The sequence below is a fragment of the Lepidothrix coronata genome, unplaced genomic scaffold (genome assembly GCF_001604755.1).
Source record: "Lepidothrix coronata isolate B3197 unplaced genomic scaffold, Lepidothrix_coronata-1.0 Scaffold17, whole genome shotgun sequence".
Classification (NCBI taxonomy): Eukaryota; Metazoa; Chordata; class Aves; order Passeriformes; family Pipridae; genus Lepidothrix; species Lepidothrix coronata.
The window spans coordinates 1,073,098-1,361,455 of record NW_016690197.1 but is presented as its reverse complement, the minus strand read 5'-3'; the positions used below and the strand labels follow the sequence as shown (position 1 = coordinate 1,361,455).

The 288,358-nt window shown below is 39.4% G+C and overlaps 6 protein-coding genes and 1 long non-coding RNA gene across 13 annotated transcripts in view; 3 read left to right on the top strand and 4 right to left on the bottom strand.

Annotated features, from left to right (window-relative positions):
• The window catches only part of MMRN2 (multimerin 2), a 24,469-nt gene extending 24,070 nt beyond the window's left edge, over positions 1 to 399 (top strand). For both annotated transcript variants that reach the window (XM_017806995.1, XM_017806993.1), the window contains one exon: positions 1 to 399. This exon is cut by the window's left edge and continues 4,398 nt beyond it. The gene's annotated coding sequence lies outside the window, so the exon portion shown is untranslated.
• Positions 400 to 698: 299 nt separating this feature from the next.
• BMPR1A (bone morphogenetic protein receptor type 1A) lies at positions 699 to 80,662 on the bottom strand. 2 transcript variants are annotated; one of them, XM_017806996.1, is made up of 13 exons: positions 80,555 to 80,662; positions 42,820 to 42,941; positions 24,841 to 25,048; positions 15,031 to 15,190; positions 13,100 to 13,202; positions 11,749 to 11,848; positions 10,871 to 10,970; positions 9,968 to 10,112; positions 9,035 to 9,227; positions 8,366 to 8,663; positions 7,445 to 7,620; positions 6,484 to 6,614; positions 699 to 5,447 (listed from the first exon to the last, which is right to left on the bottom strand). In XM_017806996.1, exons 3-13 carry the CDS (start codon positions 24,905 to 24,907, stop codon positions 5,322 to 5,324), a joined length of 1,599 nt encoding a protein of 532 aa, XP_017662485.1. In that variant the 5' UTR covers positions 24,908 to 25,048; positions 42,820 to 42,941; positions 80,555 to 80,662; the 3' UTR covers positions 699 to 5,321. The 2 variants fall into 2 exon arrangements, with proteins under 2 accessions (XP_017662485.1, XP_017662486.1); XM_017806997.1 differs by lacking the exon at positions 80,555 to 80,662 and adding an exon at positions 46,068 to 46,326.
• Positions 80,663 to 90,029: 9,367 nt separating this feature from the next.
• On the bottom strand, positions 90,030 to 123,169 carry LOC108493508 (LIM domain-binding protein 3-like). Its single transcript, XM_017807001.1, has 9 exons — positions 123,138 to 123,169; positions 117,197 to 117,367; positions 110,902 to 110,949; positions 108,127 to 108,254; positions 101,763 to 102,066; positions 100,369 to 100,549; positions 98,042 to 98,162; positions 96,564 to 96,679; positions 90,030 to 94,616 (listed from the first exon to the last, which is right to left on the bottom strand). Exons 2-9 carry the CDS (start codon positions 117,253 to 117,255, stop codon positions 94,527 to 94,529), a joined length of 1,047 nt encoding a protein of 348 aa, XP_017662490.1. The 5' UTR covers positions 117,256 to 117,367; positions 123,138 to 123,169; the 3' UTR covers positions 90,030 to 94,526.
• Positions 123,170 to 132,944: 9,775 nt separating this feature from the next.
• Positions 132,945 to 212,703, bottom strand: LOC108493507 (LIM domain-binding protein 3-like). 3 transcript variants are annotated; one of them, XM_017807000.1, is made up of 9 exons: positions 212,686 to 212,703; positions 206,637 to 206,762; positions 175,013 to 175,164; positions 160,869 to 160,944; positions 148,732 to 148,754; positions 145,327 to 145,530; positions 138,650 to 138,819; positions 137,649 to 137,685; positions 132,945 to 133,843 (listed from the first exon to the last, which is right to left on the bottom strand). In XM_017807000.1, exons 2-9 carry the CDS (start codon positions 206,727 to 206,729, stop codon positions 133,747 to 133,749), a joined length of 852 nt encoding a protein of 283 aa, XP_017662489.1. In that variant the 5' UTR covers positions 206,730 to 206,762; positions 212,686 to 212,703; the 3' UTR covers positions 132,945 to 133,746. The 3 variants fall into 3 exon arrangements, with proteins under 3 accessions (XP_017662489.1, XP_017662488.1, XP_017662487.1); XM_017806999.1 differs by lacking the exon at positions 212,686 to 212,703 and adding an exon at positions 206,866 to 206,908; XM_017806998.1 differs by lacking the exon at positions 212,686 to 212,703 and having other exon boundaries at positions 206,637 to 206,858.
• A 334-nt stretch (positions 212,704 to 213,037) lies between these two features.
• LOC108493539 lies at positions 213,038 to 236,586 on the top strand. 2 transcript variants are annotated; one of them, XR_001873510.1, is made up of 3 exons: positions 213,038 to 213,163; positions 221,551 to 221,681; positions 234,441 to 236,586. It is a non-coding gene; the product is annotated as an uncharacterized LOC108493539 (long non-coding RNA). The 2 variants fall into 2 exon arrangements; XR_001873511.1 differs by lacking the exon at positions 234,441 to 236,586 and adding an exon at positions 231,935 to 231,992.
• Positions 227,080 to 249,223, bottom strand: OPN4 (opsin 4). Its single transcript, XM_017807085.1, has 12 exons — positions 249,086 to 249,223; positions 242,182 to 242,324; positions 240,134 to 240,267; positions 238,722 to 238,925; positions 236,713 to 236,884; positions 235,680 to 235,844; positions 233,073 to 233,180; positions 232,053 to 232,233; positions 229,097 to 229,246; positions 228,503 to 228,565; positions 228,029 to 228,068; positions 227,080 to 227,377 (listed from the first exon to the last, which is right to left on the bottom strand). The coding sequence occupies exons 1-12, from the start codon at positions 249,110 to 249,112 to the stop codon at positions 227,190 to 227,192; spliced, it is 1,575 nt and encodes a 524-aa protein (XP_017662574.1). The 5' UTR covers positions 249,113 to 249,223; the 3' UTR covers positions 227,080 to 227,189.
• Positions 249,224 to 287,454: 38,231 nt separating this feature from the next.
• The window catches only part of WAPL (WAPL cohesin release factor), a 65,588-nt gene continuing 64,684 nt past the window's right edge, over positions 287,455 to 288,358 (top strand). Inside the window, exon 1 of one of the 2 annotated variants that reach the window (XM_017807083.1) lies at positions 287,455 to 287,474. The gene's annotated coding sequence lies outside the window, so the exon portion shown is untranslated. Of the gene's footprint in view, positions 287,475 to 288,225; positions 288,266 to 288,358 lie in introns of those variants that run through there. The other variant, XM_017807082.1, reaches the window with a different exon arrangement.

Here is a 288,358-nt window from a genome sequence, read left to right as displayed (position 1 = left end):
AAAATTGAACTCTACAGAGAGTAGAAGCCGATACGTTTCTGCAACGAGAAAACAAATTCTGACACTTTATATAAGTGTGTACTCACAGGTGAGATATCCCCTTGAATGGTCTTCATTTGCCTGAATCATATAAACCAGACTAAATTTAGCAGGCTATACAGAAGCACCTGCATAATTTTGCAACCAACAGTACGTAAGTGTATTAGGCTCAAATCTCTCAATCTGTGTATTACTACACAAAAAGAATGTTGTACGCAGAGGGAACAAAAAGCCATCACAAAATCCCCCTCCCTTTGTTTTTTTCTCTTTTTACTTGATGAGCTTGAGGAAAATTTATATGGATAAAACCAACATGTAGTGAACTTGCATATGTTCAAATAAAAGTATTATTTGACTTGCTTCTGGCTTTGCTGTAAGACAGGGATAAAAATCAGGAGAAGGAAACACTGGTTTTACTGTTGCGCCCAAATTTAGTGCAAGGAATAAAGAGCCTGAACTTATAAAGCACCAAATAATTCTGAACATCACTGAACAATGAAAGTGATCATTAACAACTTATTCAAAGACTGTGGGGGAAAAAAACAAACCATAAACGAGGTGTTAAAAAGTAGGGAATTATTTAGTTACAGTATTATGATTTCCAAGTCATTACATTTTTAAGGCAAAATCTTATAGTAACAAAACACATTACTAATGTGTACTAAAATAAGGTTATTTACTTAAAAATGATACATTGGACATAATCTGTGTACAGAACAAGCAATTCATGGTAAACTCAATAAGGCACCTTCTAAAGCAGATGCTGTACAAAATACATTAGTGTGTTACATTTTTATAGTATTCTACACTTCTGGCATATAACACACACAAGAGTGTGACCATTTGTCTCGTTCCACTCTTCTTTCATAGTTTATTTACATCTTCTCTAGGTTAACTACAATGTTATTTTTTCTTCTTTGTATACAATATAGTACATTTCATTTTGGGCATGTCATGTCAGAGCACAAACGTCACTACGTGATGTGGGTGGGCTTCTATAATTGCATTCAACGGCAGAACATTACAAAGCAACAATTACATTAGATTTGTCAAAAAATCAGAAGTTGTGTGCACTCCACTTCTGCTGTACAACCAAGGCTAGTACACCACGGCTCCATAAAGCACCATATCGTGCAACACTGCCAGCTGCTTTTCCACATCACCCCTCCTTGGAATAAAGATGGTGGGCACAGGATAAAGACTTTTGACTCAGAGGCACTGTCAGGAGAATGAGGAAGGGCTAAATCATTCTAATATTTCACAGAAAATGAGCACGTAACTTCCCTTTAAAAATATCTGCAATAGCAAAAGAATGTTTTTTAACTTTATATCTCCGCTTTTCAAACATTTTAGACCACTAAAATACAGTCTGTGAAGATAAAGTAGACAAAATGTATCCAAATGATTTGTTTTATAAACACATTCAAATGGTCATTCAGATCAAGATCTAAAATTTTATTCTAGACTACTATGGAGGTAACTTAAAATATTGATTTTACATTTTATTCAAGACCTCAAAAAAGACTGACTAAGAAAATAATTGGGGAAAAGCCATGGATATTGGGAAAGCTGTATGTTTCTTGAGGAAAATTTACATTAAGTGAAACTCAGAATAAACTGAAAATGTAAGCCCACATTTTTCTGTAGGAATATCATGTTTCTTGTGGAATTTAGAAGTTAACCAGGGACACCAAAAAATTTCCTTTCAGTTGCTGTAACAATAAGAATTATATAAGTGACTCAAAATATTTTCCATCTAACTGAAATCACATGGAGCAAGTTAAATAAACACAAAAAATCCCTCCATATGAGTGTTTAAGAACTTCCAAGGCACAGTCTTGATAGTCCCCAAGATATTTTCCACCCACTTGATATTTGCATTAAGAAAAAGAAAGAAGTCACCTTTGCCTGTTCTGGAGGACATTTCTTTGGATGACAAATGCTTACAATATTGACCAAGAAAATGAGATTAATCACAGTCCAACAGATGAATCCTATTACCCTCCCTGACCTTAAAGGCTTCTGAACTCCACAGCATTGCACGAAGGAACAATTTACCTTTAGAGTCTGCACTAATTGTGCTTAATTACGTAAAAATTAATGGGCTAGCTTTGAGCATATTTTTTTTTCCCCAAATGATTGTTAAAATATCCATACAGACACACTTAGGCTCCAAACAGTGAATGACTTTGCACAGAACACAGGTATGTGCTCACGTGCTTTATGCAACCACATACTTTAGTGTTAACATTTTGTTGGGTATCAGGGAATCAAGGAAGCTCCTGTTCAGGATCATAAACATGACATATGCGTGACACTTTTGAGTATGAACCTCGTAACTGAAGTGCTGAAAAATTATGTTTAAGGCAAAAAGATTTTTTTCTCTCAAAAAACCCATCTTTGCAGCAGTTGGCTAACTTGACATCAATGTGTAAATCAATTTAGGTCCTAAGATGTCTAACCAAAGATCACCATCCTATTGCCTTGCAAATACCTAAACAATGGCAAAGAAAACAAGGGTAAAATTACAAACTGTTGAAATTCATGCTTCCAGCAGGGGCTTCCTGAAGACTTGGGAAAAATGAACTAAAAGAATACACAAAACAAGTTTACAGCTAATAACAACGTGGCAACTCCTAAAAGAAGTAACAATATTTTAAATAGGAACGGGTTATTTTAAACAGACCTCCATGCTTTGAAAGTTTCAGCTAGCAGGGTACCTACATAATCATTTTTTCCTTCTTATTGATAAAAATCCTAGGGAAGGGAAAAAAAAAAAAAGCCTATCCCTTACTTTATTTGGCTTATACCAAACATTTTCCATCTACCTGTGCAAAAATTATGTGCGAAGACATGATTCACAATTTCAAAATCATCATCTATTTCTTGGCAATGGACGGAGAAACTTTTTTTTTTAAAAGCCCTTTATCATGAGGATTGTGGCACATTATCATATATCTCTTGCTGTTTTCAAATAAGTTAAAACCATAGTTGACACACCTATGAACTTCTCAGCCAGAATACATATTAATACTTAAAGGCATTACTAAACAAAAGTAATGACTTTATTAAAAAAAAAAAAAAAGAAATGTCCCTCGAAATAGCTAGTTTTCTATAAAATATGTAGAACTGTTAAATAAAGTCTGTACATCACAATAGAAAATAAAAATACTGCAATCTTTTGCCTGACCATTTACATTATGGGAACTACAGGATTAAAACAAAAAAAAGTAACATGCTAGAAGGCTGTAATTGTTCACAAATCACATTAGTTCTGCATTACATTGTTTTCTATCAGTTGTATTTTCAAGGGAAATTTAAACACATATCAAAACAATCTCCATGTACATATTTTAAGACAACAAATAATCTGGCATAAATCAATCTGAAGTTTTAACATTTTTTCATCAATTTTAGTATTATTCTCAACTTTTTTCTTCAAATCTCGACTATGGCATGTGTGTGTGTGTGTGTGTGCATGTATCTAATTGTACACATGTACCTAGAACTAGGTTTTTGTTGGCTTTTTTTTTTTTTACTAAAGCACAAAACACACTGTATAAATAACTTCCCTTTTTAAAGTTACCAAGAACAAGACTTACAGTACAAAGTTATAGGCACTTGAATTATCAAATAGATTCAATGGTTCCAATACTGTGTGTTCATTCTTCAGATGATTCATGCATTTGAAGCTTCAGCTTGGGTTATGGTACTACTTTCTAACTTCAAAGTAGAAGTGCCAAAGGAGTTATAAATCCATAATTCTGCCTTACAGTAACCTCATGGAGGGTTCTGGCTTTTAATCAACTTGTGTGGGTCAGTGACAAAAAGGAGGGAACTACAGTTTCCTGTGCAGGCCAAATAGTTGGCACAATAAGACCAAATTTTGCAGTTATGCAACTTACTGTATCTTCATGAATTAATTTCAAAGCCATTTCTCCCAAATGTCCTTAACTAGAACTTAAAACATCAATTGATTTACCTTGTTTCAAATCTTGACTTTTGTAACTGTGCACTAAGTGGCCCACAGATGTGGCCTCCTGTGTTTAACCTCAGGGCAAGCAGCTCAAAATCTTCTGCACCTTGTGGATCTTCAAGAGTTCATGTATTCAGTTCTCTTGGTTCTGACCTTTACTGTATTCTCTAGTCTTCTGAGCACTCAGTGCTTCCTGCCTTCCCTCTTTTGTGCCTGTAAAACAAACTTGTTCACAAGCTTTCCAAAACTTATCTCCTGCCTACTTTTGCCAAATGATGAAAAAGCATGCTCCTACAGCTGACAAATCCCCTCCTTTGTGGAAAAGAGTTCAGAGCGTGGCAGGCACCTGTCAGTGAGTCCCAATAAAGTAGAAAGGCAAAGCACATCATCAATGGTCTTTTTGCTAAGATGTAAAGTATTCTGTGGCAAAAATGCTGGTTGCGTGTGGCATTTTGGAAAAAAATGCCAAATTTCATAGTCATCAAATTAAGGAGCTCACTAGACCATGAGTGAGATGACTGAGGCAGCCTACACCTCAAGAGAGATTGTTTCAAGCTCTTTATAGACTTAGGTAGGCATTCCTGAACTGATTAATGGTTCACATTTTTGCAGTTCTCGTTGTGACTAAAACAAAAACAGAAATACAATTAAAACTGAGATTTCAGAAGATAACTTAATGGCAAAGATTCTGCAGCAAATCTCTGATTGTAGAGCCACAAAATGCATGGAACCCTGACCGTAAAAACTTTGTTCATTTAAATGGTTTCTTATATATTCCAAATGACAGCAAAATAATCCTGGCACACACATAAAGGTATAAGGAACTGTTAAACCGAGTAGTATCACAAACAGATTCATAACCTACAGGCTCTTTCACAAAAACTTGGTATGGATTGACTAGGTTTTATTAGGTAGAAGGCAAAAAAAAGCTTATATTCTCCATCTCTGTTGAATCCATATAGCTTGTTAGGCTTTCACAGAAAGCACTGTAATCTGAACATTCAATTCAGTACCCAGAGTTTTCCTGGAGACTCATTAAGTATGATTGAAGTCTCAATGCAGCTCAAACCAAAACAAAACGTGTATTTCATCAAGGCTGTCCATATCCGTAGCATGTAGTGTAGAGAGGCTCTCAGTATCACGGTCTATGAAGTACTGAAAGATTTGATTAGCAGCCTGTAGAAGTGTGCTGAGAAAATACACTGAATCTCAGTTATTTCCTCTTTCCTATTTCTATCTTCCTCACCCACGTCTGAGTGAGCAGATCTAGGAGTCCAGCTTTGCTCTCCAAAGTCATTTTCCTATGTCAAATCTTTACGTCTTGGGATTCCACCATCTTGGCAAGTGTCTTCTTGATCCTCAAGGCAGTGAGCCTTGAGGCAGGATTGTGAGCCCAGCATTCAGACATCAACTTCAATATTGCTCTTAAACACTGTAAAATGAAAAACAAAAGAACAGTACTGTAACAACTGCCTGATCTGAGATGTATAATTTTAGTTCACTATCAAGGCCAAATTATACAACTCTTAAGTCCAAACGTGCAACTTCTACATTTTCTGCACAACTGTTGGTAGGAAACTATTATGAACAGGTTTACTGAAAAAAACCCAAACCCAAACATCCACATCCCAATCCTTCTTTTCCCTCCCCCTCACAGCCTAGCATTTACAGTAGCTGGAACTAAATGAAGTGTTGATTTAGTTTCCCAAAGATGCATTACCAGAACTTCTCATTAGAACTCAAGAACAGTGATACAAAAATGGCAGTAATAAGCAGAAAAATCTCCACTTTTATGTCAGGAAAACTGTGGAGAATTTTTTCATTGAAAATGAAGATGTGCCAACAGTTCTTTCAGCAGTCCAAAACAAAATCAAAAAAAAAAAAAAGGAGAAAACTGGGAATTCCTAGAAGAAATCAGAGACTTTAAGGAAGAATGGATATGGCATATTGAACTTGCTCTGTGAAATAGTTATGTGTTGTTTACTGGGTTCAAGCTGTGGCCCTTTAAAAACACATCTAAAATGAAAATATTTTAGTTACGTCACAGCCTGTCCTGGAATGTAACAGTAAAAAAGAAAAAAAAAAATAGGAAGTCCACAAAGGAATTGCTTCATATTCCATGAAATACCTTCTGCTACAAACCAATGCTATATACATTAAGATTAATAAATTAAAACTTCATTTAAGTTTTATCTCCAATCAAAACTCTGAACATATTCCACCACAGAAGACCTCAAGTAGAGCAGTATTCATACACTTCCCCTCAGATACTGAAAAGATAAATAAAAAATTGAGTCTTTGGAACTGATTTCGAGCGTATCTTTCTGCCGCTGGTGCTGTGAGCTTTTCAAAGTATCAGAATGTTTGAATGTAGTCCCTATTTCACAATGTTTTAATATTCATTACACTAAAAATACCCTTCCAATTAAGGAACAAACTGCACCAGCTCTCCCTTCCCGCGTACTCACTTCATCACTGTTCCATCTGTTTGACACGACCGGGCGCAGGCGTTTGACACACACCACTTCTCTCATGTCCTCATAGGATGGGTCATTTGGCACCATGTCATAATATGGCAACTGATACTCTTCAACAATACCTGGAGATAATTGTGAAAGATCAAGAACCATTAAGATAAATAAATCTACATATCTACTCTCAGATGTCCTTAGCCAGGAGCAAAAATTAACTCAACTTTGTGCCAAGTCAAACCAACCACACTGTTTTACTGGGATAAAAATCTGAAATTTTCACTGTAACAGTCAGACATTCCCCATAAAAGCTCCAATATTATGTTTATTAACTCCAATATTATGTTTATTAATTTTAATAGGTACAACAATTCCTTGCAGTGCCTTTAATTTTGATACCCAGTGTAGAATTTGGCTTATTCTAAATCACTACATGCTACAGAGAAGCACAGAGAAAGTGCAAGGTGGAAGAATACAGATCAAGATCTATAAGGACAGAAAAGAAGAGTGAAAGAAAAGCCAGGATGAGTCACCAAAATACGTGTCAGGAGAAAACTGAATGACATCAGAAATGCAAGAAAGAATAATATCTTATCAACTACAGAAAGAATAATATATTATCCATTTCACAGGGGTGAAACATCTGCATCCCACTATTTCTCCCAAATCAGGCACTCTGCTGAGTGCCTGAGGGTATAAGCATGGGAAAAAAAGCCCAAGATGTTTAACTGTAACAATCAAAAAGGTTGAGCTGTAACAATCAAAAAGGTTGAGCTGTAACAATCAAAAAGGTTGAGCTCAGTGATTTTCAAGCTGTTCTCTGGACAGACTATTACTACTGCTTTTACAGAACACAAGCCTCACGATGAAACAAGCTTGTTATATCATTTCCTGTCGAAGCATTGTTAGGGTAAGGCAAAGGCCTGGTAGATTCTATGCCGAATATTTCAAAGTTTACCTCCTGTGACACAGCGCCGAGCCATTTCCCAAATGATCAGCCCAAAACTGTAGATGTCAGCCATGATGTACGGCTGGAAATGGTTCTTATTCAGGCTTTCATCCAGGACTTCTGGAGCCATGTAACGTTTTGTTCCCACTCTCGTATTCAAGGGAACATCAACTTCATTTGTGTCACTGTAGGAAAATATTAGGAAGTCAGTGAACTGTGGACTATTACAAGACAAGGTATGAAATCTTGTATGATGCAATCACTACACTGCCAAGCTCCCATTTACAAATTAAATTCTTTCTTATATTTCCCTCTCAGTACTCTCAATACATTGTACTTTCCTGAAAAAGATTATCCAGTAAAATCGTAGTGACTATGGTAGTTGACAGTTTACTGTTTCTTTTGCCCAACAAAACATAGAAAAAATTCATTAAAAAACAGTATAAAGATGAATATATTTGGTGACAACTCAGAAAATTATTTGTAAAGGCTTATGCTTTCTTTTAGGCTCTACTGGAATAAGACTTAAAAATATAAAGTATTTAATAACACTATTATAGTATCACTTCTTCAATTAAATTTCAACTTCTTTTACACTGTTCAAATTTCCTATGAAAGAATTTATAATGAAACTACATGACAGCAATTACTATAAATGATCATTTGTGAATAACAAATTAGGTGGTCTCCTCTTCCTTTCCTCTAAAAAACTTTTATTTTCCATAAGAAGAGCATTTTAATTGTGCTCTTAACGATCTACTTTCATCATGATGCCTAACAGGATTCAAGAACATTTTACTCTCAAAACTGAAAAAAAATATGAAAGCATGCAACCAAATAATTCCATCTTCCTTTTAAACTGAGTATCTGGTGCACTAAATAAAAAAAATACGTTAATGTTTGCCCATTACAGAGGATTTGTTCATCTACCTGTTAAACTTGACCGCAAGACCCAAGTCGGCAATGCAGCAGGTTCCATTTTTCTTTATCAAGATGTTTTTACTCTTCAGGTCCCTGTGTGCAATAGCAGGCTTGCCTTGTGTCCCATAAATTTCTGTGTGTAGATGGCACAGACCACATGCAGCAGAATAAGCCAGTTTGAGGAGAGCCCTGTTGTCCAGCGTTGTGCATTTCAGAAAATCATACAATGATCCGTTTTCATGATAATCTGTAATCAAGTAAAGCTGTGTCCAGGAGCCAGTGCCTTTAATATCTGCAGCTATGAAACCTGTGGAACACAGAAACAAAATTACTGTTGATTTGTACATAAATTTTTTATGCAGCAGATTCAGTAATAATTCCTAAAGCTATATTGTCTTGCACTGTATCAGGGGATATGCATCCCCCTTATGAAAACTAATAATGCAGAAGATCTGATTCTAACTGTACATGAGATTACCACTCCGGTCTTCCAGCAAAGACACGGCAGACACGTTTTCAACCAAGAGCAGCAAGATTCTGCCCTTTCAATTACATTTTATTAGCACATATTATTCCACAGAAACTGCCACAGACCCCTCAAGCCACTCCCTAAGAACTGCTCCTCCTCCTCCCTCACACAAGCCCTCCAGCAGGCAAACGGTGCACTGTTTTCCTTACCGAGGATGTTTTCGTGACGCATTAAAACAGTTTGGTAAATCTCTGTTTCTCGGAACCAACTGGCTTCTTCTGTGGTGAAAAACACTTTGACTGCCACTTTTTCACCCCTCCATTTGCCCATCCACACTTCACCATACCGTCCTTTTCCAACTTGCCTTACCATCTGAATTTGTTTGGCAATAGTGCGCTGAACCTAAAGAGGATTAAAAAAAAAATTAAAAAAAAAAAAAAAAGAAGAGGGTATAAGGCAGAGGAAGGAAAGCCAGCAGTTTACCAAAAATACCTGGCCAGGTATATCTTAAGCTTGGATTGCTTTGAACTTTGTTCCTATTGTAAGATTTGTTCTATAAAATTTTTCACTATTCCAGTGCCTCACCACCCTCATAGTGAAGAACTTCTTCCTAATATCCAAACTAAACCTACTCCCTTTGAGTTAAAAGCCATTTCCTGTTGTCCTATCACAACATGCCCTTGTGAAAAAGTCCCTCTCTGGCTTTCTTGTAGGTCTCTTTAGGTACTGAAAGGCTGCTATAAGGTCTCTCTGAAGACTTCTATCAGTCAATAAAAAGCAAATCTATTTTATTGGTCAGTGGACACTAAGAAAATAAAATCTTTGAGTTCACTCAATTTGGTACTTGTACTAGCCATTTATTGCATTTTTATCTTAGTGTCTGTAGGCTCTAAGTTTTCTTTAAATTTTGCTGACACCAACAGATTTCATAACACTATCTAATTCTGCACTTCATTTTAGTTAATTATATGAAGACACGCTTTAAACATGTTCAATTTGTACTTCATTTTCATAATAACTGCATATAAAACATTAACATTCTGTATGGATAAACTGCTGTGTTCTAGGCATTGGGTACAAACCAAACTTTGTATGTGATGGAGAGAAATTCAGGGAAGAAAAAATCTTAGTTTATGATTTACCAACAACGGTAATCCTGATCCACTCCCAGAACTCTGTGACTGGTCAATAAGGTCTTTTAATGACTCCCCAGCTGGAATAAATGCTTCATCTTGTTCCAGGTCACGATTATAACAGTGCCTCTTTGCCATGGACTTACAGTAATGCCTGCAAAAGTAACAGGAGTTAAGCTGAACTCCAAAACACTCCTCAAAATATGTAACAAACTGATCTAGGAAAGAAGCTATTTAAATGTAGAAGTTTTCTAAAAGAAAGAAAAGAGAAGCAGATTTTGCTGTATCTTTTTTTTCCCTGAAATGTACTTACATAGCTTTTTCCTATTAAGAAGCTGTAAAGCATGTACAGGCATGTCAGTTGATTATGAGTCAGGTGGAAAACCAGCATTTTAATAGTCAGCTCACAGCCAGTGTTCCTAGTAAAACACCCCTTGATTTTGGTTTAAACTTACAGACTGGACCTTGAACTGCGGCAGATGAGGCTGAAATCAACCTTTCCTCTGAAATTTCTAGACCAATGGCCACCTCCAGCACAGGGCTGGAGCTGACAGAGGCACCTGAATGAATTGCCATAGCTCAGCTGGTCAATTATTTAGCTTTGGAACACAGCAGAAAAATCTCAGAAGCGGATGGAATTTAATTATCAAAAGTGACTGAAGTTATGTGTAGCTTAGAAAACTGCACATACGTGGTAGCCAGAGGAAAGGATCAAATTCACTTAAAATTCTCTGCCGTGAACATTTTGTTTTACCTAGCAATGCAAACTGCTACCCACAGAAATCTGACATTAAATTACAATGGTTTCCGAGTTACATATGAGGAACTGAGTACATTTACAAAATAACTGTTCTGTTTACACTCGATTTGCAAAATTAAAAATTTTGTCAACAAAGAGAGTCCTTTCCTTACTTGTAACAAAAGCAGCTAAATAAGATGACCATGACAATTATGCAGACTGCCATAGAAATCAACACTGCCATCCAACGGATGCTGCCATCAAAAAGTCCATCTATTTGACAAAAAAGAGAAAAAAGGTAAAGTTTCTAAAGTCTATAAATTAAATACATATTGTAAACAGTTTATTTAGGTATATTTTCATATACTGTGTATCGAAATAAGTATTGACACCAGAAAAGCAGAGAATATCATTTGGATGAAAACAAACAAACAAACAACAGGATTTAACTTGAGATTTTGAAGTTGTAGACTCCTGTTAGTTTAGAAATAGAAAGATTTAGAGCAGTAAGATTCTGAGAAGGTATAAAGCAACAGTTAAACCAGTACGACTTGCCTAGCAATGAATGAGTAAGCACATGAAAACAAACTATTTTCACTGGGAACAACAGAAAGAAGAGAATAAATTTACAGCAGAGAACAGTAAACAATGCCAGAATACCTTTTTATGACACATTCATAATGGCAAAAGCACATCAGAAATTAGAAAAAACATTTTAAAAAAAAAGAACAGATTCTGGAACCAAAATAAAACCAGATCAAGAGATCACATGCAGATCAAGGTATGAGCACACTGAGAAAGAGACTAAAAATACCAAGAGTGATGGTATTGATGAAGAAAAAGATGAACTCAAAAGTGGAAAAAAAGGAAAAGTGAAAATAGAGGATGAAGTGTAATAGAAAGCTTCACAGAAAAACTACTGAATCCAGAAAAAGCAGATCTGTGAAATACTATAATTACATTTTCACATGTTTAGCTGTTGATTAGGAAGAACAGAATCTACACAGAGAGCATTTATTAGCAGCAGTGTTAACACACAGGAGTTGCTTACCTGTGCTATCAAGAGGTGGTAAGGTTGGTTGTAAATCCTGATTGCAGAAATCAGTACGGCAGCACTCGATCGTCCGACGCAGCTGTGCTTTGGGTGAGTCCTGTTCAAGGAGAATTGAATAAATGTTCACATTTTGAAGACAAAACGTGGACAGGTGGTGCTATGGCTACAACACAGCACGGACAAAAGCTGAAGCTATTTTATTTAACAAGCACTTCAACCACACTGTTTAATATATGAGGATCACTTCGCAGCAGCAGACAGACATCATATAATCTCTTGGAGTGCATACACTAGATGTTACTTTTTTTTGTTTTTGACTTTTTCTACTTGGTGAACAGAAATACATGGCTTCTACTTAAGTTGCTATTTCATAAATTGTAAATTTTTTAAGATTAGTCAAAACCAGTTAATAATATGTTAAATAAATACTGCTCTAAAGACAAACTCCAATCGCTTTAGAAGCTTTTCTCTTGTACCCATCATAGCAGCACTGTTTGCTTTAAAAACATCTTCAGAACACCATCTAAAAGATGGAGGGGCATGAAAATTAAACTGAAACTAAGTCACTAATATATAAACAAGAACAGTTTCAGGAGGTCATCATGACACCTCAGGTCTGATTTGCAGTAACCCTAAATACTCACAGCAATAACTGAAGTCAACAGTGCTTCTAAAAAGCAGTGCTACTGACAGCTGTGTTATATGGAAACTCAAGCCCTAGGGATCTAAAAACTTTAAATTATCCAAAACAGTGATAGCGCTGAGGTGGGCAGGGAGAGTGGCTTGATGAGCTCTGCTTCCAGCTCAGTACTCTCGGATGAATCCCACCTGGCCCCACTGACAGCAGGTCACTACTTCCTCCAGGACTGCAGGGGCTCTATTCTGCTCCCCATCCCTGCCTACCAGCTCAAGGGGCTGGCTGCTCTGAAGATAACCAGTCTTACTGTTGATGGCTGAGGCAAAGAAGGCATTAAATACCTCAGCCTTTTCCTCATCCTTGGTTACACTTTTCCCTTCTGCATCCAACAAAGGATGGAGATTTTCCTTGGCCCCATTTTTGTTGTTGATGTATTTATAAAAACACTTTCTACTATCTTTCAAAGACTTTCTCCTGCAGAGAACTCCAACAAGCTAAGATTCTATTCCAATCTTTGCTCCAGCACCATCAAGTGTCCTTCCTGCCACTACTCACTCATGACTGTTTGGTCCTATTCTTCTCAGTGGTAAATGGCAACATGGAAAATTCTACAACTGCAGTTGTAAACTACAGAAATTTAAACGGCTTATGCAGTTTCCCTACATAAGCTCCAGGGAGATCTTAAATTATAATGATATTTCATTTTTTTACCTTGCACTGGAAGTCTGAACCTTCATACTTCATGCAGCCAGAAGCAAGCGTGGGTTCTCCATGTTCATCTTCCTCAATGATAGCAAAGCAATGCCCGTTAGTTCTGGAATAAACATATCACTTGTGCTTTACCAGCATGTTTGTCATTTAATATGCAGCATTAGTTGATCATGAACCCATTAAGAATATTAGAAAGAAAATATCTAGAAAAATTCTTCTTTAACACAGTGGCTACCATCCAGTTTGAGAACAAAAGACCCCCACAGGATTCTCAAACAGAACATACAGGGATGCCTTCTCACCAATACTCTGTTTTCTGCTTCCTCACCCCTCTTCAAGACTGCTCATATCCAACCACAGACACCCAGTTCAGGAACAACTGAGGGGATGGAAAAGCAGACTAAAAAAAGCTTACTAACACAATTTTATAGGTTAAAAAAAAATTCACTCATGTCTTGTTTGAAACTGCAATGATAAACTCTAAGAGAGAAGTCCCAGTATGTGTGTGGTGGCTGTTTCAAGATCTACAGCTTAGCCAGTCTTTTCCCACATAAGCTCTCTCAAATATTCAGCCTTTAGGGCAAAACAAACAAACAAACCACGGAATCCACTTTCTAAAACTGACAGCAACAAATTAATTACATTCTTTAAAAAAGAAAAAAAAAGACCCTTAATTTCCTCACTATCTCATTATACAATTGCTTTGACTTCTATACTGCCTGAAAATGTCAACAATATTTGTAAGGGATCCCAAACCAAATTGCAATGCTAGGTCTGTGATTTCAATGCCTGTAAAAGTAAGATTTGAGTAAATCAAACTTTATTCATTCCCTTACTAAGGAAAACAAATCTAGAAATAATTTTGTCTTTACTACAATCTATTTAAATGAATGTAAAGAGATGTAAATTTGGGAAGCAAAATGCCATAAAATACCCTGCATATGGACACTGCATTTAAATGTCATTAACTAAAAGCTTTATTATCAGCATAATGACCTATACAATCACCAGTTCAGACAAAAATTAGCAAGGCCTATGCTGACTGCACACACTAGAGGGCAATAAAAACCAATAAATAAATATCAAAGGATTTGAAAACAAAATACTACAACATTTTCTTGGTGCAAAACTATGTCTGTAAGATATTACCTGTGTTTACATTTAAAAAGACAGTAGTGTTTATTCTACCTCCTTGGGTTCCATAAAAACTGCCTTATCTGCCAAGTGACAGCTGTAGAGAGGCTGAATACTATGAGTTAAAGTGAAGACTCCAATTACTGCAGCAAGTAACATGTTTTCTACTATGTATATTAATTCTTAAGGCAGAAAACAGAAGGGCCTTAAGCATGAGCTGCAAATGAAGAGAAACCAAAGGCATTTTATGATACGAAAAACACCTTAAGCAAGCATATAATCAGTGCATGAGTCTTGTTAGGATCCTCATGCCTGTCAAAGATAACACTTCCCTCCTGTCCCTACACGTTCACAGGCTTTTCTTTTTTTCCCCCCTGCTTTTCCTTCACAGGTGATAACCAATGAACACATAACAAGAATTCTCAGTACATGGCTATGTTGTCTAGGTGAAAAAATAAGCAAACAAGTGGTGGTATCAGAAGGCTTAGGTTTGGGTCACTTAATACTCACCCAATTATAAAATACTACAGGTTACTTACTCAGCCCTTGAAAGCAGTTGCTGGGGGTGAAGTCGCTGGTTGCAAATGGTTCTAAGTTATGGTGAAAACTGTATTGTTTACATACAGATGGCCATGGGCTTTAACACCTGGCTCTTCACAGAACCAGTGAGTGTCAAATCAGTTATGGGCAAATCACCTGAGAGAACCTTGGTCAGCTCTCCAGAGGAAAGCTTGCTCTCTCCAAAGCCAAAATGAGCCTCTTCAAAGAGCCTTTCTAAGCCACAATGCAATACTCACATGCATGTGTTATTAATAGCATCATCTGGACAATGTCCCGAGCAGTAGCACTTCAGGAAAGGTAAGGTGTCCTCTGGAGCAAGTGTGACTCCATTTGCTTGTTTCTTTTGGTCAGAATTTGTCTTCACTCCTGTGCCATGAAGCATGTCTAGATTTTGACCTGCACATTAAAAAAAATAAAGTACTTTTGCATCTCTCTGGCTCAAGTCTTTTACAGGCAAAACATGACAACAGAATAATTAATAAATAATTGAACTATGCAAGACACAAGAACTTCCTCTCCCAAGATTATGGCACAAATTTGAGTTAATAATTTTATTCTAGAAATACCTAGCTCAAATATTTTTTTACCTTAACAGCAGATTTTCCAACTCTAATAAATCTGAACAGAAAGATACTTTCCCTTTTTAAGGTGGGGCAGAAAAGTAGTGATGTAACTGGTTAGAATTTTCTGAAGAAAGCCTTTCTCATTCATGTATTTAGAAAACCAAAATGCTGACTGCTTGATAACCACAACAAGAATAATTTTATGCATGACTGAATGTACTTAATATGCAATTTTCTAATTTTCTGAACTGAAGTAATTTTTTATGGATTCAGAGTCTCATAGAAGAGCAGTAATAACTCCAAAATCTCTTGGGTTTTTTTGATCTCTGTAGGCATTAGTACTTCAAAACACAGCTAAAGTAAATCTTGTTTGCAAACTAAATTTTGGTAAATGACAGGAACATCCATATAGACGAGCTTTCACAGAATAGAAATAGGGCTACAGTATGTTCCAAGCAGCCCTCAGTTTCTCAACAGTAGGAAAGTTAAGCATCATTTGTCCTTGTTCATATTATTAATATGCTTTTGTGAATGTAGGCATTCAGAAGAAAACATCCACCTATTTTCTTCTTAGTGAAGAACATCCAGAAAAAAAAAATTTAGGAACATAATCTGCCCCCTTCGGAATATGCTTTGTGATCACTATACGAGATGAGAACATCTTCACCCATCTCCTCCAGCTTTATCATACCTAATTTCACCAACAGAAAACTGCTTTCTGTCCACCACCTGACAGGATTGTTGGCTCCAAGTCCTCGAAGTATGAACCAAATACAGACAGAAGAGCTGTGAACAAACTATCACCTGCTCAGATACAGTTTACAGCAAGTCTCTGGGCAAGGCTCAGTGTGCAAAGTAAGAAAACACCAGTTAGGACCAACAGAAGCTTTTACAAATTCAGTTATTACCCTTAATACTTCTCAAAAATAATTTAGTCACAATAAAAATCTCAATTTATCTAAGGAAAAAAAAACCCAAACAAAAACTGACCAGAAAACACGGTCTCTTGGAACAGATTCTTGTGGCTTCCTGTCAAACCTACCAAACCCTGGCTATAGAGTGATGAGAACATCAGTCTCCTGTTGTACCTTGCTTGAAAGATGCGCAGAAAAACTTGATTAAAATCCCGTGCAGTGTCATTCAGACAAATGTGAGATTAAATATTCGTGAAATTTGATCTTATTGTTCTGAAAATAGCAGATTTGCAGATTCCCTTATTTGATTAATGCAGCTCATCTAGTGCACAGTCCTGGTTCAGCCAGGTAATGAAACAGTGCTTTTTTTGGATACAACTAAGAGAATATCCTAAGAAAGTACAACACCATCTACCTAAACTCTCAAATCATTTAGCCATGTGTTATTTGAAATGTGGTTTTCAAACAGTACCTCAGTAACGCCGCAGCTCAACAGTCCTGATATGCACAGAACTGTTAACAAGAAACGAGGTCCGGTGCTATAATAACTGAGTTTACCTGTGCAGTAGGTATTTCTGATTTAACCACAGAAATCCTGCACAACTGAAATAGCTCCTCCACCCGTCCCCTCTCTCTTTCTACACATTTCTTCCCAGCATAATCTGAAAGCTCGTTTTAATACCATGCTACAGATGTTACACAACATTTCATATTCACATTTAAGAGATCCTTACCTGCTCAGAGAACAGGTAATTCTGCTTAATATTCAAAGGAAAAGCCACTGAATATGTGCAAATATTGTCTTTTTTCTTCCTCATTTTCTTGAATGACTAAGGTATCTTTCCCAATTAATGTTATAAAACCCCCCTTACCTTCAGGGACATTCCACATGTTAGAAGTCTGAATGCTTTATGATCTATGTCTCATCAGTCACTCATCCACCTTCCTACCCTGATCACTGACTGCAATTTTTTTAAATTTGCTAGAAAAGAAATCAAGGAACCCTTAAAGCATGGTTTCTTCTGGCTCAGAGCAAACAGAACAACATTTTTATGCAGGTCTAGCATCTTTTAAAGCAGTATTACTCTCTGTAAACTAACACTGAAGCACGACTACAGGTATATCAACCTTTTATACTAAAGCTGAGATGAACTACATTTTCCCTCTTCATTTATTAGGATGAACTGCATTACAAGATCTATGAACAGCACATACCAAATAAAATCCAGAATAGATAACTGTATTTTCAAAGAACCAGCATCTTTTGCAGAGTTTCTGTAGGCAAAGATTTTTATTCAAAGCAAGAATAGACTATAATTTCATTGTTTATGTAGTGTGAAAAAATACTCCATAGTAGCCTGCTTTCATCTTACAGGTAATACCTGAACTGCACAAGGGATGGAGGGGGGGGAGATCACTTGACTCATGCATCCTTACTTTCCAAGACTGTAAAGAAAACTCTTATTAGACAGGAGTTTGAGCACCCAGAGAAAGAAGCAAAAAGGAAAACACTGAGGATGCTTGGGATCACTTCAGAAAGCAGTTTTTAACCACCTACACCTATATATTATCCCTTACTGTACCCTTTACTGCAGTACTAAAATTCATCCTCAGCACTTCCAGACAGATTAGTGTCCATCCTAAAGTTGCTAGGCATGGGGAAGGGAGTCAAATGTGGGAAGACTTGGCTTCCATGCACTTGAGGTATTAAGAGGGCAGTCGAAGGTCCTGGAGTCACAGGATGCTTCATTGCTGTTTTCCTGGTTAATAGATACTGGGTAAATGAACAAGAGTGAACTAAGCATAAGCCTAAGTAACATTTTGCTTCAAGAACCATCCAACCCTCTTGCACCTTCCTGCTCTCATCATCTCCCCACCCTCAGAGCTCCTCCAACTCTCAAACATTCACACTGCTTTATCTTCCTCCTGGGAGCAGGACAGTGGAAGGGAGGATCACACTTTAAGGATCTTGTGAGACTACACTAGTTGATGATATAATTAATGTCTTCTTTTCAATGACACATGCAGCTGTCACTGTGCAGTACAGCTAAGAAATACACATACACGAATTTCAAAAGTGTAAGAGCTGTGCATTAATAGCTTCAAGAGAAAAAAAGTTTGCCTTGAAACACAGTACTTAGAGACCTCAGACCCAGCAAAGCTTCTTTCTCCACTATCTCCTACCCTTTTCTTGTAAACTGCACAGGGCTGGCGGGGTAAAATAATATACATTAGCAACACATGAACTAGCACACACTGGAGGACTTGTTCAAGATCCTGGACCACTTGCAGCCTGTTTGTCCAGCCTTGTGAGAATGATACACTTCAGTGTATCATATAATTCTAACCATACAAACTGCTCTGTAATGTGTATTTTATTACATTTCAAAAACTTAGAACATTCAACAAAATATCAGGGTGACAGTGAGCTGGAACATTCTCCTCACATAAATACAGTGTAAGACAATGATAAGGAAAAAGCTGATGGGGCTCCAAGTTCCCATTTCATCATTTGCTCTGCCCCACCATACATACTGCATTCATTGTAGATTTCTAGAAGTGTGAACAACTGCTAAAGACAGGATGACATTTAAATGGCTTTCTGTTAAACTTTATTTTAATAATATAAATACAATTTTTAAAAGAGTTAATAGTAAGTTGTTAAAATAGGACAATGCCTGCCAATGTATCACATCCAGCCCTTGATCAAAAATATAAATTATTCAAAGCACTACCTCTTCCAATCACAGAAAATAAGTTAGACTATAAAATGTATTTCAAAGAAGCACAGGATATTAAAAATTCCACTAGGTCAGAAATCTAAGTCTACTTGAAAGCATGGCTTCAAACACAAATATTAACGTGGATAAGTCTCTAAAACATACTGTGCGTGACGCTGAGGTGTTACTAACCACTAAAAGCTGAGCTAACCTGGTTGCAAGTCAATGCCAAGATACATGTATAATTTCATTAAGTCTTCTGATCTAAGAAAAGATTTGTGTAACCCAAAAAAACCCCCCAGCTCTATTAATAAATTTGGAGACAGCAGTAAACGAAGACAAATACAAAAGCTAAATTATGCCTACAGTTTGTTATTAACTGTATCCCCTCTTCCTCCACACATACAGCTGCAACGTGGCCAACAGCAGTCAAGTTGTTCAATAGCTTTCTGAATTTGTAATAGAGATGTTGCCCATAAAAACATTTCTATTCCAGAGTACACGACCCTTAAAAGGGATTTCTCCCAGCGGAACTACAGGACGAGTGGCATTTCTTTGTAGCTATTCCGATCTATGCTTGCAAACTCCAAGAAATCCAACATTTAAATAAGAATGCCAGAAGACCACTTTCACCTGACCTCCTGCTGGTGCTATTGCTGCTCGCTGGGGCCAGCTCAGGGCTCACCCACACTGGGCTCTTCTCAAAGATGGAGGCTGTACCAACACTCTTTATGTCAGATACGCCTTCCTTATGAAAAAAGGACATATCTTGAAAATTTTATGTGGTAGTTTTAAGTTACACTGCAAAATTATCCACTCCATATTTACCTATCACAAACTTCCATAATGATTTAACTTGTTCTGCTGTGTGAGTTAAACCTTGGTACAACTGACATGGATTAAGTACAATACTAGCACATGCCCTTAAAAGACAAAATAATATTAAAAAAAAAAAATCAGAAAAACTGTAACAAGTGCAAAGAAAGTATCTTAAATGCTTCTATGAGCTCTGTGTCTTGCATTTTAACCATAATTCTCCCTATAGTACTTTTTTATATATCAAGGCTGTGATTTCCAAAGACCAGGCGTGTTAGAGGTAGCTCCTCCAGCAGAACTGGTTCCTAAAAATCACAGCACGTTCCCAGACTACTTGTGTAAAACCTCTCTCCTTCCCTCCAGCTCTCCCAGCAGCTACACCAGTGCTCAACACAGACAGGTAGCCCCTGCCCCCTTACCTTCCCAACCAGCAATCCCCAGGCTCTGTTCCCACTTCTCCTCCCCAAAAAAGTCACTTCTGAAGACAACTACTCTGTTCTTATGCATTCCGTATAAAAGCCAGAGACATGAAAATGTTGTGTATTTTACTTAAAAAAAGTACACTGCATTCTAATTTAAATTAAATGGACTTTTAAAGAATAAAGTTACTTAAACGTGAAATTATAATAAAACAATAGATCGACTTTTAATAATCCCTTAGAAGGACTTTAATTAGACAAATATTGAAGAATACATGTTCACTACCCATATTTTAAAGACAGATGCAGTCATTAATTGGGGAAATCACCAGTAAACAGAACTATACTGTCTTCAAGTAATGAATCAGCTACTGACAACTCTAACTTCCATTCTACAGATTTTAGAGTATTTTATTTCAGATTAGTTTATATATATGAATTCAGTAACTACTTCACCTGAAATTAAGAAAATGCATAAAGGTTTTAAAATGTATTAATTTTATCTATATCAAATATCTGAATAAAAGTAACTAGAGCAGTGAAATCAAACCTCCACAGATTTTTTTTCCACTTCCCTAATGAACAGTGGCAACTTCGAGGCCATTTTAATATTTAATATTGACACTAATTATTTTTAAATTTAACTTTTAATAAACCTTCATACATATTGAACACTATTAACACCTTTTTAGTCAACTAATTTACCAGGATTATAATACTTGTCTTCTGCAGTGTCTCTGAAGAATACATGAAGGTATGATGAACCACAAATAAAGTAAACTGCCAGCAACACAGCACCAAATCTACGAGAACAAGTTTGAGTATACGTTAAGCACTTTACTGCTCTGTTACAAATATTGATCGGGTATGCTCATCAGTGCACTGTAACAACGAAGAAAGAACTTTACTCAGAAGTAAAACTGGTCCTCTGAATGAAAAACTTGCACTAGGGAGAGGACAAAAGCCTGTTTGCTGCAGTCCTCAACTGCAACTCAAGTCGTAACCTCTTGCCTTAGATCAGCAAAAGTAGGTGGGTGAAGATGCAGAGCAAGTCACAGATTTAAAGATATTGCAAAGGCCCTCCACAGCAAGAAAGGAAACACAAAAATGTTTTAATTGAAAAGGTTGTTATTAAATATACCCATCTGCAACCCAGGCTTATTTTTGACCATTTCTCAACCTAAGTGAAGAAGTCCCGTAAGCTACAAAGAAGATAAAATCCAAAAATAAAACCCCCTGCCCTGTAGTAACGACCTGAGAAATTGCAGCTGTTCACCAGTAATGACATGGAATTGCCTCTGTTTTCTGCTGTTATTGTAAGAATATTTTGACATTAATTAACACATGCAGCCACTTGCTTTTTCAAGTTACCTGCTAAGGAATCTGGTATGTATATATACATGCACGTTTACAGACACACTTGCTATTATCATTCTCTCAGGTCTTGGTAAGCCCTGAAATTCCTACCATTCTGAAGAAGCTTCCAAAAAAAGCAAGGGAGCAAAGCATTAAGCTGTGTGCCAGATACTCAAAGCACAGACACTGGGTGTTTCTGCTTTCTCTGCTTTTCCTTCCTCTTCCTGTAAATCACGCAAATTCTCTTCAATTCCTCAAAATGAATCTTCTCCACCTCTGCCGGTTACTTTATGATGCATTTTTGCAACATCCCACATACATTTTCCTTGTTGAAACTATTTTTCCACTTCTTAGAGACTTTTCACTTTAGATTGTCTCTTTCCTAAAAAAAATTTCAAATACTTCATGACTATCAACTTAATTCTTTCCTCCATGAATCGAGGGACAAGTAGAGAGACCTGACTGTTTTTTACTCACCATCCTTGGAAACCAAACATATTTCATGTTTGAAGAAAAGCCCTTAGGCAACTTGCAAAGAAACAACGTTTCAAGTAAGCTCAACTTTTCCATGGCTTTCAGAATTCCCTCAGTATTGATCTGAAAGTCAGGAATATTTCTGAGATAAGGCAATTTCTTCTTCAGAAGTTGAAAAAAAAAATTTTCAGTCTTTAAGCTTAATTTAGCTATAATACTTATTAGAAGTTATTTACTGAACCATTATTAATCAATATGGTCATGGAAGGAGTTAACGGAATTTAATTTTAAGTAACTAGAAGACCTGTATATTTGTAATATTATTTCTATTTGTATCTAAAGAGGAAAATAGTTGCTAAGGCCTATGAGTAAAATGCTAAAAATTGATTAATGCAAAGGGGTAACCATGACTTCAGCAAAAAGAACAAAGCATATCTTTCCCAGTCTCTTCAAAGGAACAAGGCAAGAAGCTGCTATCTGCTGCAAGAAGCAGCAAAACTGCTTGAATACAAGTAGAACAAGCTCCACTGCAAAACACTGTCTGAGACTATTTCAGGGTGGAAGAGACATCTAGAAGTCACCTGGTACCACCACCTGGTCAAAGCAGGACCAACTTCTACATCAGACCAGGCATTCCAGTAAAATTCTGACTATCTAAGGATGAATGTTGCACAACCTCCCCAGGCAGCCTGTTCTAATACTTAACCACACTCACAGTAAAAATTTCTTTCCTAATTTCTCACCAAAATTTCCTTTAGAGTGTGCCCATAACCAACCTAAGCACCTTAGAGCTATCTGCAAATATTTGCAAATTGGTACTACAAACTTCAACTACACCCACACCCCGGCTACTTCTTGAAAATTAAAAACTGCATGTCCACAACAGGATGAGGGACCAGTCTGGAGAATTTTCCTCTTTCAACTTAAGTAATGTGACGAAGATAGAAGAATCCTGGATTTATGTTTGTTTTGTTGCTTTCAACCTTGAAATCTTCGCTGCAACAGCAAAGTATCAAACTAAGGCTGACATTCTGTCCCACTCCTGGAACACAGGTGTGCATGTGTACACACACAGACTGAATCAAGGCAAACACCAGTGCTTAGAGCACGTCTAGAAGTTTGGTGACACTATTCTTGGCCTCTGCAGGTTAAAGAGATGAAAACGCACAAGGAACTTGGCAATTATGCAAAAACACCTGTCCGGTTTTGGAAGAAAAGTGTTTACAAGTCCGCAGGCTGTACCAAACAATACAGAACCCTCAGTGTGCTCAGGGCTGCCTCCTGGAGCGAACCCCACAGGAAACTCAAAAGGAAGAACAGCAGTTTCAAATACCTTTAGCTAAAGTGTAATACTGCACAGGTCCAGAGAGGACTTTTGCTCCATAAAAGCTTAGCTGTGAATGTGTGCAGGGGGTAGGACTTGAAAAAGCTTAGATATGTGCTCTGAGACACTATTCATTTAAATACCAGCACATGGGAAGAGGTTGATGCAAGTCTGCTCTTCAAATCAGTTGTCAAGCTATGGATCAAGCATAGTCTTGAAAGAGACAGCTCTGCTACATCCTTTAATCTAATATTGCAGATACACACCAGAAACAGAACAGAAAGATTGTCATTTGGGTACTTACCAGGCTTCCTCCTCTCCCCATTTTAATGGGTTCATTTAATTGTGATTCTTGAAAGTAAATAGCTCATATAATATCTCAAAATAAAATCAAGCCCTAAGCAGTAATTGATCTAAGTATGGAAAGAGAATATGAAACCTTTCATAATCAAGTATTTAAATGGCAGTACCAAATTAGTCTTCTCTGTCTCTCTGAAAACATGTGGAAAGCTCTGTGCACAAACACATGAAAGGTGCACAGCTGAGAGAACAAGTCATCTTACACAGAGACCAGTGAGGGATGTACGTGCCTGCTGGACAGGTAGAGCACTACTGCTCAAGTGCCAGCCACAGCAATGCAGTACCACCAACAGCTCAGATACCGTTCTGCCTTTCTGCCACTTCTCTAAGCTACAAGCAACTACAGAATCAGATCTGCCAGACAGAGCTGCTAATAAGGAGTAAGGAAATAATCATAAAATGGAGTTTCCCATGAACTAGTTATAATCTTCATACTTAAACTTCAATTCCTGATAGGGCATGAGATAGTAACATTAGTCTGTTCCCAATATTATTTTTTAATTCAATGCAATTTGACAAAGGAGTTAAGGTTCTAATAACTGGATTTTCGAAGTTTTTAATAACTGGCTGGAAAGACAACAGATGTACAAATGAGTGTCTTCACTAACTGAAAAGCAGGCTATTTGTGAATATCTCACAGGCTCGGTTTGGCCCATCAAGTAGGCACAACAAGCTAATTTAGATTGGTTACACTATCTCTTGGCTGCTAGGAGCACCAGAAGGCACGGGGAACTGCATACTGCAATCTCTTCAGTGAGTCAAGTTCAAAGGGATCGAGTATGTACACGTATAGGGAACTGAAATTCAGGAAGTCAAACCTTCACCTCTGCTGGTCATATAACTTGCTCCACACTGTACTATGTATTTTTGGTATTGTCTCTATTTAAGCATTTGCTAAAATAGACCTAATCTGTACTACAACACCTGACCACTAGAACGTCCTTCTTTTCAGGGAAGTGTCCATACAGTATGTCAGGCAGACCAGTCACCTGCCTGCAAAAGAAACTCCAAACGACAAAAATCCCACTTCAAGCACCGGGAAACGCACAACTCTGTTACGAATCAAAAATATGAACTTATTTCACCTGGTACATATTTACCTTGAACATGGAGAATGATTAGCAGATAGGCTCCAAGCAATTGCTCATGAACTCTCAATCGAGTCATTGTTCACTTTTAATCCTTCCTGTGCAAGGCGACTGCCCCTTCTGCTTGACAAATGTTAAGCTTAGTCTGTTCGGTGAAGCCTAATACAAGATTTGGTGCTTGACTGCAAAGATGCTTTCCTAACTTTTCCACCTTCGTTTCCTGAAAGATACAATAAAACAAAGTGTTAAGAAACTCTCTGTGTTTCGGAAGAAAGAAAAAATACTCAAGATTTTACATCACATTGATTGTAACCGTGTGTCTGGAAAAAAAAAAAAGCATGTGTTTATTAAGATTTATTAAGAAAACATTAGCCATGTTTACTATCCAACGGAATAGCAGGGTCCTTCTGAAATATGCACTTCTGGTAAAAACCCACAGGGATGTTTTTACATTCCTATAGAAAAAATATTAGATATGTTAATGCAGTAGTCACAGTTGTATAATTTTAGACTTGCATACAGCTTTTATAGGTAGTATTCAACAGATTAACACAGATTGAATAGAAAACTATTTTCTTTACAGACATGAAAACTAATTTTCATTATTTTTCTTAGAACTGAAACTCAATGGTGACTATCCACAATACTACAAGGGAAAAGAGTACTACCATGTTAGGCCACTAGTTAAAAAATGCTTGTAGAGAAACTTTACTGCAAAAACACCCAGCCTCTCTGATGGAAGAAAACTAAATTTGTATTAAATTTAACAATTAGTTTAGTTACCTAATGTACTTACGTTACCTTTGTCTCCTAGAACAGCACCACATCTTTAACAACAACAACAAAAAGACAATATTAACTCCAATTTAGAATCACGACATCCTTCTGGATATCCCCAAGTTGTGGGCAAATTAATCCCTCCTGAAAAATTACGCTACTACAGGCACACGCCATTTGCTCCACAAATAAAATATAACTCTCCTCATGCAGTGGGTGAACACACAGCTAAGACAGCCAAGCTGAGTAAGAAGTTACTTTTTCAGACTGCAAGAGTTGTGGTCACATTCTGCTTAAAGAACTTTTCAGTGGCGACTCACAAGGGAAGTGTAATTGGGCCTCAAAGGACTAAAAAGCAGCTCGAACACCTAAACAGTTAATGGCAACAAAAGCAATGCTGCACAGCGATGAACAGAGGGCTGATTTTGCCTTTCCTCGGCCTCTTGTTTCGGCAGGGCTGACCCCCCTGACCCCTGTCAGCCTGGCGCTGCTCATGAATGCCAAAACTGGCGTTCGCCCGGGGATGGGTCGCAATTACTGTTGGTGGCCGCTTCCAGCATCAATAACTCAATCTGTCTGTCGGCGAGACCCAAGAACTTTTCATTTTAATTAGTCTTCGGAGGCATTTAACATGGAGGCAAATTAGCGGCCGAGCCGGGAGGTGTCCGTCACTTCCAATTTCGGCGGGCGCGGCGGCCGCCCCGACCCCTGGCCTACTTTTCACACATCTCTGACTTCTCCCCAGCGCAGTGACAAAGCGCCTCCGCGCCAGAGGCAGCCAGGGACGAGCTCCCAGCCGGGGCTGTGCTCCCCGAGCTCCATGGCAGCCCTGGCCTTTGCCAGGATTGCTGCCAGGTTATGGTGAGACAGGCTCAGAAACGCGCTTTGCAGGCATCTGGAGCACCGGTGACTTCAAAGTGACCTTCCTGGCGTGGCAGAGGTAAAGCAATGTGACAGCAGAAATATTCACTCCTTAGTCCTCCCTATACACAAGAAACGGGACCAATTCTGACAGCTGACAAGGAATATCCTTCTAGCTATAAAACATCAGACCAGCAACGTAAGCCTGTAAGTAATACTGCTTTATTGTGTTTCAATGGCAATGAACTTCCAATCCTCGATAAAACATGTGGAAGATGAAAACTGCCAACAGTTTGTATGTAGTAATACAATGAAGACTTTATTTACAGTATTCCATCAAGCCAAAACCACCCCCCCCCAGTAATAGCCTGTTTAAAGTATATTTAAAAATTAATTTCTTGTCCATGCAAGTTTCAGGAAGGAACACACAGTCACACTCTTGTACATTTCAAGAATAGGGGTGTTTTAAACTTTCAGAAAATTGGGGATCTCGCTCCCCAGTTCAATAAGGTCAGAGGGCACACTGGCACAGGAACATCTATTTGCCATTGTACCACAAAGCAAGTTACCAAAAAGTCAAGAAAAAATGGGAAACCACAATATTTTAATGCAACTCACTCCAATTTCATGATGATTTTTGTTCAGTGAGACAAGCTAAGGTAGTTTCCAAAAGTGCTGTCCAAGCCTATGCAAGAAATAATGCTCTCCACTTGAACCAGTATTTTGTACCTGAGTCTTCCTTCCGTCAATATTTCACTTTTCACAGGTATATATGTATTAAAATGTATACATGTGTAGGGAATTGGCTATAGAACACGGTTTGCCTAGGCCGTGAGAAGATCTGAGATAGCAAGGCCACAGTGTCTTTGTAAGTGCTAGTTGGTTGGTAAACAGGACGTTGTGATTAGCAAAACAAAAGGCATCTAAGAGCCACCTGTGTCAACATAAGGAGGGAGTAAGAGGTGAGATCAACATTTAAGCAGAACCAATAATGAGCTTAGCTTTTGCAATATGTATGAGCTAATTATAAAGCATATATTAAGCTGTTAGCAATGATCAATAAAGGAAACTTGTTGATTCTCATATTGAGGGTCTCTTTCTTCCCTCGTCCGACATACATGTATAAAAATGTATATAAAATTATATAATAAAACAAAACAGAGAACAAATTCTGTCATAATTCCCCATTTTAAACCCACTCTAATTTGAGAATGCCTATCAGCATTTAAAAGAATACCTCAAAGATGTAAAGAAAAATTCCTATGCACATATGGCACCACCACTTGGCGGATCTTTCTGTTGGTGCTACAGTCAATGCCAAGTTCCCCCTTAGCCAGGAAGGCCCCATGGCTGGTTCAAGGTTTGGGCAGACAAGCACTGCTGAGCCCTGCTGCACTGATGGCAACACTTCACTGTAGGGCAGGTGAGCTTAAGCCACCAATTCACAGTAGCATGTCCCAGAACTATGTGAACTGCAGTGTGGACACATATCCTGTTCTACTGCCCATCCCCTGAACCCTTCGTTTTCTTCCTGTAAGTCTCTGAGCTAAACAAGCTAAGACTATTCGTTCTCTAATAGTCTATTTTGGTCTTGTGCAGAAACAAAACTGAAAAATTTCATTCTAAAGATCACCTGGCACTCCAATGAAGCTACGTAGTTTAACAGGTTAAAAACCTTTCAAAAAAATCAGACTAGTGTTTTAGTGCTTCTAACAAATGCCACACCCCAAAAGGACATAGTTATGACCTTCGTATGAGAAAATCTTTCACTAAAACCAAAACAAATCACACAATCTTTAATGAATTCCCATTAAAGAGGAAGACTAGCAGTCCTGCTAAGGCACACTACTGAAAGTGAGCAACAGCTGGAATTTCTCCAAAACCTACTTGATATAACAGTGTAAAATGACACAACTAAATAACCACTTCAAATGTGTTAAAGCCCCAATTAACACCTGGAATGCTACTCTGCCAACAGAATCATGCTGAAGAAATTCAAACTCATAAGCCAATCAGTTGACTTTGAAGTTTCCAATCTCTCTTTTTTCTACTGTAGCCAAGAAGAAGCTTTCAGCTATGACCCATTAAAAAGTAACTTATTCATCAACTGTAACACCCAATTTGTCTGCAGTGTATTTTATTATCCTTCCTAATAAGAGTTTATTGAAGAAAATGCTTTTGTTATTAAAACTGTGTGTGTTTCTTTCTGAAGTGGAACTTGGCAGTGAATTCACGGCACTATCACGACAGTCTAGTCCTATGCTCTGTATGATTCCAAATATATGAAGTTGGAAGTGTGCAAGATCTGTCATATGGTCCAAAATGACTCCAAGTTCAGTGGTAACTGTTCTTTAGATGTGGCTATGTAATATTTTTAACAGCATGATCCCCAAACCAAATGAGCTGTGCTGTTCCAAATTTCAATAAAGAATGATATTGCTGAATGCAACAACAAAGACAGTATTGTAAAAGGGGAGTACATGAAAAAATGTCAATCTTGGATTTCACAGTAATTAGAACATATAATCCACTTCAACAGACAAGATATTTCAAAATATTTGCAGCAGTACCTATAATACCAAGTTAATGTATTTGCCAAAACAAAACTAAAACATATTAAATGTTTCTCCGATGTGTAATTGGGGCAAGAAGTGACTCAGGTAGCTGTAAGCATATTACCTCAATCACAAGTACAGTTTCAAACAGACCTTTGAGCTGGAACAGAATGCCAGAGATAAACTGGACTGTCAGTCTAAGCCAGTGCATGACAACTTTCCTGTTAGATTACAAAAAACCTGATACGGTGCCACAGAGAAAATTACTGCTTTGGACGAAGGAAAGAGGGATTGTAAGAACAGCAGAGAATTCACTACGGGGCAGACAAGTATTTTCAAGAACAGAGATTAGCAGTCTAGTTCAAATGACATTCAAGGACCTTGATTCTTGATTCAGCTTGATTGAAGAACAGTCACCATTTTCATTAATGAACTAGGCACAAAAAGCAAAATTTCAATAAACTTTGCTGACAAACATGAATTGTCAGTTCAGCTGAGTGTTGCTTTTATGCAAGAAGATTTGGGATCACATGAAGAACCAAAGTAACAGAAGTGGAATGAAGTCCAACTGCATGAAATTGGGAAAGTCATGTGTATTGATAACTCTGAAGAATTTCTGCTTCGCATAGACCAAAAGCTTATGCATAGGAGCCAGCTGTGTCCAAGGACTCAAGGACACCAACTGATTACAGAACATCAGACACATCCATGTGATGTTGCTGGGAGAAAGACACAAACACTACTCTAGTATTTCCTAGGGAAATTTCCCAGGGGAAACAGTAAGGCATGAATAGCACAGAGACAATACGACTGATAAATTCAACATATGCCCAGAAAGACTGATCCTCACTATCTCAAGAAGAGGAAAGACATTTGGAGATGTGCTGGGTTTGCATGGCCAGGTTTTGGTAGTGACAGGGCTACAGGGGTGGCCTCTGTGAGAAGCTGCTGGAAGCTTCCTTCCCCCATGTCCAGCAGAGCCAGTGCCAGACAGGTCCAGGATAGACTTGCCACTGGCCCAGGCTGAGTCCATCAGGAATGACAGTAATGCCTCTGGGATAACATGCTTAGGAAAGAGAAAAAAGTTGTTGACCAGATGAAAATTGAAGCCAGAGAAGAGAGGAGTGAACACATGAACAACTCTGCAGACACCAAGGTCAGTGCAGAAGGAGGGGTAGGAGGTGCTCCACGTGCTGGAGCAGAGATTCCCCACAGGAGCAGGGGAAGGACTCCTCTCCCTGAGCAGCAGCAGAAACAACCTGTGATGGACTGACTGTAATCCCCATTCCTGTCTCCCTGCACTGTTGGGGGGTGGGAGGAGGTAGAACTTGGGAAGAAAGGAGGGGTGGGGGGAAAGTGTTTTTAAGATTTATTTTACTTCTCATTCCCCTGCTCTGATTCTGCTAGTAATAAATTTAATTAAGATCCCCACTTTGAGTCTGTTTTGCCTGTGACAGTAATCAGTGACTGATCTCTCCTGATCCTTATCTCAACTCATGAACCCTTTGCTATATTTTCTCTTCTCTGTCCAGCTGCAGAGGAGAGTGAAAGAGTGGCTTTAGTGGGTACCTGACATTCAGGGTCAACCCACTACAGGAAACAAAAAGAAAAGAAAATAATATGGTTAAGATAGTTAAAGTTGTTGGAGAAATGATTACACTTTGAAAATATAGCAGGAATTATCACAAGGAAAGACAAGACAGCTATTTAACCTGAAGAAAATTACTCGTTCAACAATAAGTAGGTATGGATTAGCCATTAAAATTTATTTAGGTCAGAAATTAGAAGACCATTTCTAACCAATGGTTAGAAGGTTCTAGGGCAGATTTTCAAACTAAATAGAGTCCAAAAAATTAATTAGTCTTTAGTTTTACAAAGCATGTAACTCATGTAGCTGCAGGTGACAGGCTGGGAGCAGACTCTTACAACTTCATTTTGTTACTCATAATACAAAAAGAACTATAGTTAGCTTTAGTTTATCCAAAGTCACATAGTAAAATTTAACCAAGTCCATAGCAAGAAAGTGTCAGATTCTGCACTGTGTCATTCTGTCAAATACTTGCACAAGGCCTACTTTTTAAATGTGTTTCTATTATTATATTGCAGGGCATGCCTACACAAATTGTAGAAAAGTGTCATATTGAAACACTCAAACTACCTACACTTAAATGCTGTCAAATACGTTAAATTACAAGCAACAAGGTAAATCCACCACCAAAATCTGTCAAGAAATCCTACAGTTGATGGAGAAGTCTGCTGGCTATTGCAAGTTAGTTGGGTACATGGCCATCAAAAAAGCCAATTTCAAATAAGGTCCTGTTTGTTTAGGCACTAATCTGTTCAAGCTCACAGAAATAATTCCATTAAACTATGGATTGTATTGGAATTACTTAAAACTATTCCCAATTGCATAAATTTAAAAGCCAAGAGATTGTGTAAATTATATCAACATTTTTCCTCCCTCTACAAACTGCAATGAAGTCTGAAATGTTAAATGAAGTGTGTTATATCCTTCTCAAAAGTCTGAAATGAAAAATTGTATCTTAGTTCCCTTTGCAGGACAGTTATAACCATGGGTTTAGAATACATGTATTGCAACATGTCTGATCATTAAAAAAAAAAACACAAGTCCCCAACAGCTGTTTTCTGCAGCAAGACAGTTCACAGTGTTACAAAAGGACTTCTTTCTGGCCAGTGGGAAAAGTCACCAAAATCCACCTTGGATAGTCACACAGAAGTCTTCTGAAAGTAAGATTTCACATTGCTTGCAAATATCAAATGTGTGTAATATTACAGCAGAATTCAGAACCCAAAGTACTAAATTATGATATATCTGACTGTTTCATAAACAAAGTTGTTAACCATGAAGAAATTAAAGCTGAGCTGCTTTTTACCATGCCCAGCACAATTAGGTAATTGGGGACGCCACTCATTGGACTCCTGAATGCCCATCTTACTGTTATTCTGGAATTCCAATTAACTAACTGCTACAAAGTTTCTACCATTAAATTAACTGTAATGAAATGCAGCAAAATTGTTTTCCCAGTGCCATGCCATCAGGAATTCAGACATATCCTAGTCTGTTACAAACATGACACATCCACTTATTTGAGCATATTTAAATGAGATTTTGCTACACAATTTTTATGCATCTTGAGCCATTTCCCCTTTTTCATCACTTTGGTGATTAGCTGTCTGAGAGCTTCTGCCCTTTAGACAATTGGCAAATGGACACCCCTGCTATTTCTATCATAAATGACATCAAATCCTGGTATTCTACTCAGAAGCTATCACGCTTACATGTTTTTATTATCTATTTATAATTTTTGTTATTTCCTTACTGTCATACCAGTGAATGTGAACAAGGAGAAAAGTCTCCACATGTAATGCATTCCATCTCTAAATTTAACAAATACAAACAGGGAATCGTAACCTAAACCTGTTAAATTTCCTTTGCAAAAACAAACTTACAGAATGCCTTTTACTCCCCAAACATAAGCGACAGGAGGAAAACTCATCAAAACTTCCAGAAATTTTTCATGTTACTACTAAAAATATCATGGTCATACTACAGCGCCTACAAAACTTATCACACATTTTGGCTCTGAGTTACAATAATTTTATACGAACAGTATACATAGGCTGAGGAAGGGAAAAAGCTGGGCCTCAATCCTGAGTATACATTTGCTCACTTCTTTAGATGTGAACAATGGACCCTAAAATCAATGCCAGTGCCTTCAAAAGTATAAGTGCTTTAACAGAAAGGGTTTCTAAAGTGCAACATCCCTTTCAGCACTATAAAGACGATTAATGAATGTTTTCACAACCTTACAGTAATTTTTTCATAATTTAAGGACAGTTTTTCATTAATCTATGTCAAAAAAATCCCCAGAACAAAAAATTGACAGGGTGTTTATTATACTTAGATCCCATGATCATGGCTTATTTCTGTTACACTTACAACCTCTGCCCAATTCAGAAGAAACAATTCACAATTACTTTTTGTCTCCAAAGCAAAGGTGATTATGCAAATTCTGGAACTCACAAAGAGTTCTCCAGAAACTGGGTTTTTGTTTGGTGGTTAAAGAGCATATTTTTCATTTCATGATGCCTAAGGAAAACAGCCTTTTTTTTGTGTGTGTCACTGGCTTTAATCAGTAACGAAGCAGGGTAGACAAACCCATGTTTTTCCGCTATGTCCCTGACATCGGTTTCTCCTACAAGAGGAGGAGGGAGGAACAGAAACCCATCCTTAGGCCAGTCTGCAGCTCCGGCTCCCACACGCTTCCCAATCCCAGTACTTTGCCCACAGGAGGGTAGTGTAGGCTAATCTCCGAGCAGGGGCACGTTGCTAAAATCTGCATCTCTCACGCAGGACACTCAGAAAAAGCGGCTGCTATTTAAAAGACACATCACTTGAATTTCAATTTCGGTACAAAGAAGAAAACGGCAGCGACGAGGCCGAGACAAATTCAATGCGGGGCTTGGGGTTTGCTTTTTTTTAACATGGGAAAAAAAAAAGAAGAAAAAGAAAAAAAAAGACTGCAAACTACTTCTCTCCCTCTTCCCCTCACTCCCACCCTTAATTCTTGTTTTCTAGGTAGTGAGATTTTTCCAAGCCTCCTGGCCGGCCGCCAGCCCCACGAAGGGAGCGGGCGGCGCTCCCCCCGCGGCCCCTCCCGGCAGCCCAAGGCGCCCGGCCTGACATGCTTTTCAAGGCGTGCTAGACTGCAGCGCAGACTTTCTGGCTCCACTTCCATTGTTTGCACGGCTGCTTTGCTCCTTATCCAGAGCGCGGATTAGCATAAGAATACTGTCTTCCCCCTCTGCAAGCCAGCTCCCCTCCAGAAGACCTCCACCCCTTTAAGAATAAACATGCGGTTGGGTTTCTTTTCTTTTTTTTTTTTTTTTATTTTTCTCTTTAAATCCTCTTTTCCTATTCAAGGCTTGTAGAAACCAATAAAATAAATAGAACGCTAAACAAGCAAGGCTGACAAGGCTCAGAAATACCCGATTGCATAGATTAGTAATTACCAAGGTCAAAAGAGTCAACCTGATAATGCTATTCACGGAGCCCTCACTCCTCACACTCACGTTGTGGGCATGAAAGTTACTAAAGGAAATACTTTCCAAACAGAGCTGATAATAAATAAGTTTAGGAAGGAGTTTTAAGGAGACCTTAATTCCCTTCGTTTGTTTTTTTTTCTTATTTACACATGGAAGATGGAGTTTCAATTTATTAAGAACTGACAGGAAACATTACTTACGAAGACAATCCTCAGCCAAAAATACAAATCAACCCTTCCAAACAGAGTAGCGATGCCTTACACAGAGGAATCACTGCTGCCTTCTTACAAATCTGCAAACCCTTTCCCTCTGGTATCTGACAAAGGGACTATGGTGTCCCTTTTAGAGCAAGTGACATGTGATCTGGTATTAAAAAAGGCCAACAGAAGAGCATTTCACAAGAAGCAAACTGTTTGCCCTCACAACGCTTAAAACTGTCAACACGGACATATTTTTTCGTTCTGTTACCCAGAAGATAACTGCTGTCCAAATTAATTCATACATCACTTCATGAGAAAGATAAAAACACACTTGCAAATACTTCTTCATAAGCAAGCCACATAATTTTTAAATCATCAAATTCAGCACTCCCCATTGCAACGGGCAAGAGACAAGCTTTCTCTTAACAGTATCTGCTCGATACAAACAGCAGAGACAAGACTGGCAAGTTCAACATTATGATGATCTGCTAACACAAAATGCTGCTTGGCAAGGTGAGCCTTAATCCTCATTTTCCTCACCTGCTTGCCATGCCCACAGAAGCACTGTACTGTGCTGAGAGGAGAAACTCCCTGTCTAGCTGTTCCCATAAACCACTGCAAATAAAACACAGATATTCTCAAAAGAGTGGTCTCCATCAGTCTTCCAAAGAGGCATTTTAATAGCTGGATAGGATAAATAAATGAAATAGTAGATGCTCCTCCTTTACCCTCCCCTAAAACATTGATGTGGCAGGAGAAAATGATTTTTTAAGTGTTCATACTACAGAAACAAAATTTTAGATCAATGTGATTTGCAAATTACATTTAACTGTTAAGTTTGTTCTTCGTGTTTGTTATATTGCCCTTATAACTTAAAATTTCAACCTCTCTTATTCTTTCAAATTTTAATGAATAGTTGGTGGCTCTTCTGTCATCTGTGAGCCTTGACACTCACCCTAGAAACTCATGTTGGGATGTTTTTATGAGATTACAAGCTTCAGGCACAAAACACAAGGAGGTTATCACCATCACAGCAAGAGCAAAGGAAGTGAGCAAGTACTGTCAGTGGCAAGTCCAGAAGAGCCTAAACTAGAATCAATGGCAGTTTAAATTAATATGCTGGGCTCTGAACAGCTGTGGCTGATGAGCTGCCACTTGCTGATACTGCCACAGAGGCACGGACCTCCAGGAAAAGAGCAAGGTGGACAGCTGGGGGTATTAACCTCACAAGCTGTCTCACTAGGAACTCCCAGAGCTTACAAGGAGAAGCCTGACACATACAAGTAAGTTAGCAAAGTTTTCAAGGCCCAATAAAATAAGAAAATAAAAGAAGGGGGGGGGAAAAGGAAAAAAATAATAAACGCCAAAATCCATTTGAGAGCAAATACCTTGTAATTACAAGATTAATTATCTTACTTAGAACCTGCAAAGTATTCAGATATTTTCAGTATCTGAGTGACAAATGCTAATGTGTAAAGCATGACATGCTCACATACAGAGTTATCTTACAGATACTGCAGATATTAAATTAGATTGCTATATTAAGAAAGTGCTTCCGCAGTACAAATACAAAATTAATTCTATGCTGCGTTCAGTCTCTGTTTGTATCTGCAATATTTAATTTTCAATATGAAATATATAATAAAGTATTATTGCTCTGAGAAATATTTTCAGGACTCGAGATGTATGTGTCTGAGCTTTATCTTACCCTGCTACTATTCTGCAAGTTTTGCCGAGATGAGAACCAATTTTAATGCAAATCGAAGTTAAACTCTCGGTGCACTGTAGATCTGCTGGGTTAAATAACTACAGAAACAACATGGTATGCACATGCACACAAACTACACCTCAAGTTTAAACAATGTACTTTCATCAAATAAAGCTTCAAAGACATTTCTAAATCCAAACACAGTCATCTTTCAATAAGTAGACAAGAGTTCAAAGGTAATGTTTACCTCAACAGTTATAGTCCCCTATTTCCCTGCACCCAAGTGCTAAAGGAATACTATTAATTTCTTTTCACACACAGTTTAAAAGCAAACATGAGCTTTCTGCTCAATGAGATTAAAATATTTAGATTTCAATAGTTTTATTAGGTGGTTATTTGTATTCAAGCAATTATACCACTTCTCTCAGTGCAAAAAGGTTATTTTAAACACACTAAAATGTTTTTCAACACCTGTTGCACAGCAGAGCAAAGGATAGCAGGACATCAACATCTAGCATAGCAGCTTGGTTTTGTTTGGTTGGTTTGCAGATTATATGAACTTCACATTTAGCTAAAAAAATCCTCATTTTTTTTCCATTCAAATCTTTGCTTTTCTCTCCATATTGTAAGAACTAAAGAAACTAAGAAAGTACAGAGATTATATGATATATCTCTTCTCATATGAATTTCACTTGGTTTCCTAATTTTCTATTTGATCCTTATGGCATATGTCTTAAACTGCCCAGACTCACTACTATAGGAATGACCTGAACACTATTTTTATGGTAAATATTTCTCCCATTCCCCATCATCCTCAAACTTGAAGGTATCTCCTCTGATGTTTTAACAGTTCCTTGAGCTAAAAATCTTAAAAGTAAATCCAACTGTTTCCTAAGTCACCTCTTTGTTAACTTTGACAATTCAATTATTCCTCAGTCATTCAAGATCACATTCTTACAACTGTCTCACTTTGCCTTTTCTTATGTTACTTCTGTCAAGCCTGTTATTCCATCTAAGAGTAATTTATTCCTTCCACAACTCCACTATCCAAACATTCTTTTTTTCAGGATTCTTTAGCTTACATTAATCGCCTCCGATAGGACGCAATTAAGGCTGATCCAAATTAAATCTGTGAAGGAAAAACTGAGGTTGCAGGAAAACCACAGGTTCCATAATGGGAAGGAATTTTTTTGCTAGTTGAGGAGAATACAGAATGATTTTGGGCAGAGAGAAAGGGGACAAAAAAAGGCATCATTATTGAACCTTCTCTACCAAAGGGTGATTAGTATCTTGTAATACCAATCCTTTATCACATCCTGAGTATTGTCCATTCCTCTTCTTTCTTTGAGATTTTTTACACATTTGACTTAAGAACTGTACTGAAACAAAACCAGCAGACAAAATACTGCAGTAATATATTGGGTTTGTGAGGCCAGGTTTTGGTAGCAGGGGGGCTACAGGGGTGGGTTCTGTGAGAAGCTGCCAGAAGCTCCCCCCATGTCCTGTAGAGCCAGTGCCAGCTGGTTCCAAGATGGACCTACCTCTGGCCAAGGCTGGGCCAAATCAGGAACGACAGTAACACCTCCGTGACAACATATTTAAGAAAGAAAAAAAAGCTATTGTGCAGCTGTAATTGCAGCCAGGGAAGAGAGAAGTGAGCATATGTGGGAAGAACAACTATAGAGACACCAAGGTCGGTGCAGAAGGAGGGGCAGGAGGTGCTCCAGGCACCAGAGCTGAGGTTCCCCTGCAGCCTGTGTGCAGCCTGTGGTGAGGCAGCTGTGCCTCTGCAGCCCATGGAGGTCCACAGGGATGCAGAGATCCACCTGCAGCCCATGGAGGAGCCCACATCAGAGCAGGTGAAAGCCTTTTCAAACTGGATTCTGAATCCACTCAACTGACAAACAACAGCAAGAGTAGCCATTCTTGCTGGTTCAAGACTTCCAAAAGATCTTTTCTTCCCAGTCAGAGGACTGGTGACAGTGTGCTTTCTTCTTTCCATCAAACTGTATGCCCACATAAGGATTCAGCTATTTCTCAGGCTGTGGCTGAGTAACAGGCAGGGAAGGGGGAAAAACACCCAGAACCGTCAATGCTATTTTTCAAGACCAATAAAACAAACTTTTTCACCCTCTCCATTAAAAAAGTCTTATTAATTCACAAATGGGCAATATCACCAAACAACAAATTTACTGAGGGGAGGGGAGACTGAGTAGATTGCAAGTGTAGATTTTTCAAATTCTGTAACAATTCAAAGTGCACAGAATTCCAAGACACCTGTATAAATATCCCTCTTCTCATACACTGCCATCTCAAAGATCTCCTCTGCACAGGCAGACCCCTTGATCATTTTACTTTCATTCCACTGAAAGCCTACGACTGGACTGTTTCTGTGAACTATTTCATATGCTTTACCTGACAACTGAAACAAATAATTCCTTTTCAAACACCAGCAGCTTGAAGAAACATGTTTGAATGAGAACAGGAATTTCAGATCTCAGAACAACAAAGTGTTTGAAGCATGGTCAGGTGTAGCCATTTGAGAACCCTTCCGCAGATCTTCACTGTGGAAATTCTCCTAGCAATGGGACTATTGACCCCTCTAGCATCACTAACAGATTCAAATTTTCTGTAGCTAACTGCAAACATTTAAAATCTGTGCACAAGATGCCGTGTCTATACCAAAACCCTGGCAGAAAAACCTCCTCACTACCGTAAGCAAGCCACAGCTTCTAGGAAATTCATATTAAAAATCATGACTATGAGACTTCTGTTTTCTTCAAAAGTTATGTATATATACCACACACAAATGCAGGAATATGCATAATTTTTTTTCCCATGTAATTTGTGTATTTGATCATCCACATCCAGATTATTCTTTTTTTAATACATGTTTAATACATGCTAAACAACACCTTTTATTAGTAAATACAACTCAAGTGTTACTACTTTTTGGCATATAGCTGCCTCACCTGTCTTTTTTGTTTCTTTTTCAAGCCATTCCACTGTGAAATCAGCATATTCTTACTCCGCTTACTAAGTTTCTAAGCAACTTCTGCTTAGTTCTAACTATAACTAGCAAACTTACTAACAGCCTAAGACATGGTGCACACACCTAAGCTTTGTGCACTTGCATACAGTAGTTGAACCAGCGGTTTACATCTGTTCTTCCCCATACATATAAAGCACACCATTTCAATATTTGGATTATGTTATAGAAATAGCTACTGCTATTATCACATCAAGTCAGTTAGTGACAAAGCAGATGGAAGAAAAAAAAACCCCTTTTTTATATTAACCTGTGCTGTTAAGAAGTTATCTTTAATTCTGAGTATTAACAGTATTAACTTTTTTTCCAAAAGTGGTAAAATATTTAAATTAACTGTCATATGACTAACCAGTTAATTAAAATTTACTTCCCAATTACTTTTCATCATAGGTACTTGAGCAAAGTAACAGAACTTAATACTTTAGTTTTAACAGATTCAAATTATTACTCAAGATCCTGCAATTCCTGTAACTGTGCTGTAAACCCAAAACATACATATTTTAAGGACATGATAAAAGTATTCCTTCTTTACCTAGACTTGGCTATGGTACACAGGTAATTCTTTTCAAGGACAGTACATATCTGGTTTAGAAATAAGAAAATTAGCAAGTTTCTATTACTTCTAATGCTTTTATAAACATTAAAGATATTATAAAAAGACCCTTTATCTAAACCAATCTTAGATTTTTGGCAAGTTCACAAGTAGCTGTTTATTATTTTAAAATACACTGATTTTAATGAAATTCTGTATTAACTACAACACTTTACAAACAGTTCACCTAACATTTCATGAAACTTCTTGTAACATCATAACCTTGGAACCTCTGGAGAAGGACATTCTTGACTTTTAAATCTAGCTCAGAGGAACCTACTCCATAAACCGACTACTTAAAACTGCTTCAAAACAGCACCATTTAAAAAGGAACCTTTACCTGTTTGGTTTTACCTCAAGGAAAAAAAAAAAAGGGAATGAAAAAAGGAAAGAAAACAATAATAATCTATGTATTAATGTGTAGTAGAAAACCACATTTTACCATTCTTAATCTAAACAATAAATTAAAAAAAAAGAAGTAAAAAAGGAAATCTTGTATGTTTCTAATTACACATTCATATTACAAAAATCTGGTTGCAAAACACATTCCTATCAATAGAAACATCTTCAGACTGTACTGTGAATGCACTCCCTGTACACTTTTCTCACCATAAGATCTTAAATTAGTTCTCTATCCTACCCCATAAAATTCCCATCCTCAGATACGGAAATAAGATACAAAATTTAGCCTCCTCTTACTACACAGGAACTTTTCTAGATTTCTTTGAAATTTGTTGCCCGTTACACTTTCAGTGGGAGCTCCTGAGCCAAATGGAGCCAACACAAAAATGAAGGGATTCTCAGACAGCTTAATCTGACCTTCCTGAGCCTGACAGTTTTGGCCTAGCAATAGGGAAGGTTCTTGGTTTATGCAGTCTGAGAGCAGGATGGTCACACTATTGGAACAATCTAGGGTAAGTCAGGGTAAATGGAAGGAAGGAAAGCCTGTTAGGAGGACACCAAAGTGCCAGCAAAATGTGTGACAGCACACTGCAGAACAGAGCAGCTCCAGAGTGGAACCACTGGCACTTCCTGTTTTGATCAAATGATTCACAACATGGACTTCTGGTTACTCCACTCCTGGAAAATGCTTTGAGCCCACTGACCTGCATTTCCCATTTGTGGTTTGAGCCTGAAGTGGCTCAGCCTGTTTGTTATGGAATTAACTCCTAGCAAATAGTTTGCCACCAAGGAAATTCAATAGCAGCTAACTCAACCTTACCCAATAATTGTTTCCTAACTGAACAGAGATCTTAGGCAGTCTTGATGATTAATAAGAAAATCATTGCAGGAACACCTTCCTGTCACTGGCACTCTTCACTCTGAAACACCTGGCACATGTTCCTGGCTAATGAACAAGCTCCATCACATGAGAAAAGATGGTTCTACCACCACTGGTTGGGGAGGAGACAAAGATGACAACTCTATGGACACTAGAAGTTGAAAAGTAGGAAGTTATTCCTAAATCGTCAACTAATGTTATTGGTTCAGCAGTTGTACATTAGAGGTCTTTAATCTCTTCTAATTCACGCCTTGCTGGAGGCAAGTCAAACTAAGGGAGTATTTTACATTTTAATGGGTGGTGGTGGGAAGTCATCCAAGTCCAGTTTTCAACATCCCAAAGAAAACAAAGTAATCATATGACCAAAGCGACAACACTACACAGGACACCAGTTCCAGAAGGGAATTAAGCATACACAGCCCTCCTGATCAAGTATAATATACTAGTCTGAATTTCTCCAGTTGCACTGCACTAGAATTGCTTGCACAAACTCAGAGGTGCACCTGAAAGACAGACCTATTTACACTACTATGTAAGATGTAAGAACATTTTACACTGTCTCAAAAAAAATAGAGTAGAATTAGCAAAAGAACAATAAAGGGCTGTATTCCAGAGATTCCCTATTAAAGAAAGATAAAATAAACCATCTTGAGAACTATCAGAGAAACAGATGATACCCTTCATCAAACCTTTACATGGATGAGACAACCAAAGAGATTTATGAGACAACCAAAGAGATTTAATCTCGATTTGTCTCTGTAAACCAACTAGGAAGTAACAAATAAATTATCAAGCAGCAGTTTTAGATGCAAACAGGACACCTTTTGTATATAACAAATATTTAAAACTAAAACACTCACTTTCACTGGTTTTTGTGGGTGTCCAAAGTCATAAATGGGCTTAAAGATATACCTAAAGCAGGTCAGGCTATGGAATACAATACTGCTGATCTCTCACTCAGGAAGCACATAAAGTGTCTGATCAACACCTGGGATGATGTACTCTGTTCACATCTGGTGTTTACAGCATTTTCCTCTTTTGGCCTTGATGATGTTATTTTTCGTCTTTTGTCTTTGCCCCCTTGCTACTGAAATTCAAGTATAAAAGGTATGAAAACAAGAGGCAGTGCACGGGAGCAGAAATGATTAGCAGGAGGACTTGCTTTAATTTGGTTCTGATAAGCTCCTTCTTCTTGCCATTTGCGTGTTTGTGGACTTACAAGCCCATAATCCCTAGTAAAAAGACAACCAACTATGTCAAGATAGGGAAATTCCATGGTGGGAGTGGTGTTGCCACTCTATTTTTTTGCCAGATCAGCCATTTACATACAGAGAAAGCATAAAACAACCTCCCTCCCTTCCCTCATCTGTTGCTAATACTACTACTCTTTAAAAGGACAACGGACCAGAAGGCAAAAAAAGTAACTTGTGAGGTGGTTGGGTGGGTGTGTTTTGTGTTTCCCTTTTTAAAATACCAATGCATCCAGAGTTTCCAACCCAACTGCATATACTCATGCCCTGCCCCTTGACACTGTAAAGCCTCTGTCCAGTCATATCAGGAAAATAATAAAGTAAAATAAACTAATAATCAATTAAAGTTTTAGTAACATTGATCACCAGACAGATTGTACCAAATAAAGTTTGTCTGATACTGTAACTTTTTTTCCATGTGTCTTTGTACAACAGATGTCTCCACAGTTGATGCTGATTAGTCTTTATTCATAACTGAAAGGTGGACAGAGATTAGATCAAACAGCTGTTTCAATACGGTATTAAAGACCACCACTAGCATACAAAAACGTGGCTCAGAATTTTTTTATAAGAAAGATATGGTGGCTGCTTATCATGTGCTTTTTATCCCTGAAATTCTCGAAATAAAATTTTGCATGTGTTAACCTTACCTCAGAATTAGCAAACTGAATGAAACTGTATTGTACTTCGAGCTTCCTCCAGACTGTTTTCATCTGTACTTCCACTTCATTAGTTCAAAGGTGATATTATGGAAATGCATATTTCTATTGATCTGCAAAACACAAAGAGAATTTGATGAGAGAGATATCTGAAGAAATTGTGTTGACAGTTTATGGTGTATGTGAGCTGCACATTGCAGATACTCTCATATCTGGAATTACAGACACCTCCTGCTATTATGAGCTGCTCCCAGTTAGACAAAAACTTCTTAAGACTCATGCATTTCCAAAAGCTGCACAGTTGCAGTATATTTGTAAAATACTGACAAGAAAAACAATTTAAAAATAATTTTATTTATACTATATCATTAATCACTCATCTACTTAAAAGATTCTAACAAAAACATTTCTAGCCTTTAGATTAGATACACATTTGTCTTGGATGCATGGTGAAGTCAGGGAGGAAGGGTGCTAAAAATCTCTGTAGAGAGTTTTCCTATGAAAATAAGCCTTTCTAGTCTCCCCTAATAATTCTTGGGTTCATGTTGTCTATACCAGCCAGATTTGCAAAATATCAGGTTTCCAGTTTTTATTTTTTCTTTTAAAAAGTCAGTGACTAGAGAAAGGACATATTGTCGGTGACACCAACAGAAAAAACAAACAATGCACAAGTCAACCTTTATCAAACACCGGAGAGTCTGTAGGACTGCAGCTTCACACCACAAATCCACTGGTGTCACCCCCTTAGTTCCAGTACACAAGAAACTGCAATATACTGAGAAGCAATCAATAGGTTTACTGCAGTTGCACAGAGGCACAATTACTCCTGGGAAGAAAAAAAGCAAAGATCTGGACAAAACTGGCAATAAGGTGGGTTTGATTTTTCATCTGTGTTTTTGAACGGGTGTACATCCAAGCATCAGAGGAAAGCACGACACAGGCTCTTACCCAGCACTCTCAACAACTGTGAGCCTTGCCTGCCTTGTGTCCAGTCCCAAGGCTTTCAGATGGACTGGGGAGAGCTAAGAGGGGCTTATCAGCTCTGTCAGTTTGATTCCACGATGAGCAGATGCCACCTATTGCCAACCATTCCCATTTTATCACCGTCACAATTTTTAAATGTTTCCATCATCCGAAGCTTTCAAGAAGATCCTACAAGAAGTTTATCATTTAGAAGTCCCAGTCTTATGACTGTGATCTTAACCCTGAAAATAACACAAAGGCTTAAACACCACTAATCTGGCTATACTGTTAAAAACCACACAATCAGTCTTACAGTGTAGAGATGTAATGACTTAGTTTTGAATACCAAGGCCAACAGTATGGGTACAGATGGACAAACCACGCGCCTGCATGATTTCCAGCAGAGGGAGAGTTTCAGCATCCACTCTCCTCCTCTCTTCCTTAAGCATAAAGACCTTTACCATTACAAGAAGGTCAGAATACTTCTGTCTCCATGTCCATTTATAAGCACAGTTCCTCACACGCTGAGGTTTAATAGTCTTGGTAATAAATAATAAATTTGTGCTCAATGGTAATCTGAAACCACCCTGAATATCAGATAGCACCAATTCTTAAACACAACTGTCTCCTCTGAGCAGACAGGCTGACACTTGACTTATTTCTTCCACGGTAAAACTGAAAAAACATTCTGGCCATGAAATACTGTTTGCGGAAATTGTCTTCCCTTTTTTAAAGTAAGTAAAGAATGTGTAAAATATATCCATCTCTTCTCCTCTCTCCAACCTAGAAATCTGTTGGACTCCAAAAGAACGACAGAAAAAACATTGGTGTGCTTTCTCTTTTTACACCTCCAATCTCCCTGTATCCAGTATCTGATTTATACAAAGTCCACTTTGTATTATTTAAAAAGGCCGCTTTACAAAGTAAAGACATTGCTGAACACTGCTGCTCAGGTTTGTTTTGTTTTTAAAACTATGTCCTCCTAATAGTTTTCCAAACTCTCAAACTGATGAAGTAACTGTTCTCAACTCTGTAAGCGTTCCCTGCCTCTCCTGACCCCAATCCCATGTATCAGATATCCAAGCTCTCTTACCAAACAAAACTATTTTGGTGAACTTCCTCATCTGCACGACTCTAGGTATGTCTACATTAGCATTTAATTCAAATCAGGACTGCACTTTTGAAGTCCACCTCCCAAACAGCCCTACTTTCCTTGCTTTGCTTTACATTGCAAAGCAGCCATGAAGTAAATGAACCAGATTTCTGTTGAATAAAATCAGATCACAGAACGAGCTTCAGGTGTACATTGTACACGCTCCAACCACCAACAGGAATTCAGCCACAGAATCGGACCAGGACCAGCCTGAAATAAAACTCTCACCACCTGTAGAGTGTGGGTGCCAGGTTCTCAGCACCTGACAGATCTGATCCTATTACACCTCACTGCTTGGTAATGTGGACACAGACTCTTTTATGACTTACAGAATTTGTGTGTCAGTTCCAAACTCACCTCTCCCTTTTTTAAAAGGGAAGCTACAAAACCTCTGTCAGAAACAGGACAAGAGTTAATGATACTTATCAAATTACGTGAGAGACTTCACTGTGTTACTATTTCTTCCACTTCTTCATCAGCATGAAATGCTATTTGAGAACATACTTAATTTTATAAAAATCAATTTACTTAAATAATTATTTTTATACGGTTATCCAAACTGCTTAATTATTAATGTATAATTTTCAAAATGTTTAATGCCATTCTCGATGGCATTTTCCAGACAAGTGCTATCAAGAACAAAATAAAACAAGTGAATTAATTATTTGCACAACTCTAACTTTACCAGAACTTCATATAGTACAACAACTGTAAGTGGCACAAACTCAAAAGTAAAGCCTCACAGTGCTTGTCACTAATAACATATTAAATCCACAAATTTATCCACAATTTTTTTTCAGTGCTAAGATTAAATCTGAGATCCTCATATACTATTAACTGAAAAATATCAGCACTCAATCTAGGAAAAAAATTATGTGAATTATATGAATACAGTAGCTACCTAGCTAACTCAGAAAAATGTAGATTTCATGCCACTGGCAGGCCCAGGGAACTGCCAGAATATCTAAATCGGGTTCATTTAAACCTCATTCAAGAGGGAGGGGGTTGGAGGGGTACAGATGGTCACCCTGCTAGCACAGTGCAGGAACCAACAGCTCTAAGTAGGACAGACAGACAGACAGCAGGGACTTGCAATGGCAAAGCTCCAGTCAGACTGACTCACTTTGAAGAGAAAACTCTACTCAGGCTGTGGGTTCCTTTCTTCTTGTCTTGCCACTTATCTCTAGTTCCTACTTCCCTTCTCAGTAGTTCCAGTTTCTTCAGTTCCAGGGCCACATTCAACTCATTCCTTCACCTGTCTCTTCTTTTGATGCCAGAAACTTTCCAGGCACTTGACTTGCTGTTCCTCTGATTCATTCCCACTTTGTCCCAACTGCCTCACCAGTTTTCAGTTGAATGACTTTATTCATCTTAAATTATCTCTTTCTCACAAAGGACCATGCTACCTGTCAAATACAGCATGTATTGAAGGAACATAAGTTTGGAAAGTAACTTAATCAAAGTAACACAACAGTTAAAGTGATTCAACAGCAATTAAGTATCTGATCATACAAGGACTCATCTGCACAGATCACGGATTAAATACTTGACCATTCACTCCAGCTTCCAGTTACTTCTTTCCTGCTCTTTCACTTCCTCCAGCCATCAGCATGTCACTTCTGCAGGGTAGCTCTTCAGCTAATGCATACCTTTACTTCAATTTATGAAACAGAACTTGTTTTAAAGGTTCTGTAAGTTCAGATCATGGCACAGACATGGCCTAGGGTGATATGAGACAAACAGTTAAATCAAAAAAAAACAAAAACCCAGGGGCAATAACCTTCAGCATCTGAGACTTGGGGTGGGAGCAAAGGGGAAAAGGAGAAAAAGCATGTGGTGCTCTCAACATGTCTCTGTGTGCAGTGTCAGAGTTCGAGGCAGCTGAGGGCTCTGTTAACCAGAGATGGGAGAGGTTTCAGAAGCAAAGTTAATCCTTTTCAGGTAAACTATAGTCCTAAACAATAGGCTTTTTGTTAGAAATCTATGCACAATGAAAATACACTGCAGACCCATATGGCAGGCTGGAAGATGCTTCAGTTAACAGTTAACAGCCTCATGAATGCTACTGGAGAACACAGCCAGAGCTGCTGTAACCCAGAGAGAGTTTGAAAAACTGTGAGTATATTGCTTTTACAGGACTATTACAGCTGTGAAATGTGAATTTTGTAAAGGGAAAGCAGCCATAATCAAATTTCCAAATCCTACTTCAAAGATCATATCCAAAGATAGGAATTCATTAAGGAAACCCTCTTCAACAAATTTGCATGTGAGAAAACCCCCCCCCAGCACACAGGGAAAAGCAAATGTCACATCACCCAAGCAAATTTGGGGCTGGGCGGGTTTGTCTGCGGAACAGAAGGTATGAGCAAGAACATCTCATTGAACAGAGACCCCTTCTAAACCCAGTGAAATAAAATGAACTGGCTGAAGAAGCACATCACTTTCCAGTCTCTGGACACCACGTTTTCCAGGTAGCAAGAGGGGAAATAAGAGCATGAGATATGGTTAAGGAACATTTAGCCAATCTTTGAAGCAACAAAATTGTTCAAAATCACTTAAGTAAAAACACACCTACGTGAAAGCTAACTTTTAAAATTAATTTTATGCCTGCATTCCCTTGAGTTTTAATAAACAATCATTAAGTTATTCTTGCAAGGTATTAAAAATGCAAAGAATTATATAACATTCAAGTACTGCATGCCATATAATTCTTCACATCAATATTAGAGTGGTTTGGCCTTTCTATATATCTAGTCAAAACCCTAAGATTAGTTCAGCATACTACTGATCTTTCCAGCACTTCCAGGTTGTTCTTGGATCCTTGATGGCAAAAAGAATTTTTACTAATTCGTGAGGAAGTTTACAGAACTTCAGAAATACTATCTTGGAATAGTTTGAAGGAAACAAGACATCACATAGAAATAGTACAGACTTAAACATCATTTCAGTAGTGATCTAACCTGGCTGGTTGGTTGTGTAGGCAGGTAGAATAATGAATGAGTGCTGCTGCCACTAATGGCAAAAACTCTTGATTAACCTTTCATTTCCAGTCTGACAGAAAATATACGATGAATCTATATAATTTAAAACCCCCCCAAAAAACTAAAAATCTACAACTGCTTTTCTTTAAGTCAGGTCACCCTCTTTTTTGAGAAAAAAATTCTTCTCTATCAGAGCCATACAACTTTCCACTTACTGACACCAGATTTCTATTTCATGAACATTACTAGCTAGAAGTTAAATAAAAGGACTAGGCCTCACATAGTGACATAATTTTTTGGCAGAACAGAGACAGCTGCTTTTCCAGGTTCTTAAACAATTTGTCTACTCAAGAGGTATCAGAGGACTCTTCACATCATTTGGCCCCTTTACACAGGAGGGGACAATCTGCACTCTAGAACAACCAGAGCTTTCCCTTCTGAGCACACACCCTGAACAGGTGGTATCTGAAGGACCTGTTTCACTGTTTCACAACTAAGCACTCTCCCTGCCTTTGTTGCACATTTTTGCTTTCATCATCTTCAGCTTCCTGCTGCCATATAAGACAAAATGTTCTACACAATCAAGCTCCTGAAAAATCATTGCCCCAAGGCATATCTAGACGTATTAGAGCACAAATGAATTCCTGAGTAAGGTGGGACTGTGCAGTACCAGACAAACAGAATGCATTTTCCAGAATGACACAAGTCTGCATAACTCACAGTGTCCCATACTCTCCACAGCATCTAGTGACACAAGGAATTCATTATTAGGGTCATGAGAATCCAGGCATAAGCCTCGGCAGCAGGGCCAGAAAATTCTACCAGGCTTTTACTTTGCCCTGGCAGATGTAATTTCCTATAGTAGAAAGAGTGTAAGCCTCCTGATTTCTTAGAGGGTATCTTGAGTATTTTATTTTGCCATGTGTAATTGCATCATATGGAGTCACCCTCAGGACTCCCCAGCCTGCTGTGCTGCGAGAGCAGACTCTGCGCTCCCACTGAAGCCACAGGATTCCTCCCAGTCATCTTAAATGTTTCTCATCCAGTGAGACAGTAGAAGCTGAAAAATCAGCTCAATCTCCAAACTTTGGAGCAAAAAGGAATCTGACAACAGCTTGCTGTTATAAGAAAAGCAGTTACACAGCAGGTCACCCTCAGAAAGAAAAGCCATCGGCCTGCAGATGGTGACGAATCAAAGCCACCAGTTCATTCAGTGCAGAGAGGTGGAGTCAGAATCTGACTTGTCAAGGTTTGTCAAATAACAACTGGGCTAAAGCCTTCACTGTGCAACTCCTTTCATCATATCCCACAGCTCTCAAAGTATCCCAAACCATTTATCTAAAAAATACCTTTGCATTTCAAGACAGATGTAAAATTCAACTGTTTACCTCAGCTTTGGAGGTACCCATTCCAAAGCTCCTCCAACCACAATCTCAGCTTCCTCCTGGGATACAATTAACAGTCTCCTGATGCACTTGACATCCCTGGAAGCATAAGGCTACTTGGGATACGACTGACTTCATAAGCCTTCCCAAGTCACAAAAATTTATCAAAACCCCCAAAACTCGGCTCTGTGCTGTTCAGCCATCAGGCAAATTCCACAGTCACCTTTCCCAGCGTGCTCCAGACCCTCGCTGGGCCGTACTTGCCACCTGGCTAATAGGTTGCCTCGCGCGGATGGAAGCACCAATAAAATTTGATCGCTTGGCACACAGACTCCGAGGCGCGCAGTCTTATCATCAGACTGATCCTGGGAATGCTGCCCAGACTGCAATTTCTCTGTGACAAACGAGCCAATGAAATTTAGCTTCTGCCTGTCCCGTGGGACATATTAGACCACATTCTGATAGGTGATCCTCTTCTCCCTCCCCCTATGATTCCTGCAAAAGGTCAAGTATTTCTCCAATTTGTCTTTTTTACAGAGTAATTCAAATAGCGAGAAACACTTTCAGGAACTCTTTGAGTTAAAAAGAAAAAACATTTCTGCTACAACTTTAAAATCTCATGGTCTTGTGCGCTATCAAAATACTACAGGGCAAACAATTTCAAAACTACACTAATGTTCTATCACATTGCCTCTTTGTGTGTAGAATTAATATTTATTTTCTTTCCTTTCTAAACTTAAATGTTAAATTAAAAATTTGAAAATTTTTTAATAGTGTGGTGGGTTGACCCAGGCTGGATGCCAGGTGCCCACCAAATCTGCTCTGTCACTGCCCTCCTCAGCTAAACAGGGAGAAGAAATACAACAAAAGGCTCATGGGTTGAGATAAGGACAGGGAGAGATCACTCACTGATTAATGTCACAGGCAAAATAGACTCAATTTGGGAAAATTAGTTTAATATATTACCAATGAAATTGGAGTAGGATAATGAGAAATAAAACTAAATCTTGAAAACAGCTTCACTTCACTTCATTCCCCCGTCCCTTTTTGGGCTCAACTTTACTCCCAACCTCTTTTACCTCCTCTTCTCCCTGCGAGTGGCACAGGGGAACAGCGAATGGGGACCGCAGTCAGTTCACACACCTTGTCTCTGCCAGTCCTTTCTCCTCAGGGGGAAGACTCCTCACTCTTCCCCTGTTCCAGCATGGGATTCCTCCCCCACGAAAGAGTTCCCCCATGTAGCTCCCCCTTCTCCCCCTGCTACCAAAACCTTGCTGTGCAAACCAAACACACCCAGCCGGGCAGAATCTCAAACACAGGTTGCAGGGTTGGTAACTTCTGACAGGGAACACAGGTCACAGGAATGAGAAAACTTTCCAAGAAGATCACTGCCTTCAGCAAACCACTAAGTTAGAGCCATCATCTCAACAGCTCTGAACACATGGAGGCATGACAGATTCTTTAAGGAAATCAGGAGACACCTCAGACCCCCCCCCATAACCAAATGGTTAAAGGCCTTCACCATAAGCAGACCTATCAAGTACAGAAGTTTTCCTACAGAAAAGTACATGGACTACACTCTAACATTCAAGAGAGTAAAATAACACTCCTGGGGGAACCAACACAACATGTGCTGGAGCTAAAAAACTTTTTCTTTCAGATATGAGAATACAAACTTATCTAGGCATTTTGGCAGTTCCAACAGACTTTAAGCACTACAAGTCCTTATAATTAATGTTCTTCTAAAAAATGATAAACCCACTTTATTAGCTCAAAAGTGTTTCTCACTACAAGCAAAACAAACACCTATGGCTCTGTCATATTTTGGTCTTTCACAACAGAACAGTGAAAGTGTGAATGCCTTCCCCTGTTGAGTTTGACAGACAGAACACAGATGAAGGCCAGCCATCAAGCATTTTAGTTGTCAGCAATGAGAACTATTCAAAAAGAGTGTGGAAACCTTTAGGTCTAGAACTTAGCAGCTGGCACAGATGTGAAGTTGAACTTTTTTCCCTCCTGGAGTCATAAAAACGTACATATTCTATTAAATGGCCTATACTGAAACCAAAATCCTGTTGGCATAGAAGTACAAAAGCACAGAATACTTGCCTCACCCAATAAAATCTGTTGAAGTTCTGTTGAAACATATAAACCTTAAAATTTGCATTTGTTTCCACCATTGTAAAGTAAAATGAAAGAATCAGTCAACTATCATCAAATTTTAAAATCGGCGGTGACTACAAAAGCAAGGGAATTACATTGAGATGAAATCTGTGCAATGTGTATGAAGAATACAGAGAAGAGCATTTGTACTTACACACTAAACCCTAAATTTAGGCTCCTATTGTTGTAGTCCTTAGTGATAAAAAGGATAATGCATGCTTTATTTTCTCTGATTAGTCATTCTTTAATCAACACTAGAATTTTATTAATATGTACTGCAAAGTGTTTTCCTTCAGACAAGTTGTGACTTATACTGCTTTGGGAAAAACTGACTATGAGGATGCTCAAATAGGAAGCAGATGGGGAGGTTTAGAATGCTGCAAAATACCTGTGCATCCTTTGGAGATCCACATAACATCCAGTCTCCTCCTGCTTTTTTTTAGAAGTCACTGACTATATAATACCACGCAGCAAACCAGAAAGAAAGGCATATAAAAATATTTCAAAGTATTCTAGACAACTTCGGAATTCATCTACTCCAAGTATACTATCTAAGATTTAGGTATTTTCATAGATCCTTTGGGATAAAACTTCAGACAGTCAATGTTCTGCATGGTTATTTACGGGGATGTTCTGGTCTTCCCCAATTAACTGAAGTTACAGAGACAACTGTAAGTCTTGGGCAGAGAAGACACAGAACTAAATGTTTTACCATTTTTTGTAATCAATTGTACGAACCCCCCTACCTTTCTACATATAAAGAGTACTTTATAATCCATAAAACCATACGAAATTACCTTGGCAGCACTTGACTGTATCTCATCTCAAGCAGAGTGAACTTTCCTTCATCTGTTTCCAGGGTAGTACTTTTCCTGATACAGTAAGACCAACTTGATATTCAGACAACTAAATACTATCCCCAGAAAACACAAGTCATCTTTTTTTTTTTTTGCAAAAGTGGTTACACATCCGAAAGCTATAATTATGGAATCAGAACTCTTTTATTGAGATGTTTGTGCTAGGGACTTATTCCTGCAGACTTGGTCCCTGAAATTTCTTCAAACATTGTTATTTCAGTGGAAAAAACCAAATTAATTAGGGAATTTAGAATCATGGAATATCCTGAGATGGACGGGACCCATAAGGATCACTGAAGTCCAACTCCTGGCCCTGCACAGGACCATCTCCAAGAGTCACATCATGTGCCTGAGAGAATTGTCCAAATGCTCCTTGAACTCTGTCAGGTTCGGTGCTGTGACCACTGCCCTGGGGAGCCTGTTCAGTGCCCAACCACCCTCTGGGTGAAGAACCTTTTCCCAACATTCAACCTAAACCTCCCCTTCCACAGCTTCAGGCCGTTCCCTCCGTTTCTGTCACCGGTCACCACAGAGGGAAGAGCCGTGCCTGCCCCTTCTCTTCCCCTCACAAGTTGTGCCTCCAATGAGGTCTCCCCTCAGGCTCCTCTTCTCCAGCTGAACAGACCAAGTGCCCTCAGCTATTCCTCATATGGCTTCCCCTCAAGGCTCTTCACCTTCCTTGTCCTCCTTTGGATGCTCTCTAATGGCTTTATATCCTTCTTGTATTGAGGTGCCCAAAACTCTGCACGTGATATTCAAGGTGATGCCATGGCAGCACAGAACAGAGAGGGACAATCACCTCCCTTGACCAGCCAGCAATGCTGTGCCTGATGCACAGTTAGAAGAAAAGTCTCAAGTAATAAAACACAGTGCATATTACTAAAGTATCCTTTACTCATCAGATTTTAGAAGACATGACCATAAAAAGAATTTACACCCTTACACTTGCATGATGATACAGAACTTGCTTTGCCAGCCTAAACTCAGGCCACCATGTCCTCAAAATCTGCCTCAGTCAAGGTGAACAGGTTGCAGTAAGGCAATGCTGCATCACGTGGCAAGCAATACACATGGGTAATTCAGTGTAGAGACCTGGGTGCTCAAAAATCCTCAGCCATTTCAGCTACTAAGTCTAACAATTATTCATTTAGAACGCTAGAATGTGATACTGTCACCAAATCACGGACCCTTTCAACTTGACCTAAGATTTCTAATGACAGATTTCTGCAATGCTACATCCAGAATAGACCTGAAGGGCACAGGAGAACACAGGGCAGAAAAACTCAACACCAAGTTCCTGAACATGCTGTACACTTATCTAATGTGCCCTCTTGCATTTCCTACCAATTTATATATTCAGAAGTAATGGTAAAGAATTCCAGTTCAGATCATCTTAAATTCCCTTTTCCAAATGGACAGGAGTACTGGAGCCCTTACCAAGGATTTGAAACAAAACTGTCTTTTTTTTTTCTCCCTAGCAAAGGCATAATAAAAAAACATTGTGGTAAAAAGTGGTGACAGGCCACTTGCAGAGAACAATGCAGATCTCTTCTGGGTAACTGCCTGGGAACAGGTTCATTTCATATACCAACACCACCTTCTGGGAACAAATACTGAAAAACATGGGCTGTATCCTGAACACAAAAGGACTTTAAAAAGAATGGCTAAATAAAATCCATGGCTTCTTCAGCCAGGGAGAGGTTTTTGTCAACAAAACTCTCCAGGCACCAAAGGTGTGCTCCCACCCATCTGCTTAAGCTGAGAACTCCGACATACCTGGTATTCTGCACACACCTGACATATGCTAAGAAACCTAACTGACAGCTGCTTTCCTTCAGACACATTTTAATACATTAACCTAGAAGTTATCATCCTACAAGTTGTGGATGAACATGGTGTTCCCAAGATGGACCTGATGAGTACAAGCGATCATTCTCTGCTGCACTTGCTAAAGATGTGTCACTTCGCAGAGGTGAGCACAAAGCTCACAAGAAGAAAGGGCAAAAGAGAGAAAAGAGGCAAAATTTGGTTTTTAGCCAATCAAGTCCACCTGGGGTTGGGTTAAGACTCCTGAAATATGACCACAGTTTTAATATCTGCTTTATAGCAAAATACACTCCAAATGAGAAATTATCTTGGGAGTTAGGGAAAGTAAGTTAGATTTCACTGTCTGTGTTCCAGAGTGGCATGAAAAATAAAATAAAAGCTTTTCCATCAACACTGAGAGACACCATCAGAGAAATATGAGTGAGCATTTGTGATACTTATTGTTCAATAATGTTTTTCTTATTGTTCAATAATGTTTTTGAAAAATTCATGTTTATTTTAGTTCTGGAAAGCTTGCACTGCTGCAAGAAACCTAAGATACTTGACATTGTTGCTTTAATGTGACTTCTAACAAAAAAAAGAACAAAAACAGACCCACAAAACCCAAAACCCTCTGACTCTAGCAGCTTTTTCTACTTACTGAAGGCACAAGAGCCAGCAGCTGACATTTGAATCTCATCTAAATTCAAACAGGAAATACACTTGAAAGAGTTATCAATTATAGGCTGATTCAGCCACGATGCAGTGGATTCTCCATCCTGAGAAGATTTCTAAAGGCACAGTTAAGTGTATTTATAGCACACTGGGCTAGGAATTTATGTTGGTTTCCTTTTGCCCTGAAGTCCATGAACAGAGAACACTCACAAGTAGAGTTCCTCAAACCTGAAAACAGCATACACACTGCTCAGCCCAACCAAGCAGAGCTTCCCATACACAGAACCACTGTGAAATTTGTGGAGACAAAGTTCCATTGCACAGAGCATGGACCATCACATGAAGACCTTTTATCTTTCAATAACTCTCCCATTTATGGCTCATTAATAATAATTAAACTTTTAAAAAAAGACCTTTGAAACAAGATGAAAGTAGAGCTATTTCAGATGTATAAATTATTACACCATGTAACGTATATCTTTCAACAAAAAGCTAAAACAAGTTTTACAGATACTCTTTAAATTATTAATTACTCTAAGTAATTGCTGCTCCATTTTTTTTTCTGGTAGAAAGGAAAACAGAGCATTTTTATATGTTCCCTTATCTATTCCATTTCCTACTCAAATAAGTGAATATAATTCTTATTTTAGCCAAGGAAAAATGAAAAAAAAGAAGTTTGAATATAGAGGTAACCTCTGTTCTTCTCTACACTGAGAATCAACTGGATTCTATTAAACCATCCAGAAACTACCAGGGTCAAGAGATAAATAAAAGAACCAGCAAAATGTTTAACACTGGTAGCTTCTTTATTGGCTATGCTAAAGCTCCATGTAAACCTCAGATGATGTAACACTTCAGGTATCTCACATCCATCCATCTCTTCCTCAAATGGATTTCAGACACATCGAGGTACGAGCTCAAGTGAAACTTGTATATGACTTATAAACTTCACTACCAGGAGCAGTCCCTGGAATATTTTCATACTTTAAATAGACAACAACAATGCAAATGAAGTGTCAGTCTTCAGATGGGCCTTTTCAACGTAACAATTTCCACTGAACCAGAAAGCCATTGTATTTCCTTACTCCTTGAAGAAACAAATTTCAGCCCACTAATGACTTACTGGAACTCCAGCGTTCCCTGTCTGAGAAGAATACAAGATACTTGCAAGTGCTGATGGATTTCAACACTGGATAGTTTCCAAGATTATTCACTGAAAAGAGAAAAGAATCCCAGTTCAGGACAGCAGCTTCCTTATTCAGGTAAAGAAAGCTGAAAGGTTGCCCAAGAGCAAATTGAAAGTAAACAACAGAAAAAAAGTCAGATTTTCCTGAAGGGTTTTATAAAGGATGGATTGGTTATTGCATTTTGCCTGTTTTCTTTTTACAGCAAGGTACACAAATTAAAACTCCCATATGTGTACTATATAATGAAACAAGACTGTAAAAAGAAGAGATACATACACACTATCATGGCAATTTGTGCTTCTTCAAATCTAAAATGCAATTGTTGAAACAAACAATTGCAGGAAAAAGGTACAGGCTGTGGATCTAAAATTTATAAGATTACATGTCTTACAAAGTCAAGGAGGAACAGGTTCAATATTCCTAATTTTTTCAAATGTAAAAGAACATCCCTTCCTTATAAACCACAGAATGTTTGGAAGGATGAAACGACCTTCCACCTCTTTATAAGCAGCTTTGAAAATGACTTAAATTGGCACAGAATTCCATAGCCATGCAGCAGCAAGCCCTGTTAACAGGAGTATCTCTCACATTGCCCCACTGAAGTACACAGCTTTCCTAACCATCAGCCCCACTAACTCAGCCCAGGGTCAAAAATGGGTTACTTTCTGGAGACTGCATTAACAGTGGAAGATTCTGCAAAAGAAAATATATACCCCAGGTATGCCCTTGCATTTACTGCAAGTGATTTATGCAAGTATACGTGACAGCAAGTCAGGAAACAGCTTTCAAGCACACAAGGAAGTCTGGAAAGTCTGACTTGGTTCTGCTGTCTTCTAGAAGAGTCAAAAGATAAAACAATAAGAGTTACTAAAGTGAGCAGAAATAAACGAGTATGTTTAAAGAGAAGTTCTGCTGAATAAAAGCAGTACGCTTGCACATTCCTTCTAACATTAGCATATTCTCAAAACTAAAATAGAACAAATATTTGAGTACATTTAAACAGAACCACACAACAACTCAATATCAAGCTTACAGCTCTTTATATTTAAAAAGAAAACAGAACTTGAAAGATCTAAGCCATGCAACTAAATCTTGATCAAAGCAGCAAGCAATCATATTCTGGCAGTCACTAGAGCAGATGCCTGCCATTAGTGTAATACAAGCATCTCCATAACCTAACTCATCCTTATTTAGAAAGAATATCTGGGGTAAGAACAACAACAAAAAAAAAAGTTTGGAGTTACAGGAAACACAGGAAAGGGCAAGCTCAAGATGCTGTAATATATTTTGCTGGTGCATATATATCTGGAAATAAGGTGAGACACAGAAATTCTGAAGTTCTTTTAAAATACAGGATGTCTGTCTCTAATAAACCTGAATGTTATATGATAAATCAGTGACTTGATCAAGTGAGTTTTAGATTGTCAAACTGCCAAAACCCCACTAGTAGATCAGACTGGATGGGCCTTGGTCTTTCCTAAAACCAGAGAAGGGAGTGTGGAACATAGGGAGGAAACAACGATGACAGGGCACACAGATATGTATGACCCCAAACAAAAACTCCTACAGTGTCCTTGGACAGGACTGCTCACTCTTGCCGAGGCTTGCAAAATGGCCTTGGGCTATTTTGTGTTTCCTGAGCTCACTTGGGAGGGAGAGGGGGCAACCCTCCAATACATACTCTTCAAAATACAGCTCAGAAAGCTTTAAAATTCAAGCATTCAAGAATTTTCCTGATGAATGAAGAGCTTCTGGGCTTTTCTTGTATAGAGACTCAGAGTAAGGCTTATCTCTTTGTCAACAACCTCTGATGTTTTGCAATTTGTACAGTGACAGCATCAGTTCTATGCAGAGAGTCCAGCACACTGGTTTGGCAGAGGTGGCTGTAGGGGGGTGGGTGTTTTCTTCTGTTCAATAAGCTGAGAGCTGTTCATAGTTTCTCTTTGTTAAAAGTTGCAAAATATTTTAAGCTATCTCAAGAGCAACATTCTCAGATACTGAAAAACAGCAGCAGTTTGGATATGGAATTCTTATCACACTACTTGCAACTTGATCCCAGAATTGACAAATTCAAAAGCAGCTTCAGAACTCTGTATCTGCCGCCAGGAGGGGGAGGACATAAAAAAAAAAACAAAACAAAACAAAACAAAAAAAAAACAAACAACAACACACAAAACCAGCATTTGATAATTTGAAAACTGCATGATCAAGATGTTCTTAAAGATGCAGACTATGTTACACCAAATACAGTGAGAACAGCAGCAGGATGAAGCAATACCCTTCTGCTCGAGCTGATAGATCGGACTTTCAAAGGTGTATCAAGAAGAGCAGGAAAAACAAGAACTTACCCTCCATCAGCTTCAAAGGTCATTATAGAGCAAAGTTTATCAGTAATGTATATAGGAAGATGTCTTGCAAAAATTAAATAAGAATATTTATACTTTGAACGGGATGAAGAGGACAGAGATTGTTTAGGATAATGAAAAGACGTGGAGAGAGACCAGCTTTTTTTTTTAGCTACTGCTCCTCTCCAGATAGAAGCTCTCCAGAATTCAGCCTACCCTCACAGCAAGGAAAGTACTCATCCCTAAGCTCCTCAGCCTCATCATGCTGCTTCAGGCACACTGACTCCACAGAGCAGCACTCAAAAAAGCAAATCGTCTACTGCACATGAAGTAATGACAATCAACTTTTCCACTATTGCACAGGATCAGTACATTACTTTTTTTACTGTTTTTTTCAGCATCTGGATTATTTTTAAAAATATTTTTTACATTAAAAAATATAATAACTTTAGAGTTTTACAATGTTTAAACTCTTTGGTCAACTGCAAAAGTTTTCAGAGCTTGAGCTCTAACTTTGGATCTCAAGTTCAATGTATTCTGATGAGCTATAAGAGCTTATTTTTTCTTAAAACTATGACAGGATATGACCCCGAACAAACAGAAAAACCCGTTTAATAATTCAGACTGTTCTCATGTTATGTTTTTAGGACAAATAATTGTGTGAAGAACCAATTATACAGCACCACTGAAAAGCAGATAAAGAGCTTTCCAAGCCACTGTCAGCAAGTAAAACTAAGTTTATGGAGAATCTAGGAACTGCTAAATTTCAGCTACTGCAGTACTAAGAAACACCACACTACAATTATAATGGGAAGTTGCCTATAATCTACTCTTATCTTTATTACATTTATCTGACTATCTTTATTTCATCCTCCTTAAAAAGGAGGTTTTGGATGCTACCAAAAACATAAAAAAGCCACTTTTTATATGAGAAAATTTTCCAACACAGCTGTTACAAAGAATGTATCAGTGGAGGAACAATTTTCACTCTTTCTTTAGCTAATTCTCTGGGAGATCACTGCTATTTTCTGACAGTAATGATATTCAAGTTGATCCAACTTAAATGACACACAAAAACAAAGCCAAAAGACATGGAAGAAAGATCAAAATTCCAAGGAAACGGACTGGGTTTTTAAAGCCCAAATTAATGCAAGAGAAAACACAACAACAACAACAACAAAAAAACACTAAATAAAAAACCACATTGTATTTCCCTGATATTTTCTTAAATCTGCTAAACTACAGCCATATTTGAGAAAGCTTTCCAGTTCACAGATACGTCCTGCTCCTCGTTGGTGTTGCAATAAATCCTAATTAAAAACAGTAACCAAAAAGAAGACGTGAAATGTGCAGTTTAAAGTAAAAGCCAAGAAACACACTAAATGCTTAGATTTCCGCCTTCTAGTGACCTTTGGGGGGAAAAAGCCAGGACTCAGAAAAGAAGTAACAGCTGCAGAACTGCTATGAATGCACGAGGTGGGCAAATGTTTCTGCAGGGCCTTTGCGACAGGGAAGGGGGAATGGCTTTAAACTAATAAAGGGGGTAGATTTGGACTAAACACAAGAACAGTTTTTTACAGAGGTGGTGGATGCTCCACTCCTGGAAACATTCCAAGGACAGGCTGGACAGGGCTCTGAGCAGCCTGATCCAGTTGATGTCCCTGCTCATGGCAGCGGGTTGGACTAGACGAGCTTTGGAGGTCCCTTCCAACACAAACTGTTCTACAATTCTGTTGATGTTCTGTTTTGGGGCTTAACTTCATAGTCACCTTCTTACAAGTAAACATGACTTGCAAGCTAGCACCAGTCCTTTGAAGTTATCTTCATCCATTTATATGCAGTATAGAAATTGTCATTTTCAGACAGCCAGCACTGAAAGAAGCAGCAAAAAAGTGGACAGGCTACGAGATCTTACTTAATGCCAGCACACAGTTGACACCTGAGAAAATACAAAGAACGGGGGGAAAAGATTCTTTAGTATTTGGGGAATTTTCCCTAGTTTAGTAATCTGCCTTAAGGCTTCTCCTCCTCTACCAAGTTCCAACATGGCTTATTTAACACTCTGATTGAAAAAATTTAACACAAAAAGGATTCTGTGGAGTTGAGTGATAACATTCACATTTGATAACACAGCCAAGAAAAATCCATTAGGAAAAATAACAATTATTTACTTGTACAAGACTTGCAGATAGCCAGAACACCAATACAAAACCTGTCAGAGATTATTACATATTACTACACAAATGATACCATTGTCTTTTCTTGAGTGTGAAAAGCTGATAGGCATAACTTATGCTGAAAAAAATTACTGTTGGTTTACAATTGTATCTATATGAAAATAACTGCTTACAGGCCAACAGTTCTACCTGTAGCCATTTCATATCCTTTCTTGCAGAAGGAAGGAAGAAAACTACTTACAGTTCACTTTGAAATAATCTCCCCCCTTCTAGGTCCTACAGTAGGATTTTAACATTTGCAGAAAAATCAGGGGAACTCATGAGGAGTACATTAAGAGTTACTCCTTTGCTGGCAAACTGTGTGTCATGTTTGCAAAGCACTGCCAAATCTAACACTGACAGAAGAAACACTTCAGAACTTCAACATTTTTTAAAGTCTTTCCATTGTTTCAAATATGCTCTTTGAAACAAACAACATTTAACATCCATCGCATTATGTCATCTTTCCCAGGTCACAAACACCCTTAAATTTGTTGTACCACAAGACTATGTACAATTACTTTTGCTAATACAAATGCTAAGAATTTAAAATAAAATAGGAGCCCAAATCTATTTAGACAACCAAGTGGTCAGACTGCAATAAAAAATAAAAAAATAAAATGCCAGGCATCCACTCAATAGCTCCCACTGACAAAATATTCAGATTGAGATTTTCAGATAGCCTGTGGCACTAAACCATTTGGCAGCTCTCCTGGCTCAGTTCTCTGTATAAAGACAGACTTACATCAGGGAATAGGAGACTTCCACAAATGAGGGATAAACAGAAAAAACAGTCTACAGAGTTTTTCATCCTCCAACCTAGACCTTTAGAAAACCAGAATGCAGGCTGTCTTAGTAACCTTAGTTACAAGTAACTAATTGTAGAAGTGAATTAAAAAATTGTTAAGTCTCCTTTTAAAGAAAGACCTACCAGACAAGTTCACCAATCTGACCCTAGAAAAAGGGCCAGCACTCAGTCCCACATCCATCAGCTGAGTCCTGCCAGCTCTACACTGAAGTTCCAGTTTTCATTTACAGCCCCTGATACACACTACAAATCAAAATTTAACCACTGTAGCCAGATAAACTAACATGGCTGGTATTAAACAAGGTCAGGCAATTTTTGCTCCAGTCCCTCATTCACCAGCTTTAACCCTATTAACCTGGGTTAGGAATCAGGTGCCAATACAACCTGTAAGAGCTCCACAGAAAAACAAAGTGACGACTTCACAAGAATTGTCAGCCCCACAGACTCACATGGCTGTCAGATAGAACCATCAACTCTCACAGGTTGGAAGAGACCTCTAGAAATCTCTTAGTCCAACCTCCTGCCCAACACAAAGCCAAATTCAATGTTAAGTTGCTCAGGACTTTGACAAGTAATATCTTGAACGTGTCCAAGAGAGGCAGTTCTGCAGCCTCTCACAGCAACGTGTCCCAGTACCTCACCATTCTAATTATTTTTTTTTTTAATCCGGTAAGAAATTACCTTGCTGTAACTTGCAACCACTAATTTACCATCCTTCCAACATGCACTCCTGGGAAGACTGTAGCTCCACCTTCTCTAGAACACCCATCGGGGAGCTGAAGACAACAAACATCATTCCTCAGGCTTCTGCAGGCTGAGCAAACACACCTGGTGCTTGGCAGCCCCTCTGCTGCAGGCCAGCATTGCATCAGTCTCCCTCTTGTCCTGGGGGACCCAGACCTGGAAGACTGAGCCTGCAGCCTGCTGGCTGTGATTTCTGTTCCAGTGCAGCAGAACAGTGAGCCAAAACCAAAAGGTCTGGTCTTGATCCCACTATTGTCCCCCCAGCTGGAGACCAGAGCTAGTACCCCATGTAGCCAAAGGATGAGGTTCCTCAAATAACCAATGTGATGGGTTTCATGCTGGGGTTTTTTGTTTCATTTTTTTAACAGGCTGGATTTCTGAGATCACGACAATGAAATGACTTAACCCGGTCACAACTGCCACATGGAATATAAGAGAAGTAAAAGGCACAGACCCACCCATTATGTCACTGCTCTATCAGACAGGTCAACAAATAACAGCTTCACAGCAAGAGCAACACAACATACACCATATCCTCCATCTGCCAGGCTGTTAGCTCAAATACCATGTTATTTCAGTGCCAAAATAATTTTGTTGCTTGCCACGGCAGATTAAGGGAAGTTTTTTTATGAAGATATATGCAAACATTTTGCAAGGTAAGCATGCGTGGGCAGGAGCAGCAGCATTCAGATATGTGCCTTGCTCACTTACAGTGCAACTCCAGCAGCTGTGCTCTGCCTCAGCTAGGGCAGAAATCGGGGCTTGGTGATAAACTTTTACCCAGAGCTGTGCATCTGTTAACTTGCACTGGATCTCAGCACAGTGGCTTCACTCACCCTCACAGACTGCTTGAAGTTTCCAAACCGGCAGGAGGATCTAAGTAAAAAACATCGGTGCATTTATAGTTCTTTTCTCATTTCTAGGTATTATACACATTGAGATCTCAGTATAAAAATGATGAAACAATCAGAACTGCACTGAAGACAATCACTGATGTACACACTGGAACAGAAATAAAAAGGTGTGGGGTTTTGTATATCTATTACCTTTATATATTTAAAACAGCAGTTGCATCCACTGCATACTGCTTTTTGTTAATCAACCTTTTCTTTTAACCAGTAACACACACATTTTAAATTGCATCACAAGGAGCAGTAAGCTGAGAAAACACTGAGGAGAATTTGGCTGAAGAGTACCTGAGGTGATCAAGTAATTTATTTTTACTGTATATAGTCTTAATAAGAAAATGAGATTCAACGTCCATTTTCATTTTTGCTATAATGGCCAAATTTTATTGATCTTAGGGTAAACTCAATCTTACCAATAAGTTTACGTTCAGATTTTAAACTCATGGTGCAGACAGCAACCAGTCAAGACTAGATCTGTCATGTTCAGGCTGAGGAGAAGAAAAACTCTCCAACCTGTACCAGAGACACTTCTACTGGTTGGAGAGACACAAAAGACTCCCTGCAGTGAAACAGAAAGAATCAGTTTGATCCCTTCAGTTTTGGGGAGCTCAGAGACGAAGCAGCAGCAACTCTCAGAAGGAATTTTCAGCAGAACAAGATACTCCTGAATCTTCAAGTGTTTCATTCTAACTAAAACAACTGCAGAGGACTCCTCATTTCAGCGGGTGATTGCTTTTATTTGTGGGAGGAGGGAGGGGAATAAAAGGAATTCCTTTGACAAGAGAGCTGCATTGCTAACCACAACCAGGATCATTTTACCTCTTTTGCTACAGAGAGGTTACATGCCATGAAGAAAAATCCCATGATCTAACAGCTTTAAGTTATTTTACAAATAATATGACTCCAACCAGTTGCCAGAGACGATATTTTTGCAGCTGATTTGCTTTTTACATTTCACAGCATTCAATATACAGTATTCATCATTTAAGATCTGATGAATGTGGTATCCCATACCCTTGCAGAGCCTTTCCATGAACTAAATCTAGAGTCATTATTTACCTCATGTTTCTGATAACATACAGGAGGCAGAGGAAAAAAAAGGCAACAGTTATGGACACCTGACTGGTAAAATGATTTACAACTCGAATTAAAAGCAGGGGGAAGGACACAACACACCAAACCCCACAACACAACATGGTCAGAGTTTCAAAATGAGATTTCTTCCTTAGTTTCTTTCACCTGAAAACATTTATGCAGCCCAAAAAGAAGCACACAAGACGGGCTAATGACCCTGCAGGAACAGTAGGTATAAGCTGATGTTGCTGTATCTTTGCCCTGTAACAACTACGATAAATATTCCACAAAACATTCTGTTCCAAAGTCAACTTTAAACACAAACACAGTTCTATTACAAAAGGCCTTAATTATATTCTCCTGCAGTTTTTTTTTTTTAATGGTGAAAGCTTTAAGAAGTGTGCACTAAGTACACAACCATTGTTCTGTTAAGGAACAACTGAGAGCTTCTGCAGTGCAAACATGAAATGGAAATTACACGATCCTTAAATTCATTACTTCAAATCGGTATTTTGTATCCATGGAAAGAGAAGGGAAAACACTCAAAATACTTAAACCTACATCTCCACGAAAAAAGTAAATATTTACCTATAATTTACATAGTACTGTAAATACAGGTAAGGGCTTGAAAAATGAGAAGGCAGTAAATGCATCAGACAACTAACTTTCTAGCTCTTAAGGAAATATTTGACGCACAACAGTCTGTTTCCAGAAAGTCCTTATAACCACTGCTACAGCACAGCAAAATTAAACAGAGCCACAAGGATTTCTGATCTCTAAAAATAGTTCAAAACCAAGTTCTTTCCTAATAAGTTCTTATGCTTACTCGGAGCCAACCCAAACCCCCGAAAGCCTCCAGAAATGAAAGGCACCGGGCGAGGCGGTTCGGGTCCCGCATCTGGAGCGGCCGCTCCGTGCCGGGCCCCTTCCCGAGCCCCTCCCGGCGCGGGGACGGCGGCGGCGCTGGAATGCGGAGCCGTAACCCGATCCCTCTGCCCCTCCTCCCGCTCCGCAGCGCTTGGAAAGACATTTCACCTCAAAATGGCATCCCCGGGAACCGAGCCGGTCGTGCCCCTCCCAGAACAGGGAAGCGAAGCATGGAGCCGGTGCGCGGCGTTCCCCGGGACAGCGGGAGCCCGGCCGTGTCCCCGCGGCCACCGGGAACCCGCTCCCGGGATCCACCGCTGCCCGGACAACCCCCAGGGCTCCCTCCTCCTTCCATCCCTGCCCTGACTCAAAACTCACCCGGGCTGCACCTTCCTTGGAAACGAACCCATCCTACTCACAAGCAAGGAATTAGCAAGAATAGCTCTTTTCCATCTTGCATCTCAGAACCGAAGCATCACTTCATAAATACAAATGAAAGGGACAATTTTGTTATGAATTCACTTAGTTTTTCAAACTATAGGCACATAGTTTATTTAGGAAACAACAACGCTACAATGTATTAAGTTTTCAGGTCAGTTACACACACACAGAAATAACAATCAAGTTACCCCTCAACAGAACGTGATGAGATGATCTTACAGATAAACTGTCTCCATCTATTTTCTCTGAAGGCAAGGAGTTCTGTACCACGAAAAAAGGCTGTTGCAATTTGGAATAACTAAGTATTTTGCTGTAAACAACACAGACAAGATTTTTACCATTCTGGACATACTGAAATTACTAAGATGCCATTATGCTACCAGATAAGAGGCAGAGACTCGAAAAAAAAATAATCAATCATTCCAGTGACAGCACAGTGCAAGAAGAGAGAAGGAACGACCTGAAAAACATTTTTTCAGCAGTAGCAATTTTGCTCATTAAACACACAACCAAATGTTATTCTATCAGAACAGAAAAGAAAGCTCTCAGGGTATCTCAGGAGGGTGCAAGTCTTTAGGCCATCACTGTGGAAGAGGAGCTCACAGGTTCTCTTTTGTATGACTTCCATAGGAGTGGATTGTACTTTTGTTGGCTTAATGACACCTGAGACTAAAAAAAACCGGTAAGGGTGGCAATTATTCTGCAACTCTACCATGAAGAGACCTTTGGCCACTGTACACTGTATAGGTAGAATCACTCTGTTATGTAAAAAATATACCTCACCAGCAACAAAGGCTGCCAGAAACTCTTCACTGTCGTCAAGTTTTGGGCCTGGATCTTTAAATATACTTAAGAAGTCAAAAACAGAAATTCAGAGCTAAGGGACCTGTATCTACAGTTTCCTTCCACTCACACATTTTCCCCTGTATTGGTTCAGAACTACAAAATAGGAACAAATTCTAAATGCTAAGAGATGTTGAACTGAAGCACTGCCTTCATGCTAAACCTCTAGAATCTAGTGAGCAATATCAAATACTAGTGAGCAATATCAAATACCACTACAATGGGAGTGTCCAGAAGACTTTAAATCTGAGAAAAAAATAGCTAGAGTAGGCAGGATGATGAAAATAATCACTCTTAGAGACACATTAATACACTTAAAAAACCTCCCCACTACGAACATTTCTTAACCTCAGTTATTGACAACTGGCTACTTTACCTCTAGAATTCCAGGTAAAGTAAGCACAGGATTGATTTTTTTGGTGTTGTTATGTATCAGAACAAAAACCCTACTCAGATGCCTTTTTTACCTACAGAATATGAGCACTTCAAATGTAACTTTTTGTTTACTGCAAATAGACATATTTGCAAGACCTCAATTTGCAGAAGGCAAAATACAGTTATTTGGCTTCTATGCATCATATATAATAACATTTTGTCTTTCAGATTATACAGAACTCAGACTTTTAAATTTTTCCACAAAGGAACTCTCTTACCTTAGTAATCAACAGAATTTATTTCCAATTTGTAATTTGTATCAGATAATCAAACTTTAAAGTATTTTCTGTTTTACTCAGCCTTTCTCAATTAACCTTAAGGTAACAGAAAATGTCACACATATTCCAACAAAACAACAGCTATTTTTCTTTTAGAATATATTTAATAATGCTTAGTCATTGAAATAAAATCTATTCAAATTGTTGGTTAAAAGTGGAAGAGCAAGTATGTTTACACATTAGAACTGAAGCTCAAAACACCATAACATGATTACCTGACAGCTATTAAATGGCCTGCAAGAAGTTATTAGTGTTGGTTCTCTTTCAGAAGGCCAATATAACAGTTCCACCCTTAGCGTCCTCCCTATAGTTTTACTTTGTTGTGTCTTTTTTTAACATAAACATCCCCTGTTACTCCCTCAGGTCGTGGTTTGGTCTCGAGACCTATTATTGGGATATTTCACACAACAACTACATATAAAGAAAATTAAGACAGTCCTAAAACTACAAAGTAATCCCGAAGGCTTTAACAGGAGTCAAACCCACTGTGCTAAAAATAACAAGATGTATACATATTTTACCGAGGATTCTGTTTTCCAAAAGAGCAGACAGAAAACACCACTGTGATGTTTTATGAGGACATTCACAAATACCTTTAGTACTTCTGTTCAGCACAAGTTTCATGCCAGCACAGATTATGACCAGTGGGGCGGAGGGAGGGCCAACAAAAAAAACCCCAAACCAAAACAAACCAAAAAGTCCAACAACCCCAAACTAACATTGTCATTGCAAACTAATTTTAAGGAATGAAAAGCAGTGCCAGGAAATACATCTGTGCTTACAAAAATTTTGATGTTTTCACAATCACAAACTAATTTGAAAACTACATATCACAGAAACACACATACATGGTGAAACAATGATATAGAACAGACACAAAACAATTACATGAAGCACTGTTAAAAAGTATTGAAAAGGAAAATGTCTTCTAACTTCTTTATGTACTTCTCTTGGGTACATGAGCAACAGGGAACCGGACAGGTGTCATTCTAAACGAACTGTCCTTTTGAACACACTTAATTTCCTATGAGAAATGTGACTGTGAACTTACACTAATTGTTTTATCAAGTGCCAATTTAAACACTGATCTCTAACATATCCCTGGACAAGCAGTCCCACTGAGCCAAAGGAAGCTATGCTTGTGTTATTGCTTCCAGGAGAAGAGAATCTTCTGAAAGATATATCAAAATTACTGGTCTAAGTAAAGTTATTTTTTAAGTATATTTTTAGAAACCTGAATTCTAAATTAAAAACTCAACAGTATTGGTGAATTTCTTTGCACAACAATAAAGTATTTCCTAATACACCTTCCACAAGCACAGATTCTGGGTGATAATGCTTCCTGTTGAACAGAAATCCAGTGCATAAGAGTAGCATTCAGCAAATCCAGCATTTTCAAAAACAACTGAATTTGCAACAAGCAGTTTATAAAGAATGTGTTTTCTATTACAGTGTAATGGGTTCAGTAGGTGGAAGAGTGTGGACTGCAGACACACTAATATATAAACATGAGGCTGCATTGTGTACTCCTATGAGCTGGTCACACATTTCAACACTACATTTTTAGATTATTCTCTCATATCAACTGCACTGTTACGATGGCATTTAATTCCATTATGTCCATTGTCAAAAAGGTAACTTCCTGCTTCAACTGCAGCCAGTCTTTGAAAAAAATACATTTTTAAAAACTGTATTTAATTCTCAAATATACTTCCCCCTTCATAGCCACAAGCCAGCTTAGTGTAGTGCAGAGAAAGGAGCACCCACATTTCACTTGTTAGATGCTTTGTCACTTCGTGCTCCTTTTGACCAACTCTAAAAATCCTTGGATTTGGGAATAGCACACCTGTTGTTATATCTGTCCCTCCTGTATAAAGATTCCATTGTGCTTGCTCTGTGTTCTACTAAAGCCAAGGTTACATGAGGAAAACAGAAGAAAAAACTTGGCTGAATTGATCCCTTCTGCCCTGGCAGTGATGCCAAACACACACCTGTGGTATTTCTGGTTCTTAAAACTCAAGTGATTGTTTCATCTCAAAATTTCCTCTTCATTCAGGGAAAAAAAGGAAAGTCAATCACACATCAAACAAATTGCACTACGAGCAACAGACGTAGGAAGGCCTGGTTTCCTACAGATTCATGTTCTATTTTGGTCTACATCTCTTCTCAGTGTAATTGTCCCAGCTCACTCTATATATCCTGTATGATTTCACCCTCCCTGTCCTTAGCAATATATCCATTTCCCCACTCACACACATATTCCTCTGACCACAGTTCTCTCTGCCTTTCCCTCCCACGTCCTGTGGTGCCAAACATCATGTCTCCCTGGCCGGACAGCACGTGCATACTGACTTCCCCCTTATCAGGCATAACAAGTTTACTGAACACTTCTGATCCTAACATTGAAGGATGTTACCATCTGGGGACATGAACACAGCTCAAGACCTTGGAAACGCAAACAGTGTGACATCCACTCCATAATCTTAGTAGACATCTCACCTTCAAGACTGCTGACACACGAAGCTTGTCTTTGAAGTTTTAGGGATCAGGAATTTGCCAAAATCCAAAACTTTACATACTACATTAGAGACAGAAACACTTAATGAAACTATAAAACAGAGGACTCAACTGCAAAAGAAGAGGAAGGAGGAATGCGAGGATGGGAAAGACTGACCAACTTATTTTTCCTTTGTGGACAGGGGATACACTCGATATACACTAAGAAGTTAGGTGGGATCACTAACATTCAAGTTAATTAAAAAAAAAAAAAAGTTTCAAAACAGGTAACATTCTCAAACAGCAGCCTTATCCACAACCACATTACACCACAACTAAGCTTAGCCTGGAAGGGACACTCTTGTTCTGGATGCCAAAACTGACACTTGGGTCTGCCCCCGCAACTGCAGCTACTCTGGCAAGAAGTGAAGCATAATGGGGGGAAAAAAAAGCCAAAAAAGGTAATTATCTCTCAGCCAGTTTCAATTCCTACAGCATCAGAGGAGTGCCAGTCAGTGCTGCTGCAGAGGAAAAGGCAAGGACGCACAAGGGTGGCGTGAACAAGGAGCAGAACTGGCCCTTCGAGTGTACCCGGCTGCTTGGCGGCTTATCTGCAGCACAGAAATGCCCTCTTCATCTGGCACTTCATTATTCATCCAGCAGACATCAATGCAAGTCTACCTGGCTGCACTGCTCCAGTCCTTAGGAAATAATATTATCAATCTTTCCACACCAAGCAAAATAAAGTACCTGAACAGAAAATGTTCAAGATAAGGCAGATACAAAAAAACATGTTACTTCACGTTTGACGGCAGCATCATTAAAGCAAACCCAACGAATGTGTCAACCAAGGCAGCTGGGTGCCAGTGCAATATAAAAGAAAAGCTGTAGGCGTTACAGACACTACTAAATGCAAGAGCAGAGGAGCTGACGTGCCTGGGTGCGTGTGGGTGTGATAAAAGGCCTAGGAATTAGCCTCCTGCACCGTGGCAGATGTCTAGCCAAGCACTCTGCCTGTGACACCGCCTGCTATCCGACCAGTCGGGGAAGAAGGAAGAAGAGAGTCCTCCCTTGCCCCATCCAGAAACCTGTGTAGTTCCTGACCTACAACTAGACACAAGTGCCTGGGCTATTGCCATCAGTGCACATATCCCCCAACAAATCTGTGTGATCACAAATCCACACAGTCCTTCCATCCACAGCCACCTGTTCTGGCAGTGACTCCTTGACTGAAGTATTTGCTGTGAGGAAGGAAAGAAACATCCCACTTTACTGTCCTTGTAAACCTGCCATTCCCTTGCCTTACGGAGAAAAAAAAAAACAGTGGTGAAATACTATTCATAGTTTCTTCATTTCATTTAAGATTTGATAGATTACCACCACCATTTCCCTCTCTACTGTTTCTCTTTCCCTAGCTGAAGAAGCCCAAGTCTGTTTAGTACTGCATCCTATTTGTACTGCTGTAGGAAGGAAAAACCAAACCAGAACAAAAAAAATTACCTTCTAGTCTTAATAGGACTGTTAAAATTGTGTTACCAGAAAGATATAACATATATAATGAATGTGTACAGTTGCATAATCACATTTTTAAAAAACCTGAAATTACTCCATAGAATACTGCATCAAAATTGGCTTAAGTTCATTTAAGCCTGTGCTGATTGGAAGAAGGGAAGTGCTGGCTCTCCTCTCCCCTTACTCCCTACATGGTACCACAGTGAGCTGGAACTACTGAAAATCCAGGGGATTTTTTTTTTAGGGTTAGTTTACAGCTAAATTAGCAAACAAATCCAACCTTCTACCTGGCCACAATTACAAAAGTGACAGTGGAAACACAACCAAAGAGATGAAAGAGAGGAAAAAAAAAATTTCAACACTGTAAGCAGATAGGTTCAATCTGAAGTTGGAGCTTCAAAGCAAAGAGCTGTTGGGAAAATTATTCAGGATCTCTCCAAGTGTTAATACCTAATTTAGAGCCTATTACTGTTTTTCCCCTGTTTGAATTAAATTACGCTGCACTTACTGTACCTCATCCGGTATTTTATCTTCTGGGCATTCAATACTGCTACAGCCAGTTTGCAATACCTGTATCAGCTACAAGTTTCACCACCTCACAAGCTGCTCCCCCTTCCACACTCTTTCCAAACACAGAGAATAGAACCTGCCTCGTTCACTTGCTTCCAGCACCTCTGTGCCACAGGGGCACCTGCCAAGCTCTTCCTGGGAGCCCAGAACTGGCCAGAGCCTTCTGGATGTGTGTCACCAGTGCTGAGCTGAAGGGCATCATCACCTCCCTCAACCTGCCCACAACAACCACCCCAACACAGCCCAGAAGGCACCTCCCCAGGTACGGGGCTTTGCATTTGCCTCATTGTGCTTCATGAGGTTCCTCTCTGCTCACTTTTCCAGTCCATGCAGGTCCCTGAGAGGGGCTGCACAACCACCTGGCTGACCAAACACTCCTCCCAGTTCTATATTGCCTACAAAGTTCTGAGCCTGTGCCCTGTCCCATCATCCAGGTCATTTATGAAGATGTTCCACTTTACTGGAAACCCAGCCGTGACCCCTGGGGCACATGTTGGTGGCTGGTCTCCAGCTGGACTTCATGCTTTTGTTCAACCAGTAGCTCAACCAGTTTTCAGTTTATCCCACTGTCCATTTGTCTGTATTTCCATCAGTTGGTTGATGAGGATGTTACAAGTGGCACTGCTGCTACCCCAAGGAAGTCAATAGAAACCAACAGCTGCTGCTCTCCACTCCTTCACCAAGACAGTCATTTCACCACAGAAGGCAATCAGACACCCACCACCATCACCTGTGCCAACCTGCTGCTAACCCTGACCCACAGCTCTCCACTGACTCCTCATTCACCCAAATGGAAGAGCTTCAAGGATTCTCACAGTGCTCTCACAACAAAAAACCCCACAACACCTTGCACCCTACCCTTCACCACCCCATCCTGTCCTTCCTGGGGGGCCCATAACCAGCCCCTGCAGCACTCCAGCCATGCCAGCTGTCCCACCCCATCTCTGATCCCAACAAGACTGCAGCCACGGGACTGCACACAGACCTCCAATTTCTCCTGTTTGTGCCCAGTCTTCTCCACAACATATGGAAAACAGAGTGAAATCCAAATAAAGTATTCGACCTAGTCTGTGCAGATACAAACTTCATACTGGCTATACTTTAATAGCCTGAAACCTCATTTCACACCATGACAAAGTTACAGATGCTGGAGGGAAAAACCAATAGTGACAATGGAGTAATAACTTGTGGATGGATAGATATGGAAAGAGGTGCTATGCAGTTATATAGGGAAAGGAGATTAACAGCTCTGTTGCTCCTATCTCAGGTAAGAAAACCTGTTAGAAGAGAGCTCTGGGCTCCTCTCCAGGGCTCAAACCCAGCAAGCCTTTCTCACCATGACACTGCTCCTCTGCCCACACTGCCTGATACCCGAGCCCCAAGCCCCACTCCTGCTCTTTCAAATCCTCAGCAGACCCTACGATTGCTATTTACAGCACACACAGCTTCTCTTTTCCATGAAGGAGATTTATTTTATCTTTGGTTGTTCAAAGATACACAGTTTACACATAGTAAAAAATATCTTCCTATAAACAATTACTTCTTCCAAAAGCAGAAACAGTTTGAAAACAGTATTCAGAATTTCTGAAAACCCTGACATTTATCTTACACAACCTCAAACTTTTAAATTTTGTCTAAAATTCTTCAAAGCAAGAGTGTCCTTGGTTGTTATCTTTGTACAAAGCAAGAAAACATTTTAGCCTCTTACATTAAATAAATCACCCTTTACATCAGCATCAGAACAACCAAGAAAGAAAATCACCGAATTTCACTGTAGCAAACAACCATACACACTACAAATGCTTAAGCACAAAGAAAGAAATTCTTATATCAGCTCTTCCCTCCACCTCTATTCTCCCCCCCTCCACCCCAGGCTCCTAAGACCATTACTGACAGAATTAGAGATGTAAATATTATACAACAGCATTTGAAACTTTGAGAAAAACTTGAGTAATGCCATTTCTGCAGCGGAACCTCTGGCTAAGGAATGCACAGCTGCCGAGCAGATGTATAATTTCAGCATTTAGATTCCATTATTTCAAGGGGGATTTTTTTTCTTACTAGATGTTTTCAGATTTTCTATTTCCATCTGGTTTTTGACCTCCCTCAGTTTAGTCCCCTCTTCTCTGTTTTAGTTCATTACACCAAAATAATTTTCTAAATTAGAAACATCTCGAGATTTAAAAACTTGTGAATTTGGAGAGAGGTGGGGGAGCAAAACAGGGCCAGGGGCGGAACAAAAACAGACAGTTCAACAGAGGTTTGGGTTTGAATAAAAACTGTCCTGTCTGGGTCGGGTTTTATTTTGCAGTTCCTGGTTTAACCCAAATTAGCGAGTCCCTAACTGCATTCCTTCCCTGAAATTTTAAGAGCAGAAAACTGAAGAATATCAGCTATATGAGGATGTTTCTACACTTCATCACAGCCCTCTACCATAAACTTCTGAGTAAAATAACATTCCAGGTTTTGATTCTTTTTAGAGTTATAATAAATTAATGGTAGTTTTAAGCTCCAAAAAACCCCAAATGTCACCATGTACTAAGAGAGCTTCACAAAACATACAAAGATTAGTGTAAACCAGTATCAGTAAAGAATTTATTAATGTAAAAGTAATAAAATATTTTAAAATATATACATGGAATTAGCATTGTTTAAAAAAATTTCCATTCATCTAAGCAAAGTAGAAAGCTAGGGCATACAATATTATCTGTCTTAAACTTCAGTCCACACTATGAGATTTAAAGAAGAATTATCCCTAGAAGGACCACTGGTTCAGCTCAGCAAATGTGACAGACTGGACACTAAACCTACACAATTTTTAATTTAATTTTAGGCTCACAATAATAATTTGCCTGGGTGGGAAAGGGCATAATCTTCAATCATAATGAATGGCACATGCTTCAGAATACTCCTGCAGAAAATTTTCCATAGGATATTTTCACAAAAAGAAAAAAAAAAGATTGTGAACTAGTAAATGTGGAAGATAAAATTAGAAAAATACATCTATACATTAAAACAAAAAAAGCGTTTTTTTCCCTGTGAGTTTTATTGTTTGCTTTGTCTCCAAGAAAGGAGACATTCAAAATAAGTTTTAAAAAATACTTTAAAGTAAAACTTTCCCTATCTTCTAACAGCAGGGACGTTTCTGCCCAACACTCAGTACCACTACTGCATTTTTCATCACTGCTAAAATCCCTTCAGCAATCTGGACAGAAGAAGTTTGGGGCACTGAGTCTAAGAAGGGCTGCACCTCATTAGCTGGCAGTGCCTTCCTGTGCCCTGCCCCAATCCCCTCTTGTAATTAACTCTCACTTGTCCAAAGCAGTATCTGACAACTGCAAGGCCTGTTCCTTGCAGGAGGGACAGGAGGGTTTCTGAAACCTTCTCCAAGGCACTCTGTTACAGACTAATTTCTCTTCCACAAAGAAGGATATGCAGCCAGCAGGAGCACATTTTACACAGCTTTCTGGTTTTCCCACTCACATTTCCTGTCACTGAGGTTCGCTCTGCCTTCTTCCAAAAAATCACTCTTGTTCTCATACTACTCTCCAAGTTCTTTCATTCCCACCATAGGGGACAAGGGGATGATACAGTTCTTCATATTTCCAATATCCATTTTTCCTGCTGAACGATTCCTCACAACTTTTCTGTTCATGTTTTCTTTTTAAACCCTCTGTAGCCCTGCACAAAAACATGGGACACTGCCTGTGCCTCTGCCTGACCACTGCACTGCGAATTTCCAACTGAACGCAGAACAGGAAAAAGAATGATTAATTTAGAAAAAGATATCTGAGCTTATTCACCGCTCCCATATCCCTGAAATTCTGACTCTGAGCACATAATGTACTAATTTGCACAAAAAATCTCATTAGCAGGGTATTGATTCTTTGTGTAAGTGAAATCCCTGATGACTTCAGTCCTCCAAAGTCATTTGAGCTCTGTCCACTGGTTTCCAGGCAAGTTTGGGACCAGGCTCTCACAGAGGAAGTATAAAGGCCTGCAAATGGTTTTAGGTGGTGTTTTCACAAATCAAGAAAAAGTTCTTAGTAATTAACACTACGAAGACAAGAGAAAAGCAAATGGCTTCCATGTTTATATCCTGGTGCATATCTTCTGAGGTTTTGATATTTCTTTAACTTATCTCTGCTACATCTGCTTGCAATTTTATCAACAAAAACATAGCAAGACTGACAGTTTTCTCTCTAAGATGGTGAACTGAGGGAATATAGACACAAAGAATTGCTAGTTCCTTCCACATTTTATGCTAATAAAGTTGAAGCCATCATGTAATATAATTATCTGAGGAGGCACTGTGAAAACTTAAGTGATCTTCAATTTTTGTAAAAAGCATTGCTGCTGTTTTGATGCGAATTACGCTACAATACTGCAGAGCTGAATGCACAGACAACTCATCACATACTATAATTGCATTTAAACCTACTTTATTTTCCTCTGTATCTGGGGGGAGAAGCGAGCATCAGAGCAATCAGCCACATGCTGCAGGTATGCACCCTGTGAACTATTACTACACAGGTTTTTGTCTTATCAAAGCATTTCAAGTTCACACCCTTCATGCTACTCAGAGCACTTTCCCCCCTCCCCAGTGAAGAGTCACCTGTGAATTCGGTACAGAACTCAGGTTCCAGACTCAGCTGGTGACTCACAGGAGAGCTCCATCAAGGCAATCACTTTCACTGAAACAACAGGTGTCACTGCAGAAATTCTGAGGCAGTAACACACCCCACCTTCAGTAAGGATTTGTTGTGGCTCCTCCTTTCACTGTGCCTATACGATCTGTGAATATTATCACAACCATGGAGTTTATTTTCCTACTCTAATACTTGTTTTGAATCTTGCTAACCCGACCATCACAAAACAGTAGCAATCCTGACTGAAATGCACAGAACTCAAATGAAATGGGGTAGCAACTACAAGGCACCTGTCAGAAAAATGGCAAGAAATCAAACTATCTGGATTATAAACCCGAAACAGAATGGCCATATTTCTCAAACCATTTGTGCACAGCTGAAACAACTGAGTCATAACCAGAAACCCGTAAATCTTATCACTACCACAACATGAAGTTCTTCTCAACAGATCAAATACACAACAACCTGAAGTGCTTCACTGTCGTGAACCTACAACAATGAAATTCAAAGTATATAGTGAAGACTAGTAGAATAATTGCTTTGTTTTGCTTTGGGGAGGGATGGGAAATGGACATCAAATACACCTAATATGCTTTGTAAACATACCCAGTGAGGTGCTGGGAAGCCAACTCACAATGAAGACTATCCTGGTAACTTGGCAGCTTGTCCCCTAGTTGATTGCCTGGTCAGTGGTGGGCCAGCTACTTGCTTTATCAAACTAAACCTCTTGGGATTTACACACTCTGAGTACCACGCACTGCACAGATGTTGCTGGGCTGAATCCCTCACAAAATAGCTATTCCACAGATCTTCTCAATAAGAGCATTCCGAAAGCTAAAATCATGTTTTCTGTAAAATGAAGAAAAATTAGGTGACTATTTCAACTTTTTACCCAATTCCAAGGATCACCCAGTGTAGTCTCTGTACTGTTGTTAAAGGACATCATACAGCCAGTTAAGTTTTATATTCATTGTCAGTTTTAAACGTTTTTAAGTACAAGTCAAACTACTTTCTGCCTGAGAATAGCAAGCCCTCAACAGACTAGACAGCAGCTTTTAAGGGACTGCAATAAAACCAGGCAGAAAGCAATCCCATTTTCCCTTTAAAGCAACAACCATCGTGGAAGGCACAGAAGACATCATGGCAACTGGGAACCATCAGCACAAGTGTGGTGGGGCAACTGCAGAGGGTTCTGCAGATCTTGCCCAAGAAAAAAGTGGAACCCCTGAGACAGCAGCAGTGAAAGGAAAAAACCTGTTGTGAGGCACAGTCTGTGCCCACCCCCAAGTCCTGCATTGGGGGAACATGAAACAAAGGAAGCAAATGAAACAAGGCTCCAAGTATTCCATCTGTACCCACGCAGGACTCTGATGTCACATACTTTTAAATTACTGAGTTCCTTCTATCATTTATTTACAGATGACAGTAAGATAAGAGAAGATATCTCACAGTAAGATAAGAAACAGAAGATAAGTGAAGAAATCCCAGGAACTGAAAATATGCCCTCTTTTTACTGAGGAACCAAGAAATACCTGATGCTTTCCCAGATATCCCGAGAGAAAGGACAGATCTTCAACTGATGCTTGACATAAGCAGGGAGAAACAAACACCTGTAAAACTTTCCCTGGTCTCACTCATCCATCTACTTTTCAGCAATTTACCAAAGAAGTTACTGTGTTAGACCTTCACCTGCCCTTGGAAAGAGGTACTGTTCTCATCATAAAAGTTACCAGCCACAATGGTCAACAAGAAAGAAAAGGAGGGAATCTTTTCCTTTGGTTTGCTTGCTTTTAAGGGCTTTGAGGGAGGTGGGTGTGTTTCTCTTGGAAAACCTGGCTATGGCAAAATCAGTGCAAGCACTGATATCTGTTCTTTGGTCCCTTCTGTGAAGGGGATGTGCTCAGATCCTCCTATCTACATGTTTGTGCCACACCACACCTTGGAAATTCTCTTTAAGAGAGATTCCATTAATTTAGACATATTAAGGATCACTGTTTTCACAACCATTTTTTTGTTTTTAAATACTTAGAGACATGGTTTAGTGATGGACTTGGCAGTGATGGGTTAATGGCTGGACTCAATAATCTTAGAGGTCTTTTCCAACCCAAATGATTTTGTGATTCTATGAAGATACCCTGCACTGACTTTTTGTTGTAAAAATTTAAGTTAATAAATATGTAACAAGTAGTTTCCTACTTTTTTCATATTCCATAACCACAGAATATGTATATTGCTTCTTGAACAAATCCAGTATTAGCAATTCCCAATTCTAAACCCAAGGAAAATAAATAATTTTTTTTTTAAAATCATCTATTATCTGCCTGCCTTTCAGGACTCTGGGAAGCAGACAAAGCTATTCATTGCTTCTTCGAAATCTTTTCCCCTTTGCAGTGCAATACTCCATGGCATTTCACACCAGAGTAATGCTTATCCATTGCAAACATATGTCCATTTTGGAAGAAGTTAGCAGGCATTGTTTACTGCACATCTGAACAAGCACCATATTTGATCCCAAACCAAAAATCTGTTAGCCCTGACTTGGAGTAGCTCGATAAATACAACTACTATAAAAACAAAGTTATTACTTTGGTTATATCACTTACAGTTTAAATCCTTAATTCCTAAATGCTGGTATCCAAATAAAGCCCAGGTACCATTCACACACTCTGCCATAGTCAGTATTTTTGATTCTCGTAACAAAGCACACAATTTTCACTGTGAGGATCTTGCACAGCAGTGTCCAAAACACTAGGATCTGGGACCCATGCAATGACTTTAAGAAATTCCGTGCTCTAGCTCTATAGTGTTTCACCAAACACATATTTGCTCAATGAATTCCCAGTAACGTGCTATTTCAGGATTGCAATCTACCAACAGCTTTCTGCTCTACCTTGAACAGGGGCTCAAACAGGTAACATGCAGAGCTCCCTTTCAAACCTAAATTACTTCACAATTGAGGGAACAAAAATAATTCAGCCACACATCCAGCCACACACATTCATTGTCCCTGGAACAGAGCAGCCAGCAGGGCATTCTGAGGACTGAGTTGAATCATTTCCAACCAGAACTCAAAGCCTACCAGGTTGTATGTCTCTATGTAAATAAATATAAAATACACATACATACACGCTCTCTCCCCAAAACGTGGTGCATAACCTAAGAAAAAGTTACAAAAGGAACTAAAGTACAAGAACAAAAGACCAATACGTTTCCAGCAAGAGTCCAGAGTGCTACAAATGCCACAACATGGGGTATTTCTGGCTATGCGCTGGACAAAGTCTCTGAATGTACATCGTCTCATGTTAACCTTTTATTCCGGGACTAGGTTCTACTACAAACCAGGCAAGCCTTGCAATTCAGGCAAGTCTTCCTTGCCTACAAAAGCAGCTTCTCTATCCCTGCAGGTAACAGGCCTGAACAATCCCTAGCGCACTAACTTGATAAAAGAACGCAAGGATAATTACCTGTAAGCAGAGAACAAAATATGTAAATTCGGAGGGAATCAATTTACACTGGGAAGAATCATCACACTACTTCTGACACAAAGTAACAGGCGACTGCTGAAAGGAAATACCACAACTTACTGCCATTCCCTGCTGCTGAATTCACTCTTAATTTTACCAAAACAACATCAGAGGGTGGTTGATTGAAAGGTGGTAAAAAGCCATTCATGCTTTTGAACCCCGTTCAATAGATTTTGTAATCAGTTATGAAAACAGCGTTGTTAGCCGGTCCTCAACAGCACCATCTTTCACTACCAAGGTACGGGCGAGAATTAGGGGTTATTACTTCTTCAGACGGCTTTTTGCTGCACGCCGGTAAAACCCGACTGGGAAAGCAGGCGCCCGGCTCTGCTCAAGGCTCGCACAAAAGGCAGGCGAAGCACCTCGTTGCTCGTACCCTTCCCACGACGCCCGGTCCGGCCGGGGCCGCTCGGCAGCGGGCCCGGGATTACAACACCGGGAAGGGAGGGAGGGAAGCGGGGAAGGAGCGCAGGGCCGGGGAGCGCCGCGCCGGCCCTGCCCACGCAGGACCCGCCGGGCCCCGCGGCGCCCCCGGCCCGGCCCGGCCCGACCCCCGCCCGCGGCCCCGCGGCGCGGCCGCAGCGCCCCCAGCGCCGCGGCGGGGCCGGGAAGGGCCGGGGGCGCCCCCCGGGCCCGGGGGGGCCAGGCCGGGGCGGCGGCACCGCCGCGGGGACCCGCGTTCGACGGCGCAGCCCCCGCCGGGCACCGCCCGGGCAGGGCCGGGGCAGCGCCGCGCAGGGAGCGCCCCGCGCCCCCCGGCCGGCACACGGAGCGGGCGCGGCGCTGCCCGGGGCGCCCCGGCGCTCTCCGCTCGGGCGAGGCCTCCGCGGCCCGGCCCGCACTCACCGGCCGTGGGGGCTCCTCATCCTCGGCGCGGGCAGGGAAGAAGAACGGGGAGGGGGGGCCGCGCCCCGCCGCGCTCCGCGGGCCGTTCCCGGGGCCCCGACGGCTGCGCTCGGACGGGGGCGAAGGCGGGTGCGTGTCGGGCGGGGGAGGGAGGGCGGGCCGGGCCGGCGGCGCGGGCTCGGCGCAGGCTCCGTGTCCCGGCGGGCGCTCCCGGCGCGTCCCCGCGGGGCGGGGCGGGAACGAGCCGGATTCCAATCACTGCGGGCCGGGCGCGCGCGCGGCGGGGGCGCGCGGGGAGGCGGGAGCGCGCCCGTCCGTCAGCACGTGCCGGGGGCGGGAGCGCTGGAGCGGCTCCGCGGCGAGGAAAAGTTGGCCGGGAGGAACCGGCCGGGCTCGCTCTGCCTCCCCCGCGGCCCCTCCGCGGCCCCGCCGCCTGAGCGGGCTTGTCTCCGAGCGCCCGGGCGTTATCCCGCCCCGCCGCCCAGCAGGGCTCTCCCGGGGAAGCAGCTCCTCTAGGGAGGGGCAGGAAGGTGTGAGAGCAGGACGCGGCCAGGTCGCTGTCACGGAAGCGCTGCTGGCCGAGAAGGGGCATCGAGGCACGAGAAGCAGCCGCGGCTGGATTTGGCTGCAGGGCCGGGGAGCTCCATCCAGATGCTGGTGGAGTTGGCGCCATGGAAAACGGGGGAGCTGCCAGGATTCACGGAGTAGGTGGTGGTGGGGATTACCGGAGCAGCTTTGATGTGGATTCAAGGGGGCCTGTGTGTGAGCTGCGGTGGGCGAGGAGCAGGACGTGGTGGCAGCAGCGTAGGGAAGAATGAGGGACTCCAATGGGCCTTTTGGCTTCGCGGAAAAACAGTTCTGAGAAGGTTGACGTGTCGGTGCTGCACGAGGGATAGAGTTCCATGGCAGAGGACAGGATTGTTTGTTTGCTTTTTCCATTTCCTGTGTCTCTGAATAAATAAGCCCAGTTAGATTGGAATACATTATAACTTCTGCAATGAGCTGCTCTGCTCGCTGATAAGGATGCTGAAGGCCATGATTTGCATTGCAGTTCCCAGCTCCTTATCGTTAGGACAAATGGGAAAAGTAATAATTTGTCTGTCTGTCTTCAGGTGAGATCTCCCAGCAGCAGCAGTGCAGAAGGAGCTTCAGTGACAGCAGTGTTGTCAACATGAGACCCCACAGCTCCCACCTGGGCTGCTGGTTTCAGTCCTTCACTCAACAGAGTGACAGCAGTTGTGCTGCTGACATTGTCTGGCCTTTCCCTTGTCCTGTCACCTGGTTATTCTGCTTCAAGAACTTTGCACGTGTAGGGTTAAATGAAGATCATATGGATCATACAGACCGACTCGGTTTCCCTTTGCTGCAGACCAAAACACCCTTTAGGCCTCCAGGACCCACCAGCAATTGCTCATGTTGAGATGCCTGCCCAGATAAACTGTTTCCATAGAATAACCAGTTGGGAGGCAATCTGGTTTATCGGTGCCAAATAGCCACATGTGCATTATATTGTGGGAAACATGGGCTTGCTTATTTTGTTGACCTCTCCACAGTCTAGCTCCATTTTTGCATGCTAATATCAGATAGGACTTGTAAATGTTGTGCACTCCACTCCTGAATGTCAGATGAGAATGCTGGCTCTGCAGTCTGGTTCACATGTGTTGTACCCACACATGGTTTGGTGAGTGCTTAGCTTGTGTGCTACCCTATACAGCAAAACAAAAGAGGAAGTATAATTTCAAACCTATCAACTTCACAGACTCCTTTAAAATGTAGGCAGGCCTTTAAAAAACAAAGGCACACCTAGTAATTGTATGTGGCCAGATACTATGGTGATAGGCATGTAAAAATGCAGCTCCTGTCTTACCAGACTTATAGAAAATTTTTTCCGATCACCATCATCCAGAAAAATCTGTCAGTGTCCAAAACAAAGCCAGCCAGCAAGAAAGACAAAATCACGGCTTCCATGCCAAGCAATACAGAACTCCTATGCTTATGTTTATAATTTCAAAGGAAAATATGAGTCTGCTGTTCTTCCACTCTGTCTACTATCAGATTATAGCAGCAGAATAGACACTCAATATGGAAGAAGAATGCAACATGCGTGTGTGTGCTCCCAACCAGAACCAGAGCTGTTAATGCCAGCATCTCTTCAGTAATACTATGTGCTAATACAGCCCTGTGCTTTTCAGATGTTAGATATTGAGTTCAATCCAGTATGCATGAATTTAGCAAAGGCCACTAGCCTTGAAATGCATTTAATCTGTTTTGTGAAATGGATCGACTCTTTTCATCCAGTTCCTGGTGTGGAGATTTGCACATTGCAGAAATTGCCATCCCAGCTGATACTTTTCAAGGCACTTGGGTGCTCAAGATACCCACAAGTGATAGTCCCTGTCAGGTCAGAAACTGTTGCTGAGAATGAAGTTTATATTGCTATGGCAAGTAATGCCCATTAAGGAGCACCATGTAACTCCTTGTCTTAATCACAAAATAAAGTCTGCAAAAGTAAACTACATTAGGATAATATTAAGGCTGCAGGAGAATGAACTGAATCTAAAATACTGAGTCACAGCCATGTTAAAAAGTATTTAGATTGTGATGGATGTCTGATGAAACATTACATAGAAGGTATTGGTGTCCTTCAAAACAGTGCAGTACTTAAAATATGTTTCCAATATCTCTACCAGGACAGGAAATATGACTATTAAACCAGCAAACAAACACTTTAGTTGATAGACTCTCAGAAAGGCACAGGGTTCCACTCAGCTAGTTATCAGTAACAGAATCTTACCTGGTGAAGATTTTAGGAATCTGCAAAAAGTCAGACACACCAGGTTTTGGTAACATCAAGTATTTATTTTATGAATTGAGCAGCACTCAAAAGACACTGAAGTCTGAAAATCTGAAAATAAACATATGTTCATTTGGCAAGGATGGGATGTGGAAATCTAACATGAGATATAAAAAAAGCAGTTCAAGACTGACTGTCATGAGGAAGAGAGTTGTATTTAAAAAAAATAAATCAAGAATTGGATAATCTTCCAGCTGCTTTCATTGTTATGTCCTCTCCAGGAATTTCTCATTAGTTCTTGGAATCACTTGGGAACTACAGACTTGAATATCAAAAGAACAAAGAGGTATATATATGTAGGGAGAAGGTCAGCCATGTGATAGGACTTTATCTGTGTAGATCCTTCTTCTCTTCAGTCTCTGGAATTCATATGTCTTAAATCTGTGTCCAAATATATTTTTGAAAACTGTTAGCAATTAGATGAGTATTTCTCTGTTACTGTTACCAAAATAAATATTCCATGTTACATATTAAAAGAATATTGCCCTTCAGCCAGGGACACAATTATTTCACTTAAAATGACATGAATTTGGCTTTGTCTCTTTTTCAGATTTATTTTATTTGAAAGCATATTCTTTTCATTCTAAATTTATTCAGCTGTTTGTTACTTAGAAATGTCATGGATTTTATTAAGTGTTTTAAATTTAAGCACAATTAATTCAATAAGGCAGAATCAAATCTGTGAAGAAAGGTGTTTTTTTAAAAAATTCTGCTGGTGAAGCACTGGTAGTAAAAAGTCAAGCCCCGGCCAACCTTCGGTCCCCCCAGTGTGATGTGGAACTGGGCACAGTGCAGCACTGGAGAGCCCCGGGGCAAGAATCCAAAGAATAACAGCTCAACGTGCAGAGCATGGGCACAAGGAAACAGGGAACTCTTGGTGTATTTTGGGGTTGCTTGGGCTCCTGCCTTGTGCAGGTGGCTGGGGAGGAAGGAGGACAAATGGCTGTACCTGTCCCTGCCTCAGGCAGCTGCTGCAGGGGGGGAAAGGATTCCTTAGGAGCTGTGTGGTGGGGAACTCCACTGCACCTTGCAAAGGGCTGCAGGAATGGGAGCACTTTGCTCCAGGAGACATTTTGCCAGTCAAGAACCAAAGTTCCTGTTGCTTCTTCTGTTTCTTCTTCCTGTGCCTAGTGAAGCTGGTTTATTTTGGTTTTATGGATTCCCAGGTACAAAAGCCATATTGTAGTCTTTTCACCAGACCATAATAAACCCTGAGATAACTTATAAATACAAAGAAACACCTCAAATTATTTTGTTTTTTCTTAAAGCCAGTGTTGGGTAGTAAGAACATTAAAAGTTCAATCACAGAAAAAGAAAATATTTGTAGGCTCAGCAGAGGCTTCACCAGGGTGCCAAACTCACATCAGTTTGTTTGGAGAATTAGTAATATGTTTCCCCCTAGATGCATGCACATAAAATCCCAAAAGTGTTCATTTTCTCAGAGAAGATTAAGTATTTAGAGTTAGATTGTAGAGCTGATTTTAAAATTTATATTCTGAATTATCAGTCAGCAGTGCCAAATGGTTTAAGTACACTCAGAGAGCAGCTAATAACTAAGCTATGTTTGTGTTCCTCCACCTTTTATTTTAAGAGGTATTTGTTAGTTTCTTTTAAGAATTTGAATAATCCTTAGCTTCAAGTCCACACTGTGTTAACAGTTCCTCTGCTGATGCTCAGGCTTTGTCCTGAAACTGAACCAGTGCTGAAAGCAGAAATATTGTTTAAACTGCTGTTAGACAAGGGGAATTCTTTTCAATACAGAAAATTTCTGTCTTGTTGTTTATAACAACTTTGTCCTCAGGAGGCATGGATTCGAGTGGATGTGTTTCTGGCACCTGTAGTGGTGGATACTGTAGAGATTTATGAAGATGGACATTTATAAGGCTGGAAATGCTATGTTCTTCCAAGCTTGTTAGAATGAAACAGATCTGAATTCTTTACAAAACAAATGAACTAAATAATTTCATCAAATCCTTTTTTTTTTCTCAGTCTGATCCTATCTTTAAACATGAATGCATTGCTGTGAAGTAAGAACAAATGCAGCAAAATACTCTCCTGTTTTTTTTTCATATTCTAGCAAAACTAAGATAACATAGATCTACTAAATAATAAAAGGATATACTTGTATTTCAGTCACAGCAGTCAGCTAAAATGCCTGAAAATATATAATGAAGTTAAAGGCATAGACATGAAGGTTTTCTCTTTTAGTCTGTAAGATGCTTGAATGTGTACTGAAACTGCAACTTGAACAAGTTAAAGATACAAATAAAAGCAAATCCTCAGAAACAGTCCATAATTCCCTTTGCTTCCAGTGAGAAATTTGCCTGTGTCTGCAAATCTCTGCATTTGGCAGCTGTACCTAATACAGTTTAAACTCTCACTGGCATCAGCAAAAAATTACCTGATTAGGGATGCAGGATTGGATCTAAGATAATAGCATATTAATAATCCACTATGCATTCAAAAGCTACTAATGGAAATTAAATCCCCCCCAAAAAGCAGTTGAGCAGCTTTCACTGTAGGTACTCAAAATGCTAAACAATAGTAGCTCTTGCTTGTGTGACCATCAGGAAACACAGCCGGGCTTCTTTGTGTTACAATTAATGACTTCCGTTGTATATAAAATTGAAAGTATTGGTACTCCGGGGCGGAAAAAGGATATCCTGATACACTGCTCCTATTTCCTTACCAAGGCCTATTACTGAATGTTTCACCACTAATTCAGTTACAATGAATTATCCTGCAGTGAATAAAGGCAGGGTAGATTGGGTGGTTAATTGTTACACTGAAAGCCGCTTTTCTCCTTGCCTTTTCACTCTCCTACATTTTTATCTCATTTTACTACTTTCACGTGTGCCCACTTTGATAGCAATTATTCACTTTTAAGTAGCTGCACTTAATAATGTAAGTCTAAAATAAACATTTACTTAACTATCCCTTGACTTAAAGATTGTTCTATCAATATTTTTTATGTTACAAGATCAGAGAAAGCAAAACCTTCGTCACTCTCCTTTAAAGGAATGAATAAAATAGTCTCAGCTGAAGTATTTGTGGCCAGGTTCTCTGCAGCTGGCACACAGAGATGTAATTTATACCTTTCTGTGCCAGTGAATTTCCCTAAGCTGGAGGGGAGTGAGGATTCTTACCCAGAGTTAGGGAGGAGTAGTAACAGCCCTCTGTTATGCATTCTTTAATTTTTTTTTTTGTGAGAATTGCATAGGAGCGAAAACTGTTTGAGGTTGTACTAAATAGGCAAATATGGACCCTAAGGATATATACTACCCCCAGACTTTAATATCTACTTTTTAATAACACTGACTCTTTCTTTTTAGAGAACTTCTGAACAGAGAGCAGCTTCTGGGACTGCTTAGGAGATCAATGAAGGCTCCAACAACCACTAGCCATACAAGTCTATAAAAGGTGCAAAATGTGGTATGTATTGAGAATTTAATCTCTCAGCATGTGCCTCCTAACCTGTGGTTATGTGCATAGGTGTAATTACCACCAGCAGCCTGTTTCCAGTCCATTCTAGGTTGTGTAACACAAAGCTGAATAAGTGACATGAGGAAAACGTGAGAATAAGTAAATTCTGCCAAATGAACTGAAATCTTGCAAGTTTGAATTCAGACTGGTGTCACAATGCAGAAGAATGTCAGCTCAGAAGAGCTCACATTCCAGAAACTGGTTTACATAATAACAGAGGGCAGAAAATCACTATCCACAAAACATTACAGCCCTGTTCTTTTGCTGCAGCAGCTGGCAGTGGGAATACAATCCAAAAGGAAAACTCTGCTCTGTCATTATTTTATATCAACATAGCTTAGATTTAGGTATGCTCTATTTGATGCCATAGCTAGAACCTGAAGCTCTGGCTTGCACTATCACATTTCTTGCAAGGATTTTCTGGCCAGAAGTAGATGCTGTGTAGTGTACATGCAACAAAGCAGAAACTTTCAATTAGTGTCATATATATGGTGTACCCACAATGAATCTCAGTAAGTCTCAGTAAGGGATTTGCAGGAGGCAGTAGCTGAGTACACTCACACTGCCACCTCAGCCCATTCTATTACTTTTTACCCCCCAGTTTCCAGGCCTGTGTCAGTCACAGGAACTGGTCAGGCTTCTGCCTGTGCATTAATCACAGGGGAATCTGAGATGTCCTCAGAATCAGTACAGGGAAAAAATTGCAGGAAGAAAGTGTGTCAAGGAATGTGATGGGTGCAGCAGAAAAACATTTGTTTGTGAAAGAATGTATCTGGTCTTTGTTTATAATGCACAAATAAAAGTTTTATTCCTTAATCCTTTTTTTTTTTAAATATATATATGAAGCCAGATTTTGAAGAGTGTGCCCTTTTTTTCTTTTCCCACATCATCTATGCTGTCAGAAGTCTAGAGATGTTACCTCATAAAGCACAAATACCTAACAGATAACAAAATCTAGGTCTCTAAGTGCACTCAGTTCCATGCAATATTCTTAAACTATATCTAATAAATGGACTATAGGACAACAGTTTAGGCTGAAATACCTCAGGTATGAAACACATCCACTTAAAGGAAATCAGAGGCTCAGTTCTGAGTGTTTCAATCCATATACATGTTCCATACATGCATATAGGAATGCTTGCATTAATCAACATTAAGATTTCTTTAAATGAAACTAAACCTCAATCCTAATATTATTTTCCAGTCTACATCTTAAAATAATTTAAACCCTGTAAATCATTCTTTTGTTCTGAAATGAGATATTTAATTATAGCTATAGATATTTATTAAACTTCCCCAAACAATGTAAAAGAACAGTAAGTTTCCTGGCTTTAGTGTAGCAAGCACTATTCATTCCACAAGCACTGGAAGAACCATCACCTTTATTCAATTCAAAGTTGTATTTTTATCTGTATCTTCTAATTAAAGGAAAATGAATAATTAATTCTGTTTTAGAAAGACCTCCTCTCTTTTTCAGTAACACTACACATAGTAAAACTAAGTGGAAGCAGAAGAATTTCCATAATGCCTTTGTCATTAATGAAAATAACCTGATTTTTAAAGCAGTAAGATTAGAAAATACTTTTGTAGTAGAGGCAGATTTATTAATGATACCTTATGCATACTAATTTATTATTCCCTAACAGTTAAAATCTGGAAACTTTTAAAAGAAAAATGTTTTGTTCAAAAGTTAAGCTTCATTAAAAAAAAAAAAAATCATTCTGCTTGTCCTTACTGCATAGAAAAGTCTTGTGACTCAGCCTGACAGTCCTTATTAGTACAACACACGTTTGTTACTGTTTTCTTTTGATGTAATCTTCCTAAGAGGAGGAGGAACTGCATTTTAACAGCTATCCAAGGGCATGTTTTATAGGCACACAGCACAGAATTTATGCCTGAATATGATCTGAATCTCATCCATAACTCTGATTTGGCTGGGAGAACAAAGCATTTCATTGTGTTTCAATAATGGTTTCAGCAATCTTATTCACACATTCCTTCCTTCCTTAATCAACAGAAACTGGCTGAATTCAAGAGGCATGATTGGGGCTGGGGGGGGGAATAATGCCAAGGCCTATAGTTTTGAAATCACCATTTTCTTCAGAGCAAGTAATAATGTCTCTCCTATTAAGAATCTCTTAATGCAAGACTTGTCAAGCTATTTTGCACCATGTCCTTTCCTACTGAACTTTGCCCTGTTCCCTCTTAGCTGGCACAGGGCTATGCCTGTGCCTCTGCTGCTTCCACTTCCGACAACTGAGCTTTCCAGGGATCACAGGGCACAGTTTAGGAACCACTGTCTTGTGCAAAGGTTAAAGGTCTGAACAGACAATCTGAAAAACAGTGATTTTGAACTGGCAGAATATTGCAATGTGATCTGGTCATTCTTTTGAATTGTTTTTCCTTACGCACATTATGAACGGAAATCATGGCTTTAAAATAAAATCAAAGTGCACACAGCTGTGATTCCTGATGCTGTACTTTGTAATGCCATCTGAAGCCAAGTCTGTCTCTTTATCATCTAACTTCTTAATTAGGTTTAATGTACTTATCTCTAAAAAGCCTGCCTTCCTAAGAAGTGTGAATCAGGAATGCACAAAATGGCTGTTTTTAAAAAACACCCTGCTATATGAAGATATCCTTTCATTTGGAAGTATTCCTTGGTACTAGAGCTCACTGAGGATGCTTAAAACATTTTGTGCATTATTTAAAATAACTTTTGCTAAGGAATGGAAGAACACCTACCTGAACTTATGCAGTTAAACTTTGTTTGCAGATTCATCGATGTAACTTAAGACAGAATTTGCCCATTCCTTACAAAGTTACCATAAACAGTGTTTGTTGACACAATAAGGTCTGTGACTGTAAAGGTCTTGCTAAGTTATAACATGTACTGTTAGAACACTACATTTTTTAAGCATACTGATATTTGTTTGTTTAAAACAACATTATTTGGTTAATAAAATATTCAAGACTGATAAACAATAATGCTGAAACCAATGCTTTTACTTTTTATTTTCAGGTCTGAAGTAGAGAGTACAAGCTTGTGTGTGTTTTCTTATCAGTGTTACATGGCTGAAAGCTGTCAGCTGTTCACATGCCATATTAATAAATATGCCCAAATCATAAAGCTTTAACTGTATTTGCACATTGCTTTTATTACTAGACTGTTTTATTCATCTTGGCACAGATAATCCATGCAAGGTAGTTACTCACATCTCATAAACCACACTACATTCTGTTCTGAAATAACTAGAAACTTAGGAAAAAATATATATCTAAAAGCAGGGGCACTTGTGGCATCAAGTCAATATATTATAAAACCTAGACTTCTAATATATGATCACTGCAGGCAATAAATCACTCAGTTTCAAATTCTGATGTTTATAAATACTAAACAAATTAATATCCGCTACCAGGAGACGAGTCCGGCAAACAAACATTAGCGTGCCCAGCATTAGACACTAATAAGTGTGTTCAGTGCTGTGGAAATTCACATTATTAAACATAAATACAAATAATCTTTAATAAAACATTTCACCCAAAATACTGACCACTGAAGGACCAAAGAAAAAAATATTTTTCTTCGTTTTGAATTGATTTTAGAACTGTGTAATGTGTGGATCCAATATAGTAAAAATTAAATTCTAAAAAAAACAAGTCCTAAGACTGTTTTTTTTTGCCTAGATAATAAAAGCAGTCATCCTTGGAAACATTTAATTTACCTTGTTCTGCAGAAAGAACACAAAAAGAGAGAAAAGCATTAAGATAGTTTTTGAAGCCTTAGACTGAAAAGTTATTGAACACTTTTTGTTAGATGAAAGACTGGTCTTTTTAATTGATCATTCAGAGGTACAGTATCTTTGCTTTATTAGGTAAAACCCCACATTAATTAGAATGAAAAGAAATATTCAGAGGAACTTAGGACTCATCCCAGGTATCTATTACAAGACATAAAACATAAACAAGTACACATTATTAACCTTGCATATTTTTGTACAACATTATGTTCAGTGATAATTGAAAGGCCATGTTTTGAATTTTAGATATATATATTATATATATGCATTTTACACTCTCCATATCACAAAGGTGACATGTGGCAGAAGAGTATCAGCAGTTATGTGGTATCCTACCCCTGTGAAAGTTAAAATGCTACATTATTCAAAAATTTCTGATTCAGATATGTGCAAAAATTATATCTTAATATAGATATCAAGGGCGGGTACGTGGATTCCCTATTTTTGGACCACATTATGAAGCAGCACAAGTCATAACAGGAAATTTTTATTACATGATAATCCTCAGGGTATCTCTGTTCTTCATTCAGAGATACCACTGCACCTCATATAGTGATATGTAAACTAGCTTTAATCTCACTTGCTCAGACACCAGCTGGAGTCAGGGCATGTGCTACAGTGCAGGTTATCTGCCCAAGGAAATTTTCAAGACTCTCTCAAGTTTGTACGGCTCCCATTGAGAAGGAAATTTTCAGGATTCTCTCAAGCCAGTACAGCTCCCACTGAAGTCTGTGCTGCTGCATTTTCGCTGTTGCCACCCCACGGGTTCAGCTCAGCTCTGCTTGTGGACGTTGTGTTCACTTTTCTGCAGCGCTGACTTCAGGTTTAATACGTTGGGATTGGATCCTCGCTCACCTCTTCTGTACATACTCACAGCACCTCTCTGGGCTATTGTGAGCTACTTGTACCCTAATTTCTTAATTCAAGCCCTTTCCCTGACTGTAGTGAGTCATCCTGGCTATGCCCCCACCTCTGTTCCCGCTCTGCCCCACCCCAACTACCTAACATGTCAGCCTGGTGAAACCGGCCTTACCTGGCTATTCCCCCCACTCCAACCCCAGCCTCAGGAAGGGCTTCCCTTACCTTTTTACACTAAACCAGGGGTCCCCAGAGCCCCTACATTCTGGCTGCTGCAGGAACTCTGCCTTCTCTGACCCAAGCCCCCCTTCCCCTGCCCACATGGAAATCCCCATCTCCCACAGCCCTGTCCAAACCAGCAACTCCAGCTGCCAGCCTGGGCTCCTCAGTGGACTTCAAGAAGGGACAGACTCAGCCATGCTGTGTCTGTCAACAACATCTCCCAGTCTGTAGCCCTGCCCAAGCTGCAGCCCTCCACCTCTGGCCATATCCTAGAATGCTTCATCCTTCACGCTGCCAGGGAAGCTTTTAGGGACATCGAGGGGGAAGGTGGAGGGAGGATGAGACACACACACACACACATACATGCACATCAGAGGTGAAAGACCTTCTGAAATTCTCCTGAGGCTTCCACCACAAGCCCTACCATTTTGTGTCTTCCCATGGAGCCTGACTCCCTGTTTTGATGTTGCAGTCAGAGACTAGTCCCAGTCAGTGGGTAACACAGAAATCTGTCTAAAGAATATCTTCAATGCACTCTTAGTATATAGTATGCTGATATGAATTCTCTCAAATAACAGATAATGACATCATTTTGTAGAATGACATTGAAAAAAGGAAATCTAGAATTTTCTCACTGTTGTGAAAATGTATTTAATGAAGTCAAATTAGGGGTGGAAAAAATATTTATCTTCCATAATTACTATTTATTAATCTGGAGAATATTGTGAGCCAGATCTTTGGATTTTGTAATCTATGGAACCATATTCATACCAGCCCAGCACCGACTGAAAACAGAAAATTTACTTGCTTATAGAAAAAAAAAAGGCTTTGCATATAATGTACTAGTGTTTTAGACTAATTCATGCATACAAAAATCTGAGCCTGTAGCACTCAGGTCAGATCACTGCTAAGATCAGTGAAAACTAAGATACCTACTGAATAAATACCGGTCATACATGTCAAAACTGCCACAGGCAGTTCAGGTTGTTATTTTTGTCCAAGATGCAAACTGCCTGCAGCTAACTTAACTCTCATATTAGAACTCCAAATTTCTTTTATTGCTCTCCCAAACTCTGGACAGTTTTTCATTCCTCGAGAGACACATAAATATCTTAAAATGGGCATTACCCATTATGCCCCCATAGGAGGGGCAAGGCAGACAATGTTATGTAATTTTTTGTTGCTCAAAGCACAAGGTAAAATAGGTGCAGATGGCACCAGCATGTGGCCCACAGAATGCATCCTCAGCCTCAGAAATACTAATTCCAAACTGTCAGTACTGCAAGCTGTCAACACACACATCATAATTCTCACTTAAACGAGTTAATAAAACTTGAATAGTGATCAGACTTTCCATCTTAACTCCATCAGACAGAACTGCTGTCTCCAGTATAAAAGTCATTGCTATTTAAAAATTCAGAAGTGTTATCAGTACTACAAGTTTTGCTCATTTGAAAAAAATCCAAAAAAATGTTCTATAAATAACTGTTTGAGCAACTTGAAAGTCGTTCTTAAAATATTAGAAGAAAGATGACTGTATGGTTCTTAGAAAAGGTGACTGTATGGTTATCCTAATTGTCAGAACTTAGCTACTGTTTTACAATGGCAAATACTGCTACAATTAATGATGTGTTGCATTTAAACTAAGGAAAGTAATACAGAGTGTGTGCCTGCTGCCTTATGAATTTTTAATCAATGTTAATTTACTATAGGAAAAAAAAATGCCTTTTTCGTAATTATGTGAGATAGAAAAGGGAATCTTCCACTTCCTGGCTGTGCTAGATGGATGTGTTTCTTCTGTATTCATCAGTGTGAAGGTCCAGATGTAGATTTCTACCTCCCTCTGGTATCAATGGGAATTAGAATCCAAAGAGACTTTAAATTTATTTTTTTTTTCCTCAAGAGGAAAGGAAAACTTATTTCAAATTAAAACTTATTTCCAGATAGCTCTATTCCATTCAATGTCAGAGCAATTTGGAGAAAGCCAGTTGTCCCTTTTCCATTATGATTTGAAAGTGGACTGATCTACTGTACACATATAAGCCAAGTGCCCTGGCAAGGCTGACCCAGCATGCTTTTCTCAATCCTACTGGGTTATGGGAGGCATTATTCCATTTCCACTTCATTTTCAAACTGTTATGGATTGTCACCTAGGCTTCCCAGCTACACATGGATTCAAGGCAGACTTCTTATTTGGAAAGAATCTAAAATATCTGATGCTATGAGGTAGCACCACAACATAATGGAATAGCACTCACTTTCATAGAGGAAGCCCTAATCTATTTATTTCCCTTTGAAAGCTATGGCCTTTGGTTCTACAGATGACTGTACATATGGCACTTACTCATTCTTGCTGTGAAAGAAAATGACTTGCTACAAAAGGATTTTTCCAGTTGTTTTTAAACACCAGTGTGTGGTCTAAGCAGTAAAACTGCTGTGGGTAGTTCAACTGAAACTGTATTTGCACATTACTTTTTATATTAAGGTTTTCAATTAATTTCAAGATTTTCCCCAGCTGTTGCTCTAATAACGGACTAGTTCATTAGTTCAGTTGGTTTTGACTGTTCATTCAGGTTTTCATGTGAACCTTGCAAAAAAAGCACGTTCTGCATTTATGAAAGAGGATAAAGTTAAACTTCTGAAGTACCAACTGCCTAGCTTTTACCAAGGGAAATGCTAGCCATGGTTATCAACTTTATGATTGCCCAGTTAGTCATCTGTTTTACCCCAGCATTACTGACTACCAACTCTTCTTTTAAACATTGATGGCATGGGCATGCTTCTTGCACAGTGGCTTATCCTTCTTGGAGTAGAATGGCTGACCTTCCAAATTCACATGGCATACCTAGAATTAATAACAAATACAATCAGGAATAATTAAGGGGGAAAAAAAGAGCGAGATAGATGTGACTATCAATTTCAACTGTACTTCTCTTCTGCCCATGCATTTCATTGCTAGAAGTGCATCTGATTTCCTGGTTCAAAGTGCATGCCTTGGTAGTTTTCCTACTCCACACTGAGGTTAGGCTCTGGTCTGCATCAGCTCTCCTATCTGTACTTTCCTGACACCCCTGCCCGCTAAGTTTACTGGTACACGATCCCCTGGGCAGCTTTGGCACATCCAAGCAGTGTTTGTGTGGACTGCCAAAGGATGTTGGCACACTGGAGCACATGCTCCGACTTTCAGATCCCGATTCTGATCCTTTAACACGCACAGGACTTCCCAAAGGCTCTGGTGAGGTGCCATGCTCCCAGGGGCACCAGCCTTTCATGAGACCATTAGACACCCATTTCTATGGGTACTGTTTCTTGGTATGGGCACTTATGTGATCAAGGAGTGAGTCATTTAGACAGCCATCACTGAATACTAATCACTTATTCTTACCAGGTTACTCTGCAACCCCAGAGTTCTCTGCCTGGCTGCCTTAGGTGTCAGTGTTGACATAACAAAGCAGGTGAGAATGCACGGCTGGGGCGAGGCAGCCCGGGTTTAGGTCAGCTCAGACTGCCCTGGAATTGCTCAGGTGTCTACACAGGGTAGTGCAACGCCACTTGCAAGGTCAGAGTTGACTAGAACCACTTAAGGCAGGCAACACATCACAATCTAGAAGTAAGAGTAAACATTGTCCCTAATGCTTATGGCGGGGTTAGGTGGCAACATCAGATGTGCTACTGCACGTTGCAGGATATGAGGATAGCATCTCAGAAATCAGGAGTCATGTATTGATTTGCATTTGACTTAACCCATTGAAAGAAATAAAGTTAGGTCCTAAAAAAGAACCCCACTGTGAGGCATAATAAAACTATCACCTCCACAGAAAACTGGGTAGCTGAGGTAAACGAGCAGAAAAAGAACATGAAATATTCAGAGGAAGTGTCTTTTATAAGTGATCAATATTTATAAGTGATTAATAGCTCTCAGTTTGTGAAGGAAACTCTATTCCTACGTTAGAATTTCCAAAAGACTTCAGTTTTCACAAGACACTTTTGTGTCACTCACTTCCATGTACCCCTGAGAGACCAGCAGCTAGTTTAGCTTTAGATATTTATAAACATTTCTATACTTTCAACTCTTCAACCTAAATTTTAGAGTTAAACAAACATTAGAAATTGTCACTGTCAGTTTGGCGTGGCCAACATACTATTTTTAGCTAATTAGAGGTTCTAGATATTATCACTTTAGGAATACTATCTTGTGGAGCTGCACAGCAGTATTAGAACCAGATGAAAGTACTTTTATCATATGGATTTTCCTGCTTTGTGTGCAGAGTGTGGGAATATGGCCACCCTCTATAGCTGTGTGCACACCACAGATTGATGAGTTTGCCCAACTTCTATGTTAACTACTATTCATTCTCTCTAAACAGACTCCTTTTTGCAAGTTTCAACAAGCATTCTGCTTGGAAATACAAACTTTGCTGCTTTTTAAGTAAGATTATGGTTATGCTGTTCAGTATGGTGTTAAATTATTTTCAGTCTTGCTCTATCTTTATTTGGTAAACACTGGAAAGAGTAACAGCAATAGTGGTATGTATTGCTGTATGTACTCTCTAAAACTGGATGTTTTATCAGAAAACACTCACTTGTGACGGTCAAATTTCATAATTCTAGTAAAAGTTTATGCAGGAGAAGAGAAATGACTCCCATCCTTCTCCATCTGCAAGTGAAAAATGAAATTCCATCCCTCCACATCCTTAGGCATATGTTAGTCATTCCTGTTTTCAGGTTTTCTGATGTTACTACAAAATTTAGGAGTATAAAGGAATGAGATAGTATTTGGTGTGGAACCTACAGCACAAATGAAGCAGGTATCATGCCAAGTGTGTCCAAGAGCTTCAATGAATTTGTCTCCAGCTTCAACAGGATAATCACAGCCATGGCATTTTGTGCTGAACAAAGCAATATAATCTAAAATAAAACAGAAAGCAAACTTAGAACAAACTCTTAATGTCATTGTATTAAATCCAAGAGAAATAGAAAGTTTCCAGACAATGAATCTTTTGATTGTTTTTGCTCAGTTTCCAACTACATTCACTGAAACACTCATACTGAAATTTGGTTATTTTCTTTCGTTATTTCAATACAAACTCAGTTCAAAACCCCACGTCAGTATGACATTTGTCATCACAAATCTAAAAGACAAACAAAAAAATTAATGGAATTTGAACTTATGTTTCTCACATTACTTTTAAATTAGCTTTAATGTATGTGGAATCTATTAATAAGGACAAATATGGTCATACAAAGGAGTCTAATGGCCAGGGAATGTTAACAAGTTTTCATCACTGGATTTATGTTCTTCCTGCATTGAAAGAATATTATGATAACCCCATACTGGCTGATTAGTACATCTTTACTTTGATTATCAAGTGCACTCAAAAAAGGCTTGACATTGAAAAGATTAGTGGAAATTCTAAAGGTAGATGGAATTCATGAGAGTTATTAGATGTTATGACAAAACCTCCAGTTTTAGAAGGAAGGTGCCCAGTCAGTTCAGCTGTGTGGTTTTTACTCTTCAATAAGAGTTACTCTGATTTGTAAAATTTGAATTGCATAAACCATAAGGAAGGAATCTCCAGAGAGAAGTAGGCTGGAGGCTCTTTGAATGGACAAGGGGATACAGAGGGAATATCACTTAAACCTTAACCTCCCTCCCTCCCATGTCAGGCAGCTCATTTGCATGGCAAGTACCATTTATTAAACCGTATTACCCTTTCCATAGTTTGGGAAAACTTGGCCTTTTCCTTTGTTAGTTGGCAAGAAGCAGTTCATTTGTTGCAGCAGGCAGAAAACAAAATCTGCACTACCATGTGTTGCACATCTGTGCAGAGCTATCTTTTCATATATGGTGGTTGAACAATTTTAGGGCGAGGCAGCAGCATCAGAGGCCATAACTGAAGCGATTCAATATAGAGATTGTGGGCAGTCCTAAATGAATAATTTTTCATTTCTAGTGAGCAGAATCTGCCAAGGAAGGGAGTGGGACAGGGGAAAAGGTGTAAGAAGAGAAATGCAAAGTAAATATCATAATACATCAGGGAGAGAAGTGAGGTGAGGCATTCTGGGACACTGAGGCAAAGAACAGCTATTCTATCACATAAACTGGAGAAAAATACAGAGACAGAAACACTTGTATGTGTGGAGAGTGGAAACAAAATCCATGCTGGATGGGTAACTGATTTTATTTTGTTCATCAGCTGCTTTATTCTTATGTTTCTTCCATGAACATGAAGCACATGATTATGAGCAGAACTTTCCAGTTTGCCATACCTTTCTCACAGTAAGGTTCCCCATCCTCCATGTGAAACAGGCTATTTCCAAATGGCATCTTACAAGCAGCACAGACAAAGCAACTTGTGTGCCAAGTCTGTCTTAGGGCATGCATCACTTCCTGTAAAACAAACAAACAACCAAAAATCTCCAGCAGAAGAGCAAGCCCTGCAACAACCTACTGGAGAACTAACACAAAGCAGAGATGCTCTACATTCTTCCCTTCTTTATCAGCCAATTCCCTTCCTCAAAAGAAATAATTATGACAGAAATTGGACTCCTTCTGGAAAGAAAGAGGAAATAGGACTGCAAACTTTCTAGAACAATGTGTTTGCCAAAATGAAACAATATGGTTCAGCCAGCTGTTTGTATCAACATGCCCAGTTGCTGTTGCAGGAGAGATTCTGCACAAAGATTCTGATTATTTTCTCCTTTGTTTTGTCACGACTAGTATGAACTCTTCAGTGCAAGAGTATGATTTGTTAAATAAATTTTAAAGAGTGATTTTCTCTCTAAGACCAAGAATAAGTGATTTAAGGCTGTTGTTTCAAAACAGTTTAGATAATGTAGCAATTTCTTTATGCTTCTTACAAGAACGATTTACAAACTAATGTGAAAATTTAAAAAAAAAAAGTTCTTAGATTTTAACTTATGTAAACTTAGTAAAAATAAGCCTGTGTGTCTGTTCCTAGACCATGTGTTTAGCACAAAAAACTCTAATTCTGCGCAACTGATGTTCTCTTAAACTGAGCGCCTTGATTTTATCAGCTTCTGACTTCTGTATGGAGCAATCTCTATCACTGCTTCATTCTTTTGTCATACAGAAGCCTTCCAAGCCCCAAAGCTGCTGTACTGAGCTCTAATGCACAGTTACCTGCTGATTTGTTCCATCTCACATATGCCCAGGATGATGTTTGACAGTGTATCTCTGTCAAACAGTCCAGATTTCAAAAGACCAGCTGTGTAACTGGTGGAAATTAACTTTGTTAACTTCAGTGAAAGAGCTCTGATTTATACCAGCTGAGAATCTCCATCCTATTTTTTGCTGCTTCCAGTTATATACATAGAGTCTGATTCTCTTCTAAAGATTACTTTTAATGTCCATTGATTATGACAAAATGGATCGAAGTCCTCTTCCATGCTTTTAATCCAGTGAATAGGCAAAATACTCTAATTTAGGTTTGCCATATATCTTATTAGAGAATCACCATTTGAGATTCATTAACTTCTGTTACCGTTTGCAAAGCAACTATCACTGATAAATAGGTTTGGATTCATTTATGAACGTCAGTGAAGTAAGAAGCAAAAAATAGCTTGAGAAATCTTAATAATATAAATAGAGGCAGCTGGCATCTTTGCTGCTTTCCTGATGAAAATCCATAATGGGAAACTGCTTTGTGCCAGCATTCATTAGGTAACTTAAGTCAGTACTCTGCTGTAAAATTACTCCTACTGCTGCAGTAGCAAATGAGACTTGGTTTGGTTGGAGCCAGAGACTTCACCATCAATGTCTGATGCTGCCATCCCTAATTGGCAGTTGCAGAGAAGAGCATCTAGTCTGTCAATGCAAACATTTAGACAGATGTCAAAGGTGACAGCTAAGCGGTGAAAAACCAATGTGGTGCTCCTGGCTTCCTCATTTAAGAGGATCATGTCATATATTCACTGCAAGTGCATGTCCAAATACACTGCTAAAATTAACTCATGGTATTCCAACCTCATCACCATCTAAGCTACATGGAGAGCAAATTTAGTTGTACATTTACTTGTACACGAGTACTTTAGCACAAAAGTGGCATGTATTTTTGGTTTTCTGGAATTCGGACTTTGTATTTGTTCTGTATTTTCTTAACTATAAGAAGCCAGCTGTGTTGGTAACTACCAGTGAGGTGCAGCAAGAGCAATGGGCCTCCTCCCAACATCACTGACTTCTCCACTGAAATTTTGACTAAGCCCTAAGTAAGAAATAAAAACCCAGTTCAAGTCTCTTACTATAAATATAAGGAACAGAGGGGTAAAAGTAACACAGTGTGTACTGGATAGCAAAAAACCACCTAGAAAGTGTTATTTACTTTACACACAGTGAGATAGTAACTGGATTACATATTATATGAGTTGAATAAACTACAGAAATATCCAAGAGTTCAGACAGATAAAAATTATTATAAAATAATATGTTTCTCATTCTGAAATAATCAACAAGCTGGGAAATAATTCTTAAACAGGAGGAAATAATAAAGTATCTACATTCATTGCTTACAGTCTAAACTATTTCACTACTTCAGTGATCCACACAGTTGCAGAAAGGGTTAATGTTGCTTTCTTACCCCCATGATCTTAGTGTGGCACCGGGAACAGGTTGGTGCAAAGAACTGTTCATAGCAGCGCTCACAGTACACACTATTCTGCTCCTCCACAAAGCACATATCAGCCAAGGATGTCTTGCAGTAGGCACAGTTGAATTCTTCTGGGTGCCAAGAGCGACCCATGGCTACCAGGAAAGGACCTCTGCAAACAATCATGGTTATCTTATTTGTATTGCAAAAAGACTGAAAGACCCTGATTGCAAACACCACGTACATGTGTAAGAAGCATTCTACTTGAACCATGAGGTGCACATTAAAAACATCCAGAAGCCTGAACAGAAATGGTCTTTTTCAAGATCATTACTCAAATACACTGCTAATTGGTTAAAACATTTCATTATTGCTTGGTCACATACACTGGATTTATAGAGAACTGTTGGAAAAATCATCAATTGTTTTCATATCTGCACAGCTATAACAGGCCTTTGTAAGCAGCCGCAAAGACAACAGGAAAAGGCCAAGGGTTGCAACATAGAAGATAATGCTACTATTTGAAAGCATCAAATAAAAAGCAACTTTCTAGACCTACACATCCACACCTCACAATAGCTCCTAAAGTCTCCTGCCTTCTTTTCATCTGAGAGCATGGCATATAGCATGTTCTGGAAATGTCAGACTATCAGATGACAACTTGCTCTTTCATTATGTGGAAGACACATTAAATTTGTTTTGGTGATTGACTCTTGACTGTAGTTAGATATAGAGATTATTACTGGACTATTTCCATTTCAGAATACATAAAGAGCAATAATCAGCATTTCCACATCACCAAACTAGCTCCTTTTAGTGGAGAAGACTGTCATTAAACATGGATTACTGAAAGTTGGATAGCAGTCCACAGGCTAACAGTAGGCACTGGTCCAGCACAATGAACTGGGAGAGGAGAAGGGAGAGGCATGCTATGAATCACTGGTAATAGAGTGTAGGCATTATCTTTCTCCAGACACAAAAGCAACAATTACATTTGGCTGCTGTTCCAAAATGATGCCTCGTTCCTTTTCTGTCCATAATCCCCTCTCTCTGCCCCCAGCCCCCCAACTCTCCTAATTAAGTTGTACAAACCTCCTTCAAAGGGTTACCTTAGGACCAGAAACCTGTTTAAAAAACAAGCAGTGATTTGCCACAGCATCCAGGAGACCAACAATTAACATGTATAACTTTGCAGTGATAAAAAGAGAACCGCACAATAACAAAATGAGCTCTGGAAATGTTAAATTAATGAGGCAGACAACAGACATCCCTGCTGGGTAATTTAACAGAGTCTTAGGCTCTGGTACTGTATATTAATGTACAATAACCAGTCTCTCTGATATTTTTTTTCTGCTTCATCCCCCTTGAAGACCTCATGCCCTTACCGAATGATGCTGTTGCAGTGCCCACAGAGAGGAGTTCGGCTGCTGGCTGGGAAACGCTCAGCCCTCTGAACTGTTCCCCGGGCTATTGGAGGCTGGGAAGAAGTTGGAACTGGAGATGGGTAAGCAGAGGTTGAGGCAGGAGATGGCACTGGAGCACCCCTTGGTAGGATGTGCTTTGTGACAGTGGTGGTGGATTTTCCAGGTGCAAATTTCTGGGAAAAGGAGTCATCTGTTACCCAGGGAGGGCGACTTGCAGGCTCCGTGTTGGCTGGGGTGTAGGAATGAACTGGTGCTGGTGCTGGTGCTGTTTTAAGTATCCCAAAAGAAACCAAGAAGTATTTTAAAGTCTTTTTCTTCTGATGGCAATACAGCAATACTTACCAAAGGGTACTCCATGACATACAAAAAGTAAAAGCTTCAGATGATACTTAATTATTGTCTGTTCCATTATTGCTCATTTATTCTGGAGTGAAGCCCAGGATATCAGCACAATTACTGACTTTTAATCCACATGCATCACAGAAGTCATTGCCTACTGGCTTTTACAGATTTTATGGAGACCATTTTCAAGGTCATCTCTTCATTTTCTAGTGGAATGGATATGACAATTCTGTGTTAATTTTGAAGATTGCCATATAATCTGTTTAAGGCAGGTTAAAAACAGAAAGGCCCGATCATATAATAAAGTTTTAGATGGAATTCCTCGGCATTTCCATAAGTTATGCTTAATTTTTGGTCTCTATATTCATTCAAATGCAACGTTTTCTACAGATGTCACTGTTATCTATCATTTGTGGGTTTATTCCTCGGTTTCTGAAGAAAAACAGGCTTGCACAGGGAACACAGAGATAGAGAGCACTGGAAGCAATACTGAGGGAGCCAATTCAGCTCACATGACCAGCAAGACAAAGCCAACAGCACTTAGAGAAAGGCCAGACTTCTGGTTATGACTGATCTCAGTTCAGTTCTTGGCTCTGCCACAGACTTCCTGTATAACTTTGAGCAAAGTGTAGTATCTCTCTGTCTCAGTTCCTGTGTATAAAATAGAATATTACACTTTCTTTTTTCTACCCTTTGACTATCAGATAAAATCTCCAGTGCAGACTGCCTCTTGTGTTTGTGTGCACCAGGCTCTAATCTTGGGTGGAGCTTTATCATGTAAAAATAAGCAGGAGCTACAGCCTGCACATACCAACAAGTTTTCCCATTGCCCTGCTCTGTTTGAAACATCAGATCTTGCATTATGTAGGACTGAAGTTACTGCCAAGTACAGGAGCACTAAAAGCAGTTTTCCTTTGCAAGGAAAACAAAGTGAATGACTGAAAAGAAGCTTGGACAGTTGAAGTGTTTTGCCCAAATGAGAGAGCACAGATTCAGGAACAGAAGCCAGTTCTGCAGCAATTTAGGCAGACATTCTGTGTAAGAGATCCCAGCGCCAATAAAATGATGACCAAATACAACATGGACAGTTTTAAGGGGCTTGCAGTTAAAAAGATATTTCAACCAAGAGAGTTCTGAGTGTAACACGGATCTTTCTGAATAATTAAGTGAGAAATTAAGTGGTGAGATTATGTTCTACTTAACACTCCTCCCTTAGCCCACATCCTGCTACATGGAATAACTTGCACTTGTTATTGGCAATTTGCAGGTGCTTAAATTGCATTTATATCAATGCACTACAATCACCCTCATGATCTTCTTTTTATCGAGGTCAGAGTTGAATCTAATGCATTTTCTTGATAAAACTTTCTTATTCTACAGTCTCAACAAGTTTCTGCCTCAAAAACTGTATCCCACCTTAGCTTGAGGCTTCCTTTTTTTTTTTCACTTGGAAAGGGTAAACAGTGTTTAAAGATTTCAGAACAGAGTTTATATGCAATCTCTTTAGATCCTGAGGCTGTTGCTATTTATGTATTACAGTATTAAGATAGGCAAAATTAGAAGGTAATATTTCATCTCTAATTGGTGAGTTCAAAAGGCTCCTACCTATGAGCCTCTCTAATTAAATAAGGTGACTTCTAGCTCACTTCATTTTGTGAAAGGATTCTCCCTCCCCCAAAAGTGAGCTGTGGTTCATGCAGAGGATGGCCATGTATCCCACAGAGGGCCTAACAAAATGGGCAGATATTCAAACCAAGAGTTCCAGAAAGGAAGAACAAATGCAGTCCAGGTACCATTTTTAGGATGTCTTTTTCTATTATTGTCTTTACTAAATTCAGCTTACAGGCTCTTTGTTTGTCCTTTTTTTTTCTTCCTTAATGTCACAGTGTTGGTGTTCTATTTTTCCAGTTTGTTTATTCCAACCAATACAGACTGAATATGATTTATCTGGGTTCAGATTAATCTAGACCCCTTTGAAGGATACCCACTGGGGAAAAGTCTTTGTCTTTCATTCTCTCTACCTTCTCTTTATTTTTACTCTGTCTTTTCTACTTGCTGCAGTAAAATAAAGCAACTAAATAGGATTTTTTTTTCCAGTTACTGAAAGAAAGTACCAGAGGAATTATTGCAAAATGACAAATATTGGGTGTTTGCAACTGGTCTGAGTTCTCTTTTCAGCTGTTGTAATTTAATTTTACAGGCTTGTTTTCTTACAATACATTTTCCCCCTGTGAACAAGCTGCAACTAGTATTGATTTAAAATAGTGTCATTGCAATGTATTGGAAAGATTTCACTTACTTTGAGATTTTGGCAGTTGTTATTAAGAAGGCATTATTATCTTATTATCTTAGAACTATATCCCTAAGCTTATTTGAACAACTTTTTTGTCTTAGTAGCTACTGCCATACACATTCACCTTGCTTGTTTATATATTTCCAAGTCTTTCAGCATATATGCAGCAGAAAAAACGGGCTGTTTGCTGCTGAAAAAGTACTAAGATTCAGTATATCAGAGAATATATTCTTAAAATATCAGTATTGTATGAGCTGACCACTACCTGTTAAAAAATTAATACTTTAAATAATTCAGTGAACTAACCTCTATCACCCTGTTTCTCTCACCCCTCAGATTCTCTTAGAGAAGGAAAGAATGAATGGGATTATTTTTATCCTGAGAGAATGGCAGGAGAAAAGGTCTCTTAGCAGCAGCAGGAACAAGCCAATTCTTTGCTTCCAGGGAATTTGGAATTCTCCCCATCAATGTAGTATCAATGGCTATTTTCCCTCCAGACAAAAAGATATGTTACCAAAGACTCATTTAGTAAAGATTTATGTAGTCTCAAATGCTTTAGTCATAGACCAGCTCACATTGTGAGAACAATTTTCCTTTTTTTTTTTTCTTTGTTAGTAGATGACATAAGTTATTCTTTATTATTTTCAGTAACAAATTAAATTCATAACCACAACTGATTTGGCTTGTTCCAGACTTAGTGGCCACATCCTTGAAGCTCAAAGTCTTCCTGTACACTGTTACAGAATACAGTAGATGACAGACAGAGCAGATGATGCTTTATAAGGAGACACTATTCTTATTCAGAAGAATTAAAAATGAAATTATATGTAGGCTGCTGTTTTAGTAATGAAAGTTCATTAAGGTCTGTGGGAATCTGTCTACCAATTTCTAAAGGAGCAGATCAGGCCTTTATGCTTGACCACTTTGCATCCACGAGTAGTCCTATTTGGACGTGGGGATTCAAAAGGAAAGATCTGCTTTCTTACACTTAGGTATCATGTTACTTTGTGACACAAAACTGGCGTTTGAGTTCCTTGGAATATGAGAAAGAGCTATCCCAGTCTGGGAAAGTCAAGGGGAAAGGAATACACAGGGATACCCTGCCATCTAGTGGACCTTGTTCAGAAGAGACGTCTATACGCCTTTTAAAAATGAAATTTTAAAGGGTCATGAAATTTAGGGAAAAGATTTTAGCGTTCACAGCTTTTCCTATAGGAAGAAAACAAAGATTTTTGGCAGCAGAAAATTCCCACGTGAGTCAAAGTTTAGACCTCCTGATTACTCCCATCTGAGCCAGATACTTAATGCAGTTTCATTTTGAGGTTTCTTTCAGTGTAAACAAGATTTAGCCCTTTTCTGTTTTGGTTTTTTTTTTGTTTGTTTGTTTGTTTGTTTTTTCCCCCAATCTGAGACAGATTAAAAGAGTCTTGTAAATCCTTCTAGTGACTAAATCAGGTTTCTTCCTATTGCATACATGGGCCTGTTGGTGGGTGTTGTAATCTGGAAGCTGGTGCCCCACATTTTAAGGGAAGCCGGTCATGTCACTCCCATGGACACTGATGGCTGCATAAAGACATTCCACTTCTAATTTCTACACTGCAAATTCTCCCAGCAACCTCCACTATTTCAGCCTTTTCACAAAAGGATTCACAAAAATAGATCATTTGTTAAAGTGAGAGTGCAGTTATTGCAAAAGCCTGAGTTTGCACTTAGGAAGAAAAAGGTGTATTTTCTGACGTATGTCATAAATTGAGAACAGCCAATCCTCTCAGATTGAGGTTGCATTTTACACTGCAGAACAGAATTTATATGTGTTGACAAAGCTGGGTGAGGAAGTATTTTAACTGTCTGGATGGTTTGTTTCTAAGTACTATTCATCTTTCAGGTCTGTGGCAGAAAATGCCATTTCCTCCATTTCTTCCCAAGTGGCAATTTCCCATTTGCTCAGGACTGCCACTGTCTCCAGGGCCAAGTCATGTTCCAAAAACAGTGTGAAGTGCTACTACATCAAATACAAAAAACTTAAAAAAGGTGTCAAAACAAAACCCAAATATCTTCAATAAAATATCCATCTGGAATCCCTTTTGCACCCGAGTCACAGAATCACAGAATATCCAAAGTTGGAAGGGACCCACAGTGACCTTGGTGTTCACTTATGAAAGTATTTCAGAATCCTTCACTGGATATTTCAAACTCCTGAACAATACAGGCAGACTTACCCTTTCTTTATCTGCCACCTACTAAAGCTTTTATTAGGAGGGAATAGGGCTCAAAATCAGCAATATAAGGAACTTCAAAATAAAACCAGCAATGTAAGGAAGTGCAAAGAAGGTGCCCGACCCAGGGGAAAACAAAAGGATTGCCTCTTATTTCAAGTTGAGTTCAACAGCCAGCTTTTTCTTTAACAGATACAGCTAATAATTGCAAATAGCTGCAGATTTATTTCTGTGGCAGGTCTGTTTTTGAGAACTGGAGTTCACACTTCCCCCAGATGAGCATGGGGTTTAGTATCAATCAGTGTATTTAGGAGATTTTTTGACTTGCCATAGTTTTGGCATTATTGAAATAAATCCTGTGTCTTCACCTTTCCTTTTACAAGTCAAAAATAGTAACATTTGCCTTCAGTGAGAACATGGTATATGCTGACACACTTAACCAAAAGCAAATGAGAAAAAACTGAAGGTTTATTTACTTGGAGATCCTTAAAAACCTTATGATAGCTCTTTTCTAACTTGGCTTTTTCCACCTTTATGTCTCAAATATAAAGATCAATCAATTGATTTGTCTAGCTGCTTTATGTCTAAGTAAAATTTCTACATTTGTTTAATTTCAGTAGATCCAGAGATAGACCATTACAGAATATAGAGTTTAGGACTCTTAGAATTCTTGGCCTTTTCATATTTACTTGACTGTCAAGATATAAATCAACTTTTTAGTTCTCTTGCTAAGATCAGAAAAACCTTAAATTTGAAACAGAACTGTATTTAGACTTATATCACTGCCTCATTTAATTTGTTCATTTTGAAGGTTCACATTTTGGTCATCAATGGCTTTAGAAGTTCACTCCATTTGTAACACATTAATACAAAGGCAATTAAAATAATATCAAGGAGCATATTTTTCACATGAATGACTAACCAAATATATTCCTTCAGTTACCAGACCTCTGGAAAATGGAAGCAAAATATTATGAAGTACATGAATACGTTATTCTTTATTTCAAATGTAAGCCTGAGTTTGAGAAGTTCAATATATGGCCTTATCTATTTTGCAAATACATTCTACTCAAGATAACTCCACTTATTTTATCTTATTCCTGAATTGTGCATTCTTCAGCTAGCTTATCAATTCTGTAGTGTCACTGGGCTCCTAACTGTGTTATTTTCCAGTTGTATTTCTTCTGCAAAATCAGGCTACACATATTTTATTACAGACTTTCCCCTTGCTTTCATTCTTTCTCCTCTATTTGTTCCACATTTTACCTCTGAAGCAGAATACAACAAAATCCTTGACCTTCAGATAATTTGAACCAAAACTAGCAGCTAGCAGCATTTAGTCCCATGTTTATAAATATTTTCTGATACATCTGTGTCCTATTGCAAAATGTGCATTCTTTGCATTTTCTTTCTCTGAAAGAAATGTGTGTGCATTTTTTTTCTGGATCCTTTCAGTACTTTGAAGGCACCTTACCTGGCTGGTAGACAGAGGGCTTTATGCTGGCAGTAGTAACAACTCTTGGTTTTGAAGTACCAGAAGCAGCAGGACTTTCACCGTAGCTTCCAGAAACTGGTATTGGTGTATATGACTGGCTTGTGTTTCTAAAAGCAAAATGTAGGTGTGAACAACTTTATAAACAGCAAAAGTTACTGCTAAAGAAGTAACAGATCTGGCAGCAGTCCAAAGCACTCCAAGAGGAACAGTCCGTGAGAGCTACAGAGAGAATACTGTGAGATTCATCAGTCTCTATCACTGCTAAGAAAGGCTGGGACAATTGTATTAGCTGAATAAGGATTTTAAATAATGCCAATTTGCTCTTGCTGTCACAGAAAATAGCTTACTGAGGGAATATGACAAATTTGGAACTCTCAGTTTAACAAGGGATCAGACTTCAGGAACCTGCCTACAAAATGTCTGTTTTCTGTTCCTCTACAAACAAAAAGGCCCGGTCTTGTATAAGATAAATCAGTGAGAGATATCTTGACTTAAGAATACACTGGCTCAGCACAATTACTACTACTACAAATGCTAACTATATGTGTTGTACTCCTTTCAAAAATATCGTAGTGACCTTTAAAAAAAATTTCTAAAAGTAATTCTTTTCCCCATTTAGACTGAAACCACAATTTATGTTAATTTTCCCAATGTTCAGGTTCAGCCTACCCAAAAAACACACGATAGGCAATATTATGATGCAATTTCTGCATTCCTAGATTAAAAACATTTGCTCAGAATTCCAAACATCCATAAGAAACAGTTCTTCTCTATTTCATGGCTTGGACAGTGATTCTCAGTTTGAATACAATAACACATTGAAATATATCCCTCTTCTATTTGCCTTGGGATGATTCTGTTTGTACTGTCTGTGCTTCATAGACCACTAAAAGAGCATCATAATCAAAGCAAGCAAGAGAGAAGAAAGAAGTACAAGGAGGGGAAGCAACAGAGACCCAGATGTGTGCAGTAAAAAGAACCATTCACTACAGAACATTGCTTTTACTCACCCCAAAAACACAGTTTTACTTTCTTTTTCCTTTCAGTTTCTCGTGTGAACCACATCCCTATCCATCTGTGCTGACAGTTTAGGAGTTATTTACACAGTGGCTTTTTCTATAGGAAAACATTTGTCAACACATGAAAACAAGTGTCCAGCTCTGCCAAACTCTTGGTCCATCTTGACTTTTACTTTCTTTAACAGTGGAAACAGATGCCGTCTGGAGAAAACACGTTCTAATTTTATGTGGCAAACCCAGCAAATTTCCTCCAGTACAGGTAAAAACCAAACATTCTGACAAACGGAAACTTCTGATTTTTAATTTTGAACAAAATAAACCTATGCTCACAATAGCTTTTTGCTGCTCTGACAGTACTGCTACTATAGATCTAGTTTGCATAGCATTGCTGCCTCAGGCTAATTTATTTTGTCTATTTAGCAAGACCTAGAAACTTAGCTATTGCTACAATGGCAATAGTTAATTATTTCTGTACCTACTCTAGGGCTTAGGGCTGGATTTGGGTCCACTATACCATGAGTGAACAGGAATCTCCAAGATAAACTGTTTTAGGGGGTTTGTATTCACTGTAAGTTCTGTTGTGAATTGTGCTGTGATTTTGTAACAGCCAAAGCTGTCGTAAGCACAGTAATACTTTTTATTTTCCCTTCTTACCATCTATTTCCTGTTGCTACCTCCCCATCTGTGGTGCCTAAGAACACACTGTACTTGGGGTCAGTGGACAGAGGGTCATTGCTGCTACCATAGCACAGACAGGGAGATGTACACTGCAGGCACACTGGATCCACACACAGCTTTCAACATGCCATTACCTTCACACATGATCTAAAGAATTTTCCTTGGTTTAAAATCTACTATTCAAGGTAAACCAGACAGATCAGTATTTACAATGTGGATTAAAAGATGTTAAATCACGTGTCATACAGCCTTAATCTGAAGATGTCATACAGTCAGGAAAGTCTACTCCCAAATGCACAGATCCATTGGTTGGAAAGACTCATTTGAATCTCCCTCAGTGCACAAAATACATAAAGAAGTTCCGAGCCAGATCAGTGATACTTAGACTGTCATGAAGAAAAAGGGTTATTCAAAATTCAAGTGTTTCCCAAATGTAATAGCAGAGTGAAACCATGCCACTGGATTTCCTTCTATGGTCAAGAGAAATGAAGCTGAAAAACAAAACCACACACAAACACCCACGCGTTCATAGTACCAAAATCATAGCAAAATTAAAAGAAGTATTAAACTCTTTTAGATGTTTATGATGCATATTAAATACGGTAAGAAAGATAAAAAGGCTTGTCAAAGAGAAATAAAGTGTTACACTACATCATTAAGGGTTTTAGTGAAGTTAAAAGATTTATCAGAATTTCTGCTGAAGAGAAGGAAACGGCGTGTGATTAAAAGAAAGAAAAAAAAGTAAAAAGAAAGAAGGAAATTAAGAAAAAATAAAAAGATGTCCTAAGGACCAAAGATGCTTTAATGGATCAGGAAGCACTGGCATCTCGAAAAGCAGTGAAAGCAACCTTACTGAATTTATCTGTAGCAGTCAATGGCAGGTGACAGGCAGCGAATTAAATACCGGCTCTGAAAACTATTAGTTGTCAGAAAAAAAAGAGTAAATTTCTACACAGATCATTTTTATGTTAACGCTTTACTAGATGCTTACTAGCAGCAATAAACTGGTTTGTTAAGTGCATTTAAGGTAGAGTAGCTGCACAAAATATTTTTATACCTCTTCTGTGACTGGTAGCTGATGGAGGTGGAAGAATGCCGGTTGAAACTAAAATGAGACAAAAGTTGTATTTGAAAAAATATACAAAAAAATTTGGGATATCTTCTCCTACCATAAATTTCCTATGAATAAGAGGTGCTCTTAAGTGCTAAAGTAAACAACATGTACATATTTATATGAATAAGAGGTGCTCTTAAGTGCTAAAGAAACCAACATGTACATATTTATAATCATATAAGATTGGCATTACATTACATTTTCTTTTCTCATTTAAAGCTAGGAATCACAGTGAAACCTGAATAATGGTAACATAAGTAAAGGAGGTTAGTATATTGCTCCCTAAGCCACTCTCATCAGGTCTACTTGTTATTTGGTTGTGGAATTTCAGTTCAACCACTGGACTGTTGGATTTGACATTCACCATTTATTTGTATTAGCAAGAAAAATAAGTATGAGGGATTTTTTTTGTCATCGTCATAAGCTTAAATTGCAGCAAATCTTAGAAGCAAACCCTGAATGAACTAAAGGCCAAAGATAGGTACGTTTCCAGCTTAGGAGGCACCTGGGAGAACCCCATGGAAAGGACAGGCTGGAGTAGCTGAAGCAAAAACCCATCACGTTCAACTTTGCCCTTGCAGAACCATTCTACTGTTACAGAGTTGTAGATAAACAGGTAGATTTTTTTTTTTCTTGGGGAAACAGCATCATTTCAGAACATAAATGAGTCATTTACGCAAATACAGGAAGTACTTAAAAGCCTGCACAATGTTTGGTGTGAGAAACAAGAGGATTCAGAACGAACACAGCTCCTGTCTAAGTGCAGAGCAGTGCAGGACTACATGGCATCAACCCCATCCTGTGGGAGCACAGCCCACATTTGCCAGAATTACCAGAAGCCTATCACATGTCAGATATTTTCCTAACTTCTGGAGAAGTTTTTCTTCCCTTTACCACAGACACAGTGCTTGGATTAGAATCCCAGGATCAGAAGCGATACCTTCCTTAAAACCATAATCGTAACTCTTTCTACTGTTCCTCCTGGTTTTGTATTCCCAGAGTTCTGCCTCATGAGGTGCCCTGCTTCAACCCTCCAGATGGAATAACAGATGCATAAAGAGCTTCAGGTTTATTTAAAACCCTCCTGCTATGCTTTGTTCTTCGTAAGCAAGATCATAAGTGAAAGTCAGATAACATTTCAGATGTAAAAGTAAGAGTAACACAGTCGATTAAGGATTAATGACTTCAAACATTCCTCTTTAAGAGCATTAGAAAGATTTTACTCAGGTTAGGGGTTATGCATATGGCTTTGCTCACAGAAGCAAAATTACTATAGAACTGGATCTACCAAAGTTTGAAATCATATTCAAATAGTTAAGGATATTAAGATATCAAGAAATCCTTCTGCATTTTCTTGGTGGACCTTTTTCAGCCATCTAGAAGGAACAAAAACCAACCCAAACACTGGAACAATGGTGGTAAAATCTTAGCCTCATCTTCCTGAGAATGTTTTACAGGATAGGGACAGTATTGTAACTAAGGTCATCCATATTTTATTCTGGAATAAAATTATATGAAATGCTCAGTGCTTCTCTGGTGTACGTGAAGTCGAAACTGGATTTTTAAGTCCATATTTTGGTATGCTAAAGCATTGTTTAATTTCTAAATGAACACTATCAGATGCTCAAAAATTTGACTTATACATTTATTTAGAAGACAGTTTTGGTCCCTTGTGTTTGAATACAGTAGCTATAACATACAACCATTTTAAAAACAAACATGGAAGTAGTGCACAAAGATAAAGAACCTAATTCAGCTGCAACACAGCCCTCCAAAACCAACCAACCAAACTGAGTTTGCTCCTTGTACCTGATAATCAGGGAACCAAATTTTTACAAGCCCTACAAGTTTCTGATTTGCCTTTATGTCCCAAGGCTTGCTGAAGCTCAGACAGTGACATCTGCCTGTTGCTAACAGCTTGAAGTGTATGTCAGCATCAAACCTCGTGTCATCCATTGGCAGTAAGATTTCAGGGCAGCAGCATATGAAGTTGATGTGCTGCAGATCTGAAGTCTTTGACTTAAATCATTGCCAGGCACAAACAAGAGGTTTTAGTGGTCCGATTAAAGCACTGCTGTTTCAAAAGGACAGCGATTTTTCATAGATTCACAGAATCTTTCAGGTTGGAAGAGAGCTCAGGAAGAGTCTTATCTAACCTCCTGCTGGAAAGCAAGGCCAGCTCTGAGGTCAGATGAGGTTGCTCCATGTTTTATCCAGTGATGTCTTGAAAATCTTCAAGAATGGAGAAACAGCCTCCCCAGACAACCCATTTCCTTTCAAAGGGGCAGGAAAGGGGAAAATGGTCCATGTCAATCTAATGCAGGAAATTTACTTCTAATTCAAATGTCTTAATATCTCAAGGTGATCTTTTTATCCTCATGACTCATGAAAATTGTGTTTCACACCAATTAGTCCATATCGATACATAAACACAAATGAATTTACAGTTTTAAGGCCTCACACTGCTTCCCTTCTCCCCATTAAGTGGATATGAAATTAAAGGGAAATTAAAAATGCTCAATCAAGAAATACACTAGCTCTAAGACAGTCATGCCAGGAGTGACAGCAAATACTGGTTATCTTTATATTAATTTATTAGCTGTTTATATGTAAAGTATACATAGTTGTTGCTTAATTTGTCCCTGCCTATTGCAGGGGTATTGAAACTAGATGATTATAAGGTCCCTCCCAGCCCAAACCTTTCTATGATTCTATGATTTCCAAGACAGCAATGAAAACATAGCTCTTATGGAAGATTTATAGGAGTCCTAAGATGTAGAGTGGTGAAATGTGAATAGGTGTGCTCTGTCTGGCCAGAGCAGTCACCAAAGCCTCAATTTAATTTACCTGAGTATAAGAGGCTTTTAACTGCCTCCTACAAAAACTATGTAGAACACTTTTTTCACAGAGATATGTGATCATTCCAACTGACTAAAAGAGACTTGTTAGTAAAGCAAACAGTGGATTAAATACTTCTGGTGACATTTAAGAGTCTAATTGTACCAGAAGATTGAATGAAAAAGTGTTAGGTATTACTTCTGCAAAGCACAGTACTCTCCTTGGTGACAAGCAATATGGCAAGAGCAAACAGCCTCAAGTTGGCCAGGAGAAGTTCAGGTTGGGTATTAGGAAAAAAATTTCTTCACTAAAACGTCTATCAAGCATTGGAACAGGCTGCCTGGAAAAGTGGTGGAGTCATCAGTCCTGAAGGTATTTAAAAGATGTGTAGATGTGGAACTTAGGGATGTGGTTAATGGTGGACTTGGCAGTGCTGGGTTAACAGTTGATCTTAGAGGTTCTTAAACAATTCTATGATTCTCATGATGTAAAAATTAGGTCCTTGTAATGGATACCTCTAAATAGCTCATCACTTTGGAATTTTGAAAATTCATACATAAAACTAGAAGTCAATGGCAGTAAACACCCCTGCATCTGTTTTACCTTCTATTCCCAGTAACATTCTGGTGACATTCACCAGCTCCTTGAAACTAGTTATGATTAGTGTACTTCCACTCAAATAAATGGAATTACATCAGCAGTTAATTTTATTTCTTATGTTTTATCAGCTCCATACGGGAATTATCTTCCCCTATGTAATTCCCACGGCTGTAAACAGACACGTTTACATTCTAAAACTGAAAACTCTCCTGTTGTGTTCTGTAGCTGTTTCATTTTTGCATTGGTTTCAGTGATGTGAAGCCAATCAAAAGGCTTTCAAGTACTACCTATGCACAGCACTGAACTGCCATTTTCTATGATTTTCTGAGAAAGATCATTATACTTGATGTGAAGCCATCAAACTTGCACACTTTGTTCATTCCAAACACCCCCTTTGGGTGATTCCTAACTATCTTCTTATGTAAAGATAAGAGGGACATGGATAATTACAATCTCAAAAGCCTTGCTAGTTTTTTGTTATTTCTGAAGACTGTTCAAATGAATCTTAAAATCTGCTGTTTTCTCCTCTGTTAGTTTTGTCAAAGTGTTAATGAAAGCAGTGAAAAGGCTTAGAAGTGAGGCAGTACAGCAGCATCCTCTTTTTCTAGTGAGAGAAGCTACCTTTCCCTGTCACTGGTCTTTCACTAGTCATGATTAAGAGCATAATAAAAGGTTTGTGATCCCTGTGATCCTATGTTTTCACCAAGAAAAAAAAAAAGGTCCATCATTCCCACCCAGTGTAACTAGACAAATACTTTGATTTTAGGATGGCAAAAGCAGCACAAAGCAACCAACTGAAATACCTTTGTTCCAAAAGGACCTTTTGGCCACATATCCTATATCTAAAACTTAGTTGTTTCCCCGCTCGGTTTTCATGTGAAAGATAAGGAAGGAGGCTACTGCTTCAAACACATCGTGCTTTCAACAGTCTCTGCCAAGTCAATCTCTTAAGAAACTGAAAACCTTAAATCAGAGAGCATAACACAAATCAAACCAAATAAAGTTAAGAGAGCTTTACAGATATACCTAGACTGAGATGAGATAGCAGATGAAATAGTGGAAGCTGCTAATGACATGTTCTTGGACCCATGGAAAGGCTTAGGCTGTGAAAGAGAGCTGGGGGCTGCAAATACTCTGCAGAAGACACAGTAAAAGCATGAAAGCATGAACAAAATGATTGAACAGGGACAAAAATCGTGACATCACAACCAAGCTCTGTCGGAGTTCAGATACAGGAGGACTGCTGCATAGTTACCAGGAACAGGTTTTCTGTAGCATACATCTGCAGAGTTACAGAATAGCACAACCAAGCACATTCCTACAGAACACAAGACAAAATGCACACATTATGTAAAAATCTTAAATCCAGACTCTACTGATAACTAAGAAAGACAGTATTACAGGACAGGACTTTGTCAATGATACATGCTTTTATCTGCAAGATCTGAAGATGTTTGAGTCCGAATATAAGATAAAAATTTTAATATGCAAACAGTACCAGACAGAAGATTCTGATATTTAAAACAGAAGTAATTGGAATGATTAGTTTTGTAGAGGCATTTTTTTGTTTGAAGCATATACTAGTTAATCCATTTTCTTCATCCTACAATTTCAACTGAGGAATAAAAGTTACTTAAACTTTATCATTATTTCACGTGAAAGTGCCTTACAGCCCAGTTCTGAATCTTAAAATCTGCATAATACCTTACTCAAACTTCCTCTACTGGCTGATTGATTTTCTTGCACTGGAATAAAAACACTGGATCCTGGTAGGTCACAATTAGGTAAAAACTGACCAAAGTGAGAAACTAAGTTCTTTCCCAAATCTTCCTTTGCGAAGACTGGCCATGAACTTATATAATGCAAGTCAACTTGCAAAACGTAATCAAGAAGTAGAGTCAAGAGAACATCTCCAATTCCATTTATACACATTTGAGACAACTGGCTACAACTGAGGTCTTAGTTAAAGTAGTTTACATTACTGGAAGTGTGCTTTTCCTTGGCTTTGTAAAGCATGCTAAAACATACATCTTTTCAGAATATTCATGTAGCAAACCCCAAAGATAAAAGAATAATATGCACCAAAGGAATTCACTCTTACTATCTCTAAAATTACTGTAACATGAGTGACAGTTGTATAAATCCCACAGGTTTCCTCACATGATGTCTGACAGCTTTTAATATACAACTGTAACTCCCACTGTACTACAAGTGTTACAAGTGCTCACCTCCTTGAAACTCACTTGAGCTCTAAGGCTAATTCTCATTAGAGAAAAAATATTAGATAAATCTAATAGAAATTACTTGATTTAACTTACAGAGCAAGTCAATCATCAAATGTCCACCATGTTTTACTGATATCTGCTACGATAGGCTGAGCTCAACCACGTGAGTAAATGACTTCTTTTAATTTTCCTTTTCATGTCCTACTGCAGAAAGACTATTAAAAGAACCTTCATTCACATTATTAAAAGAATCTCCACTCACTGTAACTACTATGAGGAGTTGTTTTGGCTTTATTACAAGTGATGAAAAAACACCTCTAGTTTTAACCCTTGACTTGCTTTCTGAAAACAAAGTTATATTTTTGGAGCAGTTTTATTTTGCAAATGCTTTGCAAACATGAACAACATACCTCAAAAAAAAACAACAAAAAACCAAACAAATAACCAAAACAAAACACCAAAATATATAAAAGCATATAGAACAGGTTACAGCTTTTCATACCACATTCTGAAGTGAAGAATGTGTATGCAGCATTTCCAGAGCCATATGGGGGGATAAAGCAATGAAGCATTACCTTTGGAAGGAGGAGGAGAACGACTCCTGCACGACTGAGGTGGTTGCTGGTGGTGTCATCAGGCTGGCTGGATTTTGAGCAGCAGTAGCAGGCTGAGGTGCTGAAGCGTGCGGTGCAGGAGCAGCAGAAGTGGTAGACACCGGAGCATGCTCGACAGGGGTACTAATTAGACTTAAATTAAATAAAACAAGAAGCATCTTAAGAAGGCACACATTTAAATGTAGAGCACAAACTCTACTATGTTTGAACCTGCAAACATAGTAGCAGGCTGGGTTACTGAGGGAAAAGCACAATTATGCAAAGAAAAAAAAGGCATTTATTCAGCCTTTTCCGCTGTGCAGTTAAGACTGGAATGCAGTTTTGGTCCTGCTTGACTGAAATTTATCCCAGGTGTTACACAGCACTTTAGTCCTGCTCCCACTGAAGCCTGTGGTAGGAAATGTGGCATGGAGGACTTAAATGGCTGCAAAGAGCCTGTCACAAATTCTTTGAGCTTGGATAATTTTCATCCAATATTTACTCCTGGAACTGAAGTTTATATTAGCGTAAATTTTTTAATTAGATGAAGAAAAGCAATTTAAAGGGTATTATCACAGTCCTGTGCCAGCAGGTTTCCTGGAAATTCTGATAGTCTAGAAATCCAGTCAGCACAATTTTCTGTTGAGTTCCATCTGTTCTGTTGTTGTGCAACCTGGGTAGTGGAAAGATGTTTAAAAGGAGTCCCTTCATCTCTGACCTGAATTCACCTTACATTACACCGCCCAACCCAAATAACAATGAGATGCCCCTTCAAACACAGAATAATATATAAAATACAAGGGGATGATTTTAAAATCACTTGGGTGATGAGCATGAGTTCTTATCCTTGTGGCCCTCTTGAACTATTGCGGCACAGATTACTTGGAGCAAAGGAATATTAATTTTCTTCATTTTTTCTTTATTTGATTGCAAATAAAAATGAGTTGAAATTAATAATAATAATCTAGTCTGGCATCCTGTGGCCATTTTAGTAACCTACTGAACTACCAGTGTCTTTCATCACCCAGTCCTTATGAACATACTTCAGCCTGAATTACTCATTTCTTACAGAAAGACAAATAGAGCCAAGTTATCAGACAGCTTTGCAACATAGTTTAGTTAAAGTCATCCACTAAGAAAAGAACCAATCTTTTGGAAGGTTCAGTTTATTGTCTTCCCTTAGCTCTTACATGAAATGGAAAAAAAAAAAAACCAAAATAAAATCACTGAAAACATTCAAGTTATTTGATGACTGTTTCACTGAACTTAATATCAACAGAATAATAATATTAATAATATGTCCATTCATAATTTTCTTGTCAATAAACCTAATAAAAATAATTTAAAGCAATTCAAAATTTAAAAAGGAGAAAGAAGAAAAGAGAAAAACTTCATTATTTTGTGTTTAGGCAGATTTTAGTGTGGATCTTATTATTATCCACAGAACAAATAAGCCACTGAAAAATAACAAATTGCAACACTATTGTGGGGCAGAAACTTTGATGACAATATAAGCATATGTCCCCTAGGCATAAGGGATGTTTTTCTTGATGCTGTAGATTCATTTTCTTTAGTAGTTATCCAAATACATACTTTTTTTTTTTTTTTAATCAGAGCATTACTGTACATAGTTGTCTTGTCCATGAGCAGCGGCCTAAGAAAATTACGGATATATTTATACATCTTTAGACCCAACTCAGAAGCATATTGCCACATCTCTGTGTTCTTACAAATCACTCCTATCAGGGTGATGGAATTCTGTGCTTCTCTTGCACAAGGTACAAAATGCCCCAAATACTTGTTCCCAAGCACAGTAAGTATCAAATAACAAAAGAAAGCTTACAGTTCCACTACTGTTTCTCAGCCAACCTTAGCCCTCAAGCATTCTCTCAGCACTTTTTCCTTAGCAGATTTACCATCCATTGTGCAAATTTTCTTTGTTTCAGCCATTCTACCTCATATTTTCTTTTTGCTTCTCTCAAAAGCGCTGACTTGGCAAGTTACACTCCTGAGGACCTAGAGTGAGTGCTTGGTACTTCAGAATTTGTGATACCCCTTGTTGTTAAAGGGACTGTCCCATTTCCCCTGTTCTTGTCCTCTTCTTGTACAGCTCAGTAGCCTAATGATGGTGTCTTAATTATTTTCTGTTTGATTAGCTGCCACAGAAGCGTGGTTGTTACACCCATAAATTTCAAAGTAGAATGTAACCCACAACAAAAAATCAGTATTTTCTCCCTTATGAATTTCATCTGCAATTATGTACCTAAGAAATGAGATCCCAAAAATACCCAGTTTGCAATTCTGGGTTTCAAATCATGACACCAAGTTTTGCAACTGTTTTGCAAAAGTTTGCCCATCGTAACATGCAGTTGAAATTCAGGTCAGTTTTTCCACCTTGATGCATTTTATGATGCAAATTCTTCCAATTAACAAATAGACTATCAATTACAAAGCCTGTGCAGCAGAGTAGCTGAATATGATCCATCACAGCTATGGGTCACAGGAGAGTCTGTTACTGAGTTTCAATACCTACAGGATTTTTTTTTCCCCCTGTGCCACAGTGGGTACTGGGATTATCACATTAAAAGGTGTGGAGTCACAATTTAGTACTTACATGTCTTTGATCTGGCAAACAGGAAAGGAGTGAAACTATGCTGCACATAAAAATGGAACTTCATATATGTCTTAAAAACAAACACAAACTAGGATTCCACCTATTTTGTCTATTTGCACTGATGTCAAAGGGAATTTGCTACAGATTTCAAAAGATTCATGACTTCCTACTTTGAAGAGAAGAAAACAGTGAACTTACTTAATTGTAACACTCTCCAAAACGTTAATCAAAATACATATTCAGTGATATATATTGAAAAGAAAGTAAAAAATCCCAAAAACCTGTATGTGAGGACAAGGACCTGTGTGGAGACAGATTTGAATGGAACAACCCATGTAAACAAAATAAATGCAAATATACTGAAGTACCTTTTATAGTTTAAAGAAAATACGAACAGATTTTATCTTGCATGGTGTTTGCAATATTTCTTTTTATATGGTTAAAGTGTTAGGGGCTTGATTGCCTTCCTTCATGGTAGAATATATTAATTAACACACCAAGGAATTGGAATAAATATAAATGAAGTAGATATAACCTTAAAAATCAGGGTGATTTTGTTCCATAAATGATATGCAGTTGGTAACACTCTCAACTCAGCTTTTAGAAAGATCTGAAGACTAAATTGACTGGTTTTAATTTAACAACTATAAATTTTAAATAAATATTTAGATAGTCAAATAAAACAACCTTTTTTTTCCTCAAGATTGCCTACTTTCTAGATTTTCAGTCTGATCTTTTTAGTTCTTCAAGTGCAGCAGAATTTTAAGAACTGATAAATGTGAGTGCTGCTTTATAAAATAGATAATATATTGCAACAGCTTCACTATTACATGTTACAGATGAGCTTTCGGTTGGTTGGTTGGTTTTTAAATGCAGTCATTCTGTAGATTTTAGATCTTTACAGTACTTTGTATTTTAAGGAAAATCAAAGAAAATCGAAAAAAATCAAACATCTTCATATTTGTGGTAACAAACATAAAAGTAAGTTAGGTGGATGAAAACAAACACACATCTCTTCTCAGCTGATTTTCACTCATGAAAAGGAACACAGATCAGTAGAGGTTAAGAGGATAATAATGGTTAACAACCATAATGAGAAAACACAGCAACAAATGCACTTTAAGATTTAGAAAAAATAAGTGCAGATTATACTTCTTTCTCTCAGTAAAGTCCTAAGTTCTGAGACTTTCTGTCCAAATAACAATCAAGTGGATTATTAAAGCAGTACTTAGTCTCCTTTATGTAATGCATGAAGGTTTCTTTGGTTTCTAATCCTCCAACATATCACATGTAAAAAATTGAATATACAGGAAATAAAAATTAAAATGGATAGGGAAAAAAAAATCTCTTATTGTAGCATTTGTAGAAAAAAGTGCCTGAGAATATGGTTAGAGAAAGCCATAACATGGAAGAGTCTTACATTTGAATATGGGAATGGTTGTAGAAATACAGTCAAAATAGAGAAATATCAGCTGCTGTTTCTCTGCTGAAGGTGCTTTATGGCTGTTGTCTCTGTATTTTATGCGTGATCCTTAAGAGAGCCACTGAAAACGTAACACCCACATGAACTGGAAGTTTCTGGAATTTGTAGAACTTGAACACCTTCCTTTTAGGCAATGGGCATTTCCAGCTGAACTCCAGGAGTTAGAGGTTGTTATTACCAAACCACTCCAAAGCTCCAAACCAGGTCAGTTATGCAGTTACACATCACAGTGTACCTTTGGTTACTGGATGAAGCAAGAGGGACTTTCTGGCCAGCAGTGGCCTCCCTCTGACTTGTACCCGCTCCAAGCCTCACAGAGCCCTTGGAGGCCACTGGCTTGGCATTGTCAGTGTTGGCATCCCTGGTGGAGGGTTTAGGAGGATGCCAAATACTGGAGGTCACATACTGTGGCGCATGCGCAGTGTCTGCAGGCCTGGGTGACAAAGATTACAAGGGGGTTTGAAAATGAGGCATTTCCTAGGGAATAGCAGGTATTTGAGGAAGAGACAGAATTCCAGCCACAGAAGAAGCTGGAGATCATCATGGTATCGCAGATGAAGTAATGACAAATCTTGACAGTTCATTAGTTTATTACTGCTTAAGACCAGGAAAGGCTTGAAGAATTAAAAAGGTACCTTGTGTTAAATCTGGAAACCATATTGCTATGAATATCAAAATAAGACACAAAGCAAGGCTGTGATGATAATGGAGGTGGAGAAAAGCTATGGTATGACAAGTCACACAAGATTAAAGCAATGTAGTATGACACTAACACCAGTCATATATCAGAAATTGTTCCTGGTTAAATAAAATCATAATTAAAAGAAAAGGAGATTTCAGTGGAGCAGCTGCACAGTCCTGTAGGTGGTTTTAAACAAATGAAACTGTTGGCAAAATGCTAACGTATTCCTTGTTTTATACACTTTAATTTATATACAGGAATCAAGGCGTTTATTTTCTTCTATTTTCATAATTAATTTAAAAATAAAAATCAAATTTCCCTACTGTTTCAAGGCCAGTTGCCATTGCTTGTGTCACTAGTAACAAATAACACTCGCACTCAGATTTTAACTCCATGCAACCTTTGTTAAAACGTGAGCAGTCTTATAAAGGAAAAAAAAAATACAAAGTGGTTGCACATCTGAGGCAGGAATCAACAAGATAGAGGAAAGCAGCGAGGTAGAATTCATTTCATGACAAACTAATAAGAGGCATTTCTTTGCTCTGTGAAACTATTGGTCAGATTCACTCAAGAAATACTTGTATCAGTACTTGTGTGGTTTAGCACATGAACTAATAGAAAACAGCACATTTTTATCTGTAACTGCAAAATGTGCTGAAATCCTTTGGGAGAAAATTTGACATGAAAAACTTACTTACAGAGAAATTGTTTTGAACCTCATAACCCACTGAGGACAATCAATATATGCAAGAATCCGACATGTAAGAGTTCTTAAAATACCAAAAAGATAATCTTACTTAGATTTAAAAAATATCTTGAATGATCTAGGCAAAGTTTAAAATGGAAATTGTTCTTAAAACTCCACCACAAATTGATAATACTCCATTTCAAGAATATTTGCTAAAAACTTGTTATTTTTCAGGTTTGTAATTTCTGAGAAAGATGATCCCCACCTGTCCCATGTCACAGTGCTTCTTGAAGTCTGCATTAGAAAGAAATGTCTAATAAACCCACTTAGTTGAAGCCTCCACAGTCATCACCTGCTCAAACAGCGTACAAATTTCATGTTTTTGAGGTAAGAACAATATGGGGAAAGTGGAGATAAACTCTTAACAGGAAGTAAGTCAAACACAGCAAACATTACCTGTTTTCTGATGCTGCTGCAACATTTTCCTTGTCTCTGTGAAAGGAGGGATACAGTGTGAATGAAGAAAATGCAATTGCCAGTGGTGGCAAGAAAACCCACCCAAAACCAACCAAGGAGAAAGAAAATGGGTTGAGCAGAAATGTTTGGTTGCAAAAAGCATCCTAGAGTGGTTGCTCATGAATATAGTTGCGAGAAATCTCTTCAGCTTTCCAGGTGAAACCCACCAAATATACAAGTCTACTGCATATTGCTTCTTATAATTATATGCTTCTTATCAGTTGCAAACAACTTTGTTTCAATAATAAAGTAAAAGGAAAATTAACAGTTACAAATTAGATGTTGTATGCCTGCTTTTAATTTCAGGAATAGTCTTGATTTTAATAAGTTCTCCTTAAAAAAAAAATCAATAGTGTTCCAGCAGAACATATTTTGATGCCAAATCCAAGCAGTGAAACTAATCAGACTTGGGCAATCCTCAAGGATCTGGTATTTTGAAGCGATAAAAATGGGTAACAAAGATTCTTACAAGAAGGATTTCTTGTGCCTGGTATCACTTAAAAATTCTCTGTCCTATCCAAGTACTAGTTTTCTCAATGTAAATCAGATTAGAAACAATTCCTTCACTGAATTCCCTCAATTAGAAATCATTCCTTCCTGAGGTGAGGAGTAAATCAGCCTTGATTTCTCTGATAGAGGACTGGGCTATTATTCTGAAAACACACACACATGCTTACAAAAAAACCTGATAAGTTTAAGTGCAAGCAACTGTGTATCTGTAAGAAGTTAAGACAAAAGTATTTTCATAAAGAATAGAATCCATTAGCTTTAAACTCCTAAGTTTGAAATCCAGTTAGTTAAGTAATTGAGATAGTCTCAATATTTAGCAATTTAGTGGGTGGTTGTGTCCCTTCTTATTTAAGGAGCTGTGCTGAAATTGATGGGTTTAAAGCTAAAATATGCCAAATGAGAACACTTTTCTTAACTGGGATCTGAAATTACAAAACACAAAGCAAATGTCCTCATTTATCCAACTGCACCTTCTTTCTGCATTGTCCTTTGGAAAAAAAAAAAAGGAATACATGTATTTATGTGGATTTGTTGGGCACCAATCATTAACTTACATTACATTTGGAAGGCTATTCTTAACGTTTTCCCCATTATTAGCAGTATTTTATGTGTCTCTGTGTTTATGTACTTACAGATACATATGTATGTATAGTCATATATGAAATGGCTTCTCCTTAGTTCAGTTTTAACAAAGTTATAAAAACCAATCCAGTTTAGATCAGCAAAGGTTTGGGCATAGGTGTCCTCTACAAATTTTTAAAACCTCTAACTAACATGTAACTCCTAAAATATATGAAGTCAGATTTTCAAACCTAGAAGTGGATCTGAAACGCCCCTCAGACACTGCCACCTGACTACCAGTGTTCCTGGGGTTGGTCTGGAAGAGCCTGTCTTAAAAACAAATGCCCTGATGAGATCAACCAGCTCACCACTCCGAAGCAATGAGAAACCAAACACTGCCTTTATGGGAACCAAGTTGTGAGTTCATTGCAATGTCAGGTAGAGCAAAGCCAGGATGAAACAAGGTAGAGGAGGATGGATTAGAGATTGTGTGTGTGTGTGGTGGGGGGAAGTGTTAGTACACCAAGAGCCACAGTCATGCGAGGACGTTAAAAAACACAGTCACAGCCTGAAAGGAATAAAACATTGCTTGTTCCCAAGTATTCTGAGAGGGATCACAGCCAAGACCAAAAGGTAGGCAGCTGGGGTCAGGCTGAAGCAGTGTTAAGCCTCTATGGTTATTATTAATCCGATCCAAACTTTTCTGCCCCATTAGTTGTGGCTACACCAAAGAAGAGCAAAAAAAGTCACTTGATTTTGAGGTCAGCATTTCATAAAAGCTTTTTCCCCGAGTGTACAAAATAGGATGACGTTGAGTGACAATGGCAGGGGAGTTGGGAAGGTGAAAAAGAGAGAGAAGTATAGTAAAATTACTTCCACAGAATAAAGCAAAGGAAAAAGCAGAGAGCAGAGGGAAAGATGAGTTCAAAGGCACACAATACTTCTTCATGGTGTGGCTTCCAGGAACTATTTCTCTTCCCAGTCAACAGGAGTAATGCCCATTTGGTTAACAATAAGAAAGGCTCAAGATCCATTGTGCCTCTTATTTGCAATACTTGCATTTTGAGGAACAGGCTATTGGATTTACGGCCTTTACAATCAAACATTTTCTCTAACTAAATGCAGAAATAATTTTACTTTTGAGTCCAATACATCCCTGAGGCAGGATCAGTAAAGTCAATACCTTCACCACATGAAAAAATCTGGCTCAGAATATTATGAGCAGTTTATATCTCTGTGGCTACACAGGCTGCTCCAGTAGTTTTTTGACAGTAGTTTTGAGCTATCTGGAAGAGATTTAAAATGAATTTTTTTTTGTTGGTTTTTTTTTTTTTTGTGGGGGGGTTGTTTGTTTGTTTTTTTGTCTGCAGCTTTTTTATTCCCCACTGAAATGGCTTTTGACAGAAGGGCCATTCTGAGAGAACAGTGCAACTCCCACAGACTTCATTAAATGTTGGACATATATCTAAACAAGATTTACACAATACACTGCCTTCCCAGTTACACGGTATATTATACAGTGGAAATCTTGAAATGCTTCCTTCTCATAAAGGTATGCTACAGGATATGGTCACGTAGACAGAATGACTGAAATTAGAAATAGAGTCTTTCCCCCACACACCAACAAGAACTGGTGTAACTGAACGCAAAATTCCTTTGCAGGCCAAGCCTGTGCGTGCTATTGGATCCTAAAAAGAGCCTGCAGACACTTCAGAGAGTTTCCAATGAGTATGTTAAATCTGAACTCTATGAACTGGACATGGGAATACTTTCCCATTCTACTTTATTTTTGGAAACCAAATGTAAAAGATTGCCAAACACCTACATATAACAGGTAAGCTGAAATGTGGAGGTTGTGTACCTTCCATCTGCCTTCTCTTTAGATGGCAACAGATGTTTAATGAAGACCTAATGACATAAGAAACATGAGGCATCCTGAGAGACCACATGGTCCTTCAGCTTTGTCTTTCAGGCTGAAGCAGTAAGTGAATACTGTAATTTAGTTTTTTCTCTATACTCTTATGGAGCAAGACTGTTTTTCTAATTTTACAAATGAGAAACTAAAACTTAATAGAGTTGCTCATGGTCACAAAGAAGGTCCACAGCGGGGCAAGGAACTGAAATAAGCTCTCCTGAATCTCAGTTGAGTATTTAAAATATCAGCTCACCCTCTTTAATGAGAGATTATAGATTTTTTAATAAATATATCTATTCAGTTTACTGGTATTTTCCTGTATTAGTCATCCAGTAGTCTACTACAGAGCCTGACAGATATATACTGGCCTTTTATGAAAGGGGAAGTGGATTTACAGATTATTAAGGTCCATATCTATTGAATTTAAAAATTCTGGTTTTCTAGTAGTATGGTGCAGATTTGTTGGAGTTAGACTTACAATAGCTTTCATCCTAACATACTTATATTTACATAAGCATATTTGCCTACAAATACGATTTCCTTTTAAGAAGTAGAAGTTACAAAATAACTTCAAAAGAAATTTTTACAGGGTGTCTGGGAGTAAAGTTGTGTTAAAGTTATTTTGTAATTGCCTTTCAAACATTTTTTTGTCTCAAAGGCATGAGACACTGACACTGTTGAAAACTGGACAATGAGCTACATTAACTGCTGTTCTGATCCAGTGGGGCTATTTCTACCTTTCTGTGTTTGCAGCTCAGAACTTTTCCATTGTCAGATGACTATAAAACTATTGAGGATGTTTGTCTTTTCTTCCCCCATGCTATATTTTTGTTATTCCAACACAGACATCCTAAGACACACAAAGAATCATAGGCAGTTAACGGAGAGGACAGAAGACAACTATCATGCTGGTTTAGTTAAAACTTTAGCTTGGAATCAGAAAAAAAGGGGTAGAAGAGCTAGTCTCTCTTTTTCAGCCACTGTAGTTAAGAATGTGAGCAGCCCACGCCAAAACGTGGCAATATTGTAATATATCCTCCTAGTGTGTCTGCTTTCCAAAACAGGGAAATACATTTCTCTCCGAAGGTATCCTGGTTTGTGCAGACAGTGGCACAGAACAGGAAAAGCATTATCATAGATTCAGTGGAAAAACCCCAGCAACTCATTCTCAACAAGCAGTATGGAACTCAGTCAAAGCAACTCGCTAAAATCAAAGCCAACACCTCCCATGAATGCATTTTAGTGGCACCTGCAGGTTTGCTGTTAAATGTAACAGTCACACAATAAATGCAGCTGGGCACACAGCAGCATTGGTGTTGGGGACAGGGAAGGTCACTCTTTTCCAAGATTTGCAGAGTGATATTTGCCATGCAAGTATAGGTACTCCCATTTTCAGTTTTATCACCAAAGACTGCAAAACTCTGAGCAATTTGAGCTGGGACTTAATTTGCATAATTATTCCCTGTCTTGGCCTTAAGTGTGCAACTGGATTGAACAGAATGATTTGGCCCAGCTTTTTACAGCCTCACTGGTAAAGTGCAGGTATCTGCCACCAGGCACCTGAGCACAGGATCTGGACTTTCAGGCTGTGTTTGTGACCATTACAGACAAGACCGGTGCACAATAAGTTTAGATTTTGTATGCCAGGAAACAATTCCCCTTTCACTGAAGTGTTCTTTCTCTTCATGACTTCACTTTTCTCCAGGGAAGCTGAGAGAACAAGAACCCAGAGATCTCAATTTCAGCTGGTAGTTCTTTTAGACCTACTTTTTAGTTTGTGCACATTGATGACAAGAAAATTCATACTTCTATGTGGCATTATGCTAAGTTTGCAGCTGCCTCTGAAATACAGCAATGTGTCTGTGCTGTTCAGTTCCTGAGTCAAGTAACTAAGTGGTATGAATTAGAACACTTGTCACTCTTTCAGAATGTGGATTGCATTTTATTTCATAAACTCTCTTAAGGATTTTCTTACCTTCCCTCTCTCTCATTTGTAATCATATAACATTCTGGGTCAGCTACAACAAATGCTCACATGGAAATGAACTATTAGGAAGTTATTAGTATTTAGGGTAATTTTGCTGACACTAATGCAATCTAGAAGCAGAATAAAAGGAAGCAGTGCCAGTGCTATGCTCCAGCTCACCCTAAGCAGGGCTCTGTGAACCAGGCTGATGATCCACAGACCACAGCTGAGTGGTCTGAGTTACAATGCCTGTTGGAAAGCCTGCTGCATGTTAGAACTGCTTTACCCTTGTTGGACTGAAGGCAATGCAAGGGACTAGTCAGAGGGAGAGGCAGCATTGTGCACTGGTGTCTTGGTTAAATGCCTGCAGCAGCTGCAGAAGGCAGAGGAGAATTCTAAAGGTTCCACAGTAGGAATGAAAGTTAACGTTAATTCCTGCTCATGCAAACGTTATGTGGTGGACAGGAACATGCAGGAGACTGAGGTGGTAAAGACAAGATGTTACATACAGGTCAGTACATCCACTCCCCAAACTGAATTTCAAGCTTTAACAAGCTCTGTTAGCTCATGCATTACTTTCTCTATGAACTACTTTGAGAAAAGCTTCATGGTATTTCTTAATTGCATTTGGAGCCCTCGCTCCTTCAATTTTAAGTGGGTACATTCAAGTGGATACACTGTACCCCAGAGTCACTCACTATCTCTGATGAATTAGTTCTACAGGGAACTGGCTTGAAAACAAGGGATTTATGATCTCTAAATAGCTCTTTTCCCCATAGAACCTCCAGAAGTATATTGAGGAAGAAAGACCTTATATTTGATCAATTTTCTCTTCTGGTTTCACTCAGAATTCCACTGAGTTATTTCACTATTCCTATGCTTTTGTCACTCTTGAGGTGCTAAAAGGTAAGCAGAGAACTGAATATATTAAATTGATGTGCTTATTATCCTTTATTACAGTTATGTTCCTTAAGTGAGAAATCTACCTAGAGAAGTCTGCTTTATTTCATTGGCTGTTGTGGAAAGATAGAGTCTTTCAAAAGGATTTTGCTAATCTGAGCAGCATATAAACAGGAGGTTTTTGGCAATTGGGAAGGTCAGCAATGCTAATTGTTGGAAATTTTGGCCAACCAAGGAAGGGAATTAAGGTGCCTTAGCTTGTCTTGGTGGTGTCAGATGGCTTTGATAAGCAGAAGTAGAACAAAGGATGTTATTGTGCTTGAGAGCAAATTTTAGTCAATTAATTTTCATGGATACTGCAGAAAGCTGTCAATTAAAGGCAAATTGATTAAAGGAAGCAATTATCTGGTAATACCATGTACCATACCAAAATTCTAGCTTTTTAACTTTGCCAACTAACATTTGTGTAAGTATCCATGCATTTTCTGAAACATATAACGATAGTCCCAGTCACTGAAACTCATGGTAGACACTGCTAAAGGATCCACAAAATCAACTCAGCTCTTGTGGGAACCCGACTGTACAAGTAAAAAAATTGGTGTCACCTCATCTGCCCCTGAGGAAGGCTTCAGAAAGCTCTGTGATATGCAAGAGTTGGACTTTTGAAAAGTGATAAAGTAGTCCCTAAAATACTTGTTCCTTGCTATGGAAGATTCACTCCACCCAGCTGTGCATAACAAGAGAGAAAGTGTAATGCAGTGACCTCTGTATTTATGGCTTAGCACAAACGTCCTGTCCTTCCTGGACAGGGAGGGGTGAGAAGAGGGAGGCAAGGGGAAGAGCCACAGAACCTTTCTCATTTTGTCATTTTGTCATGCATGAAAGGGAGACAGGTCAAGTTCTCATACCCACTCTCCTAAAGTCACACTCTAACCATGTCCCATCAGCACACACTGCATGCAGTCAGTGTTTCTGCTGCAAACTGAGCACTGCAGGAGGTGAGGGGAGACCATTTGAGCACAAGACAGGGCAGCAGGATTTGGGAAACAGGTTAGTTTAGATCAAAGAGTCTTGTACCACAGCAGAAAATAAGCATGTCCCTGTGCCATAACCAGACAAGCAGATTTACCTGGAAGGCCTTTTGATTTCCTACTGGCATCAGCTTTGCTGTATCTTCATTAAATGCTTATAAGACTATGCTTTACTGGCAATATTGGGATGGGCAGGGAGTGAATATCACTATTCACATCCTGCATTTTACTTTATTTTTGGCATGAAGGCTATTTAGAAGACAGTATTGTCACTGACCATTGTCCTCTGCTCAGCAGAGCAGTCACAGGTCAAAATATATTCAGCGTGGGACAGATACACCTGCCTGTCATCAGTGCTGTTTTAAAGAATTACATGACCCATCGAGTCTTCAATCGGGAACCTATTTTAAGCCTCACTGTCATTAATTGTGAATAATCTTCCTAGGCAAAACAGCAGACTTCTGCAAATGGTCAGGAAACACTGCAGGATGGTGCTGGTCAATCAGAAGCCACATACAGTGAGATAAGCCCGAATATACTAAAAATAGAACAAAACTAGAACAGACTTGACCTTTTGCTAGAACAAAGCTTCTGTTTCTTCAAAGCTGTTAATGCTTTCTTATCAGACCTCAGTCTGTTACAGTCTTTAGCAATGGCATGTAGCAGAATGAAAACTCCAGGCCAATTTCTCTACAAAGGCCACCTCCTACTCAGGAAGCAAAACCACGGCCTCTTCACAGTTACATGAAAAAAGATGGGTAACATTCATTTTTTTTGGACTTGAAGATTGCCATGACTACATAAAGGAAGATTTCTGAGGAGGAAGAGTTGAGGAATAACTAATCTAAATATAAACAAGAAATGGCATAGAAAAATTTGACTGACAGTTAATCCAAAGTCCATTACTTGGAAGATTTTTTAAAAAGGACTGGACTGAGTAGTAGAAATATGCTGTAGTGAAAATCTTGCCATAGGGATTAATGAAGGCACCTTTACAAAAGATCTTCAATATTGCAAAAGTTCCAAAAGCTACCAAATCGAGATCTTTTTCTATTAATTTTTTTCTCTGTAACTACATAAAAAATTGAAATTCTACAAGCCTGGAAAGTGTTTAGATTCCACTTTGTATCCTACATAAAAAAAAGATTAATATTATTTCTTTATATGATTATATGGTTTATATGCATGAATTTTTATCATTAAACCCACTGAAGAGAGCTAAGGAGAAGGGTTGCCTTAATTACATTTCCATTAATTTTATATCTTATCAAATTACTAAAAAATACCTTTCAAAATAACTTTAAGTGTAAGCACTGAGATACAATCTAGACGTTTTCTTTTTCATTATAACACATGCACTAGGACTATTTGAAACATAGCATCTGTATTTTGTTCACAAAACATTAAGGATACACAATTCCTATTTAAGTGGAGAAACTGTATTAATACTTATTCAGAAAAAATGTCAAAAATCTAACTTGGTTAAAAATTAGAACTGGATAATTTTTTACTTAGGTACATTTAATGTTTGTGAAAAAACTGACTATTGATATTTTAAGTTCTATCAAAATTTCCCATATATAAATAAAATTCACCACCACTTTGGTTCACCAAAGTTTGATCTTGGCAACATTCAGGAAAAGTTAAAATGTTGCTCTTATTTCATGCAGTGATGTTGATTTTCCACAGGCAGTAGTAAGATGGTGTGACCAGAATCTGTTTGTGTTCCCATAAGGAAAGTGTACATGCATGCTGTGAATTAAGTAGCATGTCTACTGAATTGCTATGGTACTTAGCTAAGAAAAGTGAAATGTATTTTAGAAGCAACTAGTGCTCATGTACTCTTTAATAATACTCAAGAATTGATTTTTTAAAAATATGTATGATAGTCCTTTAAACACTCCAGTATTTGGCTGATTAATGCAAAATTCTCCGTGAACTGTAGCTTTTCCTTATTTCTAACACAGAAAAACAATGGGAGTTTGAATGAACTTGACTGCTGATACAAATTTGGAAGCAGCAAAAAGCACAAGAGTTTGAGTCTGATCTCATGCACTGATTAATCCCTTTGATCAGAACTATTGCTACCAGATAAAGGTACCTGATTTGCAGTTTATAGAAGTTAATGAAAAAAAAATAACCCTAAGGGCTGCCAGCAGGCCTGTGATAGAGTTAGTTTGTCACTGCAGAGACCAGTGTTTCATCAGAGAAACTTCTGCCTCAGTCAGTGCCAAGGACTCCTAATGCAGCCAGCTGAGGGCTCACATCAACTGGTTCTATGGAAACCACAAACTGTTTAATGGAGTTGCATTTTTTGTTTCATTTGATCAGAGCACAAACTAGAAAGGAAAGTAGCATTGCCCTTGGTGTACTTCAGATGGAATATGGAATATTTGGCAGCCTTGGCTATAGGTTTGCCATGTCTCAACTGACACAGCAAAGAACTGTACTATTGTAACAAAAAGATCTCATTCTAAGCACCAGCAATGTCTCAGGTGCCTTTGCCACAGAGACAAATTAATAATTACTGCCAGAGAATGCAAATTATTTAAATGGAAATGCTAAACAATATTATCAATAGGTTGTCATCTAACATCTATTAATTATGCTATTACCTATTAATTATGCTTTGTTCACGTTTAGTAAAAATATTTTGTTCATTTCTGTTGTTCTTTCAGCTGCTTTGTCAGTTTTATTCTAATTCAGACAACTTAAAGGTCAATAATAATTCTAGCTAATAATGGAAAGCTTTTTGAGCAAATTTTCTATTCAGGAAAGAAAAGTTCTCCTTCTTTCAATAATCAGTTGAAGCAGTTACTGTTTTAAAACAGAATAAAATACTTTGTAAAACAGGCACATAATTATTTTAGTTTTAAAATGTTTTATTTCAGATAAAGCATGCTGCTATATACAGAAAAAGTGTGGGTCAAAGCAAGAGCAATACAGAATGGGCAACATATTCCTTAAAACTTAAAAGATGCTTTTAAAAGCTTCAGTGCAACAGTAGTATGATATATTCTTCTCACTCCTAAATCACCTCTAGCAAAATGTCATTTCCTCGCAGATCCTGAGCAACCCCAGCTATCTCTCACTTTTATATAATGATAAATTCAATTTTCCAACACAAAACTTACAGCAATGGTTTCAGCAAATAACCTCTACCAGTATAATATATTGAAGAAATACAACTTCACATTGCTAATATCTTATTTCAAACAGCATCATTCAACTATGCAAACTAAGTATGTTGTACATTTAGCAAGGTCTAGGCCAGTCAGTTTTTCTTTTCAACTTTCTTTCTCCTACTTCATTATCTTTACAGTAAAACTCAGTAAAAGTCTCATTCTTCTTCCTCCTAAAGAAATACTGTCAGCAACTTCCCTCTAATTTTCTCCTAAAGTTAAGGGACTACAATAGTGATGTTTTCCTGTATACTGAAGTTTGAGATAGTAAAGGAGTAAAGCTAAACTACTTTGAAATGAAGAACACGAACTGGGTTGTATTGTTATTTTTAGTTGTGGTGACAGTGAATGGCTAACAGGCTAAGGACAGAAACCTACAGAGCAAGGCCCCAGCAACGTGTGTGACACGCTGGGGCTCTAACTCGGGACAGCAGTTAATGTTTGACTGTAACTCTGTCTGTGTTTGCCCCAGAAACGTGGGCTTTTAACTTTTGACATTAAGGAGCTGCGCTGACAGGCCGTGATGCCAATTGCGCAATTTGGCAAAGCGTGGGCTGTTACGTTCCGTTTCAAACCTTTCCCTGTGGCATGAAGAAAGAGAGAGAGAGAAAGACAGAGACAGAGAGAGACATAAACACAGAAGAAAGAAAGGAGGGAGAAAGAAAGGGGTTAGGGACCATGGCTACCACTCCCCTGCCTTATAACTAGGGCAATGGCAATTTATTTGGATTTTCTCCTCAGCTATCAAATCAGCACAATGAAGGCTGGGTGATGCTTTTTGGACCACGTATGAAAGGTTTTGCGGTTGTTTATTTCTGAGAAGTAACTTGATATAACTTCTTATTCTTTGACTTGTGCTTGGTATTACAGGGCTGCTTTTGCTAGAAATGCAGTGTAATCCCATTGTTTTCCTGCCACCAGTTTCTCTTGGCTTTTCCCTCCCTTGCCCCCAGCTGAGCAGTCAGTGACAGTTAACTCATAAAAGTGCAAAATGAATGCAGGTATTTTCCATTCTGTAACACCTAGGCCAGCCCATATATATCCTGCTGTCCTTCCTGCAAGGACCATCACCCACAGGTTTAAACAGTACTTTTCTACAGCTTTTCTCAGCATTAGTAAGTATTAGTGTTTACATTTGCATAAATATTTCTGGTCATAGGTGTCACAAAGCAGAACAACATGGGATTTTCAAAGCAGAGTCCTGTGAAGTATTGGCCATCTCCTGCTCTCCCTGGCTACCTCTGACTGCACACTGGGGCTGTCGAGCCATGTTCAGCACCTCTCAGGATTTAGCCTTTTCTAGACACTCGACAGTTTAAATTCAGGTTTTGTAAATAAAAAGGGGAAGAAGGGGGATGTGAGATGAGAGCACAGTAAAGGAGAAGTATATCAAACAGAATGGAAAATAAAATGTTCTTGTTATTCGCAAAATGTATTTGAATCATTGCAAACAAGGTAATTTTTTTTCCTCATTATTTACACTCAAAACACAAGACAATTAATTGTGTTAATGCAGTGGAACTTGAGAGTGAAACCAGCCAAACAGAAAGGAGCAGACTGAGCTGGTTTTACTCCTCAGGCTGAAGAAAGCACAAAACAATAAACAGAGTAAATGCCAACAAATTCACTGATATTTCTAAATCTTCTGTTCTTAATAACACAGTGTCATGCAAGTAACACTCCTAAAGAAGTGTTGATGTATGACTTCTCAAAATATCTTTTATGCTTTTAAGTAATTAAAAGATATAAAGTATTCCTAGTTGAAACTTTCTGATGGCATTTTTTCCAGTTACACCAGAGTGTACCAGCTACAGTGGGTCTGACATGCAATGTAAGAATTCCCTTACTACTTTTGAGATATTATCCCTCCATTCAAGGAAAAGATATTCAGAAACATGTGTTTGGCTTGAAATAGATCCCTTCTTTCCAGAAAATAATCCACAACGATCATCACACCAGCAATGGAAAGTTTTCATAGCAAGTCATAATCTCATGTGTGCCTTCAAAATAGCAGCAGCACGAGCGAGGGACAGTCATGCAACGCGCTCATTAATATTAACTGAAAGGGATATTCTGCCACTCGAAAATGCCCAAGCTCCATGGGTTTCATTTAGAACATATGTCATGAAGTTAGAAGCAGCAATCTAAAAGTGACTATTTTTATGTAAAGCAGTTCCGTCAAAAATAAGCTACACGTATCACCCCCTGTCCTCCAAGAGTTTGGGAGAAATCTGATCAGCATTTCATGCAGTTCTTGCAAGAGAAAGCACCAGAGAGATTGCTCACAGCATGCCCTGAGACCAAAATCCCCTGCCCTCCAAAATCTCTGGCAGTTTAACTTTTGGAACATGAAGGATTTTTCCAGAACTCCAGCACAACAAGGCATTAACACAACACTGAATCTGGCAAGACTCAGGTTCCGCAGTTTCATGGAAACCTTTTGCTTTCAGGAACCCAGGAAACCTTCCAGATGATCCCAAACTGTGGACATGGAGAAAGGTATGGTTGTATAGTCTGGATCTGGAGTAGATACTGAAGAGGACTTTCTACTCCATTATTGTGCTGGAAGAGTGAAGTTCAAGTGTGGAGTCTGTGCATCTGTCATAGGTCCTTCCATTCCTTACAAAATCAAAAGTAGCAGGAGCTTTCCCATGAGACGAAGCAGAAGGGGTCCAACAGGCCCCAAAGAGCTGTCTATGATTGATGCATGCACAACTGGGGCTTTTGCTACCACATCTCCAGTGGAGTGTGTGCAATGTTTGAGGCAGGCACCAACCCACCCACATGGGACAGGCACTGTCAGGGAGGCAGGAAGGAGATCCCATTTCATTCCTTGCCCCAGAGCTCACACCAATTGCACAGTTCCTGTGTAACTACCTAGTATATGTTCCCTTAACTCTACTACCAGTGAATGCCCTTAAACCTGTTCAGCTGTGCCTAAACATAGCCAGAATCTCCTTGTGAAAACAAAGGATAACACAGTGAAACCTCAAAACTGCAGAAAACATGCAAAGCACAGTGAATATAGTCATGTACTTCGAGATAGAATGTGCAATTTCCACGTGTTGATGTGTTACTAGATAATTATTGTCAACATATCTGATACCACCTAAATTTTCCAGTATCTAGTATTTTCCAAAGCCACAGACTACACCTAGAAAGATTATTCCTCTAAAACAACATATTACTCTCAGATGTGAATGGGGAACTCTTAAGTTCATCACAATGCTTTAAATCCCATCATAGTAAGGATTTGGATGTGTGCTATTACATCAAAACAGATAATGCACAATACATTTAATGAGAATTAGGCTTGCACATTTGAGGGAAGAAATAAATCCCTGAGGGATATAATGTCAAGCCTGATGTTCGGGCACTCAGCCATGAACTTGGGTGAACTGCAACGGAAGGTTTATAGCAAACATCAGCTGAAAGCACACTTGTATTCTCACAGGGAAGATAACAGATTTCTTTCTCACTGCTTCAACATTTGTAACTTGCACTGTGATCAAAAGCTCAGAACCTTTAAAGAAGCCGTACAGCAGTAAAAAGAAAAAAAAAAGAATAAGGAAAGGAGGTGGTTTGAGTATCAAACACATCACAAACCCAGCCAGAGGCTTAGAGCAGCTCATGTGAATAGGGATTTGAAGTATGCAAACAGAAAATAAGGCTTACACGCAGGATGCTCTTGATTCAACTGCAGTTTTTAGCTCAACATAAGAATCTCTAATACATCTATTTCCTGGCTATGCAGGATGATGATAAATCTTTAATTCCATATTATATCTCTGAACATATCCACTTTTTAAGTGTTTTTGATAGATCATATGAAACAAATACATTTATCCACTAGCAAAAGCAGTCCTGTGCTTCTGTATTCTATAAATTTGGGTCATGTTTATTCCAAATAAAACATAAGCTAATGATTATGGGTATGGATGGAAACAACTCCTTTACTGTATCATTTAAGGAGAATCAAATGTCAATCAGAGGGTCATCCAAATAAATTGCTCACAAATTTCAGTGCTATCACAACATTATATATTTTCATCCAGTTACACAATCAAGTAGTTACATGGGGCTTGGAATTCATCACATTCACACACCCAGTAAAGTACAGGAAAGTTGCATGAGCAAGGATCTTTGAGATTTGAACACACATTCCAGGAATTTTGCACTGTCTTTCCTAAAAGCATGCTAATTTGTTATCCTTCTCATTCAAATGCCTCTCACAAATAGCATTTTAATTTTAGTGATTTTTAAGTAAATGTATTAGACTATTTTAGGACAAAAATATAATAAAGGAGGTTCATATTAATGGCATTTTAAAACATTATTGTGTTATCAGGAAGGAGAAAGCCATATTTTTCACAGGGAGTTGCCTACCTTGACCTCCTCAGGGCTTCCTCATCTGGATCTTGCACTGTAGAGAAAAAATGTTTCAGTTAAAAAAAGAAAGAAAGGAAGGAATTGGCTTTATGATGAAATTATAAGTTCCTTAGAAACATATCAAAAGCCTATCTAAAGGTGCATTCATGCTGATTTTGCAGCAGTGGAATCTGTAAGAACACCATGAGGAGGAGCAGTTCCCTAGAGATGGGAAGGAGGATGTTAGGAGGAATGAAGCTATTACAATGCCTTTGTCATTCATTTGTTAGCAGTGTTTCACAGCTGTAGGCAATGATTCTACAGAGAGGTCCTGCTGTTTTGCAGGAAAGCACAAGAGGCATCAGCAGCAGATTCATAGGAAACACGAACTATTTCCCTCTGATGTGGGAAAGGGCCCTGAACTTCCTTATCTCTAGATCAGAAACCAGCTGTGAAGTTAGTACCAGGTGGTCAGAAAAATATTTCTATAGGCAACAAGCAGCAAAGTTCAATCTCCTGTGACATTCATAGCAGATCTAGGTTTAGATAACAGGGCTGATAGAATCATAGATTCAAGACAAATGGTGATCCATGATTTTTTTTGACCTCCAGAAGTCACTTCTATAAAAGGCTGTTACAAGAGACACGACCTATTTGTCATTTTTTCTAATGAATGGACAGCTTTGTAAGTCTAGGCTGCTGGAGAACAAAAAATTGCACTGCAGAAATTTTATTTGTAAGTAGGAAGAACTATGGGGTCCCAAATGCTCTTTTACTATAGAGTCTGTTATAGTTTTATGGTGGGACCCCTGGCAGACCAAAGAATTTTCTTCACAAAGCACAAGGTGAGACTGTACACTTTGATTTCCTATTCTCTCTAGTTACATCCAGGATCTTGGACTGAAAACTACGAGTCTGGTCATGAGTATTCCTTCAGAATCAGTGGCCAATACCAGGGCGATACGTAACGACAGGAATCTGAAACCAGGATGAGGAGGATGTTCTGTTATTCCACTTACTGTACTCCGTTCCAGTCATCTGGGCAAGGATGCGGAAGGACTTGGACTGCAGGTTGGCGGAGCGGCGGCTCCAGTCCTCGCTCTCATCCTCGGGCTTGTTCTGAGTTTTCAGCACAGCCTGATACACCGGGGAGGCACTGTCTACGTGAGGGTCTTTAAGAGGGAGGGTACTGCAATTCAGAAAGCGAAACGTTTTGAAACGGCACATGGTGGCTTTCCTCCCAACCTCTCTGCTCTCAGTTTATCACCCAGAGTAACAGCAATCCACAACATGGCTTTGAAATTACCACTTCTTAAAAAAACACATTGATCAATTTTATGTTATGGTTCGTTCTATCTTTATAATGGCCTGTTATCATCAAATCTGCATATTCAAAACAGCATGAAAATGCTTGGAAATATCTGTTTATGATTCCTCAGCCAAGGAAAGCACAAGCTTACAGTGGTTAGAATAACATGTGGTGATAAAGGCGAGTATGCCAGCAAAAACATTTATTTCTCTGAGAATTCCTGTCCTCTATTATTTCTTATAAAAATTACTTCATGTAGATACTGTTTTATGCTACTTCTTTAAATTACAATGTTGGGCCAATGCGCTTTGAGATTGTACTTAGAAATAAAAACCATATTTCATTATAAAAATAATGTGGTAGGCTTTTATAGCTCTTTCTAGAGATGATTCTTTGTCAAACTCTGAATTAAACTTCCATCTGCCATAAGTCTAGATTCATTGTCTACTAAACCTGTGAAGCAAAGAAGTCTAGACTTGTACTCAAGACTTGCATACATATGCTGTATCTGAAATCTTTAGCAACAGAATGTATCTCACAGTCTTACAACGTCTACTCATCTTGCAAAGTGATATATCCACGAAAAAACTTTCAATTGTGCACACCTAAAATCAAAGCTACAAAAGTCTGTAGCACAAGTGAAGTAACCTCTCTTTGATTTATGATGCAAGCTAGAAACAGGCTTAGTAACTTAATAGTGCCTTTTTTTCCCCCTGTGAAAATAACTTCTGCATAGCACACGGTTAAAATTAACTATTAACAGAGCTGCAGGAATATACACTGAGGGGATGATGTATGCTTGGAGTAACTTGGCTCCATGGCTTCTCTAAATACAAGGTCTATTTTTGAAGCAAGTGATTTATTGTAACAGCTTTAACTTGTTATTCCATAAAGAGCTTTGCAAGCAGCAAGCTCAACTTCAGGAAAACTGAGAAATGGTTCTGTTAAAAGTTAAGGGCCATTTGGTCCAACTAAGTCACTGCCATAAAGTTCCAGGAGCAGTCCTCTGCTATAAAAGTTTCTTCCTTGGTTCAGGCTCAAACTTAGTGTTCTCTAAGCCACCATTGTGCAGAGAAAAATCTACAGAGAAGCTGAGTCTGTGATTTGAAGACCTGAGAGAAATCATGAAAAAGCCAAGAACCATGTCTGACATCCTACACACAGCAATAACATACACTGTGATGAAAAATATTACCAGGTAGTGCTTTAAATATCAGTATTTTCCAGCTGACACACTCCTCTTCATCAATACACGGTTTTGATGGATCTGGACATAATAGCATGGGACGTGTTCTTCAGGTCAGACCACAAGTGGCTCACAAACATGGTCAGTGTTTATATGGACCCAAAAGCACCCTGTCTCTCTAGGAGTTTTCAGGTTTTATTGAAGGAGTATTTATGTTCTTCATAACCCCCAATATATGCAAACTTATCACTTTCTTGAGGACCCAGCACAGCACAAACCTCAGTAAATTTTTTTTTTTTGCATGTTTCAGCACAATCATCTACATGATGGAGCACAGCTTAGAAAAAAGGTGAACCTAGAAAAAAACCTGACTCTTCAGTTTAAGCTCTGCCACAAAACATACAAGTTATGTAAAAAAATGTTTCTCAGTGTGGAAGACGCCCTGTAGGAAGAAGCAGCATTTTCCAGCTCCTCTTTTAGCTCATGTTTCCAGACCACTATCCTTACAATATCTAAACACTAGCAGGTACAGAAGACATAATGTAGACTTGTTTATTTTGGGGAGGGTGTGCCATCAGCTGCTTGCACTAGTGTTACTCCTAGTGGAAGATGGGAGAGCAGTAGTCTTCCTCTTCTGGCCCATCACATATGGCTGAAGGGCTTGCTGAGGCAGGGCACAAAGTGTGGGAGCAGGAATAGTCTTTGCATGGAAAAGGTTCTCTGTAATACCAACAGTAAGTCAGCAACCCACTCAGGACCGTTCTGCTGCTGCCTCTGACACTTGGCTATGCTGAAAAGTTCTGTCACTGTAAAGGGTCTTGTTAATGTTCCCCAAAAGATGACCCCAGAGGCATTTGAGGGTGCTGAGCACCCAGTACCTTGCCCTGTATGACTGCTATAGCTGACTGCCTGAATTGGGCCAACAGTTAACTTTATATTCCCAGACTGACTTTTTAATCTTGCTGAAGCTTAAAAAACTGCTGGTTTTAGCAGTGTGATAGCACATTTCCCAGCTGCATACTGTTGCAAAGTGGATAATAAACCTTTGCTGACTTTGACCATAGACCACTGTGGCAACAGCACCATGCAAGTTACAGACAGTACAAATTCCTTTGACTAAATCCTCTTGCTGAAATGCTTTGTTCTTGTATTATGACCAATATACAAAAAAAGCAGTTTAAAGGTTTATGTATAATTATGCTACTAACTCAAGGTTAGTTAAAAAACTAGAGCTAAAGGCTGGACCACAAATTTCACAGTAGCAATGTGTGGCATTAACAGGACATATTAATATCCTTATGGTAGATGATTAAGGCAGGAAATGGAGCTTGGTGAATTAAACTTCCCTAGCAGAGTGAAACATGCTCATATAAATTGAACTAAATTAATGTAATACATTGGAATATTTCCAAATCTGCCTTTAATTCAACAGGCCTTTTTCTTTTTTTAAAATCATAATTACATTGTAGATGAGTAACTAGGACATATGAGCTACTCAGCATGGAAGTGCAAAATAGAGCGCATCGCTGATTATGAGCATTTCATAAACCTAAATGTGACAGTTGATTCTTACAGACAGCCTAAAGATGCACATAACCACGTTTAATACCTCTGTTATACCTCTTTGTAATTTAATTTCTTTCCATCTGGGTGTGGATGTGCAGAAATATTATTCATCTTTAAGCATATTACTCTAAATTGATGTTACTGAAAAAAAATTCTTCCCAAATGGGTTAGAGCTTTCGTGGGTTTTCACACTACAGCCTGAGGTATTTTAGTAGGAGTCAATAAAGAATGATACCCCTTTTTCACATCATCATACTAGTCACACATTATTGACATTAAAACAAACTTTAAAGACAGTCAAACTTCTTTGAGTAAGTAGCAGTGGGATTATTATTTTTTGGACTCCATTATAAACTACAGTTTACCACATGAATGGTACCCTGGAGTCATTAACCAGGTTTAATTTAAATAGATAATGAGTAAAACTTAGGAACACTGCAGTGTTCTACCCCTGGTGTAGACATACCATGAAATATTGTGACCTCAGATATTAGACTGATTCCAGCTATTCAATAAAAGGGCTAAGAGGTAAAAATCTCCACAACCCAATAAAAAACCAAAAGTTCATGTAGACTGGTAAATATCTACCCAAGTTGACTTACTGTAGAGAATACACGAGACTTTAGTTTCTACCCAATCACATTATTGATTCCGCTACTTTAACTTTTCAGTTCTTAATCTGGATAAAGATGTTGGATTTATGTCTACTTATGACTTGTGAATTTGGCTAAAACTGCATAACAGAATTTAGAAGAGGTTTGACAGAAATGTAATCAAAATGTACTAACCACGTGGTTTTACTGCAACCAACTCTTGCTTCTTGGTTTAGTAAAATCAATTAAAACAAAAAAAAAACATAGAAAGAGAAGAAAAGATAAGAAGCCACCGCATTCAAAATTCTCTGCCTTTCAGTTCCAGTGTGATGTTTGAGTAACTGCAGTATGAATAATTCTGTGCTTTCCTTTCTGTTTTCCATGGTGGTCCAGTAAGTGTGGGTTATTTTCTAAGTGACAAGAGTCTGATTCTGATCTCATTAAGCTACAGCACCACTGATTTCAAATAGTGAAACTAGAAAATGAATTCTTATCTTGAGCCTGTCTGTCCTTCATCACAGATAGAAGAGGTAAGCATGTTTCCAGGTACTGTCTGCCCTTTAGGTCTGCAGTCTGAGTGTGCTTACCATCTTACAGACATCTTGTGGCTTCAGGGCTGACCTCTAACGTGAAATGAAAAGCCAGAAGAAGAAAAATTAAGCACTGAGACTGAATTATATGCAGAGAATTGACACAAAATGAATCAGTACACAATTTGGTCTGCATTTATACGAAAAACTCCTCATACAAATACTTCTGCATTAAGCATAATCCTATCTCAGACTTGACCAACTAAGCAAACGAAAGAACATATCACTTTGCACTGCAAGTTAAAGTTCAGAATATCATGGAAGCCAAAAGAACCTAAAGGTTTAATCGAATGAGTCAATGGGTAGGCCATTGTTAGGGCAGCACAACCCTTGCTAGGTTGCTAGATATATAGATTAAAAATGTTGTGTTAATTGTAATAAAAAAAACTACAGAGAAAATTGGATAGTCACTAAGTGTTATAAATAAAAAAAAAAAAAGGCAAGAAAAGTTACAAGACAGGCTGTAGCTCTGAGCACAGTAGGAATAAAAACATTAGTTTCTCCTTGGGACCAGGCGAATGTTTGGCTTAGGAATCACATTCCAAAATGAAGCAAAAGCTTAAATGGTAGCTTATATAGTTAATCTTAAAGAAAAATTTTTTTTTGCAACATTACATGGGAGAACATAGTCATGAAGTTGTCTGCAAAGAATAATGTTTAACTAGAACTGTCTAATAGAAAAGGATTAATGGAAATAACCATCTCATATCAAAAACACCCATGCAATTGGTGGCTTCCATGTTCAAAATGAGAAAAAAAAGTAAAAACTTTAGAACACAGAGATGTTTAACACACACTTTGCTGGTGGTGGTGTAATGACTCAACACTCCATAACAGTCTATTTTTTATCTATGTATCCATTCATTTTGTTCTTTTAAAGATATATGTATATATCTTTAATATATATATGTATGTATCTAATATAATTCATGACTATCTTTTAATTTATTATTCAAGACTCTCATTACTGAGATTCTTTACTTCACAATTCTACGTGTTTAAACAAATCCCTAATCTCCCTGGTTGCGCTCTTTGGACTTCTCTCACTCTATCTGGGAATTTCCAGGAACAGCATTTTCCCCTCCCTGCAACACAGGCAACACAGTGTGTCTTGATTTCTTCCACAGGTGGGAAAAGACAAGGCTGTTTTCCAGTCCAGTAGAGCCACTCCTGGTGACTGGAACTGCATTTGAGAGATTCTTTTCATGTGCTGCTTATAAAATGAAAAGGATCCACGTACTCAGCAGTGTAATTTTATAATCATCTGATCACTTAAATAAGCAATTTTTTTTAAACATTACCATTTGCGTTTAGTAGAAAGTTCCAATATATGATAAAATGTCTCATATAATCCATGCCTATGAAAGATGTGAACCATTATAAAGAACAGAGAATGAATCAACTTCTCTCTTTGTACTTGGCTAATTGGAAATATGAGTCTACTCAACACCTGTGGAGATTCACTGAGTCATGGTCAAAACCAGCTAAAGGTATTGCTTGGGATCCATCATTAGGTAGAGCAGTGATGCAAAAAGTTAGTGGGAAAAAAAATATATATTAAAGAAAAGAGAGAAAAATGGCCAGTAAAAGGGAGCAGAAGCAAATACATAATCCAGGTTCATTTTGAATAAGCCTGAAGCTAACATACTGAGAAGAAACTATGTTAAAGTGTGTTGCTGTACCTATGTTTGGTGTCACATGAAAAGAAGGCAAGTTCGATTTTGGGTAGAAAGACACCTGGCAAGAGAGAAACCTGGCTGCATTCATTGCATGTGTAATTTCAGTTAAGTTGTAACAGCTCCGGATAAGTTAATCAGATGGATTTCCAGAAACATGCATTGGTAAAAGCAGAGTTATTAAAGATCAGTGGCTTTTGCCATAGTCCAAAGGATATGTGTAAAACATATGTACTGTATGTAAACCAGGGAGAGGGAAAATACAGCAAAACACTCCATTCTGCAGAATAAACCAGTAGCCAGTACTACATAAATATTTTGCATTCTTCACATATCAGTAAAAATTCCACCCCCCTTTCCTGTTATTCCCAAGCTATGCATATAATACAGTGGTTATTACAAAGCATGGTCATCAGAAATGAAAAGCCATCCAATGTCATATACAGAGCACTAGATATATTTTTGTGTGGTTTACCAGTTCTAGGAGGAATACTAAAAGTGAAAAGTTAAAGTATCCCTGACCATGGCAGACTTTTGGAACTAGATGATCCTTAAGGTCCCTTCCAGCACAAACCATGCTACGGTTTTCTAGTTATCCATCCTTTTAACTTCAAAACATGGAAGTGCTTTTAAACATTGCCTAGTATTGATATGTATTTTTATGTATAATATACCCCAATAAAAAGAGTCCAGGAAGAGCAACCATGTCATGCAGGCAGGGACTGTTACATGTACCATGCAGACAAAGAGCATTCCACACAAGGAAATGACCTTACCCAGCAAATTCTCCACCCTGGGCTTGTGCCTGGCCTGCAATTGCATCCATGATAGCATCCTGGGAATACATGCTGATCGGGGTGTTATACTGGGCGTGAATTATAGTAGCCTTGCCGCCAAGGCCCTTCACCTCAATGGGTTTGTGTGTAGACAGGGCAGAGTCCTTCAGGACATTGGGGTTGAAACGCTCCGTGAACTCCGGGCTGGGTTATGCAAGAGTGAGGTTCCACAGGGAAGGGAGGGGAAGAAAGGAGAGAGGCGTGAGAGTTAAGTGAGAGAAGCACCACCGGCAGAGGAGTGTGCACGTCTGTTCATGGCATCTCACCAGCAAAGCTTCCGATCACAGAATAGGAGACAACACAAGTACCAAGTCACAGTTAAAAGCTGGCTGCCCCAGTGGATGACATTTTTGTGCTGGCTCACAGATGTATAAAGAGGAAAACAAAGGTGAAATAGCTGTCACTGCATTAAAATATCATGACAAATCCCTAAGTATTTATGTGATACTAAAATTCTGCTGTTACATGCATATATACCTATAAGTGTACACAGACATACACACAGGTATATGTGCATGCCCATGGGATATACATACATACTGCACTTTATCCACTGCATCCATTCATGCTTTCAGCATTCTGACAAAGCACTAGGAAATGCAGTCGGGTGAATAGATTTTTGGTCCTCTATTATTTAGAAGGTTCCAGTACTTTCTGTCCAGATTATTAATCACAGTGAAATTTAGTTCTTGTGCCTTTTAATAATCTTCAAAGTTTTCCTCACAAAGACTAAATCTTCCCAAAATCTCTGTAGAGCCAGCCCCAAGTGCTGCTACAGCATGATAAATGCTCAGTCTCAGACCAAAATATCCTACATTGCAACCAATGGGACAATTGCATTTGGAAGAGTAGCTGCCGCAGCTTCCATTTATGAGGAAGGACTTTTATTTGAGAGACTGAGCCCCAAGCAAGTTAAATAAAGCTCCCATTACATCAGAACGAGCCAGTTTAATGTCAGGCTGCAGCCAAAGAGCCCCTGGCTTCCTTGTAGAGCCGAGTTGTACATTGTTGCAGCCCTAGAGCAAGGACTGAGCATTGCCCAGGAGAATTGCCCATTGTTTCAAGGAGAAAGTTAACCCTCAGCTGTCAGACACTGAAGTAGCTGCTCTTCTCCAACCTATGGAAATCAGATGATTCTCTAATCTGCTCTTCCTGTCCTGCCAGCAGCAGAAGGATGCCAGCAGAATAGATTCCATATGCTCGCTAAATTGGACAAGTTTTTCTCTTTACACACACAATAGTTTGCCTGTTTGCCATGGGTTAACCCCAGAGGGTTAAAACTGAACCCTCAATCCAGCATGGAGGAAAAAGTAAAATCAAGTAAAGCTGGCAGCCATCTGACTTAATCTTCCAGAGAGCATCACAGGTGATGTGCCACCTCTGAACCCAGCCAGGGGATTCCACTATGTTTTCAGCCTTTTGTTTGGTGGGATGCCCTGACTGAAAACAGACAGAGAGATACACATATCATTCCAAATACTTGACAGAACATTGACAGCCACATGCTCAAGGAACAGAGACACATAAATGCACATGCTGCATCACAGCCACAGCCTTTAGATACACACATCAACTTTTTAAGGGAGGGAACCAGGAAGCTGCATTATGCACTCAAAAAGTGAAAATCGTCTTTTTACAAAGACATTTTCACATTTAAAATATATCTCCATTAACTATTCATCAACGATGACAGTTTTATTATTACACTGACATCATCTGTTGAAGGGTGATGTGCAGGGACGTGCAGGTTGCTACAGTGAGCATGAACGTGCCTTACTTCAACAACATCATCTCTTTTCTTTGTAATACCCTAAATGATCACATGATAATTACAAACACACAGGTCCTCAAGATCTTGAATTTAGTATTCTCTTTCCTCCATGCTGTTGAGTATTGAAGAGATTCTAAACCCAAGATCTGAGAAGACTGTGTGAATGAAAGGACAGAGGTTAAATATGCCACCTTTAGAGAGTAAAGTTCTAAGCAGTTGGTTTCCACAACTACAGAAATCAAAGCTAGTAACATCAGAACAGCCTAAACTTCCCTAACAGTAGCAGCAGGAGTGATTTGGGCTTTTACTTGTGGTCTTTAAACAGTTTCAGTGATGTCTTTCAAGAAGTTTTAGTCACATTACACATACCAAGGCAAAACTTTAACTGATGTTAACAGGATTCCCATAAAACTAATAGAAAAAGGGACAGATTTTCAACTGCAGAGTTTTGTTCATAACTCTGGAGGTAGAGAGAAGATATTAGTACTTGTGAGGGGTGTTGCTCTCTAGGACAAAGTGGCAGAGGTAAGGCTGCAGGAACAGCTGGAGCACTGCTGCAAAATGAATGGGATCTTCTCCTAAGATAGAAAAGGATTGGAAAAATAAATGCAAGTAAGATTAAAAACACCCCAATACTGTGACTTCTGCTTTCTAAGACAATTGGGTCAGAATAATTATCAATGTAAATTGGCTAGACTTTGTCACACCAAAGGAGTTCCAGCGTTTGCATGACATCACACCCACACCTCACTAAAATCAACTGAGAATGCCGGATCAGTGTAAGTTATGTGCATTAAATATTAGCTCAACTTTTATGTATTCTACTGCTTCTAACCTTGTATTGTCAGTTTAAATTTCACATTTAACTATTAGAATTATTTATTTTATGCTGAATTCAACCCAGTCTCTAGAAATTTCTGGATAACATCCATTTCAGGGACAGAAAGTGAGAGTTTAGAGATAATCCTCTGCCCTTAGAAAACCAAAGATCAAAACTGAGGACTCTGTGAACTTTCTTAAATAAAGCAGATTGACCACATTTTCAAATAGTTATTTCTTGTTTGGGCAACACATTTACTAAGGTAAATGACTTTGTGGATTTTTTTCCCTATCTGTATCTCATACCAACCTGAATTTGAATTTTAGCGGAGTGGGGCTTTGGAAATTAATTTTATGTCAAAGCTCAAAGTACATTGCTAATAATACACCAAAAAAGGCTCAGATAATGCTCAAAGTCTGAAGGCATGAAGGCTACTGAAAGATTTAAGAGGACTTAAACCTGGACTGTAGAAACAAATGCTTTTGAAAGCCTTCACAAGAACTGAGCAGGCTCAGCTGCCAACTCCATTCCCAGCGTTCGAGCATCCCCAAGTGCGTGGTGTGCTCAGAAGGGAGCACTGCTGGACACCAGAGGCAGCACATGATGCTGGTCATACCAAGCAGACTTTTAGAAAAACACTTCCACTCGCAAGCAGACACAGCACGAGCACAGGGGATCATGCTACCCCAGAAAACACATCTTCACATACATAGCATAAGACAAACATTTGGCACTATAGAGAAGTGATACTAACTTGGCAGCGGTGTTGGTTATGACCTAAAAGAAGAGAAAGAGAACAAACAACATCAACCACACAGAAAAAGTCAATAGTTTTTAGAGTGCAAAGGGCAGAACATACTTATGAAAGCTTGCTACAGGCTCTTTTCACACCATCTACAAATAAGAACAAAAAGTAAATGTATGCCTAAAAACCCCAACATGATTAAGAAAGGAAAAAATTTGGGGATTATACTTGATCCAGTAGGACTTAGTAGGGTACCATGGTATTTTGGCTGACCCTTGAACATGATTTTATTGCTGTACATCCCTAAAAGTACTACTACCAAAGTGTATGGGGGGAGGGAGCAGAGGGAATAAAAAAGGATTTGCAGAGTATATTCTCATCTGAAAATAGCATATGAGTGATAGAAATTATATTTTTCCCCCTAGATACTAAATATTCAGGGATGAAGTCTGTTCTCCTCAGGCCACCTTCAGAGTTGGTTTTGCAAGACTGATTTTTTTGTCTTTTACATACTGGAGAACATCCAAAAAATACACTGGTAGATGTTTTAAATCTAAAACTAAGGAAAATGCCTTTGTATTTAACAAAGTATTGGCTTAAGTCTGACTGTACTTACATTATGCCAACAGTGGTGTAAGCCAATTAGCCTCAGAATAGTCATTCCTAATTTTATTCCATGTGAAATGAAGCAAGCTGTGCATTATGTGTTTTTTGGGATACGGATATCAGGATATTTTATTGGTCTGGTATGTATACAGTATGAGAAAACCACCTGTTCATGCTACATTTCTGCTTTGCTGCATAAAGGAATGACAGTGGCTTGCACAGTAATTCCAAAGCAGCACAAACCAGCTAAAGCTGGGAGTGATGAACAGTGTGCTCACACTGCACTGTGGTGTATTTGTTAATAACAAATAACAGTAATGGGCTATGATGTTTATTTTAACTTAGTTTTTCCCAAAGCTTAAAATACCCACATTTTGCTCTTTTCTTGGTTGAAGACTAATCCATTTTATTTTGTGCAAAATAAAGAGGAAGAGATCCAGGATCAGTTAATAAACTTTTCTTCTTACTTAGCTGCACAGAATGCTGGTGACAGAACCAGACACTGAACCTTCCAACTTGCTGCTGTGACATTTCTGTATCTGGGACCGATAGAAAACACTGGACAGCAAAGTTATGCTGACATCTCAAGTGGGTTTGTCTCCTTCTGCTTTTGCCTGGCAGAACCTTTGATATTACTGCTTCTTTCTACATACAGTCCTTTTGCCTTGGCTCATCCAACAGCCTTTTTCATGATCAAAGCCACTCTAATGAGCCAAGCTGTAGTAAAGGCTTTGCATTTCTGCATTTTCACGGTAAAACAATATCACAGATCACCTTCTGCAGCTACTGGTCAGACTCTCAGACAAAAATCCTACATTAAGCCAAATGTATCAGTTTGTTACAGGAACTGGAAGAGATATATTAGGAACAAGCTGCAGCCTGTAAGCGCATTAGTGATCCTATATCCATTTTAGGTTTATGCAGGACAGCTGGAATAATTTACAAAGAAACAATGTAATAGTATCATTTTCTGACTAATCCAGGCCTCTACCTCACATATAAAATAATATTTTAAAGGCAGAACAACCATCCCTAAAATACAACTTAGAGGAATATGTTTGCATATAAAAATGTTAAGAGATAAAAATCATTATGTGCACACACTAAGAAAAGCTCAGTCAAGATTTTGAGATGCAAAGAGGCTACTACAGCTTCCTTCAGAAAGAATAAAGCTTTGCTTCTCCTTATGTTTCATATGTGATGAGAAAATTCCCCCCAGTTCAGAGCCACACATTACTGTAGTTTGATTCTAAATATGGACATGTATGAAACACCCAAGTTGCTGCTCACAGAGGTCACAGGGTAAGAAGCCAGTAACCCAAACCACCTGGCGTGCACTTGTAGGACAGGTATTTACTGCCCTTGACCTACAATGTGAAAAGTAACTCACACTGGAATGAAAAAGATCCACATGTTACAAACTATGACTCACTCTTCATATTTATTAATACTCTCCAGAGCTTCCAGCACATCACAGCATGCTCTTAACAGGCCACCAATTTTTACCCTGGGTCAAGGTGATAAAGCTTTAATGTAAAGTGTATCAGAGAGACAGGTGCTTTGCTGTTCTTCACAGATCAAGGAAATAATTTGAAAATTAATTTTAGTTCCTTGATAGAATTTTCCAGAGGATTTAGCTAAACCTCTAGTAGCAATTCACACAAGTTTAAATTATTTAGTGAAAAGGACATGGTATTGAAATATGAAATATACCTAGGATCAGCCCCCACACCTGAATTTTTCTAACAACTTTTACCATACTAAGCACAAGTTCATGAATTCACAATGAATTCACAGCTGGAGCACCACAATATCACAATGTTTACACAGCATCTCATGTTTTACTCTACGATAAGAATGTCCCCAACGAAGTCAAGAGCTGATCTTGCAGAGCTCACAGTGCTTTCCCTGTACATTCTGTCCCAAATATCCACTATGAGATTGAGATTATCATGGATAATACCAAGTCCCCAGGTAGTTACAGGTTCTGTGTGTTATTCTCCAGAGAGCAGAAGGAGAGATGCCTCTCAGTTCATGGGTAACAGTCAAGTGGAAGTGGGAATGACAGCATTCTTGAGCTCTGAATTTTCTCTGCAAGTAAACAGAGATCTCAGAAGAGTTACCTGAGAAGACACATTATTTAGTGCCTCAGGGCACTTTCATCTTTTCAGAATGTTCCTGGGTTGCAGAATAAAGCTGATTTTTAAAACTTTCTTATTTGCTTATCAGTGCTACAGATATTACAGGCAGATAGACAGAAACTCTCCAAAATTGTGTTCAAACTAAAAAAAAACCAAAAATCTCAGATGGTTGTTCTAAGGTAGAACTTTGCTTTGTAATTCAGGGCACTGCCACAGGCATGCACTAAAATGTTCACATATAAAGGGGACATAAAACACAAAAAAGCAGCAGAGTGAAGACAGGGAAGTGTTTTCTGCAGGTACATCTTTTTTGCACCCCACTAATCACTGTGATATCATGTAGCCCTATTGCAATGCCCTCTGGCATGAAAAGAAAGGCTCACATAGACTTTGATGAGTGATGGATGCAGCTGTGTTGTAATTCTGATAACAAACAGTCACAATGCTGAGCTATCCAAAATACAGCCACTTTACCATCACCCTTGCAGATGTTAAGGAGGGTTGTGAAGATAATGGGAAAAAGATAGTGAGATTTACTCCCAGGAAACTCTGCATATTGAAAAGAAGACAAGGATTAGTATTCTTCAAGAAAATTATAAATTAAGAGAGAAGCATTCTGAGGTTTATTTTGCTGATTTTGTTAACTGAAATAATTTTCTTCTAAATAGTAATTGCTTTTCTTAATTATCCAGTATGAGAAGGAAGGATAAGATTTTTGCAGATAACTTAATTAGGATTGTTAATGCCGAGTCCTCAAGAGAGTTACAATGAATCATATAAACTGCCTGAATCATCTAGAACAGGTATTTATGCTCTTTTATAAGGATAAAATATCCTTAGTTTGCTACAACTTAAAACCCCTTGGTTTTCTCTTGCAAAGAGCTCCTGCAAAGAGATATAAAGTACTTGAAGATATGCATTTGCTATCAGACCTCAGTGGACTGTCTAAATTTTCTGTTTTTCCTTATATAGCCAAGTCCCTAGTGTCAAAAGTACACTTTTCCCCATATTCATAATAAGAAATTCATCTTCATTTAAAAAAAAAAATCCAAACCACAAATAAACTAAAAAATTACATTTGTTTGCCAGTTAATACAGGAAGGCAGAAAAATTAGGAAAACCTGCTTCTCATTGCTCTTTCTCATGTACTGTAGTCCAAGGTCCTCATTTTACAAACCTTCTAACAAAACAGTTGATCTGCAACGGAGTAATATGTGAAACCTTGGACAGCATGGGGTCAAACTATCTGGAGATCGTTCATTGTGTACATACAAGTTAACAACAAAGCTAATGGATGCAAGACAGACAACATCCAAACCAGATCATGTCCAAAATACTGCAATTTTGACTCATTTTGCATAGAAAAGCCAATACCTTAAGGCAGGAATTACAGCAGGACATTCCAGTAGCCGAGAACATCAGATCTGTTGGTCCAAGCCATTTGTCCTTAGCAAAGTACCAAAGATCAGACCTGGTTGAAGCAGCTGCTCTAAGGGCCAACAGCAATACTTGGTTCTGTGAGACCGCAGGCATCAGTAAAAACTGCTGAGTGCCAGAACTCTGAGATGATCTCAGTCACTTCAGTCCTAATGTTCCTCCTCATGCTCTGGTGACTATTGCCAACCCATCTTCAGATACCAAAGTACAAGACTTATCCTGTGATGATACTGTGGGTATATCTTGGGGGCTACTGGAAAATTTAATGATTGTTCCACACCTTAATCATGATTACCAGATAAAAGCACAATAGGGTAGGTACTATTACACTCATTTTTCAGCAAATTCATTACTTATTGAAATATTAAATACGTTACCTACCCTCTAGGAAGTCCACCTTCTGAAGCCCTTCGGTTGAGACTTAATTTATGCATCTCAGCCATTTCCCTGAGAGTCTCTGCTGAGTAAAGGCCAATGGGGTTGTTATACTGCCTTGCAGGGCTCAGCTGGTGTGCAGGGCTATTGCCACCAGCCAGCACGGGGCTTGGCTTGGAACCTAGAGTACTCTTGGCAGGTGAAATGTCAGGAGTCACAGACTGAGAGGACATGGAAGATCTAACTGTGGTAGTCTTTAAGTAGGAAGAACTATTTGAAAAGCTGATCTCTTGCTGGTTGAGGTAGCCTGAAAACGTTCCATTGGTTGCTAAACCACTACCCACAGGCCCAGCCGCCGTGTTAGTGATAGGGCTGAAGGTTGTTCTGTTGCCATTGATTTCCCAAGCAGGTTCCTGTAGTAGCAAACATGCAGGCCAAGAAAAGAAAAAAAAAGAAAAGAGCAATCATAGAACACATGCAAAAATAACATCTGCAATTACTGCTTTAAACAAATTGATAAACTTGCAATAAATAGATTGGGGCCAAAGCATTCAAACTTTCGGGGAAGATTTTCAACAACAAAATGCATTGTTTCCAAATAAGGGAAGCAAAACATACTCAGGCGTTTTTTACTGGGTTTTAGTTGAAATCAACAAATAAAGCTTAACATTAAAAGAGCATTTGCTATCAGTCAACCTCACAGCAATAATTTTATATAAACACAATGCTGCCCATTAATTTTTAGTATATTTAAAAACCTTCAAAAAACATCTTGAGGTCAGAATCTTTTTAGATAATATACAAACATAAAAGTCAATGCCATTATTAGAAATACATAATGATTCTAAACCACACCATTTTCCATTTTCTATTTTCCATGAGTGCACTGTGAGTTATGGAAGCTCACACATGGCACTGCTTTCCTGGGCTCTGGTTCATGCTAATTAGGCCATGCAGCAGGGTTAGCAGATAGACCAACAGGTTCGAGGACAGGCACTGCTCCACAGAGATGTTTCTATGGATCATTCCTGCATAATTTACAGTTGAGGGAATGTATGCATGACTATATTGATGATGTGTGCATGATCCCACTGTCATATCCCAGATAATATTCCTAACTAGGACACCAGGGTGCAAGTCACAGGGTGCAATAGCTATACCCATAGAAGTCTGTGCTGGTGCTCAAACTGGAAACAATCTAGAAAAGAATCATCCTGGAAAAACACAGTCCTACACTTCAGTTTCATAAATGATTCACTATTAATGCAACTTAGTTAAACCAAAATAAAGGTGATATTAAAAAAAGAAAAATAGTGCTTTATCAGCAACACAATGCAGGTGATAAGTTGTCATGTGAGTTCTGAGGCATGTTCATGTAAAACTTCTGTGCTTTTGTTGCCTAGAAACACCTTATCACTGCTTCAAACTCCTTCTGGTGCAACACCTGGGCCTGAAGGGTACTCAGCACCTTGTGGGAAGCACAGAGCACCATTAGGGTTAAATTGCCTCCTCTCCTTCCAACCACTGGCAGCGTGTAGTGACCACAGCTCTATACTTTCTGGAAGCCAGTCTACCTGAAATAAGGACAATTTTATTACAGAAAAATAGGAAATTCACTTTCGGGTGGGCATTTTATACCTTTACTCTCGATTTTGCTGTTCTTTCACTTCTAAAGGCTTGGTGACAGGAATATGAATAGCTAGATTCTGATGCTGATTATCTTTAACATCTCTTTAATGTTTGCCATTTTAGCACTCTGAATGCTGGAACTCATTAGCACCTTCTAAAAGAATGAGTTACATAGTTGCAAAAGCTGTTCTGTTCCTCACTTCTGTTTGTCTGTAATTATGTTCTTTGCATTAAAAAAAAAAAAGTCTACAGCTGAGTTATCCAATGAACTATTTGAATGCTTTGCAATTTACAGATTTTTCTAGAGTTGGGATATTCTAGTTTATTGCAATAGCTCCTGGCTCCAGCCTGACTTGGGCTACATTGCTTTTGTTACAGGAAAAGGATCACTTCAGCCTCTCTCTCTGGACCTGGACATGCTGCAGCCATAGGCTGGATCCAGATGCTCACAGTTAAGAGGCCCACCAGGAATGCTGCCTGCTGCAGTCCAGCTCAGGGGATGGGGACAGGCAGGGGACACTATCCTGAAGAGGGAATGGAGCCACAATCTGGCCTCAATGAAAGCCAGTTCAAGAGCAGGTGGTGGCCTGCAGTGACATTTTGCCTCATTTGGGCTCAATCACCATCTTTAACATCTTACATTCATCTTCCCCACAGCCTTGCATGAAACACAGGCCTGAGAATAATCTGCCCTCTGATCTTGTATTTTGTCACTATCAGTTATCATTAATGTAATTTACTAATTTTGATACTAAGGTTCACTAGAAAAATAAATATTTATGTTGTCCTCTTGGATTTTTCTATGGGAGCATACATTTGAAAAAAAATCAAGATAACATGGCCTGATTAATTAATATTTATTGGAAAAAAACACCCTAAAGGTCTAAGGATATAATTAATCATAACATTAAACACATTTAAGATGTTTTGATTCAAAAAAGTAAGATAGATAAAGTGAATTGAGATAATTTTTCTCGGTTATAAACAGGAAGAGATTTTAGCTGGCATTAATAGCTGCCTGAGGCTGTAGGAACAGATAATCCTAAAAGCATTTTTCAGACTATGCCTTTTTAAATAACTACATTTGAAATACATACTTTGGTCACTATAAACTGACACTGAAAACAGCAAACAGCCTCCCTCTCAGTGGCTTATTGCAAGCTTTGAGATATCATTAAATAAACAGAAAACAGAGGTTGTATATAAAAATGTGTTGAAAAAGAAGCACAAATGCACAAGGCCTCATTCAAAAATTAAGTCATCACTTGTGCAAATGAGTTTTACATGCCAGCAGAGAGACACAAAACAATTATTAAACAGAAAATAAGTATAGATGCAAGAGAGAAGAAAAAGGATATGTCAGTTATATTTGTTTGTTACCCTGAAAACTCTGTGGCTCTTTGTTAACTGTGGGTTTCCTTTTTAAACCTCAAAATAAAAAGGACATGCAAGGAGAGCTGATCAAAAAGTATCAGTTTCAACTGTTAATGAGAGAAATGTCAGATTTTTTTTAATCCTAATGCATTTTCAAAGTTTTTGTGTTACTGGACAGTAACAGTAGGCAAAGGGAAAATTATAGGATAGCCATAAAAAATGATGGTTGATAATTTTGCTCACCTTTATGATGTGGATGGAATTTTGGTTTCACTCCTCAAACAATTACTAGCTGGAATACCAGCATGATGGGAACTCAACACTAGAATTCCTAAGAACCCAGCAGTGCCAGGTTTGCATTCTCCATTTTGAGGAAGTGCACCAGAGAGCAGCTGTATAACTTCTTCTAAGGAATTACTGCCCAATCATCAGCATATTTAGCTCTTTCCTTTTGTGTTTGACAAAGAATCCCTCATTTGGCTTATTCCTGGTAGGGTATTTTTGAATGTTTTTCCCCCTGTCCAATAGCAAAACCAGATCAATGCAGCATTTCTGAAACCATTTCTGTCTGTGAGGGGCAAATTTCTAATACTGAGCAGCAGCACAGCTTTGGGCATTGCATCACATGGACTGCAGCCAACAGCAACAAACGTTCCCCTGTTTCCCGTCTCTCATCCCGCTCTGTTTCAGTTGCCGTGTCTGGAAAAGCAAGCTGACATTTCCAGCTACGGCAGTCTGATGCTACCCCTGCAGCCGACCAGAAGAGGAGGCTCTGACACTGAGCAATGGGCTTCCCTCGAGAAAGATGCCGGGATCGGGCAGTGATCCCTCACCACAAGAGGAAAATTGCGTTTTAATTTCCCAGAGTAATGTCAGCGAATGAGCTTAAACCTGATAAATGTAGAGGAGTTTCATTCTGAAATAATAATTCTTTTAATAAACATCCAGTTTCTGTGAAAGGAAAAAACTCCTTATTAGGGATCGGAGAAGCAAGAAACAAATTTATATTGGAAGACATGATACCAAGTTTTGCAGATCCTCTTCCTTTGACAGCTCATTCTCTATTTATCTATTGCTATGACTCGACAATTCTTACTCACCTTTTGCACTTCTGGGAGAACAATTTTAACAGTATACTAATGAATTTGACCACCCAACATGTCCAAGAAGCAGTTGTTGCTTTTAAACATTTTATAGAAAGAAGGTAATGGAGGCACCAAATGACTCTGCTCAAGGTTATCCAACAAACTGCTTTTGGCTGAGCCAGCTCTTCCATCCTATGCTTTACTTAAAAAGTCAATCATCTCTTCTTCTATTTTCTCTTAGCCATATAGGTTCCCAAATTTGGCAGAAAAAAAATCATGAGTATTACAAGATCCTCACTGGGACTCCAAAAGCACTATTTCATAAACATCACAGCACACAGTCACACTGTTAAAATTAAAGAGGCTCTCAATACCTTCATGCAAAGGGACAAATGTTAAAGCTGTGCTTAGCCTTAAAGCTTCAGCTTGAATGTTTTGAACTGCACTGAGCTGAATCTTCACCTGTGTTGTGTCACCCCTGAAGAGCTGCAGGAACTCTGACTGATGATGGCTTAGTTTCAGTCCTTGGACTCATGTTTATGCTTATTGTTATTTGAATGCTTTCAACATTAACTATGTCCTTCTAACTATGCTACACCTGCACAAAAGACTACTAAATCTTTTGACTAATTAAGAAGGACTGACTAAACTAAACGAGCATTGTTTTCAGTTTGAGATTAGTGTCAGATAAGGATATAGTGCAAATAAATCAAATGTGTATTTCCAATAATAGCCCTACAGCTCAGTTGGTGCCTTATTTATGGTTGCAGAACCTTTATCATCCATAACATTGATCAGCTATGTGAAAGAATGACTGACCTTTGTGACAGAATGTAGGCCTATTTTCCTAAAACACAAAAATCCCAAGACCACAGTACTCGAAGAAGAAATGCATGCTTGAAAGTTAGTGGAAGCTGCAATCAGATCAGCATTATGTACAAGACAATTTCAGGTTTAAACTAGACACTGAACTTGCACATGCAGATTGTTTAGCTCACACTGACATGCCTTAACCTTAGCCAGAGAAGGGTGAGAAAAACTTCTCTTGATGTTTGAGGATGACACTGTCAGGACTGTCTTGTAATGCAGTTTTTTGCTGGTTTTTTTTGAAATACAGTCAAATTCACTTCATGTGAGCCATCAGTCTAAACACTGTCAAGCAGTGATGTGGAGGTGACAGCTTCTGCCTATGTGTCACAGAATTCCTCATTTCTACAATGATACTGTTACTAGAAATAATAAAGGGACAAGCAAAGAAATCTTGATTTTTAAAGTATATTTACTGTACCATACCTTACTGCAACATCACCATACCATTGTTTATCAGTAAAGAATTTTTATTCTGGATTTTGAGGCTTCTCTGATGGTTCAATGCCTTCATTCCCTTCCAAACTACCTCCAGAGAAGAATTCTTCTTCACTTAAAAATTACTGTTGTCTACTAGTGCAGACCAGTGGCATAAATGTCCCTCCTCTTGATCTACAAAGGGTTCCCACTCCAGCACTCTACTGGTACCACTTCCCTCTGGGCCAAAGACCCTACACCTAAGATACTTCTGAATAGACTGTTTCCCACCATACCTTATCCTGGATGCCACCCTTTTCCTCCAGAAAGGTTCCAGTAACTCTCTTTTCCAGCTGCCAGCACTATCTGTAGCCCGTTCAGAACAGCTCCTATAAACATTTCCTAAGCACCAATACACAGAATTCTCAAAATCTGAGACAGCAAGCTCCTGAAAATGGGTTGAGTCCTTTGATCCTCACCTCTCTCTGAAGGGTTAGGATAGAAAATTTAAAATATCCTTATGGCTTTCATGCCAAAGGCTCTTTTAGGACCTTTAAGAAAACCCTACAGTGCAAAGAGTTAACTTTTTTATATGGTAGATAGTTAAGGGAGGAAAATGTTTTGTGTGATAAACAGGTTTGAATACCTATGGCAGTAATTTTAAAATTGACACTTGACAAGGAAGAAATGCACCTAACACAGAGTCATGAAAATCCCATATATAAAAGCTCTGTGTGACTGTGGTGGAAGCAGACAAATGTTTCAGACCTGTGCAGGTGCCAAAGAGAGTCTCAAAAGGTAGCTGTCAGTCTTGTGTTTGTGAGTAATTCTAAAGAGACATATCTACTCTCTGCCTTGAAAACTAACAGCATTCTGTGTAATTCTTGAGGAGAAATAAGAAATATCTCCCCTTCCTGTCCCTATTACTTTGCTGGTGCAGTCAAACTCCGGTCTAACTAAAAAAAACGATCCATGGCTTTTGTTACAGCAATTTCACAATACTGTTTGGTGACTCTTCCAGTAACTTTCTCCAAGATAACTTTTATAAAATCATGATATAAGCAGAAACAACTCTGAGCAGGATAAATCTTTAATTTCATCTTCCCTTGCCAAAAAGTTTACAAGATCCAGTCTGAAATAACATTATTTTTGTCTCAACTAATAAATGGCCAGTCAGGTTCATTTAAAATTTCACAAAATAAAATCGAATCAAATGATTCTCCCCAAGTGCATTTCCTCTGTTAGTTTGAACCTATTTGAAGCAGTTTCAGGGATGATGTTACCTTCTGCTCTGAATCTGGAAGGCATAGTGTTTATAAAAATTACTTAAAATTGATCTGTGGATGTCAGAACTGCCAAAACCAGTAGAACATCATCTAATTCCCCATGTGTTTTGATCTTTTGCTTCTTATTTTTTTAGTGCATGGTAGAGATGAAACTGGCACTGACAGAAGGGATAAGTTGCAGCAATGGAGACTTTACCTCCTCTCCATTTAGCTAATGAAACGTGTCAGCAATACAAACATCCTAATATCCTACCCAGGGCTTGAGCCTAAGGGTATACACCATCTTTCAGGTATCCTTGCTCCTCAGTGCCTCCAAAGATACAGAAGATGAGTTGCCAGGTACAGTCAATTAATGCTGTTTGTTCTAAAATGAATGTTTACTTTATGAAAGATGATGAGCTTTGACAACAGAAACCAAGCCATCCATTTCCTCTGCCACTGGCTGTTATTCATTAAATTGACTTATCCTCTTTATTTTTTTTATTCTCATTTCTTGAATACTGTGACAAGACTGCAATATGATGCAAGCTTTCAGAAGGCCTCATGTCCTCTTTCCAAGTCAGTGTCTGTTTAGTTCTAGTCAGGATTTGGAGAGACTGAGGTACAGGCTAATGGTTTTCCCCCAATAATCTACAAAAGCTAATGTATGTTTTGAGAAGCTTTAGTAGCCTCTTGCAGCCTAGATGAAAACAAGCTGCTCAGAACGGGTTAGACAAAATCACATCAGAGGCTGGCTGGAGGCTTTGGTCCTGCTAATCAAAAACTAGGAAAATACAGATCACTAATTGCATTGCAGCAGTTTGCTGCCTCTGCATTCATTCAATGCTTACTTATTTGGGGCAGGCAAAAGCTGTTTCCTGTAGTAGGTATTTACCTTCACTGCAGCAGATAAAAATAGTGTTCATTTTGGCTGAGAATGTGCCACTTACCTTCTGGTGGGGGATTACAGCCCGGGGAGAGTCAATTCTGGGAGCTGTGGTTGAAACTGGCACTGGACGTTTAGATCTGGGGATCAAAAAAAAAAAAAGAAAAGAATAAAAGATGAGCAATTTGGACTTCTATTTTTCAGCTCTAATTTCTTGCAAAATGCTGCTTTATCAGGAGTGAAAGTTCAGCATAGCCTAGATTTTTTTCTATCAATCATTGCGCTTTCTCTACATCCTCCTTTACAAAGGTCTTATATGTGAGAAATAGTTTGAGAAAGTTTCTCTGAGTGATGAAAACCCACCAGTTATGGAAGCAGCCTCTGACTTGGGAGATCATCTGTTTTCCAATACCTTGTGACAAACTGCATTTTCATAGATGAGAATCAGCCACAACTGGATAAATTCAGGTTTGGGCAGCACTCTGGGAAAAGGGACTTAGTGGTGTTTTAAAATGCAGAGGCTAAACTTCAGTGCTGAGGCATCTCAAGATCAGCTCCTTAAAAGATTATTATTTAATAGTTTCAACTGTAGAGCAACTGCAATTATTTAAACATCTCTGCAGGAAGAAACATGGGCTTCATTTCAGACAATTTATTTTCACAAGGAGCAGAACACTACTGAATTAGCTACTCCAAATGCCTTTCACCTGTATTTGACACCTACTTCATCATTTAGAAACCAAAAATAAACCACACTAAAATGCTTCCAAAACACACAGTTTGCCCTTTCATTGGTAAAAAACCAAGAAAGCACAGTGACAAATGCTAACTGAAGCACTTGTGGGATGCTCAGGTAAGTGAAGATGTATTTGTGGGAGGTGTTGTACAAATCTGCATAGTGCTGAACATTCCACTGAAATCTTTCCAACACACATGGGATGACCAGAGAAAATGAAATGAAAAATGCAAAAATAGTCAAAAGAATCAGAATTTTACAAGTAATATCCCATTGCCAATCCACAGATCAGGGTGATGCCTCGAATTCTAATCTTTAAAAAGTACATTGCAAAATTAGGACAGGGACAAATATGAAATAAAAATACTTAAAAGCTTACAAATCAAGTAGAGATGACTGAGACATTTGGCACTGTTTGCTTTAGACAGGAAATGAATAATGGAATACAGAGGCTTAGAAAATAATGAAAGCTAGAAAAAGGGAAATAAAGCTACACTTGTGGACATTAAGTGAAATTGAAGACAACACATATAAAATTGATAAAGGCAAACATCTTTTCCTAGAGTACTTGATTAACCTGAGGTGAAACTCATTGTCACAAAACATCATTGAGACTATGAGAATAGCAGGATGTCAAAAAGGATGAGATAGTTATGGTTACAACAAAACCCCCAAGAGCAGCTTTAGACTGTGTATAATAAATAAACATATAGATTCTCATTTTTCAAGGCACAACTTAAAAGACTGATAGGGAGAGACCTTCTATGTTAGGTTCATTATTTCCTTCCTGAGGGCTGTGTTGCACTTTCCTCTGAAACACTTAGCAATGGCATCTATCAGAGGGAAAGCTGAGCTAGACAAAAACTGGGCTCATCCACAGTGGCAATCCCTGCATCAGTACCGAGCTTCACGCTGAGCTCTGTGTTCAGCTTTTGCTGCCACACACAACATTTTTCTGTAAGCAGGAGTAAACAAACAAAAAAAGACCATCTAGGAGAAAGGAGTAATCCTTACAGGAACTAGAAGATTTCCACATAGAAAGTATAGAACTCTTGCTACTTTGAGAGCTGAAAACAAAGCCAGTGTAATAGATGCCTACTCACAACCAGATGCTGTGAAATGAACAGTCTGAGGAGACAGTGAAAACTGGCATTTTGTTAAACAATATCTAATTAACCTGTGAAATTCACTGACAAAGTATTCCTGAAACAACAGGGTAGAAAATCGTTAAAGGCACTAATATTCATACTCATAGTTGAAACATATCACAATATACTCTCTAAGACATAATTACCTGAAAAGATATACTTTCAAGTTCTAGGAACAAAAACTAATCACTAACTGCCTAGAACAAACTTTCCTCAGGCAAGTTACTAACTGATCTTCCCTCAGGAATAAGTGCCATACCCTTCCTCCAACCACTTTAGCTTACAAAGAGAAACAATAAATCATATTCATGAGACATGCACATATATCATTAAAGACAGCAAAAAAGAGAAAAAACACCCCAACTGCAGCTCATAACACAGAGTTGCTGAAAACTGACAGCGACAATTTACGAACAGACAAAGATTTAGGGGAAGATTCTGATCTTCTTTCCAATGGTGTAATTTCCAAGTACACTCAGTTATTTCTGTGAAGTGACACGGGTGGGCCTGGGCATAGCACACTGAGTGTCCCCTGCTCTGCTCCCTGAGCGCAAATTTTAATGCCAGAGTTGCAGAGCACTGGAAATGTGGTTTGCCATGTGCAGAGGTGGAGCAAACAATGACACGCTGCATGTTTCATGTGTAACTGGAAAATAGTTGTATTGCAGCAAAGGAACTTATTTACCAGACTGCTCCATCATTTCTGATGTTTTTTTATGTCTATTTTTTTCTCACTCATTACCTGACCACAGAAGATGATGTTAAAAAGTTGCATTCCTTCCATATTACTGATAAACTGCATCTGCCATTCACAGTGCTATCCAACCAAAATTTTTATTTGATACCAACCTTGGAGGCTTCAAGATGTTACACAAAAACAATGAGGTTCCTACATAACTCTGCCCTGGATGTTTATAGCTTTGATAGTTAAAAACAGAATAATGAGACTTGCTAGATTTAGCAGAAGCTTGCACCAGAGAAAAGGGCAGGAAAGGTGAAATCAATTTGTGGAATGGAAGTCTATGCACTTGCAAAATAAAGTGATTATTTACATAAGAGTCATCACTCCACTGGGAAAAACATCTGCAAGTTCAGAATATTTTTTTTCCTCCCTCTTTTGCTAGATGAATCCAATCCCACAGCAACAAAAGTTGGCTTTTCCGGTGATTATGGTGCTGTGGTAAACATATATGTCCAGGTTTACATTTTAATCCATTGATTGCAAAATTATTTTATTCCAAACACTGAAAGAGTGTACCTGCTCAGTAGGGCTATGAGAGGGATGAAAGCTCAAATTTCACAAATGACTATGATAATTTCAGATTTGAAACTGAAATTTCCCATCAAGGTTCTTTTTCTTAAGCAATTAATTAGATTTCAACTCTCAAGACATTTTCTTCTATATTTTCCAAGTTAAAAATGGAAACAAAGACCTCATTTCAAAATGAAAACTCAGAACAGTTCTAATGATGACCAAACATGTCATTCCGGTATTTTTTTAAACTTTTCTCCTTTCCTCAGATACATCTCTCCTCTCCCTCAATACTGGTTCTCTTTTTAATGAGGTTCAAAACCAAGATGGATGTAGTTTTGCAAAGCAGTTCAATTTTGATAGCACTGCTGAAATGGCTGTCAAAATTCCTACTTGTTCCCACCTTCCTAGATACATCTTTAATTGAAGAGCACCTGACTTCAATCCTGATATTCTTGCACTCACAACAACAGTTCATTAGGAGCCAACTGCATTGAGGAGCTGCCTGCCTAAGGAAGGGCTGCAAAGGAGTTCTGTGATTCACTATCAGTTTAAATTGCATCCTCGGAGGAGAAAGTACAATATTGTACTTGCAGAGAGGTGAAATGATCTAAGAGATAATAGCTTTTTCATCTTCATGGGGCTTTTTTTCTATTATATCTTTACTAGTCAGTGCCTATCTTTCCTAATTCTCAGGACAGCTAAAATGAACATTTCTTTCTTACAGTAAGCTTTTGCTTTTATTTTGTGACATAAGCACTTTATACTTTGTTGAGCATCGTAATAACTGTATCTTAATATTTCAACCACTAGAAGATGAAAAGGGTCAAGTTTATGGAAAGGTAATAAACCAGATTAGACTAGGGTTAGAAATGCCTACAACACTTCTTACATACTTTACCTATCACCTAACTGAAATGGAGTCATTCTGGAGTGGAGTAGGAATCTGCAGAATGCAAAACAACAGAGCATGTAGAATTGAGTGTCTGATATGTATTTGTTTTAATGCATTCTTATTCCTGACAATTTAGTGGGGATGATAGGAGTGTGGGGAAGAGACATAAAAAGGACCAACTAAGTATTCCTCATGGTTATCAATTTAAGTGCTGAGATAGCAATGTGCCAGTTAAATCTTCAGCTAAGCAGTGAATTAAGTAGCCAAACAGAAGCTTCTTCTTGCTTCTAAGTCTTGCACAGAAAATCTTGAGTCTCATGATACCATGGTTTAATTCTCTAAGCCCTGCCTGGGACATCAGCAACCACTCTTAGTGACTCCAATGAGAATCACAAAGACAAAGCCCTGAACATTTCACAGTACTTCAAATATAACTGTGATCCCTTTGGGGCTGGGATGAGACCTACTTTCCCTCTCTAAGGATATCATCTGTGCCTGCAATAAAATTGAAAAATATTTCCATCAGCAGTTTTGTTCTCTATGGCAAATGCAAATATTAGCATTTGGCTGGATGACTGATTCGTTAATTATTTCCCTGCATTGTGCTGCAATTACACTTTCCAGACCTAATGTTCATACCCACAGCAACACATGGACAAGAACTTCTCATGCACAAATGGCACCAGCCTAAAAGGAAGCAGCTCTCCAATCAAAAAAGCCGTTTGTAAGTATGTAATACTCATTTTCCCTTACAAGGGATCTTAGTCAGAGGCAACCACAAACACTAAGGGACAGAGAGGCAAAGGAAAAGGGAAGAAGCCTTGAAGATTTTCGTGAAAGAAAGGAAAGAAAGGGAACTGGAGCCAGTGTGTGTAAAGCTGAGATTTTTGCAAAGGCTCTCCTGGTCTCTCTTTGACCCTTTCTACTTCTGTGCCATCTCCACAGTGCCAGTTGCATCTTCCTAACTCCTGCCCTCTCCCCTGCTGTGCAAAATCCCTTCTTTCTTGAACTGCCCCACATTCTGCCCTCCAGTCTGTTCCTCCTGAATGGACTAACTGGCTGTTGATGCCTCTCTCTCCTCTTAGTTAACTTGGTACCAACCCTAAAATTCTTCCATCCCAGCAGCACCTGTGGGCAAACTGGGAGGCTCTGGCAGTGTCCCTGCAGCTCTGCCCTGTGTGTGACAGTTATCCAGAATTATAAGATGCTGAACACATGCCTGGCACTAACCCAACACGCACAGCAAGCTCCACACTTAACCTCCATGAACACCTTTGTTCAGGCAGATTATTTCTCCTTCTGTCTCCTTCTTCATGTCTTTGCACTATTTCTAAAACATTTCCAAAATTTTCCTCTCTCTATCACTACCAAAAACCCAGATAACCCACAAAAAAATGTGGATTCATCCCAGGAAAATTTCATTCAGTTACAGAAGCTGTGCTGTCGTGGACTGAATTTGTATGTATTGCCATCAACACGGTTGAAGAAATACATTATTTTATATAAAAACCATAACTTTGTTTCTAAGTAAGAATAAGCAGATCATAAGAATTTTAAGGTCAGCTTGCTTTAATGATTAGTTACCAAATAGATCAGTTATACAGTGATTGCAACAACCATGCTGACATCAGAATATCATCATCCCAATCTCTCACACAGCTAAGGTGCTACATTTTAAGCTTAAGTAAGGTATTACTAGTTTTGCTTAGACCATTCATCCATAGATTACCATCACAATGCTACCTACCTGAATTTTTAATATTAACCCAAAGCAAATTCACATTTTATTTCAGATTGCATTACAGGACTTTTGCACAGCTTTTCTAGTTATCCATACTAAATCCACTTGAATAGCATGGGATTCACAAGTAAAATACATTTTAACTAGGCTGAAAAGGATTCTATTGGAGAGAGCATATAAGTTCTTTTTACTTTCTAGTTTTTATTTGCATGTTTTCTATGGCTGTTACAGATCTGGTAAAAGCATCAGGTGTTCCTCTCAAAGCTTGCTTTAAAATAACAGCAGAAACATTAAGGTGAATAGAAGTGGTACTTCCAGCCTAGTGCAGAAAACCCACAGTACTTGAAATACTCAGAAATATATAAGTAGGTATTGATTATAAATAAGAAGCCATTATTCTCACCTCAATAATAAATTGGCTAACTGCAGAAATGCAATCAAATTTATAAGAGAGGGATCAAAGCTTAATGGTATATAACCTTCAGATATAGTGTCTTCCTTGAAATCTTACAGTTTGGCATAATTATCTATTGTTAATGATTTAATTATTAGATGATTATTTATAATTACTGAGAGATGCTAAAAAATCTATTGAAGGTAAACATACAAATTAGAAAAAGATCAGAAGAAGTGTTTGGGTTATGAAAAGATCTAGTAGTGTAAAGCAAAGAATTAGCTATTATTAATAAGGAGCAGAAGAGACACTGAATAAAGGTTCAGTGCTTGGATGTAGCTTATCATACCCTGGTCCTTAGATGTGATGCAGCTCTCTTCAATAAACACAATAAATGACAATTCTGAAGAACTGAATATCAAATATTTAAATACCTGAAGTGAACCATATTGATTTACTCTGATTATTTTTCCCCTCCCATACAAATAGTGTACCTCAGACTTAGACTACCTCATTCCAGTATCATCAGGTTCCCCTGCAGTCCTGCAACTCTTGGCTTCTTAACAGCTCCCCTGAAGGTGAAAGCCATTCAGGTACAGATTTCAGAGCAGCACTGGGGACTGCTGCAGAGCATTACCCTGAAGAGCCAGCTCCAGAATCAGGAAGTTGCAGCTGAACTTCAAAGACGTGCTGATTCACAAAATAATAACATACGACTTTGTAACTGCCTTCTGTTCAATCAGAGGAGTTCGAGTGTTGTTCAAATCCAAACAGACTTCTAACACTACGCAGAAAAACCTCTGTTTTCTCCTTACCACTCAACATTTTCTAAAAGCAAAAGCCCAGCTGTGGATACTTCGGGCATCCTGACCACAAATTACTTTTGGTAGTTTCCTGAAGCTATTAATGAGGTATATTTATTTAGCTGATTTTCCTGTAATTTCTCTTTGTTGGGATGTGGACCTTACAGTGCGTCACATGGTTTTTAAAGCATTTCTAATTGGCATATATGGAAGAGAAAAATTAGTAAACATGGATAGTTAGATCTTAACTACAGTCTGCCTCATTTAGGCCTTCACTTTCTAACTTTCCACACTAAAACACTTGAGTGAGCTTTCCATTAAGGCCTATACCTGAGAGACTTTGACTGAAAACATAACTCTGTGTCTTCAGACTGCTGAGTCGAGAAGGGTAGCCAGGACTTGTCAAAAGATTTTGTTTCCTTTGGAGGTATTTGAGTGCTGTTTGCAGTTGTCATTACATTAATGCAGTAACACCCCAGTGCCAGCCTGTGCCCAGTGCTCAGTACTGATGTGCTGCAGCAGCAGCAGCCAGGGAGAGCACAGACCCCAGGAGGTGGCCAAAAGCCAGGCAAAATGGACCTGGGTGTATCGCTGCTCTCGCTCTAAGAAACAACCAGTCACCAATGATTAAGACTTCGTGAAAAAAGAATGAGGTCAAACAGCTTTTATAGTGGCTGGTGGGCAAGAAACACCACAGTAAAAAGGATCCAAAGGAAACCAACAGCCTTACATGTGCAAAGAATGTATTACAAGACTGATCTAGTAAAGCCTTAGTATTTTACCTAATTGAACGATTTCTCATTCCACTTCTAAAAAATACTTTATCATCCATTCCAATTAGCTTCAAGTGTGCAATTTACATCTTTCCATGACCATGCTTAAGCTAATCAACGTTAATCAATAAGAAAAGGTCCCAGATCTAATACACTGTGACATTTTGGCTAACATATCTGCTTCCTCACTGCAGAATGCAACCAGCAAATGTTTGTCTGAAAGAATACAACTGCCATGTGTATTTAGCTGTGTCAGCCCATTGACTTCGGTGAGATGTGCCCCTGGTACCCATCTTGACCTTTCCATGGTGAGTGCAATATAATATGTGAAAGAATTCCCATGGAGATTATCTTTAGGGGATCCAGAGAATATTTCTCAGAGAAATAAAATAATGAATTTTAACCTCATCTCTAAACTGGTATTTGGGGGGAAAAAAAAAAAGTGATGGGCACTCTGAGAACAGTTCTAATCCCTAAGTAGAATCCTGTTGTAATGAAAACTTCACTGCCCTTTAAAGCCTTGGCATATATCCACAGTTTCCAGGCTCTTTTCTAAAACTAACAAGGACACTTTATGCAGCGAGTGTAAATAGCAGTCCACTCAATTAAACTGCTCATATAAGGAATATATTTGTATTTATTGCAGCGACTGATATTTTATTTCATTTTCCATGGAAAAAGCTGCTCATTAATTTTAACAGCAGTAAATACCACTGCTCAAAAGCAGTAACTCACAGCCCTGAACAAATGTTAGCCAGACACTTGTAAACAAATCCTATTGTCCTCTCATACCTGCATACAGAGGCAACTGGGCATGCAATGGGACTCACCACTAATTCACCAGGGGAGAGGGAAGACCACCTCTCTCAACTCACAGTAATGTAGCCTCCTTAATTCACTAGGAGATGTCTTTTTTTCAATGCTTTAAGCATACAGCATCACCAGAAGGAAGGAGGAAACCTTGGCTATTGGAGGCAGATGACTCTCAAAAGTTCTAGTCACGTGTCTAAGCAAACTAACTGATATCACGTCACATCTACATTAGTGTTCCTCTCCTTTTTTGTACTAATCTGCTTAAAATTTTGAATAGTCCAATGATGACTAGTTCAGACCATGCTTTCATCAGTATTGTTTATATAGTTCCAATTTACTCTCAAACTGGGAGAGATACCCTCTTCTAATTCTTCTGAGCATAAATGCAGCCTAAATCTGGTTCTGATTTAAATGTGCCCATCAGCAGACCTAAAACATGCACAGAATTGGTTGCTATTCACAGCTTCAGACAAAAGAAAGCAGTTTACAATAACCACTGAATTCCCCCTGCTTGCAGTTTGCTGTCACCACACGCTTTATTTATAGTTGGCCTGAAATGAATACTGCAGGATCAGCCATCTTTTGGTGCTGCACAAAAAACGAAAGCTATTAAATATTTACCGTAGGTGTCTCACGGCTTTGCCTCTGACACTTTGCCTTTCAGTAGAGAAAAGAATTATTTAGCTCATGATTTCCCAGCAAAAGACAGTCACTTGTGGCTGCCTGGAAGCGAATGGCAGCATCACTGGCATACCCAGGGAAGGTCTCCACCTCCCCTGCTCCTCTCCAGCACAGAGTGACGCCAAAGCAGAGTCTTAGAGTGACACAGGAATGTTTGTGCCAGCAGAATGAGGTGCACTCATGTTACAGCACTTTCCAAAACCAAGCCAGTACATTTGGTGAGTCCTTTCCAAGGAGGCTGATCAGATTACTTAAGATCAAATGAATGTTGTGGATGCTCCAGTGAAACATGTTGACAAATAAATGCATCACATTTACTGTGCATTTAAAAGAGAAACCCGTTTTTACGAAATAAAAATAAATTTTGGTTTTCATCACCTGTGAACTGAATACTGCAGGACAAAAAGTTTGTGGCCTAATATCTGTGGGGCAGCCAGACAGTTAAAAGATGAACTTTGACTGGCCCAGAATTAAAATGCCTGAGGGCAGCTGTGTAGCTCAAGTAACTGATTAGAAACTGATACTGGAAAATGATTGAGAACTAAACTCCAGGAGGTCACAAAATGACTATAAGCAAGGTAATATCTTTTTCCACCATGATCCAGGCCATTCTAGAGTATGATCACAGCCTTCCACAGCATGGTCTAGAAGAAGTAGCACCAACACCCTGCTCAGTACACCTGGAAGAAGGCACATTTCTAAGGAACAAGCTGCACCTATGTACCTAATATTTTAGAATAATTAGAATAATATATCTAATGTTTTAGAATATCAGTCTGGTTTGCCTGGATACTATTGTGCCTCATGGAGTTCTACTGGGTGCACTGTGCCAAAGACATTTCTTTCCTTCTCCCTTCACTCTTGCTCTCTTTCCTTCAGCAAAAAAGAATTCACTCCCTAGACGTATTTCATCCTCTAAACTGAAGGAGGCAGAGCCAGTCTGTGATCACTGGATAGCAGTCTCTTTCTTCAGGAATGGTCCAAATACTGACACTTGCCTGTCTTCATCCTTTAACTTCCCCAGAGCAGCACGGGGAGGCACGTTGCAGGCTCTGGAGAAATAGGCAACCAGACAATGCAGTGTTGCACTCAAGCCACTAACAAGTTCTGGCTGCCTGATCAAACCTCTGGCATAGCTGGCGAGACTTCCAGTCTGATTTTGCGGTTTCATGTGAAAACACTGCATGGGTGAGGTGGTAAGAACAAATTTAACAGGGAGCATAGGAAAGGAAGCTGTCAGAAAAAACTTAACATCCACAAATTCCTGAACCCATAATGGGATATCTACATGAGCAAAACACGGAGAACTCCATTCAGGCCAGCACTGAGCACTTAGCACTCACTGAAGATCTATGTTAGTGTGCCTTGAACAGTGCAGACTGATAGTACTGGAAATAAAACTAAGGTAGTACAGCCAGGGAAGCAGAGACTCTTGTTGTTTAGGCAGGCAAGTATGAATGGGCACTCTTAACACTTCCCTTCTATGTTTGAGGTCTTGCAGTTTGATGTCCTGCACAAGTGCTGACACCATCTACAGATTTTCTTGACAGCCAAATAAAAAAATAAACAGTTTCCCACCCTGAAAAAAACCCACTAGGAACTGAATTGTGATAATAAAAGTGAGTAGTAGCAAACACTGTCTGAGCTGTCAGGTTACAAACAATGCTCATGAAACCTTCGTGGCCAGGATCAATAAAAGAAAAGGCCATTGCTCTTGAGAGCCAAGAACCATTAGAAAAATAAAAAGCTTTCTATCTCGGAGCATTTATGTCTAGATTTCATGTTCCACTCTTTCTTCCTTGGATTAAGCAAGCAAGTTCACTTCTAATTTCCAGTGCTGCAACAACAAAACCAAGCCACAGATTGCCTGGGAAGGCCTTCCATGACCTTGAAGCCTATTCTGTAGAGCCACGTGACTACTTCATGTAAATGTCCAATATCATCACAATTTAGGGCTCAAGTTTTCTTATCACAACAATCAATTTCCTAATGCACATATGTGCCTTTTCCATTTGAACGGATTTTCAATGTTTGCAAATTTTTATACAAATAAGTGAGCACTTCCATCTCTGTGCTCTTTATGGCAACTCTTGTTGTTTTTCCACAGTAGTAGAACACTCCACTCCAGTTTCGTCCTGCAAGCCATATCTAAAAATGTCACAGTGATCTCTCAGCACAGTCATGTTCCTGTTAACCAAGTCCCAGGAGATTCTGCCTTTCTTCTGTTTTGTTCTTATTTGGTTGAAAGTTACTATCCCTTGTCACTGCTCCCATATTTTTCACATTAACTGTTATTCATCTCACCAATACAATACCTGTAAATTATTTTTTTTTTTTTGGAAGAAAGTATATTGCACTGTGAATTTTGGGAAGGTGACTAAATTGACAGAATCTTTTCATCCCTAAGTAAATTAACCCATTTGTGTCCAGGAAAAAAGTGATTTTTCAAGATTAATATAAGTTCCTGAATATTGTGGAGATGCCTTTTGTTCAAGTCTTTGGGATAGTGGATCTTTAATAGGGTTCCATGGATATGTCAGTTGGCTGAGATCACATGCTGATAAGGTTTAGCTTGTATAAATACTGAACTGTACAGAGCAAAAGCCAGCTTAATGCCTCTGAGCACAACTCTTTGAATAGCCCCTAATCGTCTAAGAAAAAAACATTGTTAAAAAAATAAATTACTTTTCAGTTCTTGTCACTGCTTTTTCCCATATAACTCTAGTGAGGCTGAATGGGTCACCAAGATGAACTAAGAGCTGAACCATAAGATTTATGAACCATAAAGCAGCTGAAGAGAAGATTCTATGAATTGTCTAAGTTCAGAGCAAAAACATGACTTATGAAAGTTCTCCCTTGTTAAAAAAGCACGTTTCTGACCTATTTGTGCTTACTAGTACTTCATTTTACTTTACACCATTTTTCTTCTTTTCCAAAGGAATTTTTAGCTCATCTACATGTATTATCTAGGCAAGCACACTTCAGTCTGTGGAGCACTCCATTACTGCTTTCTTTGGCTGGTCATTATCCACATAACTCGATTACCTGCATTCTATACTATTGTTTTGGAATCAAGAAACAGGGCAAGGCTTAAAAAAATAGAAGAAACAATAAATAGAGCATGAAAGCAATTAGTAATGGTACTTCTACTAGTTTTCTTTTTTTTTTTTCTTTTAGTCACACTTTTGGAAAACCCTCTTCTGTGTGGAAGGAGAGCTTTTGGCTTGCAGTTTTAAATGCCAGGCCAATAGAGGCAGACACTGGACCCCTTTTCAGATCCACTATTGGGGAAAACTAATTCCAAGTATGCAACAACCCAAAGCATAATAAGAAGCATTTTCTCTCAATGTAAAAACACAAGGATCCAACAGAAAAGCAGACAGAAGTTCTAAAATAATCAGAAAGGATTTTCCTTAACTTTCAAATACAAAATAATCCAGAACAATGTAAATCTTTATAAAAAAGTTGTCTTACATATATTCATAATAAAACTAGCATGCACTAGAGTGGAGAAAAAGAGAAGCTGGAGTTGGCCATAGAAATGAGAATTCAACTACACACATCAAGATAGTGCCCCATCTTCCCTCAACAGCTCTGGAAGACTATTTTCTTCTGGCTTCTGATATAATGCCCATTTCAGCACATTTAGGACTAGGCTACTGTTTCCTTTTGACTGTTTGGTTTCTCATTAATCTTCCCTAAGCACACGTGAGGCACATGTGCACATCATATGAGGTGGCAGAAATTATTCCATGCATCCTCCTACCTCCCCTGCATTCACTGGAACAGGCAGACCACACTGAGGAAAATCTTAAACCTGCAACAACTGAAAATCTCAAGTCCTTTAATTTAAACTCTTTTCCAGAAAATATAGTTCTACATTTCCAGGAAATATATAACTCTACCCAGTGTTTTCACAAAAGCTAACATATATGCTGCAGTTTTGTTAGCATCATTCTACATTTTGTACTGGTTTTAAGGGAGTGCCCCAGGTAGTGTATAAAGACCAACTTGAAAGTTAAAACCATGAGGGAAATTCAGGCACACATTTTGCTTTGGAATACACTGCTCTGTCTTGGAAAACTTAGCTAAAGATCTTATTCCCTTAGGTATTAGTCTGTTCCTGATACTGATTAGCCCTACTGCACATTCCTGGATGGGATTTTTTGGCATATTCTAACTTGTACTTCCACATTACAAGCTTCTTTCTGTACCAGTCTTTGCCTACCCTATGTAAAAATCATCTTCTCCATAACGCAATAAAATTAGCAGCTACTTTGCCTTCTATAATTATGGAGCTTTAAATATTAATGCATTTATTACAGAAATTCTCTTTGCAAGGTTATCTGACTTGAGAACAAGTTTCCTTGGAAGCAACATTAACCAGGAAAAGTTAAAAGACCTATTATCTGCTTTCTTAATGGCAAGACAACTTCTATCACATCTCTATGAGAAAACCTGCCCTCGCCATGTTCTACTGACTCCCTTTCCTGCACTTGGGCTACACCTTTCTCCTTCTGCCGGATGTAAAGTGGACACTTTCAGACTCTCAGGTGCCAGACCATCAGCACAAATTCTCAGCCTGCTGGGACTATTCTTCCTGTGAATGACAGGTTCCTCCCATGCACCCATAACACTTATTTCACTGGTCGTTTCTAGAACGGTGGTTCATAAATGAACCAAACAAAACTGTGTTGTCCATATGGGAATAAACAAAAGAAACATCACTGTTGAATTTAACAGAAGCTTGAGTGGATCTGGCATGACACCTGTATTCAATGGGCTAAATTCCAACATAACAACCATCCAATTTCTACAAGAATCAGAGCAGATTTTGGCTTTCCATCTCATATCTATGTCATGAGCACTTCAAATAAATCTGACAGGCAGAGATAAAACACTTATAACTCTTAGTCACGAGTTTCATAGGATGCCCTTAGGAATGCAAAGCCTTTAACTTATATCAACATACTTTTGAAGAGTGAGGCTCAGGTTGTGGCTGGCTGATTTGATCTTGTTCTGGGCCTCAAGGTGGGTCATGCTGTCAGTGTTGACTCCATCAATGGCCACCACAAGGTCCCCCTGGTTCATCTGTGACTGTGCTGCCTTGCTGCCAGGGGTGATCTGTGCAGGAAAACAAAAAAAGGTCTCATCAGGATAAGTTATTCTGTACACAAAACAGTTGGAGAACTCACCCTGAATTACAATACAGAATACATACAGCAATAAATACACTAATAGATACAACACTAGCTACTATTGTATGGGTGTATCTACTATTGTATGGGTGAAACAACAACATTTGTGGCAATTAAACAAATCAAAGTTAACTTACATTTCTGCAAAGGTCCAGGACAACATCTACTTGTCATTACTTCCATTTTGAGAGGTTAAGCCCAATGTAGTGGTTCTCTTACTACCTATTCTCTCTTCCTCAAGGAGATAATTATCACTATTTATATTACAGTAGTATACAGAGACTTTACTCAGAAGCAGAAAACTAATGAACTACTATCTACTGCATGATTTTATTGTATTTGTCCTCCTAAAAGCCATTTTACCCAAATTAATTAATTTAATTGAGCAGGCAGAAAATGATTGTGTGTGAGGGGCCTTGGGCATGCTTTGCTTCTTTTATAGCAAGCTTTATAGGATAACCTCACCTACATACAACTATAGGATAACCTCACCTACATACAACTAAGCTCCATTACCAAGGCAGATCACTACATCCCCAAGATGATTTCATCAACCTGTTGGACCTCACACTCCAAAGACAGACTGGCACTGCTAGAAATAAAAAGCCACAATGCTTCAACTAGAAATGCAACCACTGACACAACAGTTCAGAATTCTGGTCATTCACTATGGTAACACATTTTGTTAGCTCCAGGTACCTTGTGAACTGCATCTTCTCCAAATGGACGGTGCCCTGACCTCAGCTCTACACAGCAGTCTCAGCTTCCATATGGATGACACCAATACAGCTACTTATGAAACTTGACTCCACTGGGGAACTCCAACTAAAACAGAAGAGCCTTCACACACCGTCAGCCAGACAAGTTTTAGTGAACACATTGGAGTGGTCCTCTGCTTTCAGCACTCACAACTTGAAGCACACGGACAAAAGCTACGGGTCTTTGCTCTTATTTTTAGAGACTCGCTGACTTACATTCCTCACTTCTAAGAAAGCCCAAGGATCTTCTGAAATACTACAACAAAGGCTGCATTCAAAAATTCTGTTCCTTCAGTACAGAGGACATAAAAGAAAGATGTGTTTGATTACGAGCCAAAATTCCCCTGTGAATTCAGCCAGGCTGAAGCTGTGAAGTTAAATTCTTAGGGAAACCAAAACTCAACAAAAATTCAAACACTTCTAAGTGTGAAGTGGAATTCCTTAACTTCCCTTCCCTAATATGACCTCAAAACACTTATAAATATGTACATACTCAAAATGAAAAACTCCTTCCAAAACAATTCCCCAGACTGCTTATTTATGCTCTTCACTGACAAAGAAAAATAAGCAAAAGAAGGGAAAAACCCCAACCCTTTCTTCACATCCCATTAAAGGTGTTCAGTACTGAGGCTGGCAGTCTAATTTACAGTGTAGCCTGACAGTGGGAGCTGTCAATTTACTAGAACACAAGCTTTAGTATCAGGGAGCTAAAACACAGCACCCTGCTTACTCAGACATTACTTAAAACAAAGATTACTTTCAAGTTAGGCACTGTAAATAACATCCCAGAACTGATCTGACTGGAAGGGACAAGTTTTTATACCTTTTCATTAGAGATAGAAGCAATAAGAGTTCTATGTTTTCTGAGTGAAAGACAGCCACAGATATAATGTTCTCATGCAAGCAGAAGTGACTGATAATGGCAGCACCACCCCACAAAGTATTTTTCTTGTGTTAGAGCATCAAGGGGTGGGAGAAATATTTTGTGGTAGTTTCAAAGATGGAGTTTTATTCTATAGTCTAATACACCCTCATAGAAAGAGATTAATAGAAACAAGAGATTGATGTTACAAACATTGTTTTCCTAACCTATTATAAAAACATTAGCTTCTATGCATTTTATTGACTTGCATTGTGCCAAGTACACAGAATCCAGAAGCCTACAAAGAATACAGATTATTTGCATACCCACATGTACTTGTACCTGCTCAGTCCTCCAAATATGCCAAGAAACAGAATTTGAAATAAAATAAGAGGTCAGGAAAGGGCAAAATGTGAACTAATGCCAAACTCATTTCTCTGAGTCAGGAAGACTTGAATTCATCAAGTAGGACACTTCAGTCTTTCTCAAATTATCCTTTTTCTCTATTAACATGAACTGTTTGCCAGTCAGGCAGACACCAAGACTTGAGCCTGCTTGATAGAGCTTTTTTAATAAATAATCACCACATAACACTTTTCTAAGACTCTACCTTTTACTTGCTCATCAAATATGCAAGTTCTTGGCACAAAACATTAACTGTGTGATGCTGGTGTTTCCAGTAGCCAGACAGCTGGTTCCAAATTCTGGGACACCCCTCCCACACACACATACACACTTTCTCTCATCACGAACAAAGACTGTTTTTTGTACATCAACCCAGTTACTGAAAGTCAAATGTCTACCCTAATATGGCAACTCCTACTTAACCCATATATTTCCCTTTCCACTCCCCAGTGATGGTTCAAACAAAATAAGCCCAGAGAAACAGAGTTTCCACAGAAAGGATAAAACAGTCTAGATCTGGCACTAGTTTAACACAGCTGTAACACACGGACTTCCCTCTCACTTTCTCTGACTTCTGCTTTTAGCAGCCCCAAATGTAAATGTTATATCTTAAAGGTACAGCAGGTAACTACAACTGTCCTAGAATTACAGTTAATTTAGAGGGAGCAGATGGTTATAACTTCTGACCTGATTTCACCTACTATAGTGGGATATTTTCTGCATAACACTTCTGGAAAACACTACCTAAATGAAAAAAATACTTTCATCAGAAGAGTCTCTTGAACAAAAAGTCCTGAGTAATTTTGAATTTGTGATTTATATGAATTTATAACTATAGCCATTGCAACACCCTTTCTGAGGCAAAGAGGTCCAGGAGAACCATACTGTGAGAGACAAGGAAAAGATCTCAATCTTGGCTTACCAGCCATTGTTCTTATATTTGAATAGTAAAAGAGGGGATTTGCAGTCATTTCTTCAACTAAGATTAATGGTAGCAAATTCTGGGCTTAAATTCAGCTTATCCTAACTTCATAGACAGCAAGACTCACAAATATAAAAGATGGACCTAATTTATTGTATCAGTAAATTAGAAAAATAATAAGTTTCAGGAAAGAGTTACTTTTCCCCCCAGTATTTCCACTGTCTAAAAGCATGCTAGATTGTTTGGTCCTGTAGAGCTTTATACAGAAGGCACTATTAAGGACTGGATGCAGAATCTGTATAAAACATTCAAAAATTGAAGCACAAAATTATACCTATTTTAGTTACAAGCTGAGAGGCATCTCTGAGAGAGTTTCAAGAGAAGCCAGAGCGTGCATTAACAGCAGACATTGAGAACAGTCAGTAATTGTTGGGGACAAAATACCAGCGTACAGATGGAGATATAGGGCAGCCAGATCTGAAGTGTCAAGGCACTTTCAAGACTATCTTGTTCCCATTTTTAAAGATCCAGCTGAAAGGAATGGAATGCAAAGTGTTTATCTTTTATCTGTCGGTATTTTCCTTTGAAAATTCATCTCTGATCTACTAAAATTTACTAAATATAATCACAAGCAGAGAAGAGCTCACTGTGTATTTGTGAAATCTTTAGGGAATATTTTCTATTTAAAAATATTTTTTAAAAATATTTTTGAAGGACAAATGTTAATTAACCCTTGGAATTAGAATGCAAATCTAGGTCTGTCTACACAGTAGACAGTAGGGTTCTAGTCTGCTCTCATCTCAGCCTCTCTTCTATGAACACAAGTAACAAACAGAGAGAAACATATAACTCTCTAGGCCAAATATGCATTTTTCAATTTGACCACGATCTTTTTTCTTAAAAAATCTAGACTATTTCAGAAAACCTTTGTAATAGTCTTAGCTCACTTGCTCTGGATTACAACAGAGCTTTCAGTAGCTGGGTGCTGCAAATGCCTTTATTTAAGGCTACAGAGAGATGTTCACCAGAGATTCAAGGCACGGCCGGTTCTGTCAACTGATTTACAAAATCCAAACCAAGGTACCACCAACAGATCTAATTTTAATAGTGTTTCTTCACTGCCTCAAGCCCAAGCACAGACTTCATACTGAAAAGGCAAGCATCTTTCATGCCTCTCAGAAAAGCAGAGGAACATGTGCTGCTTCAGAGATGGGATTTTTCAGCCCTCACAAGTTTCCTACAAGGCAGACATCTGACTTCCAATATCCCTGGCTTAAAGCAAGTGGGCAGGCTGGAAGTATCACATGTTACATTCAATGCACCACAGAGAATTCTTACTACTCTCTGCTGTGAGCAGCTCTGTATTCTGAGTGAATATATAGCACCACAGTAACAGCTGTGCCCTAAAAAAGTACGTCTGCACTGGGTTCAGAGTAAATACTACTTAGCCAGAGCTCTGGGAGGCAGTGTACAAAGTGCAGCTGCTGTACCACCTTGAGAACTGCACATGTTCCCATCCAAGGCCTCTTAGCTCCGCTCCAAGTGGGGGAGAGATAGGGATCAGGCAGCATTTGAGTGGATGAGTGCTAGAATACTAACGAGAATGCTTGTATAAACAGATGGATGGACACAGCCTTCCTACCCCCAAGGAACTGCTGGTTTACAAGGCACACAAAAATACAAAGGAAGACCTATACAACTGAGAAGATGTTAATATGGTAGCCTGCAGCATTAGCCAGGGCCTCTTCTTTGTCCAGGACTTCAGCTATGCCTGACCTCAAACCCAAAATCAACAACTTATATTTTCTGCTTCTCATTTAAGAACAACGTTTCAGAGAATCAAATATTCACTAGCACTAGAAATAGGCAAAAGCACCGGGAACAAACACCCTCTCCTCTTCAAGATCTCTGGAATAGAAGAAATTATTAAAAGAGAATGTTCCTTTCCATAATCAAAAATTCAGAGACAGGACATAAACTACCAGTGACCAGAGTCTGTAATATGCTCTTACAAGAAAAGGACTGGACAGAGACTAAGGATCACTAGAAAATACAGTATGTTTCCTTTATAGAGAAAACAGCATTTAAATCTCTATTTTATTTATGCAAGTGGTTTTTTGCACAGATGCTTCCAACAAGTCTTTGCAGTCTTTGTGAGCCCTGAGGCTCTCGGTGCCTGAGGGTGGCTGCAAAACTTCCTCACTTTATACATGGGAGCATGAACTACTGAACAGAGAGACCTGCTTTGAAACCCCACTGCAGAACAGTTACTGAATGTCCATATGAATCCAAGTAGTTATCTCTGGACTGGAGACATCAGTTCCTCTCCCACTGTGAAAAAGTCAATAGAGGAAATTTATATTATTGTTTCCTAAATGAGTCACTTTCCACCCTGTCGCCACAATAAATGTGTAACAGCTTCAAAGGGAAAATCATGGGTTTTCTTAGAAAACAGAAGTCAATTATGGACTAGAAAAAACAGCAAAGAAAAATGAATAAAACCTACAGGGATAAGTCATCAGGCAGAAATCCACTGTTTCATTCGACACATTGTCAGAAGGCATAAAACAGAATCAAGGAAAGAAACAGCCTAGATAACCTCCACCATAGAGCAAACACCCCACTATCTTTGATCATGGCTTTTATAGCTTTCTGTGTCGGATGGGAGAGCTGAGCAAGAACAATTAAATGTAAAGACAGGACCGTAGGAAACTTGAAACTAAAGTCCTTGTATGTACCACTAACCAAACCTAAAGAAAACTCCCTTTCTGTAGCTACCATTTGCCTGAACAATATGTCTCATCGTTTTAAATTCACTATTGGGCTTTACTGGCTTTTTTTCCTTTCTGTCTTTTGTTTGTTTGTTTTAATGAGACAACGAAACCTGCCTTAAATGAACACTCATGGCATCTGCAAAACATGCCACTGACACCTTGAAGAGCTTCCATTTATACTAAACAGAGCTGAGCTGGCAAGCTGCAAAGACACTCTGAAGTGGCCTCTCAGGCTCTGCTTCATCTGTAGCTAGGAAGGGAGATTACAATACATGTGAGAACACCCAAAATAGCTCTAATCTACCTCTCTTGGGTAATAGGAGCCACAGTAGCACAGAGATTTTGTGAGATGGCCAGTCAAGCACTTAGGATTCAGGACACCCTGTGCCAAAATCCATACTCCAACATTCCAGCTATCTGACTTACCTCAACCGTGCCAGGCCACACTGGAATGATGCAGCCTTAATTAACACCAATATATAGGCTCTTCAAGGAAGCAGACAGATAGCCCTTCCTGCCAAGCTAATGAGACCCAGGTGAGGAAAATAAACCAAATGTAAAAGATTTTCAGCTGGGAAATGAAAGGAAGCGTGTAGGCAATGCTTAGGGGATTGCCCTAGGCAAGGCTTTGGGGGATTTTTTGGGAGTCAGTGTGAATACTCCTGTTCCTAGTTGGAAGATCATTTCATTTCATTCCCTGCACCACTCCCCCATTATCTGATTGAAAAAATTTCAATCTCTTGTTAAAAAATAAAAAAAGGAAATATTGTGGACTTTGCAGCTTAGCTTGTTAGAAGCATGAGTACTCTATGTACAACAGTGATACAGATGATAGTAAAAGTGTGGATGTGGCTTTTTAATAAGATGTGTTGGCGTTACTAGAAGGTTAAGCAGCTCTTTAAATCTTGCATGGTATGACTAATAGTAATATCTCTTCTCCCAGTCTTTATCTAAAGATAGCTGTTAGATCTATTCAGTCTATTCTCAGTTAGCATCACGTACTGTGCCAAGGTAGTGTGTGCTGTGCATCTCATGGAAATGAAGTGGAAGTAGAGAGGTGAGTCACACAATAATAAATGTGGATTGTTTTGTTACAACAACAGGTTTTAAGGAACAAGTGACAAAGTTCTTATTTGGTATCAAAGAGTTTATGAACCTGAATGCAAACCAAAACTGAGAATAAAAGGGAGGCACTGATCCTCAGTATTCTGGCAGCCCCCGTGTGTGTGTGAGTTCTGTCAGCTTGCACAGGACAACCCCCTGCAGCAAACAGACACTCAGCTTCCAAGTGTTTGCAGGATCACGACTGCCAAGTTTCTTCAGTTGTAGAAGGTGGGATGTTTCTTTGTGTTTCAAGTAGACAGATCTCAGTTAGCAATATTGCCTTTTACATTTTCACAATTATCATCTTCTTGAATCCTACATTCTCTGCAGTTTTTTGACCTGCTCACAGAAACACAATCTGTCTTGTCTCCCCCTACAAGCTAATAGTTTAGCTATTAGTTTATTGCTAATAGTTTATATTGCTATTAGTTTATTGCTAATAGCAATAAACTGAGGGGTTTCTGTGTTTTGCTAATGGCCACTATGGTAAGATTTTATTTTTTTCAAGTTCATTCTGCTTAATGCATCTCATGGTATGTAACTAAGACCACAGTGATGTATACTTGAAGGGCTTTTGATTGGTTCAGCAACAATAAGGTCTGACTAAAAGGACATTTGAGACAATACTGAGAGTTTTAGTTTGGCAGTTAGTGGCCTGCAACCACTTCATGATATTAAGCAACTTAAAATAGCTTTGACTTCAAGTCCTGAGGTTCCAGCACAGATCTGACTGATATATAAGTGATTCCTCTGCTCCTGTGTGTTTGTAAAGTAGGGTACTTATTACACTGATGCAGGCTTACATTTAACTGTTCTTTAAATGTGCATTTGTTGGAGTTATTTTTGTTTCTGGCCACCAGAATACAAAGGAGTAATTCTTCCTGTGATCGCTAAAATATGAGCTGTCATTTTGACACAGCAAATAGCGATCCTGCCTCTAAACCAGAAGGACTTAGTACTCAACTCTGTGCTCTGCCTACAGATGGTAGAACAGTACAGTACACACAGAAAGGCGTCTGCATGAAAGAAGAAGAAATGTAGCACACGTCCACAGTGACAGAGATGTTGAATCAGAACTAAATTTGCAGGAACTGCACTTGGTATTGTGCCATTACTTTGGCATCTAAGGTTTTAGGAGGCCGTCTTGCCCAATGTGAACCTGGTCTAGTTGGAAGGCCCAGCATTAACCAGTCAGCAAATATCAGCAATTACTCATTAAACACTTGCTTTATCCACAAGAGTAACTGTTCTGTACCTGTAGCAATCATCCATGCTCTGTGAGGGAATAAACAAAAGCACAAGCTTCAAACTTCAGAGAGTGAAGAATTCTTTTCAAGATCAAAGTTAATAAAAAAGAATAGAAGGAAAGTTCCCCCAAGAAAGTGTAATGCCAATTTGTTCTGTAATATGCTGTGTCACATTTAGTGCATAACATGACATTCTCCTAGGTATCCTAGCAGGAACCTTGGAAATTTAAAGATGGAGCAAGTAAAATACAATCTTGATGCATATAACAGGTACCTGCACTGCTGGATGTTTGAGGAAGCTTGGGAAGTTAGAGAGACTGAGGATAGTTCTTTTACCTGTTAAAATGTAATGGCTTAAACTTTGTTTTCCTAGCTTTTCATTTGAACACAGAGAGGCCACTTCCCTTAGGAAGCCACAGGAGCCACATTTGTTTAAGAGGAAGTAATCTGAACATAATGATATAATCTCAAATCTAAAAGGGAAATCCTATTATGCTGTAGATTGTTATGTTGAAGCAGCACAATCTGAATTTTAAAAAAGGAAGGATCTTGTTTTTCTAAATTCTTTAAAAGCATCCTTGAGGAGGGTTCAGAGGATTGAACTTTATTGAGAGTATGATGATGCCAATGCTGGTTTTGGGTGTTTTAACCCATTACAGTAGTGAGTACAGCAATCTTCAAAGATTTCCCACTGAAAGCTTGCAGAGTATAACAACACACAATTTTACTTGATAAAGTACCAGCCAGTGACATATATGGTTTTATTGAGCATCCCTCTAACTGAATTTTGCACCAATTAGCTTTATAATCCTGTGTTGCATAAATGCAGTATCTTCCTGCACATCTCTCAGTGGCTTCAGGGCACATGGCACTATTAAGCTGACAAGTTTTCAAAATGTGGTTTTCTGCAGTTTTTTTGCAAATACTAGAGTATTTTCCATAACTCTACAATAACAAACTTTTATATGGGTTTAGAAAGGCTTTCTGTTTACAGACAAAATAAAACAATAGAAATGAAATGTTGTAGGACACTAGTACTGTCTGTAGCTAAAGGCTATTTCAGACTCAAAAAAAAAGAGTCAAATTACTAAGATGGAAAAAGAATCACTTATTGAGAAAGATAATTTTTGGTTCAATTCCTAATGCTTATTTAATTTCTGGTCAAAAAGAAGTTAGATCAGATGGGTGTGCTATACACAAAGGTAACCTGGACTGACAGTCTTCTTCCCTCATAGACTACTGCTTCATCAGCTCCCCTTCCCAACCTGCACTATTTCCCAGGGAGAATCTGAAGTAAAAATCTTTTGCAAAAAAATTACACAAAAGACAAAGAGATTATGTTCTGAAAATTTACAGAAAGTCTTCATTAAACAACATTATTGTATGTAAGCCAACACATCCTGAAAGGTACAACTGAAAATACTGCTAGGTTAAGAAAATACAACATCAAGAAGGGTGTATTAAAATAAGGTTTCAACAAGAATGTCCTATAAACTTGAGAAGCCATAAGCAGATTTAGAAGGTTGTTTAAAAAGAGCTTTAAGAAATTAAAGACCTCAGCTAGTTAGTATTTCCCTATGGTAAATGGCTCTTCATTTAAAATGAAGATCCAAACAATGCCAACTCACCTTCACCGCACCACGGCTTCTATTTTTATGCCCATGTTTGGGGCTGAAACTTGATTCAGAAATTCCCAACAACTACAAGGATAGCTGTTCTTGGGCAATTCTCATTCCAGAGAAAGGCAGGAGTCTGTCATCTTGTGATTCCTAATTCAGCAGAGTGCATAGTTCGAGCAGCCTCAATTATCTTTGGATAAGCTAATGGGGGTTTCATTTTTATTTTTACAGTGTTGTTCCTGATTACATGTTTTGAATTCCCCAAGGAGTTACCCAGCACAGGTGTGTGTGGAGGGGGATTTCAATGTGCAAAGACTGTGATCAGTAACTGGCACTTGAAAGAAAGTATGAAGGCAGGAAGAGAATCAGTATTTCCTACCCAGCAGACATGTTGCTGTGGACACCCTTTCACCTTCTGTGCTGCTCACCCTGGTGATCAACAGGTGAGGGCTGGAAAGCTTTCAGTTCCATGGGAACTTAATACATTCTTCAACTTTATTTTGTACTACATTTCAGAGGCTTCAATCAAAAACCTCCATTGTTTTAATGACAGAGAATGTTTTAATGACAGAATCAGTTGTGAATGAACACCTTCTGCCAAACCCAAAGGCCCCTGCAAAACACAGCCTGCAGATCTGCCTGTGACACTGATATTGCTGGTTAGGGATACTTTTACCTTTTTACTTGGGGAGGAATGTTACTGCCAATTCCTTTCTGGGTACTGGGCTTCTTTCCTCATCTAGGTTTGGTGTTCACCATTTATTGGTGTAAGCAGCACCGAGATATGGCAGGATTTTTCTTCCAGAGCATGCAGGTTTTAATGGAGTGTTTCAGGTAGGGCCTTGAAGTCTGCTGTCTACATATACTCCTCCAACTCTCACTCCTCTTTACATTCCTATTTCTTTCAAGTGATTAACTATACCTTGAAATAACAGTGAATGTAAGATTTCTACCAGTCTGGCAGCATGATCAATGGTTTAGGAACTTAGTGTGGATTTTCCAAAATGACTTGGACATTTGTATCTAATAAACATTCTCAGGCAACACAGGTTAGGTGCATAAATTGTGTGAAAATCATAATTAGCTGGCTTTTTATACTTAGCTAGGCTTTATAGAGCTGAATATGGTCCTGATTCTTAGTTTAAGATACTTGTTCATCCTCAGTTCAGAGCATTGCTCCTTATGGATCATCAGGCTGTTCAACTTATGGGGAAGTAACAGAATTATTCTGCAGGAAGTGCTTCACTTCCATTTCAAAGCTGTACTTTTATCTTTAATTTCTCAGTGATAACTGCAGACACTTTCCTCTGCACTGCAAGCAGAGGCTGGAATGAGCTACACACCTAGTCACAATTTGTTTCTAAACTATGCATGTCCAAATTAGGAATTTTCCTTGCCTGATCCAGGGCAAATATGCTAATTATGATAATCTGGTTGCATATTTTGTTAAGGAATAAATGTTCACAGGGCATCTATTTAAGTCCTTGGAAGGAATGCAATCAAGTTCAGAATTTGCCTTAGCAGTGTTTTCCTTGGCTGCCTTAGACACTAACTTCTGCAATGGAGCATGTCAAAATAATTGGTTTGGGAGAGGCAGCAGGAAAGTTGTTGTTTGACCAAGAAAGAATTTCAGAAGGTCTAAGGTGGTCTGCCTTTCTGTGTCCAGTTTGTCTTTTTCCCTTCATCTGGCACCAAAAGAATTGCTAAACAATGGATTGTATAGACGAGAAAATATGACAGTTACTTTAATAAGGATTCCTGCTGCTGGTGAAACCATTATTTGCCTGATACAAATGAGGAATGAAAGGAACACAGAAAAAAAGTTAACCCTCCACTTTGATCTCAAATGAGGACTTAGTTAAACTGCAGGACAATGAGCTTCATCACTGTATTTTGTCATCAAACAAGCATCTGAATGGCTAAATTAAAGTGACATTTTGGACTGCATAAAGAAAAAATGTCTTTAAAGAAGATGGATGTATTCCCTAATACCAGCATGCAAATCTCAGATTCAGCCAGAATTATGACTGATGGAATTAGGAAAGTTCTCTGTTCTAGGCAGTTATATTTACAGTGACATTTTTCAGAGCTGTGCACCCACGTGCAAACAAAATTTGTAGGCGTTTTGGAGTTTTAATATGTTGTCAAAGCTTGATCTTGGCCAAGTTTCTCTAAAGCCTCTTCAATCAGGAGATTATGAAGTGGATGACTGGCTCCCACTCTCCCTAGTTTTATTTTTCATCTGTTTCCTTTTTCTTACATCCTTTCTTCTCTCACAGCATCTTGTTCAGTAACATTGCTTAGTCTCATTAAACACATTTGCAGAGAAAATATTTAAAACTGCCAGTGATGGAACTTTGATGTGACCAACATCAACACTGTAACAACTGCAATGGCAGCAGAAACCATTTTGCAAAGTGAATATGCACCTATTTAACAAACAGGAGGCTTTTACTTCAGATACCAGGAAGTGGAAATAGATGAAAATTAAGAATGCTTGGATGATTATTTGGCAGCTGGGGAGATTCCTAGGGCAGAAAGAGCTGTATTAGTAGTCTCTCTTTATCCTAGGATGGGTCTTCTATTTATAGAATTATGCAGCCCTTGAAGAGGCTATAAGATTGCATATATATATGATATGGGAGCAGCATATGCATTTTACATGAAACTGCCTAATAAAATCCAAAGATGCTCCCAAAATTTTAGTAGAAATATTTTAAATAGTACCATGTATTATGTCCATCTGGTTTTCTCAGCTGGTGAAAGGCATTTTGTTCTGAATGGCCTTCCCCTCTGTGTTTTTGTCAGGATTGAAAGAAATTCACCCTCTATCTTCTGCTTCCATTTCCTGCGTATCTCCAACATAAAATCCTCAGAAAAGGGCTCCTTAATAAGTCCAGATCATACCAATGAGTCTTCTGGGTCATAGCCAGTGCAGTATACATTCAAGTAAAAGTAATTTCTATTCCACACAGTGACATTAACCTCCTATTCTATATCTAGAAAGCAATTATTTCATAATGATGCTATTCTTCAAGAGCTATCCAAAGTAAGAACTAGAAAAAGACTCCTATTATTCAGTCTTAACACTGAGTCACAACTGGAAATATCATTTTACCAGCAAAATTTTATTATCAAATTGGAGACACTCACAAGGCTGTAGAGGAAAATATTAAGCATAAACTGTAGCTGATATTAAAGCTGTATGTATCAACCACACAGAGAAAATGTAAAAGTAAACCTAGACTCATCTAGCTATCTGTCTTCTCTGATGAAGGGACACACCAGAGATCTGAGGAAGTTCTCTGGTTTAAACAGTGAGGCATTGAAGCCTCTTCCACATGTGGCCAGTGCTGAGCTTAAAGTGGCTTAGACCCTCCCTGTCTCTGTACTTCAGGGTAATATAAGCACTACAAATAAAGAATCAGCATGTTTCACAGTGACAAGCAAGACATCAGGCAATATTTTGGGCAAAGGACACAGAAGACTCGTATAAATAAATCATACAGGCATTAAAATGAGTTCCTAATAAAAATTCAAACAGAAAAAACCCAGAGCAATTGAGACATAATAAGAAGAGAAAACTTATTTTACAACTTTCTGACTGTGTCGGAGAAGAACAAGACACTCTCTACTTCAAAACATTTAAAATCATCTCATTTGCTGCTCTGTGTGAATACCAAAGAAAAACAGAATTGCCATGAAAGCATGCATTTCAAGCTCTATGATACGTTGCCCTTCAGTCTAGACAGTAATTCTGGCATCTGTTGCAGCCTCTGTGAAGAGATTTGCAGTGATGGTGCAGAGGTAAAAGCTCCACAGACAATAAGGTGTTGGTCACGTCTCTTTGGAGGCCCCTCATCCTTTTTTAACATGCATGACCCTGTAAGAATGTGCAATGCAATCATCCAGAGGAAAAAAAGCACTAGGCTTTCAGGCTAAGCTTTTGCTGGCTGCAACTCAGATATGACACGAAGTCATGCCCATCTTATGTAAAAACTGATAAGAAGGTTGTGTGTGTGTGCTGTTTGTGGTGTATCAGTGTGGAATTAGAAAGTCTTGTGCTTGTATTAGTAGGGACACTGATAATCAACTATCAGGAAAAAAAAGCAAAAAGAAAAAGAATGGAGAACTGAAAGTTTGAATATCAAAAGTGGTTACATCTTACTAAGGAAGGAAGGGCAAAGAACTGAACTGCTCTAAGATTAAAAGATTAACAGCTTTTGAAACAGCATCATTGCAAGTACCTTCCCCAAGTAAGGTGTGAATCAAGCTGTTGTGAAAGTTCATGACTCAAGGAATCTCATGCAGAAAACTAATTCCATTGTGTATATTCTTCCTGTGACCCCAGGCTGTTTGCTTTGGAGAACCAGAGATCTCTTGGGATTTTATTTTGCTGTCCTATCAACACATTAGAAATAAAGCTTTTGCACAGCAAAAATATTATGGTTCCAATTTCCCACTACTTTGGACAAATGTATTCTCTTCAGTGCAAATGCAAATACTTCAGTTTCTCTTTTAACTGCTTTGCACTTCAGTATCTCTTTTAACTGCTTTGCACTACAAATGCCTTCATAAACTGCCTGGCAGTGGTAAATCAGAGTTTTCATTTTTCACCTCGGGCAAAATAGAAATGATTTCTTCTCAAATAACATTTGGAAAACATACCTTTAATTTACAATAAGGTTCTAAAAACTCTTTATTCCCTCTACACTTTTATGAGTACGGAAGTAAAATTAAGGAAAGCAGGCAGCCTGGTGCTCCTGTCCCCATTTCCTTCTGTCCCAAAGAGCAACCTCCCTGCTCTTCTTATCAAAAGTAACAACTTGTAAGTCCATGTCACCCTTACATTTGGGAGCCCCTCTCTAATGACTGTGGCTGGGGCCACAGCAAACACTTCACAAAAGAGCTGTCAGGACTCACATGTAACTTGCCATCTTGCAAAGTCAAGGAGTAGCACACCTTCCTCTTTGTACCAGAGAGTCCTTTTCTGCTTCAGGAGGCAAACACCCAAAGCACACATCATCTTTGCAATCTTTTGAGTGACAAATAAGCTTAAATCACAGAAATTAAAGTTTCAAAGTGCCTGTGTTGGCAGAATGCAGACAACAAGCCCATGTTAGTAGGAGAAAGTCAGGAGAATGTCCACAGAATCAAAAGGATCCATCTACATTTATCTGTAGTTCAATTAAGCAACTCCTTGTCATGACAAATCTAGGAAGCATAGAAATTCATTTAAAAAAACCCACAACATATAATAGATTTAGAAGAGACTGGATTTCAGAGTTGTACACATCTCAATGAGAAGAAAGGATGAGTACAGAAACTTCTGAGATAAACATGAGTCAATACTAAGAAAGTAACTTTTTTCCCTCTTAAAACATCTTCTGTTTCTCTTTCTAGCTTTATGTAATGGATATAACAATCAACTGGGAAACATGATCCATGTGTAGATAGTGCATACTCTCAAATCCAGTCATAATATGTTAATACACCAAAGAGTTTGAGGGATCTGTATGTTTTTGCATAAGCTATAGACAAAGAATTTATCAGTCCATGGCACAGGTATTTCCATAGTGGACAGCAACATTACAATATAGCACTTTGTTAACCCATCATTTGAACTATGCTGATGTTAGTAAAGGAAAAAAAGTTTAATCCATTTTTAACACAAACTTGTAACTTAAGCTATGATAGTCTTTTCAGTATTTAGTAATACAGATTGACGTTGCTAAAGCCTGGCTTAAGAGTATTCAGTGCAACAGTGCTTGCCAATATATTTACTATCTGAAGTATGTTTTTAAAAGTGGAGTTTATTTGTAATAGAAATTGTTTTGCTTTGTTAAAAATGAAAGGACACCTCTAGGAGGCCTGTACTTTTCTACATGGCCCTGTTCATGAAGGGCACTAATCCATATTATTACAAGTACTAAATGCCAATTAATTCTCCCTTATGAGTTATGATAAATGATTATTTTAGGGTGAAGCTATACATTTTCCAAAGGGTCTTTATCACAGCTATGTTGACAGGACTTTAAGTATGGTGGTATGCTTAGTACTACCCTAAAGTAGCTGAAGTATGTGCCACAGCAGGTGCCACAAGTAGAACATAGATTTGCTTTGACATTAGAACGTAGGGTATAGAATGAGTGCAGGATTGTTTGATGGATTTAAAAAGAGCATATGTTGTGAATGGTTTGGAAAAGTGGAGCCTTCAGGGTACAGCATTAGCGTCAAAGCTAACTAAATTTGAAGAAATCCTGCCTTGTGATGGCAACAGTTCTTTGTGCTTCATGATCATCAGAGTATCTGTCATTAAAGAAACATTTTGACACCTCTAAGGGAAAAGCTCACTGAAGTGTAACCCTTTGGGGAAAGTACAACCAAAGTACTAAAGCATGCAGTTTGAGCTTTAAGGGACACATTTCTGCCAAAGAACTGTAAAGCTTATACTTGCATCTGTTTTACAACATGTAAACACAGTTTATGTTTATTTCTCATTCTTGACAATGTCCTCTTCGAAAAAATTAAATCTTAAATGTTTGTGCCAACTCCCAGTGTCACAGGATGTCGGTAACCAATGTACTCCTAGTCCTTCAGGCACAAAGTGGCATAGAATGTGACAGCTTTTTACAATCATAGGATCTCTCTGCATCTACGACTTTATGTGCCCAACCTAGACTGGCCAATCCACTTTAACAAAGCAGTTCTAGTAGTTTTGGCCTTTGCAATGTCATTCTATAAAGATGTAGATTATTCCTTTACTAATACCCAAGCAATGGTACAACAGTATCTAGTTTTCATTTTCTTGACCCATCTTCAAAATCAATTTTTGCTTTCTGTATGAATTAAGGTCACAGATAACTTGCAAAAATGAAATGAAATATCTAACCAGTCCGCTTGATGGAACCATCCTAAATGCCACTAGGAAAGCAGCCTATGCAGTGTCTAACTTTCCTAGATTAGCCCTAAAATATTTACACACCCAGAAAACCTCAACCTCATCTGTAATTAAAAATCTAGAGCTGCATTCTCTGATATCAGAAAAAGTACTACATTCTATGGTGGTCAGTCTCCTTAATGAAGTTATACTGGTTTATACCAGCTAAAAACATTATTCTTATCTTAGTAAGTGTAGAATTTCTCTTACAGAAGGAATTTTAATGTTAGATTAAATAGTATTTTTCCAAGCTCCTTTTATCCACAAGTTATTGAGAGCAGCAGTATTATCCTTCAACTCATAAGGCTCTCTTGACAAATATACTTCCCCTGTAACTTCGTAGAACTAGTGGAATTATACCAGGAATAAATCTGTTCCAGTATCTTCAGTTACTCTATTTGGAAACTAGTCATTTGCCTGACCTTCAGTGCAATGCTAAAAACAGAGTTTGTCTGTCATCAAGAGCCAGTGAGATTTCAGATAAAACAGAAGTCATGGCTCCTGCAATGAAATTCCAGGAGTGTCCATCAAAGGCTTGCCAACAATAGCATTTCACTCAGTCAAGACTTTCATACTTTGATAAAACTGAAGGGGAGGGGGGGAAGAAGACAAGATTTGACATTGGGAATTGGGCATGTCACAGCAACTTAGTACTCAGTCTGAAATATCCAAACCCCAAAGAATTTTTTAATTATATTCTATCTAAACTTTTATTACTTGGATAGTTTTGGTTCTTTACAGGTCCAATAATTTCTCACAGTATTGGGAATTTACTTTTTGGATTTTTTTACTTGGTTGTTGGGCTTTTTACCCCTACTGGGGAACGTCTCTTCCTGTCACCAGCACCAGAATGTATTTAACATAACATATAGAGCAACACAAAATAAATTATGTTTGTTTTAAGCACCAATGTAAATATTGTGAGCAAGCACTGGACTGGAAGCAGGACTATTTATTCTCCAACTTCCTTGTTTAAATTACAGTAGATTAATCTTGTGTTCATCAGAACAACAGGACTGTTATAGAAGGACAATTGCCAGGCAAGACTTCAAACTTCTTTCCTGTGGTCCCATGCCAGTGCACAGGCTTACAGTGCTCTCTCTCCTGCCAGACTTGACCCTGGCATTAATTAATCCAAACTTAAAATTACTTAATCCAAACTTAAATCTCAAAATATCATCCCACTCCTAGCAGAATATTGCCAAATGTTTTGCTAGTGAGAGATGGCAAACGAAAAAATTACCAGTCATTTCCACATGCATCCTAGATATCCAGCCTTATATACAATGCTTCCTAACAGCCTCACTATCTCCAATTATATGCTTACATTCCTAGTATTCATTCAGTCTTGTAGTTACTTTGGTTTCTACTGAGAGGATAGAAGCAGTTGCATGTACGCTGACAATATGGATAACAGTAGGCTGGAGTGAAGCCAACAAAAAGGATACATTGTAACATGGTCTTCTCATATCACAAAATGGAAAACGTATATTTTAATCAAAAAAAAAAAGTTCTGTCCTAGTCTCTCTCACTAGTCTTTGCAATGAAAATTAGCTATAAAAAACAGATGATGAATGTGTCAGAGGTAAGAAGAGAAAAGAAAAAGACAATACACTTCAAAAAAAGTCAACAATTACAGGAAGTAAAAGATGTATTTCAAAGCTAAGCAGAGGTTAAAATTCATATTATCAATTTTTAAGTGCAGCCTATAGGCAGCTCTGCTCAAACATGAGGCCATGGCACTCTCTCTGTTGTGTTATCTAAGTCAATTGAGGGCTGTCAGGGTGCAACCTACTCGCGCTACAAAGTGATACAAGTCAGCAGAGGAAGAAAGTGTCAAAAGGCACAGCCAAACCAATGGCTGCTTGTCCTTGGTGCCCAAAGTTCAGTGGGAAATGCTGAGCCTGCTGGACAAGTTTTGCAAATTCATCCAAAAAAGAAAACACCCACAGCCATCAAAACTTTTGTCTAAATAGGTGAGGCATATGAAAACATTAGCAAAAGGAAACAAAGCACTACAGTCGGGAGGAAAATTCAAGTCTCCATGTTCTTGCATACTAAAGGAATGAAACTGGACAAAAAGTAAAAAGATACCATCAAAAAAGCCTAGATTTTACTTATTCTGGTATCAAAGCAAGATAAACTAGGTAAAATGCAAGTCATGGTGTATCAAATGACAGAGAAAAGCTACATATATTATTATATGCATATATATAATCAAGAGTACCTGTTCATCACAGGTGTACCCAAAAAAATAAGCAGGAGAGATTTTTCAATAGGTCATTTGTATCCAAAAATAAATACACAGGTCACAGGCAGTGAGGGAAAATCCCACTCAGGAGGGAAAATGGGGAGAACACTTCTTGCATTCCAACCAAAAATGTAAAACTAAGTTCAACTAAAAATGTATTAAGGACATTGCAAGTCACTGCATTTTTCATCTCTTCTCAGGATTTGGTATCTTTCTAAACAAACATGCTTTTAATTTATTTTTTAAAAGACTAATGAACATACAGATTTGGAGCTTTTAATATTGTGGCTTTACTCAATAAACATATGAAAATATTCAAATAAGTATTAAACAATTAGATGTTTCAACTTCACCATTTCAAGGTGGTCACCATCACCAATTTTAAGGTGTTAGAACTGAGCCAGAAAAATGCTTTCCTCTTATGACACACTGAGAAAACTAATTTTTACTGAGTATCACATTAATGTCATTGCTGCAATGGTGGGAAGGTATGAACAGCTTCAGAGGATGGCACGTACCCTCTATTTTCAGAATGACTTTGGCAACTTAGGGGCTTTTTTCAATAGCAAATGATCCATATTTTGCTACTTTAAAATTGGGTTCTCTGCTGTGGAAAAAAGACAATATTTTAGAGAGTATTTTCTAAATATCTTTTTACAGTATTAGTATATCCCAGGGCAGTCTCACCCTAGTGTGGATGTATGGGCCAGATAGTCTCTCCTCAGACAGTAGCCGGGAGCAGATGCTTTATGGGAAGATTAAAACTAAAGCCTTGTGGCATCCAGGCCAGAACATTCACTGTGGATGTTCTAAAATTAAGTGCCAACAAGGAAAGTTTATACCTAAACCCTTTATCCACACATTGAACAAAGAGGCCAAACAATCAACTCCATGGCAAGGGCTCTTCCCTGGTCTCCTGAGCTTGGAGGTGCATTTAATATGGGAACCCAATCCAATCTCTGCAAAACCAGTGGAGGAGGATCAAGACCTAATGGAGACAAAACAAGTAGTATTGTTTACCAGTCCTCTTAACGATGCTTTCCTCAGATACAACTAATCAAATGTCCAGTTAATAAGGCAAATCAGTGTTAAATTACAATAAAACTACTTATTTATGCTGTTTCCTGGTCTATAAAGAGTTTTAATAAACCAAAAAGGTTAGAGCCCAAATTAAGTGTTTGAGCTAAATACTCTGAGAGGCAAAAGACATCTACTCATATCATCAAATGGCATGAAACTCAGATCCAGCTTGGAATTCTTTCCCCATGAGAAGGATCAGCATCTCACACTGTACTTATAAAATATAATACTGTACAAGAGAATGTCCTGCCTCCTTTTCCAGGTTGTCTTTAGGACACATGAACTCCAGGGAATTGTGGGTGGAATGTATAAAAGATCTTACTGCAGCTGCTTGCACTGCATCTGTTCAAGGGATAAATAAAGCAGCTAAGTTCTAGTTTTGGTTTCATTCGCTGCCAGTCCCTTGACATGCCAAGAAATTATATACCACCTCCTCATCTTGTCAATCATACTGCAAATATGTCTTCAATATTGTGGAAGTGATGATCACTTTTTTTTTAGGCCAGGAATGTTCCCACAAGCTGGGATAACCTCCATGGCAAGTCACACACACTCAGGAAAAAACCAAACCCACTTCACATTCTTCCAGAGAGCAACCCTGTTCACGTAAATCATCAATCCTTAGACATCTTCTCATCCTTCCTAGAAAAGGAATTAGAATTAGGTCTAGATAAAAGTGATTTGAAATTAAAACTGAATTAATTCACAAATTCTCTAGATCTTACAGGTTTATTCTGCTCCCACCCCCCTCCACTTTATTCATCTCTGATTCCCAAAGCTAAAAAACACAGAATCATGTTGTACAAAAAAAGGAATACTAGATCTATATGAGTTGAAGATCCAGACTTTTTGATGTGAGTCACTGGGGCTCTCTCCATTGCCATTTAGGACACACACACACATCTTCACAAGGCACATTTTCCACAGAAGCTTGTTGTTTCTGTTACTCCGCAGGGTGGAATTTTTTTAAAAACTCTTTTATCCACTTGTCTATTTCTTTAGGTCATCTAAAGAATGTTTTCTAGAAATTTAATCAAGTAAGTGATGTTAGCCTCAGAAGATACAACATGGGCTTGGAAATGATGCACATATTACCATGTTTTGCCATGAAGAACTTGCTCATAATCAATATCTGCTTGTATTTTTATTTTTATTTTTTTTGAAAAAGAAGTAATACGTCTTACTATGTTCAGCATATTTTCTTCACATAAGAAGTTGGAGATTACATTCTAAAATTATATTTTGCAGGGTGAGGAAGCAAAGCTCTGCAGAAACTTAAGCACAGATACATAGGAAAAGAGAATTACTGATGAGCAGGACAAAAGCATCCTTTTGTGGACTATAGGATGTGTGACTGTAAAGGGAAGAAAGCATATTCCAGGAATGCTCAGAGCAGATATTCTCAACACAGAATTTACATTGATATTGGTTGCAGTGTGAGTTCCTCGACAGGCTAAAGAAGACTATTTAATACAGCAACACATGTAATCAGAGAAACAGGAAACTCCACAGCTCCACATAGAGCAGTTATGAACTTCCATCAGGTCCCATATTTAGCCAGCTTCTTCCTGCAAGTCTACATGTACAACCTGCATATTCTTCCTTTCCCTTTACTGTTCTTTAAGAAATTTTAACACCCTGTGGAAGGGTCTATAACTTTCACTTTCCAAATGCTGTCTTCATCTCTTTGCTCCTCCACCCTCAGTGCACTTAATCTGAACATCATGGAAAGCTGGGAGCAAAGAAAGGATAGCAGACTTTGATGAGATAGAAGGTGTAGAGTAGCGCAAGGGAAGGCAGGCAGGGGAGGAAGGCCACATCCCAGGCATATGGAAGGAGGAGACAGCAGAGAACCATCCCACATGGAGTGAGGACGAATGCCAAGAGCCTTAGAGGTCTCCCACATGACCAGGGCAGTATCAGTACTTGTCCTTGCAGCTGACTGCTGCAACCAAGGCACAGGGTTCTCAGGGGTGGGATAATGCCCCCCTCAGAAGAGATGAAACAGCCAAACAATTCTGGCACCCCAATAATCTGCTCCCTCTTCCTGTCAGGTGTCAACACTCTGCTACCCACAGCTCTGCACAGTCATCCTGAGACAACTATGTGCCAAAACAGCACACACTGCATTTTGAGAACTGTTGCACTGAAAAGAAGCAGTACCAAGCAGCAGGCAATTAAACTGAGAAGAGATTGCTGTTCAAATAGGTTTGGTTTGTTTTTCACACAATCTATGATGCTTACAGATTGCTGACCACTTCTTGTCATCAAGAAAGCAAAGCACACATTTAATAGAGAGATCCTGACCCATCCCACCCCATGCAGTTGACAAAAGGATTTTATCTTGAATAATTTGTTAGATAATTTAAGCAAACAAGTGAGATAAGAATCTTTTAGACAGGAAAGCAGTTGTGACAGTAGGTTGGGAAGGTACTTGTATTTTGCAGTTCCTGTAAAAAAAAAGTAACAGAAAGACTATCCATTTATTTCCTACAAGTTAAACCTTAGCCAATGCTGATGAAAAAGAACATCTTGTTTTGGCTGCCTATTTGTTTTTTAAACACCTGACATAGTACCAACTGCCCTTGGCCATTTTTGAACCAGCTATGACTAGGTAAGGAGAGAATGCTGACATTCTCAAATAGAGCAGGACGGTCCCAGTGGCCCTCAGGATCAAGAAAAGGCAACCCAAATTCATCCTAATACCAGAGCATTCCAATTTGGCACTAGGTACCGGAATCTGGGGTTACACGTAGTATTTTTGGAGTTTTGGATACGATGTCCCATTCCAGAAGCTTGAGGTAAATGTAGCATAGCTTCCAATTCAAAATAGCTTCCTAAGTTACAGGATGCTTTAAATATAGCATGAGAGTCCCACAGAGGCTTCTCAAGAGTGTACGTGGCACCCTAACCAGGTATAGTAAGTACTACAATGCACTACAAATATTTTTATTCATGCCACAAAGACTAATTGTCACTAATGGTGGCTTTAAACTGAGAACCCATCAGTTGTTTATAGTAAGCATGTGTCATTAAGCCTGTTACTTTTAATAAGAAAAAGTGGTTATATCTGTATGGCTAAGCAAGAGAGGCAAGGGGGCCAAAATAGACCAGTGGCTGGAATTTGGACTCTGAGCAAGGGAAAAGTGGGAGTATGGTGGGAACATTTAAAGGCTGTGTTCCTCCTAATCCTCAGCTGCCATTGCCACAAATCAAGTTTATTTTGAAGGATTTTGGAGAAAGGTTAAAACCTATTTATGCAGTGTCCAGGCACTGAACACCTGTGGCACAGATGATCACAACACCAGCCACGCATGTGGGAGGTGCAGAAAGTAACTCTACCCTTGTCAGGGGATTTGCATGCCGTTAAGACATTTGACCCATTAGATCTTCCTAAAAGAAGAGCAAGATCTCATTGACTTTTTGGGAAAATGGCTTCTAGCCACCACTAATAGAAAGAGGAGTCACCTTGTATGAAGCCCATTCAAGATGTCATCTGGAGCCATTCGTAAGCTAAAAATGCATTTTTTTTCAGGGTATTTCATTCCAGGTACTTTCTTCTCCCTATTTATTGGGTTCTCTTTTCCCTGAAAATCTCTCAGAAGAACACAAACGGCTTTACATTTGGGAGAAATATTATACTCTTCATTGGTCTGAAAAACATGGAAGTTTTCAGAACTGTTTCCAAAGGATATCCAACAGTAAGGCTGAATTGAGTTTCAGAGCCAGCTTCATATAATCAAGCTTTATTTCTTTTAGGACCGGAGGTTATGATAGCTGCTAAGTAAAATAAACTTTTCTAATCATCAGCTATGTAGCACATTTTGACAGGTGATATCTGTTTGCTTTTAAATATCTAATGTAAATTATGGGTCAACACAATGTGCCTGAACAGCAGGCCTTGTCCTCACTCAGTACCAGCAAGAATGAAATTCTGTATGAAACACCATTTATGAAATGTCATAACTTACTTTTATCAAAGTAGGATTTAGGAATATAGACAACTGTAACAAAAAGCCTCTTCTGAGATTTTGTTCTCAGGTAAGCTTTTTATTAAGGCTTTAATTACACTGGTACAGAAGAAACAGCTCTTTAACATGCTGTATATAAGCCATTTTTTTCAATTAGCATTATTCATTTCAACATACTATTGCTGACATTGCTGGACAATGTTTTAAATTCATTTATTTCCTCAAGGCTTGCAGTTGCAATTGATTTTTTACCATGTTCAGCAGAAATTTCCCTCCTTCCTCTCCCCTTTCTCATGATCTTTAATGAGGATTAATAATTTACCTACACATTGATCATCTGGCTAATCTTGCAATTAAAATCAGCGAAAAAAGAAGAGCAGTATCTCATGTTATATTGGACACCATTTAATGTTATATTAGGCATTAAAATGGTGGCACCTCAGGTATCTATGTGCAGAAATTTCTAGTTACATACAGATCAGCTACATGAAATTGTGCTCTCAGCTAGCTCCAAGTCCATCATGGAATCTAGATTATGGTGAAGGCCATTCCATTTTGTACAGCATTTTCATACTTTCACAGTGCTAATCAAGGTTTGAGTTGTTGTTTTCTTTTTAAATACCCACATTTTAGTTAGTTATAAAATAACATACACTTTATGCTACTCATTAGATTACAAGAGTGACCAGATGAGAACTGCTGCTGCTAGAATAGAGAGTTAATGTTAACATATTTGCAGAGCTAATTTCTCTTTGTGTTCCACTTGCTGGAGAACATTTAGCAATAATGCATTCAGAATGGAGCTAATGACAGTTATCTGCTGTGTTATTAAGACAGTCATTTACAGAGTTCAGACATCAGACACTAATAAAAAGTTCTACCTGAAAAAAAGCTTATTGTGCATTTTAATTATAAAGTTAATTGTTACTTCCTGATGTGTTTACTGGTTCTAAAAGATCTGCAAAATTATTAACTTTAATAATAATCCTGTAAATCTGAAGACTTCCTGAACTACTACATGAACTGTATTCTCCAATAAATAAACTCTAGGCCAAAAGCTGAGCAATTTGTCAGACCAGACTATCCAGTTGCTAGGGAACACTGTTAAATGTTAAAAAAAGAGAAAAAGGAACATAACCCATTTGAATTGTGGATCTGTTTCCTTAGGTTAAGAAACCTTCTGCTCCTCCTCCTCCATAAAACTACACTAACTACTGTTATCCTCACTTGAGAACTTCTCAGTTTCTTATCAATCTTGGGCCCAAGTTTCTCACAGCTAACACCATATGCCTCCTGGTGAAAGGAAGGATTACATTCCCCTTCCTTTTGCAGGGAAGAAAACTGCAAAGTCACTTTATAACTGGCAATCGCATAGTTGCCGTTCAGCCCTGTTATTTCATATACTGAGCTCTTTTCATGGATAATGCCACATGAGTATTGATGACTCAGATACAATCACACCCCAAAGAAAAGAGCTGCATTTAGCAGGTGAAATAACGAAAAGGCTTCAACCACAGGTTATGTATTACATGTCAGAGCAGCCAGAGCAGCAGGTTTGATGATGTAACATCATTTAAGGCAGTACCTCAGCTACTACAGGCCATTACTCACATTAATCTGGCCTATATTCTAACAGGGCTAAATGTTTCTCCTGAAATTCAAAACAAGGATAGAATTGCAGAACACAACCTTAAACAGATGATTTTTGCACAGACACTGTGCAGAGTACATAATACTCCTTATATACCCTGACCTTCAGCAGTGGACTTAGTATTTAGTGATTACTTTAATCACACAAACAGATAAGAGGGGCTGCCTTGCTGTTCCAAGTACATACTTGATTTAAAAGAGAAATCATTTGACCAAAAGCTGTAGTTAGCTCCACATCCTTCCTGAAAGCTATTTTGTTGTGTTTGATTAGACATGCAACCTTAGCATACAAATGCCCTGTATACTGATCTGCCATTTATAGTACAGATGCTGACTACTGGAACATCTCAAATACCAAATCAGGAGGCTGAGGAGTTACTTGTAGGGTTCAGGCTCCCAGAAATACAATACCTTCTGATAACTGTAGCTGTAAACACACAAGAATTGGCTTGTAAATTAGTTTGAAAGCAAACACATCACCTAAAGCAACTAGAACTCTCATGATACTGACACATCTGCACATATAACAAATAGTTGGATGCAACAGAATTCAGAATGCTGTAACTGCAGATAGGGTGACTGTTGCTCAAGAAGTGATCTACAAATTAAAATGCTGATGCCTCCAGAATAGTTGTTTTATCAAAAAAGAGATAGGAAAGTTTTGAAGTGTTCTTAAAAGCCAGCCTGGAAGTATTTAATTTTCCTCTCACAAGGAACTATTTTGAGTTAAACTGTAACAAGACTGGAAGAATGTGACTGCTCAGGCATTTACTACAGTTTATCTAGACATAAGACAGTCATTATATTAAATGGCCCACTCCCTTCTCAGAAGTTGACTCAGTCATTTGAATTTTGGGGGAAAAAAAGAAACATCTCTACTGCATAGTAGTTAAAGAGGAAGACTTTCAGAGGACATGAGACTTACCTGTTAGTTTAGTAGAATATCAACAATTATAAACAATAATCTGTGGCTTTTGGTATTGTGAAGGACTTCCTGTTTGGAGATGAAAAAAACACCTCTCAAAGTTGCAGATGTAGCTGCAGGACAACTGCTCAGCAGTTGGATTCACCAGAGGTGATGTGGGATCAGCATTTCAAGTGAACTTGTTAAATTCAGTCAATAGAGGTAAACTGCATTCTTATTATAATTTATGTACAGCACCACATGGCCATTCAAGTGACAGTTGCAGAATGCATAGAGCCTGACCGAGATCATTTGAGGTTTCCCTGCTTTCAAGAATAGAAAAAAAAAAAAATAGAGGGACTGCCTTCCCCCATCACTTGTCTGTTGTAAGGCACTGATATGCAATAGCCCCCAGGAAATGAGCACTCTCACACAGCTCCTCTAAAGCAAAGGCAGTCACAGCCAGAGGCTGACATATGTATGCTAGGGAGTGGAGGAGGGACAGGAAGCAATCAGGAAGGGATGCTGATGAAAGGAAAGAGCCTAACAACTGTGACAAAAACCTTCCTGCTCCTGCAGAGACAGACTGCAAAATGCTAGACCAGGGGTTTCCCCCAGCCTCAAAGAGCAGTTTCAGGCTGCTTGTATCAGAATAAGCATACAGATCAGCTATTTCAATTTTTTTCATAGTAGTGTTTGCTGTTTCCCCTCATTGTGCTTACATCATCATCATCTTTCAGCTTTTTCCTCCCTTAATCAAATAAAGAAAAATAGTTCTTGAACGCTTTTGTTTTGTTTAAACATTATCTCCTTCCGCTTCAGGCTCTGGCTTTTGATTTGGAACCCAAGCAACTAAAAAACCTCTCTACTAGGAAATACAAAACTATGGATAATCACAAAAAGCATATACCAGTCATGGGTTACCACAGTGTTCTAGATAATATTTCCATTACCTCAGGTGATGATAGCTCCTGCACACCTTTCAGCTCATTGCATCCCCCGCAAGCCAGTCTGTCCCACTAGAAAATTAACTGTTCAGCAATAAACATTCAGAAACACGTGGAGAGGTTCTGCTATTGCATCTGACCATGTACAATTGTACCATCTTAGGTAACATGGCAACAGAGCACTTAGATAATTAACTATGTCCAAAAGCCTTCTTACAGAGGATTAGGTCTGTAAAATTAATGAATTCTGCTTGCTTCCAGACAGTCCATGCAAGCAGTAGGAGAAAATAAACGGCTTTGCTGCCCACGTCAGTTTGGAAAGACCAGATTTATGTGTGTGATCATGCCACTGGTGACAGCTCTTAGCTTAGCCAACAACCCGCAAGTCTCATTCATTTCAGTGGGGCTGACAGATGCTCAGCTTTACTAAAAGTCTGTCAGTACTGTTTTCCTACCTCTTCTACCTGCCCATGACATCTCATGACAGAATTTGACATCTTATCACAGGATTTTTCTAGAGGGTAGGATGGTATGCAGGGTGGGGACAGAAATAATAGTCTTAAAATCTTCACAGATTATTTTCCAATGCCATGGTTAAAGGAGTGTAATAGCTTCAGAATGGCCTTAACTCTTCCCTACTTGTTTTTATCTCCTCTTTTCTTGTCCCCACCCACTATGTTAGTCAGGCATTTATTTTTAGATAAAGAACACATAAGCAGAACAATCCATTTCAGAGGAGCACATCTTCACCTGTCACCCAGCTGACTGACTGTGAGTCCTGTGTCTTATGCTGTTGACTATTCAGCAATGAGCTGATAACCTGGACCTACCTGAAGGCAAGAAAATACAGCATCTCAGACACTACTTTAAAGATTCCCTTTTAAACTGAACTGTTGTGCCAAGCAGCTCTGACTAATTCCCTTCCTTGTTCACTGTTTTAAGAGCATTTTTCCTGAGCAGAAGCATTAGCAATGCCACAATCTTGTATTGTGCTTTCATCACTAGGCTTCAAAGACCTTCAGGATTTCTCTCCTGGTCCTCAGGTAAAGTGCAAGATGGGTGGGAACTGTATAGGGCTGGCTTACAGAGTGCAGGTGAACAGACAGCTAAGCCACAGCTCTAGTTCCAAGTCCAGGGTGCCCACTTTATGACTGTGCATGGGCCAGTTTCATTATGGCATAACATTAGCACCCACTTTTGGGAAGGTCCTTGGAAACATGTTGGCATAATGAACCAGCCCAGTGTGTTCAACTGTTGCCATCATCTTCCTCAGGAGCTCAGAAGCAACTCTCTTGTAGCATGACAGAAGAGCACAGAGCTTTCCTGAAAAAGGATGATCCTTTTTGTTTTCTGTGGCCCACCCACAGCCAGGCTAATTGCTCAGGGGCAGGTGGAGTGTAATGAGCATGTCTGCATGCACACCCTGTCTGCACACAGAGAGGGACCCTGCACCTACACAGGCAAAAGGGCCGTGGCACATCTGGTAGTAAAAGCAATTACAAGACCCTTTAATTTGAAGTGTTTGGGGTTTAGGACTCATCTTGCACATAGAAAGTCATATCTCAGGGTAACTGTGGATCAAAACCAGTCCATAGATAAGTGGACAGCATCCACCAGCAACATTTCAAGCTGTGTGCCTCTTCCAAGAAAGGGATTTTCCTCCCAGTTATCTTCCCCTTCATTGCCCCCTAAGAATATCTTGAGAATGTAAGTACAGATTTCCTTTTCCCCCATGATAAGATTGCAGTTATGGCTAAGTTCACACCTCAACTCCCTTATGACTGCAAATTTCTGATTAAGGGGAATATCAGATCTGTTTGGAGACATATTTACGTGAAAGGTGCTAAAGAAAAATATACACTATTACCATCAAAAGCCATGTATTACATGGTGTTCCAATTAAAAACATCACAACCAGCAGGCATCACTATCCCAGCTCGCCCTGAAAGTGGCTGTGTTCATTCTTGTATGTATGCTTTTCCCCTCATAAGGCAGGATACAAATCCAGTCCCATCCCAAATCAATAGTCCCAGCTAAAAGCTGGGCCTCACTGAGAAAGAGTTCAAAACATTTAGCAGTGCTTTCTGACACTGCTGCTGCTGGAAAAGCAGTCAGCTGTGGGAAGAGGTAATTCCTCCACACCTCTGGGAATTCAGCCATTGTAGTTTCACTCCTGCTCCTCATATGGTCTCAAAAGCCCCATGAGAATCATACAGCCTCTGGGCATAGAGTTTACACTTTAATAAATTACAATATGAGACAATGAGTTATTTGGGAAACAACTGGCTTTTCATTACTGATTGTGTCATACACAGTGCAAGTGCCACAGCCCTGCTCCTCGACTGACAGCCTCTAGGTATGACTGTCAGGCTGCAAAGTGTCATGAAAATGCCTGCAGAAATATGTTGGCACCTCTCTGTACTTACCTTGGGTGGGATAGGAAAAGAAAGATCAACACTATTTACAAGGGAAATTAATCTGAGTTCATGAAGTGAGTTTATTTTTGTGGGCAGGGGGTATTTTAGGTTGTCTTTTATTTGCTTGCTTTTAATAATACTGACCAAACATCCTTCTTGCCAGTTACTGCACTGTTTCTGCAAAAGGAGTTCTGAAAAGTTCCTCTCATCATCATAGGCCTTAATAATAAAGGTAAATGCAGCTCTGTCTTCTGAGAAAGGGCTAATGTGCATAAGAACAAGGGAGATCAAATGATACAAAGCTTCACAGGATGAATATGAAAAAGCATAGTTAAGATTTCAGAAGCTCACAGATTGACACTGAATCACAATTGTTGCAGAGATACCAATTTTGTACCCACAACTTAACAGACTGTATTTTTTCATTATGAAAAAAACCCAACACAGTTTTTAAAAGTGGTGTAGGTGGATTTTTTTCTTTTCTTTTTTTTTTCCAGTGGAGCAGACCTTTTGTTTGCATTCCACTTGTTTGTCTGATTAAATCATTCTGGTATTCCTTTTAAACACTGTTATGTAAGTAACCTCTCTTGTCACTGTACTGCAAAATAAACCTTCTGCAGGTGATTTGTGGAGGAACCAAGACTTCTCTAAAGAGATCTGAACACTCTGGAGCAGATTTGAGACTGTCAAAAAGAAGAAAAGAAAAAACAAACAAAAAAAACCACCCCAAAAAACCAAAAACAAAATAAAAAGAGAGGGGAGCTACCAGAAGTTACATGGAACTATCTGATAAGAGAAAGGTAGGTAAGGGAAAATCAAGTTTCCTGAAAACCATCCAATGTTAAAAACTTTTAAGAAACTGAGCTAATTCAGATCATAAGAGTACTCAAGTGCAGCACCTTAAAATAATGCTTTAAGGGGAACAAGAAGAAAAGGCAGCTAAGAAATAAATGGACTCATCTGTAATTGACAGATGCAGCAGGTAATTAATTATTAAATCACATGCTGTTTGTCAGCTGCAAATGGAAGGCTTCTGCATAATTTAAGACTGTATTTTAAGCACTATTGAATCTTCTGCTTGACATATCGAATTTTTATCCAATTATTGCACCCCCTCACAGGAGGGGACACATATCCCTGTCTTTGTCCAGTTTTAACACCTGACTTCACAAGTTTACAAGCAGTCACATGTTTATTTTCTAGAAATATAATCTATATTCTCATTCATAGTTCTTCTACTCCCTTCCCCTCAAATAGACAGCATCATTGAGGCCCCTACCAGCAGAAAAAGAGACAACACTGTACAAAATAGAACTGCTCATTTAAGAGAGACAGTATTGCCATTCATAAAAATATACTAACCAGAACTGTCTTCCTGAGGCATTACCCATGCCAGGTTGTACTTTGAACAGGTATATTTAAAGTCCACATTATATTCTCTTGATTCACACCTGGGTGCAAAGATCCTCTATTTTGCTAGTCAGAGTGTGCATGTGACTGCTATTTTCCAACCTAAACAAGCTCAACAAGGTTTTTTGCACACTTACTCTGGAGATGGTCAAGGGCATGTTGAAGTCCTTGCCCCCTTGCAGTCGGAAGCCCCATGGTCCAGGTCCGTTCAGAGTCACGCTGTAAGCCATTGTGTGCTGCTTTCACCACACCACACCAAGGCACTGCAGAACACAGGGATGGGGTGGACAGAGAGAAGTGTGAAAACAACAGAATGAGAAGAGGGAAGAGTTTTACGTAAGGAAAGCAATTCTCTTTCTGCCTTGCCTGTTCAGTCGTGCTCTGATACCACCTAAGAATAGATGGGAGCTATAATGCAGATGCTGATATCCCAGCTGAGCAGGGCCCATAAAAGGTTTGTAACCAGACACCTACTATGCAAAGACTTCATGACTCAGAGATCTAATATAGTCCTCAGGGAAGGGGACAGATCTTTCTAGGCTTCTGAAGCCCCTCGTCCTGCCCAGTTACTTCATGGACAAAACATGTTTTAATAAAACAAGCAAATAAAATCCAATGCTAAAATCCCAAACACCCAAATCTCTTCACTAACCTATTGATAACTACAGAGCCATTTTTAAATTCTGCTTCAGCACATGTTTATTACACTGTGACATATAATATACTACAGGTGAGTTCTTTTTACATAGATCTTACAATATGTAGCAGGAAAGGCACCAAAAAAGTGTTTACCTTCCTTTGCAATAGTTTGTAAAACCGAAAAAAGTTTTAGCATCACAAAAAGGCTCCACAACTTCATGTTTGGTTCTTGGTTCCACAGCCCTTGCTTTCTCAAGGGAAAATTAAAATTTATTCTCTCTGAATGCAGAAAGATGTATCATGAGATACTTCTAATCAGCATTTAATTTCTGTGGCAAAAGCATAGTTTCACTACATACCTGTCTCGTCATTTCAATACGAGTCTTCTAAAGGCACAACACTTAAATGAAAGGCTAAGAATACACAGTTAGCCAACTCTTTCTTAATTTATTCCTTGATTTTTTCATAGTTTATATTCCAGTTCTTAGGCATTTCCATAAAACTGTAACCCTTGTTCAGTAATGCTGGATAGCATTTCTGCCTTAGATTGGAAATTGCTAAAATGCAGAGGACATGAGGGAAGGGGAGAAGCTGTTGGCAGATCTACAGATATAAACCAAAAATTTCTGCTCTCCCCTTTCAAGTCATTAATATGTGCAGGAACTCCAGGAGCCCTCTCCTGTATCTCTACAGCATTTATCCTTCTTTATCCTCTGGTTAGAAAAAAATTGCCATTATGTTAAGGTATGGGGGGGGAAAGCATGAGTTCTGCCCTGATGATCCAAAAGACAACCAAAACCACACAATGCACTAGAGTGAGGCAGCTCAGTTTGAATGTTGATAATGGGTCACTCTGCCAAAACACCTACCTTAAAACACAGTAAATACCTGGTGGCGAAATGGCAGAGAGCAAACACTACCAGGAACTCAGTCTTTATCTGAGGAGATGGTCAATAATTTTCAAAATCATGAAGCAATACAGTGTCTGTTTAGGATTCATAGTGTCAGAAAAGCCATTTGTACAAGGGAATAATTAATCTCTGCATAGACTAAACCATGTAACCATATCATCATATCTTTTCTCCAGAGATCCACATTAAACCACAGCATTTCACACGGATTTAAATGGAAGTTATCCCAAGCCAGCAGAACTGGCCCAAATCAAAACTAAGGCAAATAGCAAGACACAGCCTGAGAAGAAGATGGGCTTTTGATGTCTCACAAATACCTCTAAGGTATTGATTTACATCAAGAGGATTTATAACCTGTCCTCTATGAGTCCAGAACCAGTGATGTTTGGATGATGACTTTGAGGAGAGACAAAACTGACTTGTTGGACTTCAAATGGCAGAGTTTCCAGGCCTGCCAGTTTATCTAGTATTGAATTTATTTTTTTTTTAGAAAGTCACATGTACACCCAAGTTTGAAGATAAATTCTCATTGCAGTATTTCTTTCTTTTTCCTAAGAATTGACTGCTGGTTTAGTGCCCTTTCTTGGTTCCATTTAAAGGGTTCAGGAGAACAGAACTGTTTACCAGGAGTAAGATAAACATAGCAAGTCATGGCTTCACTAGTAAAGACAGTATCACCTAAATAGGTATTAGAAGAAAAGTTACAGTTTTATGGACTGTGAATTCTGTGCATGTTACCTTCTGATACCTAAACCTTCAGTCATTCATAGAAAAAAAAGCTTAAAAAAGGGGGGGGGGTGGAACGAAACCCTGAACAGAATAAAACTGCACAGCAAGCTGAACAGAGCTAAGAATTAAGAAACAGAGATGCTGTTTAATCAAACACTATGTGCTTCTGTCCTACTTTCACATCTATAACATGCCATTCCCTTATCAGTTTAGGACATCTGAAAGGATCTGAGAGATCCTTCAGGCTGGGTGGTGTGCTAAGAAACTAGAGTGGGAATCTCATTAGAGGCTCTGTCATTTGAATGAAACGTTAAACTAAGGTCACTTGTTCCTACTCCTTTGGTTTCTGTCTGTGTCTGCATGAATGTTCAGCATAGCTTGGCACTTTTAAGAGGAAAGTGGAGAGGATATGCCAGAGTCCTGGCCAACATTCCCCTTCAACACCACAGGACCACAGCTCTATCACTACCAGGTGCAATTTGGAGAAAAAAACATTCCACAGTTTTCTTTCTCCAGGCCTCCGTAAGTGGTTTCCCTCCTGTGTCTGTAATCCCCTCTGCCTGCCTAGAGAAAGTTCTGTGCTTAATAATGAAGTTAAAATGCTACAGAAGCTCATGCTGTAGTCACAGCTCCATTTGTTAGGGACATTTAGCATAGGTCTCACTTTCTACAGACTTTCAATACAATGAGCCTCTAAATAAGAAAGCTGGTGACCCACCCAGATGGCTGGTTCAACCCCACCCTGTTTTCAAAAGGGCAGCAGGTACAGTGTCATCACAACTATCAGCACAAACCTCAGCAACACCTTCTGGGAAACCTGAGGTTGCAATAAACTGTGTGTACATAATAGACAGTCCCCTTGTTTTTCAGAGGCTTGTGATGTTTAGATTAGGTTTTAGTTGCTTTACGTAACTGCCTGTTAGACCGTTCCAAAACTCATTTTTTGTTTGCTCAGATAACAGTATTTTGTTTCTCTTGGTGTGCCTTCTTCCCTACATTCTCCTGCCATGTCAAAATCTATGATTTGCTCATAGCTCCCTCCCTTCAGAGAGAAGCTGTGCTGAGTCAGATGAGGTCACTGATGTAAGGACTGACATTTAAACAAAAAACATATTCCAGGAGCAGGGTGACATTTTCTCCACACATATCAAAGCAGAGAATTGTCCAGAGCTCACCAGGCCCCGCCCCATCCCGAGCTATTCCCAGCTGACTGATGGGAACAGCTGGGAGGAAGCTGGATGGGCACCAGGCTCTACAGCAGGGGAGAGTGCCACCACCTCCAGCAAATGCCTCTGAGCCTGAGCAGAGCTGTCCTGCCACAACTGCATCAGAGATGTTACACTGGCGGAAACAATCCCCACGTGCCGGGAGACCACGCTGTGACACATTACAGCGAACCGGCTTCAGGAGAGCCACGGCTGCATGCTTGGGAGAGCACAGCCATGGAGTGAATGAAATCAAACCCACCGGTGTCCAAGCTAAATAAAGGTGGGAGGAAACAAGTAATGGAAATTCCAGTTGTTAAAGTTGCTACTACTTCATGGAGCTGGACGCATTACTCACGGGTTAGATTTTAGCTGCAGGGGTAAACGTGCGCGTAGAGGAGCCTTGAACTTCTGTTACTGCAGCAACCTGGTTGTATCATTTGTATCAGTAAGGATTTCAGAAGCAGATTGCTTAGAGTTTGACTTCTGATCTGCAATATACTGTGCATCTCTGGCACATAAAAAGATGCATACAAGGTCACGGTTTATGTTTTTCTTTAGCCAAGTGAAAGACTTGCACGCCACAGGAATAAACTGTCATTTCCTATTTGATAAAAAGATATTCAACATTCCTTTAGGGGTAAAAAAAACCTGAATAAAAGATTGTCTGCCTTTGTTTCAGTCTCCCTCACCTGAGGGAGTGGCAGTATGAGAAGGCAGCATTTGGCTTTATGACAAACAAGCCCTTTCTGTCCCATGGATTCCTGCACTGTCCCCAGTATGATTATCTACATTCTTTCAGAACAGTGGAAAAGCAAGGAGAATGGAGCCTTGAAGAAACTACTCACTACACAGATGCATGAAGAAAAACCAAGCTTTGTACTGGTTGACTGATATGTGCAATCCTAGAGTTTTCAAAAATTTTGAATTAACCCAGCGTTAATTACATTTCATGTGGAATCAACAATGCTATTTGGGGGGTGATCCACAGTACAAACCCTACATGGGCTAAGCAGTGCTAAAGAGTTTGAAACTGACACTTCAGAGATGTAAAAAATTTTTAACTCTGAATTCCCACCTTGCCAATGCCAAACTGAATATAAAAGTAATTACCAAGAGTAAAGATTTTTTTCCCACAAGTTCAGCACAAGTTCAATATTGCTTCCAAAGTAAGGCTATTCTACAATGCAAAAGAGCTCATTGCAATCCCCTTTCCTTCACTGCTGAGCTCTAAGTTGAGTTAATCCTCCTTTTACTTCCATGTACAGCTTTGTTTGACCTATTGAATCAAAATCCTTCGATTCTCACAGAACTTAGTATTTCTGAATTCCTTTTAGCACCTTTATCAAGTTGTCCTAAGTCCTGCATTTTGATCTTTCCCAAAAAGCTAAATTTTCTACCCCAGTTTGCTTCATCTCATTCTACTTTGCCAATACATTTCTATTAATGTGCTTTGTGGGTTCCAACAAAAGCCAGTATTTCTGGGGAGATATGCTAGAGCAACATAATGACAGAATATTATCTCCCTTCCCTGTAACACAATGCCTTCAGAAATGCAGCTCCAGTGTTTCCTGCTTGCCTGTTTGTTGCTGCCAGTATCACTTTACCAATCGATCAAATTTGCTGTTTACCCTCTCCTCGAGATCCTTCACCATGAGTACTTTCACCTTTACAAAAAAAAATGATATTTCACACTTTATTCCCCTCCTACATGGCCTTTTTCCCCTGCACATCTTTCTGCTACCACAAAAGATTTAATATACAACATAGTGTACTCAGAATTGATTTTTAAAAGATTTGGAAAGTTTTTGGTAACTATGTTAAACTGGAAATCTGTGGAAAGACAGAGTCCCAAGAGAAGAGAAGGATACCAGTCCAGAGTGTTTGCAAAGACTTGAGTGTATGTTACTAAGGTCTCATTTTATCAGCTTTTCAGTTATTGTTTTTAAAGGCAGTCACTACATCATGTAATACTTAACATTTCCATGGCACCTACCTTCCCAAGATAAGAAAATTTCTTTTTTAAGGTAAAGAACACCTAAGCACCTGGTGGTTTAACCACATCCTGTTTACATATGTAACCATAGATCTTAGGTTACCAGTTTTAAGTGACAAAATGTATCAACAGCAGCAACTGGATTAAAATGCAGAGCTCAGTTTCTAATACAGGTACTTTTCATCGTTCTTTTCCAACTGTGGGCTGAAACCAGGAAAGTTTACAGCAAGCCTGTGACTACTGTAATTTGTGCCTTGTGGCAGGGAATCCTAAACGACTGTTTTCCCTTAGAAAGGGGGAAATAGCGAATGAAAAAACCCCCAAACAAAGCCCAACAGACCCAAGAACAGCTACAGAGGCTGCGTGCAGGTCACCATCAGCTCCGCGCAGAGCAGGGGCTGAGCTTTGCCATCGAGGTCACAGCACCGCTGACAGCGCTGGCTCCTGTCCGGACAGCCGGGGTTTGGCACAGTGCAGAGAGCGCTCAGCGGGGCTTAGGAGAAGGATCCTGTGCCATCGGCGTCATTTGGCCATCGCAGATCGCTCAGGGGATCACTGCACCACACTGATGCAGCGGTGTGCCCGTAGGCACAAGATGACAAGGCAACCTCCCAAACGCCTCGCCCGCTCACTTCTGCCTTCCCGGCAAAGGCTCTCCGGGGCAACACATTCCACTACGGAAACTCCGTGGTCGCGGCGCACCCACCTTGCCCACCTGCGGTGTCCCGAGTAACCAAGCGGTCCCTCCGGGCCGCCCCCCTCACCTCCGCCGCCGCCGCGTTGCGTGGGCCGGGGCCACCGGGCGCGGGGCCCGCCCCCGCGGCTGCCGCACCCACGGACATCGGCCGGGCAGCGGGGCCGAGGGGAGCGGAGCCCAGGGCAGCGCTGAGCCCGCCCGGTCCCGCGGGGAGGGCAGCGCCGCTGCCGCCCCGGTGGGGCTGTTAAAGCGCCCGGGGCACGGGCACCGCCCGAGGGCAGGGGCCGCTCCCCGGGGCCGCCGCGCGGGGGCGCCGCGCGGGCGGGGCGCGCTGAGGGGGATTTTCCCCTGCGGGCTGTAGCGCAGGGGCCGGTGAGCGAGAAAGCGCTGCCCGCGGCGTGCAAATGCCCGCGTGTGAGCCCAGGTCACCGCGGGGCCGCGGTGGCGGAGCGGGAAGGTGACACAGAGCTGTGGGGAGCGGCAGCAGGTATCCCGGGGGGCGGGCGGCCCGCGCGTGAGCGCCCTCAGGGAAAGATGCGAGGGATGAAATGGCGGCGGGAGCGGGGGGGCCGCGCCCGCGGGAGGGACCGGGGGCGCTCGGGAGGGCGGCGCGGGGCGGCAGGAGGGGCTGCTGTCCTGCCCGAGCTCAGCACAAGCTCTCCAGCATGTGCTTTAGCGCCGGGCGGGCTTGGAGCCCGCAGCCTTCAGCCCCTTCGCCGAGCGAAATCGCTCATTTCACTCATTGCCTCGTAAGAAAAGTGGAAGTGAGGTTGTTTACCCCCGCCGATTCACTGGTGTCGATAGGTGATGGTCGTTTTAACTGAGTGGAAAAGTTAAAGCCACGTCCCGAGAGGAGACAAAGGGTTTGGAAGACAAAAAAATGCAAAGCGAGCAACGTGACTGCCCACCAGGATGGTGATACTGAGATAATTTAAGATACTGAGCCTGGCGGTGCGTTCACATGGCTGCTGAGTGCTGTCAAGGACCAAGCATCACTCTCCACATATCCCTCTGTTCAGTAGTGCTGGGTGGTGCTTTGGGTTTCTTCTTTTTTATGTTATGCTTCCCGAAATATTCTCCAGGAATCCAGCTGTTTCCTCAGTGCGGTGACGGAGCCGCTGCTTTATGAGTTTGTTAACAATAAAAAAGGAAAAGACCGTTCCCAAACGTCGAAAGGAAAGATGTTCCCGAGCGTCAAAGCACTGGAAACGCGGGCGGTGCCCCGTCTGAGCCCCCTGGGATTTGCCCAGGAGTGACAGTTCCCCGGGCTGGGAAGCTCCCGTCCCAGTGGCACCGCGCTGGGCTCCACCGGGAATGCCGGCTGTGCCGGGGTCGGGGTTTGCTCGCCGGGCTCTGCCCCCCGTCAGCACCAGGGACAGGGCGGGATCCGCGCCCCGGGAGCTGCGCGGAGCCGGGTCCGCCACAGCTTCGGAGTCCGAAAGCTCCTCCCCGGTCGTGTGCGGGAATAAATCGAACAACGGCATCGCTGAAATACACAACCGTTTTGACCGCTTTCTCAGCTCCAGCCTACTCAAAAGAATTCAAGTTTAGTGCTTCTTGTCCTGTGGAACCTAAAGTCTCTTTACTCTTGAGGTACTGACTGTGCTACATACGAAGTGGGCTGTTTTGGTCCAACACACGGGGTGCACAGACCAGGCCAGGAAAACATGATCTAAATGATTTCTGTATTTATATTTGGCCAAAGTTCATATTCATACGGATTGTAACAATGATAGTTGCAAAAATATTCCATTGACAAGTTGGCTTACGTCCCCAAAGGAATCATTTTGCATCTTGTCAAATGCCTGAATACATTGCTTTCCATGGAGCATGAAGTTACCAATAATTACCACAAAACAATGCAGTTTATGTGAAGGCAACATGCAAATAGAGCAGATCAGTTTTACCACGGATTCTAAAAGCAAAATCCTTGCAGCTTATACTCTCTCCCTCACCACTCCCACAAAACATGACAAAACAGAAATAATGGGATGGTTGCTGTGGAAGGAAGAAAAGCATCCCACAGAGTAGTGCACAGTCAGTTTTATAGATCACTTACTTTTCAACAGCGTAGTAGATATCACCTTTTCCAAAATTTGTTCATAGCTAAAATTATACATCTCATTAGGGGGAAAAGTGATTCTGCTGACAGCGGTATATTCACTTTTTCTTTTAATAAAGAAAGCAATTAGAAAATTGATTTTAAAATGGATGTTTGAAGCTACTGACACCTCAAACTATGGAAATACCAAAGTATTTTTTTTAGGATTGCTTCTTATTACAGTTGTCAGAACTATGAACCGTTGCCTCTTAGATTAGTCTTGAGGCAGCAGTGAAACCGTTTGGAAAAATATGGGAAATTTACTCAGAGCAATTTATTTAAACTTTGTATATCTTTATTCACAAATCGTGATACTAACTAACTCTGATGATAATAGGTATTTCTATATCTACCAATTAATGAACATAGTGGATATTTGCAGGCAGTAACCAAGGTGCTTTTCAAGTAAGAGATTATTTGATCCTGAAGTTGGTATAACAAAAGACCTAGATATCTTCTCCTCTTCTGGCTGAAAGCTTCAGAACTTCAAGAAATATTTAATTTATAAGCTATGAATAATGTTTTACTGTGATGTACATATCCCTCCTTCACAAGTTCATAGCCTTTTTGCATCAAGGCTGTTTGATTCTCTTTAGGAAGATTACTTAGAATAAAATAAGGGCAGAATATGATTTGACTTTCTGTGGTACATGTCTAGGCACCTCTTCTGTGTGCTCCGTGATAATTTCATCATATACTGCATGTACATATAAAACCCTGCTCAGACACTCAGTAGGGTGTTTAAGGGCTGGGAGTTTTGGTTGTTGTGGGTTTTTCGCAGTGGGATATGAGTTAACAGATATAAGGATGAAAAAACATGCTTTCTTATCCTTGAAGTCAGCTGTATCTCTTTGTAATTCTTTGAATTTCTCACCGACTCTTCTGTTTCTGAGAAGCCCTCTTTGAATAACAAAAGCTGCAAAATGACCACAAAGCAACCTGTGAAGTAGCAGACCTGATGACTTAGGCTGGAAAACAGAATCCAGATGGTGGGAAGTTATGTTTATTTTATGATGATCTATTAGATTATTCCATTATACATGTGAGAGAAAAAAATCATACAAAGGCTTGTACCTGAACCTTTCCAAGGCCTTCAACAACCTGATTTTCTGCTCCCCAGTAAATGCATCGGCAAGGATGACTGGAAATTGGCCCATACTCCTGTTCTGATAAGTGGCAGATCAGTTTTTGTTTTTGTTTTTGTTTTGTTTTTGTTTTTGTTTGAAACAGGATGAAACACGTGAGCACTTCTGTTGCTCATTAACGTCACTGTCACTCAGAGCAAGGGAATTTGAAAGGATGAGAGCTCTACCTGCTCAGCACTCTCTAAGAGCCTTCAAACTCATTCCCAGAAACCTGTGCCTGTCTTTTGGAGGGACAAAATTCTCTGTTCTAGAAAGCACTAGTGACAGTATTAAACTCCTATTTTAAATAATGTTTCAGAAATGCGTTGCTTACCTACCAATAGCCTTGGAATAGTTCAGTGAAGCACCTTCAGGATCACCTCTTAGTGTGAAAGGCTGAAGACTGAGACTACACTGGCCAGGCCATCCTGTGCAAACAATCCTATTTGCTCTCTGGAAAAGTAGCTTACTAATAGATTTAGCTGTCCATTTTCCTCAGTGACTCGGGGTGATTTGCTTTTGACCCATGAGTTTCACTCCAGCCTGGGCAATTTAGACAGTTCTGTCAAGGCCAAATTCTGGGGTTTCTGCGAGGCTTTCTTCCAGTCTTTTGTCCTGTCTTCTAATCACGATCTGATCTCCCCAGATGTTTCATTAGCTGTTCAGCTTCAGATCAGTCACAGAAACATTGTTTTCCTTGTAAATAGGCCCTTAATTTTCCATAAATTTCTGCATTATGGTTTCATTAGGCTTGTGAGGTATTTTAATAAGCTGTCTGCACAGTTTATTTGCAGTAACTTTAAACTAAAGGAACAACCACCATGGATGGAAACTTAAAAGAATGATTGATACCCAACAAGTTTGGCCTCCTTGGCTACCTAAGGGTTCCTCACCAATGATGGCGTGAGGAAAGTTAGCGTGGAAAGTACATCACTGCAGCACAAAGTCTGGATGTGCTTTCTCCCGGGATAATGCTTTTGACAGCTGATCTCATTCCCTGCCCAGCTGAAGGGGCTACAGTTCCAAGCTCAGAAATAAGCCAGTGATGAGTGTGGCTTTCTGAGTAACGAGTAACCGGTAACGAGACACTGCCTTGGGTTGGGAGGGGCTGTGCAGGTGTTACTGCTCCGTGGTGCTGCCGATGTGACTGCTCAGACAGAACTGCTGACAGTTAGAGGAGAGCAGATCTGGGCTGCATTTGCACTGTCATTTACCCAAACTGTGACAGCTCCAGTAAATGAGGCCCTTCCATTTGTGGTTGCTTATTGCCCAGCACTTCTGATTTTCACAGGCCTTTGCACGTGCTGTGTAAGGGGGTGGGAGATGAAGGGGTCTGTTCCTTCTGTCACTGGCCAATGAGTGGGCCACTTGCAAAACAACTCACAATTTTCCCTTCTGAGAAAAGACTGGAGGGAATTTCTTTAAAATTAGGACTACAGGTATGTCCAGTTAACAGTCTGATTCCCATGGGTTTGTGTTTTGGCATTGGCAAAAAAGCTGCCAAAGGAATCTAATACTTTGGATCTCCAAAATTATTTTATTTTGCAGAATTTTTCCGTAAAATATTAGGAAAATGTAGCAAGCACAGCTCAGACAAGAATCATATTTTTAGAGTGACTACTTTAGTAATTTTACCCTTATAAGATATTCATTGTTCCTGTTTTCAGTTTTAGTAGTTTTGCAGAGTTCCTAAATTTGCCCACAAAGAGCAAACAAACATACAAACAAAACAGTCAAAATGTCAACATACAGTTCAATAAAACACTGTGAATTGCAACTCTAGACTGTTGCTCAAACATTAAAGAGAAAGCTGTCCACGTGGTAACCTCCTTGGACTGATTTTGTCATTACCCTGGGCTATATTATTACCATAACATTCCTAGGACAGGGTGAAAACAGTTATGGCAGGAGGTAATTCAAGATGGACTGTCAACAGGATGAACCCCAGCAATGCTGCTTGACTTATAACCCTCATTGCTTTCGTGCTTGGGGCCAATCCAGCCTCAAAGTGCTCTGATTTTATACAGAAGAAAAGCTGAAATTCTCCTAAAGTTTAATATTTTAACTTAGTTTGTCTAAATAAACGTTGGCCTCTTAATTTTGTCTCGCTGTTCAACTGTAAATATCCAGTTTTAAATGCATGCTATTTATATCAAGGGAAAGGTGAATCTTTTCCCACCTGTTTCCCTGGATATCTCTCTGCATCTCTCAGTTGAAGGCTGACTAATCCATTATTGCATCTTTCTTATAACAGCAGTGCTAATTTTCTATTTGAGTGTGGAAAAAAGGTTACAGGTTGCAGCCTTGATGCAAAACTTTCCTAATCTGGCCTTGCAGCACTCCAAGAGTAAATGATATGCCCTTTTACAGATAAACTTGAGCACTGCACTAAATTGAATTGCCAGGTCCCAGGGAGAGTTAATGCCATACTCTCACTCACAACTGACTGCCTGATACTTACCCCAAGCAGTGTCTGCTGAGTGTCAGTCTGGTTCACTTTGATTACTTGGTGCCTTGATCTAATGATTTGTTCAGTTGAGCTATTGATTTATTGAAACAGTTTCGAATGTGACATCTGAAGACCAGGATAAACTTTGCTGAGAAAACTGTGACCCAGTTGGCTCTTCCAAATAAGGGCTTAACTCAAGCACCACTTTTCCTTGAGCACTAAAATAGTGTGTGAGCATTAAAATACACATTCCCAAAGCCTTTTAAAAGAGGTATTTACAAGGGGATATATTGTTAGATTATCCAATGAAGAAAGACTGCCCACCTCACAAACCAGAATTATCAAATCTTTTACTCTGCTGCTGATAAATTCACTGCATCAAAGCAGTAAAGAAGGAGCAAAATGACCCACAGTTTTCTGAGAATTTTTCATTTTACTGTAAATAGAACATGTGAACTGCCTCAGTGGCATTTTTCAGAGTGGCATACAAGTAATGTTTTGGCCCCTTTGTAGTTGCAGGTAAAGATAATTATTTTAAAATTAACTTAGCAGCCGCTGAAGAATGACTGCTGGTATATGGTTTTTTTTCAAAGGGTTGCATCTGCAATTCAGACAGATTTTTTTCTGTCTATTCAAGCATGAAGCAAATTTGTTTAACACCACCACCTCAATACATAACTGGAGTAAACTATTGTTGTAGCAGTATGTATGTTAAAAGGGAAATAGAACAAAGTAGACTGAAACCTAGCACAACAATTTTCATTTAGTACATTTATGCTTTCATTTTTCCCTGCCAGATACAGAAATCCACACAAGAGAGTATGTCCAAAACCAAACATTTTCTACTTAAGGTAGGAGACTGTAGCCAAATGCTCCAACAAAATCCAGTGTCAGAACTGTTTCAGGCGAGGACTTGGCTATTTAATAATGATTTAGCCAAGGTCATCTTAGTTTCCATTCACACATTTTCCCATTCCTTTCTTAGTGGTTTTGGTTGTGCTGACAATAACAGAGGAACTGAACTCCAAGCAAGAAGGGCAGGGTGAGGGAATGTGCTGGCTGACTTAGCCTGATTCTCCCAAGAGGTGATTTTTGTCCTGTTTGAAAGGTGTGAAGGAGGAATGTTCCTCAGTTGAGAGGAAGGAAAACCTAGAATTTCTTGATGGTCAGGTTTGAAATGTACAGCTCATGAGATGGGAACCCTCAGCTCTGTCCTTGCACAATGTTTTCATGCAGGAAGCAGAATGAAGGACTAGTAGAGAAAGGCACATCATGTCAAAAAAATGTTCTTGACCAACTCTGTTCAATCAGAACAAGTAAAATAAATTAATTTAATGTGTAGCTTTATTGGCAATTTCAGTAATAAAAAGTTTGGTTAGGGTCAGCCAAGCTTTTCAACTGAGTTTCAGTGGCCTAGAGAAGGACAAGTAGGATAGAAATTCAGGATTCTGTTATATAAGTAACCTGTTTCAATTGCCCCATTAAAGCAGTGCACAACTTAACAAGAACAGAGCTCCCAGACAAGTTGACAAGAATGTCTTCTTCTTTATTCCATTTATCATATTTTGTTACTCAGCCCTTTCCTTTACATGCTGGATATCAGCTGTAGAGGAAACAGAATAAAAGTTCCAGTGCTGAGCTTTTTTCTTTTTATGAACTCTTTCAAATTGAGATCAAAAAAACCTAGTAACAGTCAAATTATACTGAAGTCAAATAATTCTGCTGGAACCAAGCCACTGGCTCTGGGAAGGAGGAAGTGCAGAAAGACAAGTGCCTACAAGTTAGTCACACGTTGAAATAGAAACATTATAGGGTCTTCTTGACTTGTCAAATGAACCAAGATTTTGAGTGTAATATGGTGTAATTTGCACTGTAAATGTTAATAGTTGGGAGTGTTGCATTAGTCCTTAGGCTGGGACTTCCAAAGAGTTTCAGTGGCTGAAGTTCAACTGCATATCCTTTGCACTAGAAGAATCCTTTTTCAAATCTCTGTCTCCAATCCTGAGAGCTACAAAACTGGAGAAGGAATACTAATATTGTGAAAATCTTAAGCAAGTAGTCGCAAAGACACAAAGTGCTTATTAGAGGGTGTTGCTTTATTGCCATGGGCCCTTTTGTTTTGTTTTGTTTTATCATTTTTAACTGAAAAAATTCAGACCTGATTTAAAATTCCCCATGAAGCGGTTTAACTGCCATGATTTTCTGTTCAGAGAATTCTCCTTGAATACTGGATGAGAAATTACATCTCTCTGATGTAGTCTCTCTGATTCCACCAGGATCCACTTTGTGTGGCTGAATCCTTGTGCTGTAAGTTCTTGCTGGTATCATGCCAGTCCTACCTGTATGGCTGTTCTGGTAAAACATTTGGCCTTGGCCATAATTTGACTAAAGAAATGCTCTGATCTTACCTAAACCCAAATTCCTAGGTTTCCCAGAAATGGCTTCCAGTGATGGTGGACAGTCAGCTGTGGAATTTGAAAATTCCTACAGTAATTTTATTTTGAAAAGCTGGAATTCAGGCAGCTCACACTATTGCTGTGTCCGTGAACTGCTTTAATAAGCAATTGCCTTTGTGCTGTGACCCGGTAAAAATGGAGCAGGTTCAGCTGTGATGGGGACTCTGTTTCAGGAAACAGCACAATGAAGGGACACTGCAAAGTACAGCTCTGTAACATGTACTGTGGCCTCCTTAGCCCTGAAATCACTGTGGTCTGGCTCCTGCACATGAGAAAAAAAATCAAGGATGGTTGAGTCAGTGAAAGGAGCAAGGAGAAATCTAACACAAGGTGGTAGCTCTGAGTTCCCTTTCTGGTAGTGGCCCCCAAAGGAAAAGAGAAGAGGCCTGTTTCATATGAACTTACTGTGTTTTCCAGCATTTTAGAATCCCCCAGTTTATTTGGGGTCACTTTATTTTGATGCAGTGCTAATGGGTATCCTGAATTGTGTTTTCTTATTTGCTTCCTTTGCCTTTGGGCATATTCTGCCATGGCAATTTGGAGTAAAGTGAGAATTAAAGTGAGTGTGATTTATTGCAATGAAGTTTACATCATATTTTTACATGTTTTTAATTCCTATAGGTGAAATAAATGGTATCTACAGTGCCCAAAGAGAGCAGCTTTTACTGTGTGAAATTTATTTCTCATCTAACTGAACATAATGATCCCAAATCTGAAAGACTGGTGTGGCTTTTTCTTTTTCAGGGGAATGATTTTCAAAAGGAATCTTTGCAGTGAATGTGATGAACCACCGAGCTGCCTGATGCTTCTACCTCAGCTCTGTCCTTCATCAGATTAAGTTCTCTACTTACTTCACCGAGCAGCAGCAGCAGAAAGTGAGTTTTAAGAAGTGCATCTGGAAAATAGCACTTCAAATAAGATGTATCAATACACATTAAGGGTTGTGCCATGTGCTCTGTTACTCAGAGACTTGAGCTGAGGACAGCAGCATCAAAAGTGTTCATATTTTAAAATCACAGTTGGAGGGTTATTATAAACCCAGACTCCATCTGTTTACCTGTTAAGGTGGGATCATACATCGTTTTTTTAAAAGCCAGGAGGGGGCTGTGTTTAATTAATGCTGGTTTTGGCACCTGAGGGCATTGGGGACTGCTTGGAAAGGGGTGCTAGAACAGTGAACTAGTGAAAACTAGAAGAAGATGGTGATCCTGAAAGCAGGGTTGTCTCTGGGATGAGTGTCAAGGAATGCTTGACTGCAGGACTTGTCTGGTAGAAGGGAGCTGAGTCCTGGGCTTACAGGCACTCAAGAGATCAGGGTTTCAAAGAGCAGTGGGGTGAGAAGCAGCTATTCCACAGCAGTCCCCCTTACCCAGGAGAGAGGGAGTGAAGGCCTTCCCTCTGGCCCTGTGGATTAACTGGTGAAGAGTTGACTGGTCACTTATGAGAAGCAGGGAAAATGAGAAGAATCTGAAACTTGGAAAATTTAATAATGTACAGTTCCATGGAGTTAGCAGCAAATACTAGTCTGGAAAAGTATTTTTGAAATTCAGTAACTTTTAGTACTGACCTAACATACTCCTAACTCCTCCAAACCACTTGTGTGTCCTAAGGGGTTGTGTAAATATTTATGCACGTGATTAACTTCAGGCATCTGAAAAACTTCATGAGAAGCAGTTATACCAATCCAAAGGGTGCATCTGGGTATCTGTAATAGATTTTTGAAGGAAATGCTGTTACATTAGAGGTACAGTCACTTTCTCTGTATCCCTTTGGGCATGGCACTGTGTGGAAGGGTATGGATTTTCCTTTCTATTTTTCCAGTCAGTGGAAAACATTATGGCAGTTGTAAGTATGCCCCTAAGTGTCCCACAACTAATTCAGGAAATGTCCTTTATGAAACCTTACATTGGAGAGCTCGTGCTGCACAATGATGTAGTCTCAGATTTTTGGGTCTGTTTCCAAACCATCCTGAAAGGCATCAAAAATATCTTTGGTACTAAATCTACATAGATACTGCTGTTTGTGTAAGTTTAAAGATAGTAATTAAAAAAAGGAAACATAAGAGTAGGGAGGAAACATTCACTGTAAGAGGGGTGAATCCCTTTCCATTTTTCTCAGCCTACTATTTACCCCCAGTTTCAGGTGAATGTTAACCTTGAGAGCAGATTTCATTGCCAGAAGTGTTTGTAGGCAATATGTGAACCAAACACCATCGGTCCAGCTTTGTAGTCTAGTAAGAGATTCTGACATCTCTATACATAGTGAGGTGAGCATTTTCCTACACTGACGTGACTCTTGCAGCATTTGCTTTGCTCTTGAGCCAGGTACAAAGAATTCCTGTGCTGTGCCTCCAGCAGAGCCCTGCTGCTGCCAGAACTGCCGTAACTAAAAGAAGTAGTTTCCTACAGAAGAGAAAAAAATCTTCTTCTTACTGTTTGTGGTTTGTATCAGACTGTTAAGGCTGGATTTGCTGTGAAGAAACTTTTCTGGCTTTATTAAGGTTACACTGATGTTCTACTCACTCTGTTGTCCATAGAAGGGAAGTAAATAGGACAGATTATAAATTTTGACAACTGTGAATTTGCATAAGATTGAAAATGAGCATTTAGGTTATAAATTCGATGGGGTAAGGGAGGTACAGGAATCAGTTAGTGTACAGGATTGTGGCCCGTGTCTAGGGTTACTAGGAATGGCACTATTAATAATTGATTTATTTGTTTTAAAACTGCTTTTATATAAACCTATTTATAACATAAGACTCCTCACATTCCTATGACACTAACAACTGCAAGGCTACAAGCACAAGTGTTTGAACTGAGATACCTGCTGCTCAGCCACTGAAATACCATTGTCTGACACAAACATTGCCTCGCAGATAAGGGCCCCACCCAACAGAGCCCTGTGGAAGGAGCAGTTTCAGCAGCAGAGACAGACAGTTGCCCTGTCAGAGTTATTGAGGGATCACAGGATGGGGGCCACATTGCAGCACCTCTTGGAACAGCCTAAGTGAAAAATGGCACCAGCCAAACTGAGGAAAACAGGCACAAGTGGGAATAGGGACTTACCCATATTATGCCCTGGAGCTGTAGAAACACCCAAAAAGCATTGAAGCATTGGAGGTGTCTTTGGTTATTTCTGAATGTCAAGCTTGCTGTTGGTTTTGTATATGAAGTGAAAAAAAATGCTCTTTGCTATTCTGTCTTACCTGGGAATGTGTGAAATGTCAATACTCAATGTCACGTGCTACGATGACACTTTTGTAGTTCAGTAGTGGATGTAAAAAAGTTTCCAAAAGTATGGAAGGGGAGGCTGTAAGCTGCAAAAAATAGGGACTAAGATCCCTGCTTGTATGTGGAAGTTGGAAAGACTGGCAACTTGTGGCTGCTGCCTTACACAGTCCTTCAGTCCTGACTCGGAGCAGGCTTTTATTACACTGGCTCTTGGCACCTTCTTTGCAGGTCCAGCAGTAGTGACCAGTAGCTCAGCAGTTTTGCAGAATTGCTCGAATGACCAGACCAAACATTTTCACTTGTGACCCAAGCAGGAGTTTGTGCCCCCGTGGAGGGGCAGAGCGTGTCTGTCAACTCGCAGCAGTGCCTTTGCCAGCAGCCTGCCCCGGGAACAGCTGCTCCGGTACAAAAGGCCAAAGGGAAGCGCCTCAGTTTTGCCCTAGTCCTGTCACACCTCCAAGTCACTGGGACACATCCAAGTGCCTGGTAAACTACAGGCGGTCTCTCCACTGCAGAACAGGCTGTACAGTTGACTTTAACTGAAACGTGAATCATCTCGGGCCGAAATTATTTTAATCCAATCAGTCATCTGTGTTACAGGGTGTAAAGAGACAGCAAAGCGAAGAGAGTGGCTGCCAAGCAGAGGATACAGGACACAAATAAAACTGCTAAGATGAGATGAAATATGAACTAATAATGATTTATTCCAAATGCCACAGGGGTTACAGTGTGAACCACTTGTAGAGATATTCAGGTGAGAGGAATTTTGTAGGCTTTCCCCAAAATTACTTTTATAGTCTCAGCAGAGTGAAGGGAAGGCAAAACTGTTCGTTACACAGGGAGTACACACAAGGGTTTTGAAGTGCTCACAAACAAATTCTCCCTAATTAATATATGCTTTACAAGTCTCTTGTAAGTAGATGAGCACGAACAGCTGTAGTTCTTTTTATAGATACAAACTAATCTCTAATACATGTTGGAGTTGAAGGATATAGAGAACAACATGCTGTGGATTCGTAAAGCTTTTCTAGCCATGGAAGTATTCTTTTTATGCCCTCTAAAAGTGGAAGGGAATGCAGAAGTGTGCAGAGTGTAGTCTTCAAGAATACTGCTTGGAACAAAATCATGACAGGAGCAAAGGATCTAGCTATTAATGACACATACCATGCACTCCTTGTTAACACATGAAACAGCATATGTGAGCTTTGACCTATTTTTCTTGACAGGTTCAGTCTTTTGTGACCCATATGAGATAGGCAGCACTTACTAATGTTTCTTCCCATTTTTCACTAGTGTCAAAGGCCTTCATGACAAAGGAAGAATTATATGCTTCATGTTTTTAAACAATTTTAAAAGCCCAAGCAATAAGTCATAATAGAATTCCTTAGACTTGATGAATATCTTTGAACATACTTCCTGTTTGAAGATGTTTTCTCCCTTCTTCCTCCTTTTTGCTGGCTTTATATATTATCAGTTTAATATTGTCCTCTGCAGGGAGACAATATCCGGCTGTGGTGGGTGAAGGGAGAAACTGTAATAGCTCCTTTCCATCTCTAATGCCTGTGATTTTATTTACATAAAAACATTGTGGATTTTGAACAGTGTGTTTCTTTTGGTAGTTTATTACCAGCCTGAACAGCCCACTTTTTCATGATCTAACATTCATCTGCTGCAGAAGCCATCATCACCTTTATTTTTAGTTTTAATTGCCTTTCTTTTAATAAACCTTGGTTTGAAGCAAGTTTCCAAAAGTCTGCTTCAAAACAATGCCCCAAGTCTTCTGGAACCCACTGATTTACATTTTTTCCCCTCTCAAAATAATAAGCTGGTTACGTTTTTATTGATTTTATAGCTTTTTCTGATCTGACATAAGGAAGAACTGATTTACTTAAGATAAAATTCCTTGCTGAGTTCCCTCTATTATTGCAACCAACAGGAGAACTGCTGGAGGGCCTGAGGGAAGAACTGTTTCAATAGCTCTGTGCCCTGTTCTTTTGGGCTCAGAAGGTCTATTTCCCCACTTTGGATTGTCCATTCCTCATAATTCTTGTGATGTAGACTGATATGATTTGCAAATTAAATTTATCCATTTATTCTTATGCACTAGAAGAAACACCAGGGGAAAGCTGAAAATCACTATTTGATGAAACTCTTTTCCTTTCCTTTCAAGGGAAGTAAATACAATCTCATAGATTCAGTCACTGTGGGAAAAAACCCTCACTTATATGAATGCTGCTGTTCAGAGAAGGGAAAAATGGAAATGCCAAAGTGGGGATGGTGTGGATTCCACACATCTCTAGAACAACTCTTTTCGGGGAATTAACCCTTCTCCTCCCAAGATTTACTTTAGAAAAGCACATTTAAATGTAAACCACTTTGAAGTAGCAGAAGGCAGATATCAGAACCTCTGGGGAGATTGGCTAAGACTGGGTTAAACTGGTCTCTTAAGCCACTGTTGGAAAAAGAAGCCAAGGATGGAAAGGACCATTGCTTTGTCCTCAACTGTTATCCCTTTCTCTTTCCCCGGAGTCTCAGAAATTAAAATAAAGATCTGAAACTTTAAATTACCACTCAAGTGCATTGCCTTTCCATTGGATTGTAGAAGAAAATGGGGTAAAACACGTCATTAATGAGAGAGGGGAGCACTGACTGTGTGATTAAGTTTTCTTTTGGTTGAGAAACTTCACAGTAATGAAGAAACCATCTTCAGGAGGTAATAATGTACAGTTTCCCCCAAATCTCTCAGCTTTACCTCTGTAACAGCTTTGAAGTTAAACTACACCGAGTGAACAAAGGCCTGTTTTGAATATTGTATTTCCCTTTCCTCTCAAGTTAATCCCAGGAGGCTTGTAGGTAAGGTCTGTGTAGTGGTGGAATATACCTGAGCAGAGTAAAATCCAAACGAAAGAAATTGTTTCATGAGCTGCATAAAGAAGAAAAAATACAGTGTGACTCAGATCAAGACATGAACCACTGGAGAGAGTTCTGATGCTGAAAAGATCACTCTTCCTGCTTTACTCCTTGCTTGTCTTGTGTTGTGTCTTTGTAGGGGCATTTCAGAACAATGCAGGAAGGTATTCTGAATTCAGTCAGTCCATAGATGTTCCAGAGCTATTGGCTAGGATGATATACTGGCTTGCACCACTCACTTACTTAACTGTTGGGCTTCTTGTTCTGCTTGTGACTGTTGCTCTTAGGGTACAGGAAACCAGAGTTGTATCTAGAAGGCAGCTCTACTCCTTGGACATTGCTGCATGTTATTGTAATGCTGGGTATCTGAGCTGCCAATGATCCATAGCAAGACTCTCCTTTCCTTTGTCCAATACTGTTCAGGCTCTCACCTTCCTAAAGGATGCAGAGATTTAAAAGAAATGGAAAGCACAAACATCTACAAGATCACATTGCATCATCTGTGAAAAAGTGGCATATATTTAGATAAGCACTTTTCTGGTCTACTTTGAAGAAAGACCAGGCTAATGACAGCATGTTCAGCTATGAACAAAAGTGCTGTGAGTATGCTTAGTGAACCTGTTTAGGTTCTCTGGGCAAGAGGTAATGTAAAATGTGATGATAAGAGCGTGGATAGATTGAAGGGGTAAGCAAACTCTATAATGAGGTGAAAACAGGAATTGAGGAAAAGATTAATTAGCAATTTTTGACAATAAGCAATTTTAGCTGTCACTTGTACAGGACCAAGAAATCAGATAGGATGAGACTAACAATAGCTCTTAAGGATCTCTGCTAACAATGAAGAGATAATTTGAGATAGTTGTATTACATTGGGGTTAATACTGCAGAGATAAAACTACCTTGTTTTCACCTGTCAGATCTTTGCTCTTATTTCTCCATCTGTCAAGAATTAAGGCAAGTTGACTCATTTGTGAGAGATGTCCATTTTTTTTTACACGTGTGTGTAGCTGTGTTACATGGAAGAAGGAACAGACACTAGAACAACATGTTACTGAATAGGTGACATGGCATGTTTCAAAAACTGACCTTGATTTCCTCCAGGTTGCACATTTTAGATGTTTTCTGCAACCCAAAACAGAGAACATTAAATAGTTAACAACATCACTTCATACAGCAATACTTGCCACAGGACCATGGCTGTCTCAGAGGTACAGCCATCAGAATGACTATCTCAGCTTAGTGGGTATTTTATTCATAGGAAGGTGGCACAAAATTAATGCTTCCACTAAGGAAATCACAGACTTATTAATTCAAGAAAATATTCAGGTTCCTTCAAGAAGTTGTACTTAAGGAGAATCCTGTAGTAGGTGTGTTTTCCTTTTGCTAAGTTTCAGCAATGATCTACCCTTTGTGGTCATGTTTTCTGCATTCTTCTGGGAGTGTTGTGTGATATTTGCATCTCAAAAAATAAATTATTTTGTGCTCAGAGACTGTCATTAGTTTTTGTTCCCTCAGTTACTTAGATGCATGCCAAATATTAAAATAATGGTTCTTACAGTAGGTGTAGCCATTCTGACATTCAATTCCACCATCAATATGTCATCAGCATCTACTGATGTCTGAAAAATGAACACGGATAAGAAAGACATAAATGGCATATAGGTAAGTCTCAGTATTTTACATATGCACAATGCAAAATATAGGGAAAAAAAAGAGGATAGCAGAAAACTGACTGAAAAGTAGTGGTACACTAAAATAGCCTTTTTTTTCCTTTTTCTACATATTACTGTAAGTGCTCATTTGGTAGCAAATGGTGAGACAACAGGAAGATTGGCCAAGTAATTTGGATAGTGAAAGGCATATCTTACTAAACGGACATTTAAAACCAAACACAAGCCAACACACCACTCAGATGCTAAGTTTTCTAAAGCAGCACCAGAAATACAACAAAGACAGCTGAATAATGAACCAGGGTGGGAATAAAAAGCTGATGACCTTTTACAGCCTCTAAATCGTTGCTCATTGTGTTAACTCACAGGTTATCAGCATCTTCTTGGCAGGAACCTTCATGATTAATTATGGTACAATATGCAGATTTGTTAACTTGCCAGTTGTCAGAGAATTTAGGTATTATGAATGCAGTGTATTACCTTCTCACAGATCCCAGAATCCTGGCTCTTCAGTTCGGGTTTGGCTCTTATGTCACTAGTTGGAATTGTGTCTTTACCCGTTTCATAGGGAATCTGTCTTCTGGCAAGTCTGGAGACTTGCAAGTCTGGAGTACTTGTTTCAGTACAGGCCTAAAATTAATACAGCAAAAACAATCACTCTAGGTTCCTTAGACTTTCATCCCATTTGCCCCATGAGAGTCAGTTTTAACTAGATAGAAACTGTAAAAGAGACAGACCTTGTATAAAAGATATTTCACAAAAGTTCTGCCATATATGACTTCATAAAATGTTTGCTTATAAGAAGTACAAAACTGTCAAGTCTGTCATGTCTAAAATTTGGCTTGGGTGGAAGCAGAAATAAATAGAAGGAAATATCTCAGGACTGCAGAATCAATTCTCTAGAAACATTTTTGTTTTATGAAAGATCTCTGGTTTTTATAAACTTTGTTCCAATTAATGGGAAAACAAAAAAATAAAAGAACAAAAACCCCAGCCCACCAGTATCTCCTAGAAGCCAAAACTTCTGTTCCTTTTCCTCACTTTGTCAGCCTTTTCACTACAATGATCAAGATTCACAGAATTCCAGAGGTCAGAACAAAACAATGAAACAGTTAATGGGATTGATGAGCAGCTCAGTCTATTTTCTGTTGGACTTTACCTTAAAATGGGGGAACATAACACTGTAAGATACTTTCCTCAATATTTTCCTTCCACAAGAGTTTTTTTATAAGCAATCTGTGTGCTTTGGATGTAGCTTCCATCAAATGGGAGCAAAGCAATACTCAAAGCAATTATTGATACTTTCAATATTTGATACTTTTAAGTATTGATACTTTGATAAACTTTCCCCAGGGAAGGAAAAAAAATAGGAGGTGTAGAAAAACATGAACTCTGATGGAACTGAATAAATTGGCATAAGGAGAGAGAATCCCAACTGGTGATGATATACCAGAATTTTAATATATAACAGATTGATTCCTCTAAGGAGAATAAGGATCACTTCTTTCTGTGTAACTGTGGGGAAGGATAAAAGGGACACAGAAGAAGGGGAAAGAAAAACTAATTTGATTTGGAACAGTGACAATCTAGATTGTATTTTCAGAAGCAGCTTTCTCACTGTTAGGGAAGCAATGATGAAGATGAGTCTACACACTGAAGTCTTTCCAGACTGAAATATCTTCATGGAAGATTTTTTAGAAGAGCTTAGCAAAATATCCAGGAAGACAATCTAAATATATGTTTTCCTGCTGGAGCACAAGAGGTTGGGCTAAACTATTTCTTAGAGCCCAACATTTTAAAAAATGTGTACTGTGCTTTCCATTCCATGTGTAGAGTGTATTAGCACTCTCAGTCCCATTTGATTGATTTTCAAAATGGAAGCAACTTTTTTTTTCTGAGCATCTGTTCTGGAGATTGGATGCTTTTTGTCTCAAAGACTTAACTGGAAATTGTTTCTTTTGGATTTTCCCAGATACAGAATATCTTTGCATCCACAGGATTACCAAAAAAAAAAAAAATTGCATAAAGATAATTTATCAGCTTTCAGTTTGATGATCAGCCTTGACATAAAACACATGGCAGCATATGTACTGCCTTTTTGCCTTGTGAGTATATGTCTAGAAATCTTAGAGCTTAATTGAGACACATATGGTGCAAAAAAAACCCCAATCAGTGAGCATTGAAGAGTTTTGTTTGCTCAGACTTGAGCCCTTCTCTCTGCTCTGTACTTCAGCTAAACTGATATTACTTACTGATAAATTAGAGTATTCTATGGCCAAATCAAATAGGGAAACATATATTGTCAGAAAATCTCAGGTCTATCATTGTTCCAAACAAGATTCAGACTTACTCGAGGCTATAGAAGATTCCAGAGCGAAGCATGCCAATTGCTTGGAATTTTTTACTTTGGAGAATTTTTATTCTCCACTCCATTATTTTATTTTGAGTATTAAGAGTTGCTTTCCTAAGTGAAATGAATTGTTTGTGTGGTTCCCCTTCCCTAGCACTGAGAGTAGTACAAGAACATGCAGTCTTACCAAAGGAGTTGGTTGTTTTTTTAAGAATCAGGATTCACAGTGTAAGAGATGCATCATAAAAATGTCACTTTTCTATTAGCCAGTTTTAAAATCTTCCACCTGAATGGTGGCCACTAGCCAGAAGAATTTCATTTTGATTGGACCGAGAAGTCAAAAGAATAGGGAGTGCAAAGAAATTGGAAATAACTGTCAGAATTCAGCAATTATCTGGATTAGATACAATCATTATCTTTACTGTGAAAAAGAATTGCAAAGAACTATTGAATGTGGTTTATTACTTAGTAAAGTAACTGTGAGTTGCAGGAGAGAGCCTGGGATGCCAAATGTTTGCCCTCTTCTCAGCTGCTGTGCAGAACATTTGGTTTCACTTACACTGGCAGCAGCAAGCTCTTGAGGTCTTCTGTGAGAAACATTCTGTAATGGTTTTACTGATTTGTCTAAGTGTGATGATTAATATGTTTCCAAATACACCACACTTTCAGAGAGCATTATCTGTTTCATTCCAACCTTGTTTTCACCAGAGAACTATGCAGTGATGAGCAGTTTGTTTTGTGTGTGTCCAGACTGCAAACCTGTGGTCAGACAAGTGCAGCCTGGAAGTGTGGTCAGGCTTTAAAGGCTGCTCTGACTCCAAGCTTCCCTTACTTTCTAAAATTCCTGTTGTTCCATCTTTCTGCTCTTCCTTCAGTGTCACCAGCCATCAAGCAAACAGTGACCTACATTCTTTTACACTTCATCCTTCTGTCTTTCATTTCACTTTTTCCCTCCACTTTCTCTGGAGCTCTTGTAATGAGTGCTGTGATGCCTTTCATCTGGAGAATCTACAGCTTGGAACGACTCTTCATGAAAATGAATTACTTTGCAATTAAAAATGGGTGTATGGGAAGCGTCTCCCTTACTGATTCACTGTCAGAGAGAGAAGACAGTCTCCTTCTTCCTTTCTGCAGCCCACTTGTCTCAGAAGACTGGCTGGTTACGGTGGCTCGTCTGGAGGAGTAATAACTGCTGGAAGATCGTGAGTCTCTGGGAGAAACCCTCAGTAGGGATCCAAGGCAAGGAACATGTGTTGCAATGGCTCTTCTAATGGATAAGAGGTAGAACCAGTCAGATTTTTTTCTGTTAGCACAAACATTCAGTCAAAATCATAAACAATGCATTTATTCAGAGAGATGAACTAATGCTGCATGGACTGGAAAATTACTGGGTATAGAAAGAGTTTTCCACATATCAGATATCTCATCTACAATCACCCTGCAAGATCACTTATTCACAGTATTCTGCAGAACTCAAATTTATTGCTTGGCAAGGATAAGGGCATTAAAATATAACTCTTGGAACTGAAGGAAGCTGTTAAAATAATGTTTTATCTGCTTTCAGCTTAATCAGGGCAGAAATAAAATTCTGTCCCTTTAAACTGAACCTCACAGAAGTCCCACATAATTAATTATTTTAATCTTCCCCTAAGCAGCTATTCTAGCCTCCTCTTACACATCTGTTTGCTGGCTATCTCTAGAGTTGTACAAAATGTGTACTTATATTACAGTATTACTTTGCTCATATGCAATGTGAGGAAACTCCTGCCCAGCTTTCCTCTTCCTGTCTGCCTCTCTCCTGAAGATAGTTAAAAAATTTATGGTGCTTTCCTTTGAGGTGGAAAGGCTTCCATCTTTCATCATGTGATAGGTAAATACAGATCAGTATCCACAAACATCTCTAAATTCCCATCTGTGTAGTAATTTGTTCCAAGTACAAATTCCACTGATGTATACATGGCATTGAGAAGTTTTCTTGTGGAGGGCAAGGCTGTCCTATGAGTTAAAATGAGCGGGTGAGGGAGAGTTTGGGTGCTAGTCCTAAAAGTGACAAAGTTACTCTCAGATTTATAGTTTATAAGTTTTAGTTTATAAGACTGAACTTACCTGTATTTGGGGTGAGTGATGGCATAAATGATGGGGTTATGGATGACAGAAGCTTTGGCAATCACAGCTGGTATGGAGTTCATGAAGGGTGTTAGGGCATGGGAATACCTAGAGTAATGCAAATACATTATATATTTAGTGTAGAGTTTTGTATGGTCTATGCAGATATACACTGGCAAGACAATGCTTTATTAATACTACAGAGAAAGTGAAAGGGGAGTTCTGTCCCTAAACAGTGAGAGAGCAAATTTTACATCCTTTGCCTGTAAAGATCAACATCAGTCTAATTTCTGAGAAATATGATTTTCTTGGGGCTTTTTTTGCAGCACTTCACTACTATGACTCAGGGCGGTGGTAATTCCCATGTTGTTTAGCCTAAGGACAATGTCAGCCTTCAAGAAGTGAATGTGCATTCCTCAGGGTATCCAACTGTTCCAAACTCAGCAGATACACTTCCTGGGTAATATGTCACTAAAGAGGTGTGAAGAATGAGGCATTATAGGGAAAGACAACTGACGAATCTACTTCTTTTTTTTTTTTCCTGATAATGACCTGAAAAGTGAAGGGGAAGTATTTTTCTGAACCAAACAGTGAAGGGAAAGTATTTTCACTTGTCTTATGTTACACTCGTGTTACTGTGACCATGCATATATGCAGGTGATGTGACTGAAGGATAAAAGAATTGTTGTCTATCTGCCATGCTGCCATCAGCCAGTTAATTTCTGAATACAGCTTGAAGTAGTCCACAAGTCTCGGTCAGAAGAAAGTCAGTAGAACAGCTCAGACCAAAATAAGAGTAACACTTCAGAGGCAGTTTCTACCAGGTAAATCCTCCATAGACCTTGGAGGCTTTGAAGGCCTCTTCCTGCATTGTAGAGTGAACTCTAAGTGAAGAATATGTTGTTGCTCTGTCAGGTGAGTTGTCTTTAGTCCCAGGCTATAGACACAGACTCTTTATCTGTCTCCCAGATGTAGCATGCAGTGATTTTATCCAAGTCTGTTGTAATAAAAGTTCACAGGAGGCGTCGGTCTATCAATCTCTGAAAAATCCCAGAAGGATTGCCTAAAAGGCATAGTTCAGAAATGGAAAAAAAGCTGAATGAAGCAATATTGCTCCCCAGATATCTTCATGAGCAAAATTTGCAAATGCTCATTTGTGACAAACTGAAGAGTTACAAAATTGTCCGTTTGTTCAGATTTTTTGTGAGTGTGAGACATGGAGCAGAAGTCAAGTTCAGCAGGCACTTGATCCTCTTAAGGCAGATTTGATTCTCCTAAGGTAGATGCTAAATCACACAGGACAGCCTGACAGTTCTATGCAGCTAAAATAGTTAGCTGAAAGCATCTTCTGATTTATTTTTTCTTTAGATCTCTTAGAGTACTGCAAGGTAGCTGTGCTGCATTTCTGTCTCCTTGCTCTTCCTCAGTGTCTGACTGTTCACATATCACCAGTGGGAGATATCCAGTACCTAAGTCCCCCTTTGACAGGAAATGGGACACTAGGACACATCCTAAGGATTTGCATTTCCAGGTGAGGAACTTGTTTTCCTTCATGGAGAAAATGTTTGCTGCTGCTTGGAATTACCCTTCTGGATATAAAGGGAGAGAATCCTCTTCTCTCAGTATTTTTTCATCTTAAGCCTATGATTTTAAGAAGATTTTAGAAGTGCTATGTTTAGGAAGCTGCGTTCCTAAGCTATTTTAGTCAATTTTAGGAAAAGCTACGTTTTATTTCTGAGTTGAAAAATACAGAGAGAAGTGTTTGGTACTGGCATAGGAATCTTCCACTTGAGGTTTTGCAGGTGACAAGCCTTCCTGAAGCAGATAGTCACACATTTTACAGAGGCTGAACTGAAGCACAGGAAAATTCACATGTTAATGGGGGAGAAATAACCACATAGAGCCAAGGCATCTGGACTCCCAGTCCATTACCTGTGCCTGGTTTGTACCAACTATAGTCTGGTGTGAAGCTCTGTGCAGATACTGTTTTAATACTATCATGCTCCTGTTGAATTTGCTGTATAAAATGCTGACAATTAAATAGATGAAGAACATGCTTTGATGATTTATATTTAGGATCTTTTATATCCAGCATCAAAAAGCTCCCAATGCAAGTACTGTACTAATTTTGAACTTGCTCATACATGTCAGGAATTTCAGCAGTTTGTTGTAACATGACAAAATGAAAAGACTTTTGTAAGAAGTGGAGAAAGAAAAGAGAATAAACCCCTGGGTGGATCTTTTTGGGGCCCTTTATTTAGCACTTTGGTGCTAAATAAAGTTCAGATAGTTCAAATATCCTAGCATAGAGAATCTGCATTCAGAAGTCTTCAGCATGGTGGTTTATGTTGCCAACAATAACATTAATAACATTTCTATTTTCTTTCTCTCTTTTGTTTTTTTTTTTACTTTTCTTAAAGTCAAACTAAGAAAAAAATCACAGTTAGCATGTGCCCTGTTTGTTAAATATTACTCCTAAATGTGTGAATATTTTGGATACACTTCAGACATTAAACTTGACGAGTAGCTTTGACTTTCATCTGTCTTTTACAATTTCATAGCTTTTGCTTTCACTGAATATTCCTTTGCTGATACGTTTATAATTACCCAGCAAAAGCTACCAGAGCAACAACAGAGTATGGTGACCAGGAAATGACAAAAAGCAAGATGACAATCAGTGCAATTTTGGCCATCTTCCACTCATTTTTCATCCTCTTATACTGTTTCTGGAACTCTTTATTTCCATGTTTGCTTCCAAATGTCTGAACAGACCTAGAGGAAATAAACATACAACAGCAAAAAAACAAAAGTAGGGAATTGAGCAAATAGCTTCATAAAGTGGGGCAGCAATTACTCTTCTGCTACTTTAGTCTAAAACTCCTGCACTTTTAATGCTTGCTAATGTATGTGACTGGTCCTTCACAATCCAATGCACTTTTGTTGCATTTAGCAGTGGCAAAATTCAAATGTGCTTCAGTGAAGAAAACAGCCCTGTACCAGAAGAATTTTCACATAAAACAGGTATTCAACCCCGCTGAATAACACTATGTTAAAGACAGTTAGAGGAGTCTTTGCTTGCCTGGGTCTGATTTTCTCCCTGGCTGTCACTTTGTACTTCAGAGCTAAGTGACCAGACACGCTGGTACAGACAGGACAGATTCCTGCAGGTTACACACACAGTGCCAGGCTGGCCTTGATTTTTACTGCTATAGTTTTTTTGTTTCAGAGACCAGTGATTAAATGTTTTATCTCCTTGTCACCTTTGTCAAAGATGGAATTTGTAGTTCAATTCCACATATTTTTCCGTGGAACAGTTATTGATACACTGTCGTTAGGTGTCTCTGATGTCCCTTTTGTACTTCTTATGGTTGGATAATTTCTGTACCCTTTTCCATGTCATTAGATAATATACTGAACAGCTCTGGCTTAAATTCAGGAATGGCACTTCTAAGGATCATGCTTCTTACCATGTTGACTATTGACAGAATTCTTGTCTGGTTGCCTGTCTCAGCTGTGCATACAAAATAAAAGTGAAAAACTTCCCAATTTTCTTCTGTTCTTTCTTTTTTTTTCTTTGTTTTAAGAAAATAAACAGTCACTTAAACAGAAGGATAGAAATTTGAGACTGTTGGCTACTTACTTGTTGGCCTTCTTGATAGCCTCAAATATAAAGACGTAGCTGTATATGATGGCAATCAAAGGAATGAAAAAGACAAAGCAGAAAAGCAGCATCGTGTAGGCGCGGACTGATGGGGTGAAAGTCATGTAGTCCCAGGAACAGGAAGTCAGCAGCCCCTCAGGAACATATGCACCTAGAAGGAAGGACAGGAGAAGGCATAAATCATGAAGTCATTCTGAGTGCAGAAATTAGAGAAAGATACTCAGAGTAACATAGGATTTAGTCCTATTCTCTGAAAGGCAAAAAGAGTTTAAAAGGATAAACAATTCTTCATACAAATCACCTCTCTATTTCTTTTACTCTGTTGTCCTATTGTATTCATGTTTAGCAGTCTAAGGCTTCCAAAAACTAAACAATTTTGCTTCAGTTCTTGAATATTGTTTCAAGCTTATCATAGTCAAAGAGCATCTCTCCAAATACTTACTGGGTCTTGCACCAGACCTGTATTTGTTTTTAGGTATCTCCATTTCCTGTCCTCCCAAGGAGTTAAACCAATTGCTATGGCTACCATTTTTTTAAGCTCGTGCAGGTAAGAGAAATTTACTGGGCAAAGGAGAAAGATTTATTGTGTAGATCAAATTAATTTTGTCATGGAGGAAAGCTGAGTACAAGTAAAAAAAAAAAATCATACATACCTAATGTTCTGAGTGAAATAAAATGCAATCTATTTGAAAGAACTCTGTCAAACTGTTCAGTAAATAAATTGATAATAGCAATGTCTTTTTACCTTAGAATTTTAATTTTCACTGTTTACACTGATATTTTCTGTTCAACTCTTAAAAGTATTGCACCAGATGTTCTCAAATGCATCTAATTACAGTGTGAGAGTTCATACTGTGGACACTATTAGAATCTAATTAAAAGATAACAACACCCTTCAAGCAATTATTCCACCTTCTCCAATTAAGAATCGAGAATCTATGACTATATTGTCATCTTGTTGTTCTAACAGGTCCTCACTCAACTAAAGGCTGTTCTGCCAATATTGCAGTTTGCCTGCTTCAACATGCTTCATGTTTATGGGGCACCAGGATGACAACAATATGACAATAACAAAATTCTGCTGAAATTCTGCTCAGTAACTGAGTTGGTTGCAACATCCTTTAGTAAAGTCAAACACGTCTGTGTTCTCACCTCAGCTGAGCAGACACATTCCCTTCTGGAATTAGGGAGCATAATAATGGGCTGGGGTTTTGACTGATGAGTTCATTGTAACTTACTGACTGAAAGTGGTGACTCACAGGAAATAAATTAATGGTAGTGAGGCAGATTCAAATGAGGAAGAATAACAGAAACTCTCTTTGTGACACGTTGCAAGGATCAAGGTGCTGTACGAGTGTTCCAATTTGCAGGTGTAAAATTTACATTTATGAAAGGATTTTAGTTATTACTAAATGCCATCCTTATTGGAAGCCTTAGTGACAACACCAATCACGGAATGGAGAATGTGGACAACACCTAGTGAAATTTGTCCATCTGGAACACAGTCGAGACTTACTAAAGATGTACTTGCACAAAATGCTCAGACTGTATTCCTCCTTATTGTGAATAAAGAAAATTAGATTGACTACTGTCTTACACAGCACCTTTAAGGATGAAAAAAGTCTTCAGAAATAACACAAATACATTTATTTCACTTTTAGATTGTTGAATTTGGTTCAATAGAAGTAGGCATGGGATAATAGGCAGGCACATTCTTCATAAATTTTGGTTGTGAATTTATCTGCTGTTCTTTATGTGCTTAAGAGAAGGTGCCATTGTCATATAATATTCTGTAATACACACTGGATTTTTTTCTTTTGATTAGAGATCTTCAGTTTCAACATGTATGAAAAAAACATCAGGGTTTTTTTCAGGTTGATTTATTCAAGACTAATATGCAAGCCATTAATTCAACCCACTCCTGTGCCTGTAACTGGTCTTTAATCCAATGCTACGAGGGCAAAAAAGTTTTATTCCATTTCACTTACTCCATCCAAAGAAGGGTGGGAGACTCCAAGCCAAAGAGTACAGCCAGACTCCTACCAGGATTATCAGGGCCTTCTTCTTAGATGTCACTCCAACAGAAGCCAGAGGTTTTGTGATGACAAAATATCTGTCCAAGGCAATCACCATCAAAGTGATCATAGATGTAATGCCAAAGAGAGCTCCACAGAAGGCATACAGCTCACAGCCTTTCAATGAAGATGACAGAAGTAGCAGTGAAATTAATCTGCCCATGCTAATTAATTTCTGGGAGAGTTCAAGTCTGTGTTTCTTATGAACTAATGTCTCCTGGAATTTGTAAAGCAATGAAACTTCAGTTTTCCTGCAGTTATAATGCTATTTCAAAGCTGCTGTCTGTCTTACTAATTACATTATCCATGGAGATAAACTTCAAAGATTTTGTTTGCTTCAATTGCTGGAGACAGTGATACTTAACATATTTTCAGTCATTGATTTCTGATGTTTCTAGTGGGATCATTTCTGCTGTCAATTAATGTCTTGCTTAAATCCAGTTTTACTGCAGCTCTCATAGAAACAGCTGTTTGGCTTAACAGTGGGTTTTAGTTACTTTGGTATCATGGAACAATTCATGTCTCAAGGTCAGCATAACTGAAGTAAATATGCAGACTATGAATATATTAATGAGTAATTTTTCTGAAGTAAATATTCAGAGTATGAATATATTAATGAGTGAATTTAATTGCTCAAACAACCTAATGATTAAAAGCAGTGGTTTGGATTGGGGTTTTATTTTAACATGTATGCAAATGAACACTTAATGGAATTTAAAAAATACATTTTTGGTCATCAGAGATCAAAATAGCAACTTTACTTCCCTGACTTCTAAGAAGTAATAATCTCTGTCAGTAGCTGTTCAAGAGGCAAAGACTAATCTTCCTCTTAGAACAGTTATATAGGAAGAATGAAAGCACCTTCATTCCACATTTTATTACTACACAGGAAGTGTTCAGTTAATATTTCTGTTGTGAAAACTCACATTTTCCAGCCTTTCTTGCCTCACTTTGCCAAGTGCAAGGCCCAGAGCAGGTTATTTAGAAGAGTTTTAAAGCTGGTGTGCTGAGGGGGCATTGCTTTATCACAGGACAAAGCAACTGGGTCCTGAGATGACTGGGGAAGAATGCTGGCATAGAGAGTAGTGTTGTGCCTCACATTGCCAATGCTGCCTTTGGATCTGTCTCGTGTAATTTTGCTTTCCTGGTGGGAATGTATGTGTTGCACACAGACAAAAAAGTTCAAAGGAATATTTATGTCAACACTGAAACAATGTTGATAAATGTTCTCAACATTGCAAGAGTACCTGAGGATAAGGAAACAGATGAACTGCCACTATGGTAAGAACATAAATAGTGATATCTTAGAAAGAACATATACAAACCTTTCTCACCGAAAATCCAGCGTTTGTGGAGGCTGTTGGTGAAAAAAACTGGAGACTGTGTGATGGACATCAGGAGGTCACTAATAGCCAGATTGATGATGAACATGTTGGCTGGAGTCCGAAGGCTCCTAGTCCTAAAAAGAGCAGAAGAGATGTTGCTAAACACTCCTGCACTGTTAATTGTGCTGTTACTCCTTCCTGTGAGCCTTGGCAGCTTCACAAATACCAAGGAATGCTACACAGTAAGCTAGAGCGTAGTGCTTCTCATTTCCCTCATGAGAGAACACCCTTATACTCCTGTGCACTTTAAAGGATTGTTCTCATAACCAGCTCAGTGATGGGGATAAATCATATTGTTCTTTAAATATTCTAACCCAGTGCACTGCATGTCCACGATTAACAGGAAATTAAAGTCGATGTATAGTATGGATTTCTGGATCTGGGTCGTGTTAAGCAGGAGAAGGGAGTGCATTTTCCACTGCTGATAAGATCAACAGTGACTTCCAAATAGAGGGATTAAGCAAACTCACTATGTACCATATGAAGCATTTTGTTTAACATTAGTTCTTCTCTATGACACTCATTTCACTGGTCTGAACACTGACTTTAAAGAGAGCAATAGTCAGCCTTCAGTGCATCCTGCCTGTGTATGTTATTTTTAGTATTATAGTGCAGTGTTTTAAAGAGTACACATAAAAACTCAGTGGAGAGTTTCTCACTCTGGGGCTCAGTGTAACTTTTTAGCTCCTTTCTCAAATTTTCAGTCTTAGACACAACTGGAAATGGCCTGAATAAATGATGGTTCTTTGCACTAGTCCAGAATCAATCTCTAGAACTACTGTCCCCTATCTGTCAATTTAGGAGCAAGGAGATATTATTGGTAGGTGCTTATGGGCTGTGTGTATTTGTTCCATAGTCTGCAGAATTACAGAACATTTTTCTGTTTCAGGCAGTAACAGAAACAGTAATGGCTGTTTTACTGTTTGCCATTACTTGAGACTGCTTTGTAAGCACCTCAAGTGTTCTCTGAATTTCTGATGTACTTGTTACTTTGCTATCAGTATCCCTTTCTGTTTTCATAACACCTTCAAGTGAAGACAAGCTGTGTCCTCCAGTGGAACTGCAACTGCTGTGACTGGATTTCCTGTATGGGATCAGCAAAGAGCTCAGCCAGCACACGTCCTTCATCCTCACATATCTGACCTGCATGCCAACCCTTTCCTGTTCTTAAGGCCATTGTCATTCACACTTAAGTGTTGGTATCTACTTTGAATGCACATGCCAAACCCTAACATTTAATGCACCCCATAAATACAGACTTGAGACCCAGACTACTTTCCTCCACACTCCAGTGATGTGAGTTAACCCAGGCAAATTATCATGTAATTGCTGTTATTTTGGTTTATTACTTAGTGTCTAAAGACCAGTCACACAGTAGAAGCTCACCAGCCTGGACATGATGCCAACGCTCTGCCTCAGTGTGACAAAGCAGACACAGGTGGACATGGTAGACATATCACACTGTTGTCAGAGAACAAATTTCCCTCAGGTATAAGAGCTGGAATGTAATTTAGTTAGTTAAAAGGAAATAAGCCAAGTGTTAGAAAATGTGAAAAAATGGGGCATGGCCACTAAGGAACAGAGGGGGAAAAGAAACTGAGCAGCTAAAAGCAGGAAGAAGGACGCATCAAAAATAGAGATTTGTGGGACACAGGGGTGCAAAACAGCCCATCAGTCCAGTGCAGACACAGTTCAGGCAGTAGAAAAAAAAATGAACGTTTCTGCTTTGGCTGCTTTTCTACTTCTTGGCATATCTGGGTGATTCTGGGGAGTTTTGCTAACCATTTTGTTATGGCTGTGGGTATTGGGAGGAAGTCAGAGGGAAATGGCAGGTTTGCCACATCTTTTCCCACAGCCATGTCTCTTGGTGCATTTTACCATGCCTGCATAGCAGTCTGATAGTATGCCTGCACCGTGTTTGCAGAGCACAAGGTACGGTTCTCATTCTTATATTTGAATATTTAAAAAGACATTCAAAAGAAAGATACCTGCAGAAAGCATAGAAGACCAGGAAATTACCCAGAGTTCCTGTGATCCCCACTATAAGAATGACTATTCCAATCGTATAATGGGCATGGTCTGGGACATCCACTGTAGGAAAGGCATCAGGAACATCTTGCACTGTCATCTTCTATGGAGCAAACAACAGGTCATAGGTATATTGCCAGACTTCAGAATAAGCTGGCATGTGCTTCTCTGGAAGAGGAAACGGTCCAGAATGCAAAAAGACAGCAAGCAAAAAAAGTCAGAATGAGCTAATGGCTTTCAAACTACATTTACTGTTGATAAACCTCAGGGGATAAATATGCCATCAACAGTGCAAAAGGCATTTTATATGTTTGCTGTTTATTCAGAATTTTGGTGCAGAAAAGCAACCTGTTCCCTCCCAAAAGAAAGATAAGGATATAGAGGAGAAAAAAAAGAGACAGGAGGGGACCCGTTTCATGGCATCTGACATCAAGGAATGCAATATTTAACAATTAAGCTTTCTATAGTTTTCATTTCAGGAAAGTTTCTGTACCTGTGAAGTGTTGTTTCTGTTGTCCTATGACATCACTGGGTAGACTCTAACTAAGTAGAAATGATCTATGGAGAAACAGGCATTCACTCTTTTGGCAGTATGGCTATTCCATTTCTCCCACTGAATAACACTGAATTGCAGGCTGCCCTCAAGAGCTGATTACCAAAAGCCTGATAGTGATAAACAAGAGTCTTCTGGAATCTAAATTAAGGATCAGGAAAACTAAAACACAAACCCTGTATACCTTATGCCTGGTTTCCACACCAGTTCTGGTTTTGCTCTGCAATGAATAAAAGTATTTTGCTGTGTGTGAAGTATTTCATAAAGCACTTTGATCAAAGCTTCTGTGTCTTAATCAATTAATAACTCAGAGCAAAATTCTGTAGCCAAGTCTGAAGACTACAGTATTTTAAATAATTTTAAAAACATTTTTTTACTTAAGTATGAGGAGTCACAAAAACATTTTAGGCCAAGATTGAAGCAATGAAGCAAACTATAAGGCTGCACCCAAGAAGCAGCATCACCTGATAGAAACTGAAGAGAAGAATTGCTGTCCAAACTATTCCTATTCTGCTGCCTTTTGACATAAGGTCAGGTGAGGAGACTTAAACACTCACCTCTGTGCAGCTGCCAGTGTCCTAAACACCTTTTGGCATCAGCTCCAACCAGCTAATGGACTCATGAAAAATACCGGGTCTCATCCTCATTCATCTGCAACTTCTTCACAGCCAGGCTTTTCTCATCAAGGGTGGCCACTCACTCTGCTCGTAGCTTAACCCTGCAAGCTGCAGCCATGGCATTCCTCAGCTACTGAGCTTCCAGACTCACACCAGGGTTGTGAAAAGGCCAGGAAATACTTTGAATCTTTGGTAGCCTACCTCCTGTGAATACTGTCAACTTGGCTGTGGCCTGGGATCCAGGACAAGGGAATTGCCTCACCAAGGTCTGTGCCTGTACCAAACTTCAGTAGTGCTCTGAGGCTGGATGTGTTCTTTCCAATCGTAGGTACTGGCAGGTGGGGGTACAGCTGTCATGTGCAGTCATTCCTTTCTAGGAAAAGGAAGGTTGCTAGCAGGAAAGGAGGAGAGTGCACAGAGGTTGATATGAAGCTCTGCCTTTTATGCTACAGCTGTGTGGTAGTTGGCATTCACTGTTAGAGTGCAAGTCATAAATGCCTTTGACAGAACCCCAGCTGTCAAAGGAAATGGGTATTTGTAGACAATAGAGGTGGACTTTACTTCTGGATACATCTGTGAGGTTGGGCTGAGGTTATCTGAGGCAGTGTGTATTTAAAATCAATGTGCCAATAGCAAGAGGTGAACCCCAGGAGTGTCTGGAATTCTGGAAGAGACTGTCTTTGCTTTGTGTGCCAAAGGTCTGCCCACAGCAATCCTCAGCAACTGGAGTGCACTCCTTGGGTTCCTACATTAGCAGCAATGAAATGCTGGACAGATACTCTGATCTTAGAGAGAGAAAACATAGCTCTGGCTGTTATGGTAACTGGAGAAGAATGTTAAGGTTAATACACTAACTGGATGACAGTATCATGGCATTTATTGCTCAGGTTCCTGCAGCAAAGTGTAAGTTGGTATCACATCATCAACATGAATGGGCACCTTGCCTAGGTGGAAATTGCTGTGCTCAACACACTGCCAGTAAACTAACAAAAATAATCCCATACTAATAGCAAGTGGATAGGGAGAGTCTGAGATAAAACTGTTTTAAGTAAATGAGATCAGGTGTTCTTTGGTTTGGGTTGGTTTAATTTCTCCTTAGTCTTGTGGCTAGAAAATTTTTAAACTGCTGTTCTACAGAGGGTTAATTATGATTATTAGTGGAATGGAAATTCCTGATGTTTTTTCCCTGTAGCTACCCATTTAATCAGAACTGGATCAATGTAATAGAAATGAAGCAACTAAAGGAGATTGTTTTGGCTACAAAAACCAGATTAGAATGGCTTTAATTTGAATTAAATTTTTGGAGGACTAAGGACAAGAAAAACTTAAAAGACAAATATAAATACACAGAGAAATCACAAGAGAGGCAAGGTTACTTAAGGGAAAGTAGAAGACTGAAGTGACATTCACAAGTGAAACAAGTTCAGAGTCAATAAAAATGTCAAGTGTGGGAAAAATAAAGGAGTAATATTTATACTGGAGCAGTTAAAGGACATAAATTATACTACATATAAGGGCAAAAAAAAAGAGATCTGTGGCAGAAAGGAATAAATTAGCATTTTAGCGTGGACTTCTTTAGGACTTGGTACAAGTCCTAAAGAGAATACAACTCCGGCTGTTCTCTAAGAGATAAAAATCAATTGTTAAAAAAATTAATTTCACTGTTTTTATTGGAAATACAGGTCTGATTCTATGATTGTGTCAGTCAAAGAAGGTTACTAGTTGACCAAGAAAGCATTAGCTCAGGCTTAAGGACTACAAATTCATCACTAAATTGCATACATACATACATTTCCTTACTACAAGACAAAAACATGTCCCTGTCTCAAGTTCAGCTCTGTAACTTCTGTTGGAATTGCATGTCAAAAGAAAGGATGGGAGAAAAAGATAATGCTTGAGAAAATCAGGTCAGCAGGATAATCAAGAAATCAGTTAATTCCCAAAGCTTTTCTCTGTTCAGTTCCCCCAGCGCATTAGCCTTGTTTGTTCTGTCTTCTGTTGTCCTCCCACAGCACTTGGTTGGAAGGGAAGAATAAAAATCCCGCTGTTGCAACCTGTATTGTTGCACCTGTCCTGTGAGAATACTCTGAGCTGCTATTTCAGTTGCAGTGATAATGCCTTGTTTTTCTGCTCAGCCTTCTTCCTATAAACACCTCACAATGCAGGGATTGGTACTGAGACCAACAGCTTTGTCAGTGACAGGGACAGTGGGATCGGCACCCTCAGCAGGTTTGCTGGTGACACCAAGCTGTGTGCTGTGGTTGACACGCTGGAGGGAAGGGATGCCATCCAGAGGGACCTGGACAGGCTTGAGAGGGGGGCTGTGAAACCTCATGGAGTTCAACAAGGCCAAGACAAGGTTCTAAATGTGGGTCAGGACAATCCCAAGCACAAATACAGGCTGGGCAAAGAATGGATTGAGTGCAGCCCTTGGGAGAAGGACTTGGGGGTGTCCATAGAAACACAGAATGATTTAGGTTGGAAGGGACCTTAAAGAATATCCAGTTCCAACCTCCCTGCCATGGGCGGGGACACCTTCCACTAGACCAGGTTGCTCAAAGCCCCATCCAGCCTGGCCTTGAACACTTCCAGGGATGGGGCATTCACAGCTTTTCTGGGCAACCTGTCCCAGTGCCTCACATCCTCATAGTAAGGAATTTCTTTCCAATATCTAATTTAAACCTTCAGTTTGAAGCCATTTCCCCTTGTCCTAATACTGTGTCCTTGTAAAAATTCCCTCTTATAGACCCACTTTAGGTACTGAAAGACTACTAAGGTCTCCTCAAAGCCTTCTCTTCCACAGGCCCAACAAACCCAACTCTCTCAACCTTTAGCAGGTTAAAAGTAGGTTTTATAATTTTGTTTGGGTGCGTATGAAAACAGGCCTTTTGCTACAGCTGTGTAAGAACTGTGAGTTTTTATCTCTGAAAGACATGTCATTTATTATTTATTTAGACTATAGTTTTGCAGAATCAATAAATAATTTTACTCTGGTTAACCAATTCAGATGAGCATTCCTGACAAAACATTATCCTGCCTTTAGCCATGACTGGGCTTCATAGAGATGCGAAACATGCAGAATGAACAGTGACATGGGAATTTTATTTTAAATAGTCTTAGTACCCTAAAACAGGGTTATTAACCCTTTGAAAGGATAATCTTAGTGTAGAATATTTTTATCCTCCATATATAGGTGTAATCCATTGCTAAATCCTGCCCTATCATTTGCCTCAATAGATGCAGTGTCAAGAAGTCACGAAGTTGCTCTACGTTCATGTGTTTCCTTCCAGCAGGTTTAAGAGTGTCCTTGTGGAAGCACTAGAGTGGAGGGAAACACTTAGGTTTAAGGCAGTTTGCCTTCTTAAAGTGCTCACTGTTTTCCCTAAAGGAATGTTTGTCTATTGCCTACAAGACAGCTAAAACAGAACTGTGTTTTCAGTTGTCTGTCAGTAAACTTGACTGAGGCTTATAAACTTGAGATGCTTTTCAGGAGTTTGAAGAAAAATGAATGTGTTACAGATAGATATGTCTAAATCCTCGCCGTTCTGGCCTTGCCTGTGGAGGCTGCAGCACAATATGGAACCTCATTATTCTCTATTTATGGCCAGCTGCCACAGCTGCTTACTGTGGGAGGCAGAATTCTTCCTGGAGGGACAATCTGAGGAACCAGCCTCCTACTTTAGGGAGAGAGCACAGCACAGGCCCTCCTGCTAAGGCTTAAGTGCAAGCAGAGAAAGGGTAAAAATTAATCAGCCACAGGGCAGATTCATTAGGGCCTGTAGGGCAGAACTTGTATTTCACCATGAAGTTTGTCAAGACAATTCCAAAGCTAGGAACAGAAAAGACTACGACAAGGACATTTTTCAGCTACTTCTGCCTGAACATGGCAGATGGATTGTATCTAATTTGGTGTAAAACAAGACAAGGAAAGGGAAAAGGAAAAGGAAATAGGGACTGCTATGCTGTGGGTTTTATGAATTCATCTGACTCGACAATGTAGGCATTGGTTTTGCAGAATTAATGTTTGAATGGAATAGAGCCCAGTTCCAAAACACGTGCAAGTTTTGGCAGTCTGACATTGACTTTGGCAATATAACAGGTTCCTTTGTTGTTAATTTTCTTACAAATACAGGTAGGGAAGCTGCTTATTTACATAGTATGACTTATCCAACCAATGTGTTAGGCCTTTTACATTACAACAAACTATATAGTTTAGAAAAATTATCAGATCAGAAACACTACCATTTCCTGGGGTTTCTTGTGTGGTGTTTGTATTGCCTACCTACAAGAGGCCTCAAACAACTGAGAGCACTCATTTTTCTTTACAGGTCCTCGCTCTGATTTCTGAGCTTGCCTCTGTAGGCACTTGCTCTGTGATGACAGGCAGCACAGACAGGAGTGTAATCCCACCTCAATTACGGTTTCAGCAGGGTGACGCTGACTGCTAAGCCCTCTTTCCAGTTGACAGCAGGGCTTTCCATGGATGACGTTTGTCTTGTTGAGCAATTTGGATAGTAGATTTTGTGTCCTATCTTCCAGATTTAATCTCAGCCACAAGCAGCGCATTCTGCTTTCAGTCCTGAAACTCTCTTAAACCAGTTTTATGTGTCAAATTAAACCACAAAAGTTTGGAAATACAGGCACTTGACCTAGGGAGGGGAAACAGACAACTAATTAAATCTTTCAGCAGAATAAGTCAAAGATCAATTTTTAATTTTCCAGTGTAAATCATTCCATCCCCAGAATCCTTTTCCATTTTGCCATGCTCTCTCCAGTCCCTTTTTTCTCTCCCTGCTATGTTCTGGTATCCTCTTTCTTGTGTTATCCATCTAATTTAGTGTATAAGTGCCTTGGCTCAGGACACTTCTCTGTTAATTTTTCTGTAATACACTTCACACATCCAGGTTTAATTAAAATTAGATTTTAAAAACTTTGAAAATTAGGTTGGGTCACATTTTTATTATATGCTTTTAAACAGACTTTTGTATAGACAGCAGGTGAACAAAACTTTGTAGTTCTGATAGCATACTGAGAGACAAAAACAGGCAGAGGACCTCTCAACTCCTTTGGTTCAGGCTTGTGGGGTCAGATGGAGAATATTTTTAGCAAACCCAAAAGATTCCATTCTGAAGTGTCATCACAACAGATTCTCACCTGCACACTTCCAAGGAAGTTTTCTTTCTCTTCAGTATTTAAAAACTGAGAAAGAGCTTTGATAGGACTTACCTGGGAAAAATTTCTGAAAAACTTTCCTGGGTAACTGCACATAACAACTCTTTTAACATTGACATAAGCACTCCACTGCACTTACATACAGATTATTACAGAAATTGTAGGGATTTCCATCCTGGATAATAACACAAGCGAGCATTGTGTTTGAGCTGCTAAACAGCTGTTCAATGTACAAGAACGTTTCAATAGTTTGCAACATATTGGATGCACTGTGCCATCAGTCATTCCTTTCTGCCTTCTACCCGTGTAACTGCTGAAAAACACTGCTTGTGCAGTCCTTTCTGCATTAAATAAATAGTTTAAGGAATAAAAAGAGGATTTAAAAGTTTTCATTATGTTGTGCATTATGGCATTACAGCATTAAATGTGTACATGCTCCTTAAATGTCCATTTACAGTCCTATAAATGGCAGCATTGCCAGAGATCTATATGCTACAGCTTTTAGTGACAGAAAACACTTACTGTTGGGGCTCTAAGAGGCAGATCCATGAGTGTGTAGGCATTGGCTTCCGAGTCATTCCAAGCTTTGAAGGCCTCCACAGTTTTGGTGCTGTTGGCTTCCTCAGAGGGACAAGAGATCCCCCTCTGGATGGGCTGATTATTTAGGTGAACAAAATCTAAGCAAAAACCAAGAAAGAAGAGCTGTCCTCTAAATTCAAGTCAGCCAGTTTACCTTTGTGTGTGTGTGTGTGCAAAGCAGGTTGTTAGATTCTTTGGAACAGTGTGAGATCCAGTGCAGAGTTTCTCACTAGAGCTTCAGATTGCTTCAGTCCATCCCCAGCTCAGCAAAGGGCAGCAGCAGCGGCTTCCATTTAAATACAGGAGGGGGCAGAGTCCGCACATGCCCAGTTTGAAGCTTGTTCCATCCTGATTCCAGCTTCCCTATAATGACAGTATAAAACTGATGCTCACTTAAAAGTGCTGTCATCTCTTTTTTGCCTCTGACAGATTTATGTCTGAATTTTAATGCTATTTGCACATTATCTGTGTATGAAAACCAAAAAGTTAAAGGGCTGAGTTCGCCGTCTCAAATATCAGACCTTACAGTTCACTTGCACTGTATTGGTGAATTAGTTTTTTGTAGCCTGCTTTTAAAGAAGATATATGTGTACAGTTCTGCTGAAATTGTCAGAACTCAAATACATTCTGATATGAAACAATGTGCTTGTGTGCACTTCTGTCTTGTAGAATTTAGGTCATGGTTGTTTGTTGGTCCATTTCTAAAAATAAACAAAACATAGGGATAAAACCCACTGACATCATCCTTTTCTGCTCTTTAGTTTAAAAAAAAAAAAAGACACACAAATACCTTAGCAGAAAACAGCAAATATCCACCTGTTTCAAGAGGTGCCTGGTTTCTTTTTCAATTGTGTTATGTAGGGCATACATGAGCAGGTTTTTACTCACACCAATCTTGCTTTACATTGCATTGTGCAAAGAGACACGAATTGCTGTATTCCCAGCTGAAGGCCTATTACTGTGGTAAAGTGAAGTTTAATTGCAGTAGAGAATTAGGCACAGTGTGTGAAAAAGCTCTTCTAGCAGATACTGCAGCCTAAATATCAGAGAGTTTAGGCCTTCCACCCACTGCCAAAATGACCCTGATGCGAGCTATTAGCTTCATTGCAGCTGGGGATAAAAATAGATGGTGTGAACTGTTACTGGAAAGCCTTTGTGAGAAGGCTGTGATAGTAATGGTGGGAACTGTATTCCCCCAGCTCTGCACACACTCCTCTTCTCATGTACCTTTCCTTAAATTAGCACAAGCAGCACCTAACCATAAACTGAAGGAAAAGGGATTGCATTTCTTTGCATGAATGGGAGCTGTGCCTCTAATGAAAGGCACTCGCCTGCAATGCTGCAGAGTCCCTTTCCTTGATAGTCATTTAAGGAAGGCAGTGGTAACCTTGTGTCACCAGGCCACTGAACATTAGCCAGAGGAGACACTTAGATGCTACAGCCTCTCAAACAGTGAGAACTTAAAAATAATTGTTAGCAGACCTGTCATGAAAGGCAAAGATATTCCACGGAGTATCTCTGTCCTGTAGTGCTGGTAGGCACAACCAGGCCAGATTTAAACCAGCCGTGGCAGAACTGCACCCACAGGTGGCTCTAGGACTGACAAGTTCCAGCTTTGTCAGTGTCTGAGATCCTACAGTAATTTTCTAGAGTGTGCTCTTCCCCCCTTCTCTGTGTGTGACATCAGACACAAGAATATCGGAGCTATGGTGGATGTGACATTAATGGTACAAATTTCAAAAGACATTGTTGTGAACTCCAAATCCATCACTCTGTTCCTGCACACACAGTGCTTGCAGGCAGCAAACTATAAGAATGAGGCAGCAAACAACGGTGTTGGACATTTTGAGGGACAGGACCTTTTTGGAAGACAATTTCCCATTTTACTCCTAAAGAGGCAGGAGGTGCCATTGCAGAAAGCCACAGTGTGAGACTGGCAAAGGCTCCTACTGTCTTCAGATAAAGATTATCAAGAGAGTGGAGCAGAAAGGACACTGAAATGATTGATGTGCAGAGAAAGGAGACAATGGGAGATCTCCCATTTGTGTGAACTTTATGTTCAAAGGAGTTGCATACAGTTACATCCTGATCTTGTCAAACTGATAAGACATAAAATATGAGGCATACAATCTTCAAGACAAGCATGAACACTGGATCAGATGTGATCTTTGACTCAACATTCTCATTTTCTTTGCTTAGATCCTCTTAGTTTTCTGCTTTATGTCTTAGTTTTGGACAATGCCAACACAGTCTGTTTACATACAGCTTGCACATGAAGTTTTCCTTTTCCCTCAGTTGCAGATGACATTTTTCTTCCTTCTTGTTTCCTTTCATCTTAACAAGGAGTCACTGCACTGAAAATATTTCATTTTCAGTTAGCCTGGAAGCATCCAATTTTTTGGCATTTTTAGAGGACCCCATAATATGTTTGGCAGAGTAATCAGCTCAGGGAATAAATGTGGTCTTTTTAAAAGTAAATTAGACTTACAGAAACCATGTGTCTTCTTGCTTCATTAGATTTGGCATTGTTGTACATGCCTTCCCAGGTAGATGAATTTGATTAGTTCAGCAGCTCCTGAGAGTGTATGATGAAACAATATGCAGAAAAGGAGAGAAAGAAAGTATTCCCAGTGAGAAGCAAGTGCTTGTCCAAAGAGGGCTACTGCTCTGGTATCCTTCCTTCACCTCAGGACTCTGTGAATGCTAAGCACTTCCAAGCTAGGGGAAAGTATTTTGAAAATTGGACCCTAACACTAAGATTCATGTCCAGTGGAAATGTTCTCATATGGTGGTAGTTGTCTGATCCTTTATTGAAGCCAACTGCTAGAGGCAATTCAGCTGCCCAGTTTTAAATGTGATGCCTCAGCTTCCATGGAAGGAGAGGAGTCATCCTAGAACTGCACACGGTGTGAAGTACAAGACATCTCATTCTCTGTCTCTAGGGCTCAAGAAGTCAGACAAAGACATATAGCAAATCAATAATAAAACTTTTTTCTCTCAGGTTTGCTTTGTTTTATATGCAGTATAAAACCAGAGAGAACAGTTCCAAGTATTTTATTGAGATGGTTGTTTTTCTTTATAGGTAAGGCTATTTCACTTAAAGTTATCAGAATGTTAGGCCAAATTTCCCTCCAGATCCAAGCCTTTCTCCCTTGTCTATTCTCTACCAAAACCTTATCTCTATTGTATTCCTGGGAAGCCCAATGGAGAAAATGTATCAGTTTGTGACCCCAGGTGCTTTCAAAGTCATCTGGCTCATCCTAAAGCTTTCAGACATTTCTGACCTAGTTTTATGTGTGAAACGTGGTGGAAGTTCACCTGGTTTATGGCAAGCTCTGAACTGCCCTCCAGTCACTTCTGGAGAAAAGAAAACCTGCCCAGAATTAATCTCAGAATTCTGTCACATTGAACTATGGTGAGAATGGCCTTCCCAGTTTTAGAGTCCTGACTTCAGCTGGACACCAGCTACCCACCAAGCTACTCTATCCCTCCTCCCCACAGCAGGATTGGGGGGGGAAGTTAAAAATAAGATGGAAAAAAACTGTGGCTCAAGATAAAGGTAGTTTAATAAAACAAAAGTGAAGGCTATGTGCAGAAGCCTAGGAAAAAAATTATTCTCTACTTCCCATCAGCAGGTGATGCCCAGCCACTTCCCAGGAAGCAGGGCTTCTATAGGCATAGCAGTTATTCCAGAAGACAAGCATTGTAATAAAAATGCCCCCTACGTCCTCCTTTCTCTTAGCTTTTATTGCTGAGCAGACATAGCATGGTATGGAATATGCCCTTGGTCAGTTGGATCAGCTGTCCTGGCTATGGCCCCTCCCAAGACCTTGCCCACCCCCAGCCTACTGGTAAGAGGGGAGTGCTGGAGAGACAGCCTTGATGCTGCCCCAGCAGCCTTGATGCTGCAGCCAAAACACTGGGGTGTGAGCAACACCTTCATAGGTACCAGTGCAGCTCTGGGAGGGCTATGATGTGGAAAATTAACTCCATCTCAGGCAGACCCAATGCAACCTCTTGCTGTTGATAATTTACTTTTGTTCATAGGGTTTTTTTATAAATTACAGGCAAAACCAGCAGCAAACCATGGATTCTGGGACCCTTCCAGGAAACTGAGAAAATTGTCTAACAGAAAAAAGGGAAAGATAATGTCTGGATAAAATTTAATTAAAGTCCAAATGAGCATAGGACTTGTCTTACAATGACTGAAAAAGAACTCATTGTCCTCTTCTTTGGCTGGGAGCTCTATGTGGAATTAGATTTTAGCTCGTCTGCAGGAATACAGAGTGGACTGAAAGAACAGGTAATCTGCTGCTTAGAAGATAAACAGCCTGCTGTTGGGAAATGCCAGCAGAGTTAAACGACATGGGGTACGGTCAGCTCAGCATTAACAACCTTGAGACATCTTTACAAAGGCTCGCCTGGGCTTCCTTAAATTTTTTGAAAGATCACCTAGGCTTCCAAGGCCAGCATGAGGAAAGAAGAATAGACTACTGAGAAATGGGAAAAGTAAAGCCCCAGTCTTCTTTGAGTGCAAATACAGGTCCTGGGATTTGAGTTTCCACAAGTGAGGAATGGACAAAGCAAAGTTGTTGGGTATTTCAAGCTGAGTGATTTTATTTTTCCCAGAGGTAGAGAATGATAGTGATAATTCCTGAAAACATCTTGGGGAAGACAATGCTATGCTCAGAATATGCTCTGCTTGCCCTCTAGCCATGCTAGGTCTTCCTGTAAGTGATGGGGTAGAGGGAGGAACTATTGATTTTTCACTTGAGAGCCTGACTATTTGCAATATCTGCCTTTCAAAAGGCAATATCACACTACACAGTGTGAGTCCCTTACACAGTCCCTGCTGTACAGACAGCCCTGGCTGTCTGCTGTGGTATCGCTCGTCAGTGGCTGCAACACCTGAAACCACATTTCTCTCAGAAGCATTTTTAGGGACCTACTTTTGTACTGGTACCTGCAACAAAGTTATCTGCTTAGATATGCCGATGAAATCTGGTTGCTCATTTTATACAAAAATTTGGTTTCAACCATCTGTGTTCTTTTTGCCTTTTAACAGCTAAGATGTGTCAGGTGGGAGCTCTCCCACTTCTTAGCTGTTCCCAGACAGTGTACTGCAATTTTGGCACCCCAAATAACAAAGCAGGGAGAGAGTTGTGTAATATATATCTTCTTTGGGCTCTATTAATCATAGAAATTAAATTTAGTTCTTCATGCCTAGAGCAACTTGGCAAGGGGACATGGAGGTAAGGAGACTCTTTGTAAATAAAATTGTTAGACTGAGTACAAAGTTCTGTATGGCCTTTCATGGGAGCATACACTTGGGACTACTCAAAAATCAATAGACAAAATAGAAAACAGTAAATCAAATCAACGTGGTTTCTGCTCTGCTGTAGAAGTGAATAATTCACCTCATGGGCAGTTCTAAGTTTGTAGGGTAGCCAAGATCTATGATGAACAGCAAAAGCACAGACTGCAGGGTGCAGCCAGCAAACATTAACACTGGGCTGTTTAGCCCCACAGCAGGAGAGGGAGAATCCCAGGGCTGGACCAAGTACAGAAGGGTCAGACCAGAAAGGATGGTTTAGAAAAGTCCAATCAAACACAAGGGTTTTTTCTAAGACTTATAAAAAAAAAATCTTTTCCACTGAGATGAAGAGATTATATCAGTGATCTCTCCAACACTATGAATGTATCCCTGTAAATGGCATTAGGCTGCCACTCTATGGCAAGGCACAATCCAGCAGATGCTCTGCCTTAGTTTCCCCAGTTCCATTTCCAGCTTTCTCTAGTGGCTTATGGCTTCAAGGCCAGGTAGCTCAAAAAGGTTAACCGACCTCTGTCCCTCTTGTCCTTCCCCACCAAGTCTGAAGGCAAAGTAGTTGTACAAAGAGCTCCCCACACCAAGCCAAGTTGGATTTGCAGTCCCTCCAAAAAAAGCCTCTTACCTTGCTTTGTGGACTGAGCTTTCAGATTCATCCTTTCCTGTCTCCTATGGCTTAACCTCTGTGCAAAGCCTACCCTTCTCCAGGGAATTTTGGTTAGCCAAACTCTTTTCAAATAATTTCAGCTAGAAGCTTCCCTACTTTCAGTTCCCAAGTAAGAGCTCTCTCCTTCTCACATATGTGAGCTAAAACTGATTGTGCTGGTGCAGTTTAGTGCCTACTTTCAGCAGAGAAAAATTGCATTTTAAAAATTATTGAAAAGCTGCTGTACCACTGCAGAAAAACACTCTCCCCATCCTTCAGGCAATAATAAGATACCAACCTGAAAGAAAACTTCCCTTGTTACTCTCCTCCCCTTAAAAGATCAGGTCTCTGTCACAGACAACTGCAGTGGGCTGACATGTGGGGTCAGCACATGGTGGTCATTTTTGCTGGAAGCAGGGATTGTGAAAGATTTGCTTATGCAGAGATACAGCAGAATTGTGTTTCCCAGCTGTGACAGGACTCCAGTAAGAGGAGGATTATTGGTGAAGAGGTGAGAAATAAAATTGCAGAGAAATTGTATCCAGCATTTTCCCCCCAGTCAAGTACTGACTGCCATTAGAGATGGCCAGAGACAGCAGTGCCAGGTTTGGGCCAGGACGAATAGTTCTTCTTACAGGGAGAACTATTCGTACCATTTGGGCTTTGATTGTTTGTTCTTTAATCTGCTTATGTTGTAGTTACTTCTGAAACAGAAAGAACTCAGTGACTAGAGCCTCTCATGGAAGGGGCTGCAGAAATGTCTTGATAGGTAAGACAGAGGAAGATAATGGAAACAGCCTAGTTGAAAAGACTAAGCAAATGAAAAATGTGAAAAGACTAAGCAATATGAAGCAATTTGTACCCACACACAGCAATCAGAATGAAACCCCTGACATTTGAGAAATAATAGTTCATGATAACCAGAACGTAAACAAAGTGAGGCTCATTTGATATAAAAGAATTATCATATTTCTCCTTAGATTATAGGACTATGGTCTGCAAATGATCCACAGAAAATACATATACTGCCCTGATGGTTAAACAATAATTTTTTTTTGGCACATGTCTTGTCTTACATCAGCCTTGTGAAAGGAATTCTATTGTTTCTAGAAATACCATCAGTGGTTCTGTAGGAAAAAAAATACCCAAACCAACAAGCTGTGATTGTCAAGCCACTGGTGGGAGAAAATTCTGTTACTGCACTAATAAGCAGGCAGCTTTATGACTGACTGCATCTTAAGTCTCAGCAACTCACAGCTATTGCAGGTGCCCTGTTTTGCTGTTCTAGACTACTCTGTACCCAGTGCTTTCAGGAATTTGGGTAGGATGAGGAGGATCAAACTGACCACTTGCTAACACTGAATTTTCTAAATATTGTATTTGATTTTTTTTCTGAAAACGGTCTGAAGAATGAGTGAAAATTAAAAATGCCAAAGGATATTTTAGCTGAGTCTGTAAGAGATTTCAGTGAACAGTTTCCTACCTGAGGCAAAGGGCCAGCCTTTGAAACAGAAGCAGGATTTGGTACAGACTAAAGGAGTGGTTGAGGTTTGGTCAGAATTCTATAATGACCACTGAGAACAGAGATGTTACGAGGAGTTTGTCTCTGCTGCAACTTGAAATTCTTCACACAAAGACCAAACTCAAACAGGCCTAATGCCTAAGCTGGAACAGAATCCAGTGCAGCATAATCAGTGCTTCTCAATGTACAGAAGTGCAAAGCCACATGCCCATTTCTTTATAAACTCTTCTGCTAGGGTTATCATCCAGCCTGTCACCACCTTGGACTCTGATTTCCCAAGTGTTCACACGAGGCCCTCTAAATGAACAGATTCTTTTTTACCTCCTCAGCGTGGCCTTTATTAATACCTTCTCTGCTAAATGCCTCCTCTGGATCCTCACTGACTTCTGTTTCAGCTGCCACGACATCGTTTTTCTCTGACCTTAATTAGCGGAACGCACAGGGCAATTATCACAAGGTTGCAGCCAAGGACCCATGTGTGCCAGCACAGTTATGTCCAGCTTAGTCTAAGCCCAGTTCATCTTGATCCTGTCCCCTCCCAGCCCATTTCTTACTGTTATTCTCCTGCATCCCATTCTTTGATAACCCCCCACCATTCTTTTCTCTTAAATCAGATATACATTGCTGCCTGTACACCTTGCATTTCTTGTCTCCCTGTACTTTGGTAGCAAGCTCTTTGGAGCAGAGACTTTTTGTTCTATGCTGGTATAATGCTTTGATTTGCCTAAAGTTTCTAAGTATGACAGTAATGCAAATGTGGTGGGCTTCCCTTCTCTGGTAGTGCCATGAATTCGCTTAAAAAAATGCACTGTGCTTAATTTTTTGGTGATGAACTGGCAAGTATTTCAGTATGACTACAATAAAAAGTGAGTGTTTTGTTTTAATAAAAATGGGGACATCTGAAGACTGCTCTCAGTTTAAAAAGCAAGAGAGTAAACCTTCTGAATAAACAAACATCTCAAAAGCAAACCTATATAAAGTGATAAACACTGGCACTGGTCCTCAGAAAGCCAGACTAATATTTCTCACTTCAGTCTAGTTTTATAATTCTGCCTACTCCCTACAGAACTCACATTCCTGCTCATGACTTGCAGATGATGTTGCAAATCATAAAAACATAATTGGGTGGTAATTTTGCTGCACAGCAGATAAACATAGACAAACATGTCATCTCTACTTACTGTAAGAATTTTTCGCTGAAAGAACATCCCGAAATTAATATATGTGATTGGAGAAGCTGGGAATTGCACTCTTTTTGCTCCTTTGAGATGGCTAAAAATGTGAAACACCAAAACACATTAACAACATGCATCCTTGAATACAGACTTCATTTCTGGGCCTGATTCCCCAGGACATTTGAGCTATTTTGCACACCAGTTTCCTTCTTATACACACTGAAAGTTAAGAATGCCACCAGTAGGGAGTGACTGACCCCTCCCCATGTAATATAAAAGTGGATTTCATGATGAGAAACATCAGATTTAGACAGGCCTTATCTCACTTCTGAGTCAATGATCCAGTTACTCCTTTTGCTAGTGAGAAAATCAATGTACTCTTTTCTAAGCAAAGTATCAGTAATGGGACTTCAGACTGCAGAACACCTCAACAAAACCCAGACATTTAGAGGCACTTTTCCCTGATTACAAAATCATTTTCTGTGTGTTTTTTCCCCTTTTTGTGGCTTCAGTTACAAAATATAATTTATTAATTATTCTCATCCTCTCATGCTCCCCCCAACAAAAAAAAAAACAAAACAACTATCCAGCCAAAAATTTAAGCCTTTGCCTTTCCATGCAAATACTTTTTTAATAAACAAATGCATTGCTGCTGCCTTTGACACAAGAGGTGAAAATGCTACTTTTTTTCTGTTTTTTTTTTTTTTTATAGTAACTAATTGTTAGGGAGAAGAAGTAAAGAGAAATACAGTCACTTCTGACTTTACAAATTTAAGTGAAGATGAGTTCAAGAAATCCTAACCATGCAATCATTACAATCTAGTACTATTATATTCCTGATCATGGACACACTTAAAAGTCTACTAAATCTCTCTGTTTTCAAATTCATTGACTTGTGGCACAGTACCTTTCTTGGATTTCTCTTGGTGTGAGAGAACAGGGCTGTTTATTTTGCAGTTCACAGAGAAACGTCCTTGGACAGCAATCAGAACGAGATACCATCAGCGGACAAGCACGGGGCTCTCAGGGTGCTCTAGTGTCTTGGAGACAGCAAGTCAACAGTGATCAGGGGTGGTTACTCCATTAAAAAAAATAAAAAAAAAATCTCATGTCAGCAGTCTCAAGTCAGATACCAAAGAAACTCAAACCTATTCTCTGAGCATAAACATTTCACATTTAAGGAACAGTATACCTATTAGGACTCCAATTTACAGTTGACCAAAATAGGTATTCCACAGAACATACAATAAACTTCCAGGTCTAATCCCCCTTACTGAGCAGCTGTGTACTTTTATAATGGATCTCCTCAGACGTGTGAGTCAGGATGGCTGTACTGACTCAGCTCTTACTGCTGGAGGATCAGGGCTCCCCATTACAAAGCAACTGCAAAGCCAGTATAAATCACCCAAGGAAGATTCTGTCAGAGAAGGAGTTTCCAAGTGCTGTTCTAACACCAAAGCACGTTCCTTCCTGGAAACACTTGTTACCTGACAGGTTCTACTTTCTGGACAAGCCTTCCAGAGCTTCTTTACAGTGGGAAAAGAATGGAGGTATTTTTCCCATTCACCCTGCAGATTCGATTACTACAAGATCTCATTCTCCAGAGGAACTTCTTGTCAGTTTAACAAGTGACTTGGTTCTGCTGCAGCTCCAGTTCAATACACGTAGAGCAGAAAGAGTAGCATTTCTTTTCTCACGGGGATGTTTCGAAAAGGTTAAGCAGTCAGGTGTTTGGACACTGAAGTAACCAAATTAAGAATAAAGAAAAGAAAGAATTTAAGATAGGAGTGTTAGACACATCAGGGAACACCAAAGGCCAGCTGCTCCGTAGGGGCCAGGAAGACAATAATTCACCAGGAGGGCAGAAGCCTCAACAGCCAGGGCACTGCCCCACAGCACATGAACAAGGTGAGCCAGGACCAGCTGAGAGTCTGGGCTATCAGGCAAGTCCATGCCAGCAAAGCAGGCCTGAGGCAAACCTGGGAGCAAAGGGCAGCATTTTGGAACCAGTGAAGGTACCAGGGCCAGATCAGCGAGCCCCATGGCTGGGCAAGGCATAGCTGTGACAGGCTCAGGGCTAAGCTTAAACACAGCCCTGGCCCCATGGGGAGAGGGGTGTCAGGTGAGGCTGGTCAGGGCAATCAGGTCCTATTAGTGCACTTATTAGTGCACCTGACAGACACCAAGTCTCAGATTCTTACTGAGTTCTCACTACTAAAGTCTTCTTGCTAAGTCAATTCTTAAAAATTAGCACATTTTCTCAAATACAGAGGCTTACTACCTTGCACCAAAATACCTATTTACCATCTGGACATTTATTTAAGATCTTAAATTTGGAATCATCTGACATTTTGGAGGCTTAGACCAAAAGATCTCATGAGGGATTTTTAAATTTTTTTTTATTATTTTAAATAATCTATTGCATTAGAGAAAGAAGCGGTATTTAGTAAGTATTTCTAAGAACAGTAGAATGTGACAATGGCCATTCTGAGTCAGTCCAAAGGTTTTTCTAATTCCACATCGAGTGACTAAAAGCAGCATGCCAGGAAAGAGTGCAGGAATATGGTGAGATTTCTCTAAAATACTCTTTCAGCCTCACACAGTATGCAGCTCAGCAATTCTGTGCTTCTCAAACCATATTTCAGTGATCTAAATCAAACATTGATGGGGCTTTTGTGGGTTTGAAAAAGGATTCAGGATGTAAGTAAGAACACAGTTTCAAGTTGTTATCCTAAAAGTCCAGGAAAAGAAAGGCTGCAGTCTGAACCATGAAATTATTTTGGTCCAAGCCAAATTGCTCTTTAGCTTGAGCACAAGCACAGAAACCTGAAAGCTAACACAGCCTCTCTTGGAAAGCTTTGTATAATTTAAAACAGAGTCATACTACAAAAACCCAGTTTTCAGCTCCGCTTAGCAACTCCCTTCATGATATGCAAGTGCCTTTTAAAAAAGTTGCCAGAATGAACCAGCTGAGACAAGCTCCTTTTCCTTCCTTTCTCCTAATGATTGGAAGAAACATTTTTCCACTTAAAATGAATTCTTGCTTCACCTATTTCAATGCAAAATCTTTTTTTTTTTAATATCCAAAATGGCCTTATTAAAAAAAGCTCTGTTTTTCAAGGTTTGATAATCAGAACTCTGATATTCACATTTCACAGAAGTGCCTGAAACTGAAGCACCCAAAATGACCAGCTGAAGATTTAGGAACATGGGGTTTGTATAAGAATTAGGCTGAAGAACTGAGAGGCTGAGTAGAACTAGAAATGTAACACAGTAATGCAACATTAACAGTCTCTGTGCCGAGCATAGTTTCTAATCACTGCTATTACTCAGGCTTTTCTTGTATTTTATGGTGCTTCTCAATTTCTTACCTTTGCTTATTAGACATTACTGCAATAAAAGGCTCTTCACAATTCACTAAGCATAGAAAAATAATGAAGGGAAGACTTTAAAGAGTATTTTTCATTCTCTAACCATTCCATTGAGGCCAGGTTCTTAATATTTGGTAGCCAGTAGAGTTATGAAATATATATATATATATATATATATTCCCAAGCAGAAAAATGCTTGGCAAGTTTTGCTTAAAGATCAATATTGAGAGGTTGTATTAGAGATCATTCTGTGAGAAACATTCACTCACAGGAAAAGTATTTTAGTCCTTTAATGATCATCTGTGCCTGTGCATTTTGGAGAACTGGTTCTGGAACTTCACCTATATATTTATTGTGAGGTCACTTGATGCACTTCTCTGAAAGTACTTACGTAGGAGTCAAAGATGTCAATGGTCTTTTATGCAGGGTAATTACCTAAATAAACTCTGAGGAATTATTGGCAATTTGTTCTTTTATAATCAGATGTGTATAACACAGAAGACTGCTACCGTTTAAATTCAGGATACAACTTTACACTGACTGATTTATTTACCAAAAGATGGAAAGAAACTCATTTATTTAAACTAATTTCAATCTTTTCCCTTCACAGGAAAGGTTTTGAGCCACCTTTCCAAACCTGAGGAACTTTCTGCTCCATTTCATACAAAGTGTTTCACTCTGTCTCCTTGCAGAAAAATAAAGGCTATTAGGTGACAGGTCTAACTGAAACCCCCCACCCAGACACGTGAAACCAGGTACATTTAAAACTTCTGTTCTATAACTCTTTTTTTTACAGCCACTTACACTAACTTGGATATCAAAGTCCCAAGTCTTAATTTACACAGGCATTTGGTCTTTGTATTTCTGTTCCACAGCTGATGGAGGTGGCACATTCTCAAAGAATTAACTTGAGTGACTTAATCTTACAGACAGCTGATAGCCTGGTATTAAGTAAGATTTCCCAAAAATACCATTTAAGTACTTCAAAAAACCTGACTTTGAAATATGGTGTAGATTATCAGTGCTGACAGGCTAATATGAAGTCTAATTATTATATATGTGCAATGGAAATAGTGAGAGACTTAGAAGTGCAGGTGATGAGCTATATACTATATTAGAGAGCAAAATGTCTGTGGTCTACAGGGACATAAGCTGTAAAATAGCTTGCAGAAAACAACCAAAGATATATAACCTGTACTGAACAGAGGTGCTGATGACTCAAGTTTAGGTATTCAACATATAAAGTAATTCAAAAGTGCAGAATAGATGGTAGCTTGAAGAACACATACGATGTAATAAGTCACTAGTTAAAAAGATAAAAGGAGCTGACGTTCGTAATCTTTGAATTGAAGAGATTGAAGAGCTGGATCTGTTTTTATGGGGCTTGCTCACAAACCCAAAGTGCACCGTAGTGCTTTGCATGAAACATGAGAAATCCAGTATTGAGTAATCCCACATACCTGGGCACTACAAATAATCTGGAACCTGGAAGTGATGGGATGAGGAGCTGCTTCAATGACTGAAGAGCCCCCCCAGTGCCAAGAGCAGCCTGTGATCCCTGGGGAGCAGGAGCAGCCAGGACAGAGCTGTTTGTGAGCAGCAGCAGAGACAGGCTCTGGAAGGAGCACTGACCATCAAACATCACCCTGTTCACTTTGGAAAAACACTGCTGCACATGCACAAGTTTCCCATTTTCCAAAGTTCACTGCAAATTCCTTGCATAGAAGGTGAATGGAAAGCACAGAACATTTAACCAAGTATTAGAAAAAACATAGTAAAGGAAAGAACAGCACTGTGGCACAGGGAACAGACGGGAGCAGAGGGAGAGGACACAGCAAAAACTAAAGCAAGCAGTAACACACCATTTATCTACCAGAGGTGTCAACCTTTACACTCTAGGAACAGAAATAAATCTACTGACAGCATTAATCAGTAATGCTTCAAATCAATAATACATAACAGACTAATGGAACTGAAAAGTCATTAGTGGTGTGGGAAGCTTACTTACTAAAAGCAATCTGCATGAACATTAGTGCTAGTCAGAGAATCTTGCCTGTGCAAAACCCAGTATTATATCTTCAAGTGATATGAAAAGCATAAATTCTGATTTTTTGCATGAAAAGAACTGTCAAAATAAGTCTCTTGACAGGTCCCTTTTTGTATTTTTTTGCATGAAGCTTCTAACCTAAAAATATTTCAAAAAGGTTGTGAAATAATGCAGATATTCAGGTTTTTTTCAGGATTACATCAGTAAAAAATACCCAATTGAACTGTCTTTTGCTAAGGGACAACATCTATTCTATAGATATATATCTATAGATACAGAAACATTTTAGTAAAGCACTACTAGCACCAGAAGTTAAAGTGGGAAATAATGAAATACAGTGACTGTGCCATCATGTTACCTTTCCCTTTAGCTGTATAAAAAAGAAATACTTTTATCTATTGTATCTAGACAATAAAAGGCTGTTCCATTACAGGAATGTTATGTTGCAGATTTTTTCTTATTCTTTAGACAGAAGGAAAAAAACTGTGAGGGCTGTGATAAGACTAATAAGTCAAATCAAATGTATCTCTTACAGGGAATATCTATTGACACAAAAAATCTGATCTTACTAATGGTTCTGGCATAACATTTATGTGAGAGGATTACAAATTTGTAAAGCAAATCTGTCACAGCAATCATCTCTTCAAAGAAGGGACTCCTCTGGAAGAGCAGCTGTTCTCAGAGAAGAATGGCCTTTGAATGTCCAAAGCAGATGAAAAAGGTCTCTTCCAGGCCTTGCTCACCAAAGGACAGATGAATAGCATACAAACAGAATGGGAAGAGGTATCTTTCTCATTCCCACCACCCACAAAAGAAGAAAATCTAAGATAATTTTCTGGAAAAAGTAAATTATGGGTCAAATATTTTTAAAAGCAACCAGCAGACATTTGAGACTTCCAAAAGTTGGCACGAATGCTGATGATATTGCTTCCCTTTGTCATTCTAAATATGTATTAACTCCAGGCCCCACTAGTAGTTTCCTTTCTTTTGTTTTATCCCTTTGGTTCCTTTTGTGTCTAGAAGTTGTCATTTCCTTGAATGGCAACTTAAAAACTAAACTAACTGGAAATAGCAAATTAGGTTAAATTCATTGCTAATGCAAATTATGTTAATAAAACTGATTTTGAAAACTGGGCAAGTTTCCACATAAAGATAAAAAGGTATAAAATAAGATTGCAGGAGGTCTGTAAGAACCAGTGTGTTAACAATATAACTGGGATCACTTAACCTCTATTAAAACTATAAGGGTACAGAGCTTATGGTAACTAAAACTAAAGCATATGCTAAGCAGAATTGATTTTAATGGTGTTTATGTATGTGGTAGATAAAGGCATGGCTAGTTTTAACAGCCCCTTTGTTGGCTAGGAAAGTAAATATTGATGTGCTCATTTCACTGATGAACATAGATCCTTACTAAACAAAGGAATAATTAACAGCACTTAATCTCTAGAGGTCTGACTGTAGGCCACTGTGTAGGACTAAAGCATATGCTGGTACCAGAAAACTCTCAGGTGAGTTCTCAGTCCCAAGAGCTCCAGCCAGCCCTGAACACACGTGTTAAACCCCACAGTGGCAGGCATTGCTGGGGGGTTGTGTTCTTTCAGGAGTTTTTATATGGAGAGAAGAATAACTTTATATGGTACTGTACACACAACTCTACTAGTACAGAAGATGTCATCCTAAGGGTTGGAAAGATATTGTGAATAAAACTGGAAGAAATTAACAGTAAGATGGCCTCCTAATATCACACTCAGAACTGTTTAAGTAGTGTTCTTTGAAAGCTGAAGAGTTCAAGCAGTACTTCAGACACCCAGCTTATGCCGTTCTTGTTGCACTATAAATATTGCCTTAGTGATGAAGTAATTTCTTTTCTCACCTTTTTCACCTTACTCAGTTCTCTCTCACCCCAATCAACTTACTTTCCTTTTCCTCCCACCCTTCATTTCTTCCCATTTTCCCAAGTTGTGTTTCTCATTCCTTTCTCTAACTCATCCTTTCTTCATTTCAATTTCCTTCAGTCTCTGATGAAGAATAAATAGCTTTGTAGAAAAATGGAAAAGCACAAAAGTTATTTTCCTTAACAGGGAAGTGGTGGACCATACCTATAGCAAACTAATCTGGGAGTCTAACAGTTATTGCTTGGAATAATTCAGAGTTTCACATCTGCCAGTCCCACTCTTATTTTGTGTTCAAGAGCAGACTAACAAATACACAAAGCTTTATAAAGCTTTCACAGCAGTATTTGGTGCAGACTTAGGGCCTTTTTTTTTAGGTAATGAAGGAAGCCTCCATTGCAAAGGATGACATTACTTAATGAGAAGACGAAAACAAGGTTTTCCCCACAGAGCAAAGGCACGTTACTTCATGTTGCTGCATATAATGCACTAGTTGAATTAATATCATTTGGAATAGCCTGTGCTTATTCTGAAAAATAATCAACAGTTTAAAAAAGTTCCACACCCAGCGCTAGAAGAATTACTATATACAAACTATTTCATTTCAAAACAAGCTGTTTTGTTAGATAGATGTTGACCTGGTTATTTGTAAATTAGTTCAAACCCAGCATCATTCCAGTTTCAGAAGCTAGATGAGGAGAACAGAGGTATTTTCTTTAAACATACAGCATTAAGGGGAGCTTTGTGAACTACTTAGTTAACTACTACAGAATCTGTTTTACAATCTAATACAGTCTATCGAACACTAAACAATGAAACTAGGTTTTGTTCCTTCATTTGATTACATAGTTCCAGCAAATGCAATCACAGCAAGATTAACAACCTTCTGAGATAAGACACAGGGCTCAGCCAGAGGCAGCTGTTGAAGTTTCATCTGTTGCACAAACAAATAACTGTCTCCAAATAAGCACTACCTTATACAGAAGGGATGGGGAACAGCTTGTTCTGCATGAAGAAGGCAAATTTTGATTTCTTTGAATACAGTTTTATTTGAATAGCTATTCATTTTTATTTTGAAAGCATTGACAAGGCACAATACCTTTACTAACAACCTATTTCATCACATGACAACACTACAGTGCCTTGTCTCCATCCCTTTTTCAGCAGGATAGCCTATGTATATTTCTTACATTATAAAAAACCCATCCTTTTAAAGTGAAATAATAGCTCCAACTAAGAAAGACTTTCTGATATAATACAGAAAAAAGTATTTTAGCAAAGAACCCAAGTCTTTAGAAAGACTTCTTTCTCAGCTATCAGCTGTGATGAAAGACATAGAAGAGCTTTCTACATTTAAAGAAAAGTAATCTTCTCTGGTTAAACTTGTCCTTTTCCTTAATGGAGCTTGTAGAGGTCCATGTTTCTCTAACTCCTCTCCCTTGGTTCTGCTTTGGAAGTAATGTTTTATATAATCTGAGTTGTATAGCACTTTATTTCTGTACTATCACGTGATCTAGGCAATTCTCAGTGCTTGAAAAGCAAGTTGCACCATGACTTACCTACCATTCCTTGATATGATCATATTATCTGTTAGATTCTGATTAATCACTAAGTAGATTTCTAGGATACTCAATTTTAAGAGAAGCACATACTGTTTCTGTTACTTTTTCAAGCCACATGCTCTAGTGTGACTGGAGATGGTTCAGCTATTAAGAGACAATATCATATGACCACATAATTTTTTCCTAGCCAGGTTATCGAATTGGCTACAGCAGGAGGAAAAAGCAGCAGCAAAATAATTTCTTAGTTGTTAGAGAAAAAAAAAAAGGACTATTCTGACAGTACTGATCAGGAGACCTGGGACATAAAACATCTGAAACATGAACCACCAGTGAGGAAGTTTCTCAGCTGGGAGTTGCACCAAGGTTCATGGCACCTTTATGGACAGCCTGGTTCATCAGAGAAAGACTGAGAACCATTGCTAAAACCCACAGTAAGCATCAACAATTGTTTCTAGTCCTGCTCATAATATGTTACTGTATTGCCTAATTTAATCTCTAAATTTTAATTAACAAAGAAAGCAGCAGTTAGTCTGTTTGTCAAGGATCCTGGGGCACTGTCACAAGACAAAAGCCATACAAGAGAGACCAATTTGTGAAAAATTAAGTTCAGACTGAATAGCCTTTCCTAAGCAGGGCTTCATTGCAAAGGGCTCTGACTTTATTGTAAACAGTAGAGGTAATTCTCAGTTGCATTTGCCAGAAGCAATTTTTAGATCTAATAAATCAACACGGAATAACATACATCAATGCCTCCTACTCCATATTTGTTGCTTAAGATTATAAACTGAGAAGAACTGCACATAGTTACTGAGCCATGTTACCTTCATCTGAACCCTGAAATTCAGGGTGGTTGACTAACTCAGGCAGAATTTAGTTCTTCTAGTCTTGGAAAATTTAAGGATCACAGGGGATGCTGAGAATTTTACTTTGGTGCATCTCAGGAAGGATTAAATTGCTTATTTACTTATCACTTAAAAGCAAATACCCTTGCTTTAAGTTATTGAAGAATTAATATTTTATCTGTAGATAAAGGATTAACACCAATTTGAGTTTCATATAAGAATCACTGCAGTTTATACAACAGCAATGTCTAATGTGAATGAGAGATTCACAGATATAAATAAAGGAATGCTTTGCTAATGTATTATTAACAGAATTGAATATGAGACTTTAAATGAAAATTAAGTTCAGTATTTCTAACAAAGCTGACTGCAGTAGTCTGAATTAGTCCTCAAAGGTCTCTAGGAGCAAGGATCACAGTTCTTTTCACATAGAATGTTTTTACACAAGGATCAGCAGTGGAAGTATTATTGACTTCAGCCCATTCATGCAAGTCTTATCAAATTAGCACCACTCATTTACAAATGTAAGAAGAAGTACTTAAATTACGATTTTTCAGCAAGTGAAACTGGTGTAAAAAGCTCTGTATCAGAAAACACCAAAGACCAGCAGCTCCCCAAGGGACTGGAAACCGGACACAGCAGCACAACCCTGAGAACAGGGACCTCCACCAGCCCCACTGTACCTGAGAAGGAAGCTGCCAGGTTGAGGGGGAGCAGCTGGGAGTCCAGATCTTTATTTATTCTGCTGAAGACAGCAAGGCAGAGCCAATATTAAGTTGAAAAGGCTTATTAGAATATGACTTGTTCAGGATAATAAGGGCAAGACACCCCAGGGAGCAGGTCTAAAGTCAAGCTAAGAAGCCAGAACCAACACCAAAAGGACACAAACCCAGCAGGGTTGGAGCTGCAGACCAGCAGCATGGCTGCAGATAAGAAGAAAGGGTGTATCCAGGGCTGAGCTAAATAGGGCTCCTGGCAGCAGGGGTGGGTGGAGGCAACAGGTGAGGCTGCTCAGGGGAATTAAGGCCTGTTAGTTTGCTCAAGGCTCTGACAGTTTTAAAGCAATCTTGCTTCCCCTGAGAGCTGATGGCTTGCTAATATTTATATAGCTGTTCTTTTACCTTTTCTTGCCAGGCTTGCCAAGGTAAAAAGTTAGAAAGAAAGCATCTACTGCAAGATTACAACTTGATCACACAAGCTTAAATTACATCCCTGAGTATTTATCTTGTTGCATTTACATTCACTATGGTTTCTCTTCACGTTCCTGAGGTGAATGATACTTAAAGTGATTTTCAGCTTCTCTTTTACTCTCTGTAGCTTGGTCTTTAACAAGCTGTCAGATCAAATAGACATGAGACTGTTCATACTTCCCCTTCATTTTATCAACAGAGCAAAACAGTATTCTGAATCAGGGAGAGAACAGAGGGCATGTCAACACCACACAATGAGCACCATGCAGAGAGGCTAGTTTGGGTTGTGGAAGCAGAATGGAGAACCCAGTACAACACTTCTTCCCAGCCGGTTACCCCTGCTGAGCAGTGCTTTTCAGTAATGTTAACTATTCTAATTGTAGTCATGCACTAACTTTCTTCCGTGACTTCTTTTACTACTTCTAGTTTCTCTGCACAGCAAAATAGCATATGGTATAGGCACAGTAAAAATAATAAAAAAAAAAATAAAATAGAAAATAGATGGGGATAATAGCTGAGAATCTGCACCACCTTGTGCTCTTGGATGTCTCAGTGTCAGATACACAAAGATCCCTGTCATGGGGAAGGTATATATGTAGCATGTTCTGCAAGGCACTTTATTTAAAATAGCAGTTGGAGGGAAAGAGAACTGGCCACATTGATTCAAGGCACATACTGTGGGAGTACTACCATTTTCCAGACAGGAAACCAAATGGATGCCAGTGAACACAGGCAGAGAAAAATGTTTTGAGCTGTCACAAGGCTGTGAGGAATGTGATCACATGCTGTGTAGGCACAAGTCATGTGCAGAACCAGCTGTGCCAATAATCACTTGAAAATTAAATTGTAGTAGCAATGGAGCCTGTGTAGTCCTGTGCTGAGACAGTACAATTCATCAGAAACATCCTTGGTGTGTGCAAATACAGTGTTTGTGTAACTGTGCATTCTCTGAAGAATTGTGTTGCAGTTTTTCCTGCTTGATAAATGAATTAAACGTGTCAGGCCTGAGTGATGAGGCCTTAATGACCCTAACTGACCTCATCTGAGACCCCCACCCACATAGGCTGCCTATGGGCCCAAGAGTGCTACTTAAACTCAGGTCTGAGCCTTCAATATCTAAACTGTACTGTAGGAATGCTGATCTCTAGCTTAGTGATAATCTTATCTGGATGTTGATTTTAGTCCTGACATGCAGGTCGCTTTTCTAGCTTTACCTCTGGTTTGTCTTATCTTTGTGAGGTCTGCTAACTGCTTAATAAGCAATGTCTGACCCTGGTGGTTCTTACTGGACCAGACATGATCTGTAGATCAGTTTTCTGTTTTGACCTTGGACCTGCACTGCTGCCACAACTTGCTGGATAACCTGGGTATCTGATCCAGCCTGGCTGCTCTCTCTGGATCTGTCTGGTTTAGGTGCTGTGGGCACTGCCAGCTTTGTTACTGTGCCTGGCTCCTTGTCTATTAGGGAACAGCTGATCCTTACTGCACCCTGACAAAATAAAGCTCAGGAGCTATAGAACTGGTCTATATGGCTTCCAGGGATCTTCACTGACTACATTTCTATGTAATGTAAATTTTTTTCCTAATGCTACTGCTAGCAATGCTTTACAGCTTGCAGAAATCTCTCTGCTTGTTCTCCTTAACTGCCCTTCAGCCTCTTCCTACAGTTTGTCATTTATGTAATGTATTATCATATTGCTTCTTAAAGGTATGGTTCTTCCTTCCTGTGCAATGAACCAGGTCAGAGAACTGAAAATGAAGTGCAGCCAAAGTGAGTACAGAGAGCTGATGGAGGCTGAGCAGGAGTGATGATCCAGCCCTATTCTGGCTTCTTTATATATGCCTATTAAATTACTTGAAATTTTCTTCCTGCCTCTTCAGGAGTCAGAGTGGCTTTGGTTGCTTTTACTGCTTCAGAGAGCAATTACAGGGCAATTGTTTTAGTGAGGATTTCTACTTTATTTGGTGTTTGATGTAGCACTGTTGCCAAATCCCAGGAGTATAATAATGACAGGACAAACCATATGGTGCTGGACTACTGCAGGAGCATTTTAACTCTGTCTTATCTTAAAAATGTGAGAAGGTAAAGGTTTGTTATGGTGCACCATGGGCCAAACTACAACTCAAATGTGACCACTCCAGTCAAGTCCTACCCCATTTTATGAGGGAGGCCTGCCATGCCAGATGCTGTTCTCATAAAGCAGGCTACTGAGGAAAGGGAAGTAATAACATTCCCTTTTCCCCAGTGCCACATTTCTCACCACAGAATGAGCTCTTTTTAGTGGGAAGCTATAAAAGACTGCAAGGGTCAGCAGGTTTGCATTCTAAGTGTCAAAAAGGGGGTTTCCTCCTGTGTCCGAAACCACACAGAAGAAAGACAAAAAAGGCAGGAATGCAAAAGTGGTATCTTTTGCTTGTAGCTCAGAAGTCAAATGTGAATTAAGAGTTACATGAAGCTGTTCAGAAAGTCTATAGCAGAAATAGAAGCTGTCTGAGTCCCAGCTTTGTCTAGAAGGCCTGTCTGTCTTTGGTTGCACAAGACATTATTTTAGAAGGAAAAAAAAAATTAATTCTGCCTTGTGGGCAGTACTAAAGAGGAAGTCAGTAGTAAATTCTGTGTTCATGGGTGAATCTTCTGAGGGATGACAAAGCTGAAGGCAAGCTTGACAAGCTGCTGGTTGTAACTGCCTGGTGGCCTGGGAGTGGCCTGGTGGTGCAGCAGGTACAGCCTCGTCAGATGGGGACTATGGCAGCAGAAGCTGCCTCAGCAGTATAATTATGCAGAACAGACCAGGTGTTTATGGCATGTGGGAACTATTTATTAACATTCAGGGATACTAATGATGATCATCATAGGTGTTGTTATAGAAAATATTTAAAGCCAACTCTGTCTGACTCTAGCAGATGCTCTAGAAAAGACAAGGAAGGAAAATTATATCTTTTTGAGATAGAAGAATCTGTTTTCAGAGTAGGACTTATGTATCAAGTATGTTTCTTTTGCATCAGTATAGAGGAGGACCCTGCCCTTGGGCAGGAAAACTACTTTCTTTTCCCCCCACTCCTCACCCCCACTCCTCACTTCTGCAGTTTTCACAGCCTCAACATTCTTCCACCTTCCTCTTAAAGGTTGTCTGCAGTTTGTTGTTAAATCACTTTTGCCCCACAAGACACTGATAATATTTAACAATGTTCTATATCCTGTTCATACGATACGTAATCTGTCATGGAACCATGGTCATAGGAATTAATGTTCAACCTAAATCACCAGCTTTCCTAGCATGTCAGGCTGGTGTATCTCCAAGGATACTGCTTTGCACTTAGCTTTCATGCTGTTCTCAAGCTTCCTTAGAGACTGTCTTCAACCCTTGCAGCCCTTTAAAGGCAAGAGCCTTGGGGGCACCAGCGGCCCTGGGTGTTTCCCTTAGGGAGGCAGTGCCACGATGATCTCTGAATGATCTGTTTACCTGCTCTCAGAAAGCTTTAAAGTCTTCTGCTTTTTGGGAACTGTTTCTGTGGTCCCTTCTGCAACACCAACAGCCCGTGGCAGAGCAGGATCCTGCCTTCTGTTCTCATGCTTTCAGGCCCCAGTGCTCTGTGTAATTTAATGTGTGTAGCTTTGTTGTACCAGTATCAGAAGGAACACTCCTGCACTGACAGAGAAAAAGATCATACATGGGAGAGGTGCAACTTTGTCTTGTATGACTTTAGGTTACAGATTGCAATGTTTAGTTTTTTCCAAGGAAGGAAAAATGTTTTCCAAGAATATAAAAGATAAACAATACAATACCTGTGAAGGAATGACAAGTTAGCTATTAAGTTTGGGTAGGAGCTCTTATTTAAAGTGTGTAGGAAAACTGAAGCTAAAAGCAAGTATTTTTTGTTTTCATAGCTATTTTAATTTAATTAAGGACATTTCTTTTTTTGTGTGTAGAAAAACTTTTAGATTTATGTCTATCTTAAATCCTCCTTAATGACTGATGCATTGGAAGCTATCAAGTAAATATTAAATATACATAGGCTTTTATATAAGGACAGACACTTTGAAGCAGTAGAAGCAGTAATACTCTGGCACATCAAGGCCTGTTTACAGTGTAACTCCTACGTACACTTGTACAACAAGCAGAGCCATTCAAAACTACTCAACAGAAGTAATTCCCACTGATATTTGGAGCTGTTATGGTTTTATGACAAAACCTACATGGACATTTTCCAAGCCACAAATTATATAACAGAAAAGGTTGGGAGCAAACAATGGATTTCGATATTTGAAGTTAGCATGACACAGTGCACTGTTAATAAGTAATTGACTATAAATGCAGTTCTGTAGAAGAGGATTGACTGTACTCTCTTTTGCAACATAATTACTTGACTTAACTCTTTCCCTGAAAGAGAAATCAAATGTTTGTCTTTTGGAGGTGAAAAAAACCTTTTTTAGTTAACATAGAAATGTATTGTTATAAAATGTATACTTTTTTTTAAAGTATAAAGTAATGTTTGAGTAAGTTACAGTTAACTGGTGATGAATGCCTTCCCTGAAGACTGTTGGCTGTGGGGAAGGTGTGAGCTTGATTTGAATTACTGGCTTGTAAGAAGCAAAGCAATGTGATGGTGTGATGTGTGGTGGCGTGCACTGGGCTAGTCTTTTGCTGCTGGGGATTTGCCTGTGAGGAGGAAACAAAGCTCTTAGTCCAGTTTAGTTATTCACCTGTTTGTGCTTGCTTCCCTTTAAAGGAACTAAACTCCTGTGCTTTAGACAAACCTAAACTGTTTCTGCTGATTTAGCCAAAGAACCAGGTTGTATCTAGCTGGATGAAAGCTAAGCAGTGATGGAGAAATAGCATAGTTGCATTGCTGCCATCCATTCTCCTCTTAAACATGTCAGAGAAGCCATTGTAGAAAATAGAGGAGATGTAGGAAAGGAAGAGAAGGAATGTGGTAAGGAGAGATGGATGTGGATGTGAAATGCCAGAGGAATAGTGAGCAGATGAAACACATGAATGAGGAATGATGATGGGAATGACTGCATGCTTTATTTTTGTGAAAGAGCAATGGAGAAGAGTCTGGTTTGCTAGCTTTCACTCCTTTGCCTCCATGATGATTACAGCTATCATGGTGCAGGACTGACACTGTGCAAGGTGCTGTATGACCTGTCTTCTATAGCTGCTCCTCGGTGAAGATAAGTACGCTTGGCTGATCTGCAAGTCTGCAGACTGTGTCTGTAGTTGCTGTATTTGATAACTGATGTTCTTTAACCTGTGCAACTGCAGATGGATTGTGTCATGCAGTCTGAGGAGTGTCTGTGCCAGCTCTACTCTGAAGCCTCAAGTGGGACCACCTAATATCCCTGAGTGACAGTCTTAGCCCAGACGAAGTTTACTAGGTGCAGATTACATCTTTTGTAGCAAGTGACTGGCTATTAGACAGCCAGGTCTGACATAAGGAACAACAGATCCCTTGTTGTTAAAGAACAGCAACTGCAGAATTTCCCCAACCAGGCAAAATCTGGGGTATGCCTTACACAGTTCTTTACAGGACTACATCACCTTCATGATCAGATCTTCAGAGTTTTGAAAAGACAAACCATTGCACATTAAAAGGTGAGTGTAGGTGGATAATCATCACGTGTTGCTCTGAACTTGCTGCTTTTATCAGTTTTTCTATCCCTGGTAGTCTTTTTGCACTGCTTGAGAGCTGCAGGTTAACTGGATGTCACGTTGAATTGTTGTGTGGTGTGTTGGCAAACTCTGCAGTGGAGTGGGACCAACAGTGCCAATACAGCCGCTCCCAAGTAAGTTCTATTTACATTCCCTGTAAAGTGCTACTGCAGCCTCCGCAGGATTCAATTTCCTTTCTATTTTTGTATCATTTTCCAAGTCTGTAGTTAATATTGAGTGACAGGGCCAGCTGAGAATCTTGGGATTTCCTATTACAGATAATTAAGGAAAATACTAATTCATGCACAGACAGATGCCTTGTTGTAAATGGCACTGCGTGAATATCATTGCCTTCACTGCTAATTCTGTTTCCTACTGATTACTGAGTCTGACTTCTCATACAAGGTGCCACGGGCATGCAGCAGGTTTCCAGCCAGTAGACGTGTACAGAAAGCTGTAGAGAAGCTTGATCTTACTTTTTTTCCTGAAGTGTGGCTTTTATGGGCCAGTTGTCCTAAATAGTTCTGTCCCTAGAATATAGGAGAGCTTGCATTTTATGCTTTCTTAATGGAGCTTGAAGAAGGAGCTGGGAGAAGGGATTGCATTCATCAAGGACTTTTCTAGTTCACCTTAATTATTACCAACTTGGTGTTTGGTTTTATATTAGGTTAGTTTCAAAGAGAGATTGCTGTCAGGGAGTAAGAGTGGGCTGCTCTGCAAGGTAAGCAAGCCAGGAGCTGGAGATGACAGCAAGGCAGGTGTAGGAAGTGGCTAATCCCATGAGACTTCTGGGAAGGTCCAGTGGCAAGCCACAGTCCTCACTAGACAAGACCATAGTGATGAGGTGTGTCCAAGGTCTAATGGAAAAGCCGAGTCAGGGTCCAGATCAGCAAGGCACATCACACATAGTGAGGCTTACCCAAAACATACTTCAGGATTAAATGGTACACTTCAGACCTGCTCAGCCAGAGCAGTGTGAGGGTCTGAACTTAAATGCAGCTTAAAGTGAAATGGAGTCTTTGCAGCTGCACTGTATCTGACCTGGCTGTAAGCACAGGGCACCCAGAGGTGGGGGTGGCAGGTTGCAGAGCCCTTTGGTGCTCTCCTGCATCAGTTGTAAACTACTACACACTTGCCCTGTTCTTGAGCTATTTCCTAGGCAGGAGGCAGGATATTGCATTAAAGGGTTCTACAGTCTAATGTGGTGCAGCCATTGTTATGGTAACGTGTAAAACCTTTCTGGACTTCAAAATTCAACTGAATTAACTGCCTCAGGTTCAGTGGGTTTGAAGTGTAATATATTTTGTAAAATAGTGTTCCCTTATTAGTTTTCAGCATAAACATATAACCAAGTAAGATCTGATAGTTTAATCCCTGTTCTCTAGCAAGGAATGTGCTGAAGTCTCCTGGCTCATAACTTACCAACAAGCAGAACAGTAAATGTTGATTGTAAACGTCTACGTACAATGAAACATAAGCGGAGAGGAAGGAGATCTGTGCTTGCCTTGTACCTTCTCAAGTGGCTCCTGTGGAGGGATATGAGAGCAGGTTTGCTGGAGTTTTCTCTCATCTGCCTGCCCACACTGGGTGCCAGCAGCAGGGACACTGTGGCAGTTCTGGCTTTCCCAGTCCTCTGCCTGAGGGAGAGCTGGTCTGAGTGTGCAGGCTCAGGCCACAGACAGCCTGCCTGCAGTACAGGTGCAGCCACCAAGGCAGAGTTGCTACTTTGGGAGGGAAGGGGGAGGACTTTCCAGTTGTACCAGCTCAGCCTTTGTCTGGAATCAAGGACACAGACAAGTATGGCCTGAAGCAGATTGAAGGTTACACTTCAAACCTGCTTCACCAGAGGCAGTTCATCCAGCTGATTTTTGAAGTTCTGTTCTTTTTTTATGTCCAAGTTCCCGATCTGAGGACTCTTTGGATGAATCGATGCTCCTAGCAGGCATGCTTCACACTAACTTCCTTGTGCTGTAGAGAAAAATACAGATTAGACTTCTGGAGTTTAGCATGAAAGATGGGAAATCAGTACAAATAAACAGGACATAAGTGTAATATAACATGAATGTACTCACTTGAGGTTGCTGAGTGCCCTCAAAAACAGGGAGATGACAAAGCTCAGTAACTGGATTTTGACAGACTCCATTGCAACAACTTGCTTTTCTAGCTCTGTTGTGCCTCTACTTTTATCTAATTTTCTAAGTTCATATCTCAGCATGGCTAACTGATTAGGGTCATTCTGATATCTAGTCAATGGGCTGCTTTTCACCAAGCTTTGCTTCCAAGACTCTTAACTCCCTAAATGCTAGGTTTTGCTATTAACTCATGGCTAAACAAAGCAATCTATGCACCTCCAAATTGCTACTAATTCTTTATATCCTCTTCCTTGGAATACTGCAAAGACAATGTCTAACAATACACACTTATTCTATTGATCTGAACAACCCAGTGAGTGCTGAGACTTATATTTTCTATTCATGCACTGCAGCCATCCCAACCTACAGCATTGGTGTTACAAAGAATGCTGTATCCTGTGGGCTCTGATTTAGGCTCTTAAAATGATAGAGAGTCGAAGCTAGTATATTTTAATGTATAGGTATTAGTGTGGGGGTGTGTATATATGGGGTGCCATTTTCAAGTAGCGTATGGATCACTTGGCACTTACTTGGTTATGTAATTTTTCACAGAATTATAAAAAAGCCCTGGTGAGAAGGGACTTCAGGAGGTCTCTCCTCTAACCTCTTGCTCAAAGCGGGGTCAGCTCTAAGGTCAGACCCAACTGCTCAGGGCTTTATCCAGTTAGGTTTGAAAATCTTCAAGGATGGTAACTACAGAGCCTCTCTGGGCACCTTGTTCCCCTGCCTGCCTGCAAAGGTTTTTCTTTATCTGCAGTTGGAATTTCTCTTGTTATTATTATTACATTCATATTGTAAAACAAGTGTGGTGGATGGTGGTTCAGGAGTAATGTCAGATGCAGAACACAATGCTGAGAACCTGCATGGGCCACAGGTGAAGTGCTGCTGACAGGGAGAGAGCCCAGTGTCTGTAAAATCTGTTCCAGCAGGGATACAGGGGCCCTACTCATGTGGTATTTAATTGCAGATGGAACTCAATGTCTGTAACTCAGCCAGAGTGTGGGCTGTTACAAAAGCAGTGCCATGGCACCAAAAGTACTCAGAAGTAGGAGATTATTTGTAAAAGTTGTACTTGATTAAATCTTCTATACCTTGTTTTCCTAAGGAGTTTGGCACATCTTCCTCCCCTGCAATCTAGGCATGATTCGTTTCTGCATCTGCTGCTCGTAGGCAGCAAAACCAGCATGAAATTGCTGTGATCTTCTTTCACTGCTGCCCCAAAGGTCTGAATAGCAACCCTGGAACAGAGTGGGCTTGTTGACTGCATTCTGCAGCTGCAGGAACAATCTGCCTCTAAGCCTGAAGCTTCAAGAAAACAGCGCAGCATCTGTTCACATGAAAGATATCTTTGGGCTTGTCTTTTTTGAAATAATGAGAAATTTAAACTACTGGTTTAAATGGAAACTTGGAAACAGGTTACTTGGGCTTCCCTCATTTGTCAAGAAAAGCTTCCCACTTATCTTTGACTGGGTGAATTTTCCTCCATGTAATTTAAATATTTTTTCTCCACTGTGGAGAAGTTAACATCTAATTTATGAGAATCATTAATCCTGGTATAATATATTATGTGAATCTCTGTTTAGTCAGGGTATGAATACACAGTCTCTTTGATTTTTATGGGCTTCTTTCTATATACATCTCTTTATTTGCATTTGCTTGTCACCATGACGACTTCCTATGAGTTTGCCTGACACTGCACTTCACAGAAGTTGTGGTTAACCCAGGGCCTGAATGCAGAGGGCCAGGGAGTAACAGCTGGGCATCTGATTTCCATGGGAGCATGCATAGTTCTGTTCTGATGGGGTTTAATGCATCATGTTTAAAACCAAAGAATTACATTCTTTGACCAGATCTTCAAGCTGCAACATACTGCAATTTCTGTAATGTCTTCTTATTCTAATTATGTACACAGGTTTGTGAAGTCATTATTATGGACATGTTTATAGAAATCAATGTTGAACTAGCACTTAACAGATGTATAGCCTGACTTCTAAAAATGGCTCTACACTTCCTTTAGAAATTGTTCTCTTTATAGTCTATCTTAGAAGATTTTTGTTATTGAGAACTGGGATCAGCATTTAATTGCAAGTGTTCTACCACAGAACTAAGCTGCCTTGCTCCTGTCTGGCTGCTCTGCAGTAACTTATAACAATATTCCTGCCTGTGCAAATCTGGCTGATGTGTTCTGTCAGGAGTGATTTTTCAACTTCAAGTTTGGTACTCAAAAAATCTGTGCAGTCTTTGATCTGAGATGCCTGGGCTGATACTTTGAGAGCTGTGCTTTTGGTGTGGGTGCTCATTGCCATGCTGACTCCTCACTCCATACAGCATTTTTCTTGCCTTGGGACACTGCACTGGACTGGCAGACTTTACCAAAGTAGGCTTTTGGATAGAAAGTTTCAGTTCCTTGAAAGCAGGATAAAAACTTTGTGGCTTTGTTCAGCCATATCTGAAAGTACCTCAGTGTTAGAGATGAAACTGAGACAACTCTACACTTGCCAGATACAGTAAGGGCAAAGTTTCCTAAAGCAATGTGAATGGCAAGACCTCCATCAGTGAGGGTTCCTGACAACTGTTTGACCAGACTGTGGTTTGAAAATCTTGCATGTGTTATTTGCCTGTCAATCTCAAAAGAAATGCCTCAGTCCCAGATTGTCTCAAATAGAAATATTCATGCCCATACACTAAACTAGTTCACACAGTGGAGCCTGATGTAGACAGGGAGATGAGTGTGGTGCACGAAGCAGTAGGACTGCTTTTGCTTGTTGTGTTGCTTCTGCATGTTCCAGTTGGCAGCTGTGGTGTCTCTGAATGTGCATCATGCATATTGCATCCATCTTCTGTGGGGAAAGTCTTGCATCGCGTGGGGTTTTTTCAAGAGTTGTGGTGGATATCATTTAAAAAAAATAAAAATAATCAAGTATCTATAAAGAAGTTGGTTACCCTTGACTGCATTATCTAATCAAAAGGCATGTAGAAATGAGACAATTGTATTTCCACCATAGACAGAGCTGCTTGTTCCAGTTTTTGCTAAAAGGCCACTGGAAATACCTTATTTGAATCATGGTCCCCCAACTGTCATTTGGGGAGTTTACTGGTATTTATTCTTTTGCAAGTGCTGGCTGAAGTCACATTCAGAACTGTCTGTATGACCTACCAGAGTGACACAGCTGTGACAAACCAGTTCAGCACTACAGACAGCAAGGATGTGTCAGAAGCAAAGCCATGAGCTCAGCCCAGCTGTGCTACTAAATGGGATCTTAATTTTTGGAATCCATGCTAAAAGGCATGCAACTGAAAGCAAATGGAGATGTATTATTTACTTTTTGACTACAGTCATATTAATGAAATTACTAGGAAAATCATTGCAAACATGTACCAGTGTACTCTAGTAAGCCATAAATTCACTGGCCTATCTTAATCTACTGCTGCCAGTAGATTTGTAAATTGTATGACTTCAAAATACCTTTAGAGTGATAACAATGCAGTTTCATGTAGTTAATAATCAGATGGAGTCAAAACCCCGTTTTGAAAAATAAACACAGTTTCATCAACTCTAATTCCGGATTGTAACATGGTTCATAGCCCGAGCTGCCAAAAAAAATATTTATTAGCGATCCTAAGGGTAGGTGCATAAATTAATGCTGCTACAGTCTCAAGAAATGTTTGGTAACTTCTTTATTTACCAGTAGGTGTCACTGGAGCCCAGCACAGAGCTATTGTTGCTTTAAAACCTCTTTTCTGCTTAATCGAACATTTATTTCATAGAGAAGCATTCGGTAGTTGTACCTGCTGACGTACACCCAATAAAAATGAAGAACAGGGATCAGTGCTCTTTCAAATACGGTTTTTTTCCTGTCTCAGCTACTGATGACTGTTGGTGGATAATTCAATGGATTGAGAAAGAATTCTGATTTTTTTTCTCTCCAGCATACCTGAATCTGGTCCAAGCTGGTAATGACCAAAGTGATTACTTTATGCAAAGATGAAACCAGTTAGAAGTCCTATATGATTACTCAGCCCTTGCCCAATCTTGCATTTGGTGGTGGGGATAATATAGAAAATCAAGCCAAATACTATTTTTTGGGGGGGGGGAGGAGTGGTCTGTGTTGAAAATTACAGAGTCTGGGAACTGAATGGGACGAGAAGGACCTGGCAGCCCCAGAGCAGCTCTCTGCAAGACTGAGGAAGCATGTAGGGAGCAAGATTTCCTATACCTTGCATTAGAAGACACAACACTGTGCTGAAGTAGCCCATGGAATGATTTTGCCTTCTTTAATGAACTGCAGTTCTTGTCTGCTTTATGTTGGCTTACCAGGTGATCAGCAAAGGTATTTTGATTGAAATGAGCTTTCAAGTATGCTTAAGTATTTACTATCTGAAAGGCACAAGAAAGCACCAACTAGACACCTGTGGTTACTGCATATTGTTCAAGCCACTTGGTATCACACATCAAAAGGCAAAAAGGGAGTTAATTTTTGTTGTCCACCAGGTGTGGTACAAGGCTTATTTGTTATGAAAACCAGAAAGGAGACATTTTGAGTTAGCTGAAGCATCTTAGTTTGAGCCTAAGCTCTTGCATCAATACGTTCCTCCAACTTCTTTCAAATGTTTACTGAAAAAAAAAATTGCTGCACCATAAACATTTATCTCAGAATTTCAAGGTCACAGATCCAGCAGAGAAGTACAGGGTAAGGAGGCTGCCTGCAGGCCAGTGTATTATTAGAATAATAATGGGCTTTTGGACAGTAAATGCACTGCCTGTTCTGTTGCCCTTACATGTGCCTAGGTCCAGTAATGAGTCATTTCTTTGATATGTCTAAAGAACCAAGCAGTGCACAGGTTGTTTTTAGCCTTTTGTTATCATCTTTAAATACATTTCTCAATATACTCTGCCAGCACTTGTTAACAGGCCCTCTGTTGATGCTGCAGAGTGATCTTTGACCATTTAATGGGACAAGGTTCTATTGTAGGCAGTAATCTTTAAGTGTGAACAGGTTTGCAGGACTGGCACAATGTGTGGCCCTATGTGTACCAGGATGTTGTGCAAGAGGCAGAAGGCACTGCAGCTTTTCCTCATAGTGCTGCATTGTATTCTGATAAAGGTGAAAGTAATTTATTCTGTATTCTAGGAGGAAAGTAGTGAAGTCACTAACTGGTATATTGTTGCCTCCTACCTTCTCATGAGGAAATCTTCATTATTTTATTAAATTTTCTTTTTATCAGCTAAATTTGCTAGATAGTTCATTAATTCTGTCATGACGTTCAAGGACATGTCCATGCAGACCTCATTAGTCCCACAAGTTTTAATTCTCTGTGGATTTTCTTTTCCAATTGTAGTTCATGTTGCTGTCCTGTGTAGCATTGCACACAACCCTCAGTGGCCACATGTGCTGGTCTCAGTGCACCAACATAATTGTTGGCCTGCTGTTGCTGCGATTTAATGTTTTGTAACTGCTGTAGAAGTGCTTAGTTACTGGGCAAGTTCTGTTCTTTCTAAAAAGTAGAAACATGTACTTGGGAAATACAAAGGCGAAAACAAAAATCTTATAAATTAAAACTCAAAAGGTAATGTTACAGGTTACGGGATCTGCACATAAAAGCCACATTAGAGGACAAAGGGAGATAAAGTGTTGGTCATATACCTGCCCTTTTTAAAAGATGAAGGAAGCAAAGTAGCAAAATAGGCAATAGAAATGGCTGTTCCCCTATTGCTGGAGGAGAAATAGAGTAGGACAATGACAGTTCCACCTATGAGCTTGTTATAAGAACAATTTAAAACACCAATTCCTTATTGTGTTCCCATGTTTCTCTTTGCCCAACAAGCATTATGTTGGTGCACTTTGGTAGCTTTCCTTAAGGGCTACTGCTGTAAAGGCAGACAGAAATTCAATAATAACGTGAAACAATAAGATCTTAAAAAAAGGAGTCCAAAAAATTCAGAGAGAGGAAAAGGTTGGTATTCAATCTGCTCCTCCTATAAGGCTGCAAAAGATCTCAGGCATTTGAGAGAGTCAGCCCCCTTTCATTCCTTAACAAAAAATGGGAACTTCTTTGGTTCAAAGGACCAAGGAACCTAGACTTTCCTTGCAGCTTTTTAAGATAGGCTGCATCCTTACTACAAATGCTTTTGGTTTTTTTTTTTTTTTTTTTTTTTTCCCTGAAACATGTTGGCACATTGTAAAATCTTCAGTGGGAAACAGTGCAGGTGGTTGCTTTCTCAGCAGAGCTTGCTGGGATAAACTGCACGGCAGAATAAAGTTCTGACCTTGATGATTATAACAAGGTGAAAGCTCCTTTGTGCTTTTCCCACTGGTGTTTCACCACAGGTTTTTCCAGTAGACTTACAGGCTGATCACCTGGGGAAAAAGCTGCACAGCAAACCACTGAGAATTTACCCGTAGGTGAATGACTACTGTTGGTTCATCGAGTCAAACGAGTCTTTCCAGAGGCTCTTACATTGCAGAGATGATGCTGCCTCTCGTGATTGCAACAGAGGGGTGTGGAGGCCAGAGAGAAAGTGGAGTAGCACAACTTTTTCTGCTGGCTGCCTGGGCCTGGCTCAGTAATGCCACAATCCAGGGAACTTTTTTTTTTTCTTTTTTTGTTTAATCATGGAGAACTGAGACTCATATGAATATGCCTTTGTTCTGTCCAACAGTACTTGTTTTAACCTTTTGGTTACTGAACTTAATGCCTTGGCTTGACCACCTCATATGAGGAGATAGCTCCATTAGGATGCAAATACTGGAAAAATGATCCCAAACTGTATAAAGATCCCCTGTTAGAATCCCTTTCAGTCTTTCTTCTCAGGGGTCAGTGTCAGAAATAAGCAATACGTTATCCATTGGAAATGCCTCACTAAGAAAAGCCATATTCTTCACAGAAATCATACTTGGGTTGCAGATCTCCCCCTCCTTCCCTGCCCCTGTACATTCTGCTTTATGTTGGCTGTATTGGGTTTGTGTAGCCAGGTTTTGGTAGCAGGTAGGCTAGAGGGAGCCTCTGTGAGAAGCTGCCAGAAGCTTCCCTTGTGTCCAATAGAGCCAATGTTGGCTCCAAGACGGACCCACCACTGGCCAAGGCTGAGTCCATCAGCAATGGTGGCAGCACCACTGGAATAATGGATTTAAAAAGAGGAAGAAGAAAAGTGCACAACTGCAGCTGGAGGAGAGGAGTGAGAATATGTGAGGGCGGGAGGAGGTACAGAAAACTGGGAGCAAAGTTAAGCCTGCAAAGAGGGGGGTATGGGAGGAAAGTGTTTTAAGATTTAGTTTTCCTTATTATCCTACTCTGACTTAATTGGTAATAAATTAAGCTAATTTTTCCAAGTCAATTCTGTTTTGTCTGTGACAGTAATTGCTGCGTGATCTGTCCCTGCCTTATCTCGATCCATGAGCCCTTGGTTATATTTTCTCTCCCCCCGTGCAGCTGAGGAGGGCAGTGGCAGAGCAGCTTTGGTGGGCACCCAGTGTCCAGCCTGGGTGCACCCACCACATGTGCCCAGATGCAGCTGCTGCATCTCTCGGTGCAGCTGTTCTTGCCCAGTCCCCGGGGGAGCTGCTGCTGCGAGCGTTAATAGCAATACTGACGAAAGGAACGTGTGAGTGACTAACTATTTTTGGAGAAGTTGACCAAAGTATGGTAATTAGTTACTTAATGTGGCTCTTTACCCTCCCTTCACCTTTGCTATGCAAATAGCAAGGGGGACATTCTAGCCCCGGTGAATTGAAATGTCGAGGGCCTGTGCACCCTTACCTGTGTGTGCCCGGTGACATTTGAAGGACGGGAACAGGAGGGGATTGACATTTTGCAGAGAAAAGGCAAAAAGCACCAAAAAATGTTTAGCATTTTGAGTGGTGCTAACTGGGACATGAAAGCACTGCAGCAGCTTTGAGTGCAGCAGGACATCCTCTTCACCCCCATCCCTTCCCACCTGGACAAGAGGCAAGGAAGGAAGTACTAGAGGAAGCTGGGGAGGACTTGGGAGGCAAATCGAGACTAGGCTGAGACAGAAGAACAGGGAAGAGGCAAAGGAGAAGCTGATGAGTGGACTGAGAGGCTGCTGGCTTTGCACAGTTGTGAGGGGAGTGGGGTGGGCATGAGGAGTAATGAGGAGAGCTCCTGTGAGCTGCTGTTTGCTGCTTGGGCAGCACATTGAAGGGAACAGGGCAAGGGATTATGGAGCTCGTTCTCTTTTTGTGGGAAAAGGGGTGGAGCAAGGATGTGTTGTGCTGTTAATTCATGTACTTGGTATGAAGGTTACCCAGTGCTATGGTCCCTTTAAAGCCTGTACTCTCAGTTAAGCTGATATTACTGTCAAATGCTAGGTTTGGTCCATGAGGCAGCACTGAGAAACCTTTCTGACAGCTTCTGGGAGGATATGACTGTCTTCATCTGCCCCAAGGGTATCTGCTGCATGGGAAACCTTCCATTTTCCTGCTGCATTGCCTACCTTTTCTTCTGGAAGAAACTGAAACAGTTTAAAATGTTTCAACGGTGTCTCAAAACTGAATTATGTGAAAGACTCTGTACTAGGTTACAGCTCATTTTGAAAAGTCTGTTTTGTTCCCCCCACAGAGATCTTGGTCCAGAACCCCAGAAAGAGAACTGGGAGGGTTCTAGAGTGTATTAAGAGGTAATGCATCCAAATAACTGTTCTGTCCCTCTTATATGTTCCTTCTACTGTTATACTTTCATCTCTCTTATCAGTAGCTTTGATGTATTTAAGCTGTGCTTTTCAGGGCTTTCTGACTTTATTATAAGTAGGACAGATGATAGTTTCTCTTGATGGGGGACAGTAATGGGAAGCTGTAAGACTCACTTATGCCTTTCTCAGAAAAGTTTTAAGGTAGAAAAGCTACAGTTGTAAGATGGCTGCTTATCTCCTACTGCTGTTCTCACGGAGGCAAATGCCAAACTGCAGTATTTCATGTCTGGCTTTTTTTTTTTTGTAAAAGATTTTTGTGGATGAGTTTTGGTTTGGTTTTTTTTTTTTTGTGTGTGTGTGAAGGGAGATGGTAACTATCAGTAATGGAATTTCACAAAAAGCATAAGATGCCTGTTAAATTCCACCTTCTGAGAATTAAACTTACCTACTGCCAAACAGAGATGAGATTTTTGGCTTTTGTTTGCTCTGCCTTGGTACTTGCATATTTGAGGTAAGCCAGATGAAAATGGAAATAGCAAAGCTTAACATGTTAACTGCCAAGCCTATTAAGACACAAGATGTGAAATTTTCAAAAGTATCTCAAGTATGTTAGGGGCAGCAAAACTGGCCCATCTCTGCTGTTCTTGAACACAACAATGTTTGTTTTCCATCATCAGCCTAGTAAAAGGCTTTACTAGGCTTAGAGACTTCTGCTGATACCCAAGATAGGACAGGCAGCACATAAATGAGTTTAATTTATCTGCTGTTAGACATGGGAAATTCCATCATGACCATGAATCTGCAGTGGTTTAGAGTACTCTGTATGGGGAGTCTACAAAGACTGGAAATGTGAAGCTATCCCAGAGGTATCAGGTGTGTGAGCTTTCAAATGACATCCAGTTACTATCATTAGACTGCAAAATTCTTTAAGTTACTGAATAAGTGACTTAGGTAGCCCAGGCTCTACGTTAGAAACAGTTTTAATTTAATTTCAACTCTTTTAACTTCATATCAAAATAGAAACTATTTCCTATTAGTTTCTTGGTGTCAGTTCCCTACTCTGGCCACATTCTTCACTTTTTCTGGTTCTCTGGACAAACTTTTCTTTAAGTTGTAAAGAACTTCACAGAGCCTCAAGGTATTTTGAGCTCTCACAATCCTGTGTTTTCCTCTTTGTCTAACAGATCAGTTAGTCACCAAGTAAGACTATGCAAAACTCAAACTGGTTTAGCTCTCCATTTTACTCTTCAAGTTTAAATGCGTTTATTAGTAGCTCTGATCAAGAGTAGTCCCAGAAAAAAAAAAATCTCACTTTTTGTATTCAAATTATGAATTTTAAAGTTAGTAACCTGTTTCCAGTGGCTCTTCAATAACTGAGTCAGGTGGTGAGATACAGATGAGCTTGTAAACCTTCTCTGACACACAACACAAATCCCAACCATATTTCCAATGAATCTTGTACATCTCCTCGCAAGGCCCAGTCAGTTTTATCTTCCCTTTCTCTGGTAGCACCAGTTGTACACTGGCTTTACAGAGCACATTTTGTCCATCCGAAGTAATACTTAGAAGCTGCCAACACACGAGTAGGTATCAAGTAAAGACCAGACTGACTCACAGGATCACTGAACAAAACCAGAGTCTTGCATCTCCTCATTGAAGGCCAGTGATTTTGCACTGGGTAAAGTAAATATAAAACTAAGAAAAAAAGTAATGTTTCTTAACTAGAGGTATTGAGACAACTCTAACCTGTTCCATGCAGTGAAATCAGCCTCTTAGATTTTTTTGTTTTGCATTTGGGACCTGTACTATAAAGCCTCAAATGATGGATGGCGAATATGAGCACATGTTGTGAGGCCATTTTAGGCTCAAGGTTGTAGAGGTTTTTTTGCTCCTTTTTTTTTCCGAGTTCCTCACTCCTCTGAAAAATTACCAAACTACATCTGTGAGTGTGATGTTCTTTTTTAATATATTGCTTTTCTAGTCGTGCATCCCTAGTTTTCTATTCCACAAGCATTTTACGAAATACTGCCTGCGGAACGTAAAACGTTGAATTTGGTGGCTGTTTGATGCCCGCACGTGTTTGCCGCATGACACAACCTCCGCGGAGCGCTTTTTCGCTCCGCGCGGTGCGCGTACCACTGATTAAAGCCTCAGAGGTGCGCATAAATCTAACGCACGTGGGTGGACGGAGCAGCCCGCGGAAGCGGGAGCGCGTCCGAGCCGCACGTTCGCGGCACCGCTCTCGCTGCGCGGGGCTCTCCCGTGCCGAGCGCGTGTCCCGCGGGGCGCGGCCGTGCGGGCCGGGCTGTGGGGCGCGGTGAGTGCCGCCAGCGCCGCCAGCAGCAAAGCGGCTCCGTGCCCGGGGCGAGGCACGGCAAACTTTTAATGGGCTCCGCGCAGGGCGGGCTCAGCGTCTTCCCCAACTCCCGGGGAGGGCTCTGTCCTTCCCCGTTCCGGGCCGGCGGTGCCGGGGGTACCCTGGAACCCTCCCGAGCCGCCCCACCGCCCCCTCTCCGGGCCCGAGCGCGGGCGCTCCCGGGGTGGGGCTGCTGCGCGCTGCCCGCGGCGGGCCCCGCTGACCCCGCCCTCCGGACCACGGAGCGGAGGCGGTGGCGGGTCCCGCCGCGGCGGTCTGTGCCCCTCGGTGCCACCCATGCCATGGGACCCGCCCGCCGGCTGCGGGGGCCGCGGCGGGGCCTGGCGGGCGCCGCGCCGCGAACTACAGCTCCCGTCGTGCCCCGCGCGGGAGAGGCGCAGGCGCGGGGGCGGCGCGGGCGGGGCGCGCGGCGATTGGCGGCGGCGCGGGCGGGCGGGGCGCGCGCCGTGACGGCAGGAAGGAGCGGGGGCAAATGGCGGAGAGATGGTCCCGGGGCCCGTCCCGAGCGCGGCGATAATCCCGGCGCGGAGGAAGCGCCGCCGGAGGAGGCGGCGCCGGGGGCCCTGACGCCCGCGACACCCCGCCGGGGTCCTGCTCTGCCGGAGCGGCGCAGGCGGCGCCCCGCCGGCCCAGCGCCTTTTCGCGGGCGGCGCCTGGGCGGCCCGAAGCCGCGGCCGGAGCCGCATCGGCCGGGCCCGCGCCCGGGACCCGCCGCCACCGCTGCTGCCGAGGTGGGTCCGGGCGGGGACGAGCGAGGCCTGGGCGCTCCCCGCGGGCCGGAGCCGCGGCCCCCGCGCTGTCCCGGCCTCAGGGCCGTGCGGGGC

Excerpts from the sequence above, each read along its gene's own strand:
- BMPR1A (XM_017806996.1), bottom strand. The coding sequence starts at position 24,907 with ATGACTCGATTGAGAGTTCATGAGCAATTGCTTGGAGCCTATCTGCTA. Across the intron at positions 10,113-10,870 it reads TTTAGCTGCTTTTGTTACAA|GCATTACTGTAAGTCCATGG; the intron begins GTAAGGAAAGGA and ends TTACTTTTGCAG. Across the intron at positions 5,448-6,483 it reads ACAGATGGAACAGTGATGAA|TGTTTAAGAGCAATATTGAA; the intron begins GTGAGTACGCGG and ends TTCATTTTACAG.
- LOC108493508 (XM_017807001.1), bottom strand. The coding sequence starts at position 117,255 with ATGACACCACCAGCAACCACCTCAGTCGTGCAGGAGTCGTTCTCCTCC. Across the intron at positions 98,163-100,368 it reads GCCACACTAAGATCATGGGG|GAAGTGATGCATGCCCTAAG; the intron begins GTAAGAAAGCAA and ends TTTGTTTTACAG. Across the intron at positions 94,617-96,563 it reads ATACCTGCTTCATTTGTGCT|GTATGCCATGTGAATTTGGA; the intron begins GTAGGTTCCACA and ends TATTAATTCTAG.
- LOC108493507 (XM_017807000.1), bottom strand. The coding sequence starts at position 206,729 with ATGGCTTACAGCGTGACTCTGAACGGACCTGGACCATGGGGCTTCCGA. Across the intron at positions 145,531-148,731 it reads ATAACCAACACCGCTGCCAA|CCCGGAGTTCACGGAGCGTT; the intron begins GTTAGTATCACT and ends TGCATAACCCAG. Across the intron at positions 133,844-137,648 it reads GAAGCCCTGAGGAGGTCAAG|GGAAAGGTTTGAAACGGAAC; the intron begins GTAGGCAACTCC and ends TTCATGCCACAG.
- OPN4 (XM_017807085.1), bottom strand. The coding sequence starts at position 249,112 with ATGGATCTGCCTCTTAGAGCCCCAACA. Across the intron at positions 238,926-240,133 it reads CTGGATTTTCGGTGAGAAAG|GCTGTGAGCTGTATGCCTTC; the intron begins GTTTGTATATGT and ends CTTCATTGAAAG. Across the intron at positions 233,181-235,679 it reads GCTCTGGTAGCTTTTGCTGG|GTATTCCCATGCCCTAACAC; the intron begins GTAATTATAAAC and ends GCATTACTCTAG.